This window comes from Dreissena polymorpha, chromosome 13 (assembly GCF_020536995.1).
Source record: "Dreissena polymorpha isolate Duluth1 chromosome 13, UMN_Dpol_1.0, whole genome shotgun sequence".
NCBI lineage: Eukaryota > Metazoa > Mollusca > Bivalvia > Myida > Dreissenidae > Dreissena > Dreissena polymorpha.
In genome coordinates, this window is record NC_068367.1 from 3,944,417 (window position 1) to 4,223,084 (window position 278,668).

General features: G+C 32.8%; 1 protein-coding gene and 1 long non-coding RNA gene across 5 annotated transcripts; one reads left to right on the forward strand and one right to left on the reverse strand.

Moving 5' to 3' along the window:
- The first annotated feature begins 7,929 nt into the window (after nt 1-7,929).
- On the forward strand, nt 7,930-13,618 carry LOC127855767 (uncharacterized). 4 transcript variants are annotated; one of them, XR_008037724.1, is made up of 5 exons: nt 7,930-8,714; nt 8,891-8,956; nt 9,262-12,034; nt 12,155-12,214; nt 12,379-13,618. It is a non-coding gene; the product is annotated as an uncharacterized LOC127855767 (long non-coding RNA). The 4 variants fall into 4 exon arrangements; XR_008037725.1 differs by having other exon boundaries at nt 8,905-8,956; XR_008037723.1 differs by lacking the exons at nt 7,930-8,714; nt 8,891-8,956 and having other exon boundaries at nt 8,966-11,708; nt 11,933-12,034.
- Nucleotides 13,619-37,822: 24,204 nt separating this feature from the next.
- Nucleotides 37,823-238,488, reverse strand: LOC127855766 (PDF receptor-like). The gene is made up of 13 exons (XM_052391568.1): nt 238,121-238,488; nt 117,825-117,927; nt 53,433-53,543; nt 52,444-52,607; nt 49,446-49,549; nt 48,848-49,013; nt 46,899-47,055; nt 45,090-45,150; nt 44,405-44,474; nt 42,398-42,489; nt 41,734-41,911; nt 40,476-40,610; nt 37,823-39,563 (listed from the first exon to the last, which is right to left on the reverse strand). Exons 1-13 carry the CDS (start codon nt 238,148-238,150, stop codon nt 39,465-39,467), a joined length of 1,470 nt encoding a protein of 489 aa, XP_052247528.1. The 5' UTR covers nt 238,151-238,488; the 3' UTR covers nt 37,823-39,464.
- Between the last annotated feature and the right edge of the window lie 40,180 nt (nt 238,489-278,668).

The window sequence follows — 278,668 nt, forward strand, 5'->3', positions numbered from 1 at the left end:
CATTCGCACCCAGCCAGTAACGTCAGCTCGACACATAGCGCAGTCTCCATCGAACATCATCAGGCAGCAGTTTTCACAAAAAGTGTGCCCACACCTTGTCAAGGTACTGTTTTTTTCCTCATCGTAGCATATGGTACACGTTTTCAATGCTCGAATAGCCTCTTCTTTTTCTTCTTGAAGTTTTGTTCTAAGCGAATCCAAAGCCTGCTCTTTTTCAAATAGGAGCTGCGCTATTATCCTATCGGTTTCGAGTTCATGTTGCTCTTTTAGCGCGCGTTCGCGTTTAGACCACTCATCCTCGAAGAAACGCTCTTGATCATCAACCAAATGTTCGCTCGCTTCTCGCTGATAAGATGAAGCCTTTTGAATACACGATACCATTTTCTTGCAGACATCGCGACCTTCTTTAGACATAGCGAAGTCGCTGCTGTTAACGAACGCTGTAACCTGACTTCCAAGTCTGTTCAGTTGATAGCCGAACGACTTTAGATCAATTGACGCCGATTGTTCTGGTCGAGTGTATGGCTTTGTAGCATGTCGCTTTCCCTTGCCAGTCGTTTCGCTACTACCACTAGCAGCGTCTGTGTCCTCGAACTTTGGCAGTCGGTTTGCGTATTTCGGCATGATTTCGAGTCAATGTTCTCTCTTGGAGTCTCAAATCAAGAATGATGACCATACCTGTCCGGGTCGCCTTAAATACCCGACGGGCTGGTGCGTTTTTACTATATAGACAAAGCATAGTGCTTACATACAAAAGTCTTTGAGTACAATGAATAGCAAATTTCTAACGCGCGGTCGATGTAGGCATTCATACTTAAGAAAAGCGCTGGACAAAGTTGCATGTTTGAAAGATTTTGATCAAACGTACGTTAGCGAATTAGGTCAGTACCTCAGAAAGACATTTCCCACATTACGCGACGACTGTAAATTGTACATAAAGCACGAATTAACAATTCAGAACAGGCGACCCGATTTCGTTATTCATATACCAAATGTTACCCTAATACTACTCGAATACAAAACATCGAATGTTACAACAAAAGTACGCAGAGAATATCTAACTCAAGTACTCGATACGTATCACAAGTTTCGACAAAGCTTATGCGTTAGTGAAAATTCAAGCCTTATACGCTTAATGAGTATTTTGCTCATTCGCAATTCTTCATCTCGACAAAACAAAATTGTGTGTGTGAAAAATGAGTCAATACCTAACAGCTGTTATTTGATATGAACTTTTATGAATATTTTTGCGAAATGTACTTTGATCAAATTTCAACGCAACAGTGCAGTGGAGTATTTTTCAAATCACAATATCTCGCTAGTACAACTTTTTGCTGTAATAATTTCACAACGCTAAAATTTCCAATCCAATACTTCATCAAATATCTACCAGCATCGCACGAGAAATTACACCCAGTACAGCGAGGTCATAAAGTGCAGATAATATCGAACGTCATTTCAAATTAAAGTACACGGATAGATGAGTATTTGCGAGAAAGTTTAACTGTACATTTCTCAACAACCTATGCAGATATTGGGATCAAATTTTGACTATGATATTCAACTAAGAAAGCTCCACAATGATTGTTCCATACGTTGTATTCTTTTGTTAATGCTTCTTGGACAAAAGTGCAAGTTTATGGTCGAAAATACCGTTTGTATGAAGAAAACTTTTTTGCCTTTTCGTTTTGCTAAACGAAATATGTACAGTTGAATAAGGAATTGTTTTCTGAAGAATTTGGTGTATACCACTTTGCATGTATGTGAATCATTTCGATTAAATACGTAGGAAGTTAAACGAAACATTGATATTTTTCTTGACATCGGCATCGAGTCAAAATTCATGACGTGCAGTAGATCTACGTAATTTCGCTTCATGTAAACAACCTTGGTGCAATATCGTACAACGAGGTTTAAGTGCATTTTCTTTGAAACCACTCAAAATATCAATATGAAATTTTCAGTACAGTACACAGATGGCTATATGCTACAATTACGTACTGATTAGTTTGCCCTGAAATATATGCTTCTATGTAAAATATCTGTCCGAAATCTTTTGTATGAAGAAAACTTTTTTGCTTTTTCGTTTTGCTTAACGAAATATGTACAGTTAAATTGGGAATTGTTTTCTGAAGAATTTGGTGTATAACACTTTGTATGTATGTGAAACATTTCGATTTAGCACGTAGAAAGTTAAACGCAACATTGATCGTTTTGTTTAAATCGGCATCGCGCAAAAATTCATTACATGTAGTACGTCATTTCGCTTCATGTAAACAACCTTGGGTAAATATCGTACACCGAGGTTTAAGTCAAATTTCTTCGGAACTGTTCAAGTCATCACTATCAAATTTAAAGTACAATGCCCAGCTTATTGTAAGCTACAACTTTTCTATTGTAATTTTTGTTCCAACATACATGCTTATGAGATAAAAATCACGTTGAAAACGTTCGCAACAAGAAAACTTTTTCATCCTATCGCTTTTTGAAACAAAACTGATATCATCTTATAGAAAATTTCATTCCGAATATTTCGCTATGACATGCGTGTATGTTTATTGTATCGCTTGATCAAGACTAGCCGAAAACCATTTTGCCTATAATCACGAATTCACTTTTTAAAGCACGAAACATGTACTGTAGATCGAACGTCATTTCTATCCATGTAAACAACCTTGGCTTGGGTGCAATATCTTACAATGAGGTTTAAGTCAATTTTCTTTGAAACCACTCATAATATCCAGATGAAATGTTCGCCACAATATTCTATCATATGATAGCTACAATTGTTGTCTCGCCTATATTGTTCTCACACGACTCATTGTGTCAGATATTCAATTTTGCAAAATTCGCTAACAAGAAAACTTTTTCGTGTTAAGAGCATTTATCTTCATTTTGGTATGATTTTGTAGGAAATTCAATTCCACGCATTTTGATGTATTACACTTAAACGTCTGTCTAAACACACAAACAATACAGTGCAATAACGATTTCGTACTAAACGCATTTCTGTCTTTAACTTTAGATTTTTACAACGTCGTCTTTTATCCATGTAAACAAACAAAACAAGATGTTAAGTTACATCGGTTTAACTCAATTTGCTCGAAAACGTCTCATGATATTAAGATGAAATTTTCACCATAATATTCTATCATATGATAGCTACATTTTTTGTTTCGCCTATATTGTTCTCACACGACTCATTGTGTCAGATATTCTACTTTGCAAAACTCGCTAACAAGAAAACTTTTTTGCGTTAAGAGCATTCATCTTTAGTTTGGTATGATTCTGTTGGAAATTCAATTCCACGCATTTTGATGTATAACACTTAACTATATATCATAACACAACAATAAAACAGTCCGATAACGATTTCGTACAAAACGCATTTCTGTCTAACTTAAGATTTTTACAACGTCATTGCATTTCTATGCATGTAAACAAGCGAGGGAAAAGTTTCAGTTACATCGGTTTAACTCAATTCTTTCGAGAACGCCTCATGATATTCAGATGAAATTTTCACCACAATATTTAACCGCATGATAGCTACAATTTTTGTTTCACCTATATTGTTTTCACACGACTTATTGTATCAGATATTCAACTTTGCAAAATTCGCTAACAAGAAAACTTTTTTGTGTAATGAGCATTTATCGTTATTTTGGTACTAGCTTGTAGGAAATTCGATTCCACGCATTTTTATATATTACACTTTACCGTATGTTTAGACACAACAAAAATACAGTGCGATAACGATTTCGTACTAAACGCATTTCTGTCTTTAACTTTAGATTTTTTACAACGTCATTCATATGCATGTAAACAAGCGAGGGAAAGGAGTTTAAAATGCATCGGTTTAACTCAATTCTTTCGAAAACGCCTCATGATATTCAGATGAAATTTTCACCACAATATTTAACCGCATGATAGCTACAATTTTTGTTTCACCTATATTGTTCTCACACGACTTATTGTATCAGATATTCAACTTTGCAAAATTCGCTAACAAGAAAACTTTTTTGTGTAATGAGCATTTATCGTTATTTTGGTACTAGCTTGTAGGAAATTCGATTCCACGCATTTTTATATATTACACTTTACCGTATGTTTAGACACAACAAAAATACAGTGCGATAACGATTTCGTACTAAACGCATTTCTGTCTTTAACTTTACATTTTGACTCAACGTCGAAAACTCTCTGCGAATAGAACAGTGATTTCGTACAAAGTTTAACTTCGCGTTTCTTCCCAACCATTTGACCGATCAACATAACATTTTCGCATTAATATGAAACGTGTTAATAGCAACAAGTTTTGTGGGGATCATTTTTTGTTAACATATTCGCATATAGAAGAAATTCTTAGCTTTTCGCATATAAATCACTTCGCTTACAAGAAAAAAAATTCCCATTTATGACAAGTACATAGCAATTGATACCATTCGATAAGGAATTCTGTTCTGCACATTTTGATGTATGACACTCCACAATAGGCCTAACTACAAGGAAACTACTTCGACAAAACGCATTCGTGCTTATAGAAATTTTGAACTTTAAAGTATTGAGTTAAACGGAACGTCGTTAGATAGCGAATAGTTGATAAAACTGTGTTTGTATCGAAGCGGTTTATTTTAACTGTCACAATAACGCGTGAACGCATTTCGATGAAATTTTCATTACCATAACCAGCAATCAGAGAGGAACAATAAGAGTTTAAATATTTTGCAAGTAGATAAGTGGATATATGTCAAAATTTCTGTTTATTGGTGAAACTTGGGTTGATATGAAGAAAAGATTTTCATTTCGCAATATGATACAGTAATATTTGCATCATGCGATGGGGAATTTATTTCTGTGCATTTTGGTGTAACATACTTGATGTTTTTGTAAAACGCTGCAGTTATACGGGCAGAAAACCATATCACAACAAACACACATTTCATGAATCGTAATTTTGACCCTTCGTTGTCAGTGCAAATCGACGACGTCATTTCAATGAAACTCATCTTTCAACTTAAAGGGGTGTTTACATATCGACGATAGAAAATTGTGTTTCTTTGACAGTGGTTTAAGTGCAATATCTATAGAACCAGTTGTCCAAATTCCATAAAATTTTCACCAGATGAACCGAAATTTCGATGCGCTCATACTGGTACTATTTGTGTATACAAAATCGAACGCGCGAGTTATGAAATTTTGATTTTAACGCAAATTTTCTCGATATTTCAAATTTTCAAGAACAATTGTACACATAACCATACTATTTGTATATCATTGTGTAGGCGCCAGTGTGCTGAACATTTTGATATATGTGGTTTGATATTTATTTTCTATATCTTCGTTGTACTAGTACAAATCACAAAACACAGTTGAAAAAATCACAGCGCGATAGTTGCTCTTTAATAAAGTTAGTGCGAAATCATATCGAGCTGCTTTCGTCAGTCGAACGTCATGAAAACATTTGAGTTCTCGGAATTGAAAATAAATATTGAATTGTTCAGGCTATGTAGAAAACTAAATGGGTATACGGGAATATTTTGTGCTGATGTTAAATGTTCAGTAATAAATATTTTGATGGATTACTCACATATTTGATATGATCTAGGATTATTTCAGAATGATAGGTTAGTAAATCTATGTTTGACTAGATTTTTTTATATACTCGCCTTTTGTCGTTTTAACATTGACTATAAAAATCTGCGTTGAGTACGCCTCATAACAAAATTTGAGACCTAAAGACCATGGATTTGCTTTAACTCGAAGGAAATACTGGATGGATTGTACGGACTCGTGCTTATCAATTTTTATGCCCATTCAAGCTGTGAGTGTGAATATTTCGGCTTGTATGGTCATGAAAAAATATCATCACAAAGTCAATATTTGTATGATTTTTGCATGGTAAGTATGATTTTTTGATTTCTCATCAAATACACATTCAATTGTAACTTAAATCATGAAGTATAAACATTTTCAATGTGCTTTTTTGGCATTCTTCGTTTGATCGTTGAAGGGTTCGGACGTGTTTTTCGAAGCTCTTGACGTCGTACTCAGTATAAATTGAACTGGGCTGGCAAAGAACGCTCAGTTGCGACTTTGAAATTGACCGTTACGGACGTGTTTTTTATGCGCTCTTTTTTTTACATTGACTTAATCTTAGTTCAATGAAAGACTTTGACAAAGACGGACGTACTTTCGTGAGCTCTGACTATTGATGAAAAGTTTTGAGTTTAACTGACTTGTACTTTGAGAGTTAAATTGACTTCGCGTTATAGAATAGCGACTTGGTACTCGGGTTATGGAATTACTGGTGGACTGCAGTGTTAGGGTATTGTCATGAGATGACGGCTTGACTTTTACTTGCGTTGTGAAATGAAATCATGCTCTCATGCGATGATAACTTTTGAACGTTTAGTACTGACTGACAACGAATTTTTGTGAGCGACTTGACTTCACTTTAAGTTTTGACATCGGACTGATCGGACGTGTTTTTTTAAGCCCTGACTGTTGTGAATAATTAAATTTATGTTGTGGTGTCAAGCGATTGACTGTCAGTTGAGGTTCAGATGTCGAGCTGTGCGGACGTGTTCATCGAGCTGCTGTCTACAAAAAACGTGAGTACAAATTTTTTTCGTTTTACTGTTTACAAGTTGCGTGATGATGTATGATGGTTGTAATGTGTTGGGTAGAAATTACTCAGTGCTGATACAGTGTCGATATGTTGTGATGAGCGATAATAGTGGATGATGGTGGAACAGAATATTCATTGAGCTATTTTGAGGAAGCGAACATATGATGGAAAAATGTTGCAAAAATATTAAATGACAATGTATTGAATCGCTTTTGTTGATATGTATGATATTGATTAAATTGTATTTGCATGCTGTAACATTTCTATTTCATTTCAGGGGGCTGTGGTGAGTATTGTAGTATAAATTTGTTTCAATAAATCATGATGAATGAAAACTGATTTCGATTCGTTTTGTACAGGTTTACTTGTATAGAAGTGTAATGCGTTGGGTAGAAATTACTCAGTACTGATATAGTGTCGATATGTTGTGATTAGCGATGATGGTGTATGATGGTGGAACAGAATATGAGCTTCTTTGGGGAAACGAACATATGATTGAAAAAAATTTGCAAACATAGTAGATAAATGATATGATATTGCTTAAATTGTATTTGCATGCTGTAACATTTCTATTTCATTTCAGGGTGCTGTGGTGAGTACTGTAGATTGTAGTGCATATGTATAGAATTCAATAAAAGATTATGACTGAAAACTGCTTTTGATTCTTATTGTACAGTTTTAGGGATTATAAGTCTATAGCAACTCTGTCGGTTGGTGTTCATGAGTGTGAGCTTAATACAGCAATGTTTGAGTAGTACAAAAATGTTTTCGCTTTTGTGGTCGCCAGCTGTCCGTGATCTGTAAAGTGAAAATACACAGAGCTATGAAGCATACAAATGTTTCGAAATTTTATCAATGATTGTATACTATGCATGTTTTGATTTAGTTCGTTTCAGATTTGACATGAGATGAAAACCTGACATGATTTGAACAGAGCTGGGAAACGAAAAGGTAAGTCTGTTTCATTCCACTATGAACACTTGTATTTTGACAAAAGAAGAGATAAAGTGAGTTACTTTATCATCATGGTTTCATTTAGTGAACAGAGGTAAACCTAGCTAGATTTTCATGTACTCTTTTTTTGGATGATAAGTATGTCAGTAACTCAAAATCATACGGCTAGTACAGTATGGAACATGAATGCTTTGTTCAGATTTTCAGATGTGTGCTGGCAGTTCAAGTCTGGCAGCTGAAGTGAACAGTCGTGATTTCTGGAGCTCCAACAAGATGCTAGAAGGTAAGTAACTATGTTTGTTTTGCATTGCATGTATTTATATGTTTCAGACTTTCAAGCAGAGATGTCATGCTGACTGGAGTTGAGCACAGGGCAGTGACAAAGTGAAAGGTAAGTACTTTTGACTGAATGTTTGTTCTATGCATGTTTTGTTTTAATTCATTTCAGGAGTGCTTATCCAGTGATGATATGACAGTTGGAGTGAACAGTGGAGCCAAGCAGTCTTGTTTTTGGAGCTACTCAACAAGCCTTGAAGGTAAGTTTAGAATTTCTCAATGTTAGTGAATTGAAGTACTGTCACTTGCTTTTGGACAGTCGAACAGAACAGACGTGGTTGCGAGAGCTCTCATATCTGTTGTGTTAAACTGTTTTTATGATATGTTATGTTTGTTTGTTTGTTTGTGATGTACTATTTTTCAGATGCTGATGGCAGTGATGGGTTTTCAAGCTGACCTGAACAGAAAAGCACTCATATGGTAAGTACAAAATAGTTGTTATATGGGATGTTTTGTGCATGCTTTTATGTTTCAGGTGTACTTGCAGTTAGAGACGAAGACGATTCAAGAAGAGGACCATAGGTCAGAAAGTGGATGGAACATACAAAGGGTAAGTTGAACCTGTGTTTTTGTTTGATTTTTACCATGCATACTTTGCTTTGCTCTGTTTCAGATTTCACATGCAGAAATTAAACAGGATTTCAACTGCTGAGACACAATTCATCAAAAGTAAGGTAAGTTTTAATTCATTGATTTGAGTTGTACAATGTGTTCTTTACTTTATTTCAGATTCGAGTCACTGGTTTACACATGGAAGAAGATTTCCACGTCTGTTACTCAACTCTACAGAAGCAAGGTAAGTCGATCAAATTTTTGTTTTCATTGACTGCTGTAATGTGATGTTATGCTATTTTTCATGTGTGCTATGCAGAGATGGAGAATTCAATTTTAAGAAAGATTAACTGCTGCAGCTTAGCTCTGCTCTGTGTTGATTTTTGTTCAAAAACGTTTAACATGTATGTGTGTTTCCAGATGTTTTGTTTCAGTTGATGTCCAGATGGCAAGCAGTACAGACGTGTTGCTTGGAGCTGCCAAACAGTAAGTACAAACGTTTTATATTTTTCAGTTGTTTACTCATAGAAGTCTGTGAAAGATGATAACAAGGGTTGAATCTATCAGCACTTGTGTCTAAAAATGCTGATGTGTGACGGTTTACTGAAAAGGGTAAATGCTAGCCAGTACTTACACTTGAGCAACCGTGGGATGTCGAACTAACTGATGATGTACTATGATGGTGAACACTTACTATGTGTATCAAAATGCTTTTGTTGATATTTACTATAGATGATTTGATATTGGTTAACATTTGTTTGCATGCTGTTAACATTTCTATTTCATTTCAGGGAGCTGTGGTAAGTATTGTAGTATTAATTTGTCTCAATAAACGATGATGAATGAAAACTGATGTCGATTCTTTTTGTACAGTTTTAGGTATTAGCACTCTATACAAAACTCTGTCGGTCGGTGTTTGTGAATGTGAGCTTAATGTTTGAGTAGAACAAAAATGTCTTTACTTTTGTGATCGCCAGTTGTCTGTGATGTAAAGTGGAAAAAACACAGCTATGAAGCATACAATTGTTTCGAAATTTTATCAATGATTGTATACTATGCATGTTTTGATTTAGTTCGTTTCAGATATGACATGACATGAAGAGTTGACAGTCGAACAGAGCTGAGCAATGCAGAAAGGTAAGTGTGTTTCATTTTAGTATGAACACTTGTATTTTGTTTTTATATGGTATGTTTTGTGCATGCTATGTTTCAGGTGTACTTGTAGTCAGCGACGAAGACGATTCAAGAAGAGGAACATTGCTGAGAAAGTGAATGGGACTTGCAAACAGGGTAAGTGTTACAATTGTTCTTTTGATTTTTGCCATGCATACTTTGCTTTGCTCTGTTTCAGATTTCACATGCAGAAATGGTCTCATAGCAGTGCCAACAGTGAATAAGGATTTCAGCTGCTGTGAAACAACTCAACAGAAAGTAGGTAAGCATTGAATGAATGCACTTGAGTTGTACAATTTGATGTGATGCTTTTCTCTGTTTCAGATTCAAGTTCCTGGTGTAGACAGAGAAATGTGTTTGAAGAAGGAATTCTACTACTGTGATTCAACTCTACAGAAGCAAGGTAAGTAGAAACACAATTTTGGTTTAATTTAACTCATGTGTTTTGCACTGCATGCTATTTTTCAGGTCTCTCATGCAGTAATGCAAAAGAAGAAGATTTCAAGAAAGAATCACTGCTGCAACTCAGGCCTATAACAAGGTAAGTGTTTACTATATTGTATACAAAATGTTTCTCTGTTTTACTCTGTTTGAAGGTTTCAATTGCAGAGATGTTGCAGAGATGTTTTGACAGCTTGTGACAGAAAAGAAATTCAGCAGCTGTGTATCGACTGTAGCCACGAGGTAAGTCGAAACAAATATACTGGTTTGTATGTTATGTTGTTATGCCCTTCTATGTTTCAGACTTACATTGCTGTGACTGTTCCACAGTGGGTCAAAAAAGAGACGAATACAGGTTTCAAGAAGAAAATTGGCTGTTGAAAACCTGCACAAAATATGAGGTAAGTAAACTATTCTTTTGTTTTGTTTTGTGCTTTGTTATGCTTAACTATTTTTCAGATTGGAGTGGTGGGTCGTTACAGAGCAGACTTTTGGACAACTGAGAAGTTAAACAACAGAAAATGATTCAAGATCAGCTAGGTAAGTCTGGATTATTATGCATTGCTAAATGTTTTTTTTATTCCAGTATGGTTGTGGTAAGTACACTAACTTTCTATAATTTCATATTGAACTGTTTTGATGACTTGTATTCTGCATTGTAAAATGTCTGTTTTTCATTTCAGTATCCTGTGGTAAGTACACTAACTTTCTATAATTTCATATTGAAATGTTTTGATGACTTGTATACTACTATGCAATGCTTAATGTTTTTTTTCATTTCAGTAGCCTGTTGGTAAGTACACTAACTTTCTATAATTTCATAGTGAACTGTTTTGATGACTTGTATTCTACTATGCAATGCTTAATGTATTTTTTCAGTAGCCTGTTGGTAAGTACAATTGCCTTCTTTAATTTTCATATTGAACTGTTTTGATGATGTGTATACTGCTATGCAATGCTTAATGTTTTTTTCATTTCAGTATAGCTGTGGTAAGTACACATACTTTCTATAATTTCATATTGAACTGTTTTGATGACTTGTATACTGCTATGCAAAATGTCTGTTTTTCATTTCAGTAGCCTGTGGTAAGTATACTAACTTTCTATAATTTCATATTGAACTGTTTCGATGATTTGTATACTGCTATGCATTGCTAAATGTTTTTTTCATTTCAGTATAGCTGTGGTAAGTACACTAACTTTCTTTAATTTTCATATTGAACTGTTTTGATGACTTGTATTCTGCTATACAAAATGTGCTTTTTTCAATTTCAGGTCAGCAATGGTAAGTAGATTGTGTTTCTTTATGTAAAATTTTGTATACATATTGTTTTTTTCATCATAGCATGTCTTTTATATTTATGCTTTGTGTAAGTAAAATGTTCATAAATCATTCTTATCTTCAAACTAAAAATGTATTGTGCTATGCAAAATGTCTGTATGTTTTCAGTTGCCAGAGGTGAGTACCATTACAGTTGAAAAGTTAGTTTTGTTTAGTTAAAGTTTTGGTTCACAGTTTTGTTTGTTATTTGGCAAAATTTACATGTATGCATTGAGTCTTGATTTCAGCTCGATTGTGGACTGAAGAAGATTGCCAGCAGAGGGATTGGATACAAAATACAAAGTAAGTACTGAGTTTCTTACTAAAAGTTTTGAGTTGTATTCATTGTGTGTTAATATGCTATGATTGCTATGAACATGACTTTTGTATTTCAGCGAAGACAACATAGGTAAGTAAAATTGTTATCTGTTTCATGTTTACTGTTACAGTTCAATATTGTGTTTATAAATTTTAAGTTGTACAAACACATTCAAAAGTTTCTAATCATGCTTTCGATTTCATTTCAGCTTTACTGCTGGACGAGTGTTCTCTACTACTAGACGTGTCAGGTTTACTACCAGGCGAGCAGTGACAACGAGGCGCCTTTGTGGAAACAACACAACAAAAAAGTGAGTATTAGTTGAAATTGTTTTACTGTATGTTATACTTAAATGCAAAATTGTGCACATAAATTGTAAGTTGTACAATTACAATGAAAGTTTCTGATCATGCTTTCTATTTCATTTCAGCTGTACTGCTAGACGAGCAGTGACAGAAAGGCGCCTGAACATGCAACACAAAACAAAAAAGTAAGTATCAGTTAAACAGTTGGTAGAGTTGTGTGTTTTTCTTTAGCAGTTTGTGTTTACTATTTTATTTGATACATGGTATATTACACATGCATGTTTTTATCATTTCAGGCTGTTTACTTTCATCGTTTACTGTTTAACACAATTTGCTTTTCTATTTTCAGTGCCAATTTGCAAACCTTGATGTGGACACCGAGTAGTCAATACATACGTGTGGCGTATAGCTACGACAAAACCGTGGGTCCATCGCACCGATAACTTGAACATTGGCCCGTGTATGGACATCAGTGCAACTTTGTGAATCCATGTAACTTTGTGAATCCATGTAACATTGCGAATGTGTGTCGATCGAAAAATGTGTACATTCTGCACTGAAACGAACTCGGTGTTGCAAGTGGCAAGTGTTGACAGTGTGTATGTTTATGTTTATGTTTTTACATGAAAAATAAAGGAGATTGTTCTCCTACCTTTTTTTTCCTTGTTTTATTGTGCTGGCCAGCAATATTGATGTATTGATGTATGTGTTTGTGTTTAAACTATGCAATACCAAAATCAAACAAAAAATAAACATTAACAGTCATTAACTGTGTTTGGGCGGCCGAGGGGTTTAAGACTCCACAAGTGTGAAGCGCACTGATAGCACTTGGGGGTAAACACCTCGGTATTTCGGTGCTAAAATGTTTTCACGGTGCTTATTTTGACGCACTGTTAGAACTACCAACCAGTAAATGATTGCTTGATTTATAAAACAAATATTCAGTCTCTACTTTGGCACAAGAGACTCTAAGTATCAAATACCAACAATTTAAGCGCAGACAATCACATGGTGGTACACCAGTCCGAATATACTCATTGCTCTAGCCAGGATTGCAAATTACTTGTGTTGACTAGCAAGGCTCCCTAGTAACGGAGCAGTGTTACTGGCGTTTTTTGGGTCGATAGTGCTTAGGTGAGGTTTTGCTCGAATCGGGAGCGGGTCACTCGCTTGGGCGAGTTAGTTTTCGCTCGTAGTTTCCAATCTGGCTAGATCACTGTAAGGTTGTTTTGACTGCTATTTGGCAAGCAGAAAGACAACAGCGGTTAATTGACTGAGTATGGGCGACCGAGGTATGTAGGTGTCAATAGACCGACTCCACAAGTTGCGAAGCGAACCGATAGCACTTGAGGGGAAACGCCTCGGTTTTCGGTTCTAACATGTGTTATCCATGCTGTCGTTATACTCTGGCAAGGCTCCTCAATCTATCGCGAGGGACACTCATTATTGCCCGCAAGCTTTAGAACCTGACGTGGGTCGATGCGTATGCGAGTCCGAGGACGCGATGGCATTTGATAAGGCTACCAACCGGTTGATAACACGCATTGTTCAAATTGTTAGGTTTAAGTCTGCTAGGGCTGGGGTGGGAAGGCGACTTCTCTTGTCTGAGCACAAGAGGAACGGTCACAAGTCCGTGAAAACGCCGAGTGACACCACTAGCTTTCAAACGTACAAAGCAAAAAACTTTCAAACTTGAATTTGAGGTAAAATGATAAAAAAAACTATATAAACAACTAACCGTTATAAGATATTTGCCATATGGACACAAACTATGCTACTCAATGTTGTGTTGAACATTAATTGCGCCTTACGAACTACTCGTGTTGAAACTAACATTGAGTGACTCGTAAACTTAAAGCAGTTACTCGCTTTTGACTGCATACACATTTTGTACAACGGCTCGTTATTGGTATAACTTGTTTTTCAATGAGGAACGTCTATTGAGGTTGTAGAATATACGAATAAAAACACACAACATAAATGACGTTAGGATATTATTTTGACTTTCGATATGAGGTGATATGATGAAAAAAAGTATATACATCGGTCTGAGAGACTTTCATGACATTCACCACATGGCCATAAACTTGCGTTATTCAATGAAATGTTAAAATTTCGCTAGCAAAATAAATAAAAACTATATACGCAATTTCATAACTTTCGATGTATGATCATGAAGTTTGAAATTGTGCAAAGCAATTTTGCGTTAAAAGTTGCATGTAGTTTTATCCCGATCTGAAACGTTTCGCTACAATACAGCCGTATTCGAAACTCAACAACTCAAATGTTTGTACAGAACAATACAAATGTTCCCATTTTGAAACGACAGTAAGTTAAACAAACATTTAGTGGTAAAGCGACATTTCTTGTACTCAAATAGGAGAAACGGTCACGAGTCAGTACACAAATCATAGCAAAACTACACTCTGTAGCTTGTATGAAACGTGTTTACAAAACCAAAGTAGTTCAAAGCAGAACGCTTTTCCTTCTTTGAGGGAGAAGAAATCTGGGTGCAAGTCCCGGCTTTGGTTATAACACGAATACTACTCGCTGCTCAATAGCAATATTCATCATCCTATCCTTAACCATAATACCACTAGGCTCTATTAAGAGTAGCTTTGGAAAGGGAGTTAATAGCAGCTGCATGAGTGCTTTCATAAAATGTAAACGGTCGACCTTTACGGTTGCAAAATTGAAATACGATTTCAATGTTTTGAAGCATAATGTCTACATCGGGACCAAATGCCCATAGGTTCGATTTCGACTTGCTACACTCACGATTGAAATGAACCGTTTGAACATTCGCTGATAATAGGCATGCAATAACAATCCAACGCTGAAATGACTCACACTCCTACGCAATTAATTTTTTCGCGGGACCAAATACCCATAGGCTCGATTTCGAGTCACACACATATGCTTAATATAGAAAGAATACTTAAGTTTGCAATAGATCTTAGTCGCGGATTAACGGACTTCATAAGTTCGCAAATCTCTTACGACATATATTAACCGACTGATTCCTTGTTGGTATTTTTAGACCATGTGTTAATGTCTGTGTGATACCAATTATCTTTTTAAAATGGCCTCCATGAACACAAATACAAACAAGTATGATCAATGAAATACTTAAAATAGAGGAGTTTATGTGTGTAAGGTATATTGGGATTTATATTCAGCCCTGCTATGAGTGTGCTTGATATTATTTTATTCATATTATATTATATTCGTATTTAAAAGAAAAACGAAAGGATCAAACACCACGCACATAGAAGATATTTAAAAAAAACAACAAAGTCGCCAATTAATAATTGATCCTTGCTTTTGTAATAAACAACAAGCGTGACGCGCAGCTAAGTTTGTCCTAATAGCATTGGCGATTGACCCGCATTATTCGGAAATGTGAATTATGCAATATGAGACCAGCCTATCTCCTGTCCAGCCTGGCAAATGTGGTCAAGAGCTGGCCAGGAGCTTCACTGTCCGCTATGAATCTAGGTTTCGTGTTTTCATAAGCGGACAAGGTAGAATCCGCGCAGGCTTGACTACAGCAATTATGGCCGCATATGAAAGAAGACATGTGCGCACGACGCGGTTAAATTCAACATGTATAGGTGAATTTAAGCTAAAACATGTAAATGCGTATTCCACATCTGATCACAGGGGAAAAATCACAGGGACTGGCAAATACGCGGACATTTCTATTTTTTTAATAAAACAAATGATGTTTTGTATAAAAACAAAACATATTCAAAATATATTTATTTTGTGGTTTTTCTATTTAGTGGAGAATCAATGTAGTACGATATTTGTTTATTGGAAAGCGTAGTGGTACGAAAACGTACAATGTATTTAGTTTATTAATAGACATATAATAACGATCGCTATACACAACTTCACTAAATAGCCGTACATAAGTGAATTTCAGCCGGAATAGCTCAGTTGGGAGAGCGTTAGAATGAAGTTGTTTACGCAACAGTCATCTAAAGGCCCCCGGTTCAATCCCGGGTTCCGGCACGAACGGAACAGTTCGGCGGGTGACAATATGTTTAGTCAGGTTAATAAATATAATCAAGCTTTATTTTATGTAGACATTTTAAAATCCATTTGACTACAACTGGACATTTTTATTAAAATTAATGAATGCAACGTGGTGACAACGTTCATTAAAATTTCTTACATCACTTAAATATCTTATAAAAAATACACGTTTTTTTTATATTAACAAATAAATGCGAACAACACATCTATTATCAATGTATTTTTATGGTTGTCTATCATAGACCTGTCACTACCATAAATAGAGCGAGAAGCGCGACACGTATTATTGGTTTTAGCAATGAGTTGCGATAAAGGAAGCAGCCGCATATCAAGGAGGAGCTGTGTCCCAGCAACCCGTTTCCATAGAGTCAAGCACTCCTCGGAGTTTTTTTTAAGAAACAAAAAAAGAGCGCAAAGCGCGACACGTTTTACTATCCAGGTGGTATGGACCCTTTAGCATTATCCGACCATTACGTCCATAGCTATCTTCCTTAGAATTTGAGAAATTCTGAAATCCTTATTCGAAGTCCAAAATGTTTATCCGATTGTTCCCAAACTTTCACAGGCTTTTTTTATCAATGAGGACCCAACCCAAACTCTATATGACCAATATCGGACCATAAGTCCAGAATTATGTCTCTTTGAATTTAAAAATAAAAGTGAAAAACTGCTTGGTTAGGTGATTATGTCAACATTTTTCATCAGATTCTTTCCAAACTTACAGTGTCTTATATCAATGAGAATTTTTACCTCATTTTAAATGAGAAACATCGGGACAATAAGTCCTGATTTTTTTCTATTAAATTTGACAAAATAAACAATGTCCACTTGTTTAAAAGATTTCACAACTTTCGTCTGAATCTTTCCAAACTTGTTAAGTGTTTTTATATCAGTATTACTCGAACCCTATTGAAAATGATGAATATCGGAGCAATACATCTATTATGATCTTTTACTGAATTGCAAAGTATTGTGAAATGCAGCTTCTTTATAAAATTAACAGTTTTCATTCAATTTGATTTTCAAACTTTTACAGTGTTTTCATATCAATGAGTGCTCAACCCCTATCGTAAATGAGCAACGTAAGAATAAGTTCAGAATCATCTCCCCTTGAAGTTGAGAAAAATATGAAATTACGCTTACAAGATGTAGCAGATTTTTAAAACCTACACAGTTATGTTCCATTAATGAAAAACTGCACACGGAAACCAGTTAAAAAAGGAAATCAATGCAAATAAAATGAACTAAGAAATATTTTGGAGTTACAACACAAAATCATAGATACTGGTTATTTTGGGGGTTATAACACAACATCATAAATAATGGTTATTTGGGGGTTATAACACAAAATCATAGATAATGGTTATACATGTACCAGTATATTATTCTATTTTGTTTTAAAATAGTCGGCAAATATATTAATATTTACAGTAGAAAAAAATCGTTCCACGTAACTTGATTGAGTGCCTTTAACACTGAAATTCCCGACGCCCTTTGATGCTTTGCATCAATACTTATCTTGTACTTAATGTTGTGTTGTATGTTTTTGAATGTTATCTTAATGCAAGAGGCTATTTAGCAACGTAGATGATAAGGAGTTTCATTATTCATACATCGTTACTATAATGTGGTCGTATAATAAGGATCTGTTACGAAAGCAACTGTTATACAGGCACAAGTACAACATGAAGTACAAATGCGCGTTGCCTTTCTAAAAAAAGACGTTACCCGTATGCCTCATCTTTAACCAGCTGCATTAAGGGATTTTCATTGTGTGCTTCTGTCGTGGAATATGAACCTATATAATATATATTTATATTATATAATATAAAATTAAAATGCAAAATATGACATTATTTAAACTCGAACGTTTATTTATCGCCTAAAGAAAATAAGATATTTTCGAAATATATGTGTCACAAGGAACATCAACTAATACTCTTTTTTAGTGTACAAATGTTCGAATGTAAATAAAATATAATAAAAATCCATGATATTAAAAAATATTGTTCATCACGCGTAAATATATGTCACAACTTTGTATTTAATATTTATTAAAACGAGTAGAGTTGCCCAACTGACACAGCGGCTATCAATCACACGCATCCCCCAAGTCGGTTTTCTCGATATTTTATTTTGTCTCCTTAAGTCATCTGTTATAATATAGCCATAAATCAGTCCTATAAGACATGTTAATGATCTTCGTTAATCCGTTACGTGTGACCATGCGTACGAGGCCATCTGTGCACTCGACCATTTGTTAGATTATCAGCTGATTTTATGCGAAACAACTCAACTCAATTTAAAGGGGCCTTTTCAGAGATGTTGGCATGTATTGAAGTTTGGCATTACATGCTTTAAAAGCTCCAGTAAAAATACTTGAATACAATTGAAGAAATAAATAAAAAATAACCCTTAACTGGGCTCGAACAACTGAACCAGTAAAATTCAATAGCTTAGACCACTCAGCCATCCGCGCACAAACAATGAGTGATGTATTTTCTACTTTTCATAAGCAACCCTCGGAGTGTCAAAAAATGCACACGACAACAACAGAACTCTCAAAATGATTCATTCGTTTCGCGTTGCAACGTTTTTTAAAATGTCAAAAGATGCATATGATGGATATTTAGAGCATGGTAAATGTTAAGTATTACTGTTTCCTCACAAATATCATAACTGCAACGAAAATTTTCGAATCTGAAACAATTACTTGCAATTTTGTCAATTTACCAAAACTTAAAAAGGCACCTTTAAAAAATACGACATACGAGAAATATAGTTAAGAATTCCACTTAATTCTCAAATCAGTTTCAGACCCATTTGTCATATATGCAAATGACTGAGTGCAGGCTTTTATGTTTGTATGCTTGTATTTAATTGTACAGTTTATAAAAAAAACAACATTGTATTGAACATTATAATTATGTCAATCAATAATTGTGCATAATATCTCACAATAACAAACTGCATGTTTTCCTTGTGCCGTGTGTAGCATGTGTAAGTACATCTGAATTATAAAAGTACAAACAGTGCATACTTTTACGGCTCTCATAACGTGCAACATATGGCTGTGGTAATACACATCGCATGTGAAAAACTGACTTAACACTAGTTATACGAGGATATAATTAAGTTCCTGAACAGAATTCAGAAGGATTATACATTTAAATAGGGAAAAAGAATCTGTCATTTGAATGCGCGTGACAATGCATGGCACATGGTAACAAAGCACATAAGACAACGCAACGGTGCATTTATGCAATGCGTGTTTCTATATTTTTTATTGAAAACCTTGTGATATAATATTCGAAAAATATCGCAAATGGGGTAACCTTTGCTGTACAAATAGCAAAATACAGTAACTACACCAACTTTCGAACAAAAATAATATCATATATCATGTTTTATTCGAATTATGTTTAAACACTATGTTAACGGTTTCTATATATATATGAGTAGGAGGAGACAATTATTGGTACCTAAGATTCATTTGTATGAATGTAATCTTAACAAACTGAAACATTTAAGAGACAATGTTGACATTCATGGAATATTGAAAATAGCAACCACCTGTACCACATGTCTATTTTCTTTATTTAATATTATTACCATCAGTTGCAAAACTGTATAAACAACGATCAATCACATGCATTTCCGCGTTGAAAGTAATACTATTCTGCAAGGTCTCCAAAAATCTCGAGTTTCAATAATGATTAATGTAATAAATCATAACTACAGGACAACAGTAAAGTCTTCCTTCTGCAACCATCGTACATAATTACATTCCAAAGGAAAATTTAGTGGAAAGGCCAATTTGATCGATGTATAACTAACAAAAAAACATCATCAGCAATACCATCGTTTTTGTCCATTTGCAGAAAGTGAAAGTAAACGTTATACTCTTTTATTATATAATATACTGTATGCCCATGACCCACATGATTGCTAATAAAACATTCGATACTATTTATTTTAAGTCGGGTAAATTACCAAGTTGCATAACCTTGAGTCGCAATACATTGATCGCCCATTTCCTGACAGTGTGACAGTGTCAGGGGAATGTTGTCCTCTGTTTGCTATCTGTGTAAGACTGCTATAATTAACCGATTTGACACATAATTAGAATAATACGCTTCTTACAGCTAAGCGGGTTATTTGCTTATAGAACGTCGGTAGTTTCGATGAGTGCCATAAGTTCTTCTTAAATTGATGTTTGATTGTGTGTCTGGTTCTTTCGCGAACATATTTGGTAAGAATCCTTGCAGTCCTATTTACTTCCAATCAAGATGTTAAGAATTGATCCATAAATGACACGTGATAGAAATGTGCGATTCTGTCAAAGCTCTGCTGATTTTCTCCGATCGCCATGTTCATTAACAATAATTCAGCTATCATTATAGGATAGCGATCAACTGAAAATAATATTTATTGTCCAGCTTTAGAAACCAGATTTGGACAAACAGTACAAGCGTACTGTAGAAGTTTTCCGTTGTGCGCCAGCTTAATAATAATGTCGACCGATGCAAGCACGCCTTTAAAGTACGGTTCTGTTCAGAGCAATTTATACCTTATATTCTTATTTTCTCGCAATTCGTAATCACATAAAAAATGCATGCGCACGCAATTTAAACAGAAATTGTATGACGATAAATTGTGATAAACAAACTTCAGTATTATGCCAAGCGATGTGTTAGCGGGATGCACTCTACAAATGTTTAAAGCGATTGCTAAAACATAACAAAAATAGTATACTTTAATGAATATGATATTACTGAAGTAAAAAGACGCACTTGTATTGTACATAATACCCATATTGCGTAATTATTTTGAAAGACGCTGTAAGAAAGTTTAATTCATCACATATGTGTATTGTCACTTTTTAAATCGCCATTTATCGGGAATCAAAATGTCCAGACATAAAAGTGTTACATCGAATATTTGTTGACCTTTTTCAGAAACATATTATTTTTTTAGGTTTTCATTTGTCATCAATAGTTTTAAGTGCATAACCGACAAACCACTTCATTGAAAAACAAACAATCATCCCTTTCTCATTAAAAATCTTTTCGAGAATGTAGTTTGGACAAACCAAGCGCAAAGCATTGTCTAATTGCGTGACAAAGATGACGACTGCAGATTTGTTCACAGACATTTAATGCCTCATTTATAAGGATTATAAGGAACCCATTAATTTGCAATAGATCTTAGGCGTGGATAACGGACTTCATTAGTGAACAAATCTCAAAATGCTCTTACGAAAGATATTAACCGACTGATGTCTTGTTCACATGTTAAGACCATGTATTACTTTTTGTGTTATATCCACTCTGTTTTTAAATGTATGTCGTGAAACAAAATACAGAAAAAGAAACATTTTTTATTTTGTTAACTATATATCTATAAGTAAATTTATTACTGAACATAAAGGCATTTTAGTTTGGAAGGTGCAGTTTGAGTTTTATATTGATTCCTTATATGCATGTGTTAGGATGTTAATGAACTGAACGATGCACAATACAATAAATCGCAAACATAAATAAAATGTCGCCTGTAAGATGCAAAAATGTGTCTTATATGCGGCCAGCATAGCTCAAGACCCGACTGGGCAATCTGGTCAGGAGCTTCGCTGTCCGATATGAAGTCAAGCAATGTTTCGTCTTCTCATAACCGGACAGGAAGAGTCCGCGTTGGGTTGTCAAGGGCTATTGAGGCCGAATATGGCATAAGGCCACTTTGCGCAAGACGCTGACAATGTATAGGTGAAATAGTGTAGGCTGAGCTATTGAAAACAGTTTATAGAAAATGCGTTATCACTTTTAACCATTGTTTCCCCTTCACTGCTTTGCAAAGATCGTTCCGAGGCGGTGACATCAGCTATAATCATGTATATATTATTATGTTGTGCTATATATATTGGATTGTATTTTTAATGCATGTGTCCATTTGCCAAAAAGTGACAAAAGGAATGTCTTGATTCCTATATGACATTTATACTAAGTTCTTGTTTTTTGAACGATCATTTGCAAGATTACGATTCTGGGAATGTCAGATTTCTAAAGCATTAATTAATGAGATATTACCAGAACAACTGTTTCCTTTCATGAATAAGAAAACTTTTCTCATTGGGTATTTAACAAAGGCAGCTAGAGCCCTAAATAATGTTATTTTGTTTATTAAACTATACTATACCTATACAAGTGTAAAATGAGTAAATAAATTCCAAACATTACAGGAGCCAAAAAATACATTTAGTATGAATATGATAATTAAAGAAAAAAAATAGCAATTTCAAAAAATAATTCAGAATTCTTTGACAGTGAATGGGAATTGTTTACTACCATTGTAGAGCAAACTTAGTATTTAAATTTTATGTTTGCTATTGTTTTCTTGTTTACCACTTTGTACAAACCCTATTGTTTTAATTCAAAGAACCAAGTGATAATCTTATAGGTAGGACCAATGTGTCATGAATCACAATTACATGTGCCTATTTTTGTTTGTCTATTCCTTTTATCTTCTGAATATGCAAATTCTATTTGCTTGTTACATTCAATGCATATTTATATACATTCTGAGAAATGTTTTTTATTATTATTATAGGTACCTATTATTGCTTTCTATGCATTTTTTAAATCTGTAAATGCATATCCTATCTGCCTATTACATACTGGAAAATGTCTTTTTTTCACATCTGTTATTATAAAAACCTTTTTTAGTATTTTTCTAACACAAAATTACCTGAAACTGTCTTTTATTTACAGCCTCTCCTCAGTATGCTCTAAGTTTGTAAACTTAAAATGTCAGAGCATAATATTGAGAGGAAATTGATATGTTTTGTAAAATTTGATATGTAATCGCCAACAAAGAAATACTGCCTGTGATCTTGTTATCAACATAGTTTTATTTACACTCTTAAGAGCATAATATTTTGAGGAAATGCAAATGTTTTGTAAAATATTTTAATTTGTATATTATAATGAAGTATTTTTTTCTTGTAAGGTAAACATTCACTAGAGATTTTATCCACTCAGTGACTGTATTATGATAATAGCTTTGTATGTCACTATCTTTATTTATATAGATATCTTACGACTTTAGATGTATTGTATATATGTTTCTGTATATACGTGGTACCAGACATGAAATAAAATGTGTTGGAAAAAAAAAGATTACGATCTGGAAACGAAACAACTGAAATAAAAGCAACATACACAAGGAAAAAACATAATTAAGCGTTCGGCGTCATTGGCATCCGCATAAAGCATGGGCATGCGTATATGTGTTGAGGCCTGTATTAACTAACTGTTAACTACTGTTTTTACGAATGTAAATCAATAGAATCATAGCAGGTACCATAAACGGTTTGTTATTCTTATGTGAATGCGCCGGAAATGCAATTGTGTTGGTAACACGGTCACTATCATACTTTCCATGACCTCCGAGGCTTCAAAAGACTGACCACGTATAAAAGACAACAATATAATCCGTCGAAAGTCCATGTGGATACTTTCTCAACACATTTGTATACTAGAAACAAACCTGTTGTTGTTCTCAGTGAGCCGATATTCTTAGGCAAATCGCTTCTATATGTCGTTAGAATGTTAGATAACTTGAACTTCTCCTGAATATATTAACCGTCAATTTGAATGGCAATTACTCTAAGCATTATACCACAAGCGTTGTCTCAAAAAGCTGTTAGATTGGAATGATATCTGATGCCGTTGTTGATATATGTGTGTGCCTACCGTATAATAATTCGAACATCGAACAAAAACATGTTGTATGACAAGAAGTGTAATTTCCTTACCCGGTGACCTAACGACGTCAATCATTCCTAATACAGCTAGAGGTTTAAATCCAATATTTCACGGAAATTGATGTTTACTGTGGTAAGCTTCTCGTGGGTACATGCAGATAAATTATGTATTCTCAGTGCGTTTCTGCTTGAAGTCTCTAGCATATGTTAAGGAGGGTTTTTACTTTGATTAAAGTAAATGGGCGTATATACACGACTGGGTAACACTCAAATTAAAGGCACTATTACACCAGTCCAAGTCAATCAACGAAATTTGTAATCGTCTTCCACATACGAGAGTACGGAACCAAATATGAAATTTAAGTGAAATACAATGCTATAGTTGCATATTATATCAAAAGTCAAGCGCTTAAATCGGAATGTTTGTATATCGTATTGCATATTTCCTTCTGATTGGCTACGTATACATTACTAATAATAAACATTAAAACGTACTAAACACTTTCCTTCGTTGATATTATTTGGACGATGTTTTCAGAAAGTCAGTTGGGATGTTACAACATAAACATTCTTACGTATTTGACTATTTTAGAAAAGTTTGGACCGAAGGGCTTTTCGCATTTCAGTGTCAGTTCGTATACATGTTCAAAAGAATACACAGCACATTGCACCAGTATATAGCACCGTTCCATGTACCGCAATGCAAATAGTTTAGACTTAGAGCTTAAACTTCACCGTCATTCACGGTAAGGAAAAGCATTTTGTTACTACACTAAAACGTTAGCTTTATATATAATTATATATAATTATATATAACTATATATAACTATATATTACTATATATAACTATATACAACTATAACTATATATATCTATAACTATAACTGTATATATATATATATATATATAACTCTACTTACCGTTATGCTTAGAAAGGTCTGCGCTTTAAGAAACTATAAAAATCCCGAATTCGATAATCGTGTCATTAAGCCCGGTTTTCTCACGACGCTCCTCATATATATATATATATATATATATATATATATATATATATATATATATATATATATATATATATATAACAAAGTCGCTTTTAGCCGTTTATATAAAATAAAACGCTTTTATTAAATTTGCCGTAGCAAAAGCGTTTTATTTTATATATATATATATATATATATATATATATATATACATATATGTTTTATCATATTTTATATTTTACCAAATTAAACTTAACAAGAGTAGTGTGATCCGGCTGTGTATTCGTTTTTTTATTGCATTTACAATGCTGTGAAAATAAATCTTAGCTGTTTTTGACACACAATGTATTGTCCTTGTAAACTTAATTTATATGTTAAAAAAAATAATTTGCTGCGCCCTTTGTATGTTTCATACAGATAACTTGAATACAAAACAAAGATGTATGCAAATATAATATTTCTGTTACGCACAATTGCTTTTGATAGCTTAAAACAGTAGATTGCATATTCTACTTTGTGCTGCTTAAAGCATGTTGTTTCAGTACACATTAATTATATTACTGATACACGTGCATAATTTTACAGCTCTAGTAACGTATAGAACACGGCTTTGTTACGATCAATCGATTGTGGAATACCGAAGTTACAGTGACAAGGATATTATTAAATTCCTGAACACTTTCTTAGACGATTTAAATATTCCATTTAAGAGCAAAAAAAATCAGTATTTTTATGCGCGTTACATCGCATGACATATTATATGTCAGCACAGAAGATCGTGCAACGATGTATTTATGGTGGCGATGTGCGCCCTTGCATATTGCTTTAATTCATTGTGATATAATAGCGTTACCATTTCATAGAGCGCATAATATTTGCTAGACAATTTGTTTGCTATAAACATTATTATACGTAATGCAACAGCTAATAAATAGCCTTAAGAATGTTTTCGTTATGCTTCTTTTTATTACGATACTTAGACTTAGCACCTGATATATAAACAAAACTTATCTTCTGCTGACACAACTGCAGTTAAAACTTTTTTTTAAATAGTTTCATTATTGAATTACATGTTACACATAAGCTATGATAGGGTAAGCGTTGAGCAGTGCAATGTGTTTGTTAAACAACAAGTTATCATACAATATTGATCACATTTATGTTTGTATTAAATTAAGTCCACACAAATGGCAAACACACATAGCTGTTTTAAGAGCAAAACCGGAGAAACGCAACATTAAAAATGTACGGCATCTTCATCCAAACGCTTTGAGCGAAAAAATGTAAACATGTCAGGGTCAATGTATTGTGTTGGTTCGTAGTAGAAGAATTGAAAATTGCCAAAACGATATAATGCTATAGCAACATTACGTAACAGGCGTGGCAAGATTACCCATGCATTCTATTTACCGTAACAATGAGTGCAAGCTTAAAGAAAACTGCTAATTGTCTCCATCTACTTAAAGCAATCGTACAATTCTTGAACTTGCTGTACAGTGATGAAAAAAATGAAATATGTTCTTTTTCGGTAAAAAAGATAGGCATAACATAGTACATATTGTACATTAACATTAAAATTCATGACCGCACTATATTTGTATTTAAAGACATTATAACATCATTTAATAATAAACGAAAGTAATTGTATTGTGAGTTATTCTACTTCACTTCCTAATTTTTTTTATTCGCGACATCAAACGGTTCAAGTAAAATACACGAATATCAAATGGTATTTAGTCTCTAAATGTTCGGACAGTATGGTGAGCGTATTTGTGGGTATCTACATTTTGGACCAATATTTGTTATCATTTCCAAGTATCAAAAGACCTTTTAAGCCACCAAGTCGGTGGCTTCAAAGAAATAATAACCGACACTATTTTATTTAAGCACATTCATTAGCTAGTTTTCATTTTACCTGTCCACAATGGAGTAATCCTTGTTTTTCATGGATAGGCAACGTTGCATCTACATTAGTTAACGGTCTGAATCGGAGGCCATTATATATTCTATTAAACATTTTTTGTAATAAGATTAATTGTTAAAACCATATATTTTTACGAAAACTAATTGTGTTTGTTTCATGTGCATGTTGCTAATTTAAAACTATGCCGTTGATTTTTGCCTTTGTAATGTTTTATATATTGCCACCTCCGCTGGATCCGTTCGAAACAGATAAAAAGTATGATAAACTATAATCAAATTATGAATACATTAATATGATGTAGTCAATGCATTTATACAGCACGTAATTGCTAGAAAAGTATTTACGGGCATGCGACTTTGTAATTATTAAAGACAGCTTTGCGTCGGGAAAAAGATCAAGAGTTCCAATGTTCTGCCTATGTTTTGTCCCAGTGTTCTGCCTATGTTTTCTCCCAGTGTTATGCCTGTGTTTTATGAAGTAAAATGAATCTCGTTCTCGGAAAAATGCGCCTAACGTGTTGTCCAAAATAAGCATGTGAATCAGAAGCAACACGTTCTTCCAAAACAAGATTATTTATAGACAATACTTCCATTTAAAGTGAAAATCAATGAAAACCAAAAGAGTCGTCTCGTAAAAGCCTGTGTGGACTGCATAAGTTAATCTTGAACGAGACTTTATGCACATTTAGTACGCCCAGTGTTGACAGAACGAGGCTTGCCAGTCAAGTATGCAAGTATATCATTGACGTTGTACGACCGTTAGATCTTAACTAAGACGGTTCATTACACGGTTTTGACTTACAATGGTTTGTGATGAAACAATTAACATCATCGCATACTCAATCACATGTATGATTTGAATTAATAAAACATTTTATATGTGTTTTCTTTTTTAAGAACGCCCATTAAGAATAGTTGGATACATACAATAACTAGTTGTTGTGTTTGTCATATTGATCAGATTTTAGGGTTTTATATAGTATAGATACTTATTTTTCGAGCAGTATCTGGAAATTGTGTCATCAAAAAAACAAGTATTTTACATTTGAACCAGACTTCGCGTAGTCAATGATATAAGCATTGGGAAAAGGAAAATGCATAATATCTTTTTAGGTTAAATTTAATATTCCCTTTCGATGTTATGATTAAATTAAGAAGAATGAGGAAAAAGCATCCTTACTGAAAATATATGTTGTTGTCAAATTTATAAGTCTTACATTGCCATGATTTGAGAGTAACGGAGATTATAAATGATTATAACGTGAGTACAATAACAATCAAACAACAATTATCCAATTTAATTTATTTGAAATTATTAGAATAATATGGTCACGCTAAGTTATACTCAATACTTTTTAGCTTTCCGGAGTTATCGAAGGGAATACGATCCAAACAAGCAACATCAACAGCCTTATAGAAAATTAATACTGGAGAAGACGTACTTAGAAAATCTATTTTAAATTTAATTCCTCAGAGAGTATTATATGAAAGTCAAGGTTCATAGTGGGTGGATCTAAATTAAGGTTAAACCCGAAATAGTATTACAGCAACATGCAAGCTTTCTCATTTTGCAATATATGCTACTTGTAAACGATTGTTTTTTTGTGCTTTGCTTTCTTACCATATATCCATATAGAAACATGCATATGTGTATTGTACAGTTTTGGTATTTTGTATTTCATTACTGGTATACTTCCATCAGGATATAAAACAAATGTTCAATTGGATTATATAAAAGATTATTGTAATATGATATTTGTTGGTAGCAAATGTATTTATTTGTACTTATTTGAATCATTTGCTGTTAAACTTTCCAAATGAAATAGCTTGTATTAACGCTCAAAAATCAATAAACATAACAAAAGTGTCTGTGCGTGTTGGATAAATGAAAAATGAATCGTAAAAACATAATTGAAATGTGTTCGATTTGATCCACTTAATTTAATGCGAACTACATTAATGTTGGTACTTGGCATTGATTTGTATAATCACATCTTAATAAACTGATATCTTAAAGAAGGAATGCTTAAATTCATGGACGATTATGAAAATATCAACCACGTGCACCAGATGTTGTTTTTTCTTTATTCAAGTGTTTTAACGCTCAGTTGCCGAATTGTCTCGACAACTTTCGATTAAGCGGGTTTCCGTTCTGAGGTATACCATAATATACTTGGTTAAAACGTTTCAATTAACCATAATGATTAATGTTATAAACCATGACTACACGATGATTGTTTAACCTCTGTGTGCACACATAATACATTTAAGAAAAAGACAACTAAGTTAGAAGCCAATGACATCCATGTATATTTTACTAAAATATAAAAACACAATTCACTTTATTTTGCACATGACAAGAAAAGAAATTTAAATAAAAGTTATACGTTTTTGTTGTATAATGAACTGCAATTACATGACCTTCATGTTCAAACGCAATTCTATAAAATGTTTTGTTAGCAGGGCAAAAGTTTGAGAAAACTTAGCTAAAATTATATTGAACATACACTTTCTGAGAGACGTGTTTTGGCATTTGTATTTTATTTGTGTAAAGATCGCTGGTATAAAACAGCGCTTGGAAGCAAACGTTGGAAAGGCAATTACGGACCAAGGTCAAAACTTTCCCCAGAGAAGCGAACCGAAGGCTTATAGAAAGTCGGTAATTTCAATGCCCGCAACATATCATTTGAACTTTATTTGAAGCATATTTCTCTGGCTGGTACGTAAACTGTACGACAGCATTGACTTCACGAATGTGACCTTTCGCAAACATGCTAAATAGAATCCTATTCGTCCTATTCAATTAATAAATCAGGATAAATACGATCTATTTTTAAAGAGTAAATCAATAAACAACCCGCGCAAGATATTCGCCTGTCTGCAGAAGATTTGCTGTTACTTTCCGACCTCAGAGCCATGTCCACTAGACCTAATATAGCCATCATCATTATGTGATGATGAGTGAAAATGGATATTTACTGTCCAGTGTTAGAAACCGAAAAGTATTAATGAAGGTTCCTGTTGTATAACGACTAAATGTCTATTCAATAACTCAATTTTTAAGAGGACAATTGAGTTTTGCTGTATACCTTAGCAAATCATTGGCACTTTAATATTGAAGTGGATTGGCTATAAAACACTTTATATATATCACGTAATCTGCAAAGAACTTAAGAGAAGTGCAAAAACAAAATCTGAAGCTTTGAAAAAACAAACTGTACCCCATTCTCATTAAAAAGCTTGCAGCGAATATAGTTTGAACGTTACGAGATCAATTCATCTCAATGCACGACGCGGCTCAGAAGATACTACATATATATTGGTGAGTTGTAGGTTAAAACTTTCTAATGCTGATTATACGTACGTCATCGTTTTAAACTCGTGAATGTTCCGATTGTTCAATATTCACCGTTCTCAGGCTTTGACCCCGGTGAAAAGTACGTTTTTGTGTTAACTGGTGGGTTGTCTGTACTGCATTATATGGTAAATGAGTGTAATAATTTGTGTATCATAATTACAATGTGTCCATGTTTTCAAAACGATCCGTAGAAAGTAACATTCATCTATGTGTTGAAACTAGATACAAATGCGCTTTGCATGTTACAACCAATTCATGTTTGAATTAGATCGAACGTATATAAAATGCTCGTACGACTCGGAGTGTACCTTAAAACTTATACAGCTGACTGTAAAAACAAGAATAAGTTACGTTATAATAGCCACATATTCACCATCGAAAACCAGTCGTATTATTATAATTAGCATTAACATCATCATTTTTTGATTATGTTAAAATATTAGTTATTTTATATACAAAAATTGATATTACATATACTCATACATTACTTATCACCTAAAGAAAAAACCGTCTTTCCTGAATTTAAATGTAACAAAGAACGCACATTAACACTTTTCATTGTAAATGGTTGATTAGAACCAGACTATAATAAAAGTCCCTGATATTCTATGAAAACTGTCTATCACAAGTTAAACATGTCAACCATTTCGAGCATGTCTTTTGAATTGATGATTATTAAAACGAGCTAAGAAACTCAAAAGCCACAGCGTATATCAATCACGTGGATTCCGAAAGTAATCACGTGCGTTTCGGTGCTCACGATCTTTTGATTGGTCTCTAAAGTCACTGTGTCATAAATCAGTGTTACATAACATGTTAAATCCATTTTATCTGAAAATATGTCAGTGTATTATTTTATAAATAAAAAACGAATGTTTACATACAAATGTGTTGATGTTTGTATCGAAAAAAACAACTGTTGATACGAACTTAACATTAAGGATCAGAAGCAAGAGAAACGGTTCATAATATTGTTTTAAACTCGCCGAAACAAAAATGCAACTGTGTTGGTAACATGGCTACAAAATCATACTTTCCATGGCCATAGTGTCTTTTAAACAAATACAACGTATACATGACAGCCACAGAGTCCGTCGAAAGCCCATGTTTAGGTATTTTTATAAAAGGACAAAATATTCTTTGTTTGATCTCAGGTAGCCGAAGACCTATGGAGAATTGCACGTGTATGTCTTTGCAATACAAGATTCTGTGCCCATATATTTTGAAACTCAATCCCGTAAATGTGCATGTAAATTACTCTTAGAATAATACTTCAAGCGTTGCCTAACACAGCTGTTTAGAGATTAAATCAGATTGATGTCGTTTTATTAAAGATGAAGAATTGCAAATTTATTATTACAGCAACATACATATAATAATTCAAACATCGTACGAATCCTTGTTGTATGGTAAAGAGGGTGATTTTCTTACCCACCGTCTCACTACTATTGTTAGTCATAATACAGCCTGAAATTATATTCATGCGCTACCCGGGCATTAATATTGCCTGTCTAGCTTCGGTAAGCTGGTCGATTGGTTTCTAGCCCAGACGCATTATGTATTCTTAGTGATTGTTTGCTTTGTGTCTATACAAAAACAAACAAAACCATCTTTAACCTTTTACCTTGCTTTATTCGAATGAGCTTTCATATAAACTGTCTTATATTCGATGTTAAGGAACATCAACAAAAGCTAAAAGATAAAATTGGCCACTAATTTTCGTTTGCCGTACACAATTATACGGAACATTACCGAGTGTTAAAAACTCATCCCGAGTTTTGTTGGACTTAATTTAAAAAGATAGCCCGCTTAAATCGCAACCATCGCTCATCGCATATTTCCAGTTAAAGCCAGTTGCCAATTGTGGCACCGCTCTAAACTCTATAATATAATACTATACCATGATATGCGTATAGCAATACCCAGAACAGTTCACCATTATATTGTACCGTACTATGTACCGAAATGCAAACAATTAAAACTGCGCTTGAACTGCACTTCAATTCAATGCATTGTAAAGCCTTGCGTTGTTCTGTAGTGCACTGTTCACTATGTTGGACTTCACTGCAGCGACGGCATTTGTTTCTTGGATTAATTTAATGTTAAACTAATTCCATATGGAGGCGAGATCAACACGGCCATACACATTATACGATTTAATTGCCCGCGGAGTATCAGACTATACATGTTAAATGGTGTTCTTAAAGGCGACAAAAATACATAAAATTTACAATTTGATAGTGTGTACAAGGCCTTGTTTAATTAAACAATCGCAAAGATAAGTTCTTGTTTCTACAATATATTAGATTCAACCACACTAACAATGGATTTGTGGTATTGTTATATTTTCGTCCATTTATTGAATATACAAAATGGAGGTAGCAATTAAGCTATTCTCTCCTCTTTTCGTTAATGCATCACTCCTTTATTAACTGCCCCGCTCTTTTGTTAATTTCACTCCTCTTTTATTAGTTTTACATTCCTCTTGTTTTCGTTTCCTCGACTACGTACGTTGTTCCAACAACAAAGCTAACTCGACCCCACGGGTTGCTAAGTCGTTCCCTCGAGTAAGTTTATCGTGGGAACGAGATAAAAAAAAGAGAAGCGAAATTAAAAAATACAAGATTGAATGTCACCTTTATGCCATCTTTAAATGCAAACTTACATTAGCTTAGAATATCAAACTGCATATTCTACTTTTTTGTTAATACTCATAAATTATATAATGGTGACAATACACAATTTAACGTCTTTAGTAACATGATCAAAACGGCATCTTTAAGATCCATCAAAATTTGAAATACCGACTTGACAGTTTTAAGGATATTATTGCTTTCCTGTAACATTTCAAGTACGAATTTATATTCAATTTGATAGCGGTAATAATCAGATATTAAATGTGCGTGCCTATGCATGACTTATGGAACCAAACCAAACATAATCATGGAACGATGTATTTATGAAATCAATGCGCATGCTTTCATATTTCTGTATTGAAAAAAAATACGAGATTAAGCACAAAAAGCTGGAATAGCGCATAAGCTTTGCTGTGCAAATGGCATATTATAAATATTATAGTAAATGATAATTTACTAAACAAAAGGCGAAGGTCCAACACATTTTTTCTTTTTCATCCATGCTGGTCGTAGGTTCTTTTTAAAACTTCTTAATTGAAACGTATAAATATATCATGAAGGAATACACTTGTTGAACTTGTTTTAAACTAAGGATTTTATTAGGTACGAAGCCTGGTAAACTCGAATGTCAATGATTAGTAAAGCGAATTAGCATGGTTTCTGTACTCGCTTACTTTTCTTTCGTTATTAAAATAACGAAGGGCTAATGTGACTGACGTTAAAGATTTCAAGCCTTGGATATGCGTTCTAACAAGTATTTCGTCTGCTCTCATCATTTAGTGAACCGCTGCTCATATGCGTTATGAAACACCGCGTGCTTTTTTCGGCATAGCTGTTTAACGTCACTTTTGACCTTACCTGACCTTTGTAAGTGTCCAATAAAATTCAAATAAAATTTCCCGCGGCTAGACACGAATGAAAACACTTCATTTACTCCATTGGCTGATTTGAGCATACCACCATAACACGTGTTCAGTATGTCAACTCTAGAAAACATGTCATCATTATGGGAGCACTTGACAAATGTTATAAGTATGTGAATTCTAGAAGTTGTGTCAACATAATGTTAAATCTAAAAGACATGTTAACTCTGGAATGCATACCATTATTACATGAACTCTGAAAAACGTATGAGTATGAGTATGCGAAATTTGGCAGGCATGTTTTCAGCATTTATACTCTTCAAGGCTTATTATCAGAATTTATTACTTATATGTCCGTATGCATCCGAGCTGTAATTCAGAAAGGTATCCGTATCAGTATAAAATTAAGAAAGAAGGGTACATCAATACTGGAATTCAGAAAGAAGTTTCAATCCGAATGGTGTCTCAAACAGGCGTGTGAAGCAGTACACCTGTGACATTTCTCGGTGGCATTTTCCTGTGTTTTTGTACTCGGGAAGTTGTGATTGTATTATATGCTTTTTTATTGTATATAGTACATAATAGGTTAAAGAAAATTTGATTTAAGTTAAAAACTCGCGTGTTGCACGTAGTTTCTTCATAACGATTTAATTATGTAACTTGAAAATAGCACTATATAGAAAATTGATTAATCACGCATGAATAAAACTCTTTGACAATATGATAATCAGCGTCCCAGTCAGAGACCATATTTTAATTAAGATTTGACTGTCAGTGACTCGTGTTAACGACCAGATATTTATATCTTTAAACACTGGAATATAAAATAAAATTGATACACATATCTGACACACCAAGCGTTCATTCTTGCAATTAAAGTAAGCTTCATTTTTCGTATACATCGCAACGTGACATAGAAACACTGTAATCTGAATTAAAATGGACTATTAATAACCCTTGTGATAGTACACAATTAGTTAATATTAACATATTTAATGGTTCATAAATATTTAACATAATTTATACAATTTGAAAGACATCAAAATCGCTCATAGATAAATATACAACTACTAGAAACAAAGCAACATATTTGAAAATAAACTTTGACACAGCAACAACATTAAGTAAGAGTATTAAAGGGATCTTTTCACGCTTTGGTAAATTGACAAAATTGAAAAAAGTTGTTTCAGATTCGCACATTTTCGTTTTAGTTATGATATTTGTGAGGAAACAGTAATACTGAACATTTACCATGGTCTAATATAGCCATTATATGCATCTTTTGACGATTTTAAAACCTAAAAATTATAAAGCGTTGCAACGCGAAACGATTGAATAATTTGGAGAGTTCTGTTTTTGTCGTTAAATTTTGTGAAACTACGAAGATTGCTTATATAAGGTATAAAATACGCCATGCATGTGTACTCGGCGGAATAGCTCAGTAGGCTAAAGCGTTTTTACTTCAGGACTCTGGCAGGACTCCAGGGGTCACTGGTTCGAAACCTGCTCCGGGCACTGTTCTTTTCCTATTTTTAATTTTATTCTTGATTTTTTACTGGAGCTTTTACGATCCAATGTTTACATTTATCAATATAAAGCATTTAATGAATAAGTTAAAAAATGCCAAAATCTGTGAAAAGGCCCCTTTAAATACAAGTGCGACATTAGTGACATAATGATACAGTATAGATCTAATTCAGAAACTATGCAACGAATGAAAAAAAGGAGAATGGATGAATGTGTCATGGAACAGCATTTAAAATGCAAAAAAGATGTTTCCCAAACATCCCCCCCCCCAATTCGCACAAGCCAAATCGTCAACATGTGCACTTATAAACAGTAAAACTGTATGGTCATGTGACCTTGGACTTGAGCTCTAAATCAACAATCGGTACGGGCCTTCATTCCCCTAAAGACTAACAACCATGCGTATAAAGGACCTTAGAATACATAATTTTGTTTTACTGTAACAATCACTTTTGATTTTTAATTCTTACTGATGAACCTCTAAATCAATACGGTTTATCATTTTCTCGGTTTCATTTCCGTAATGAGCACACACATGTGGATGACAGTATTTAACATACTTCTCTGGAATTCTCGAGAAAAATGACGTGAGTTTATTTCTTACAAGGTCCCTAACAATTGATCCTCCACATCTTGACTCTAGTTGATGAGCATATTATGTTTCTCTGTGTCACCCGCATTGCTAATTGGATGTCAAATAGTTTAATAGACCTCTTTAAGATACGAATGTAATGTTCCAATTTCCCATGACCTTTTACTTTGAACTGCACACCTCAACATAAATACACTTCTACCTTTTCAAGATTTTAATCGTACTCCCGGAGCTTTTTTTAGATATCATGCAGGGACGTAACATCTATACGGGCAGACCAATATTCCGACGCGGAGTCAGAGATGCAAAACAAAAAAAGGGGACTTACACATAAAATAATTAATTATAAAAAAATGACAGAAAATATGCTAATGTAACAAAAACCGTGTAATTATTTACTCGAATAAAATTGATTTTTTACAGGTTTTTACATTGTTGGTATAGGATCATTTAATGCCTCATTTTTTTCACGGAAACATGTAAACTCAATAACTCCTTCATAATAACAATAATATAGTTTAAAAAAGAAATAACTCCTATTGTCCTTTGGATGAAAATGCCATAGCCGTAAATACTCGCCCATGCGGACTGTTATAAGTAGAATTGTGTTTTATACTTAATTTAAGTGAGTCTCACGCTGTTACCAAATTAACCAAAAACGAAAAATGCACCTACATTCAAAATTATTCCATCGTTTCGCGTTATAACGCTTCACAAATTTGTCAATTTCAAATGATCATTTTGGATACACGGTTCTGAGTGTTCATTATGACTATACGCCACTGTTGCTATGAGAGTTTGATACGTATCTAAACGTCAGATGCACGTCAATTGTCGTTACATTAAATGTTTGCAATATTAACCAATTCATGCCTAGCGTCTAGAAAAAAAGCCTTGGCAAACAGCGTAGAAAAGATGAGACGCCGCATGATGCGGCGTCTTATCAGGGTCTGCGCTGTTTGCTTACAGGAATTTTTGTAAGAAATATTCTCAATATAGAAATAAATATACTAGACATCCCTAATTTTGGAAATAAATTGATCCAATTTAAAAGGATAGGAGAGTCCACAAGGCATAAATGGGTTAAATTCAATAAAACAGTTTGCAGTAAATTGTATTACACTGTGTAAGGGTGTCTTGCAAATAAATTAAAAATGACCAGGAGTATTATTTCAATCGCATTCTTTCACTGATTCATACAAAAGACCGGAATGTTATTTTTCGGTGTTTATAAAAAAGAGATGAACAATAGCCACAAATTCCTTAACGAACGCGGTCATTTGAACGTGGATCAATAATAAATAAAAAAAATACCGACAATATTAAAGGGGCCCTTTTCTCGTTTTGGCAAATTTACAAAATAAAAAAAAAGGTTTCAGATTTGCAAATTTTCGTTGTAGTTATGATATTTGTGAGGAAACAGTAATGCTGGACATTTACCATGCTCTAAAATATCAATTATATGTATGCACCTTTTGACGATTTAAAAACCCGAAAATTATAAAGCGTTGCAACGCGAAACTATTGAATAATTTGGAGAATTCTGTTGTTGTCGTTTCATTTTGTGATACTACGAGCATTACTTATATAAAGTATAAAATACATCACTTATTGTGCGGATGGCCGAGCGGTGGTAGCATTAGATTTTTAATCCAGGAGTCAGTGGTTCGAGCTCAGTTTAGGGTTACTTTTTTTTCTTTAATTCTATTCTTGTTTTTTTACTGATGCTGTTTAGATACAATGTTGTGAAATCTGTGGAAAGGCCCCTTTAATATCACTTATTTGCTCCCGGTATGTTTCGTCGATAACAAAGAAGTTCATAAGTAGATGGTATATAAGAAGCGCTAGATAAAATGTATTAGCTTTTAAGACATTTTTAAGTTCAGCGGTACCTTAATGGTATTTGTTTTCAACGCCTGCAGTTGTCGGTCTGCCGTGTAATCGAGTTATAAAGCGTAACGACCGTATAGGCTATTTTTTTTATCTCTGAACAAACTCATTAAAGGGGCCTTTTCACAGATTTTGGCATTTTTTAACTTATTCATTAAATGCTTTATATTGATAAATGTAAACATTGGATCGTAAAAGCTCCAGTAAAAAATCAAGAATAAAATTAAAATAAGGAAAAGAACATTGCCCGGAGCAGGTTTTGAACCAGTGACCCCTGGAGTCCTGCCAGAGTCCTGAAGTAAAAACGCTTTAGCCTACTGAGCTATTCCGCCGAATACACATACTTGGCGTATTTTATACCTTATATAAGCAATCTTCGTAGTTTCACAAAATTTAACGACAAAAACAGAACTCTCCAAATTATTCAATCGTTTCGCGTTGCAACGCTTTATAATTTTTAGGTTTTAAAATCGTCAAAAGATGCATATAATGGCTATATTAGACCATGGTGAATGTTCAGTTTTACTGTTTCCTCACAAATATCATAACTATAACGAAAATTTGCGAATCTGAAACAACTTTTTTCAATTTTGTCAATTTACCAAAGCGTGAAAAGATCCCTTTAACCCATTTAGGCCTAGTGGACTCTCCTATCCTTCTAAATTGGATTAATTTATTTCTAAAAGTCGGTATGTCTAGTATATTTATTGCTATATTTAGAATATTTCAATGCCCTTTTTCTAGACGCTAGGCATCATGCGGCGTCTCATCTGGGTCTACGCTGTTTGCCAAGGCTTTTTTTTCTAGACGCAAGGCAATAATGGGTTAAAGTAAGCGCTTAATCTAGTGTCTATATTATTGATAATTACAGCGAAGTTGTACGAAACAACTCATAATCGTAAATTGAAAGATTACAATCACCATGCTCATATTTAAAAAACCTTTGCTCTCACTCAAGACAAAGTACTGAATCTAATCCGAAACCGCACGACCAAAGACACTAAACTTACACTTACAGTTTAACGTTGAACTCACGTGGTGTGTATTAAACTGTTGTAACTGTTTGAGAAGCGTAATTATATAAACAATAATGATTACTTAAATTCAGGTTTTCTGTCATGTCTTTAATATCTTGCATCTGTTCAAAAGTTTCAGAAACTATTTTCAGACAGAATCATTTTGTGTTGAGCTTAAAACAATCGGAACTTTAGGCTTTTTTAAGTTTTTTTTTTTCGGACTATACAAAGGTATATACTACCTGTGAATATTATCTTCTAGTTCATACTTATATTTTGACGGTATAAATCTTTGAGATTGCTTCAATAAATGAAAATTTGTACAGACGGAACAATCCCATTAAATCGAACTTCCCGCGGGGGTTTACATGTTTTCATTTCTTATATGAAAACAAGCTATTATATAAATAGTCACATTTCGTTTTCCCATCACATAATATCATAACAACAGACTGTCACACACAGTCTGCAGACTAAACAGTTTTCACACTTATATTGTGGGCATCTTTCAAGTGTTCAAAATGTCATTAATACTTGGTCCACGATTCTGTTGCGATGAACTGTTCTGCTGCACCCCAACGCAACGCATCGGGAACGTCATTGCCACGAACCCAATTTATAAATTTTATGTACAACGGCGATCCAATGGCTCGGGTCGCATATTATGCTTGGATTTCTTCACTTAGTACATAGTCCATTGCGGTGTCCGCAAATTCCTGTACACTGTACATCGGTTTGACCGCGACTGTTTTCATATGCAGTAGAGCATCCGATTGGTGGCGCTATAATACAGGCGCGCGTTTCTGTATACTCTGGACAAAGTCAGAGGTCGTAATTAGCTTTTGATGATTTAGACACCTGACTCCTGTCTGGATAAGATATCTCGCAAGAGCGGAACGGCGTTTCCGTTGACCCCGTTGACACTGGCTATCTGAGGCCCGCGGTTATTCTGTAATCAATTAGAGTGGTGTAAAATATATTTTTGATGTATTTAAGTTTCGTCATACACAATGCCATTTATTAAGTTTGCTTAATCGTGTTATTTTTTAATGATTATAAGTATTTAACTACTTAAATACCTTCACCATTCAACAACCAATCACGTATTCAATTTATATATGAAATCCTTTTTTAATAAACACTGAAAAAGTGGGAAAAGAAAGACAAAAACCTGACAATAGAAGATAGCAATGTTACGATAGAAACCACTAAATGTTAGCGTTTTTGTAGATTCCTTCGTTGGATGGCACCTTAGTTTTTATGTATAAATTATTTGAAACTTGTTTAAGTCGTTTCTTCCAGGCATCTAATTGGAAAACCAATTAATTAAAAGGCTCTTTATTTGAATAATTTCTTATAAAAAATACAGTTGATATCATACATTATTATCACACAACAGACATATATGAAATTGATGGTCGAGAATTTAATGCGCAAGAAAATGACAAGCGTCTTTTGTTACTATGGATATCAAGCTTTGCTACACCCCGAGGTACCTCACACAATAAGTCATACAGCTACAAGCGAAACACAACACCATAACAAATTTCACGGGACGATCCTTAGTAAGTAAACAAAGGTGAACAAAGTGTCAATAAAATACGAAATCATTTGCAATTTTAATCTTCAGTTTTCACACATTATAATATTGAATCAGAAGTGGGTGTAATACTTAAACAAATATTAATATGGCTAAAATTACAATAGATTAGCCCAGCGCAGTAGTTGCGCTTTAAGAAAGCTGTAATGCCAAACCATGCGCATATATATTACCTGTTGTATATAGGCATGCACAAAACAGAGGCACATACAATGTGAGACACGAAAGAAACATAAGACATTGAAAGCAACAAACATGTACCTGGTGCGCGGAGTGAGGTACCTCAGTAAAGGAAGTGAATACAGAAAATGATCGGCTCAGACGTCTAAAGCTAGAGTTATGCACCATGCGGCGTTGACGAAAGCGGTCCCAACGCTTTTTCAGCGTATTTTGAACCTATTTGACATACAGAAGAAAATACAGTTATCGATAAAAACACCATGCACGGCAACACGTACAGTGAAGAAAATGGTACACTGGAATAATGTAGTCAAACGCCATGTTCATGCTTTTTTTTCAAAGAAGAATAATTTTGAACGAATGAAAACATAATACTGCACTCGTTATAAGTTCGACCACAAAACTATTACGCCTTGATTATGTGTATCGAATTACACCGTGTTCGATATATATTTGGCTACATCATTCCAAATGTTATTTGTGAATTCATGTATGTCGTTCATAGCTTTGACGGATGTTTTATTATGCTTGAATCAATCATAGGTAACAGCTTGAGAAAAGGTGCGTCAAAACTTCGCTCTATTCGAAGTAACATGTTTGCTCTTGCAATAGTTTGCTGAACGAAATTAATCAATTCACAACGCTTGCAACACTGACACAACTATAATTATATTGTCTTACAATCTGGGCTAACAATCCTGTACTAAGTCTCGGTGGTGGATATATTCTAACGGATGTTCGGGAATTGTCTATATTACTCGGCATTGTTGCCATGCAAAAATGCCTTCGCAACGTTTCTTGGACCTACACAATGTAAAACTTTGCGTTATAATTTTCCACAGTGTAGTTTTTACATTACGTTTTAAGCTAAGTTTAATTACATCGAACATAAAAATTTACATAATTTATTAACTCGGCTGTATACAAATTGTGTATATAGTATTTGCCTTATCAGCTATTTTATATAAACCCATGTCCGGACATCAAAGAGTAAAACAGATTAAGTAAGTTGGTCTCATTTGCAAATGTCATTACATATCACAGCAGATACCAGGAGGTCTAAAATACGTTATGTCCATGTTGGAAAAAATACAATATGATTATCATAACACCATACTGACTCAAGTGTATATCATAACCATATTATCTGGCTCTAATTAGTTGTAAACTATTGTCATTATCCTTACAATAATTGCGCATATTACAGTCTGTATTGATATACAGAAAACACGCATACTAGTATTATAATGAAATACATTGCAATGTTTTCAGATAACAGCCGCAATCAATGAAAAACAAGTATATCAAACTCAAATCTGACAACATACACGGTACGTACCTCGCCATTTAGAAAGCAATAGAGGAGTGAGATAATGAATCCCTGGTAGCAGACGAGAAAATGTGACGTGTACGCCCAGATGGCGAACTTCACGGGGTCTTGGGCGGGTGGGATCATCACCAGAAAATTGGTTATACCCAGGAGGGGGAGCAGGAACAAGGCGGCTTTGATAGCTTTCCTGAAAATAGCAGTATCGTGGTTATACATTAGGGGTATTAATATGTTTCCTGTAAAAAGGTGCAGATTTCTTGTACTCGGATAGTGCGGTCATTCAAGGGTTACTTGGTTTATTCTTGTCCAACGCATACTAGTGACTGATGGTCGTATCATTACGTAACGGGTTATGAACCAGAAATGATGAAAGGATGAAGAATACATAAGCATTAACGTATTCACATGCCATTATTAAATACACCAATTTAAGGGGGACCATTCAAGTTAAACGCTATAATTATTAAGCATACTAGACCACGTTTACAAGTTATGAATTGGAATCATGAAGCTCTCGGGAAGACTGAGATTGCGGTGCTCATATGGTGTAATCGACTTTAATTTAACAATGTTGCATTGAATGCGTCTGAATTATTTATGTCCCAAATGTCTTTGTCGTGCGTACTTGTACTGCGTCCATTTGTCATAACGTAATACCCCAATGCACTCTTACCTGACTTTGATAAATTGAGCTTCGTTTGTATGGCTGTCTTGAAGTTTCAAGACAAGAACGCGGATGATGTTTAGCAAGAAGCCGAGGTTAACCTGAAAGATAAAGTCGCAGTATGGACGGCTCTGGATTTAAAGGAACGTGTTTCCAGAAGGCAAGACATCTTAAAAAATATTTGCAAATAAGCAAAATAGCATTCCTTACTAACAAGAATTAAACGTGTCATTTCGTTGATCAGCATTAATCGTTATTGGTAAACAATTTAGGGTTTGTTATGCTTTTAACGATGTTTAAAAACTATTGTAATACCAACAAATACTCTTCTTAAATCCGTTTTCCTGGCTTTGTATTTATTCCAAAATATTTCTCGTAATTATACATATTGTTAATATGAATATATATTTGATGCATAACAATATGAACCGAATGTGTACCGTTTCTTTAAATCGTTGCACGGATACATGCCAATTGTATCGCATGATAACAATTCTTACCCAAAGCACGATTAACAGAATCGAATGATAGTAACGACTTATTTTATTCTCCTTTACGTTTCCAATTATGCAAAAACTGTATCCGAAAGATCCGAAAATGTGTTTAATTCGTCCATGCTTATCAATTAAACTATTTTTGGTTTGTTTCCAAAAATTGTATTGTCTAAATATTCTCTTCGGTATCGTTGTTGCAAAATCAAGAGAGTACATATACACTGTTTTGTATCGTCAAAAAAAACACAACATCATTTGAGATACGGCATACCACGACCGTTAATCAAGGGCGCCACCTCTCTTTTGAGATGCATTAATACATTAGCAAATGCTACTTTCGAGGTGGCTATAAGGACCGGATGTTTTAAAATTTGCTGGATTACAGGATGAGTAGCTTTTATATGTTTTTTTTTTTAAATATTAATCCAATTAGACAATATGGCACAACTTAGAAAGGTGTTCATGTTTCCAAATGGGTTGTGATTGCATGTGTCTGTGCATTTATGGATGAAAAAACCTTCGCTGAATTGCACTATATTGTCCTTTTTTAAAATAAGGCGAAATATGATGACAAAGAACACACACCGTTTAAAGTAACATTGTCTCAGGCACCCGTGATAAACAGCCATGATAAATTGCGTACAAAGTTGAATGAACAAAAATTACGGAGGGGTAGTTTCGTAGTCAATTTAAGTAAAAACAACATACTTTTAGGATAATATGCATCATGAAAGAAAACATCAGACAGAGATGAGCCCGACGGATACAATCGGCAATTGCGGTTACATCGACAGCGGGCAGATTATAAACATCGGGCCCAGCAGTGCCTTTTAATTTTCTTAGTATTGTTCAGTGTTTAAAAGTTTAATGAAAAATATAATTAAAACATAAATCCAACGTTAATGTACAGGTCCGTATTATAAGTTCGCAAGACAGCCTGGTTTTGAAGCATATTGTTCATTCATCTATGTCTGTTGTTTGCGGGAAGACTTTATAATAAACTCATTTGTTGGTGTTCCATCACAATAATTAATATTAACTACAATGTAAAAAAGTAAATAAAATATCGGCATGTATGTTTCCAGCAGGGTACCATTTCGCTCGATTGGTTCTGCAGATTTCGATACGCAAATCGTGCATTACCGGAAATACGCACGCTCACCACAACGTGTTTTACCCATACTCAACACCGGTAAAACGCATACTCACCGCTGGTTATACGCAAACTAACCACCGCTAGAACACGTACTCACACACAGTCATACCCATACTCACCGCTGGCTATACGCAATCTAACCACCGCTAGAACACTTACTCACAAACAGGCATACGCATACTCACGATCTGTAATACGCATATTCAACCCCGCTGATTCAAACAATCGGACGCGACAATACGGATACTCAGTAGCTTTAATACAAATACTAACTCCATTTTATTCGCATTCTAAACATTGATTATACTCAGTACTAGTAATACATATTCTTACGACCTGTAGTACGCCTTGTTTACGCATACTCACCGCCATTATTAATATTCTGGGCACTTCAATTATCCAGATCGTAGTTCGGTCATAATAGCCGTACCAGCATCTGAATAAAAGGCAAAAATGAACACTTTTGTCTTGTGACACAAACCACCAATTTTTATTGACGATTATACACAGTGATAAAATGAATTTGCTAGGAAGTATACCCATCACATACACGTTTATGTATTTAAAAGCCATTTCAAATTAATTAAAAAGTGGGTATCATCTGATAGAAGTTGCATTTAGTTTTCATTATAAATCTTAATTAATTAATTTATACGCTTTCTTTACAAACATAAAGTGATTATCTCCATTAGAGCATAAGTAAACCCAAGTTAATAATAATGATTACAGATTTGCAGGCGCTCGTACAATACATCCGCATCGTAATCTCATCTCTTAGAAAAAGCAATTTTGCCATACTTTGCTATGTAAAAGGGTGCATCAATGGCTTTTGCGATTTAATATTTAAACAAATACTGAATATAATTATTTTTGATAACTTCGCATGAATGTTTCTACAATTACGATGAAACAAGAAAAAAAATATTTACATGAAATGCCGTTAACATTATCTTTTAATTAAGCAATATTTACTTAAATGATAGCATCGAAAACGAAAGTGTTAACACATTTACTTTGATAAATTGCCTTTATTGTAAAATGAAGTCCTTACTTATTTTTGTTTGTAAGTGCCTGCGTAACGCACCATGCGACAGTTAACGGAATCGGGACACCTGGAATACACGTAAAACAAATACATTTACTTTAGCGTTTCGTTTACCTGTACATAATTTTTTTTCAGCTGATAGTGCAAGAGAAAGTTCACTCTGGATACATTTGTACATAAAGAGTACTAATTGCGTATTGTATACAGACACGTTTATTTATCGAGGCTTAGAAAACCTGAACCGAGCAAATAAACTGATTTGTATTGGACACGTTCCACCTGTTCTATTTATCACTTCATTTTATTAAAACGTACGGTATTTAGTTAGACGACAGACACAACAAAATGGCAGAACATACCGTGAAAAACCCATGCGAAATGAGGTCATTCTGAACAGTTCCAGGTGTTAAACATGTGACAGCTGTATCCCGGCAACGCGGTAATAATGCTATTGGGGTTTATTTGCAAATTGCACGGCTGATGATATGATCAACTTATCAATCATATTAGCATTAGGAACGAAACTACGTATTTTCTTGTAGTATATAAATAGGCATAAAACAATATAAGACTGATGCAGTGACTACAGCCGCCATCCACGAATTTTTAAAGTAGTGAACTGATCAACACAAAACAATCGGCCATATCAAGTTAAGTTCAATGTCATTTGCTCTCTTATTTCTGTTACGATTCGACAACTTTGCAAATGAAGAATAAAACCCGTTATTTGAGTCTTGAGTCGTGTAAACATAATACTGGCTGGATACGTACAAATAAGTGTGAAAATATAAAAGGCCGCCTCCCCGTTAAAACAGTGCAAACATAATTATTATAAATACTTTGCTTCATGTTATTTGTAATCGAAAGTGACTTAATATTTGTAGTTCAAAGCAAATAATTACTTATTGTATGTAGTTCAGTGTATAGTTGTTTAAGTTGTGGATCTCGAACCGTAACACGCTTATTCTAGCGAATATTGACTTTTAAAAAGTTGTTATTTATAATATACAGCAGTTGTAAACTGTTATTATTGTTGTGCATTATAAATTAGGTATGATACAAGTTTGTAAATTCATTTTAAACGTTACATATAGTTAAACAATAACAGAATCAAAAGGTCGTAGTGAGCTCATAACTTACAAGCCACCGGAGGTTCAGATCATCAACCAAAAGTTTCTCAACGTTAGTTTTAAATTTGACAGAAAAAGAAATAATTAATCATTTGTATAGAGAAGCAACTTGCTTTTAATTCAGCGGACAAGTCGTTGTAATACATTTAACATATACGCGGCCCGAATATAGACCCTAGATTTTATACTTGTGAACGATTAACTGGTACCTCATAATTCAATAATCTGATGTATATCGGATACATTGAACTACCACCTCAAGGTGGAATGTCGACGACGATGTTTCTATTAACTTTAACAATAATGTTTCACCGCATCGAAATTTGTTTTAAAGCCAATTATGATCCTACCCACTATGTGGGCATTGTCGATTTATAACTTAATGTGGTCTATGCATTTGAGCCTGTATATATTATATTAGATGTTCATCCCTAGCATATCAATGCCAATAAAGATGAATGGTGAATTCAACTTCGTTTCCACAAGTTCATGTTTTTATATATCAAACCTTTAAGTCACACACTGCTTTTTTTCTATGCAATTTTAGCGAACTGTGTAATCATGCATATAAACGAATCGATGGTCTAACTTTGCACTCTTAAAGCTTTTAAATGAACGTTTCGTTATGGACCATAAACAACTCAACTATTATTGTAACCATATCGTAACAATATTTCACACTCACCCCATCCCATACAGTAAAACACGACGTAATTGGGTTTCTTCGAGAACACGGAGACTGCTATCTGGTTGTGAAGGTACATGCCCTCTATGAGCATCCACATGAACTGTACCGTCTTGGTGTACTCCAACAACGCATACTGAATTTCACATAGCACTGGCTGTGAACGAAACAAAATAGATGTGCAAAATTAATATGACTGAACCAACGTGCAGACTTGCGTGTATGACAATTAAAGAAGCAGGTCTTTGACATAACATTTGGTGGGATGTACAAATATGAACGATGTGTTTGACATTAAAATGGCTGGACATACAAATTTATGCATTATTTGTGTGAAATTACAATGGCTAGAAAGGTAAAGCTGTGCACTATTTGCTTGACAAAGCATTTGCTGGACACGTAAAGATATTAACTGTTTGTTTGATATTACACTGGCTGGAACCGTAAAGGTTTGAGCTTTTTGTTTTACATTTCAATGGCTGAAAACGTTAATATCGAGGTGTACTTTATATAGCACTGGCCTGAAACATCAAGAATGTTCGTGTTAGTCATACGTCTAGCTGGAAAAGCAAAAATATTCACGTTTGACATTACACTTACTGGACACACACATCTTTAATATGTGTTTTAAAAACAATTCTTGTATAATGATATACTGGTACAACGCAATATTTTGCTCTCATAAATACGTACTTAAAAGAACCGTATACGACGATTTAAGTGTTTTACAATTGTTTTTAATAAACAGGAACATGGCTACTGGTAACATTTTCGTAATACACAAAAGAAGGTACTGAGAGCACTAACGTCGCTTACTGTCACTTATAATGTTAAATGTATCGATTGGAAATATCTCAATAGATGGTTGCTCACTATATGGTTATTGTAGAATATTCCTCACACAAGAACAGCTATTTTTCTCGCAAAGCGTGTATCTTACATTTACAGTTAAGATTTATTGATTCAACTGTTTAAGTATCAAAAAGCTATGAATGTTCAGTTTCTTTCTTCGATAAAACAAATCTGTAATTGTACTTATATAAGGGATGAATTGTTGTTTGACTTAATAATTTATATCTCAGAAATTTATTGTGTCCCCGATTGTGGTTATGTCTCAAATGTGTTCAATGCGTCTTAAATGTGGATAATAAACGGACAATTAATCAAATCAATGTCAATAAACAATAATATTTCCATTATTTTCGCACAAGAGTGTTTTTGCTTTTTACGTTTATGTGTTGTATATTAAACTTTTTGCAATATACATACATGCGTTGCCATTAGCCATTCAATTTCATGCATGCATATACTGTAACGAAGTATTTAATGTATCGTTTAGAAGAGTTATTGAGTCTTTGTCGAACATGAATATACATTCACATAAATATATAAGTGCCAAGGTTCTAACGTCATAGTAGACTTGGCACAACTAGAGCCGCATTGAGAACCCCCCTCCATTTCTCCCAAACTTTGGTCCGGACGAAGTTTTTAAGTAATAGTTGATGGCTTTAATTGAGTCAACGGGAGATTCTCCCCACCTCTTTCTTAAAAACTTGGATCCAGATGTTGCACTTACGTAATCATAGACGGCAAAACTTAAACGGCTAGTAAATCCCATCCTTTATCTTCCAAACCTGGGTCCGGACTATGTATTGACAGTATCATAGTTGGAAAAAGTCGAGCCGATAGTTAAACCCATATTCCTCCTTTCTGGTCATTAAGGATGTACTGCCGGTATCGTTATATGAGGGTCCTCTATCGGATTGATCGGTGTCTCTTATGATACTGTCGTTACATCGCCCGGATAAAGAATGGGGAAATACGAGGTCACAGAGCGGCTGAATTGGCCCCAAATATGATACCGCCCAAGTAACCAGGGTGGAGAGAAAGGGGTTCGCCTAGCAGCTGTGGTAGCACTATTACACCATGGGTTCTGGAAATCTACTTACAGTATCATAGATGGCGCCGCTAGATCCGCTAGGCGACCCTGCTATCTCTCCACCCTGGGCCCGGGCGATGTAATTGTCCACGTAGGCTAACAGACGTATGAACACTTGCACGATGATCGAGACAAACAGGTTGCGATGGATACGTGTGCGATGACAACGTAAACTTCTGTAAACAGTAGATATGAATATTTACAAAGGTCCACTTCACAATCGCCAGTGCAATTTGTGTAAGGGCATAAAAATAAGAAAGGGCCTTCTGTTAAAAGTGCCCAACACCAACTTCATGGTATTTTTATCGCGGTCATATGAGCGTTATCACTTGGCCTAAGTACAACGCAATATCTGTTTTATTACAGAGTTGACTTCAAATGCAAAAAAAGGTCAACAAGTCTTTACGTGGTAGAGGATGATAATTTTGCATGTTCTTTGGAATAAAAGACCGTAAATACACAAGTGTTTAACGTACTTGACATTTGATGTAAGCCGCATCATTCTATTTAGCTTCATTTCAAATGCTAATATGTAGCATTCTAAAAGTTGTATTGATGTCGCATTCTTAAACAGTAATTAATGGGTGGAAAAAATAACGTTCACTCACCTAAAATAAAAAAAAATGAAGAGTGCCAAAAGGCATGAGACTAAAGACACCCACAGACCGACAACTTCCATCGTCCGCACGGCGCTAATTGTATCTTTCATCATCTGTAAGTACAACACAAGTAGAGGATACAGGTTCTAAGGTGAGTATAGCTCGCTAACGTTAACCTGAAAATGACCTTATGCATACATGAGCCTCGTTACCTGTGCTAAATGCAAGCGCATAAAGTGCTATCAAATGTAAGCCTGTGCAGTCCGCATAGACTTATCACGACACGTTCAATTTTATCACATGCTATACCCTGTTTCCCATGTAATACAACCATTACATATTTTTTTTATATTGCACATGTGTAATACAACATTTTTAAGCGTTTTCATTGGCTTAGTTTTTGTTTATTTACCAATCGCATTTTGTTATTTTGCTGAAATGACGATGCAACGTCAAATGACGTCACGAAATGTAAACAACATTCGGGATTTATTATTATGTTTGCGTAAATATTTATTTAATTTGCTCATTTATAAGCATGTGATTAAATAGATCTGACACTCGTCATATCATACCATATTTTATTAAACTCGTCCAGGAAATTCGTAAGTAAGCTCGCCAAAGGCTCGCTTACTAACAAAATTCCTGAACTCGTTTAATAAAATATGGTATGATATGACAACTCGTGCCAGATCCTATATTAAGTAGAATTTTCCGTTCAGGAGAAGTGTCTTCTAAACACGAACCCAGTCAGTATAGGGTAACGCACATGAATTTCGCCCAGCGTTCCAAGAACGTTGCTCTTATAATAAATACATACATTTTCGTACTGAAATCGGATTGAATAGATCAAGGAATATCCAATAAACTTCCTGTTATGCATATTTTGGTACCAATCAACAAACAAACTCGAGAACAAATATAGGGTGCAATTCAAACGTGTAATTTATGTTTAAAGAGTTCACTAGTATCGGGTTAGATTTGGCAAGCACCACAAAACTTATAAAGAAAAATCGTACATTATGCCTGAATTTAAGGTCATACAACGTTATAATGCTGCTAGATCGTGAAAAAGAATGTATGGCAGCGTATTGTCACTAAAGACTTCCCAATTACGGGTCACTTGGATGACGCAACTTGTAGCGAAATGGTCAAATGTTGTAACTTTTCGTATATTTCGTTTAATACCATGTTCAAAAGTTTGTATTTCGAAAAAGGCAACGTGTGAAGAAGGTCACTGTTCCAGAGTGAGTAATTGTTTGTGTATTAAGGGTAGTACACATTTCCAAAGCTTGCATTCCGTGCAAACACGCATAAACAAGGTTACATCTGAAAGGCCAACACAAGTAAAGGAACTGTTTTTAGTGAGTATGCTCAACGCGAAAAACAATGCTTCTTAGTGAGAACATCATTAATGACGCAGGAACATAACGATAGTCAATGTTTGACACTGCAAACACCGTGTTAAGGTAATGTCCGAAGTGTTGAACGTCACATATATCGCGTTTTTATTTGTTAAATGTTTAGATCGTGCAAGAAAACGATTGTCAGCATAAATCATATGCAAATACAACACAAGTAGGGAAATCAATGAGTGAGCTTTTTCTTTGTGCAGGGCAATGTTCCCAAGTGTGAACCTTGCACGTTACGCGTATGTACTGGATAATAACATGAGCCTTGTTCTGAAAAAACTGGGCTTAATGCATGTGCGTAAAATGTCGTCCCAGATTAGCCTGTGCAGTCCGCACAGGCTAATCAGGGACAACACTTCCCGCCTAAACTTGATTTTCGGTAAGGAGGGGCTTCATTGAAACGTAAAATACCATAAAAGCGGAAAGTGTCGTCCTTGATTAGCCTGTGCGAACTGCACAGGCTAATCTGGGACGACACTTTACGCACATGCATTGAGCCCAGTTTTCTCAGAACGCGGCTCATAACATGTACTTAAGTTTAAACCTGTTAATGCATGAGACTATGCACAAGAAAATGTATACGAATGACCGTATGTCGAGATCATATCCCTTATACTGAACATAGTACAAGACGCGTCGAAATCTCGGTGAATGCAAGTTTTTTGTGTTAAAGTTAACATGTCGAGATAGTATGTGTCAATGTGTGTACATCGTACAAGACAATGCTACATAGCAATTAAGTTAATGCAAGAGCAGTTATGTAAACATCACATGGCGGCGTTCTTGAATAAAGGTGTACACATTAAGAAACAATCTTGTAGCGCGTTCACGTCATGACAGTCGCAATATTTCGTTTTAACGAAAATGAACACTTTTACACCGGACACCTTATATGGTTATGAAATTAAAGTGTGTTTTTAAAAAGGCTTTAGTTTTTATAACAGAGAATGAGATAGATGTACTTTATCACATGGTTATGCGGGTTTTCGTATGATAAAATAGTGGCGATAAATAAAGTTTATTGTCTACCACTTATATCGGAATGTATAATGTTGATATTCAAAATGTGACAACGAATGCAATACATCAAATGTTTACCTCCTTAAAAAATAACCCATTATTGTGTAAATGTTTGGTCTGTTTTCAACGAGACTAAAGTTAATTTGATAATTATTCTACAATACCAAAGGTATCTAGAATAATCTGAATCCCAGAAACGAACAGTTTCTTAAGCTGTACTTGTATGGGCAGTACTACATGCTTGTGCGTGTCAGACAAAAACGGAAGTGCATTAATGGGGATATTTGTCACCGATTGCGAAGCTCTGCGTAGACCGGTACGATTATTCATTCAGTCTCTATTTGCGGTGATCATAATTACAGAAGTTTATATGCGAACTGGTAATAATTGCATTCGTACAATATTTTTACCTTTTATTTTATTGTGTACAATAGGCTTTCGAAACACGTTTACATACATGTTTTAAAGACGAATCGAATGGGGCTAAAGCGCTTGTTAAAATGTCAAGAAAACAGTTGATACAGTGACTTCTGTAAACGAACTCAGTAAATATTATGTCAATAGAAAAAGAGTACCTGGGCCTGAGCGGGGGTTTTGTTGAGGAAAAACTTGTTATATATGTCCATAGACTCTGGAGTATAACATGTCGTGTAGTTGCTGAACCCAATAGGCATGCTTGTGTCTCCCGGAAATCGCCCCTCCCATCTGCCGTTCGAACCACATGTCCTGTATCCGAACTCTAAAATCAAAAGCAATATTTAACCTGGTATTTCATCAATGACGACGGCTTTAACTAACGTCCGTAACGACATAATAACGCGTATTTAAAAACCACAAATCATAGTCATCGATATAGGCTTTGACATTCGTGTTTTTTTTTAAATACATTTTGAAATGGTTTATGTAAGAAGTTGGTGTTTCTATGTCATTTCTTCCGAAAAAACGGTTAGCTCTATTGTAAAAGCGCAGGATTACAAATCCAAACATTGTAGAGTTAGCTGTCTATCCCGACCTTCCCTGTGTGTGGTCATATTAGGACCGACACACTACTCACATTTTGGATTCAGGTAATTTAGTTGTTAGTTAAATTGATATTAGTATGCGAACTAGGTGTGCGGAGGTTAACTGACCGTTGTGTTATGACAGACCAAATGTAAAATGAATACAAATGGGCCATGCTCTGTGAAAAAGGGTTTTAATGCATGTCCGTTAAGTGTCGTCCCAGATTGGCCCTTTGCAGTCCGCACAGGCTATTCAGGGACGACACTTTCCGCCTCATCTGGATATTTGCTAAGAAGAGAAACTTTATTTAAACAAAAAATACCATACAATCGGAAAGTGTTGTTCCTAATCAGCCTGTGCGGACTGCACAGGCGAATTTGGGACAATACTTTACGCACATGAATTAAACCCCTTTTTCACAAAGCCCGGCTCACATGTATATATCCCGTTTAGCTAGTTACCATTCATGCATTGACAAATATACTAGAAACGCTACTTCACATCACCAAAGATGTTGAGAGGAAAAACAGAAACGCATGTAACTTTTGCTTTAAAAACTTACTCTCCGGATCGAGCCCTGGCAATGGTGGGCACGGAAGGCGTATAGTAACGCCTGCCTTTGCCGCAGGCCAACAGAGAATCGTATCCCAGGTCGCATTGCAATAAACCTCCTCTGCAATGAAACCGATTGTCATATAGATTCAAACAGGGGGAAAACGCATACGCCATCAACACGTTACACATAACTCAATACAAGTCTAAAGTGTTTAAGATAAACTCGACGAGTATAATTAAAGTACTAAACATTCGAAAAAAGCCAACTTATATTAAATCATTATTTGCTATGAATTATAGCCAAGAATGAATAATATTTTTATGTCATGTAATAAAATTAATATTTTATTTCTTGTCTAAAACACTTATATATTTTGTGTTCACGTTTTACTGACACGTTTATTTAAATCAAAATAAATATATATCCAAATAATGTCAACCAGGTCTAGACGTTTTGTGACTTTACGCTAAATTTGTTTATATAAGGCAATATGCAATGCCTACACATTAGTAGGCATCCTGGATTTAATTTAATTGCAGTCTCTGATGCAAACGGATATTATGAAAACTGCATTTGGCACGCATTAGGCAAATTACTGAACAATATTTAGAAACGTCGGTTACAGTCAGAGCTATTAGACATTTGTGAATTGTAAAACAGATTCACAAATACTCAATATAGCACATTTTATCCAAAATGCAAAGCAGAAAGTTTGTGGTACCATGTATGTCAGAGACAATCCAGTGATTTGAATCAAGCGATTGTTTGTTTGACGGATACGTATTTCCTTGGTTGACTGCATATAAATAGCTTATTATAAAGATGATATTATCACAAGTAAAACGGCAAGTTTTTGAAGATATATCGTATAATATAAAACATTCGGTTTGAACAAAATGAAACAAAATGCACATTCGGAATCAAGAATCACATGTAAAATATATTTGTAGTTCGCTGCGCAGTACTTGCAAAGATTATTTGCAAAGAGACTAGACGGAAAAGAGTCCGGCGCATGCGTAGTGAACACTTTCATATTCATAAGTTAATGACACCGTTAAAGGAGGAGAAACATATCGGTTTTGAAAGAAAGTAAAAAGGTACCCCTATTAAAAGGGCCAACCCATTTTTGCTTATGAGACACTTTTTTCGTGTATACCATGTACCTCCCAACTCCTATCACTATGCCAGGCGCCAGACGGATATAAGTCGGTAACCATTCATGTTTAACGCTCGCGGCTCACGAGCCGGCCATATCGGAACAAGTCCCATGACAAACATCCATCCCTCGACAAACGCTCCCAATGGGACTCGAACCTTCGACCTCCCGATCGCGAGGCGGACGCCTTATCTACTAGGCCACGGCGATCGGAATAAGTATTTAACCTTTATCGATCAATGAAATGCTATAATGAAGTGGCAAATTCTTATTGAGATATTCAAAACTGTATTATGCGTGAGTTATCACGTGCACTCACATTTAAGGTGTCTACTGATAAATATTTGCGGATATCAGCGTCAGATCTTTATAAAAAAATGATTCAAATAACAGTATAACAATACGAAAGCATTAAAATGTCATTGACTTCATGTTCGTTCGTTAACCTGCCAGTGGTATTACTATATTTCTAAATATCTCATTATTTACATGCATACATGTCCAGATGCTCTTTCCCGTAGTCTTTAAATAGCATTGCCAGCGTAAAATCGAAGCTACTTTTCTTCAAATGTTCTTTTTTTCGACACGATAATTATACATTTTACATTGTATTTTACATTGTATGTGAGCTATTGTATAATGCGTAATTTAATTAAATAAGCGGATAGAAAATCACGATTAGACATAATTAATTAAAATTGTCCCATTCATAGTCACGAAAACATACAAACTTTGCCTTTTTCAGAGCGTTTTAATACGAATATTTCGTCTAAACGGTAATATGTTATCATTTCTGTTTCAAAGTTGCATTTGAATGAATGACGCAAATCGTACACAGACTTTCCATGCATGCGATTTAGTTATTATTCAAGACTAATATATGATGGGAAAGGATGATACACTATCATTAGGTATTATAACAAGCGATGTGATAGATGGATGCCCCCCACTAAATGTTTAAAACAGTTGTTCTTAAGTATATGGGAACGAACTAAAACAACAACAAAAACAGCACTTATTATATAATAATGAAATATGATACAACACACAAAATAAAGACGTTATCGCTGCATGGTACAAAATTCCCATAGTTTGTAATACTTCTGAAAGACGCAGCGCTTTTGCCGAATACATCGCATATGTATTGTGCCCTTTTTTTTAATCGCCAGATATGGGTAATTGGAAAGTTCAGACAAAAAAGTGTTATTTCTTTTATTGGTTAAATTTATTCAAAAATCTAGAGTTTTCTTTTCGTAAGCATCTGTCATCATTAACCGTTTTAAGTGCACAACCGGCAAAAAACTTCATCGAAAAAAACAACAGTATCCCGTTCTCATAAAAAAGCTTTTAGAGAATAAAGTTTGAATTTGGAAAGGTCAAAGCAATGTCTTATTTCGTGGCGAAGAATGATAAACGACGGTAAATTGTTCGTGTAATACTCACTTTGAATTACAAAATATATGAAAACTTTTCACTTACATCTTATAATATTAAATCGTATTGTATTTGGCGGTTTTCATTAATAATGTGAATATTTCACACTTACGAGAACGAAAACTGTGTGTTGAAAAAAAACATTAAAGTAACCATTGATGGAAAATAATGAATTTCTAAAGAAGAAAACCGGTCGTTTCTATCGTTTTCTTACACACATACAAATACCTAGTTAACCAACATTCCCATAACAGACATACTAATTTTATGCCTTAGTTAGAAGAAACCCATTAGTTTGCAATAATAGATCGTAGACGCGGATAAATTGGCTTTAAATATGCGCAAACCTTAACATACGTTAAAGAAATATCAACCAACGGATGTCTTGTGGATATATAAAGACTAGTTATTAAAACCTCCACGTAGAGATTTGACTGTAACCAGTATCGCTGGATCAAATCCCTGCCTTCATAACCAACCACGTCGTGATAGCCTAGCCACGCGTTACAATAATTTTACCGTTGTTACTTGTACTTTTTTATATAAAGGTATTTATTTTAATATTCTAAACCTTAACTTATACGCTATTGTTTAAATATAATAGAAAATGATACTACTTTTCATAATATAATACTTAAACCAAAAAATAAAATCTTACCAAATCTTGAAGGATGTTTAATGATGTAAGGTATAGTGAGGATTTTAATTGATCTCGTACATTCATGTGTTTTTGTACTATTTTATTCCTATTTAGTTATATTCGTACTCCAAAAATAAAGGAAATTAACAATTAAAATGCACAATGCAGAATCGCGAATTAAAACAATTCGCCTGCACAAGCTTGTGTTTAACGTTAAAAGCTAGCATGACATATAATTGACATTTGACCCACGTCATGCGAAAATTTGTCTTATTAAATATGCGGCCATCCTAGATCCAGACCAGCCTTGACAATCTGGTTAGGAGTTTCGCTCTCCGAAAGTCACGAAATGTTTCCTATTCTCATTAGTGGACTAGCATCCGCACAGGCTTGACTAGAGCTATGCTGGCAACATTATACATAAAAATATTTGCGCACGACGCATTTCAGTTAAAATGTATAAGTGAGTGTAGGCTGAAACATTAAAATGCGTATTGTAATTAGACATCACTTTCAACAGGTGTTAGCCCCAAATGCCTTATTCAGCATTCATATACATTAATTGAGAGCACCTATTATCATAAGTTAATGATCACGCTAAGACAATACTGTCTTTCCGGAATATATGTGTATCACGGAACATCCATGAATACTCTTTCTGTTTTCCTACATGTTCGAATAAAAGCAAAATAAAATAAAAATCAATGACATTCTGAGAAAACTGAGCGTCACATGTCCTATTTGTCAAGTGTTTCGAAAATGTCTCAGTATTTAATCATTATTAAACTGAACTAGTTGGCCCCAATGACACAGCTTCGATCAATCAAGTTGATTTCCATATTAAGCAAACCCATTCCCATTTCCCAAGTGTTCCTTATATTTTGATGTGTTGTATAACATTATCTGATAAAGGATTGTCATACATCAGTTCCAAATGGAATATATAAAAAACACGTGTTCATTCGTCACGTGTATAAATGTGCACGGGTCAATCTGAACAATCGATCATTGTCAAGATTACGAGCTGCTAATGAAACAAATTTTCAATAGGCAAAATACAATAGGAAGAAACATAGCAAAGCGGTGAGCGTAATTCTCAATCCGATTAATTCAAGGGCTTATTTATGCTTGTATTAACTTAATTATGTTTCTACGCGCTTAAATTTAAGGATGCATAGCAGATACATTGAACGGGTCATAATGCTTGCGCGAATGCGTGTAATTATAGAAATGCAACTTTGTTGTTTGCACGGTTACGTAAACTACCTTCCATGACCTAAGTGTCTGCAAAATAAAGACCACGTATAAAAGGCAGCAACATAATTAAATGGCCCCATGGAGACATTCCAAGCACATTTATAAAAGGAACAAACCTTTTTTGTTCTCAGTATGCCGATATTCTTTGGCGAATCGCTTCTATATGTCGTTAAAATGTAAGATAATTTAAACTGTTCCTGAATGTAATTCCCGTAAATTTGAATGCAAATCACTCTTAGAATAATACCACAAGCATTTTCTCAAAAAGAGGTTTAGATTGAAATGATATCTGATTGATGCCGGTGTACAAAAAAGGTGTAGAATTATATAGATATTATTACGAGGACATGCATGCTTTTACCTACCATATTATAAAGAAGCATCGACCCAATCCATGTGGTATAACATTTAGGGCCATGTTCTTACCCATCGTCTCACAACTTAAAAATATTTCAATTTCAATATTTGTATAGTTCTGTTATTGAATTTAATGTAACATATGCACGCACATGTTTTATATGGTAAGTGTTAACCACTGTACTGTGTTGATTCTTTGAAAAACAACTAAATATCATGAAATATGGAACAAAAAGCTGTTATCTGCATTTTTGGTTTCATTTCTGTAAACTTAGAGAATACAAATGTGCTTAACATATATCATTGATTTAATAACCAAACAAGAAAAAAATAATTTAAGCGTAATAAAAGTCTGAACTTGTCATGGTCCATGTTATGACTTAGTTCGTAAAGAGTGATAATTGTCAAAATGTCTGTACATAATGCCAACATTACGTAACTGGGATGGCAACAGAACGTTGCATTATATCTGATCGAGACAATTTTTGAAACATTAGAATATGTTACCAATCAAAAACTGGTCTCTTGCGACAAATTATTATGGCCTAACTAATTGCGCATTATACAAAAAACATACATATACATGACAGAATGCTTTTTTTCGTATCTGCATACGTAACAACAACTCTTTACAATAAGTCACATTCACAAGTATCATGGGTAAATCAAGTTACATATTTTTACAGTACTTGTTAAGGATTAATAAAATGGCGTAAATAAATAGTTTTATAATTTCAAATACAAAACACACAAACGACAAAGAAAACTTCAGTGCACGATAAGTTACTAATTTGGCAAGAAATATGCGAACTTTCGGCAGCAATAGATCTGACGAAAGAACTACAGTAGGTAGGCCTATCAGAGAGCAATTCTCATAATACGATGACTTGTATACAAAAAAATGAAAATCGCAAACCGTAACTCCTCTAAGATTTCAGTTTCGTGGTTTTCGGACACATTAATAGTTCGATAAAATCATTATCTTTCGCGACTTTCATTTTTTTAGGAAACCCATATGTCTCCCTTTTTTCTTATCGTAAATGACTCTTAATCTTCGGTCAGTTGAATTTTGTCTTAATTTTTCACTTGTGTATTCATCCGTCGACACGCCAAACACGTATTTTTTCAACAGGATGACAGCCATAAAACTGGCAGAAGAATGCAAAAAGTATGTGGACATTTGCGTTATTTGGGTAAATAGGCATGCATACTGATTCTAGACAATGCCATAATGCTATAGTTTAAAGATGATGCACATGAAATAATCGCAGCAAGTAAAACAATACACTCCCAATTAAACAAGTAAATAATAAGAATCAGTAAAGATTATCGATTTCTTTTGAAAATTATTTTTTTGGTAGTACATACAAACCAATTCACTTAACAAATCAGTGAGCAAAGGTAATAATATATCCTATTCAAAACGTGTTCGTGGAAAATGTGCTGCCATATTTGAAGATGTAAAAGACAACGATTCAATAACATCCAATTATTATCTACGCCATTTAAATTTACATATGTTAAGTTCAAGGATATAAAGTCCTTACTACAGCATGTTAAATGTTGATATCAGGCAGGTAAAGTAAAAAAAGAATATCTGCAATCCAATTCGTATAATCTTTGTTTTTACATGTTCCGACTAAATTTTTTCGGACACGAACTTGTTTAAGCGTCCACAAACGTTTAGTTATTACGGTGGTGTTATTCTGGGTTATTAGGTTAAAGGCACAAACCACCGACTTTTTCTGAAGAAATGAATATCGACAAAATTATAATTAATTATTGCTTTCATTGTTTCGATTGTACGTTTCCACAATTGAGTCTTTGTTTTTCATCAGTAACTATCGGATCTATCATCATACGTTTTTTATGGGCAACCATTAAATATTCCGTTAAATGATTGTTTAAGAAGATCATTTTTACTGAAATCGTTTTACGAAAACTAATTTGTGTTCGTATAAGGTACAGTAGCGCATGTAAACATCCGCCATTGCTTTCTGGTTCTATCTAAAATTGTACGTAAATATATTATTACCTTCGCATGATCTGTTAGAAAATGATTACAAGTAACAATAACTATTAGCCAATGTTGTTTTATTAATAGGATGTATTTATTCATGACGCCCATTCTAAAAACGCATAGCTTTGCATGCAATTGTGTAATTACGCTTTGCATGCAATTGTGCAATTACGTACGCAACCTTGCGCAGAGGAGCTCAAAGATCAAAACAGTAGTTCACCGTGTTCTGCCTATCTGTTGTAAGGTAAAACGAGCCGTGTTCTAAGAAAAATTGGATATGCGTAAATTGTCGTCGTATGCTAGCATGCGCAAACAGCTGAGACTTAACATTGACAATTCTGTCCTCCTAACTGTTTTTTTTGCTTAGACAAGACCCCTTTTAAGACAAATTTTAATGAAAGCGCAAAGTGTCGTCCCTGATTAGCCTGTGCTAATTTTGGACGATACTTTTCACACAAGAATAATGCCCCATATTCGAAGAACGAGGCTATACCAGACATTTATTTTTCCTCGACGATTAATTACACGTAAATTGTATGCAATGGGCAACAAAAGTAAATTACTTCACATCACTCGCAAACAATATCCCACTTTGTGAATTACTTACTAAAACGTTATTTCTGTTTTCTTTTATCAGTTAGCATTATTTGACACATAGGCCTATACTAGAAAGTTTATTTTGTTTCTATTGTCATCAGGGTTAATGGTTATCACGGATCTTTTACAGTGCAACTATCTGCAAAACGTTTAGCTCTTAAAGAACGTGTTTTACATTTGCATTAGACATCGTTTGGTGAATACAGTTAGAATTTGAACAAAGTAAATGCATAACGTTTGTTCAAGTTATTGACATTATTTCCGATCGACTTTATGATCTAATTCATTGAGCAAAATAAGAGAAATAAACATCTTCCTTACTTAATATGCAATGTTTTGTTTCATGCGTTTGTTGTTACACTAACATATACATTCCAACAGGAAATTACTACTCAAGAAGAAGTGTTTAGACAAAATATATTTTATAATTAAATTCCCCAGAGTTTCAAATGAAAGCCAAGGATCATAGTATGCGGATCTCATTAATGGGCAAACCCATAATAGTATCACATCTGAATATCGGATGTCTCACGATGCCATCTTTGTTACATGTGAACGGCTTGCTTTTTAATACCAAAGATCTATATAGAAACATAAGTCTGTGTATTGTAAAGGCGTTGCATGTAATACTTCGTCCTGAATATTATGCAATTGTTTATTCGAACGACATTAAAGATATTTTGAGTAAGCTTTTTGCTGGTAACATAAATAATTATTTGTTGCATTTTGTTTTGAAATATTAAAACGAATGAGTATACAATATGAACAAATGCTGAGATACATAATCAAAATACTAAAGTTGTTGTATATTGAAATTGTAAGATGTCAAACATATTAGTTTTACAGTTAACATTATTTTGTTTGACAGAATGTTGTGAAAAATGAATCTTACATAAAGTTGAAACTCATATAACATTACATATAAAAAAAACACATAATTAAGATGTCTACTTGCTTTTGTATATCTGATTACGCTCAGTTGCCCATATGGCTCAATCACACGGATAAAATTTTAAAATAATTTGCTACGGCTCGTAAAATATCGAGTAACTTTAATGAAAAATGCTTCAAATCACGACTTTAAAAACTCTAAAATCCTTCATTTGCATGGAGGGTACTACCGTTTACGAGTATTCTTAGGTACAGTTTTGTACGAAAAAAATAATCGATGTTTAGTTGAATAAACCATAAATATAACATTTTTAAACGGAATGTAATAGCTATACTTTTTAATTGTATAATTTTTTGAGCGATCCATTTATTCAAACACGTTTCGATAATATTTATTTTATGCCGCAGTAAATACCATATAGTATGAGGTATACATAGCTATTGGATATATATTTACTGACAGTATGAGAGCAACATTGTTCGCTGTGTGCTATTTGTGTAAGAGTGTTTTAGAAAAATTATTAGCTATAATACTTTTTACGGATTGCCTATTACAGTGACGTAACAAGATCAAACCTTCACTAACCTAAACGTTTCTGTTGTGCTTTTCCCCCAAACGCTTGTTCATTTTCTTTAGACCTAAAATAGCTATCAGCATAATATGGTGATCAGCGGAAATTGATATTTACTGGCCAGTGTTAGAAACCTGTTTTGGTCGAACATTGCAGACGTATTGTTGACAGATCATGTGTTGAATGCCAGCTGAATGTCTAGCAAATAAATCTCTTCTTTATAGTACACTGGTGTGTTGTTGTATGTCAAATCTTATCGGCGGTACAGGGTTGTTTTTCAAAACACATTGTTATCAATACAATAGTTGGCAACCAATTGAAAAAAAGTGCAAAAAAAGAAATGTCCACGCTGATGTGATGGCGTTTTGAGATAGAGAAACAGTTTGATACCGTAATAGTAGATAACATATGGGCCGTGCTCTGTAAATAGGGGGTTATATGCATGTGCGTAGAGTGTCGTACCAGATTAGCCGGTACAGTCCACACAGGCTAAACAGTATAACCGTTATTAAGGAATACAAGAAGGAATATACAGTCAGCGATAACACGCGTGCATCAAAACAATACTTAGATAACAGACAATGGAATAATCCTCGATGTAAAATTAATAGCAAAATATGATATACTTAATTTGCAAATATGGTATGAACACACGCAATCATACTTATAATGATGAATTGAGTGACGATATGACAATAAAACTGCCCGAATATTCCATTTCTCAGTTTGTATGAACATTTCTTTTTTAAATCGGACTATCTATCGTATTTGTACATGTACATTATTGGACAATACGTAATTAAATGAAAAACCGAAAATAAATCACGATTTAATAGTTATTTATCGAATTTGCCGACTTTACAGTCACATTATTATAAGCGAATCAAGAATTGTCAAAGCAATTTACTACGAAAATATTTCTTTCTCGAAATGTTTTATCAGGTATCCAAATTTTATGACACCATTTCAAAAAAGGATAATCAGACATGCCTTTTGGTTATAATTCAGGAGTAGTTTGTATTTAAGAATCGGATGATAAGCTTTTATTAAATGGTGCAACGTTTTGATAGAAGGATGCACTCCATCAAAATTTAATAGAGTTTGTTTGCAATAACAAAAACATTATATACAATGTATATATAAAATATGATGTCACAAACGAAATGCAGACGTACTTGCTGCATTGTACATAATTCCAATATTGCGACATCGTTCTGAAAGACGCGCAACTAATGCCTTAAACGTCACACAATGCATTTATCGTTTGGAAATAGTTCACTTCAAAAGAAGTAACAGCTGGTATTATCAATCGCTTTATAATCACGTAAATAAGTACACATATAAATGACCTACATCTAAACACACACATACGCTTAATATAGAAAGATTACTAACGATTGCAATAGATCTTTGTCGCGGATAAACGGACATCATTATGGCGCAATCTCTTACGAAATATATTAATCGACTGATTCCTTGTTGATATTTATTGACCATGTGATAATGTCTGTGTGATATCAAATAAGTCTTAAAATGGCCTTGATGAACACAGATACAAACAACTATGATAAATTGAATACTGGAAATAGAGGAGTTAATGTGTTTAAGGTTTGTTAGAATTTTTTTATTCAGCCCTGATATAAATGTGTTTGATATTATTTTATTCTTAGTATGTTATATTTGTATTTAAAAGAATAACGAAAGGATCAAACACCACGCGCAAAACAAGATATTTAAAAAAACAAAGTCGCCAATAAAATGATCCTTGCTTTTGTAATAAACAAAAACCGTGACGCACAGCTAAGTTTGTCCTAATAGCGTTGACGATTGACCCTCGTTATGCGGAAATGTGAAATATGCCATATGCGACCAGCCTAGCTCCTGACCAGCCTGGCAAATGTGGTCAACAGCTGGTCAGGAGCTTCATTGTCCGCTTTGAATCTATGTTTTTTTTTTTCATAAGCGGACAGGGTAGAATCCGCCGCATATAAAATAAGACATATGTGCGCACGACGCGGTTAAATTAAACATGTATAGGTGAATGTTAGCTGAAACATGTAACTGCATATTGTACAAGAGGCATAAATTTCGACCGGTGTATGTCCAAAATGCCCTAGTTTCACTGATGCAATGGCTTCGGCTTGAATCATTTTTGTTATACTTAATGTTGTGTTGTATGTATTTGACTGTTATCTTAATGCAAGAGGTTATTGTGCCACGTAAACGAAAAGGAGTTTCATTATTCATATATCGTATTTATAATGAATTTGTATTATAAGGACCTGTTACAAAAGCAACTGTTATACAGGCACAGGTAGTACATGAAGTACAAATGCGCGTTTCCTTTCAAAAAAGGACGTTACCCTTTTGCCTCATCTTTTACCAGCTGTATTAAGGGGTTTTGATTGTGTGCTTCTGTCATGGAATATGAACATATATATAATAATATATCTTCAAATTATTTAATTTAAACTTTAATGCGAAATGTTATATTATTTAAACTCGTACGTTGATTAATTACCTAAAGAAAATAAGATTTTCAAAAAATATATGTGTCACACGGAACATCAAGTAATACTCTTTTTTTATTGTAAAAAATGTTCGAATGTAAATAAACTATAATAAAAATCCATGATATTAAAATATATGTCACAACTTTGTATTTAATATTTATTAAAACGATGAGTGCTGCGCAATTGACTCAGCAGCTATCAATCACACGCATTCCCAAGTCGGTTTTCTCGATATTTTAATTTGTCTCCTTAAGTCCTCTGTTATAATATAGCCATAAATCAGTCCTACAAGACATATTAATGATCTACGTTAATCCGCCACGTGTGAACATGCGTACGAGGCCAGCTGAGCACTCGACTATTTGTTAGATTATCTGAGCTGAATGCGAAACAACTCAACTCAATTTAAAGGTACCTTTTCACAGATGTTGGCATGTAATAAAGTTTGGCATTAAATGCTTAAAAAGCTCCAGTAAAAATACAAGAATACAATTAAAAAAATAAATAAAAAATAACCCTCAACTGGGCTCGAACAACTGAAACATGGAGTTAAATGCAATTGCTTAGACCACTCGGCCATCCGTGCTCATACAATGAGTGATGTATTTTCTACTTTCTATGCACACGACAACAACAGAACTCTCCAAATGATTCAATCGTTTCGCGTTGCAACGTTTTTTAAATTGTCAAAAGATGCATATGATGGATATTTTAGAGCGTGGTAAATGTTTAGTATTACTTTTTCCTCACAAATATCATAACTGCAACGAAAATTTTCGAATCTGAAACAATTATTTGCAATTTTGTCAATTTACCAAAACTTAAAAAGGCACCTTTAAAAAATACGACAGACGAGAAATATAGTAAAGAGTTCCACTTAATTCTAAATTCATGTTCATACCCATTTTTGTCATTAATGCAAATGACTGAGTGCAGGCTTATATGTTTGTATGCTTGTATTTAATTGTACAGTTTATAAAAAAAAACACATTGTATTGAACATTATGATTATGTTAATCAATAATTGTGCGTTTTATCTCACAATAACAAACTGCATGTTTTTCCTTGTGGCGTGTGTAGCATGTGTTAGTACACCTGAATTATAATAGTACAAACAGTACATACTTTAACGGCTCTTGTAACGTGCAAAATATGGCTGTGGTAATACCCATCGCATTTGAAAAACTGACTCAACATTCACGAGGATATAATTAATTTCCTGAACCGATTTCAGAATAATTTTATATTTAAATCGAGAAAAAGAATCTGTAATTTGAATGCGCGTGACGATGCATGACACATGGTAACAAAGCACGTAAGACAACGCAACGATGCATTTATGCAACGCGTGTTTCTAAATGTTTTATTTAATACATTGTGATATGATATCCGAAAAATATCGCACATGGGTTATCTTTGCTGTACAAATAGCAAAATACAGTTACTACGCGAACTTTCAAACAAAAATAATATTATATATCATATTTTATTCGAATTGATTTTAACAATATGTTAACGGTTTCTACATATATGAGTAGGAAGAAACCATTATTGGTACCTAAGATTCATTTGTATGAATGTAATCTTAACAAACTGAACATTAAAGAGACAATGTTGACATTCATGGAATATTAAAAATAGCAACCACCTGTGTCAGATGTCTATTTTCTTTTTTCTAGTATTATTACCATCAGTTGCAAAAATGTATAAACAACAATCAATAACATGCATTTTCGCTTCGAAAGAAATACTATGCTGCAAGGTCTCCAAAAATCTCGAGTTACAATAATGATAAATGTAATAAATCATAACTACAGCACAACAATAAAGTATTCCTTCTGCATCCATCGTACATAATTATATTCCAAAGGAAAATTTAGTGGAAAGGCAAATTTGATCGATGTATAACTAACAAAAACATCATCAGCAATACCATCGTTTTTGTCCATTTGCAGATAGTGAAAGTAAACGTTATACTCCTTTATTATATAATATATTGTATCTCCATGACCCACATGATTGCTAATAAAACATTCGATACTATTTAGTTTAAGTCGGGTAAATTACCAAGTTGAATAACCTTGAGACGCAATACATTGAACACCCATTTCCTGACAGTGTGACAGTGTCAGTGAAATGTTGCCCTCTGTTTGCTTTCTGTGTAAGACTGCTCTAATTAACCGATTTAAAACATAATTAGAATAATAAGCTTCTTAATGCTAAGCGGGTCATTTGCTAATAAAACTACGGTATTTTCGATGCTTGCCATATAGAGAATACTAGGTTAGCGTTGAATACAGAGAAGTTTATGTTGCGAGGCTTAGAACGCCGGAAGCGCGAGCCTTGGCGAGCGCTTTCGGTGTTCGAGTCGAGCAACATAAACTTCTCTGTATTCAACGCTAATCCTAGTATTCTATTTATCCCATTTGATTTTTTCAACGTGACATTTAACATAAATAGATCTAATAACCTTAACAATAATTTTAATTCTGTCATAAAAGCGCTTAAAATCTAACAAATGTAACCATGCGTAGTGATATACATGTATTTGTTCTGGTACGCAAAATAGTCTTTAAAAAATTCACACACAAACTGTAAAACAAGTAAAAAATATCACCATATGCCTACATTCAATTTTACGCAGAATGCGAATTTTAACACATTACGACCGCGAAAAGATTTTACTTTACTATAATTCATTTTATTTTCGAAAGAAAATGATCAAATCCAATATGGCGGCGATTGCTCCTGACAAAATGCTGTCGATGTCAACATACATGTACACCATCGACGACCTAGTTCTGGCTACCATAACTTTTAATGTCGCTTTTTATGATTGACTGGCGCGACTTTGTACAGGTCTTTCAATACTAAATAAACTGTACGCTGAAGTTTCTTTAGCTATCGAAGACCTTGACAATTTTGACGAGTAAACAGACAATTGCAGCGACTTACACTTAATTTGACAAAATATACAGGGCAATACGTTTTCCGACTTCGGACGACGAATTTAGGGGCGCGCAGAACGTGTTTTTTATATAATGTTATGGGTATGCCGTGTGTGATTCGATGCATCAATGGCGCCCATGTAAAAATCATTTCCCCGAGAACAGGGAACGACAAAAGTACAAACAAAAATCAAAACACGTAAGAACTAGTATCTTACCTTTAATTATCCTTTAAAATCCATCTAATAATCCATTTAACTCAATAATTGACGATTTTGCATCTAGGGTCTTTAATAATTATTTTAGCATAGTTAAATAAAGACCCTTATGCCATTCTATCACTTTATTCAAATGAGTTTATGAACGCGATAAACTTTCTTCTTCGTCACACGCTACGTCATGTACTCTACATTACTGCTGTTCAAATGAACCGGAGCAGTTCATCTAATAATAGCCGTTGGTAAACTCGGTTGCATTTGCAGATTTCTGCATACAAACATAATTATGTTTAAACTTGCACAATGTTTTATTTATCTGTGGTAAATGCCCTTATTGTACGAGAAAAAAAATTAATATATAAATACACAAAGAATGGAAAACATTCCAGTACACAACAGATAAATAAGTAGAAAATACCCGTGTACAAAATGGGACGTTCCCAATTCCAGTGTGGTGCTATTTTTACCATCTTATACTTTACACAGCTCTATGCCTAACGTGAATTAAATAGGAAAGCAAACATAGCAGATTATTCATGAACTGTGCGATATGTGTATGGCTTGTTGTACATTCTTAATATTTAAGTTAAATGTCAAAGGTATATGCTTTGGTTATAAACAATGCACATTACACGAAATAAGGAAAATGTGATCAATTGACAATTCAGATATGTCGACATACAGTACATGTAGAAAAAATGTGAAATAAGTCGCGTTTATAATAAATCGTCAAAAAAATTGGGAAAATGACGCAATAAGTATGTCATTTTATGACGCCATCAATCAGCTGATTCATTATACGGATGGCGAAAAATTATGTCATATGACTAGTTTTAAAGGTTGAAGGTCGTATAATTTTGAAGCTTAAGTTTTGTCGACTTTGTTATAAATAAAAAAATAACAAAACAAAAATCGTGTAATTTCATATTTTATTTCAACATTTGTTTTGGTGAATATGTCAGATATATGTTTTTCTGCAAAATATGCACATTTTCTACTAATGGGTGACCTTAAAATTCGATCAATGAACCAAACAATATCGACCTAATTTTAGCGCATATCGCATGACGTCATTTAAAAAGTAGTCCGTGCACGCGACAGGTATATTCCACAGTGTTGAATACAAGCAAGTATATCCCACAACGTGTTATACCGTCAATGTCGCGGTGAAAATGGGATAAAAGTTTTTCTTAAATTGATGTTTGATTGTGTGTTTGGTTCATTCGCAAACATTTTGGGAAGAATCCTTGCAGTCATATTTACTTCCAATCAAGATGTTAAGAATTGATCAATAAATAACACTGTGATAGAAATTTGCGTGTTTGTCAAAGGTGTGCTGATCGCCATTAGCCATAATTCAGCTATCATCATAGGATAATGATCAACGGAAAATAACATTTATTGTCTAGCTTTAGAAACCATATTCGGACAAACAGTACAAGCGTACTTTTGAAGTTTTCCGTTGTGCTTCAGCTTAATAATAATGTCAACCGATGCAATAACGCCTTTAAAGTACGGTTCCGTTCAGAGCAATTTAGTCCTAATATTATTATCATCTCGCAATTCCTAATCACATAAAAATTGCATGCGCGCGCAATTTAAACAAAAATTGTATGACGATAAATGGTGATAAACATATTTCAGTATTTCAGCCAAGCGATGTGTTAGCGGGATGCACTCTATAAATGCTTAAAGCGGTTGCTAAAACATAACAAATATAGTATACCTTAATGAATATGATATTACTGAAGTAAAAAGACGCACTTGTATTGTACATAATGCACATATTGCGTAGTTATTTTGAAAAACGCTGTAAACAAATTTAATTCATCACATATGTATTGTGTCACTTTATAAATCGCCATTTATCGGGAATCAAAATGTCCAGACAGAAAAGTATTACATCGAATATTTGTTGACCTTATTCAGAAAAATATTAATAGTTTAGGTTTTCATTTGTCATCAATAGTTTTAAGTGCATAACCGACACACCACTTCACTGAAAAACAAACAATCATCCCTTTCTCATTCAAAAGCTTTTAGAGAATATAGTTTGGACAAACCAAGCGCAAAGCATTGTCTAATTGCGTGACAAAGATGACGCCTGCAGAACGGCGGTATGGTGCTATCGTATTACTGACTTTGCTGAATTTTCAGGGAAAGAAAAGTAAGAAAACTATTCACTTACACCTAAAGCTTAAAAGTTGCCCTATAATAGTATGCTTTTTCTTCTTGTATGACATATAGACAGTTATAACAAAGAAAAGAGGTGTGTATAAACGAACAATTATGAAATCCACCATTTTCCTTTTAACAAGTTAAAATAGTTGTACTATGATTTTGTAACCGCGTGTAAGTAAGCACACATTCACATGACCTACGTTACAATCACAAATCACAGAGAACTATGCCTAATTTCACAGACATTTAATGCCTCATTTATAAGGAACCCATGAATTTGCAATAGATCTTAGGCGTGGATAACGGACTTCATTAGTGAGCAAATCTCAAAATGCTCTTACGAAAGATATTAACCGACTGATGTCTTGTTCACGTGTTAAGACCATGTATTACTTTTTGTGTTATATCCACTCTTTTTTTAAAATGTTTGTCGTGAATATAATTACAGAAAAAGAAACATTTGTTATTTTGTAAACTATATATCTGTATTTAAATTTAATACTAAACATAAAGGAATTTAAATTTGGAAGGTGCAGTTTGAATTTTATATTGATTACTTATATGCATGCGTTAGGATATTAATGAACTGAACGATGCATAATATAAGACATCGCAAACATTAACACAATGTAGCCTGTAAGATGCGAACATGTGTCTGATATCATATGCGGCCAGACTAGCTCCAGACCCGACTGGGAAATCTGGTAAGGATCTTTGCTGTCCAATATGAGGTCAAGCAATGTTTCGTCTTCTCATAACCGGACAGAAAGAGTTCGCGCAGGGTTGTCAAGGGCTATTGTGGCCACCTGTGGCATACGGCCACTTGGCGTAAGACGCTGACAATGTTTAGGTGATATAGGCTACGCTGAACTATTGAAAACAGTATAGAATATGAGTTATCTCTTTTAACCATTGTATGCCCCCACTGCTTTGAAAAGACCGTTCCGAGGCGGTGACATCAGCTAAAATCATGTATATATTATAATGTTGTGCTATATAAATTGTTTTGTATGGTTAATGCATGCGTTCATTAGGCAAAAACTGACAAAAGGAGTTTCTTGATTCCTACATGGTATTTATACTGCGTTCTTGTTTTTTAACAACTTTAAGCAACTATTTCGCAAGTATAGGTTGAACATGAAAACAATGCATTTTACAAGCAACTTATTTATTAATTTAAACAAAACTTTAAAAAATGCTCGTTTTGCGACTGTACCTGAATACTAATATACTTTGAGGTACAAATATAAAACGCGATAACCACATATGCACCATCTACAACCAGTTGTTATTAGTGTTAACATTTTAATTGTTTGTGTGAACTTTTATTCACTTAAATTAATTGACAGTATCTTTGCTCATACGTTAGTGATCACGTATTCCTGAATATATGTGTAGAACTGAACATCAATGAATACTCTTATTATATTTTCCAAAGGGCCGTATGAAAGCAAACTAAAATATAAATCCATACTATTCCAACAAGCTGTACATCAGATGACCAATTTGTCAACAGTTTCAAACATTTCTCTGTGTTTGATTATAATCAAAGCGAACAGAGTGACCCAAATGACACAGCTGCGATCAATCAAGTTGATTCGCATTTTAATCAAAACCATTTCTATTTCACATGTGTTCCTAATATTTTGATTTGTATTCTTACATTCGCTGATAAAGAATTGCCATACATCAGTTCTAAAGAATCTATGCAAATAATCTGTGTGCATTCTTGACGTGTATAAATGTGCATGGGACAATCTAAGCACACGGTAATTTGCAAGATTACGATCATCTGTAAACGAAACAACTAAAATAAAAGAAAAATACAACAGGAAGAAACATAACAAAGCGTTCAGCGTCATTCACAATCCGCTTGAAGCATGGGCTAATTAAAATAATTGTTAAAGGTTCATTTACTGAAATTATTAAAGTGTATTGTGTACTAAAAGAAAATGACTTTTTGCATGCGTATATGTGTTGAAGCCTGCATTAACTAACTGTTAACTACAGTTTCTACGAATTTCAATCAATTGAATCAATAGCAGGTAACATAAACATAAACGGTTTGCTATTCTTATTTGAATGCGCCGGAAATGTTGGTCACACGGTCACGTATCATACTTTCCATTACCTACGAGTCTTCAAAATAAAGAACATGTATAGAAGGCAACAACATAATTCGTCGAAAGCCGCTGTGGATACTTTCTCAACACATTTATATAATAGAAGCAAACCTGTTTTTGTTCCCAGTAAGCCGATACTTGTAGGCAAATCGCTTCTAAATGTCGTTAGAATGTTAGATAAATTGAACTTCTCCTGAATATATTTGCCTTAAATTTGAATGCCAATTACTCTAAGAATAATACCACAAGCATTGTCTCAAATAGCTGTTTAGATTGAAATGATATCTTATGCCTTTGTTGATATATGTGTGTGCCTACCTATATAATAATTCGAACATATAACAAAACATGTTGTATGACAAGAAGTGTAATTTTCTTACCCGGTGACCTAACGACTTTTATCATTACTAATACAGCTAGAGGTTTAAATCCAATATTTCACGGAAATTGATGTTTACTGTGGTAAGCTTCTCGTGGGTACATGCAGATAAATTATGTATTCTCAGTGCGTGTCTGCTTGAAGTCTCTAGCATGTGTTAAGGAGGGTTTTTACTTTGATTTAAATAAATCGGCGTATATACACGACTGAATAACACTCAAATTAAAGGCACTATTACACCAGTCCAAGTCAATCAATGCAATCTGTTATCGTCTTCCACATAGGAGAGTACGGAACGAAATATGAAATTTAAGTGAAATACAATGCTATAGTTGCATATAATATCAAAAGTCAAGCGCTGAAATCGGATTGTTTGTATATCGTATTGTATATTTCCTTCTGAGTGGCTACGGATACATTACTTATAATAAACATAAAAACGTACTAAACACTTTCCTTCGTTAATACTATTTGGACGATGTTTTCAGAAAGTCAGTTGGGATGCTAATACATAAACATTCTTACGTATTTGACTGTTTAAGAAAAGTTTGGAAAGAAGGGCTTTTCGCATTTCAGTGTCAGTTCGTGTACATGTACAAAAGAATACACAGCACATTGCACCAGTATATAGCGTCGTTCCATGTACCGCAATGCAAATAGTTTAGACTGAGCTTAAATTGCACTGTCATTCACGGCATTGAAAAGCATTTTGTTGCTACACTAAAACTTTAGCTTTATATATAATTATATAAAACTATAACTATATAATTATTACGATATTTAACAATGCATATATATAACTATATATAACTATATAAAACTAAAACTATATATATATAAAACTATGTATAACTATATATATTACTATATATATATAATTATATAGAAACTGTAAAAATCCCAAATTCGAAAATTGTGTCATTAAGCCCGGTTTTCTCACGACGACGCTCCTCATATATATATATATATATATATATATTGCATATACAATCCTGTGAAAAAATCTTAGCTGTTTTTGACACACAATGAATTGTCCTTGTAAAACTTACTTTACATGTTATAAAAATAATTAGCTGCGCCCTTTGTATGTTTCATACAGATAACTTGAATACAAAACAAAGATGTATGCAAATATAATATTTCTGTTACGTACAGTTGCTTTTGATAGCTTAAAACAGTAGATTGCCTATTCTACTTTGTGCTGCTTAAAGCATGTTGTTTCAGTACACATTAATTATATTACTGATAAACGTGCATAAGTTAACAGCTCTAGTAACGTATAGAACACGGCTTTGTTACGATCAATCGATTGTGGAATACCGACGTTACAGTCGCAAGGATATTATTAAATTCCTGAACACTTTCTAAGACGATTTAAATATTCAATTTGAGAGTAAAAATAATCAGTATTTTTATGCGCGTTAGATCGCATGACATATTATATGTCAGCACAGAAGATCGTGCATCGATGTATTTATGGAGGCGATGTGCGCCCTTGTATACTGCTTTAATACATTGTGATATAATAGCGTTACCATCTCATAGTGCGCATATTTGCTAGACAATTTGTTTGCTCCAAACATTATTATACGTAATACAACAGCTAATAAATAGCCTTAAGAATGTCTTCGTTATGCTTCTTTTTAATACGATACTTAGACTTAGCACCTGATAAATAAACAAAACTTATCTTCTGCTGACACAACTGCAGGTAAAACTTTTTTTTAATAGTTTCATTATTGAATTGCACGTTACACATTAGCTATAATAGTGTAAGCGTTGAGCAGTGCAATGTGTTTGTTAAACAACAAGTTATCATACAATATTGATCCCATTTATGTTTGTATTAAATTAAGTCTACACAAATAGCAAACAAAACTAGCAGTTTTTAAGAGCAAAGCCGCAGAAACACAACATTAAAAATGAACGGTATCTTCTTCCAAACGCTTTGGGCGAAAAAAAGTAAACATGTCAAGGTCTATGTATTGTGTTGGTTCTTAGTAGAAGAATTGACAATTTCCAAAACGATATAATGCTATCGCAACATTACGTAAAAGGCGTGACAAGATAACCCACGCATTCTATTTACCGTAACAATCATGACAAACTTAAAGAGAACATGCTTCCTGTCTTCATCTACTTTAAGCAATCGTACAATTCTTGAACTTGCTGTACAGTGATGAAAAAAATGAAATATGTTCTTTTTCGGTAAAATAGATAGGCCTAACATAGTACATATTGTACATTAACATTTAAATTCATGACCGCACTATATTTGTATTTAAAGACATTATAACATCATTTAATAATAAATAAAAGTAAATGTATTGTAATTTATTCTTATCACTTCTTAATTTTTTTTCGCGACATCAAACGGTTCAAGTAAAATACAGGAATATCAAATGGCATTTAGTCTCTAAATGTTCGGACAGTATGGTGAGCGTATTTGTGGGTATCTACATTTTGGACCAATATTTGTTATCATTTACAAGTATCAAAAGAACTTTTAAGCCACCAAGTCGGTGGCTTCAAAGAAATAATAATCGACACCATTTTATTTAAGCACATTTATTAGCTAGTTTTCATTTTACCTGTCCACAATGGAGTAATCCTTGTTTTTCATGGATAGGCAACGTTGGATCTACATTAGTTAACGGTCTGAATGGGAGGCCATTATATATTCTATTAAACATTTTTTGTAATAAGATTAATTGTTAAAACCATATATTTTTACCAAAACTAATTGTGTTTGTTTCATGTACATGTTGCTAATTCAAAACTATGCCGTTGATTTCTGCCTTTGTAATGTTTTATATATTTCCACCTCCACTGGATCCGTTCGAAACAGATAAAAAGTATGAAAAACTATAATCAAATTATGAATACATTAATATGATGTAGTCAATGCATTTATACAGCACGTAATTGCTAGAAAAGTATTGACGGGCATGCGATTTTGTAATTATTAAAGACAGCTTTGCGTCGGAAAAAAGATCAAGAGTTCCAATGTTCTGCCTATGTTTTGCCCCAGTGTTCTGCCTGTGTTTTATGAAGTAAAATGAGTCTCGTTCTAGGAAAAATGCGCCTAAAGTGTTGTCCAAAATAAGCATGTGAATCACAAGCAACACGTTCTTCCTAAACTAGATTATTTATAGACAATACTTCAATTTAAAGTAAAAATCAATGAAAGCCAAAAGATTCATCCCGTAAAAGCCTGTGGGCACTGCATAAGTTAATCTTGAACTAGACTTTATGCACATTAAGTACGCCCAGTGTTGACAAAACGAGGCTAGACAGTCAAGTATACAAGTATATCATTGACGTTGTACGACCGTTAGATCTTAACTAAGACGGTTCATTACACGTTTTTGACTTACAATGGCCGTTCGTGATGAAACAATTAACATCATCGCATAGTCTATCACATGTATGATTTACATTAAATAAAACATTTTATATGTGTTATGTTTTTTAAGAACGCCCATTCATAATAGTTGTATACATACAATAACAAGTTGTTGTGTTTTTCATATTGATCAGATTTTAGGGTTTTATATAGTAAAGATACTTATTTTGAGAGCAGTATCTGGCAATTGTGTCATCAAAAAAACAAGTATTTAACATCTGCATCAGACTTCGCGTAGTCAATGATATAAGAATTGGGGAAAGGAAAATGCATAATATCTGTTTAGGATAAATTTAATATTCCCTTACGATGTTATGATTAAATTAAGAGGCTGAGGAAAAAGTATCCTTACTGAAAATACATGTTTTTGTCAAATTTATAAGTCTTACATTGCCATGATTTGAGAGTAACGGAGATTATAAATGAAAATAACGTGAGTACAATAACAATCAAACAACAATTATCCCATTTAATTCATTCGAAATTATTAGAATAAATATTGTCACGGTAAGTTATACTCAATACTTTTTAGCTTTCTTGAGTTTTCGAAGGGAAAACGAACCAAACAAGCAACATCAACAGCTTTATAGAAAATTAATACTGGATAAGACGTGCTTAGAAAATCTATTTTAAATTTAATTCCTCAGAGAGTATTATATGAAAGTCAAGGTTCATAGTGGGTGGATCTCATTAAAGGTTAAACCTAAAATAGTATCACAGCAACATGCATGCTTTCTCAGTTTGCAATATATGCTACTTGTGAACGATTGTCTTTTTTGTGCTTTGCTTTCTTACAATAGATCCATATTGAAACATGCATAATTTTTGTATTTTGTATTTTATTACTGTTATACTACCATCAAGATATAAAACAAACATTCAATTGAATTTTATAAAAGGTTATTGTAATATGATATTTGTTATTAGCAAATGTATTTATTTGTACTTATTTGTATAATTTTATGTCAATCTATTCAAATGCGATAGTTTATATTTACGCTCAAAAATCAATATACATAAAAACGTGTCTGTGCGTGTTGGATAAATGAATCGTAAAACATAACTAAAATGTATTCGCTTTGATCCACTAAATATAATGCGAACTACATTAATATTGGTACTTGGCATTGATTTGTATGAATCACATCCTAATAAACTGATATCTTGAAGAAGGAATGCTTAAATTCATTGACGATTATGAAAATATCAACCACGTTCACCAGATGTTTTTTTTGCTTCATTCAAGGGTTCTAACGCTCAGTTGCCGAATTGTCTCAATCAATTTCGATTAAGCGGGTTTCCGTTCTGAGTTATACAATAATTTACTTTGTTAAAACGTTTCTTGGAACCATAATCATGATTAATGTTATAAACCATGACTTCATGATGGCTGTTTATCCTCTGTGTGCATACATAACACATTTAAGCCAAAGACAACTAAGTAAGAAGCCAATGCCATCCAGGTTTATTTTACTAAAATATAAATACACAATTCGCTTTTTTTGCACATGACAAGAAAATAAATTAAAATAAAAGTTATACGTTTTTTTTTGTATCAGGAACTGCAATTACATGACCTTAATATCCAAACACGATTCTATAAAATGTATTGTTAGCAGGGCAAAATTATTAGAAACATTAGCTAAGATTATATTGAACATACACTTTCTGACAGTAAAAGACGTGTTTTGTCATTTGTATTTTATTTGTGTATTGATCGCTGGTATAAAACAGCGATTGAAAACATAGGTAGGAATGACTGGCCTATCACAGCTACGGACCAAAGTCAAAACTTTTCCCGGAGAATCGAGCCGAAGCCTTATAGAACGTCGGTAATTTCGATGCCTGCCACATATTATTTGAACTTTATTGATTGCATCTTTGTCTGGCTGGTACGTGAAATGTACGACAGCCTTGACATCACGAATGTGTCCTTTCGCAAACATTTCGGAAAAAATCCTAGTCGTCCTATTTAATTAATAAATCAGGATGAATACGATCTTTAATTAAGTATTAAATCAATAAACAACAAGCGTAAGATATTCGCCTGTCTGCAGAAGCTTTGCTGTTACTTTCCGACCACAGAGCCATGTTTATTAGACCTAATATAGCTATAATCATTATGTGATGACAATTAATATTTACTGTCCATTGTTAGAAACCGAAAAGTGCAGACGTATTAATGAAGGTTTCTGTTTTAAACCGACTATTGTCTAATCAATAAATCACTTTTTTCAAGGAAAATTGAGATTTGCTGTATGACTTAGCAAATCATTGGCACTTTATTTTTTAAATGGATTGGATATAAAAACTTTTTACATTGTTTACATATCCTACAAAAAACTGAAGAGAAGTGCAAAGACAAACTTTTAAGTTTTTGAAAAACAAATTGTACCCAATTCTCATTATAAAGCTTTCAGCGAATATAGTTTGAACTTTACTAGGCCAATGCATCTCAGTGCTCGATAAAGATTGTACAAATAATAATAAATGACGTTAGGCACATATTCACCATCTAAAACCAGTCGTATTAAGCATTAAGATCTTCATTATTTGATTATATTAAAAATATTAATTATGTTTATATACAGAAATCGATATTACCTATACTCATACATTACTGATAACCTGAAGACCAAACCTTCTTTTCTGAATATATGTTTAGCAAAGAACTAAAATAAAAATCCCTGATATTCTATGAGAACTGTCGATCACAAGTCAAACATGTCAACTATTTCGAATATGTTTTTTGAATTGATGATTATTAAATCGCGCTTAGAAGCTCAACAGCCACAGCGGCTATCAATCACGTGGGTTCATAAAGTAATCACGTGCGTTTCGGTGCTCAACAATTGTTTGATTGGTCTCTTAATTCTCTGCGATTCTGTCAGGGTATTATTTTATAAATTAAAACGAATGTTTAAATATAAATGTGTTGATGTTTGTATAAAAAAAACCACAACTGTTGATACGAACTCAAAATTATGGATCAAAAGCAGGAGAAACGGTTTATGATATTGTTTTAAATTTGCCGAAACGAAAATGCAACTATGTTGGTAACATGGTTACAAAATTATACTTTCCATGGCCAAAGTGTCTTTAAAACAAATACAACGTATAAATGACAGCCACAGAGTCCGTCGAATGCACATGTGGAGGTATTTTTAAAAGTACGAAAAAAAATTACTCAGGTAGCCGCTGACCTATGGAGAATTGCATTTGTATGACTTTACAATACCAGATTCTGTGCACATATATTTTGAAAATCAATCCCGTTAATTTGCATGTAAATTACTCTTATTATAAGCGTTGCCAAACACAGCTGTTTAGAGATGAAATCAGATTAATGCCGTTTTATTAAACAAGATGTAGAAATTGCAAAGTACGTATTATAGCGACAAACAAATAATAATTCAAACATCGTACGAATCCTTGTTGTATGACAAGAAAGGTGATTTTCTTACCCACCGTCTCACTACTTTCGTAAGTCATTATAAGCCTGAAATACAATGCATGCGCTGCCCGGGCATTTCTATTTTCTGTCTAGCTGCGGTAAGCTGGTCGATTGGCATTAAGTTTCAAGTTTAAAGTTTATTTGAACATAACATCCAGAAGGCCAAAAGCCCAAGTTGACAAATTTAGCGTACAGTGCTTAAATAGTAAAAAATAATGATTATACAAAGTAATACTACGTACAATTGCAACAGTACATATCGTCTACTGAATGTAATAACTAGGGTAACTGACATTTTGTGAATTGTTCAGGAATGCATATTTTCAGACATTTTCGAAAATACAGTAAAAGCACTAACGTTATTTTTTGCGCGCAAAATATTTCAGTTTTGAAATTATGGCTTCTTTTTTAATTTGTTATTGTTTTAAAAAAGACATGTCAATTTGGAGTTTTGTTTCGTTTTTCAAGTGTTATTATAATACTAATCAGAAAATTTGAATACGGAAAAATGTTTATTATTTTAATAAAACATTTTTTGCTTCTCCTGAAAATTTAAAAAAAAGTGTCAGTTACGCTACTTTTTACATTCAGAAAATGACATGTGTTTGTTCTGTCAATTTCGAAAATTTGATAAAAACATTATTTTTTCACCAAAAAGGTTGACTTAATATTTTAACAGTTGATGTATGTCACATTCATAAAAACAAAAATGGAAAAAAGTAAAAATGTATAAAATGTCAGTTACATGACTTATTACATTCAGTAGGCGATATATTAATGCCTTTTTACATAAACTATGTCTTAATATGAAATAATATTTTCTACTTAACCAAATACCACAATTCATTCTTTGTACCTGTTTGATAGTTGTAGTACAATACGTGTACATGTACGCTGTAATTCAACTCATTACAAGAAGTAAACTTCATTGCAAACATATCGTCGTATAGGGCATTTATGAATACTGTTAGATAACCTTCATTTAAAAGATAAAAATGCAAATTGATCAAATACATTCAGAAACAGTTTTTACAGTAAATTTTAAAGCTCCGTTTAACACGTACATATATCAACATGGTACATATTTATTTATAGTCCTTAATATAAATGATTTATTATGTAACAGCATAATTTGTTCAGCAACGTTTTATTTTCAGTTGTTAGTAATACAATCAATTTGATTACGTTCGGTCGATTTCTGTAATAAAATGGTTTATACTGGGATCTTAATTCTGAATACATTCTACACTCTTAAACAAAGTAAAATTCATCTTCTAATGTGTTACACATATGACATATTCTTTCGCCTATTGGAACGGGAGGTTTGGCCCATCTCCCACTTTCTACATGCAATATTTGTGAAGAGCATCTCAGTTTAGAAAAACAAATTAATTGTGCACAAATCTAGATAAGCCTGGAATTAACAAATGGCATGTTTAAAATATACATTGGCTCTGCTTGCGTTGCCCAGTCTCTCACTCAAGGCTTGAATAACATTATCATTTAATTAAGTCCAGATACATTATGTATTCTCATTGATTGTTTGCTTTGTTTACAAAAAACAAATTAATCCATTGTTTACCTTTTTACCTTGCTTTATTCGAATAAGCGTTCATATAAACAGTCTTGTATTCAATGTAAAGGAACATCAACAAAAGCTCAAAGATGAAATTAGCCACTAATTTTCGTCTTCCGGACTCAATAGTACGGAACACTTCTGAGTTTGTTAAACTCATCCGGAGTGTTGGACTTTATATAAAAAGATAGCGTGTTAAATCGCAACCATCGAACATCGCATTGCATATTTCCAGTTAAAGCCAGTGGCCAATTTTGGCATCGCTCTATACTCTTTAATATAAAACTATACTATGATATGCGTATAGCAACACCCAGTACACCATTATATTATACCGTACCGGAATGCAAACAATTTAAACTGCGCAAATAATAAAATAAATTATGGTTAAATACACAATTTGACGTTTCTATGAACCTGATCAAAACGGCATCTGTAAGATCCATCGCATGTGGAATACCGACTTGACAGTCACAATGATATTATTGCTTTCCTGACACATTTCAAGTACGATTTTAATATTCAATTTGATAGCGGGAATAAGCAGATATTAAAATGTGCGTGCGTGTGCATGACTAATGGAACCAAACCAAAGATAATCATGGAACGATGTATTTATGGAAGCTATGTGCATGCTTTCATATTTCTGTATTGAAAACATTACGAGATAAAAGCGAAAAAAAGCTTGAAGAGCTCATTCGCTTTGCTGTGCATATTGCATATTAAAAATATTATTTGAAGTGATAATTTAATAAACAAAAGAAGAAGATCTAACAAATTTATAATTTGTATCCATATTTAATTTACTGCGATAATAAGAGTGTGCACATGAGCTAGAAATAGTTCTCTTCTGCTGATGCAAGTGCAGTTTCATTTAGATTTTAGTGTGTTTATTAATATAATTAAAACGTGAAAGCTGCACGCTAACGTTCTTTTGTGGTACAGTTGACCAGTGTAAGGCGTGTCTTAATTGTTAAACAACAAGTTGTCATACACTATTCAACACAATTTTGAATTCTTCATTTTTTGTTTTAAACTATCTTTAAATTCATAGCACATCATTACGTTTGTACTATCCATAGTTTTAAGAGAACAAACGGTACAAACACTTCATTGAACGTGTTCGTAATTCTCATTAAACGCTTTAAGCAAACACAAGCTTGCACTTTGCAATGTTTATGTATTGTGTTAGTTCATAATAGAAGAACTATATTTCAAAATGACTGTAGGTCATCGGAACAGTACGTGGCCAGTATTGAAATATTGCCTTCATTTCTTTGAACCGTGACAATAATGGAAAATGTCAAAACATAAGAAAATGTGGAATGTCTTTATCTGCTGACAACACTCGTACCATTCTTTAACTTCTTGCGGCAAACAATATTACATCTACATACACGACCGAATACATTGCCGAACATATAAGTTTGATTAAAGTACTTATATAAGTAACAGTCACTTACAGTAAGAGTAAATCAAATCGCATATGTTGAAACTAATATTTAATGAATACACATCGGCTTTAATAAAACATGTGTATGTTTTAACGTGTTTACTAAATTCAGATACAAATGATGCAAATGACAGAAAAAGAATAGCGCAAACATGTTTACGACTAATTACTAATTTAGAAAGATATACACAAAGCCTTAGAGAGCCATAGATCTTACGCGACGACTTCAATAGAAAGACCTATTACAGCGCAATTATCAGAATACGACCACCTCTATTAAAAAAGGAAATTCGCATACTGTAATTAAGGTAGGTTTTCGGACACTCTCAGTTTTTGGACACCCTAATTTTGTTTACAGCATAAGAGAAATAAAAACAGGAATATCCAATGGCATCTCAATATGTATAATGTCATAGTGTCTCTACATTTTTCGACACTATTTTGTGCGTTTTCTTTTGTATCTACATTTCAGAAAACGAAACAATTTATTATATTAATAATAATTACATAATACTTAACTATAGTAATAATATTTATTTATAATTACTATACTATTATATATTTATAGTAATATTTGTACTGCTTTTCTGGCTTTTTACGTTCAACGCAGAAGCCACCGTCTTCTTTAAAGAAATGATTATCGACACGATCATAATTACTGATGTTCACACGCTAGTGTTTGAATTGTACGTCTCCGCTGTAGAGGCCTCCTTGAGTTTCATCTATACCAACTCTCGGATCAATGAGTACACGGGAGGGTAAATGGGAGGCTATAATATAAAATTACTTATTGTTCAATGAGATAAATCGTTAAAATCGCTTTACGAACACTCACTACAAACGTAAGTTTTTTCGTATCAAGTGCACAAAGTGAATATAAAGTATTCCATTGATTAATGATCGTGTTATATTTAATGTGTTCACCTAAACTGTTTAAAAAAATCTAAATTAAAAATGATTATTATTAAATAATGAAATGATTTATTGAAAATACTAACACATCACGTTCAAGTAATTATATAATTACAAAATACAACATTGCGTGGGGAAAAACGATCAAGATGGTATGTCGCAGTGTTTGATTATCAAGAGGGTATGTCGCAGTGTTTGATGATCAAGAGGGTATGTCGCAGTGTTTGATGATCAAGAGGATATGTCGCAGTGTTTGATGCGGACAAGAGGGTATGTCGCAGTGTTTGATGCGGACAAGAGGTTATGTCGCAGTGTTTGATGCGGACAAGAGGGTATTTTGCAGTGTTTGATGCGGACAAAAGAGCCTCGTTCTGTGAAAACTGGGCTTATTACACGAGCCTTGAGTGTTGTCGCAGATTAGTCTGTATGATAAAACTGATTGACAAGTATAAGAAAACAACACCTTTACTTAATATACATATTGTTTCAAATTTATTAGTCTGAAATTGATATGATTTGTACGTAACGCCTAATATTAATAAAAATAAAGTTGTTTTAACCATATCCTAACAACAATTATATATTTTAATATATTCAAAATGATCAGAACACTATGCTCACGGTACGTTATACATACGTCATACAGGTCATGTCTGATTTGAACAATATCAATACGAAGCGCAACAAACCTCAACAGTTTAACAGAGAATTACAACTGGAGAAGACGCAATATTCAAAAGAACGAGTTTACAGTATGCACACATATCAGAATACTTAAGAAACATAATTGTTGTATCTATTTGTAAGGAATTTAACATATATCTTTCACAACTTTTTCTATTTAAAAGGGTCTGAAACAATGATTTAAAGCGAATCTTTAAATCATCTTTTCAAAGTATATCTTGTCGATCTATATCAATTGAGCAAAAAACAATATTGGTTCTTTAAAAAGATGTGTATGCATAATATCTACACAAACTGACAACATGAAAGCACAATGAAAATCCATAGAATATTTAAACATGAAAACAATGAAAATGTCGTTTTTCTTTCTTCAATTGTAATTACGTTTAGTTGACAACTATCGGTCACACGGATTTGCTTGGTCAGTTGTCACATTTTCTTGACAACTATCGGTCACACGGATTTGCGTGTTCAGTTGTCACATTGTCTTGACAACTATCGGTCACACGGATTTGCGTGTTCAGTTGTCAAATTGTCTTGACAACTATCGGTTACACGGCTTTGGGTTTTGAATTTTACATTAATTTGCCGGCTCATCAATTATCTAAAGTAATTATAATAAATAGTGTAATTAACCATTAATACATGACAACGGTCATTCTTTCTGTTTACCCAGAATACATTTTAGAAAACGAAAGATTAGTTAGAAACAAGCATATGAATATGTTCCTTATTCATAATAAGCATTACAATCGTGTGTGCACATGTGACGACAGGACAAGTAAAAGTAATGCTTATTTGTTGTATAATGTACTGCACGTCCATGACCTTAATGTTCTAATATGATTCGATACAATTTATCTGAGGCCGGGGTTAAATCTAAGAAGCATTAGCTTTAAATAGCTTTTGAACAAATACTTCTTGACAGTAAAATGGTAAAAATACCCTCTGTATGTTATTTGTGCACAGATCGCTGGTATAAAGCAGCGATTGGAAGCATAATTAGAGTTTTAATACCTGATTCGTCCAGTAATGGAACAAGGTTAAACCTTCCCTGAAAAAACGGCTTATAGTACATCGGTACTTTCGATGCTTTCCACAAATTATATGGTTTTTAACTGAACTTTTAAAGTGCGCCTATAATTGATGTTTAAATTCATCTGGCTTGTACAAGAAACGTAAAACAGTATTATTTACTTCATGAATCCGTCCTTTCTCAAACATTTATGACCGAATCCTTAAACTGTCTTTTTTATAAATTATCATGATAATCACGATCTAGAAGTCTAGATCTTAATATGTTATCGATTAACAACACACGAAAGTTAAACGCGTTTCTTATAAAGCTGGGCTGCTTCTTTAGGACCTGTACGCCATCTTCATTAGACCTTATACAGCTATCAGCATAATATTGTGATCAGCGCCAGCGGAAGTTTATATTTACTGTCCAGCATAATAAACCTGTTTCGGGAGAAGAGTGCAAACGTATTGATGAAGGCTCCTGTTGTATGCCATCTCAATTTGTAGCAAATCAATCACTTCTTGAAAGTATAACGCTGTTGTGTTGTTTGTCTAAGCAAATCGTTTTTATTAAATTGGATTGTTTGAAACAACAACATCACTTTTTTTAAAATACCACAAACGGAAACCATTAGAAATAAAGTACAAGAAATACGATTTCACAACAATTCGATGGCGTTTTGAGTTTAATCGTACTGTTTTAAATAGTACAGAGACAAATTTTGATCTTTCAATAGCTCACCTTAATATTCACAATAACAAAAAACACTTAAGTATAACAGATATAATGATCTTTATGAACAAGTAGCAATTCATATCAAAGTGTCTGGTTAAAGATTTTTTTCGTTCGATTCTGCAGTTATGCAGTGAGGAACCGCTTCTTTATTCGATATGACCATTTCTCGTTTGGATTTTTTAATGTTTTTGTTTTAAGGACTTGACAAAACGACATTTTTTCAGCAACTACTAAAACATTCAAATCCTTTCTAGCTTCCGAGTCTTATATAATTTTATAACAATTTATCAATAAATTCAAGAGTGAAAAAGTTATCAAGAAATTAAAGAGTGTAAATGTTTGTCTCGGAATTGAAGATTTTAAAACGTAACAAGAAATTCAAGAGTGTTAAAGTCATCAAAGAATTTAAAAGTGTGAAATTATCAAAGTATTCAAGAGTGTACAAGTTATTAAGGACTTCAAGAGTTTAAGAGTGAAAACGATATTTAGGAGAGTTAAAGTTTTCGAGGAATTCTACGCGTTTATACAGTTGCCAAGAAATTACCAGTGCGCTTGAGAACCGCTTTAAAATTAAAATCAATGAGTTATATACTTTTAAATGTAAACCTGTACTTGACCTATCTATCCTTCGAAAAAAAGGTAGAAAAAAAAGGAAACATTGATGACCAATTTCTAATATAAAGTTTTCTAATTGTACTGTCTATATTCACGTTGATTACTTACATGCATGTGTATATAGCATAGTTTATACTATAATGCATAAGCTGTATATTGATTTATATTTCACTTAATTTTAGTGTAGTCGGGTCACTGAGATAACTGCCTTTACTTAACGGCGCCTGTCAGGACATACTTTCCACATACATTACATCATTTCTTAATTAAAGATCTCTTTCTTATATTTACTGTAGTGAATGTTTTGAAGACAAGTTATGTAATGGAACTTTCCAACATTACGGCTTCGTCTTGGTACTGCATGGCTGTAAACGGCATATTTGACTATATATCTTAAGCTTTTTCTAACCAAACAGTTTGTGTTGACATTTTATATTTATTTTTGTTGTGTCATTTCCCCGTGACTCGGAAAATTATAGTTCTAGTAGCAGTTGACCTTCAAACAATTAACTTGAATACAATTAAAGCGCATTCCCATTCTTTCTCTTTTGTTGCAGTTTGATTTTAATTGTATTGCCGCAATGTTACATTTAATTGACGCTTACATGCTTTCTGGGCCTTTGGTGAGGTTTGGGTAACCTTTAACAGGTTCTTAACTCCCAATATGTTTAGACCAGTTCCTCTGCGGTCATCCTTGATTCTTTTATTTTCCGGATGTTCCTTTGTTTTTATGAATTTCGTATTTTTATATGTGTCACATTAAGAGTGTATAACTCTGGGCCAAGTGTGAGATTATCGCCGAACAAATGAGTTAAAAAAACAAATGTTATACTTTGCATTGACTAGTAGTTGTATCTAGTTTAATTCATTGGTGTTTGTTTCGTCCGGGGTTTTCTATGCCGAAATATATGACTAAAGGCCACTTGCCACAAATGAAGGACATTTGAATTATGATCGAAATGATTTTTAACTGATGCGACGAAAGTTTCACTATGTTTATATATAAAGCATTGAGCTTCTATTTAAAAAAGCTGTTAGTTGCTGATGTTATATTAATATTGCACCCTTTCTTTCATTTTGCTAATGGATTTTGTAAACATTTTTGCTTTGCACATACGGCCTTTTCAATGGATTTGTGTAAATTCATTAAAATGCTTACAATAATTATTTTATCGGATGTGCAATGTTACTTCATTGAAATAAAAAAGCTTAACAGTCATGATCGACATGTTAAAAAAGACATCGAGCGCTTAAAATCCGAATAATTTGCATTAGTCGTTATATCAAGCTTTGCATATGTATATTTCTATTATATTATTATAGTTGATTAAAATAGAATGGTGAACTTGAATTTATCTTTGTTATAAAACATACACGTTTTGACATTTTCTTTCTCAAATATACCTTGAATCGATAGGAATTATGTATATAAACATGCTTTGAAGGCGTATTTATTGTATTATTTATATATGGTTATCAACAAATATGGCATTACATTTACCACGAGTAACTCATCATGTGGCATTCTTTGCACGAAACTAGTATAAATTACTTTATAATTGTAAATTGCAATTAACGGTTAAGACTGACACTAATGTTTTAGTTAGAGCATTGTATTTTAGTATACATTTATACACAGTTTGGCATCATCAATTTCAAGTTACATGGTCATCACAATGCTAAAGATTTTATTTATATATAATTATAGACAAAATCTTGTCCCTTCGGTATAGTCAAATGTTTCGTTCTAAGTAGCATAAATACTCATTGTACATGAAGATCAAATGACAACATGCAAGTGTGCTATTTATATTATGTATGGTATTCAGTGGGTTCTTATAAATACAAACGATCACTTGATATGATAATAATTATATTATTGTTTATACAATCTGCTCAGACGAAAGAAAACGAAAATACTTAAAACGACAAGTACACTATGTGTGAGACTGGAAATAAACGCGTTACATAAATACCACACATAACAATTTTATTTATCAAGGTTTTCTAACGATATCTAAAAAAATATGATATACAAAGGACTCCAATTCTGTGCGAACACTATCATATCCGGACGAATATTGCCGTTGGCATAACCATTTTATATACTTCGCGGAAACATACAAAGACAACAATAACTGGCGATCTGAAATTGCGTTTTGACACTTTTCAGTTGGCGTAAGCGTACCAACGCGACGCAGTATTAAGATATTTTTTCTTGTAATACACAAAATGTTGGAGGACTTTATAGTGTACTAGAAATGATTCACAGTGCATTTGACACAATTGGTAATAATTTCCGAATATTGGATTTTGGTAAGATTGAACGCATTTGGAACAGTTTTGGATATGTGAGCTTAAGCAGACATTCGAAAGGCAAACTTTAATTACATAATAGTTTGTTTCGGACATATTTAGACATAATGATCTCTATGTATGCGCTGTACTCTGTCAAATACACGATAACTGAGAACAAACTATGTTTAAAGTACATTTGTCAAGAGTTTTTCTGTAATAAACTCATGCCCACAACTCCGATATATTAATGCTAATGTTTTGAGATTCGCCCAGTGCAAAAGAAAAATCTTGTCATTGTCGAAGAACTTAATTTAAATTGTACGCGATTTTTATATTATAGACACTAAGCAGACCGACATACATGCACTATGTACATATTTTAAACGGCTCCTCTTTATCTGGATAAAACCGGCGAGAAATTGAATGTGCTGATTGCTATATCATGTCATCCGGAATGGCAAAAACAGTCGAACAAAGACGCATCCGGATATGCAAAAGGCAGTAATATACGGGTTCATAGAAAGACCATCCTTGCAAATCCCCTTACATGAATTTGCTGCATGGTGCATTTAAGAAGTCAGTGATGTTTGCACTTGTGTTAAAGCCGATTTTCACAGAGTCTGTCAGAATCCAGTAAAAGCTTATCAAAAATCCCCATGTGTCAAACAAACCTGATGTGAAATTCAGATTATATATATATCTGTATGTCTTGTCAGGCAAAAATCTATGTTGATTTGATTGTTATGATGGCTCTTTTCCATGTAGCTGTCTATTCTTTCCTCTGACCGGAATTTATTGCGATATTTTAAGCAGCGAAATATAAAATATTGGGAAAATATTCTAAACAGAAAGAGTGCAAACGTACTATATAGTTAACGTACTTAATATATGCAAAATACTACTTTTCAGGAAAAAATAAAAGGATACGGATATCTATGAATCTTATTATAGGATCGAACATAATTCCGTCATTTTCCTCATTGTTTTTCATAATCAGAGTGTAACGTGAGTTTTTATAAAGATATAATTATTCCGTTTGGCCCAGTGTGACATATATTACAATAACGATGTTGATAGATAACCTCATGTCGAGCGTAAAGCTAGAGTTATGAGCACACGATTGTCTGTCAATAGTATTAAAGCCACATACCTTATTTTGCATATTAAATTGAAGTATAAATAAGAAACATATTTCATACATATCAATTAGAATATATCTGGTAGTAATAAGGTAGAAATCCGTCTTTTTGCGCTTTAAAACTTTAAAATAATCGAGTTTGTCGAATTGGACGTATACGTCTAGAAATCCTTTTTTCGGTATTAAAAGCGGTACCGTTTGAAAAATAATAAATTACTTGCTAACTAGGCTATATATTTAATTTTATCTATGCCAATTGAATATATCTGAGTGGTAACAAGGTAGAAATTCGTCTTTTTTGCGGAATAATCGCGTTTGTCGAAATGGACGTATACGTCCTAGAAATAATGTGTTCGGTATTAAAAGCTGGTATCGTTTGAAACATAATAAATTACTTGCTAACTAGGCTATAGATTTAATTTTATCCTTTGCCAATTAGAATATATCTGGTGGTAACAAGGTAGAAATCCGTCTTTTTTGCGCTTTAAAACTTAAAAATAATCGCGTTTGTCGCAATGGACGTATACGTATAGAAATCCTTCTTTCGGTTTTAAAATGTTAAAAAATAATAAATAACTTGCTTACTAGGTTAAAGCTTAAATTTTATATATACCAATAAGAATAAATCTGGTGGTTACAAGGTAGAAATCCTTCTTTTTTGCGCTTTAAAACTTAAAAATAATCCTACTTTCGGTTTTAAATTTAAAAAAAAAATCACTTGCTAACTAGGCTATTTATTTAATGACATTTTTTTGCAAACTTTCAAATTCGCATCTATATGTAGTTGATTAACATGTATTTCATTTCAAGGTGTGTGGCTTTAAGTATGACAAGTATTGTATGCATTGAAATAGAATACATGTTGCAGTTCATGTTTTGCATGGCGTGAATAAGACATGATACGTATTGTATTTAGTATATATTATGAGTCCGATATGTCACTTTTCCTATCTTTGCCCCGTGCTTCATTATTCGTTTTCATTGTTCATTGATTATTATATGTGAAAAAAATGTCGAATTTTCAAGGAACAGGTCCAATTAAAATAGTAAAATACAATAATACGAAACACGAGTAAATGAAAGATAAAGATCAACAGTCAGTTATTGGAATAAGTATTTGTGTGAGTATGAGTCTTCAACAATGTAATAGATATGCATGATAAGTTTTATTTTACTTTCTAATTAAATAGTTTATATGCATATGAAATATTATGTTAGTAAATGTGTTCAGTATTATTAATGATGCTGCTGCTGCTACAATTACTACATCATCTACTACAACATCATCAATCACTACAGCTATCAATACGTTTAAAGAATGATATTATATTATGGTGACGTAAATCCTTTTTTTAAATTAATTTTTTTTACCAGACTGTCTTGTATTTCAAGTGTGATGTGTATGGATTTCAAAAATTAAAGTTTTAATTTTGAGTCGGTTTAATGTTTACTACTGTTGTTAAAAGTAGGCAAACAAAAGAGACCACGACAATGTTTCGTTACATCCCTGTCATTATTGAATGCTTTAGCAGCAGGGTATATGTTCTGTTTTGCTCTATAGTAACAATAACTTCATTCTCGAAGAAATACATTATAATTCATGGTACAATTTGCTACATGTTTAAATCTGATCGTATTGGTAATTGCCCATGCCTAAAGTAAAATAAAACAGAAGCATTTTATGTTGCGGCAAATTCTGTATTGCTAAGTAATGAGTATCCCGCATTTCATTGGAATATACGTTCCATGTCCGATAAATAATGATATATTCTAAGACATTTTCTTAAAAAATATTATCATCTATATTACGGACACCCATATAGATGAAATTTATCTTTTTCAACAATACTTATCAATGGGTTTTCCAAAGCTTTCAGATGATGAACACACTATTGTTTGATGACGATTATTGTTAAAATGAGTCCGTTAACGGATTTAGAAAATCTGATTTGCATATGTGTAATTGCGAATTTACTGCAGAAGTTTATAGAGAACTTACCAAAAATATAATATCTTATATGCGAACATACAAACGATTTGATTCTACTGTGGCATTCTGGCATGATTGTTTCAAAAGAGATAATGCCCCATAGATTGCATTATGTGACATAAATGTAAATCTACTTTATAGTTCTTCTACATCTAACTGTAAGTTAAGTGATATTTGATCTATACAAAAATGAATAGATTGCTCCAACAAAACGTATTTGTAAGCATCCAACAGTTTACTCGCCCCGATACTATGAAGTGGTTTATGCAAATGTAGATATCCGGTCTTGTCTCTGATTTGTCTGAGAGCGCAATTTTGAACGCGCACGGCTAGTATACAACATGTGATTAAGCGAGCGGTTTGCATTTATCAACGTTCTGATTTTATATTATTAAACTTTCTTATATGAAATTAGGAACGGGTCAGTAGATCAAGCATATGAAGCGTTTAAATTTGAATAGTCTGAACTTTCAAAAAGAAAACTCCAAACTTAATTGAAACTGATTTGACCTTAGAATTCTCGAATGACCCCATTGCAAAGACATAAAACATACACATGATCATGCATGAATAAGTAATATTTTATTTTATTTTTTTATTCAATTATAAACACGATACAAATAATCAAAAAGCCTGGCTTAAGTTTTTTTTAAACTGTTAGTATAAAATAAATTGGCTTCAAAATTATGTTTGGTAATGCAACGATATTGCCCCTTTGTTTGGGAATTTTGTAAATTTATTCATTCATAGCAAAAGCAAATATTGTAAACACTTAATTTTACTTCTTTGTCATGTGTAAACGGTGATAACAACGCTGTGTTTGCATATTATTATTTGGCTTAAGATGCTCTTAAATGTGTGTATATTTGCATCTGAATGGTGAAAAGCAATAAGTAGAATATATATCTCATAAGTCGGTAGAGTGTTCGATACAGTCTTATAAACTTTATGTTAACGTTCTTACTTTTACACCCGTCTTCGTCTGATTTTCTGCCAAGTAAATACTGGTCAGAAACTTTCAGAAATGATGTTATTCGCCATGTTATGGTACAAGTATTTTCTAAGCAAAAAGCAGATACAAACGACTGGATTAATTATTGTCAATCGTTATTACTCTCATGAGTCGGTAAAGTAATCGAAATAGTCTTATTAACTATAATTTAATCAACTATCTTTCCATCAATCTCAGTCCGTTTGCATTTCTAGGCATAGCACTGTTTAGTAATTTTCAGAAATGTACGACTGTGTTTGTAGAAAGTATAAGACTAAAAACGTAGTAGTCTTGCGCTGTGAAATTTTTCCGAAAAATTGACACAATTTTATTTTGATTTAAATATTGTATTTCTTACAGGTCTCTGCAAGTATTGACTAAAATTTCATTTGCCGGGGTTGGCCAATTAAATTAAGTGTCACTTTAGGCTAAGTCTTTATTTTTCCTTCATATGTATACATTATATGTCTTAAAATCACACAAGTATAATTGGGCTGTTAACGATGGCATCATTGTACAGTTTAATCCAACATCGTTGACGAAGCGCTTGTATCAACTATGACGCTGAAAATATTAAGAAGCGATCAAATTGTGTTCAAAAATGTATGTATTGATAACCTAGAAACAACTTACCAAGGAGAAACCGTAATTTTATTCTCCCAATTTTAGAATACGCTTGCGATCTTTCGGATGGCAGCACTGAATACAATAGCGAATAGCTAGAAATTTCACTTGAAAAAGCTCGACTTGTGGGTCACCGCTACTTTAAAGTTCAGATAATTGGTATACAAAAGCAAGAATAGAACATTTTGCATATGAGAGAACTCCAAACAACCGGATAACTTTATAAAAAAAGCAAACTCATCTCATTCACTAATATTCATCTCACTTTTTCCCTCAGATGGTAGGTGGTTAATCGAATTTAAACATACAAAAGCAAGACCACAACGCTTTCCTCTATTGAGATTTAGTTCACTGAAAATTCTGCGTTTCTTAACTGCGCTTCGTCATATATGTCATATAGCCTATACGCCGAAGGAAAACGATACCATCGCCGTATATAAGCTGTTATTTCTTATTGTATCCACAAATGGTCAAAACACGATCAAATGAGAGTAAATAAGGTAATTTGTTTCGAACACGCCTTACAAATCATCGTAGTAAGGTAATATACGAGTGTTTCATATCTTAACTAGTTAACGTCCTTTCCTTTGCTTGCGGAGCTCCATGCGAAAGGCATTCCCCCTTTGAATGCCCCAAAATTAAAACCAATTTTTTAATGTCAACAAATTAAATCATAATTCGAATAAAAACACTTGTTATTCATAAAATTCAGATACGTCCTACAGATTTAATGAGAGAGATTTCAAAACAGTGCATGCATTCATAATAGGCTCATAACAGTTTTTAAGTATGCAATTGTATGCCATATGCTCATGACATGGAAATACTTACATGTACACTGATTGCATATTTATTGCAACTTAATATGTTTAAAATAGGTACTATAACTATAACTACACCTTTAACTACTTTTACCACCATTGCAACGACTACTTCTATACATCCACAAATGTTACTACAACTGCAACTACTACAATTTGTCCTGCTTACACAACTTATATAGTCTATAAATAAAAGTATTATACAATCTGCAACAACTACAGACTACTACTACTGATACTACTACTACGACTAGAACTTCTGCGACTTCTTTGGGTTTGCTGCTTCTTCGAATCAATTGCTTTACAAGACTTGATGAAATATTAATTTCATCATTTTGTAATATAAATTATTGATCTTATTCATTCATGTTATCTCTTTCAGTTTTCTCTGACGACGGCCCTGAGAAGGTTGTGAAGATAACACCTTGTGCAAAGAGGCACTTCGTACTCAGGTTCATTTCTGTTTGATTCTCTGTTTGCCATCTCGTCTCCAAGAGATTATAAGTCAATTAAATGTGGTTGTCTTTTGTAGACAAGTTGTTCATGCGCTAAAAAGTGGTATAAGTAATGTATTCACCATAAAGAACTCGCAATAAACACATTATGTTTCATTCAAATGTGTATGCATAAGATATTTAAATATTAATTACTTTCAGATAAGCTTAAATAAGTATGAGAACCTCATAATATAAAATAGGTGATAATTCACATGTATGCGTATACACAAAATAACCGATCTTTCTTTTTGCCGTCGAACTTTGAAACTTTAAATGCATGAGGTCTGTGATGAGTCAAAGGTAATCTAACAGCAATACACGCAGTCACATTTATTATATGTTACTATCATGAAAAAACAAACGGTACGTAAAAAACGTGTTTTCCACGATTTTTTGTGGATTATATATCGGAAAAAATATTCACGAGGCTAGAAAGCAACCCATGTCACGCAAACGTTATTTACTATTATGAAATTATGAATATTATGCTGGACAACAGACCCCGTGTTCACAAAATATTTTTGCAATCGAAAATCGAATTTGCTTGTCATTGAAAATGAATTTCCATTGTAGTTGATAGGCAAAAAATGACAATCGATGTCAGTTTAAATCGATTTTCGATTGCAAAATCGTTTTGTGAACACGGGGCCAGTTTATTCCAACTTAAAAAGTTGTTGGAGCACATTTTGCTGTTAAGCATGGCGATGACAAACCCAAGATAAACATAATGATGTGTTTTACAACAAATGTGGCGCTAGTATTTTTTTGTATGTCGAACTTATTGCGAACAAAATCAACAGCAAATAAACACTTCTCTGTTAAATGTTTAGGCGAATATTTCAATGCATGAAAATCAGGAAATGTTGGTATTGGAATTGTAAATAAAGTCATTCATATCCATGTTGTTTGGTCAATTTAAAATGCTCCACTCGTGCTATAACATTTTTGTTACTGACAACGCTCCAAGCTGCGATTAGGTTACGAGACAATCAGGGCATCCAATTTATTACTTATATGTTCGAATCCACTTGACATGCGTAAAAGTAAAGTACTGTCGTGATAGAAGGTTTCGACGTGCGTAAAAGTAAAGTACTGTCGTGATAGAAGATTTCAAAGTATTTAACAGAAAATGAATTTTAAGTCAAAGCTCTGGTTATACAAATTAATATTATTGAATTCCATTAATTAAATCTACCACAAACTTCACGAATAGCTATTTCGAGGGTCATGTATAAAGAAATTACATAGTACATTCTCGACACTTTTTAACTCTTAATGACAGCAAAATTTGATCATCAAATAGAACTAAGGATCGGTCTACCAAAAAACAACAAGTGTATTCCCTATTGCAATTTAATCGAATTTTATGTTTGAGATCATTTTGCTGATTGTAATTTTATTAGCTAGTCAGTTTGTTGTAATTAATTGGATTTACATAACAAAAACTTCTTGAGTCTAAATCCCACAAATAAATCATATTAACAAAGAAGCACTTTACCTTACCAGAAGCACTCAGAACAAAATGAAGAAAAATAACTTCCCGACTCTGAGAATAAATACAAATTTGATTTCAATTGCATGATAAAATAATAATGGAATTCGCAATATGTTTATACATCAGTTAATACAAATAGTTTCCCGTGTATATTAAATCGTTGATAATTAAGCGATAAAGCGATTGCGATAAACAAAATCGAAAAAGTCCTAAATAACATTATAATTATGAACTAGACTTTTAAAGTTCACGATAACAGCATATATTTCTATTTCATACAGACATATTTACACTAAATGGCAGGAACATGATCCACTTCTAAATGGTGTTAACGTATCTGATAGTCTTAAAAAGTGACACCGTTTATAAAGAATAACTATTCAATCTCCACGCAGAGTTGTCGTTCCTTGCTCTCACATACAACTCTGCGAAAGGCTCAGACCTCCATTTTGTCTATAAATAGATAAAACCGAACAAACGCATTCAACGTATATTTGATTGGATATTTAAGATCGCATGCATTAAATTAAGAAATATGACTTTTAAATGTACGATAAATCGTGCAAAAACTTGCGAGTTTTAATGCAACTCTTTGGAACTAATTTATTGCCCATTTACGCAGATGGAATCATTCCTACGCACTTCACAAATATAAACAATTGAACATATTTTTTGAGTGACGTTAGGAATTGCTTCGACGTGTGTATGTATGTTGGTTTCTTAACATAAAAAACCATATCAATTTTATAATAATGAATTAAGACTGATATAAGATATCATGGTATGAGATGGTTTTCTTTAATGTAGTGAATGCAATGTAACCGTCGTGCAAGAGATTGTTTAGTATTCTGTAACCTCAATGATGAACGCTTGGAAGGATCATGACATAAATGAGACGCTTTCATAACAATAGTCCGTTCTGAGCCCAACATAGAGGTGAATGTAATGTAACCGTCGTGCAAGAGATTGAATAACTATCTATATGGTATTTCTTATTCAAATTCAAACTCGTTTAAAGAGTTGATATAGTAAAGAAACACATCAAGGCTTAATAAAGATAGGTCAAACTAATTTACTTAATATATATTTATCAGTTGTTTTAACTTTTATACTTCATTTAGCTTTATTATTTAATCATTACATATCATTCAAAACACAATTTACTGCAATCAGCATACACTAGCGTTATATCTTAATAAACTCACAACCTGCGCAGAATTAGTAACAAACTGCATAAAAAATTCACTAAAATACCGATGGGCGAATGTTCAAACTTATTTGTAAAACAAGCTTGCATCACTATGACAGTATTATACTATTCTGACACTATAAAAATGCGGTTTCAGAATAGCTGTTATGCGAGACATTAAATTGTGTCATCATTATCGGATTTAAACCTGCTAACGTTTTTAAATAAGAACTTCAGGATATCGAATTTGAAATCGGGGTACCAGACCGGATGTACAGCAAGGCTTGATGTCATCCGATATCGGCATAATGCCGGTATTCCAAGTGCTTTTTCGAGATACGTAAAATGTATTGCGCTGAATAACCTGCGTAACTATATTTACAAATGACCATTGCTACAATATATATTATTGTCACAGAGACAAAAGATTTTACAATTTCTAATTTAGCATATTCATTTCTTTTAATTCATCTGTATATTGTCAATAAACGCATATGAATGATTAAATATAAAAACAAACATAGTTGTCACAAGCTATATTAAATCGTAAGTAAAGGCAGACGCGTCTTGATATTGACGTTCACCTTTTCCGCACATCCTTTCAAACGGCTTATGCCAAATGCCATCAAACGCGAATGTGTCCTCTTGACACTTACTTAATCATTCGATATTTATAATTTATGCATGCGTGAATTCACAGTGTCCTTTCATTCTAAGTTGAGATTAGAATATATTTATAACATAGAAATCTGCATGTAATGTTAAATGATGAAGTAGCCTTTGTTTATGAAGTTTCCTTCTTTTTTTTGCAATTAGGTATTTGAAATATTAACAAATAACGGAGGTTTGAAAGAATTTCCCTACTGGTACTGTTTCTGGAATCTCAATTTCTCCGTATGAAGCAGTATGTACTGTTCAAACGAATCAATTTACATTTCATACCGTTTAGGCATTGAGCAGTGTAAAAAGTAATAAAAACCACATTAAACTGTATTGAGTTCCTACCACATTAAACTTGTATTGAGTTCCTTCCTATTTTCGTTAAGTTTTCCTACGAAATGGGCTAGGATTTGTGGTTCGCCGGTATTAGTTGTGCCAGAAGTAATGGCTGTGTTATATGTTAGAAACAAGAGGAAATTAACTGTGAGTGTTGTTGTTTTAAACAATCGTTAAGATTTGTCGTATAGTTTTATACAGAAGAGGTCCCATTTTGATAACTGAGCAACCCTAGAAGAAAATACAATATTATTCTGCATATATTTATCGATGCATATGATTATTTCATAGCGCTGATTGAAAAAGAAAAAGATATAACTATTGATGTGAAATTTCACGCAATATGTTAATAATGCACTACACATTTTAAACAATATGCTAGCTATCCGACTTAAGGGGACAAAATCAACAGCCTTTTCAAAACGTGCTTAATAAGTACCATTAGGGCTGAAAAAGCGACGGAATGTCTTCTGATTTTAAGGTAATTGCTGGTTTTTGCTTAATGGAACTGTAAGTAAATGTAACGACATTAAAGCCGTATTTTCTTCAGATACGTACAATGCGAACACACAGAAAGGCAGCAATAAATGTGTATGCTTTTCTTACTACAGTTTCTAACGCAACTGTAGGTGTTGTATCTACATATGAACCCGAATATGTTTTATAAATAGTATGGACAAATGTTTACATAATCCATGTAATAGTGCCTAATCTGAAAAAAGTCATACCTAAATCGCAGATCTTTAAAAAATTATGACTCTGCATGCTGGTCAATACATATAAAATATGTATAATTTAATAATAAAAAAGTTCTTTTGTAATAGAAAAAAGAACAAAGCAAAAGCATTTCAGTGTGTTCACACTATACGCATTTAAATAACACAAAACGCAAAAATGCATGGTAACACTTACTATTCTTACTACAGTTTCTAACGCAATTGTAGGTGTTGTATCTACATATGAACCCGAATATGTCTTATAAATATTATGGAAAAATATTTACATAATCATGTAATGGTGCCTAAAAATGTAAAAAAGTGATACCTTAATCGCAGATCCTAACAAATTATGACTCTGCATGCTGGTCCAATACATCTCAAAATATGTATTATTAAATAATAATTAAAGTACTATTGTTATAGAAAAAAAGAACAAAGTAAAAGCATTTCAGTGTGTTCACACTATACGCATTTCAAATGACACAAAACTCAAAAATGCATTGAAACAAACATATTGTTTATACCTTCAGGTAGAATCGATAAATTAAAAGACATGCGTTTACTGCGCAAGGGTATATGACACCTCACATAACAATATCAAAGCGTCTGTGCGTACCTCTATCGCTGGGAAGATGACCAACAACAAAGTTTGTCTTATTGTTTGTGTAATCCAAATATCCAAAAACAGCATCCGTGTATTTTTTACCTTTACAATCGACTTCTTTGTCAACGGTTTTCGGCATTGTATAACCTGAACTGCTTGCCCATGTACGTAATTAAGCTTAATAATTTCTAAGTTCGAAAATGTCTTGCAACGCAACACTTGCGTATGATAACACACAACAGAAATAATATGATAAGCGTGTCACAATTGGCTATTAAGTCCAAAACTATTACTGCAATCCTCTCGTGGCAGAGACAAGCAGCGGAAATAGAATGATCAAAACCGTTCCCTCTCTACGTGGCTAATGGAAATCAGCCTAGTGACGTAGAGTGGATAAAACAGCAAGTCAGAAAACATTGCAAGTGATAAAACACCGCATATGGAATATAGGATCCGTCAGCTAGGTCATACATAATATAATTATTTCGACCGTGAGCAAAGTGCGACCACAAATATTACGAAATAACGGTATGTCAAATTTGATAAAGTTTCATTCGGCATATTAATTGTAAAAACATTACCAATCATATTATGTCTATGTCATACAAAACATGTCTTCATCATTTTTTATGATTAAATGTTCCACATGAAAATGCCAAAAGTAAAAGTAAAGTGTTAACGATATGCTAAACAATGTTTATTTACAAAAAATAACACAAACAGAAACAGGTATTTCGCATTGTTTCTCAATACTAGTCCCGTTGTATCCACGAGCTTTATACATATACTTTTTGTGGCAATAGTACAAAACTTACGTTAAATTTGTTCTGAAGTAGGTCGGACATGCACTCAATGTGCGCCGATATCGCATTCTCTATTAACTGTTGTGCTTAATACGGATAAACGATCGATTTTACACGTACCATTGTTAATGGAAACACTAGAGAATAATGTCAAAATTATAAACAAATTTGTTGTATTATAGTGTATACATATGTACTACAGACAGTATCATCATGAAAAAAAAGATAACTAACTTCTAAATATGCAATGCTTTAAAACTTTGATAATTTTCACCCGATATGATTGAAAACAAATGCTATTTCGCAATATTTTTGCGTACCATTGTTCAATGCCTGTGTTAAAATTCGAATTCACGGAATCGTAAGCCTTGTAATACATAGGTTACAGCACGACTATGATGTAATAGGCCTGTACTGGCACATCTTCGGAGGCATTGGTCCACTGGCTTTGGGAAAAGTACTGCCAAAGGTGTTTAAATACGGATCCATGGTTTACCATAGTCGTTTAATGACATTTTAACCACTACATTCTTGAGCGTTACTGTTTCTTTAAATCAGTAAAGTATGTTAAGAACACGATTGTTTTAGTATTGTTTTATCGACTCATATTTAGATAAGAAACAATGACAATAAATATCACGTTGTTAGTTATGGTCAAGCACATGTATATTTTATTTAACAAGTGTGTATGTAACTGTTCTATGGTACTTGAATTATAGGTGTTTAAAAAAAATTGCTTAAGCGCAAGGTCCATTGAAGATCTTATTATAGATTAAACAACGTTATGAAAAGATATCAAACGTGGTGTTGGTGTGACTAGAAAGCGTACAATTAAAAACTTAAATGTTCTCAGCGTGTTTGTTCTCAATCACATAGCATATTTACTGCAAAGGCCAATACAGATGTCCAATGGGCAAAGCGCACTCCACATAGGATTCTCTAAGAAGTAGATATTACAATAGTTTTAATCGAAAATCAATTTCGAATCCATATCGTTTTGAATACTATTCCTTTAAACATACTTATTAAGTCAAGTCTCTGTCAACTATTAATTGTAAGCGGATTTTTTACATATAATAATAATGATACACATAATGAACATAACGGTTTGTTAATTAAAGAAAATACGCAATATTTATTAGACAACAACACACTTTCACTTACAGTTTACCAACACATATGTAATATTATGCATGCATAGCTTATACGAATAGTTTAGCCTTTAAATGATTAGTTGGTGTCCGCCTAGTGACCGGGAAGTCAATAGTTTTGTCACCACTTGTCTTTAGATCTCACCCATAGACACCAAGTACTGGTGACGGACTCGAGAGCGTTTCAAATAAGCCTTAGACTTCCTATGCATTTGAGCTAAAATAAATAGGTTAAAAATAAATTAAATTGATTAGTTGAACCATATGTTACCTAATTAAATAATACATCTATTAATCGCCCATCTATAATAATCATAATTAAAGTGAAAACTGTGGGTTTGTTGATTTAAAGATCACCCATGAACCTTTTTTCTTTTGCATACGAGAAATCATATGCTGATCAGGTCTGAACTTAAGGACATTTTGCAGCCAAATCCTAGGCTGAACAGGTCTAAAGTTAAGTAAATGTGAAGAAAAGCGCCAAAAACAACATTATTCTTACCGCGAATACAATTTTCGTAAGAATATAATTTACGTAATCATATCTTATGATGAAAAAGATGCACCGCTATAGAATCAATACAAAATTTCTGGATCAATAAATGGCATAGCTATTTGTCTGTGTACACGAATTTCTTGTGTGGAAAAAGTCTATACGATACACCATGGTAAACACATTATATCATATATTATATTTAATTGATCAAGAATTTTATTAATAATGTTCGTGTGAAACGGCCTTTTTTGATTCGCCTACATGACCTCAGATATAATGATCACTCGGTGATCCGATTCACTCGGGTCGTGTTTCAAATGTCAAAACATGATTTTAAAGCGCACAACACCAATGAAACAATAACCTAATTTTTACTTATTTCAATTTTTAAAGAAAACTATAAATACTGTGCTTTAATTTAAGCTCAAATGTAAATGTCAATTCGCACACCCATACAAGCTGTTTGTCACTATGCAACGTTGAAAGACCAATGTTAACAACAACGTTTAGGGCAACCCTTAATTTAATTACAGTCTGAACATCTGTTGCCATACATAGACTTACATGAATCGTCCATATGTCGGTGTTAACGCTTCATTACACAATGTATATGGCACTCTTTACTTAAAATATAACACGCTCGCCGATCATAATAGAAAATGTGTCCACTATTCCTTTATTAACCTCTGAAAGTCCACTATTCCTTTATTAACCTGTAACGGTTTATTGAGTTATTTAAAGAAAGATTATACGATTTTTTTACATGTGTTAAAGGGGCCGTCCAACGTTTTGGTAAATTGACACAATTACAAAAAGTTGTTTCAGATTCGCAAATTTTCGTTTTCGTTATGATATTTTTGAGGAAATAGTAATACTGACCATTTACCATGCTCTTAAATATCCATTTTATGCATCTTTTAAAGATTTAAAAACCTGCAAATACGACGCGAAACGATTGAATAAATTGGAAAGTTCTGTTGTTGTCGTTGTATTTTGGGAAACTACGAGGATTTTTTTATATAGGTTAAAAATACATCCGGTCTAGGAATGAGCATGGACGGTCGAGTGGTCTAGGCGGGTGACTTTTTACACCAGGACTCCAGGGGTCAGTGGTTCGAGCCCTGTTGAGGGTAACTTTTTTCCTTTTTTTAAATTGTATTCCTGGTTTTTTTTAGTGGAGATTTTTAGGTCAAATGTTTAAATTTATCATTATAAAGCATTTAATGACATGCTTCAATACATGCCAAAATCTGTTGGACGGCACCTTAAAATATGTTACAATAACACAAAGGAGGCAAGAAAAATTATACATTGAAGAAGAATTTCATATAATGCAGCAAAGACAAATTAGCGACCCGAGCCGATTGTGACGAAGCTATTTCGTACATATTTTCCCACAATAACCGAAGCATTTGTCTTTTTATTAGGATCAGAGTTAGTGTTCGTGTGTCGTATGAATATATATCGTTGCAGGAGTTAAAAATGAACCGTTAAACTAAATTTAGATTCACATCGTACATGCATGATAAACATGCTGGCGAATTCGTACTGAACATAAATTTTCGATTTCAGAATTCAAAATCTGGCTTATTTCTCAGTTTTCAACACATGTTCTTCTGACGTGATTCAGATAATATCGTTTTTAACTGTACACAAAGTTAAGACAAAACACATATACATGTACATATATATACATTATATGTCAAATAATTTTCTCATGCTCTTATGAATGAAATATTTTAGCAATCACTGATGTCAAGTTTAGAGCATGACCCGTACGAAGAATAGTATGTACAATCCACACGTTTTCCAATATTCATTCTCCTCAAAAAAGAGTTCGGAAAAATATTTTTCTAAGCAGTTGACATCCATTGACTTGCTAAAATGGCTCACTTTTTGAAGAGTGCACGTACTGGTCGAAAATTGTTAGATTTAAATATCGTTATACTTTATTATTTAATCAACTTCAATTGATGCGTATTCATACACGGAACTATATTCTAGTGTGAATCGACGTAAATTGTGTTATTTCATTCCTGACGTTACAGTACAGTTGATAGCCATTGTATAGTTTTCGCGGTGACGCACCGATCTCAGGCCAACCGCAGAGTCTGCAATTTGTTCTTGGAATGTCAATTCGTACATTTACCCTTCTTACACATTGCGGCGTAGTTTAGAGCAAATAGGTTATTTCGTGAGCGTCTAGGATATACTTTTTTTCCATTAATTATTGATTTAATTCACTGATTGTGCTTGAATCTTAACGGCGGATCTGAACAGCAGAATTAATGAATAAATAACTTTTAGTTAAAATGTGCTTGAATATAAACCTTATTTGCCTTTTCTCTAGAAGAATTTTGTCACCATGTTTTTATCATGTACATTTTTGTTATTCTATTGAAAGAACGAAACGACATTTGTCTTTGTATTTTAATATAAATGTCATGTCTCTTGTAATATCCCCTTATAAAAAAACTGCAGCATTGACATTCATTTTTCTTCACCATAGTAACAAATACTGTTGTATGCAGCCGCTCTACTCAACGCTGATCTTGTAAAAATCCATTCCTGGGCCGATAAGTGGTTGGTTAATTTTAATCCATCTAAAACCGAATCATTAGTAATATAAAAAAAATCAACCGCCCGATCCAACCCCCTCTTTTCCTTAACGACTGCACAATTAGTGAGGTTTCGTCTCATAAACATCTAGGCTTGAACTTTTCTAACTCAGGCTCCTGGCATGACCACATTGAAGCCATTAAGAATAAAGCATGGCAGTGAATAAATCTAATGAGATCTTTTAAGTTTACCCTCGAGAGAAAGTACCTTCTAACTATATATACGACATTCATATGACCAATTCTTGAATACGCTGATGTAGTCTGGGATAATATTACTGCACAGGATGAAATTGAGCTTGAAAAGATTCAACAGGAAGCAGCAAGAATAATAAGTGGGGGAACACGTCTAACATCTCTGCAGAATTTGTACAATGAAACGGCTCTTGAACCCTTAAAACATAGGAGAACTAAACATAAGCTGACTCTTTTCTACAAGATGTATAGTTCTCTATCACCTCCATATTTGTCTGCACGTATCCCCTCTAGTGTGGTTGAAACAACGGCATATCGACTTCGTAATTCCGACAATATACGCAGCATTCAATGTAAATCACAGCTTTTTTCACGATCGTTCTTACCATCAACAATTAACCTATGGAACGCCCTACCTGAATCTGTTAGATCTTCTCCGTCTCTTTCTACCTTCAAAGCAAATCTAAACAAAGACAAACAAAAAATCCCCATGCATTACTACGATGGCGAGCGGACGCTGAATGTCCTTCACGCACGTCTGCGAATGCATTGCAGCAACTTAAATGAACATTTGTACTCGAAAAAACATCTCGGAAAATCCATAAATGTCAATGTGGGAAGATCGAAGACACTTGTCACTTTTTCTACACTTGCCCAATTTATAATGAAAAAAGAGCAATCCTATTTGACAATATTTCCAGTTTTCAACCCATAACCTTACAACTACTTCTCTTTGGTGTCAAAGACGGATCACACGAAGACAATTCACGTATCTTCAAACATGTTCAGTTTTTCATCCGAGATAGTCATAGATTTTAACATAGCCCCATTTCAAGAACAGACCTGTTCCTGCTAACGATGCGCAGCCCCGCAACTGTTTCTTTTATTAGCGTAACTTTCTCAAGTCGCGATAACTCTGTCACTTTTAACTCATCCTTTATTACCCATTAATAATTCTGATGTATACAAACGCAATATCATTCTCTCACTATCCACATCATCTTACGTTTTTGTATTAATTCACCTATCCCTTTTTCAGTTCGATACTTTATATTTATTTATACTTACATTATTCGCTATTCATTGTTTCGACATTCTGTACATTGTAGCTATATGTTTAATTGTTTACACCTTATCAGCAGCTCCATCAAGGGACAGAAGAGAGACTTAGCATAAGCTTCGAGCTTTTTTCTCAATTCTGTCAATTTACACTTCGCAGTACTTTTGTTAAGCATATTTTGTAGAACGTTGTTAGTAAGTTTGTATTGTATTATATTGCTTACATGATATATATGAATAGCCAAATAAATATTGTTTAAACCAAATATTGTTTAAACCAAATACTGTTGTAACAGCCGATATGCTTTTAAGTTAAGCTCAAATCGATCCATGATATACTGAAGTCAAGATGACCTTCGTGTGTAAAAATTAAAAGCATTCTTTTTTATCTTTGGGTGCTCCTTAAAACAGTATAAATTCGTTTAAGTTAGTTTATAATACTTGAATGTGTTATAAACATTTACAAATATGTCTACGCGTTTCTCCAGTAAAAAATACATAAAAATACAATGCAACTCCGGGATGAGAATGAATACCATTTTTTAATTAATTTGTCCATTTTATAGAGATCTGCGAAAACTGTTGTCACCTAAATATTATTTACACTGGCCATCTATAACTCTATATATGTATACATGTTTCGTAGTCAGATGTGTATAGCTTGTTTGAACATAATGCACGCGTTCATTTTTGAATCTGTTTAAAAAACATCGTTTTTTTTAGAGACGCTAAACTGTTCTTAAAGCAGATTTCTTGAGATGTCTAATGATTCAAATAAAACATATGTAACTACATTTAAAGTTTTTAAGATTAGTTTACACACACAAATGATCTGTTCTGTACATTACATAATATAATAATATACTTTAAGCAAATAAAGTAAATCTTATGTAAGAGCTACTTCCCTTTGCTAAAATGACGAGGTTCATTCTAATAACAGCATACAACCGAATAACGTCGTTCCGTGTGGTAAGAATCGGTATAATCAATACATTTAGTACATTCAACGTCGAACGTGTTATATAATTAGAACACATTAAAAGCAAAAACATTTATTGATTTATAATTAGCATGAGACTTCATATTATTTTCATTTTTTAATGCTGGTACGGTCTTTCTGATATGTAATACAAGATGGCCTTTCGACATATTATTGTTATTCAAAGAGAACACTCTCGCAACAGCGAAAATGGCCTCTTTCTTTTGCCATTACGATTACAGCACTAGAGTATATACAGGGCCACACCATATCCGGATTTTCTCTAGAAATGTAATTGACGTGTAACCACTTTTCCATGAACCATTTACAGATTCTCAAAAAAATAACATATACGTATTTGTAAAAGTATAGACTTATTCATTTGAAATCTCATTAGCAAGGAAAATGTGACATATGGAAAAGTAATATCGTATGCTTTTTCTTCATTCCAGTGTAAGAGAAGAACAACATATTTTGAAGGGTTGATTCAGACACACATAAATAATATGAGTCGCGTTCTGAGAAAACTGGGCTAAATGCATGTGCGTAAAATGTCGTCCCAGATCAGCCTGTGCAGTCCACACAGGCTAATCAGGGACGACACTTTCCGCTTGTATGGTATTTTTAGTTACAAGGAAGTCTCTTCTGACTGAAAATCAAGTTTAGGCGGAAAGTGTCGTCCATGATGAGCCTAACGGGCATTAATCTCGTTTTCTATGATCTGATATGAAATGTGATATTGTCAGCGCCTCGTATTCATTGACCATTCGATAGGCTTGTTTGTTTTCTTATAATATTTCAGGACCAGACTTTAGCTACGAGGCAAAGTCTGCTATATATATTCATTGTATGTCTAGATATATTCATTCAATGTTTTATGTATATTATTGCGGTGCACTATGTTTTATTGACAATATATTAATTACCTTTTATGATGACTTTATGATATTTGTTTCATTTCCATTCAAACGTTTTAGCTTTGGACTATTATGAACACTAGTAAGAAAAAGCAATAACATAGACTAAATATAAAATGCGAACTGCATGATAAAAATTAAAAATGCAGTATAATAGTTTTTGTCGTGAACATCGTTTACCTAAATATTGCGTAAACGATTGCACACACATGTAATTCATTGTTGTGTCGGCGCATGCATGATTTTGTTGTCGTCGTTCTGTATAAAAGGAAATTTAGATACATAATTTGATATTCTAATGTGTCAAGAATCAGCACTAACAAAAACTGGCAGGATCATGAATCCATTAAAGCAGAGACATCAGTGCGCGCTAGCAAGAGAAGGTCTAAGCCATATAGTCTTCTTTTTTTAACTTATACAAATGACAGCAAGAATCAAGTGACCAACTATGTATAATTCGTGTAAACCTATGCGTTCAATTAAGTGGTTCTTTTTACCAATTGGCAATTTGTATGATGTGTAAGAACGTTGACATCTAATACCATCATTCTAAAGTCAATGACAATAGAAAATTAATAATCAAATGGTAGTGACTCCCTCACAAAACATCGGGCTTGGAATACATGTCAACATGCACACGTTTCTAAATTTTAATGATATGTCACATTATGATAGGAAACTAGGTGAAATATTCGGGTTTTCTTTATGTAAGAAATGTTGACAAGTATATCAATGGCGAGTATGCATGGCAGTCAAAAGATTAAATATTTAGATCTGGTGTATGTTTAACAACAAAAAGGGAACGATGCTGTTGACACAAGGCTTAGGCTGTATTTGCATTATTTATTTGTATCACAATGCTGATTAGCGTGTACATACTTGAATAGTGACTTCTCCAGTCCTAGGTTGACCAGCAACAAGCACGCATAGAACACTGCCAATGGGATTCTTAGTAATCTAGCCAACCAGCTTATTTAGAACACTGACCAAAGGGATTCAGAACTGAGTTTCACGGGACAAACGTTGAGGGAAATAAGGCAGTTAGCGTTTAGACTTGGAGGCGTACGGATCGAGAAAGATGCGATCATGTAGCTATCAGATTGTATTTGTATAACTGAAAATGTTAAGTATGTTAGACATTAAATTGGACTAGAAACTGATATATGTGTTGTTGAATATTTTATCCTACATTATGCAGAGAAACCAACATTAATAGAGGGGGGCAGACTTGTCCCATGCGCGACACGAGAAAATGGTAGTAAATGCAAATCTCGTCATCTTGGCAATACGCGCATGACGAGATATCGAATGATAGGCTACACACCAGTAATTTAAGAGTAATGAACATTGCTAGAAACTATGTGTCGACAATGAACTATGAACGATTACGTGACAGATATAATGCTAATTATACACTGTTTTTGAATAAAATATATTCGTTCTTAATATTTTGTTCGAAATAATTTCTCTTTATATCTGAAAGGCGTGCACATCAAACGCTATGATAATACGACATTTGTTTGGATGTCTGCATAATAAAGTGCCATTTAAGTTTCATTACATTGTAAGTGCATTCAAACTCAACATCCCCTTTTTCATAAACAATAATGGAAATTACGATATTAAAATGTTAAAAATTAAAATTGAAATCAAAAGTGATAATACTAAACGTACCTTAACTATCTTAAAATATAATTCGATACACTTAGTCATAGGGGGTAATCACGTGATGGACAAGATAGCGACGTCCATGTCGAGGCAGGTATTCTTAGCTGTTTTATACCCTTTATTACTTGTATTTACTTTTTAAATGCCACTCAGTTTCCAGCCATATCATAAAGAAAGTTACAATATATTGAATCACTATTCGTTCTATATCAAGACTTTACTCGCTGCGAAATCTCTTAGCGTGATGACCTTTCTACAGCTCCACTAAGCATTTGCGGGAAGTAAAGTCGAAAGTTAATACGAAATAATCAACTATCTATCTGATATGGCTGGAAAGTGAGCGTCATTAATAATTAAACAAAAGTGATGCAGGGTATAAATGGCTAAAATTAACTGTCATGGAATCGGCATCTTAACTATCACGTGATTACCTCCTCTCTTAGTAATTAAGCTGAATAAACTATTCAATTGACCTCGTACATTAGCGATTGCAAAAAAAATCGTGTTGAATGTCTTTTTAATTTAAATGGATATAGTCGCCAATTTCGTAATACCAGTCCGACCTGGCAATACGCAAATTCCATCAAACATGGAAGATGCAAATTAAGTTTCATTCAATTAAAGTCATATGTGTTTCATTATAAAACCAAATTGCAAAATAGACAGACATGCAGTAAGAGTAATAAGTGATATATTTAAACAAGATATTCGACGTATATACTGACTTTAGAAAAAGGTTAGAAAAATACTTTTTTATATTTTAATTTAAAAAAAAAACAACATTTTATTTGCAGTTATATTTTTACGTGTTAGGCGCATATCCAACGCATGCAATGTATGTGTTTAAGTGCACGTATATCCAAACCATACAATGGTGTTCGATGATAAAAATTAGAGTGCGGAAGATCCCATCATGTATGTCCTCACATGGTGTATTATGTGTGTTTTCTTAACCATCGAAAAATATTGTTTATTAATATTTTAAGAACACACGGTTCTTTTCGATACATTTCAATCACACTTTTTGAGCCGTATCATCTGAAAATGTATCATTTGACGTCTCGGCTAGAATACCTTCAGCCAAGTCTGCGCAATGGTGCAGTCTGGTCAGGAGCTGCACTGTCCGCTATAAAATCACGCAAGATTTTACTGTCGCAATATGTATCTCCTGACCAGACTGCGAGATGTGCAGGCTTAGCTATAGCTACCTTGATGCATATGGCATCTTTGCCTCTGGTAAATGGAACATCTAAGCAAACTACTTTAAATCAAATTTCAAAAAGAAAAGTGTGTTCTATGAAACTTGCAAAGTTCGGACCTATTTCTAGACAGGCTTTACGAGTACTGCAAACATTTGCGATTAGCTAATTACACGATTTCCGTTTTATCTGATTATTTCACGACAATATACTATTTCGGTAGTGTTTGTTTGCTTGTCTTGAAAGCAACACGGTGTTATCAACGTTTGTCGATAGTCCAATATGTCTTTCCCCGGACGATTTAGTGACCGAGTACTTACGAAATCTTTGAGATGGATTTGAACGCATAAGTGTTACTGGGCCAACATGTGTTCTATGTGTCATATATACATGTACATTCAGAAAATAGTCTGGAATCCCTTACACTGAAAAATGCTACACCCCTAATGAAGTACAAAGACGCAGTGATGTAGCCAAAGTTCTCGGGTATTTCTTTCGAATCATCCAAATACATATTATGATGTATTTATTCGGGTCTGCTGGCGTTATGTTAAGGTCATTTAAGGTGCAAAGCTGGGTTTAACAGCTATGCCAAAAAAAGCGGTGGAAAATTCGCCTCATTCCCTGACCAAATAAATGTCGTCGGAAGAAAATCAAGACAGACACGCGGCTCTATGAACCCCTTGCACTGGTTGCGCTAACAACAAAGATTGTGACCATAATCATAAGATATGAGCCACGCTCTGGGTTCTATGGGTTAAATGTATGTGCGTTGAGTATTGTCCTAGATCACCTTGGGTAGTCCCCAAATTTTCATTTTATAGATTGTTAAGTATAAACGATTTCCTACCGAAAGGAAAATGAATTAAATAAAGTATCGTCTCAGATTAGCGTATGCAGTCCGTACATGCATTGGCGTGTGCAGTTCGTAGATGCATAAGCGTGTGCAGTGCGTAAATGCATTAGCGTGTGCAGTCCGTACATGCATTAGCGTGTGCAGTCCGTACATGCATTAGCGTGTGCAGTCCGTACATGCATTAGCGTGTGCAGTCCGTACATGCATTAGCGTGTGCAGTCCGTACATGCATTAACGTGCGCAGTCCGTACATGCATTAGCGTGTGCAGTCCGTACATGCATTAGCGTGAGCAGTCCGTACATGCATTAGCGTGTGCAGTCCGTACATGCATTAGCGTGTGCAGTCCGTACATGCATTAGCGTGTGCAGTCCGTACATGCATTAGCGTGTGCAGTCCGTACATGCATTAGCGTGTGCAGTCCGTACATGCATTAGCGTGTGCAGTCCGTACATGCATTAGCGTGTGCAGTCCGTACATGCATTAGCGTGTGCAGTCCGTACATGCATTAGCGTGTGCAGTCCGTACATGCATTAGCGTGTGCCGTCCGTACATGCATTAGCGTGTGCAGTCCGTACATGCATTAGCGTTTGCATTTCGTACATGCATTAGCGTGTGCAGTCCGTACATGCATTAGCGTGTGCAGTCCGTACATGCATTAGCGTGTGCAGTCCGTACATGCATTAGCGTGTGCAGTCCGTACATGCATTAGCGTGTGCAGTCCGTACATGCATTAGCGTGTGCAGTCCGTACATGCATTAGCGTGTGCAGTCCGTACATGCATTAGCGTGTGCAGTCCGTACATGCATTAGCGTGTGCAGTCCGTACATGCATTAGCGTGTGCAGTAAGTACATGCATTAGCGTGTGCAGTCCGTACATGCATTAGCGTGTGAAGTCCGTACAATGCATTAGCGTGTGCAGTCCGTACATGCATTAGCGTGAGCAGTCCGTACATGCATTAGCGTGTGCAGTCCGTACATGCATTAGCGTGTGCAGTCCGTACATGCATTAGCGTGTGCAGTCCGTACATGCATTAGCGTGTGCAGTCCGTACATGCATTAGCGTGTGCAGTCCGTACATGCATTAGCGTATGCAGTCCGTACATGCATTGGCGTGTGCAGTCCGTACATGCATTAGCGTGTGCAGTCCGTACATGCATTAGCGTGTGCAGTCCGTACATGCATTAGCGTGTGCAGTCCGTACATGCATTAGCGTGTGCAGTCCGTACATGCATTAGCGTGTGCAGTCCGTACATGCATTAGCGTGTGCAGTCCGTACATGCATTAGCGTGTGCAGTCCGTACATGCATTAGCGTGAGCAGTCCGTACATGCATTAGCGTGTGCAGTCCGTACATGCATTAGCGTGTGCAGTCCGTACATGCATTAGCGTGTGCAGTCCGTACATGCATTAGCGTGTGCAGTCCGTACATGCATTAGCGTGTGCAGTCCGTACATGCATTAGCGTGTGCAGTCCGTACATGCATTAGCGTGTGCAGTCCGTACATGCATTAGCGTGTGCAGTCCGTACATGCATTAGCGTGTGCAGTCCGTACATGCATTAGCGTATGCAGTACGTACATGCATTAAATCCTCTTTTCCCTAATCGCGGCTCATATATGTGTATGTGTCGTTTGGTATTATACTGCTCTATTTTTAAGGTATCGTTCTATAAATAGCTTAAGTGAAGGTCTTTTATAAATACCTTCGAACATGCTTTTGTCGAAAGAATAAGACCGATTCCTTGTATTGCAACATACATTATTTATTGAAATTATTCCAACAGAAATAGGTTTCATTGACTCTAATACTTTCGGAAATATAAAACTATCCAAACGGAAAATGTGTCTAAATTAAAAAAAAAGAGGAACATACATTGTGTCTAAGACCAGAGGATTTCCGAAATGCGATACTGAAATAGAAAATTCAATTACATTTCGAAGTTAAATTTGCAAGTATCTAGCTTAGTTGAACCAAAAATATGCGTAATTTGAACACACACAAAGATGCTTAACGAAGAACGAAAATACGCAACTAATACCCAGCAATTAATTCAGTAATAAAAGCAACACAATATTAATATTGAAGGGAATGTTTACATGTAAATGATAACACATGATTTCATTTGTTTTTGTGTTCTAATTCATAATCATCTTAATAATAGCATCCGTTGTTACTCAGTGATTATTAAACGTACATACGCACTTTCAAATTGAATCGTCTAAATTATGTATTCTGAATGCAATGCGTCCACACAGTCAAATATATACAAATTTAATATCACCATTTCTAAGAACGGAAGGCGTAACTGTGAATCCATGACACAAATGTTGACATGTGCTTGCTTACACTCACACGTGACATATGTCTTGACATACATGTGTATTCCTTCTTTATAAACGAAAAAGGAGGATATTCAGCAAGAGAAGGATTTTTTATGCTTAACCAGTTTCTAAAGTTGGTATGAATATCACTTGAAAAGCATCTTCATAGCAACGTAAATGTTTGTCAAAACCCATATTTATAAGCGAATATAATAATGAAAACAGAAAGAAGCAACTTTTACTGTTCATCATAGCATTACACAGGCAAACACTAAATTTAACTGCAACACCATTGTAAACCAAATTTCCACCATATGGATAGTGTATTAGGAAATGTGTCTCAAATAATAATTTAATATCTTCAAGCAAGAACGTATGCGATTAAATTTCTTTCTTGGTGGATTTCAGAACAAGATTTCGGGGTAAAGTTTTAACATATATGCGACTCTTTGGTTTACGAGCAGGACACACTATGGGAACAAGCTAAGTGGTTGGCAAAGCGGTTTTGCGGGCGAGATATTCATTGTTTTTGCTCTCTACGTCGTACCTTTTTTTCAAATCTTCACCAAATTTTCTTAAAACGTTTATTGACATAAAAATATAGGCCAAGCTCGACCGTTTATCGCTGGTACCCCAACATTTCACCTTAGTCTCAGACCTCACCTATGTCGAAAAAATACCTTACTTAATTACTCTAGTTAATGGCTTAATATGTTAATTAAGTTGCATCACGGTATCAGTATTATTTTTATAATAATAATAATAATAATAATAATAATAATAATAATAATAATAACATTTATTATTATTATTATTATCATTATTAGTAATAATAATAATATTATTATTATTTAATGTATTTTTAGTTCATGTTGTTTTGTCAATCGCATCCATCAAGGCCAATATTTTTCGTTCAGTTATCAGGTTTCTATAATGGAATGCATTTTTTATGATTTCCTTAATCAAAGTCATGCTATTTAAGAGCGCGGATTCATTATTCGATTTAAAAGCTCATAAAATAAAAAAAAACACTTTTTTAAAACTGTTTCATGGATCTCCATCTCAAACCATATGCTCCAGATTTGATAATGAGATAATCGATAATGCCACGCTAACTCCAATAAGCGTAGACAATATTGCTTCTGTGTTTATTTACAAAAAATGGCTTGGTTAATATGGTACAAAGCATAACTACAAACTTTATTTAATCTGAATAAATATTGCATTAGTATACTTGTTTATTTCAATTATTGAAGAAAACAATCGCTATTTGTTTATATTATGCTTCAATAGTTTACGCTAGTAACGATTGTTTTAAACGGACCTGTTCACGGTTTGATAAATTGCCACTATTTTAAATATATTTCAGATTTGCACATTTCCGTGATAGTTTTGTTCTGTGCAAGGAAACAGTAACGCTTAACATTTTCCATGCGCTAAAATATATATTACATTACATACATCTTTTAACGATTTAAAAGCTTCACAATTATAAAGCGTTACAAACTTGAAACGATTGAATTATAAGGAAAGTTATGTTGTTATCGTTATATTATGTGACATTAGGAGGATTGCTTATATAACGTATTTATTACATAGTATACATGTTAGCTCGAACGGTTGAGTGGATTAAAGCGCTTATGATATATTCTTTTAGTCACTGGTTCTAGACAAGGTGTTGATCACATTTGTTTCTTTATTTCTTTTTTATTTTTCTTGTTTTAATCTGGAGCTCTTCAGATCCGATGTTTAAATTTATAATTTTATAGAATGTACTGTCAAACTTCAAGGCATGCAAACTATGTGAATCCTTTCGTTTAGTTATGGCATCGTTGAATGTAACTACCTTATTGTCAACTTGATAACAGACCTACATGATGAACTTTATAGTATAGATCAATTACCATTTTCCCACTGCCGGCAACACCAAGATTTTGTTCTCTCATCATCAAGCGGACACGAAGACTAATGTAAGTCGACCGTCCCATCTAGATGAGAAAGCATCGATCGATAATACATTAATAATTTCACTGCCAGTCGCAAATATCCCCAGAAATCTAGACTTAATTGCGATGTCTACACTTTGCTAAAATAGGAAGAAGAAGGTACCCTCTCACTTCGCCTGTTCTCCTGTCAACTCATTTGACAAGCAGACATGCCCGCAACTTACATAATTATGTGACCTAAACGGTGGCAACGAACATGGAATTTGCATGCATTTTTCGTTCTACAATCTTTTGTAGGAAAAAGGAGCATGTAATAGTAAACAGTATACTATATTTAAGCGAAAAAAATAGTCTTACACGTTTTCCATTACAATTATTTATATAAAACATGTCATGTCTTTTTTTCTAGTTCGCTTGTATTGTTCTTGTTGTGTAAAAAGGTGTGTGGTCGTTATTGCGTTACATACTTTTACATGTTTTAGGTTTGCGACCTTTATACTGACTAATTAATAATTGAAATGGTCCGTATATATATGTTATATTTTTTAACATTACTGTTTAGTACACACTATGCAAATAAAGTATCGACGCCAGTGAATAATCTGTTTCCATTTCACTTTCTTACTTAAGCGAGGTATGTTGTATTTAGTTTAAACCTCATTTTTATTGTATTATATATTACATCTGTTAAATTAGGTCAACGTATCGCGTCTATGGCTTTGAGGGGATAACGAGTTCGTTTTCAACATAAATGTAGAATATGTTTATGAAATATTGCTCAATATTAAATTCAATAAGAAATACTTGTTTATAAATATACCTGTCGGTTAGTTATGTCAAGCATTTTTATATAATGTTTAACATATATTTAAATAGTTTGCACATGCTTTTTATACTTCTATAAGTTCATAGACTTATTTTCATGAGCCTCGTTCTGTGCAAAGGTATCTTTATGCATGTGTAGTACGCAAAGGCTAATCAAGGTCGACATAATTGCGCCTAAACTAGATTTTCGTTAAGAACAGACTTCCTCTCAACGCAAAAAAAACCATAAAAAGTGTCCTCCCCGACTTACCTGTGCGGATTGCACTTGCTCTGGACGATACTTCAAGCACATCCATTTTAACCAAAATGCATGGGTCATATTCATCGAATTCAAATATTTTGCACAGTACCTTAACTGATTCATTGATTTTATAACACTCTAAATTCGCCATCTATTGCACTGCCCATGTTTAATCATAATTATTTTGTATGTATATAAAGATGGAAAATCATTACATTTTAAGAGATAACGATGTATACACATTTGGATTATCGTGGTTATCATAAACATTTATTACAGGTAAAGTGCTGTCAGTTAATGTTTACAGTTACACTTTCGTGTTCATAAAGCTTCTTTAAAAAACAGACACAAAAACAAATATACCATAAAGAACATTTTGTTTTTACACCGCATGTTACAGTATTTTCTACAAATATCATTAAACAATAAACCGGTAGAAAATATCGTGTGCGTGTTTTTCCGACTTGTAAAAAATACCCCAAAAGGATATGAAATTTAATTAAAATATGCAGTCTAACAATTTAGAATAAAGAATTGTTAAAACCATTATTCACAGTCAAACAATTTTGTATAAATGGTAAAGGTTTATCATGTTAGCCAATTACAAACACACTACATTACCTTCGATATAGGCTGCGCTGCCAAGACTTTTGATGCATTCTGCCTGGTTCTTTATACTCCAAGGCGTCTTCATAATTTCATTGAATATCGATCCATTGGTGATCTGAAGAAGAAACGATAGAGTAGTTGTTAATTATTATATATGTTTGCAATTTAATGCTTGTGACTTCACCCCTAAACGGCTTAGACCTTCATTATACAAATGCAAATTACGTACAGAATAATGTTTACTATAACGCTAAAGTACTGGCATAGAAAAAAAGATATAAACAAAGTATACCACACCTTTCAATATTACAAATAACCAGCAGGTCTTACACAGAACAGAACATCGTGCTTTTAACATCCAAGTCCGACGCGTGATGTGCACTAATAGATTTTTTTTTTCCTTTTTAATTTCACAGATCTAAGACCTCATTTGCTCCTGAAAACAATCCGCAAACTATTGGACTTTTAATTTTCCAATTTCCTTCAGATTGTTTCTCATGAGGGAGCGCAAAAGGAACACATATTTTGTCTCGCTAACACTCTCTTATTGGACTTATCAACATTGCGACGCCGGGGTGTAAAACATCTGAAGGCTCGTATAAGGCGATATACAATTATAGGCTAGCAACTAGTGCGCGCTGAATAGAGGCAACGTGAAACGTTATCTAATTTTAGACCAATAATGAATAAAAAATGTATCAAACAGGACGCATGTCGACTATGTTGGATTGACGGGGAACGAACAGGATTAGTTTTAGCACAACAGCTGGCTGCGGTACGCTTAGAATGTGTAAACACGCCCAAATTATTATATGTTTATTCAAATAAATGCTACGGTTATATAATTATGTGAATAATTTTGCACGTGCATATGTTTTATTGCCATAACCATGACATAAAACTAATTCCACATTATAAAATGTTTACTCATCGAGAATCAAAGTGTTTAAATTTTAAAAACATTTACGTGGCTCTTAATAATATATGTTGTGTTCATACGATGAAGAGTGTCATATCTTGATAAGTTTAAATACTACACCATTAGACTATTAGAACCTTAACTTTAGTAATATGCTCGTTATATAAGCCCCAGATATCGCCAATATTTCATGTTATTACTTGCAGTTTAAGGAACATTATAAAACTGCTTCTTAAAATTAATACTTTTTTTATAAAAATACATTATTTCTTTTTCCAACCCTGACATTTACACTTAATGTTAAAATTTTGAAATGTTTCTCTGGGAGCTTAATGAATGTTCGTACGATAATTATTTCGTGCTTCCATATCAAGATTAAATTCTAGCAAAGTTGATTATCAGACACACCAAATTAGTTTATTGTTGATGGAAACCGAGTTGCCATACATATGTAATTAAAGACATCGAACAAAATATGATTTCAGTAGACATTTCACAATATTACTTACGCATTCCTATCACTTGTTTGCATCATTACCTTCTTTAATTCAATAGTAAATATTTCAACACAAGCATTTCTATTTTAAGAAAAAAAAAGTTATACTGGTGCACTATGTCGTTTTCCTGAAATAGTCTCTGATATAAAAATGTTTTTAACATATCTGAATACCAACATATTGCGTTAAGGAACGACAACACAAATAACATAAATTACAATATAAATCTTAATGCAATGTCTGAATTAATAAACATCATTTCGGCAAAATTAATTTGTAATGAAATCCTTTTTAACTTTCTAATTAGAAGTATTTGATATTGTCTTTATAAGACCGATACATTGTGATTCCCGATCAATAACTAAGGATTGGAAGTCTTTGACACGCGCAAAGGTTACGGTTTTGTTAAAACTTTTAAAGGAATGTAGATTATGCATTATAAAACTCATTTCCTCTTAGTCAATTCGCTCGAGCTTTGTATTCAACTTACTCCTAACAATTAAATGACAAACATAAAACAAAAATAGATCGCAACTAATTGCAAATTGATAAAAATGATTAGATTATATTAATATCGTACGACACACTTTTACTACAAGCTGAGTCACTATACCTTAAAGTTACTAAGTCAAATTAAAATGGTCCACGGAGGCATTTTTTTGTATGAAAGTCAGTTTTCAATATTTACCCACAAAAGTGATTCAATTGATCAAATATAATAAAAATGCATGAAGGCAAATATGATCTTGTTTATTATACAATCATTTATTAGTTTCAGTCCAGTGTCTTAGCGTATCTAAACCATACACTATCGTTGAGAATGATGCAGTAGATTAATATTGCTACAACATAGGTGCTTGACGATATCTCTACCTGCAATCGCTATAATGACTTCATATCTAAATGTCTTGGATTTGGGCAGCAGCTATTTCGTATTGATTATTCATATGAAAAAACCTGTTGCCATCTTCGGGAACGTTATTTCGCTCGATCTGTCGACGGATGTACTTTTGTAGTACGATCTGTTTATATTTATATATACTTGTATAGCCATTCTTCATTTATATTACAGCTTCCTCTTTTGTCCTGATTGCTTTTACGGCTGTTCAAACAAGATGAATTAAGCTGACTTTTGTAATTGCATTAAAATGCATAACCATTTCTTTGCTTAAACATTACACGATTCCATTAAAATGTTATTGGAAATACACGAAATGAAAACCATATTAAACACTTTTAACAATTACATCGTAAAACGACCTTATACAAAGCGTTCTACGACAGATTGTCTTAAACAACGACTAAAATTTTAGTGTTTTTAGAAGTGATGAACTGGTAATTACGCCGAGTTTAGAAATGACACTGTTTAATTCCCAACAAGTCGTCCTTATAAATTGATTCGGTGAAAACATAATATACAACGATAACACATTAAATGATAAAAAAAAAATATTCTTCTGATATGTACAACAAATGTACAACGATGCCTACACAGTATTTTATATTTTTATTTATCAATGTCAATTTTCTATAGCATCTGAACCAACAAAGGCCGACCGTTCAAAGAAGTAAGATCATTACATTTAAAAACGATCAACAATCAGGTTTCTTACAAACAAGTCTAGACTGTTAATGACCTATGCGATTGGATTCCGTAATCACAATCTATACATTTCTTGTGATATTTCCGTGATGTTTTCGAAAATGGTAATTACTGATGAGATAATTGACATAAATGTGGTAAGACATGTCAAGATTATTAGATTACCAGTATTTTGCTGAAAAGGATGAAGACATTTGCTTTGCAAATTTGTTTAACACAGACTCTTCGAAGTATTGCACACTTACAACGGCATATAAAGAAATCAAACAATAATGATATCACTTTATAACATTCATTCCATGGATATATATGTAGCTTATTTATGAATATATGTCATATACACTTTAATTACATTAAATTCTAAATAATTATAAATAACATTCGTTTAATATGTTGCTATTTTTACTATTTTAACACTATATTTATATGATGTTTCCATGGTTATTTTTGGTTACATTATATAATAGTTTATCAAATGCTAAACCCTGTTTCCCTTGATATATAACCATTACGAATTTTTTTATCTTACAAATGTGTAATATACTATTAAAGCGTTTTTATTGGCTTATTTTCGTTCGATTGACCAATCGAATTTTGTTATTTTGCTAAAATGGCGTTACAACGTCAAATGGCGTCACGAAATGTATACAACATTCGGGATTCATTATTATGTTTGCGTAACTATTTATTTATTTTGCTCATTTAAAAGCATGTGATAAAAAGATCTTACACTCGTGAACATATCATACCATATTTTATTAAAATCTTCTAAGAAATTCGTTAGTAAGCCAAAGGCCAAAGGCTCGCTTACTAACACAATTCCTGAATTCGTTTAATAAAATATGGTTTGATATGACATCTCGTGTCAGATCCTATATATATGAAAAATAAACGTAAATAATTCATTTAAATAGTAACATTATTTGTATAAAACAGCTTCAATTGTGTTTTCTGGATTAAATCAACCATAGTATCATGATACATGTATTGTAATTGTTCTACAAGATGTATTTCATTCCGTTCAGTTACAAGGAACAATTTACAATCAAGGGTATTCAGAATTACCAGCCAATTTAGGGTTTTGTACAGCTAACACTTTATGCGCTCCATTCCTATATTTAAACGTGATTTGTTTGACCACTTGCCTTAAAAATGACTGTGTATTGGATGTTTTTTTAACCTCACTTCTCAGCAGCGGATTTCAATAAATTAACTATTTTTAATGATGTCAATTATGATGTTTTTTGTTATGTTTTAAGTTGGTGTTAACAGATCTGTACGCTATTCCCTACGTTCATACCGTTTTTGCTACAATAACCATTAATTCCAACATCTGCCAAGATAATAGGAAATCGCTTCGTATGTTGCCAGGGATTAAACCGTTATGTCGAATAAAATAAACTGAATACGTTGCACATTATTGGGAATGGGTATAACCTTTAAAGTTAAACTCCTTAATGCGTTTATTGGCTCTGGTTTTACAAAAACAATTAATATCCGTGCAGATTAACCAGTTATCACGAGAGACTGACCTTGTTACGATACATATAAAGTCAATCTTCATGCACTATTATTGAACGTTATATGAAGTAACATGTGGGTGTCATATTTCCTAGAAGTTTCCAATTTTTAAATGTAATCAGTGTGTCAAATATTCAAACTATAGCTCAATACATGTATAACCTTGTACGTACTTTTATGCGTGAATGTCTGTTTTCTTAAACTAGAGCTTTGTCACAGACGTGACAAATACCCCCACATGCCGCACTGACACAGAATATTTTGCATGTTGTCTTAAAAAAAAACCAGCGAACACCATGCTCAATTTTTAAAATGCATTAAGTGACCCCGTGACCTAGTTTTTGACCCGGCATGGCCCATGTTTGAACTTGACCTACACATCATCTAGATACAACTTCTGACCAAGTGTGGTGAAGATCGGATGTAAACTACTTGATTAGAGAACAGACACCATGTGCAATGTTTAAAACGCACTAAGTGACCCCGTGACCTAGTTTTTGACCTGCCATGACCAATGTTCGAACTTGGCCTAGACATCATCTAGATGCAACTTCTGACCAAGTTTGGTGAAGATCGGATGAAAACTACTTGAATTAGAGAGCGGACAACATGCTCAATGTTTAAAGTGATCCCCGTGACCTAGTTTTTAACCCGGCATGACCCATATTCGAACTTGACCGTGACATCATCTAGATACAACATCTGACCAAGTTTGGTGAAGATCCGATGAAAACTACTTGAATTAGAGAGCGGACACTTAATACGGACCGACCGACCGACCGACCGACCGTCAGACAGACAAGCTCACTCCTATATACCCCCCTAAACTTCTTTTGTGGGGGTATTATAAAGGCCTTTTGAACATTGGAGTAATGTCTGAAGCTCCGATTGTCATATATTGACAGCTTTCACGTCTCGTGACAAAACATCGAATAATATAAAATATACTTGTGCGTAAAAGAGCATTTGTATCAATATCACTGAAACGATGCAAGTTCAAAACATTCATTTTTGTCTTTAAGACTACATATTATGTAATACTGTTGAGCTTTTTGACACTTTACCTTGTTATATAAAAAGTGTAACTCTCCTACTTGTGAAGCTAAATATCTTCAGTGTTTATAATTTCTACATACAAGGGAACTTTACAAATTCAATTAAATTTACAGCCGAACTTACACCCTTGTAAAATTGAATTGGATTTAAGACTAAAATATTGATTAAATAAAGCATGCTTGATACCGAACTAATTAACACATGTACACAGGATAATGATTATAATTTCACGTATAGGTCCTGATATTTCATTTGTTTAATTACCTTTTAATTTTTGAATATAAAGACCTTCGGTATAAGATTGAGCAATTTGCTTTGATCACACAAGCTAAATATAAGATTCATCCGCTTGCTCTGTTGACCACTCGCCTGACGCATTATGTAAAGGCAATTTTTATCTCTGTACACATGACACGCGTGTAAATATATTAATCACGGTATATTATAATTATCACGGTATATTATAATTATCACGGTATATTACATCAAGTACACTTGGATCAAAGCCTACAAAGCTCATTTTTTCACTGTTTGCACTAGAAGATAATATAGACCTTGACGAAAAGTGACAATTGTTATGTTTTTTTGCAGTTCGCCTTATGCGTAGGATGTCTGATAGGATACAGTATAATTAAACAAATGTCTCATGCACATGTGTTTTTCTAAATCATTTTCCGAGCACATCCATCATCAGATTTTCCAAAACGTCTCCGGCAATTGCTATCATCGTTCCCGTGATATTAATGGCAATCTGTTAAATATTATATCAATTTAAAGCACCGCTCTCACTCTTGATTACGTTCTTGATTGCACAACATGTCGACTTGTTATGTTGTAAAGGAACGGTTATTGAAATGAACACGTATAGTCATGTTATAAAACTTTCAATCGTATATTGTGTTGGGCCTGCTTATTTATATTTTTGTATCGAAAGTGCATGGCTTCTATTGGACACACCTAGTTATGTTAATGTTGAAAACAAAACATGATGTCTAGAGTTTATATAAGAAGAAGCTACAACACGTCAAAACGCTCAGTTGAACGTGAAAACGTGAACACAATAAACTTAATGGACAAAGTAAAATAATGAAGCACATTATTTAAAGTGATGTGAATGAAAGTAAATGCATCTTTGGCTATTTTCATTAATGTGTCTACCTTCGAGCGGTTAAGAACCAATGACTTACAATGGCTGAAATTAGGTTTTTTAATTTTCTTTAAAACAAAAATAAAGATCCAATAATCAACTATTCATGAAAAAGTTTTCAAAATGCCAATCAACCGTTTTCAAATAGAAACCCAATTGAAATCTCCATGTCAAACATCACACACTCCACATGTTTGTTTAGTTTTACATTAAGTTTACTGCTTTTTGGCACTTTTTTGCTTTTAGCAAATTATTTGGTTAGACGCGTTGTAATGGAATTCCCTTTTTTATTGTTTATGTATTAATACATGTAGTAATGTATTAGTTTAGTTTAAACCTATTTATTTTAGCTCGATTGCATAGAAAGTAATTCCTACTTATTTGAAATGCTCTCGAGTCCGTTTCCTGGGCCTAGAACCAGTACTTGGTGTCTATATGGGAGATCGAAAGAACGCTACCACAGCGGGGATCGAACCCGTGACCTTCCGGTCGCTAGGCGGACACCATATCCATTACACCACGGCGAGTAATGTATTGATGTGTGATACTATTAGCGTAACATTTGGATACATGACGAAAGTGTATTCTGTTCTAATAAATGAATGTGAGTTTCGATATTTTTTCATGTAGTTCAAATTCTTGACATTTCGATCTACATCCTGATTTAATGACACAATGCTGCTGTCTCTGTCTTGTTTTAAGGCTTTATGTTGTTGTTGTTTTTAATTGACCGTTTGTTTAAATATGATGAAATCGTCTTGCTTTTGTTCGCTCAATTTTCCGTTGATTATTTCGGATATGATTTTAAGATTTATCACGTATGATATGTGTGCTATCCGTAGTTATGTGTAAAGCTAATGTTTATATGAACACTAGCAACTTGATGGTTAACAGAAGACGTTTATTTTAACATTTGTAAATGGCAATCGCTTCGTGTGTTGCAAGGGATTAAAGCGTAATGTCACATAAAATAAACCCAATGTTTCACATTATTGTTTATTGGTATAACATATTTTGTTCCAACGATTTTACTCTGGTTTGAAAGCGTTCACCATTATTTTGAACATATTTGCATTTGCAAATTGCGACAGAAAAATGTTATGATATAAATGCTTTGAGCCAATCATATCTCTTAGCAGAGGTTGATCGCGAAACTCTGTGGCATTATTTTGGTGTCACAGTTGGTGAATCGTGGGATCGATCTGTAAAAAAACGTAGTCAAAGTCTTAAATCAAATAAAAGCGCAATGAATTAATGTCAGGGTGTCATTACATTATTTATAGAAATAATTAAACAGGACGATACAAACAATATTAAAATCATAAAGATTTGAATACACGCTATGGCATGTTAATGTGCTGTTGATAAAACTAAAATGCAATCAAAAAGAGAAATACAATATAATTGGAATTCAATTTAATTAAATAGTCGTTAAATAAGTAAATGCCACACAATAGCAACTGTCTGAGAAATAATGTAGTTACAAATGTGAAGCAAATACAAATGTCTTGGCTTCAGTCTTTTAGAAATTAGCATCGTATATTACAATCTCCAGATCATCGTTGTTTCTCAAAAAGAAACTGTTATGCCGAGTGTAAAACAACCCGACTGCATGGTAAGGACGAATATACATAAATTGTTTATATTTACAGTATACATAAAATATCAAAGTTAACTTTATACATACATTCTTAGGTTTACAGTATGGGGGTTGAAATCACCAATACATGTTTGAACCTTACACATGGTTTGATATTTGAACAGAGTTATATAATCTCATCGTTTGAAGACAAGCAAATCAGAACAGATAGTGCAACATCTTGAAATATTGACCAATTACCAACTCTTTTCAGCCTCATTATGCCAAGTTAAATATGACATTTAACAGAAGAAACGGTTGGACAAATAATGTCTGAAACCCAATTAGTGATCAAGGAAGACACACAGCGACATTAACACTTAACGTTGATCTCCTGAGATTTTCAGAAATTTAATGAATTGTTATGTGACTATTAGAAAGAAATATATTACCATGTTTCATTTCCTGCTCAAGTACAAAGTGCGTGTGACATTGGGCAGACATACCTCGTATGATTATTAGCGACAGCACAGCTCAATTGGACCGCGAAACGCGTACGGCTTTGCAAGACCATATTTGTTTGGTATAAACAAAACTAGAAAAGTTCCATATCAAAAGCGATATCTTATTTCGTAAATTGCTGTATCACACGATAATTTAGAACAAGTTCAAATTTAAAAAATCGGACGAAATCTAAAAATAAGAAATGTCTTGAGCACATTTCTTACCGATGTACCCATTCATTTGAAAAACTTACATGTCAAACGACTATACTATTTCTATATATCTTGGCCTTGTTGCAAAATTGACCTAATAAATCATGGTCGAATGAACAAGTTAATCTCCGGTAGTACCTTTCGTAACTGAGATCTACCGTGAGTACGTATTTCTTCGCGCCGATTAATATGTTCTGATATTTGACCTTTGAAATTTATTGAGATGCATCATGCATTTTATCGTTATATTACACATCATCCTGTTGTGTGTCTTCTTTAAAATCAATTACTGAACCAGCTTTCCGTAGTTTTTTCATTTATTTGATAACGCAATTTAAGACGAATCAAGTGTGACGTAATTTCTCTGACGAAACATACTAGTTAAAGCAAGACTCTCTGGATTTTAGGGAGACACTTGACGTGGAGGGCTTTAAACAGTAAAACAATACTATTTTTAAGCATCGAACGAATGCAAAATGTGTTTCTGATTGTGTGTTTGTTATGGATACTTGTTAACTCTGATAAGAATAAAATAGCTCGCTCCGACAGGAAAATGATTTCTTAAATCGCGTTTTGGGTCAGAATTGTCAGAATTCGATACAAATGCTGTCAAAAAAATGTGTGATTTAAAATACATTTTCATAAAGTGCGGGAAGAACAGAAAATGGTTTTCGATTAAGGTATGGAAAAACAGAAAATGCAAGTGCATATCGTTGTTACTTCATTGTTATATGCATTGGATAACAGTTGTCGTTGAGCTAAGTACAATTGAGTTTTTGTTAAGCATTTTGTTTCAATTTTTAACAACAAACATATCACATTATCCAATGCCGGTTTATTTTTTTATTTCTTGTCATATTTTCAATAGGAAAGTAATAACAGGAACAGTTAAATGTGGAACTATTTTTTACGTGACACACTCGGTAGTTATTCGGTTTACAGGAATGTTGTATACATGAAGGAAGCCCGACCAGCATATTTATTTTGATATGTCAATTAAATATTGTCTTTGATAAAAATGTGTCAAAGACATAATATAAAATGAAGCAGGATAAATCGAAAACATGGTTGGTGCCATAAATAGGGAAAGTGTATTCATCTCGGCACTAATTGTCTATATCTTAAGATTACGTGTGTTCTACACATCTGCCGATCTGGACTAGTTTTTAATTATTTAAGGCCACGTCCTTTGGCTTGTCATATTTTAATATTATCAAAACATGCATGTGATAAGCACACACTAATATAAAGCACAGCAATGAACATGTTTATAATACAATTGTAAAACAAATCGATCTTTGATATTGAACTATAATATATTATAACAAACTTGATGTTCTAAATTGGGGATTTTTTTGTACATATTTTACAATGATACGATAGTCCGTTAGTGTATACGTTTTTTGCTATCCACATTACTGCATTTATGTAACTCTGGAAATTCAACAAATAAATTGATTATAATGCATTTATATATATTTATGTAAAAAAAATTATTAATGGGTATATTGCTTGTATGTAACAACGCGACATTAAGTTAGAGTTGTTAAAAACGTGGAATGACTCGTTCAAACTTTGGCAATTAAATTCGAAATGCCGAAAAAAGCAAATATAAATCTCATGAGAGCGAGGGTATGCAAAACAAGAAATACTACAAAACATAATCGGCAGATAAAAATAGCTCATCAGTCAGTGTTTTATTTCAGACAAATTACCAAATGTCCGTATAATTTATAGAATACATCCTTAGACCTTAGAATGTACGTTCCACGCTATTTTCATGAAATGTTTGTTTTCACAAATGACAAAACACCATTCTTCATTGTTTATTGAAGAATGTTTAAAGCGTAAACATTGATGTAGACCATATGTCGCCGTTTACCTGCGCATGTGTCCATATTTAGACGCTTAAAATTGGCTTTGATCAGAGTAAATCCACGCAATCTTACGCCAATTTATATAAGTCGCTTTGACTTTTATATTCTCGTCTCATTAGAAACTTGCGTAACTTTGAGTAACCTTTCGCTTTATACCACATTGTTATATTTGCAGACAAGGCGTGTGATTTAATTAAACAAGCATGTGATATTCGATCGAATTCAGTTCACACAAGGAATTTGAAATACATTTGTACATTCATTATCACTGTGTTTTCACTGCTACCCCAAAATAGAGAGAGCTTAATGGCTTATACACAGTGTGATGTCCTGTAAAACAAGCTTTATGTTAACGATATCTGATTGAATATAGTCAGTGTATCCGCCATGTTGAGTATTGATATATAATGGGCGCATATATCTTAATACACGTTGTTGTAATCATAAATATGATTCAGTGAATTAAATAAAAAAATATTTTGGTTTTCTACCTAAACTATACAACTTTTCTTTTTGCGAATTAATTTGACTTACTATAACTTTTTAAAACTTGTTGAACTGTTAATGAGATCAGTGAAAGATATCGCTTTACAAAAATCATTTACGAATATTATATCGGTAATTAAAACTACAAAACATGTGTCATGCAAAGGTTATATCTAAATTCCGAACGAGGAAGACGTCATCGGCAAAAGCTTCCGGTATCAAAATAGCAGAATAATATACAGTATATCAACTGTAATTGCAGCAGTTTTTGACGGTTGATTTTACATATGTCTACCTATTATGAATTTCGAAACGCATTGAAAATCGGAATTATTGCTTCGATGTTTTTTCTTATAGAATAATGGATTAATGCTCTAATATTTATGCTCTAATATGTATAAAAAATAATCGTGTAATCCAATTTTTAACGAGGACGCCGTTTTATGTTGGTGTTATATCAACTATGACTAGGCACACTTTTTTATCTTATCTTAATTACATTCTCAAACAACTAACACAACAATGATCATTATGGTTTTCAAAAGCATCCGGGAGCCATATTCCCATTATTTTGTCTACAATACAGAACAAATGGTAAAGAACCTTTCGGCTTTAAAACGCAATCCAAAAAGTAAAAACATGTAAAAGGTATAAGCCATATTTTCATAACAACAACACCACTTTTGAGTAGAAACATTAACCACGCATACTAGCATTAAAAAATACAAACATACGTTATTAATTCTTTTTTTTCGAAATGGTTTTAAGCCTGTAAATTCCTAAATGAAATATTGTTTAATAATTCAAACGTGCACTCTTAAGAAGACCATGTGTTGCCGTAGACCCGATTAAGACGTGTTATAAGCGGATAAGATAATCACTTCCATACAGGCAGATCAGTCTGACATTAAACTGCTTTTTCGCGCTAGGCACTCCTTTAGATACGAGCAAGCGAACACTTTTAACACATCTTCTCTTAAACTACATTTTGTGCTGCAATAGATAAATTAAGATAATGAATTAAAATCAGTTGAAAAAACACACACACAAACAACCAATGAAAATCTGTAGCGCACATAAGAAGGCATTTTCCCAGCCGCATAAAGCTTGTAAATAGTCAAGGTGCTTATACTTTATTAGCTTAGTGATTTAGATTTATGTCTTCTTTGAGTGTATGCCGAAAATGCGTTAACATGTTAAAGATATATGTTATATGCTCCAAATATTAAGATCGGAAATTCCGATCTTAATATTTTGAGCATATAACATATATCTTTAAAATGTAAACGAAATATACTTTTCAAATTTTACATTTAAATTTTCAATAATAATGTCATTTAGCTATAATTTATATTTTTCTCCGAAAGAACCCAATCTCTGGTCTAAGACAGATAAAGATTAATTTTGTCCTCCAACTTCTTACAAACATGTTATATTATATAAACAAAATGTCACTGTGTCTTTAATGTACCATATGTATATACAGATATCTAACATGCCGTAATGCCTCGCCATTTACCAGTTATATATTTCTTTGTATTGTGTTATATGTGGAATGATGGGCAAATTGCCTTTTTTCCTGAATAAAGTATATATCTATCTATGTTATTTGCACATTATTTGATTCCACACTGGAAACAGAACTGCGATAAGACCTTGAGCGTTGCACTAAATACATATGTAAATTGCAATAAAACACCAAAATTTGTTTACACCGATATATACACGCTTTAAAATGCCGCCTATATTTATGTAAATGCCATTATGTACAAGATTGCGTGTTGTTCTTAATTTAAATGAGGAATTGAGCGCTGTCCTATTAAATACAACGATATAATGCGCATATTGTTGTAGATTGCCGTAATGCGTTTTTTACGTGGCATCATGATGGGCAAACCATTGAGCTGTTCACATTATCATTGAAAGCATATCAAAACCCCATATATTTTGCTTTTATTCAAATAAGAAAGTACATTCTCAATTAATTATAAACAACAACAACACAACAACAACATTTATTCAGCAATAAAGCTTCATAGTGCTTTGGTAAGCAGATACGAGCACGTTGACTTGAAAAAACTTGACTGGGTTACAGCGAAGAAACAACATGGCTAATGGTAGATGATCTGTTAAAATGCTTGGCAAACTGCCGTACATACATACCTATTGCTTTCCTGATGATCAAAAAGTACATTGACATTAATCCTCACATTTAATGTTTGTTGTGTAATTAATCTTATAAAAATGGAATTTCCAACCTTCAATAAAAACCTTCTAGAGACCAGAAAGATAAAATTACGTTAGTTCATCACTAAGAAAAACATCACGATGAACTAGAAACATAAAGAAGAATAGCAATTGTTTGGGTATCACTATTAAAGGTTCAGTACTACTTTTTATTTCGAATTTAATAAGATAAAGAGATTAATATTGAAAAAAACTTCAGTGTGTTTTGCGTAGATTGTGCTTGTTAATCAACCGTTTCTGCACGCGCTTGTCTGGTTTACAAACCAGTCTGTGCTAATTGGGCGAAATCGAATATGCAGGTTTTTCACAGCTAAGAAACCCATCATACTACAATGACTGGGTTCAGTGTTCTGGAGGCAAGTAACGCAATTAATGAGGTAGGATTTTCCCGAAATCTCAAGTCATGCGTTGTATTGTTTATTGTTGTATTCACAATTACAGGCTATTGTTATAGGAATATTCCATATCATATAACCCAAAGGTGAATACTAACACCGCGTGCATACATATATGTAACATCGTCTTCACATATATTAATTAATAATATGCTGTTTATTTTTCATATTATTAATAAGTTAATTTATAATATTTTAAAACTTGTTTATTTTTCATATTATTAATAAGTTAATTTATAATATTTTAAAACTCACATGCTGGGTTCATTATACCAATTACATATTATACCAGAAACATACGTTTTTCGCGCAATCGTTTTCAATAGCAATAATTGTTATTTGTTAAGATACGTGCGCATTCATTTTAAAAATCAAGACATTTCGAGTAGACTATAAATGTTTGATATTTTATAGCATATTACGTCGATTTATGGTGGCTGGTTTCGAATAGAAGCATCGTGGAACTATTTTCAAACGTTAATATGTTACATTGTAATCGGGTTTTTTACATTTATACTATGTCAGTGGTTAAATATATGCACAGCAAAAGCCTCTAAGCGACTGGATATTTTCTCCTCCAAACACGCCATTAAACTATAGTAATTTATCAGTTTCTTGTGTTTAATATTCATTAGCCGACACTGAACGGTACAATACAAACAATGAAATGAGCTGAAAACATACGCTCTGCCTTTTTGAAATGAATTTGAAACTTATATGATAAGGCTTCTTTTCTATGTCATTGATGCAAGAGCCTTAGGGGGTAGTTTTGTTTATCAACACAATATTTTTAATTGTTTAATTCTAAACAACAGTAGACATCAATATTATTTGTTTTATACACGATATTGTATAGCAATCAATATACGGCAGTCAGATAATTTAAACGCATATATGATAACTCTGTTGTTTTCTAATTGTGATTGTTGTTTGTGTTTCTTCAAACATTAACTAAAATGTTACTGTTAAGTTTAAATAATATAAATAAGACATAACTTCGTTCATAAAAACTGCATAACACTTTTTGCCGTCAAAGAGACGATGCGACCGAGAGAAAGACAACATAACCTCTTTATGCAAATAACAGTATGATCAATGAAATAGTTTTCAATTCGCATGTTTCTTATTTTCTGACAAAAGAACATCAAGTAAGATTTCATACATAGGGTTTGCATAGTTTTAAATGTGATTTGTGTGTGTTCCCGGTAACAAAGGCGCGATTATATTCACCTCATTTGATAAAGCAATATATCAACATCTTTTTTCGAAGGTGTTTTTTTTTAATTATGCCACCCCCATGTGCCTAAAGGGTAGTCCCAGATTAATCTGTGCAGTGACCTCAGTCTAATGAAGGAAGGGGAAGACACTTTCCTCATGTATGGTGTTTTTGTTTAATGAGAGTCTCTTCAGTTAAGGCTGAACGTGTCGTTGCTGATAAGCCTGTGCATACTGAATGTGCTGTAATGTCTGATTCAGGACAGCATTTTATTCACATGCATTAAACCATGTTTTCCGAAAGCAAGGCTAAACTGCAATACATTTACAAAATGAAAAACTCTGACCAATTAAAACCAATGAGACAGTCTTTAAGAGAGACGTATACAATTGAAGATACATGGTCATTATCCTGTTTCAAATTGGGGTTGATGTAATGTTTTTAATGATACATTCTTATGATGTATACATTCCAATAGTGATATTGTGCTACGTGTTTTAAAGGCAGAGCTGTTGAATGTGAACGAAAAACAATGTTATAAATGCGATGCCTTAAAACATACTTGTACATCAGGCCATAATTAGTGTACAGCAGTGAATTTATTCAGATTTCGACACATACCCTATAATAATGACGGTTCTAACTCGTTGAAAATACTTCACCGGCAAACTACGCAATTAACAATGAAACATTAGAAAATACTTACATCAAAAGTTATAAATGTATAAGACTGTCATTGCAAACCTGACACTGGTGTATAGCTGATGGCGTTACGGAAGTATTATTTTATGAAATTAAAAAGACCGGAAAACTATTGTATAAGCAAATTACAATCATCTGCGCGTGTTGTATAGGAATGATGACGTTGTTAAAGTAAGCACAGTTTCCTTGTACTACTGAATAACTATCACTGTAATGTTTGGTTCACATTAAAAGGTGCGTTAATTAGAAATTAATATTTTAACCCACATCAAAAGCTCATTTGAATGCAAATAATTCTATTAAACAATGATTTTATTTTAACAAATAGCTAAACTGTTTTAAAGATTGTATAGATTTTTTGAAAATTATTATCAAATGTAATGGGAGATAGTTGAATATGTTAACCATAAATAGTTGTGATTTATTGTTTGTTATACAACATACATATAAATAGTTCAACCGGAGTGAATATATGTGAGTTATTGTTATAAAAACGGATCTTTAGAACAAATGATTATGACGTTATGTTTATTTAAATTATTGTTAAACCATTAACTTCGCATGCATACCCTATATAGCTTGCCTAAGTCTTAGAAAGGAATATTATACGTCCTGTATGCTCATTATTATAATTTTGTTATCTATTTATACAGTTTTAAGCCTTATGGCTATCTATTTTTTTTATTTCGAATAGGTAGCCAAGACAAGGCGCTAGCAAATATGTATAGTTTCAGTTATGTCAATATGAAAGTATTTTCTTATATTCATTAGGTTTAAGTTACATAACTAGCATTTAATAGTAACTTTTTATACAGTCTTTAATAGAGCCTTTGTAACAATAGATATGTATAATACATACAAAAACGATATATCATGCTTTAACTACTCTAATGTGTAATTATAAAGAATAATAGTTATTCCTTCTACGTTATATAATCTGATTACACAAATTATTATTTACTAATAACGAGGTGGTTACTATTCACTTTACACGCACACATAATTTTACAAGCCCGCTTTTGCCAGCTTTTATGTTGATATGTTATCCACCCAATAACTTTTGTGTTGCATGGCATGTATAATTATCATTATTATAACTATCACAATTATTACAGGTTTGCTTTAGCGGCTATATTTGTCATTTAATCAATAACGTTGCAATGCCAATGTCCATTTTATACATTGCATGATTACTATTATAATAATTATTGCACGTTTGCTTTAGCGATTTTAGATGTGATTTAACCATCAATGTTGAAGTGCATGTTATGTAAAATTACATTATATACCCTGCATAATTATAATAGAAAATATTTGTTATTATTATTATTATTATTATAATTATGATTATTATTAGTAGAAGTAGTAGTATTATTCGTATTATTAGTATTATCATAACTAGTGGTAGTATTTATGTTTCAACTGTCATAAATTGATATCCTTATATAGTGCATATTTGTAAACACTGTATGCATAATCATTGTCCACTTGGACTGTTATTGGCCTTCTGGATCTGATATGAAATAAACAAACATATATTTAGTTCTTATAGCTTATACTAAGTCAAGAAAATTTATAACATGCTAATATTAAAGTGGTATCAAGCCTAACGTACTGTTGCGTCTAATTTTCAATCGTAAAATGCTTATTACATACAATTTGACTAAACTAATTTAAAAATGCATTGTTCGCTGTAGTTTGAACAAGAAAATCGTATGTGAAGGTATTATAACAACGAAACGAATATAATATTAAAATTGTGTAAATATAATATTATAATTTAAAATTTGCCTACATGGATTATTTTGATATTGGACTAAAATCAACGCCTAAGATATTTTTACAGTAGTAAATTGGAGAACTTGTACGAAAGAGCTGAAATTAAAAGTAACGAGTATTGACCACGTTTATGAGTGTTTCATTCCCAAATGTATCTGTTTAATTTTCTTTGCAAAGCTCAAACTATCGCATATTTCGTGGAGTATAATAACCTATACCGGCATTGTGAGTGTGATAAGTATAAGCCATAGTCTAATACATATGAATGATAATTATCAATATATGAGCACTTTACTATTCTAAACTAAGATATAATTATATAAGTAGAATTATTTTTTTTCATCTTTATTGTAATTATCTTACTGTACGTAATCTAGATGTGTCACTGTGGCATTATACATGTACTTAAATCATCTATAAAATCACACACCACGGCAAATTTGGATTATTTAACAGAGGAATCATTCAGCAAATATAATTTAGTTTAAACATATTTTATTTCCAAAATAATTACAAAACTACAAAATATACATACAGCTATTTTCAAAAAGGGTAGGACCTAAAGTTCTAACAGCATTATAAGTGGTCTTTCCCTGTTTTATTATTAACATTACATGTTCGTGACGATAGCGTGATTTTGTAAAGCTCTATGTTACATGGTCAAAAGTACATTTGTCATGAGAAAACCAAAAAAAGTGCACAAGTAAAAAAAAAGAAACAAAATCATTATTTGTAAAGAATTGGAAATAAAACTCTTTTACATACAGTACAACCTTAAGATAGTGAAGTCCTGTCCAGGAATATAAAAAAACTATGTGCTAAAACAACATTATGAAAAACGCTTTGTCGTCTTAATAAATATCTGAACATTTTTAAATATGAAGCAGTTCGTGTCATTATCTAACATGTTATTACCAAACAGCATTGTATTGCAGTTTATTTGTTCAATTGCATGAAGCTTTCAAAAATAGTTGTACGTTGTAAAGAAAGCGTGGACAATTTAAAAAGAAATGATACACCGATTCAACTTCTCCACATACACATAAAGGTTAAGGTTCTAGGTGATTGGTGTACACGTGCAGTTTCAAGTCGCTACAGTTGTTCCTTAGTCGAGCATGTAAAATAGACGATTTTCTATCACCAACATGAAAATATAATGGAGTTCCGACACTTGGGAGAATTAATTGTTTCAGTTTAATGTTGAATCTTGATAGAGAATCTAACAATTTATTTCGCGAGGTAAGTTGTTCCATTGGTCGATAGCCGACGGGTTGAATGAACGTGAGTACAGTTATGTTCTTCTAGTAACGATTACATAATCATTTGCGTTCCTCAGGTTTCTAGCAGATTGTTGAAAAACAGTTACTGGTAGTAAATTGTGTAAGTAGTCTGGGCATACGCCATTGTGTATTTTGTACATATGTATAAGTTTGAGATACTTCCTACGCTCGGCTAAACTATGCCAGTTGATTTCTGAATACAAGTTAGACAAAGAAACATATTTTGTGAGACCCGTGACTATTCTTGCCTCTTGATTTTGTATTTTATTTAACATTTCTTTTTCATAAAGCGCACAGCCATCCCAAACGACACATGCATACTCAAGTAGTGGTCGCAGGTGGGAAATATAAATTTGATTTAATGATTTTCTAGAGACCATGTATTTAACCATTCGCAAAATTCCAAGTATTATATAATGCATCAACTTTATCAATGTAGCTCCTCTTTCAGAAAACTGCTGTTCGCATGGTTTATTTAATATAAGAATATATAAAGGAATAATTAAAAAATACAACAATATTATCATGCATTATTGTTCATCGAACAATGCAATGCAAACAGGAAGTAATAGGTTACAAATAAATATGCCGAACGTCCACATTAAACCAAGAAGAAATTGCCATACATTCAAAACGTGTTAATTGTTTGAAGGATCGGATTAATTACAGTATGTATCATATAACTGATGATAAAAGGTTTGAGGATGCAACTGACGTACATGATACAGCGTGTTTGAATAATGGAACCACACGTTTATATCACTGGTATTTTTTAATCGAGCATTGTGTGCCATAATCGTAACTTTGTTTAAATGACAAGCTACTAAGACGTTATGGTAGTTTATCAAATGTAAGTACTATTACTTAATTTATTGCATTCATCCTTAATTTACTCAAATAAGTAAATATGTATTATAGTTTTATTTTAAACAATTATCATGTATTTCTGTATTTACTTTACGCTATACAATAATAATTGTGCAGTCTTAGTTATCCAAATCGTTTGAAGGATCCAACAAATTATTATTTGTTTAATGCTGAAAATTGTATTTTTTTTTATTTGATTAACTAAGTTCGTTTTAAAAATGAAGGAAACATGAATTGATTGGCCAATACGAAAGAGTGAAATGACAATTTCGGACTAATTTACACGTATTATAAACAGTTTTTAAATGAACACCCAATAAGTGATGTGTTCAATAACTACAAACGTAATCAGCAATTGTTAAGTAACTGTAATAGATTAAGAAGGGCAGAGCAAGCGCAAGGTTTAATGTATTAAGTTTAACATTATATTCTAACCTATTTAAAATATTACTTTATTTTGTTTTGGTTTTAACACATACTTGTCAAATTTCTAAATAAGGTGTGTTGTAACATAATGCAGATTGTTTCAAAATGTTCAAAACAATTAATCAAACGTAAGAAATGGTGTGCGTTTATATCGTGTGTTACATTATTCGTTCTTTACTTAACGGTTTTATCCAGCTTTTTGAATATATCAAAATTTAAATATAATGTATTTTTCAGTACCTAGTAATGACACAGTGAAAGTCAAGATACCTTCACAAGAAAAAAAATATTGAAACATCTTTAAATGAAGGCATGATACCAATTATATGACATGCCGTTAAATGATAACAAAGCCAACAGAGCGCACAGCAGACTTACAGCCCATGGATGAACATGTTTAACAGTTAAAACGTTTACTCTGTCGAGTTCAACTCAAGCACATATTGTTTTTGTTTAAATACAAGATAATTAGTATTCCTCTAAACAAAAAAAAAGTGTTATTACCGGAACAATCTAATGCAAACATGAGAATAGCGATGCTCTTACTGGCATTGTTTCATTACCTTAATATATTAAAGCGGAAAATGGCAATTCGAATTTCCTCGGGAATGCAAAATCGAGGATCATTGTTTAAACCAGTGGTCAAATGCAATACCGTTTCATTGATTCTTTAAAAAAAAAACAGCTTGTTAGTGTTGGAATGTGGTCCAACGATCTGTTGATTGATAACAACAACAATATAACATCAAAGTTGTTTAATTTAATTTATAAATCGCGTTGCATGTATTTATTGCGTTTTTTCAAATGCCACTACTGTATGTGTTATACTTAGTTTCCATTGATGATCACGTGGGCTCACAAAACATATAGTCTAAGTATTATGTAATTAGGTCACATGAATCAGCGTTTTAAGAAAACTGAATACAAACATCCTGAACATATTCTCCTTTCCTATAACTTCGTGCTACCCTATAAGATCGTGTACTTTTTTATGACGTAAACTACCAAGCAACATTCGAACGCACGCGCCCAAAAACTGTTCAACTTTGTAACGAAATAATTTTCGCAGCCAAAGAAACGAAAATCATGAGAAAAAACAGGTACTAACACAATAAATATGATATGAACTTGGAATAATTACATATATTGTCCGATTTTTAACCTCGTTTCCATAGAAATCGCCTAAAAATGTTGAAAATCTGCAAAATTCTTTCACCACACGGACACCGCTGTTTGTTATGATCGAAACATGTTGTAAGGGTTGTTTCCCTTGGAGGCCCGTCTCCAATTTATAGTGTTTACTGTTTTGAATACTTTGCATTACAATACGATTAAAAGTCAATTAACGCCGTTTGAAAATAATTCACACATATCCTGTTCTCTCTTTTGAAACACCAGCCTTATCCAAAGTCGAGCAAGCATTACGCGAAGTACTGCACTTACACCCCAGAGCTTCTAGATAAGGCATTATATAGTGTCAAAACTGAAAAACTATCTGTGAGAAAGGCAGCCTTGATGTTTGGAGTCCCAATTCAGACTCTGCGAGATAGAGTGAAAGGGCGTGTTGACCCCACGAACCTAAAAAACGAGATAACATTGCTATCGTTGGAAGAGGAGCAATCTCTTGTTGAACATGTAGAGGTAATGGCACAGCTAGGCTATGGCATAACCAACAATAAACTTAAGGAACTTGGTGCAGAATTAGCCCAGACATAAGGAATAAAGTCTAACGCAAAACCGCTAAGCAACTGCTGGTTGACTGGGTTCCTAAAGCGATGGAAAGATCGTGTAAGCTCGGTAAAACCGAGTGCGCTGGAAACCAACAGAGCGAAATCGGCATCACCTGCTGTGGTCGAACGATACTTCGAAAATCTGAAAAAGGTTATTGAAGAAAACGGGTTGTCTGATAAGCCCCAATGCGTATACAATCTTGACGAAACCGGCATTCAGCCAGAGCACCGCCCTCCAAACATAATTGCCCACATACACGAAAAACCACAGTCTGTGACATCCCCCCGCTCCACAACCACAACTGTGATAGGTTTTGCAAAAGCGGCCGGAAATCATCTGCCCCCGTACTACATTTATAAAGGAAAGCGGATGAACGATGACCTTTACAAAGGCAGCTCGCCAGGAACCAAGATTGTAATGTCAGAATCGGGATGGTCAAATTCAGCCATATTCAGCGATTACATCCAACACCACTTCCTCCCAAATGTCCGGTCCATCGCTTACGCAAAGCAGAAGATACTGCTTATATACGATGGCCACGCAAGCCACACATCCAAGCAGATGATTGAATGGGCGGTAGCGAATAACATCATTCTATTTGTTTTACCGGCACATACGTCTCATCTCCTTCAGCCGCTTGATGTGGAGATATTCGGACCATTCAAGGGCTATTATTATAGGGAATGTGCCTCTTTCATGAGAGAAAACATGGGGAAGTCGGTAACCAAATATGACATGACAGATTGGCGTGTAAAGCATACCTTCGTGCCATGTGCCCCTCAAATATAACTGGCGCCTTTAAAAAAGCAGGAATATATCCTCTAGATGGAAACGCGGTGGAGCGGGGCAAATTGTTTCCATGTGAATCATTCACAGACAACAAACCCGTTCAGAAGGTCAAGGCAATGAAGAAGGGAAAAGATGCTGTTGAAGCATATTTAAAAATGAAAATGGAAACTGCGGAGATCCCTCCCAGCAAAGCATGCGGTTAAGCATGTACGTGCTCCAAAGTTGAAAATCCAAAGAATGCAAAGCCACGCCTTTCCAAACCACGACCTGGGGGAAAAAACATAACAGATCCCTCATGTATTGACACATTATACCAGTACGAAGAGGATAAGAAAAATATGCTTACCAAAGGAAAGGAAAACACGATCGAGAAAAAGAGGAAATCCACACCTATCGTCATAATGGATCCACTCAATCCCAAACCATCGACCAGTGGAATGGGTAACGTATCCGGATCGGATGATGAGAGCATTGACGATGACGAAGAAGTGTGCTGTGTCTGTGGAAAGTTTTACCCCCCCCCCCCCCAAATGATGACACCGGGCAATACGTTAAGATCGTGACCTGGGCCTATTGCGACAAATGTTTTCACTGCGTGCATTTGGCATTTTGTCACAAAAAAACTGTCATTAGAAGGGATGACAGCTTTTTATGCCCCCACTGTGATTAAACTGAGTTATATTTAAGTTATTTAATTCTTGTTACTTGATTTCGAGTTTATTAGTTAAACATCAGAATACTAGATAGCGTTTTCTTCTTAGATATTATTTTATCTGTTGCTATGGATTTTATTTAAATCGTATGTTTTTCTAGCGATGCATACTCGAGTTAGTTTAACAAACAAACGCCCAATGGTCCGTCAAGAAGCTTTAGTTTTTATTATGTGCGTCTGTTTTACTTGGATATTCAATTTGAATCAGTTGCACATAATCAAAGTTAAGTGCATTCACGGACCACTGGCCGTTGTTTCGCTATTTTCCGTTAATCGATACACTTTATCTAGACCTCTGATAATATTTAACACAGTTGATATTTGTTTTTTATCTTTACCGATGTTTTTCAAACCCTTCTGTTTAATACAGTTTAATCACGAAAGTCAGCTAAAACATCAAATATTTATTAGAAATAAACACATATTCACAAAAACAGACATCATTTATTATAAACACATGCAAGTTCCTTGCTATGACGTCATCAAACTCAGTGCACGATCTTATTGGGTAATTCTCTGTCACGCAGACTACGATGTACACACATGTTTAAAGGTACGTAACTCCGTTATTTCATCTGAAAAGCAAACTGTTTCACTCGTTATTGGTTAAACAAAGGATAAATCTAAAAGCATATATCACATTAAGGTATTGTTTACTGATTTGTCATAAAAATAAATGCGTTTGAAGTTTAAGGTGCACGAACTTATAGGTTTAGAGGCTACATCATCAACATCGGCTCCTTTGATCAATTTATTAAAAAAACAATCATTAAAAAAACAACACATTTAATGTAGTCAAATTAATTATTATCCTATCCATGTTAAATACATTTTCCGAAAATACCAGTCTCGGTGTCTGCAATAGTGCGACACTTTGTTTTCCATTAAAGAGCAGTATTGCCCGAACATATTGCAGTTGCGCATAGGTTTTACTGTGAATTGATTTAATAACCAGTTGTTGAAGATAAAATTGAAGATCGTGATGAAATGTTCGCCCAAAGAAGATCCAACCGGCTTAGGAATTATATAATTAAACATTCTGATTAAAAAGACACTAACATGTGGCTACATTTAAGAAATAAAAAAACTATCATAAATTTATTATCGAATGTAATTGTTAACCTGTTTTTCAAATAAACCTTCTTTCAGTGTTTTTATAAATAACAGTGAAAGCCATCAACAGTTTTTCTTCTACAACTTTTAAATGATGCGTAAAATTCGGTTCCTCCTATCTGCTTATTTTGTTTGATCGTTTATGTTGTAATGCTTACTATGCACAGATATAAAAAAATACAATTGCGTTAACGATAAGCTATTGAAGTATTATATGAGATTAAACTGCACCGTATAATAAAGTTTACAAAGCAATAACAACACGTTTGTATTATGACATAGCTCTGAAGTACAATCATAAAATAAAATAAATTACGATAAACTGTTATCCCGATACGAGTTTGTGTGGGCGTTATTGCTTATACATCAGCTACAACTCGATGTGCACTTAACCAATAAATAGTTCGGCTCATGCTATATTACTTAAACGAAGCCTAGTTAGCAGTTCTGTTTTAGTCTAAAAACAATCAAAATGAGCATAAACGTAGGGTATCTCAGAACAATATACAAACACAATTACAAAGATTGTGTTATGAACGTACCTGACATAACATAATTTCCAACTTTAACATGTGCTTGATACTAATTGAGGATTATGAAATTAGCAGAACTTTATATAAAGTAGACAGTTCTTGAGTTCAACGTGTAAGCATTCATTATTCACGTGCATAAATCCCTGTATATATATTATACGAGTCTAATTATTATTTTAATTATCTCCATAAAATTACTAGTTATTATCATTTACTTTCAAATTGCAATTTAACCCGAAACATTAGCTTGCTTCTTTACTATGAAATGCATATAATATACATAAAATGACAATTAATCTCAATTAGTCAAAACATACGGACATTCGTATCTGAAATAATAAAAGAAATGCATTTTAAAGTTTGACATTATGAATTACATTGCCTGGAATAAATGTTCTCTGTGAAATAGATTATTTGGCAAACTATATGTCAACCATGCCATTGTGATTTCATCCAATTTGAACGTAATATTACAAATAATCATAAACGCCATTTCCCATTTTACAAACGAGATTAGAATGTCCAATAAAGTCATACTTCATCACTTATAAATGTGTGTGGTCCAAATTTGTAATTTAATAATTGCCTGATGCACTTTCTCTGTCAGTTTCTTCTGTTTTATTTAATGGATGGACGAGGATGATTTTGTTAGCTTTGTACATCATCATATTTTTTTTTTCGAGTATTTATTTAACATCAATCCGTAACAAAAATCTAAATTATTATTATTGTGAACGATATTTTATAGCAATCCATCTGACAAAGTCACGTAAGTCCCAAATATATAACTGCGCCTTTCTAATTTTGATTGTGTTGTGTTTGTTATGTGCATAGTATTACCTTAATGAAAAGTGTGTTTTGAAAAAAGTAAAAGTATGTTTATTGTTATTATTTATTAAAACACACTTATGTCAGTGCAATATCTAAACATCTTGAACATTTACACTTATAGGTCTTGCAGTATTTTATGTTGAAATGTTTTGCAAAGTAAGGGAGCGCATCGCAACTTAAACCTCATAACATTTCATGCGGACAAATGCGGATGGAGCGACCGACAGAAAAACAATGTGACTCCGATATTCCACCACCGTAACAAATATACAGCTTAACGTATATATTTATTTTTGTTATCTTGATAAAACTGACTGTTTTGAATATGCTCATTTTAAACAGCAATTACGTAATAGTTTTAATTACAAAATAAATGTAACCGTTTAACCCGAGCGTATATTTTTGATGTGTAGTAATAACAAAAATTTGATAAATATTTCATTCATATAATGCAATCACGTGCCGTCGTATAAACTTTTTTATATATATTATGTGATAAAATTGACAAAACACCATTTTTCATTGTTTATTGAAGAACGTTTCAAGCGTAAACATTATGTAGACCATATGTCGCCATTGACCTGCGAATGTTTCCATATTTAGACGCTTACAAATTGGCTTTGATCAGAGTAAATCCACGCAATCTTACGCCAATTTATATTAGTCGCTTTGATCTTTATATTTTCGTCCCAATAGAAACTGGCGTTGTTTTGAGAATCACCTTTCGCTTTACGTCACAGACATTTGTTATATTTGCAGACAAGGCGTGCGAGTTAATGTAACAAGCATGTGATATTCAATCGCATTCAGTTCACACAAGGAATTTTGAATACATGAATAATCACTGTGTTTTCACTGCAACCCCAATATAGTAAGAGCTAAATGGCTTATAGATAATCCTGTGATGTCCTGTACAAACTCGCTTTATGTTTACGATATCTGATTGAGTCTAGTCAGTGTATCCGCCATTTTGAGTATTGATATGTAATGGGCGCATATATCTTAATAATAATAATTGTAATAATCATAAAATATGTTTTATACAACGAAATCCAATTAGTAAAATCATTTAAAAGGTATATTCCATATTTTCATAACAGCAAAACTACTTTTGAGTAGAAACTTTAACCACGCATACAAGCAATTAAAAAAAACACTACATTAACGTTTCTTATTCTTTTTTTTCGAAATGGCTTCAAGCCTGTAAATTCCTAAATGAAATATTGTTTATTAACTCAAACGTGCACTCTTAAGAAGAGTGTGTTGCCGTAGACCCGATTAAGACGTGTTATAGGCGGATAAGATTATCATTTCAATATGAGCATATCAGTCTGAAATTATACTGCTTTTTCGCGCTAGGCACTCCTTCAGATACGTGCAGGCGAACAATTTAAACACATCTTCTCTTAAAATACATTTTATACTACAATAAATAAATTAAAATAATGAATTAAAATCAGTTGAAAAAAAACACACAAACACAACTAATGCAAATCTGTAGCGCACATAAGAAGGCATTTTCCCAGCCGCATAAAGCTTGTAAATAGTCAGTGTTTATTTTTGCAAAAAGAACTATCTACAGCAGTGCAAGGTAATTACGACAGCATAAGGCCAACATAGTGACATCATTTCGAAACGTATCAATAATTTGTACTGTTATTTTTCACTGTTTGAAACGGTGGATTATAATTTTTAAATAATCAATATTCCCTATACATCAATGGAAACCATTACATAAATGAAAATACTATAAAATCCATTTTTAATAGTGTAGCATATCAGTTAAATATGTATCAAAATTGTATTCTTACAAGTGTTCACAGCAATGCGACGTCATCAAGCGTACTTGATGCGACCATGGGTAAGTTAAATCTGCAATTATACTTTAATTATAAGGTTAGTGATTGAGATTTATGTTTTCTGTTGAGATTTATGTTTTCTCTTGAGTGTATTCCGATCTTTATATTTGGAGCATATAACATATCTCTTTAAAATGTAAACGAAATATACTTTTCAAATTTTACATTTAAATTTTTCAATACATAATTTCATGTCATTAAGTAGCTAAAGAAACTTCAGCGTACAGTTTATATAGTATTGACAGACCTGTACGCTGAAGACAACCCCGTATCGAAAGTCAACCAGAGTCGTAACATATTTATGTCACGCAATAAATCAAAGAAAGCTCATTTTCTTGAATATATTTCTACATATATTGATGAATGAACATAAATTACTGCATCGGGGAATATTTTAAGGTCCAAATGTTTCAAATGCATCTTACAATGATGAAAATAACTCTCATCAGTCTGAAATTCACAATGTTGACGCCATTGTCGCTTTGTCACGTGACGAGTTTTCATTTGGATACTTTCGGATCGACCTTGACATTCTTTGCTGAAATTGTAAAGATTGCTTTCGTTTTCAAAAATCTATTATTTGTGATTAACAACTTACGTCTGGTGAGATTTCAGTGTGAATCAGGTAGTTTTAAATAATATTTACTTTGCGTTTGTATTTACACTACAATATGTTTACAAAACAAGCAAGAATATACTAAAATACCGGGAAATGTCATTCTAATTTGAAAACACTTGAACACATGGAATGTTACTAAAAATAGAAATAACGTCATATGACCGTGAAATCTCGGTAGATTCGCATTTCAAGAAAGTCTGTCACATCGCTGTTTTTTCTCGATATGTTAGAGCAGAATAGATAAATTTTAAATGTTTAAGATATTATTTTGTGAAATAATATATCAGTTAAATGCGAAAAATGTCAATCTTTCCGATCAAGTGGTTGATTTGGACCAATAACTGCATTTAAAAGCTGTTTTGGACCGGTCTTTGTTAACTGTCAACCTCGGGCTGTTAACTTTTCGGGAATATCTGGTTGACTTTCCTTATGGGGTTGGTCCATAACTATACAGTCGCGCCAGTCAAAAATCATAAAAAGCGACATTTAAAGTTATGGTAGCCAGAACTAGTCATTAAGCTATTATTTATGTTTTTCTCCGAAAGAACCCAATCTCTAGTTTAAGACAGATAAAGGTTAGTTTTTTCCTCCCACTGCTTACAAACGTGTTTTATTATCAAAACAAAATGTTGCTGTATCTTAAATGTACCATATTTATGTAACGATACCTAACACGACGTAACATGCCTCACCATTAACCAGTTATATATTTCTTTGTATTGTTTTATATGTGGAATGATGGGCATATTGCTTTTTTTCCTAATTAAAGTAATTCACAATATTTGATTTCACACTGGAAACAGAGCTGCGATAAAAGCATGTGAGATGCAATTAATAAATAAGTCAATTGCAATCGAAAATCAAAATTCGTTTACACCGATATATAAACGCTTTAAAATGCCTGCTTTATTTATTCAAATGCCATACTGTACAGTTTTGCGTATTTTTATTGTTTTAAACGCGGAATAGAAAGCTTTCCTATTAAATACAACGATATAATGCGCATATTGTTGTAGATTGCCGTAATGTGTTTTCCATGTGGCATCATAATGGGCAAACCATTCAGTAGCTAACATTATTACTGAGAGCATATCAGAACCCCATATAATTTACCTTTATTCAAATAAGATCGTACATTCTCAATCAATTCTAAACACAGTTCTTTGGTAAGAAAATACTAGCACGTTTATTTGAATCAGTCTGACTGTGTTACAGCGAAGGAACAACATGGCTAGTGGTAGGTGATCTGTTATAATAATTGGCAAACTTTCGTACAGACATTGTACACAGCTTATTTCTTTCCTGGTGATCAAAACGTTTATTGACATTTAGCAACACATTTAATGTTGGTTGTGTAATTAATCTTATATGAATGGAATTTCCAACCTTCAGCTTTCAATGATATTTCGAGATGATCAGAAAGATAATATTACGTTAGCTCATGACTAAGAAAAAAAACACAAGGAACTATAAAGATGAAGAAGAGTAGCAACTAGAGCTTTGTCACAGACGTGACGAATACCCACACACGCCGCATTGACACAGAATAGTTTGCATGTTGTCTTTACAAAAAACAGCGGACACCATGCTCAATGTGTAAACGACACTAAGTGACCCCATGACCTAGTTTTTGACCCGGCATGAATTATATTCAAACTTGACCTAGACATCATCTAGATACAACTTCTGACCGAGTTTGGTGAAGATCGGATGAAAACTTCTTTCATTAGAGAGCGGACACCATGCTTAATGTTTAAACGCATTTAAAGAACCCGAGACCTAGTTTATGATCTGCCATGACCCATGTTCGAACTTGGCCTAGACATCATCTAGAAACAACTTCTGACCAAGTTTGGTGAAGCTCTGATGCAAACTATTTGAATTAGAGAGTGGACACCATGCTCAATGTTTAAAACGCACTAATTGACCCCGTGACCTAGTTTATGATCCGGCATGACCCATATTCGAACTTGACCTAGACATCATCTAGATACAACATCCGATCAAGTTTGGTGAAGATGGGATGAAAACTACTTGAATTAGAGAGCGAACACCATGCTCAATTTTTAAAACGCACTAAGTGACCCCGTGACCTGGTTTACGACCCGGCATGACCCATATTCTAACTTTACCTAGACATCATCTAGATACAACTTCTGACAAAGTTTGGTGAAGATCGGGTGAAAACAACTTGAATTAGAGAACGGACACTTAATACGGACCGACCGACCGACCGACCAACCGACAGACAGACCGACAGACAGACAGGCTCACTCCTATATACCCCCTAAACTTCGTTTGTGGGGGTATAATTATTTGGGTATCTCTATTATAGGTTCAGTATTACTTTTTTTATTTCCAAAGAGATAAAGGGAATTACATTGAGTAAAAAGTTCTTCACTTAAGTGTGTTTTGCGTAGATTTTGCTTTTTAAAAGTGCTTCCACGGTTAATCGACCATTTCTGCACGCGCTTATCTGGTTTACAAACCCGTCTGTGCTAATTGGGCGAAATCGAATATGCAGGTTTTTCCCATCTAAGAAAACCATCATACTTCAATGACTGGGTTCAGTGTTCTGAATAAAACTAACGGAATGAATGACTTAGGAATTTCCCGAAATATCACGTCATGCGTTGTATATATTTATTATTGTTTGCGCAATTACAGAATATTTTATGCGAATATTCCATATAATCTAATCGAAAGGTGAATACTAACACCGCGTGCATACATATTTGTAGTATCTTCTGCACAAAGTAGCAATTTATAATATGCTGTTTATTTTTTATATTAAAAATAAGTTCGGAGGTATATTTTAAACTTCACATGCTGGATTCATTATACCAATTACATACTATACCAGAAACATACGTTTTTCGCGAAATCGTTTTGAATAACATTAATTGTTACATGTAAACATATGTGTACATTCCTTTTTAAAAAGTTAAGACATTTCGAGTTGACAAGAATGTTTGACATTTTATAGCATATTACGTCGATTTATGGCTGCAGGTTTCAAAAAGAAGCATCGTAGAACTATTTTTAAACTTTTATATTGAAAATTGCAACCGGGTTTTCACATGTATACTGTCAGTGGTTTAATGCACAACAAAATCCTCTAAGCCATTGGATATTTTCTGTCCTCTAAACACGCCATTAAACTTCTGTTATTAATCAGTTTCTCGTATTTAATATTCATTAGCCGACACTAACAAAACAAAACAAACAACGAAATGAACTGAAAAAATACGCTCTTCTTTTTTGCAATGAATTTGAAATGCATATAATACACATAAATACATTTTAATATAATCTCAATTGGCCCACCATTTCAAAAAAGCTTTAGGCTTTATATGCAATCGAGCTATAAGTAATTGGTTTAAATTAATCACAAACATAATGATATTTAAATCTGAAATAAATATCAGTATTATAATGTTTGACACTCTACTTTGCATAATATGTTACATAATTCCTCCGCGTAATGAGGTTATTGACAATATATAGATGGTTACCATGTCATTCTGAATCCATCAATTTTCACAAAATGTTACGCAGAAAAAAACATACATGGCATTTCCGATTTTACAAACAAGAGAAGAAAGTGCATATCAGTCATTTTATATAATCACTTAAAGAAGTGCGTGGACCATATACGTAATATAATCAATGTCTGATTTTCATTTGCGAGTATTTTCAATACATGACAAGGCTTCTTTTCTGTGTAATTGATGCAAGGAGGAGGGTAGTTTTATTATCATGTAGTTTATAATTGTTTATGTCTAAACAACAGTCGAAAAAATCAATATTTTTTGGTTCATACAGGATATTTTATAGCAATCAATATTACACAGTCAGAGAAATTAAACGCATAAATGATACCTCTGTTCTTTTCTAATTTTGAGTGTTGTTTTGTTTCTTCAAACATTAACTAAAATGTTACTGTTAAGTTTAAATAATATGAATAAGACATAACTTCGTTCATAAAAACTGCATAACATTTTATGTCGACAAAGAGACGGTGAGACCGACAAAAAGACCAAATAACCTCTTGTTTCCATTCACAGTATGATCAATGAAACAGTTTTAAATCCGCATGTTTCCTTTTTTTTCTATCCAAAGAACATTTTGTAAGATTTCATACATAGGGTTTGCATAGTTTTAAATGTGATTTGTGAGTGTTCCCGATAACAAAGGCGCGATTATATTCACCTCATTTGATAAAGCAATATATCAACATCTTTTTTTCGAAGGTGCTTGTTTTTAATTATGCCACCCTTATGGGCCTAAAGTGTAGTCCCAGATTAGCCTGTGCAGTGCCCTCGGTCTAATGAGAGAAGGGGAGACACTTTCCCCATGTATGGTGTTTTTGTTTAATGAAAGTCTCTTCAGTTGAGGCAGAACGTGTCGTTGCTGATAAGCCTGTGCAGACTAAATTTGCTGCATTGGCTGATGTGGGACAACACTTTATTCACATGCATTAAACCCTGTTTTCCAAAAGCAAGGCTAAATGTAATAAATTTACAAAGTGAAAAAGTCCGACCAATTAAAACCAATGCCAGTCTTTAAGAGAGACGTATACAATTGCAGATACAGGGTCATGATCCTGTTTCAAACTGGGGTTGACGTAATGTTTTTTAATGATACATTCTTATGATGTATACATTCCAATAGTGATACTGTGCTACGTGTTTTAAAGGTAGAGCTGTTGAATATGAACCTCAACTAAAATATATATCGTTGGCTTTGCTGATAGCCAATAACATATTGATGCAATAGCACAATATTATGCTTTTTATCATCTGCTCACTGCTATAGTATAGGGAATTCTAAAATGTATATGTTCTCGCATTCTAAGTCACTAACAGAAAAAAGGTTATACATGCGGTGCCTTAAAGAATAACTGTACATCAGGCCATAATTAGAGTACAGCAGTGAATTTATTCAGATTTCGACACATACCACCTTATAATAATGACGGTTCTAACTTGTAGAAACTACTTCACGAACAAACTACGCAATTAACAATGAAACATTAGAAAATACTTACATTAAAAGTTATAAATGTATATGACCGTCATTGCAAACATGGCACTGGTTTATAGCGGATGGCGTTACGAAATAATATTTTATTTATCTAATTAAAAAGACCGGAAAACTCTTGTATAAACAAATTACAATCATCTGCGCGTGTTGTATAGGCATGCTGACGTTGTTAAATTAAGCGCAGTGTCCTTCACTACTGAATAAATATTACTGTAATGTTTGATTCAGATCAGAAGGTGCGTTGATTATAAATTAACATTTTCCCCAATATCAAAAAGCTCAATAGAATGTAAATAATTTTATTAAACAATGATTTCATTTTAACGAATAAATAGGCCGTTTTAAAGATTGTATATAGATTTGTTTTAAATTATAATCAAATGTAATGGAAGACAGTAGAATATGTTAACCATAAATGGCTGTTATTAATTGTTTTAAATACAACATACATATACATAGTTAAACCCGAGTGAATATATTTAAGGTATGTTATAAAAACGGATATTTAGAACAAATGATTATGACGTTCTGTTTATTCACATAATCGTTAAACCCTTTACTTCGCATGTATACCCTATTTATTTAGTTCTTATAGCTCATATAAGGTCAAAACAATAACTAACATGATAATATTACAGTGTTATCAATTCTAACGTACTGGTGCGACTTATTTTCAATCGTAAAATGCTTATAACATAACATTTGACTAAACTCAGCTAAACAATGCATTTTCCGTTGTAGTTTGAACAAGAAAATTGTATGTGAAGGTATAATAACAACGAAACGAATATAATATTAAAAGTGTGTAAAGATAATATTTTGTTTATACCTAAGGATTAAAATTTGACTTTTATGCATTGAAATAACAGCAGTGAAAATAAACAAATTGTTATTTTCACAGGTGAAAAAAACAGATTTTCGGAACTACTTTTTCTATTTTTAGATTATCATATCAAGATTTTTATGATCTCGAGTTAATACAAATCGGTATTCCACCGAATCCAACAAATTTTCTTTTTATTTTATGATTTTGTTTCACTGTTTATTTACATTGTAAAAGTTTTGTGGAGAATTTCGATGGAATAAAAAATCGAAAAATTACGTCATTTTGTGTAATGAAATGTATTGAGACACGCCACGGGAGAAAGGGTAACTTTTCAGCGACAGGGAAACAGCTGTTAATTATTTTCTTGAAAAAGGGGCATAAAAGAAACATAAAATTTGTTCATGTCAGTGTAAGATCGTTTGTTATCACTCGTGATCATAGAAAAACTGTATGTTCACTCGTGGCTGCGCGTTCACTCGTGGCTGCGCCACTCGTGAAAGTATATTTTCTATGATCACTCGTGAAATAACAAACGATCTTACACTGACATGAACACATATCCTCCATATAATTTAAAATTAACCTTCATGGATTACTTTGATATTGGACTAAAGTCAACGTATATGATATTTTCACATTAGTAAATTTGAGAACTTATACTAAAGAGCGGAAATTAAAAGTTGCGAGTATTGATCACGTTTATGAGTGTTTCATTCCCAAATGTATATCTTGAATATTCTTTGCAAAGCTAAAACTATCGCATATTTCGTCGAGTATAATTATAACGGAGTTTGTTAGTGTGATAAGTATAAGCCATAGTTTAGTATATATGAATGATAATTATGAATATATGAGTACTTAACTATTCAAAACTAAGATTTAATGATATAAGTAGAATTATTTATTCATCTTTATTGTAATAATCTGACTGTACGTAAGGGAATAATTAACCTAATGTGTTTATGTGGCATTATACTTAAATCATCTATAAAATCACACACTTCGGCAAATCTGGATTATTTAACAGAGGAATCATTTAGCACATGTAATGCATCAACCTTACCAATGTAGCTCCCGTTGGTTTCAGAAAACTGCTGCTGCTATTTAAAATAAGGAATATATAAAGGAATAATTAAAAAATACATGACAATTATCATGCATTGTTATTCATCGAACAATGCAATGTCAACTTTAACAGGTAGTAATAGGTTGCAAATAAATATGCCGAACGTCCACATTAAACCATGAAGAAATTGCTATGCATTCAAAACGTTTTAACTGATGTAAGGATCGGATTTATTATAGTATTTAATAAATGTAATATAACTGATGATACAAGATTTAAAGAAGCAAATGACATACTTGATAAAGCGTTTTTGAATAATCGAATCACACGTTTATATCACTGGTATGTTTAAAAGTGCATTTTGTACCATAATCGGAACTGTGTTCAATGACGAGCTACTAAGACTTTACGGTAGTTTATCAAATGTAAGTATTATTACTTTATTTATTGCATTTATCCTTAATTTACAAAAATAAGTAAATATGAATTGAAGTATCTATTTTATATAAATATCACGCATTTCTGTAAGTACTTTATGCTATACAATGCTAATTTTGCAGACTTAATTAGCCAAATCATTTGAAGGATCCAACAAATTAGTATGTGTTTAATGCTGACAATTTTTATTTGATTTGATTAACTTAGTTCGTATTGACAAATGAAGGAAACATGAATAGATTGGCTTATTAGAAACATTGAAATGATAAGTTCGGACTAATGTACATGTATAATAAACAGTGTTTCAAATGAACACCCAATCCGCGATGTGTTCAAAAACTACGAACGCAATCAGAAATTGTTAAGTAAACTCGATTTGATTAAGAAGGGCAGAGCAAGCACAAGGTTAAATGTATTAAGTATAACATTATATGCTAACCTTTTTAAAATATTACCTTATTTTGTATTGGTTTTAATATACTTGTCAAATTTCTAAATAAGGTGTGTGGTGTAATGCAGATTGTTTCAACAGGTTTAAAACAAATTTTCAAACGTGTGAAATTTCGTGCGTTTAAATCGTTTGCTACATTATTTATGCTTTATTTATCGGTTAAATCCAGCTTTTTGAATATATCAAAATTTAAATATAATGTATTTTAAGTACTAAGTAATGAAACAGTGAAAGGCATGAGAGAAAATATTGAAACATCTTTTAATGAAGGCAAGATACCAATTACAAGACATGCCATTAAATGAGAACAAAGCCAACAGAGCGCACAGAAGACTAACAGCCCATGGATGAACATGTTTAACAGTTAAAACGTTTACTCTGTCGAGTTCATCTCAAGCACATATTGTTTTTGTTAAAATACAAGACAATTAGTATTCCTCTAAACAAAAAAGTGTTATTACTGGAACAATCTATTAAAATGCAAACATGAGAATACCGATGCTCTTACTGACATTGTAATATTACCTTAATATCTTAAAGCTGAAAATGGCAATTCAAATTTCCTCAGGAATGCAAAATCGATGATCATTGTTTAAACCAGTGGTCATTTGCAATACCGTTTCATTTATTCTTCAAAAAAAACAACTTGATAGTGTTAAAATGTGGAACAAACGATCTGTTGATTGATAACAACAATATAACATCATAGTCGTTTCATCTATAGGGGCCGTCCAACATATTTTGGCATGTAGTGAATCATGTCATTAAATGCTTTATATTGATAAATTTAAACATTTGACCTAAAAATCTCCAGTAAAAAATACAACAAGAATACAATTTAAAAAAGGAAAAAAAGTAACCCTCAACAGGGCTCGAACCACTGACCCTTGGAGTCCTGGAGTAAAAAGTCTCCCGCCTAGACCACTCGACCAACAATGATCATGCTTAGAGCAGATGTATTTTTTACCTATATATGCAATCCTCGTAGATTCCCATAATATAACTACAACAACGGAACTTTTCAAATTATTCAAACGTTAAGCGTCGCACGACGCTTTAACATTTTCAGGTTTCCAAATCGTCAAAAGATGCATATAATGGATATTTAACAGCATTGTAAATGGTCAGTATTACTTTTGCCTCAAAAATATCATAACAAAAAGGAAAATTTGCGAATCTGAAACAACCTTTTTTAAATTTTGTCAATTTACCAATCTGTTGGACGGCCCCTGTAATTCATAAAACGCGTTGCATGTATTTATTGCGTTTTTTCCAAATGCCACTACTATATGTGTTTTACTTAGTTTCCATTGATGATTACGTGGGCATACAACACATATATTCTAAGTATTATGTATTTAGTTCACATGAATCAGCTTTTTAAGAAAACTGGATACAAACATGCTGAACATACATCATCAGCATTGGCTCCATCGATCAATTAATTAAAAAACAATCAATAAAGAATAACATATTGAATGTATTCAAATTCATTATTAACCAATCCGTTTTTAAATAAATTTGCCGAAAATACCAGTCTCGGTGTTTTCAATAGTGCGACACGTTGTTTTCCATTAAAGAGCAGTATAGCCCGAACATATTGCAGTTGCGCATTGAATTCAATACTGTGAATTGTTGAAACTACAATCTCATAATGTTTTAATAGCCAGTTTTTAAAGATTAAATCGAAGATCGTGATGAAATGTTCGCCCAAAGAAGATCCAACCGGCTCAGGAATTATATAATTAAACATTCTGATAAAAAAGACACTAACATATGGCTGCATTTCAGAAATATAAAAAAACATATCATACATTTATTATCGAATGTAATTATTAACCTGTTTTTCAAATAAACCTTTTTTCAGTGTTTTTATATATAACAGTGAAAGCCATCAACTGTTTTTCTTCTAAAACTTTTAAATGATGCGTAAAATTCGGTTCCTCCTATCTGCTTATTTTGTTTGATCGTTTATGTTGTAATGCTTACTATTCACAGATCAAAATACAATTGCGTTAACGATAAGCTATTGAAGCATTGGATGAGATTAAACAGTACTGTATAATAAGTTTTGCAAAGCAATAACAACACGTTTGTATTATGACAAAGCTCTGAAGCACACTCATAAAATAAAATAAATTACGATAAACTATTATCCCGATACGAGTTTGTATGGGCGTAATGGCTTATACATAAGCTACAACTCGTTGTGTACTTAACCAATAAATAGCTCGGCTCATGCTATATTACTTAAACGAAGCCTAGTTAGCAGTTCTGTTTTAGTCTAAAAACAATCATAAGAGCATAAACGTAGGGTATCTCAGAACAATATACAATCATAATTACAAAGATTGTGTTATGAACGTACCTGACGTAACATAATTTCCAACTTTAACAAGTGCGTGATATTAATTGAGGATTATGTAATTAGCAGAACTTCCAATAAAGTAGACAGTTCTTTAGTTCAACGTGTTAGCATTCATTACACACGTGCATAAATCCACTGTATATATATTATACGAGTCTAATTATTATTTCATTCTTAAAAAAAATACATATATACACATGAGGTAAGTCGCTGTATATATATATGTACAGCAACTTACCTCAGTCAGACTTAACATTTCACAACATCGACCCAATCAAAGGGTTAAGCTGTTGCATAACGTATTTTACTGAGTATAACGCGCATACATATAAGAATATTTTTTGAAACACTGATCGACATTTCGTTATGCAAGTTGAGTACACGCAATCAAGTGACGCTACAATAAAATAAAAAATCGGCAAATATTTGTTAGGCGAATATTCGGTTTTCATGATTTGTGCATTACTAGAACTCGGTCACATACGTTTTAAACAAGTGGCACTGTACTTTGATAAAAACTATAAACAGCAAAAAACTGTCTACGATAAGCTATCATATGTCTTGTAAACGCTAACTATCTTCATAAAATTACTAGTTTCTATCATTTACTTTCAAAGTGCAATATAAACCGAAAAATTAGCTTGCTCCTTTACTATGAAATGCTTATAAGATACGTATAATGACATTTGATCTTAATTAGTAAAAACATACGGACATTCGTCTCTGAAATAAATATCTGCGTTTTAAAGTTTGACATACTGAATTACATAATCTGGAATAAATGTTCTGTGAAATAGATTATTTGGCAAACTATATGTCAACCATGTCATTGTGATTTCATCCAATTTGAACGTAATATTACAAATAATCATTAACGCCATTTCCTATTTTAAAAACGAGATTAGAATGTCCAATTAAGTCATACTTCATCACTTATAAATGTGTTTGGTCCAAATTTGTAATTTAATAATTGCCCGATGCACTTTATCTTTTCCAGTTTCTTCTGTTTTATTTAATGGATGGGCGAGGATGATTGTGTTAGCTTTGTACATCATCATATTTTCTTGTTTTATACGAGTATTTATTCAACATTAATCCGTAACAAAAATCTAAATTATTATTATTGTGAACGATATTTTATAGCAATCCATCTGACAAAGTCACATAAGTCCCAAATATATGACTGTTCCTTTCTAATATTGAGTGTGTTGTGTTTGTTATTTGCATAGTATTAGATTAATGAAAAGTATGTTTTGAAAAACGTAATTGTATGTTTATTGTTATCATGTATTAAAACACACTTATGTCAGTGCAATATCTTAACATCTTGAACATTTATAATTATAGGTGTTGCAGTATTTTAAGTTGAAATGTCTTGCAAAGTAAGGGAGCGCATCGCAACTTTAACCGCATAACATTTTATGCTGACAAATGCGGATGGAGAGACCGACAGAATTACAATGTGACTCCGATATACCACCACCATAACAAAATACAGCTAATCGTATGTATTTATGTAATTTTGAAAACACGGACTGTTTTGAATATGATCATTTTGAACACCAATTACGTAATAGTTTTATTACAAAATAAATTTAACTGTTTAACCCGAGCGTATATTTTGTATGTGTAGTAATAACAAAAATATGATAAATGTTGTTTTTTTTCAAATAATGAAATCATGTACCGTGGTATAAACTTATTTCTATGTATATTATGTGATGGGAGTACAAATAAAGTCAAGAAAATCTCTTACATGTTACTGGTAAAGTGTAATCAATTCATACATCCGTTAAGAAGTTTAATTTGAGGGGATATTCCTTTTCTTAAAACATGTTTTTACTTGTCGCACTGTTGTGTCCATATTCGTTTTTCAGTGTAATACTCTCTTTCTTTTATGGCGGAATTTAGACATATAGTCAAGATCAGCAGCTACAGTACAAGTTTTAACTCTGTAATATAAGTTTTAACTCTGTAATATTTGTATAATGTTTGTATGTCAGGTTTTATATGTTTATTGTATATATACCCTACTTATTACCACTCCTCTTAGATGTACTACTATAACATTATAATAGCATATATATAATATTGTCTGTGATGATACATGCATTATTTACTGTGTTTGTCTCAACAGTATCTTAACAGTGACCTTAACATGCTTTATGTGTATGAATTTATATGTACTTGTTAGTCGGTTAAAAAGCCCATTAGAGCTTATATTACTTGTTTGTTTATGCGACTTTGTAAATACTATGTACTTGACTTGACATTCGCAAACAGCAGATTAAACCAGTTCATGAAAACATTCTGACTGAACAGACACTGAAATATTTAAATCAAAGAATATCATACCATTATCTTACTTAATTTTTATCTAAAGTTTTAAATGAATCGTTAAAATGTGTCATTCTTCTCTGCTAATTTCGTTTGATCTTTATCGCTAAAACGCTCACTGGTCACAGTAAAAGGATTTACATTCGCTTTAACGGCAAGCTATTTAAGTATTGAATGAGAATAATATACACTGAGTATTATTGCGTATACAAAGCAATGTTTTTACACCTTCGTTTATTATTCATCATAGCTCTGAACCACACATATACAATAAATCAAATTACGACAAAATATTCCAATTAAGGTTTCAAAAAGCGTGTTTCTAAAAAACAACTCTTTGAAATGTTCTTTTTAATTAATATATTAGAATAGTGTCATAACTTTCAGTAATGTTCATGCCTGTCATGCCGAGCATGTCAATTGCTATTTAAATATTTGGCAACTGTTAGAGATTCAATTGGTATTATGAATCATGTTATATTAACATGTGACTTTATTTATCGCTAAAAATTACTTGTTTTGTCTTTGCAGTTTTTTCTATAGGTGTTTACCATTGAAATGCTGTGCATATGAGCGATCTGACACAATATCAAAAGACAAAGCTGCGCTTTATGCGGTTGGGATGTCGCAATTACCGATTCGCGGTTATTGCTTCGTGTATATAAAATATCAAACTATCAAACAAACTTTACAATATAAATGCTTTTTAGGTCCTGTGCAAAAGCAAACATTTTGAGAAAAAAAGATTTTTTACAATGGCAATATGTCAAAAGAAATTTAAATTTACGTAAAAATATGTTTAGTTCTGAATACCTCATGTAATTGACTAGAATTATTTATTATTATGATACAGGTATTTTGTATTGAAATTGTTTATAAATAAGCTTTAGCACACGATGGTACTGAAACAGAACATTAGACAGCGCATGCTTTATCGATCCAACGTAGCATTGTAAGCATTGCTGTGCTTGTAAAGGAATACTCTAGACGGTTATACACGTGGAGTTGCTAGGAACAAAATGAAAACACAAATACAAAGATTGTAGAATCGAAGTGCCTATATATAACTGCCAACTTGAACATGTGCTTGATTATTGGGAGAAATGTAATAACTTTTTAGGCAGAAATTTATGTCAAGTTGACAGTTCATGAGTAAAAAAGATAATTGAAATCAAAGTGGTAAAATATGTTATACTTCTGGATGTTAAATCTCTGGTTAGCATTACCTAATTTAAGTATTAATTCCAGTGTTGTCATTAAAAAGGAACTAACATATTTTAAGTTTGGCATACACACATACATATATATATATATATATATATATATATATATATATATATATATATATATATTAGCAATATGTGAATGCATAAAACGAGTTTCGAGGAAATTGTTTATACGAATTTATAATAAAATAATTTTCAATGGGCATATAGTTCTAACGTACTATTGGCATGCAAATTTCGACAGACTACGAGTTTGATTAATACAAAGAATATACAGCATACATTCTTCACGTCTGTCTATTGTTATCCTTACCCTTAAGTTTTACGAAACCGATTTGAACACAAGTATGTGCAACATATCCGTACTACTGAAATTGACATATTGAATTATATAGCTGTAACACAGTTTCCATTCTAGGAGAGTTGTTTCCAGAACCAATTAGTCGTGAAAATTAGTCCGTCCGTCCTGGCCACTCTCTCCTCCTACACTATTAGCACTAGAACATTGAAACTTAAACACATGGTAGCTATAAACATATGTGCGACAGTGAACTATTTGGAATTTTGATTTGACCTCTGGGTCAAAAGTTATGGGGGATGGGATAAGGCCGAGTCAGAGATTTTCACTCATTTTAGGTTATTTACATTAACTTCTTCATTTCTACACCGATTCAGTTGCATTTAATACTGAACTACTCTTATGACAATAAGGTCAATCTCAACTATGCATGGCCCCATTACCAACCTGGGGCGCCCCGCCCACATAGACCACGTCCACCCAAAATTTTGTTTTAACATAACTTCTAACATTTATTCACCAATTGAATTCAAATTAATACTTAACATCTCTTATGACAAAACGGTCTATCTCGACCATTTATGTCCACATTACCCACCCCGGGGCCCAACCAACATAGGCCTTGCCTACCCAAAATTGCCTTTTAGTATAACATCTATGCGGCGTGGGGATGCGCGCCGGCCTCTACCGCGCCGTTTCTAGTTTATAATATACATTTAAAAGACGTTTATTATATCATGCTTTTCTATCTATCGATGAACTTTATTGTGTGTTCAGATTGCTTATTAAATTCCTTCATGATGCAAACAAATGAGTTTGGTATAAATTAAACTGAAGTGCACATGAAACACGCCATTCTACAGCAACATTTAAACAAGGAAGAACATTAAAAAATGCATGTTCAATAACAATTTTTCATATAAAATTTCAAAAGTTGCAAGGCTGGTCTAATTTTAAGGAAATATACCGTTACAAAATCTGTCTTGTGCTCCCCTTACCTTAAAGTATAATCAAATTGAACACAAATGTATGCAACAGTACTCTCAGCTATCGTAAATGTGATGTATTGTATTAGATCACATCGAAATGAATTACCTTCTAATATGTTTTTTTCAAGTACAAATATGGCGTGATAGAAGCATGTTATAAAAGTATCTGTATTTTCATGCTTGACAAATTGAATTTCATAATCTGTATATTTTCTTTGCGAATTAAAATTATTGTAAACTATAGCTGTCTGCCATATCATTGTGAATTCATCTAAGTTGAGCGTGATATTACACATAACAATACATGTCATTTCTTATTTTACAAACGAGAGGAGAATTTCAAAGAAAGTCATATTATATAATATTTTAGAGAGGTGTGTAGTTTATGTGTAATTCTAGAAATGTCGGATGTACTTTCCCTTTGCCAGTATTTCTCACATACATACAAGAAATAAATTCAGATTTATGTCAGTTTACATCTAAACTTCTAAACATCTACACTATGTGTTTTAGTCATAATTTTAGTTGAAATTGCTTGCGAAATAAGAAAGAACTTCATCATTAAAACCGCATAACCAATAATGTGGGCAAGCCGACGGAACGACTAACAGAACGACTGAGCGGTTCCTATAGGCAAACGCCATAAAATTGACCATTGATGATTTGTATTTGTTGTCATATTGAAAATAAAAGAATTGTTTAACCAATGAAATAAGACATACGGATATTAAATTTTACAATCCTCCATAGATCACTGTCTTATGTGCGATAGCTTATTATTTAATGTTACAAAGGCGCAACTTTATTCACCTTTATATATTAAATATTCAAATACCGTATCAACGTTTTCTCGTTTATACATTTTTATTATGGATATATGAAAAGCATGCGATAATGTACAATATAAAATACCGTTACAAAGGCAATATTGAGTGTAAAACAGTATATTTATCCGCATTGCACACAAAAAATCATAATCATTACAGTTCCAGCTGATATTTTGCCTGTGCAATAATAATAGACAAACGACCCATTAAACAACGTAAAATGAAAAAATACTCCAATTAAAATTGATATATTAACACCTGCCTGCCATTTTGAACATTACACTGGTATATAGAAACGCTGATGGCGTTACAGAATCGTATTCCAATTAAACTCTAAACCATATAGGAAAAATATTGAATCAAAAGATTCTATGCATCTGCACTAGTAACAACACATTATTTACAGGCATGTTGTCGACGCTTAAGTTAGCATAAGTCCATGCACCAGGAAGTTAATACTGTAGTATTGTTTGATTCTGATCAGACTGTGCGCCTTTATTGATTTAAAATATTAACAAACGCAAAACTATTATCATAAATACACTTATTCTAAAGATTGATGGGATTTCGTCAATCAACATTTTAATCGCTCTTAAGATATAATCTACAGTTTACGATAACTGAAATAAAAAATATTTGGTTTCACTATAAATATCAGTTGATAATTGGTTTCCATTACTACCCGATTGAATATCGGTGATGTGTCGTCATAAAAAAACTAAAATCATATATCTTTGCCTATACCCAGTCCTTTGTATTTTGTATTAAGAGTTTAAATTAAAACATTTCTTGCATGATTATATTTTTAGCTTTTATGAACGGTTTTCAATCGTATTGTGCGAATTACCTTTTGCTTAACTCGTTGCATTTTGTGTAGAAATTTGGACACAAAAGTTGTGTATTAAAATAAACAAAGAAGCGAATATAATGTAAGAATTTTGTATATAATTAGTTCAATATTTCATTCGTGGATTCTCTTATATCAGACTTCAATGTACGTCTTAAATATTAGTACATGAGCAAATGTGAGAACGTGTACTGAACAGCTGAAATTAAAGGTTTCGTGTATTGACCGCGTTAACGAGTGTTTTTTTCCCCAATGTACCCCAATACCATACAATTCGTTAACAAGCTAATTATATTGCAAATGACATGCAGCGCCATTAAATATATTTACATGTGTGGTTGTGATGAAGGAGACAAGAGTTTACTATAGTGTATGGATGATTACCAATATGATATAACTTAAGCTATCAACAATTAAGATATAAATATATTAGTAGTATTAGTAATATTTCTCCTCTGCAGTTGTCTGTCTGCACGTACATGTATGGGAATACGTATCCTCACATGTTCCATTTATGCCTAGCGTCTAGAAAAAAGGCCTTGGCAAACAGCTAAGACCCAGATGAGACGCCCCATCATGCGGCGTCTCATCAGGGTCTGCGCTGTTTGCTTAAAAGAATTTTTGTAAGAAATATTCTAAATATAGAAATAAATATACTAGACATCCCTAATTTTGGAAATAAATTGATCCAATATAGAAGGATGGGAGAGTCCACTAGGCATAAATGGGTACAGCATTATACTTCAATTATCAAATAGATAACAACAACACGGCGAAGTAAGAGTATTTAACAGACCAACATAACAACTGTAGCAGCTTCTGGTTGGTAATTACGTTTCGGTGAACGCATGCTCGAATGGTTCATTTACTATACATGAATACTAAATACAACATGACACAAATGCCATTTATTATAAGTCCCCTACCGGTGAAACCGGAGAGGGACTTATGGTCTGCGCTCTGTGTGTCTGTCTGTCACACTTTTCTGGATCCTGCGAAAACTTTTAAAGTTCTTCATATTTTTTAATGAAACTTGAAACATGGACAGATTGCAATATGGAGATTATGCACGTCATTTCATTTTGTTCCTACGTCGAAAATTCAGGTTGCTATGGCAACAAACAGACTAGAAATAATGCTGAAAATGGTGGAGTTTTGCCGGTAGGTAAATAGTCTGCAATAGTCTTGTTTTTATCGAACAATGTACTGTTAAGATAAGCAGGTGGTATTTGGTTACAAACACATTGTCGACAGTGGCGTATATACATGTACAAGACGTTTTAGTATATTTAAGGATCGGAAGAATACTATGTGTTAATAATTGTCATATAAATGAGTTTTACAAGCATGTTTGTACATACAAAACTCGATTTAATAATAAAATCACACGTTGATATTTCTGTTTTCATATAATCGGGCACTGTCTACTATAAACGGAACTTTGACAGGCTACTTAGCCGCAGTTGTTTATAACTTTCAAAGCTACACAAATCATGTGTTTCTGAACATTTCATTTGTATTTCTTATTCTGTATAAGTGTCATATTTCTTAAAATATTGAAATTGCGTTCGATAAGATAATGCAGTATAGGATTCGTGCTTTAATTATTGGTTCAATTTATTACAGCTATTTTATTATGCCAATAGCTCAGTTTTGTAACTTATAAATCATTAAGTACTAAACATAGACATAATTAAAGTAAATACATATTAGCAGGAGAGACATAATGGAAACATATGTTATTAAAGGCAAGATACTATTTATATTACATGACATTAAATGAAAAACACAAAACAGTAAATTTCACAAAGGACTTAAACCAATGGATCAAACTATTTTGAGAAATTTTACTCCGTCAAAGTCATCTTTAACAACGTTTGTGTTTGTTTCTATATATGACACGTAGTAGCCCCTAAACCCTAACTTAACGCCCAGTATTTTACTTCTCAGTTTAATCAAAATACTTTAGTTGGACAACGGTTATTCAAGGGGAACACACGATCCGTTGATTTATATAAAACTATAGTTGTTTTGTATTCATATTTATTTTTGTTTTATAAGTGCTAGTGCAATTGTTAGCTGCGTTAGTATTACAATGCATGGTAAATCCAAACGCTACTACGTGAATAAGATTAACTATACAACACCTTATCAAGATGTAGGTTTTCTATAAAATATTGTTTACTGTGTTTTTGCATTTCAAAAATTTCCTTATTTTAATATTCATCGCCGATAAACAGTTTTATATAAGATTGAAATTACATTTCCTTTGAACATATTACTCCCAGTATTCAAATTGAAAGCATGCAGTAGCTAGGCACGACTTTGTTAACGTTTAAGCTTCATATTATTTCGTAATCTAAACATGTTTGAAGAACTACGTTTCTATTTGATGATCGCGTGGGCACTTAATTAATTTATTTTAAGTTTTTTGTAGCTGGGAAAGAAGAATAAGCGTTTTAAGTTAACTGCATACATTCTCCATTACTTGAAATACAAATCATTTGATGGTAAATTTGTGTAAACGATATATTTGTTGAATATTAAAATTAACAATAATCTTTACTTTTACAAGGATCAATTCAATTCAATCAAAACAATTGCGTAGGAACAATTTAACTAAAACGATAATGAGCTCGCTATTTTCGAACTAATTGTTCCAATAAGATGTCTGATTAATCAACTGATGAAAGGCTTACGTGTTTTCATAGCCAAGAAAATCTATATTATTTACAAACGGTCATGAAATTAAACATTTATCATTTGCAACGATACTATTTTATTAAGACTGGTGTTTTGAAGAATATCATGACAGGTATATTTTCTTTACCGAATACAATAGTACAAATTCGAGTATAGCACAATTCTCGAATCGCCGACTCTTCGCATCGTTCGCCGTAATACACTGACGATTTAAGCATTTCGATTCGAAGCACTGCCCTATTATACAACGTTTATTAAACCATCTTTGTGAATAGGCGATCTATATGTGCATGTTAATCATATTCAAAAATTAATACATATACTTACGTGAGGAAAATCATACAACACATTATTTGGAAAAACACTGCTAAATATTGAGATTCAACTGCGCAATAGGAACAATAATTTCAACTAAGAATAAACCGGATTCCGTTCATATAATACATACACTAAATACAAATACAGACATTATGTTCGTGTAATTTCTGAACATACATCATCCAGATTGATTCAACTGATCATTTAATTAAGGACAATCATATGATCATTTAATTAAGGACAATCATAAACATCAACACATTTATTGCATGCAAATTAATAATAGACTAACCCATATGACATTATCGTTTTGCATACATTTAACTGTGAAACGACAGTACCGTCTGTATAATTCAAACATATTTATTATTAGTAAGTATTGAAATATACAATCATACAAAGTGAGACATAATGGAAGCATATGTTATTAAACGCAAGTTACTATTTATATAACATGACATTAAATGAAAAACACAAAACAGTAAATTTCACAAAGGACTTAAACCAATGGATCAAACTATTTTGAGAAATTTTACTCCGTCAAAGTCATCTTTAACAACGTTTGTGTTTGTTTCTATATATGACACGTAGTAGCCCCTAAACCCTAACTTAACGCCCAGTATTTTACATCTCAGTTAAATCGAAATACTTTAGTTTTACATCGGTTATTCAAGGGGAACAAACGATCCGTTGATTTATTTAAAACTATAGTTGTTTTGTATTCATATTTATTTTTGTTTTATAAGTGCTAGTGCAATTGTTAGCTGCGTTAGTATTACAATGCATGGTTAATCCAAACGCTACTACGTGAATAAGATTAACTATACAACACCTTATCAAAATCTAGGTTTTCTATAAAATATTGTTTACTGTGTTTTTGCATTTCAAAAATTTCCTTAAATTCATATTAATCGCCAATAAACAGTTTCATATACGATTGAAATTACATTTCCTTTGAACATATTACTCCCAGTATTCAACTTAAAAGCATGCAGTAGCTAGGCACGACTTTGTTAACGTTTAAGCTTCATATTATTTCGTAATCTAAACATGTTTGAAAAACTACGTTTCTATTTGATGATCGCGTGGGCACTTATTTAAGTTTTTTGTAGCTGGGAAAGAAGAATAAGCGTTTCAATTTTACTGCATACATTCTCCATTACTTGAAATACAAATCATTTGAAGGTAAAGTTGTGTAAACGATATATTTGTAGAATATTACAATTAAAAATAATCTTTACTTTTACAAGGATAATTCAATTCAATCAAAACAATTGCGTAGGAACAATTTAACTAAAACGATGAGCTCGCTATTTTCGCTCTAATTGTCCCCATGAGATGTATGTTTTCATAGCCAAGAAAACTATATTATTTTCAAAGGGTCTTGAAATTAAACATTTATAATTTGCAACGAACCTATGTTATTAGACTGGTGTTTTGAAGTATATCATGACAGGTATATTTTCTTTACCGAATACAATAGAACAAATTCAAGTATAGCCCAATCCTCGAATCGCCGACTCTTCGCATCGTTCGCCGTAATACTCGTTTCGAAGCACTACCCTATAATACCATGTTTATTAAACCATCTTTGTGGATAAGCGATCAGCAATTGCATGTTAATCATATTCAATAATTAATAAATATACTTACGGGAGGAAAATCATCCAACACGCAATTCGAAAAAACACTGCTAAATATTGCGATTCAACAGCGCAATCGGAACAATAACTTCAACTAAGAATAAACCGGATTCCGTTCATATCATACATACATTAAATACAAATAAAGACATTATGTTCGTGAAATTCCTGAACATACATCATCGAGATTGGTTCAACTGATCATTTAATTAAGGACAAGCATAAACATCAACACATGTATTAGCTTGCAAATTAATAATAGTCTAACCCATATGATATCATAGTTTTGCATATATTTAACTGTAAAACGACAGTGCCGTTTATAAAATACAAACATATTTATTATTAGTAAGTTTTGAAAAATACAATCAAACAAAGTGATGTAGATGAAATGAAACCATGTAATTTGTATTTATTTAGTTCAGGGTATGCAGTCGTAAACAGCAGATGGAAGCAATGTCTGAATCATAGTGTCTGATTTATAAGACAAGCGTTAAAAGACTTAGCCTTACAAAATATGCACATCAAAGACTACCATTTCATCATTATCGAACTTTTTTTAAATCCATAAGTGTAACCTGTTTTTCATCTTAACCTGTAATAAGTTTTATTTAAATGGACAGTGAAAGCCATTAACATGTATTCACCTCAAACTGATGCGTTAAGCTCTTATTCCCATAGATGCTCATTGCGTTTGATCGTAAATACCATAATGCCTAATTTTCCAATAAATAACACACTATAATAAAATTCATTTGAACAACTGCCTCCCAAAGTTTTTAAATATTTCTGAGTAAATTTAAGAGGAGCAAAGTTTACATTACTTTCAAAATGTATGTTTTAAAATATTTGAACAATGATTTTTACCATATTTATGTACCTATTTTAACTGAAATATTTCTGTTACATCGGTATTACTAAGTTTGACGCATAACATCAGATAACTGTCACAATGTTACTGTCAAACGATAGTGTTTAAGAAACAAAAGGAAAATAAATTTGCAAATACATAGAGGATATTTGTTGGATTTGGTGGAATATCGATTTGAATTTTATCATGATAACTGAAAATGATATTTTTACGAGTGGCGCATCAAAATTAATCAAAACAGCAAACAAACAGAGGAAACTAATTATGTTTATGTTTTTAAAGTTTATGTGAGTCAATGGTTATGTTGATGTTCCGCTTGAAAGATTTTTAATCAACAATCTATTAATGGCATTATGTGTTTAAGCTTCTACAAATAGTGTCCGGATTTACTGAATAAGAATTTGTCTAATTCATAAGTTACAAATACTTTATAATATAACTTCAAAAAAAACGTATATGTTGGTCTATTGCGTATCTTTTGACGAAATTAATTTGTGCTCATTGATTGTTTCTTATCATTTTTGCACAATATAACAATCAAATATCTGCCATAATTTAACGAATGCTTAAAAATAACTATTGTTGAAATTAAATTAAAATGCGAATAAGCACATAACCATGGCAATTATTAAACGCAAAAATACGAAAATTGAAGAACATCTTTGCAAAATAATTTACCTTTACCGCATTTATCAATGTGTGTATGTTTCTAACATAACATTGGAATCAAAATAACGAAAGTTTAATGGTTGATCTAATATATAAAAGATAAGATATACCTTATAATCATCTGTCTAGTTTCCATCCTACCTTAAAGTATTACCAAGCCTGTTTTAACACAAATGTCTACAATTTATGCTAACGATTAATTTTGACATATATCAGTAAATAACAGCAACATAGTTTCCTTACTAAGGTAGTTTGTTTCCAGAACTAAAATGTCTTAGAAAATTAAACAGTTAAAGATAGTTTTACTGTACCTTATTACATCAACGCGTGCACTGTCAATACAAATTATTTCACATAAACACAATCGTATTCCGATTTCTTTAAATCGTTTCATAGTCAATCGCGGCATGGTTTATATTGTCATCAACAATTAGATTGACAATATGTTGCATTGTCAAGACTAGCGCTTACGTGAGCAGTGTTCATTTGAAGACAATGCGTTATATTTCCCTAGTGAATCCAATGTAATTTACAAAAATAAAATATTAATAAGCCTCATATAGCGTATGTTCTCAAGCCAGACGTATCATTGAACATTAACCTTATAAAAGAGGTAATCTGTTGCTGAACGTATTTTACTGAGAACGATGTTCAGACCTAAACTAGACATTCCAAACTTTGTATATAACTGATGGACTTTCTAAGCAGCGCGTTGTGCACACGCAATCAAATGAAGGTATATTTTGATAATATAGCGCAAACCGTTTTACAGCGAACATACATTCTAAATGAAAGGTACAATATACATGTGTATTGAACAAGTTCAGATCGATGATTTAGTGTTTTATTTATCTTCATTAATCTCTTGCACATGTTTATCCTAAGTATATTGGATATATGCGAACATGTTCAATAAATGAGTTACACATGCACTGATCTCTTAAGTTGTGCTTATTATAATAGCATATATATATATATATATATATATATATATATATATATATATATATATATATAAATATATATATATATATATATATATATATATATATATATATATATATATATATATACAAATTTGATTGCATTACCTCCCCTACCCCCCTACATAGTAAGTTAAGGTGACTAGAACTCAAGAAACATAATAAAGTGCAAAGCTCTTTACATCTGCAAGTCTTATATTTATGGCAATAGGCAAATCCTTTACTTGCAGGACACATCAATAATTAAATAATAAATGATTTAAATGACTTCCCTTAACTTTCCGGGCAATTGTTTGAAAGCTTAAACCAGCCGAAAGATTGACGAGCCTAGAAGATTGCAGTGTGTTTTCAGTCATTATAACGCATTAATACTCATTAAAAACAAGTTATACATATTTGGGCATAGGTTCAGAAATAATGCTAAGACGGAAATGGAATTTCACTGGTATAGTCTGATGTACAATTCATGTATGTTCAAGCCAAAAGCCTGTCCTGATCACAGTTGCAGGCTTGTTTTACAAAGCCTGCTATATTCAATTATTAAATTAAAGAAAATGCAATCCGTGGTCAAAAGCCATACAGAAAATAAAGTCTTTACTGAAGCAAAGTGCATCTCATGTTTCATTGCAACGCGGTTATTTACAATTATTTCTTACATACGATTACATACGATTTGAACGAGTCCTAAATTGTGTATATGCACCAATTACTACAACAGTTTAACTACTACATTTATCTGCAACACTCGCTAGTGTTATGCAGCTATTTATAGTGTATGGGATAATAATGATAAGATATTTACCAATGGGGTAAAATATTGGTCCGATGCTATGCATCATCTATCCGTGTCAGATGCATTTTCATTCAATCCACATTTAAAAAAAAAACAACGGGTACTTATTTTCATCAGTCAAAGATATTTATCGATTTCTACAAATATGGCCGTTACCAAAAATTCCAAAGTGAGCAAAAACTATAAAAACGACTTATCTTAAACAATAAACAATATAAGCTGATTCATTGCTCTTTACCTTTGACTTACAGTTCAAATAATGCATTAATTAATCAAAAATATAAAGACATTCAGTAATGCGCCATTCGGCGTGTATGTTAATATGAATATAAGTGTATAATTGATATATTGTTACTAGACGTATGCAATATTCTCCCATCTTTGAAGTTTTTACTGAATGCTAAGACTTGGTAAAATATTAAGCACATACAAGCGCATAACATGGTCTCGAACGCAATGGTTAGCCTTTGTATCTCCGGCATTCATTACTGAAAGGTTATGCCCCATCGAATTGCTTTGATCACGTACATACTCTTTATGGTCAAAGAAATTAAATAATAAAACATAATGTATACTGTCTGTATATTTATTTTCAGTTATTAAATAGCATCGAATATATATGCTTCTCTGACGGCACTCTGTCTCGCCATTTCTGAAACAACACATTATTACGGCATTCTTAGATGGATGAGATGTCTGTGAAATTGTCTCTTTGTGTACTTTTATTATGGCTTAATACCCAATTGCTGTACATAAAAGGTCGCAGAAGGTGGGAAAATCTTGCGTCATTTTTGTTTCGATTTGTTTAAAATGCACAGTCCAGAAGTGTTGGTAATTCGTCCTTGCTCAAATAAAAGCCTAGCGGACGGTAACAATTTATACATATTCTGAAAATCATGTTAGTGTGTCAAAGTTTTTTATGAAGAAAACATGTTCTTATGTATTAACATCAAAAGACATCAACTGTTATAAAACGTTCGAATATCAATATAATCTTTGACACGCAATTCCGAACAACAAAGAAGCATTACTCTAATAAACATTTGAGCTTTGATGGGAGCCACACTTACGTGCAGCGGTTAAAAATTATATTGTTTGTTTGTCTCTATTTGAAGAAGTACATACTTTATCGTATTTTTGTTTGCAATTTTGGTTAAAATTATTTAGTCTTAGTACATACAATATTACAAAGTATGTGATATATATGCCGCTTCATTTTCTGATTAAAATAGTGTTTTCTTAACTAAATTGTATTAAAACTTTTGTCCCAATTGTGTTTGCTCCAATTGTAGCAGTCATGTATGCCGAGAACCACTATGGTCGGAAACGCAAGAATCGGTGGCAAAGAAAATCGGTCAGAAGTCACGTGTTACCGATCACAAAAACCTTATGTTTTTTAATTATCTGTCCACATTTAAAACAAATGAACAGGTTTCGATTAACTTTTGTGCGATGCTTGGCTACATTTAATGTTGGACAACGAACTGCATGTAAACCACTTTATGTTATATTTGTTTCTGGTTTCTGTTCTTTATTGGATTTGATTTATTTTGAAAAAAAAACACGTGATCATTGGATATGTTTATTGCGTAGACCTTTACATACGATGGATATTTTCCGATTACAAAAACCTTTGAAACCAAATGGATGGTTAGGATGCAAATTGCTTTTGTTCAGTTGCCTCTTCTGTCCCCGTGCATTCAAGTTCAATGTCACACCCTAGCGTCTGATTATCAAAATTAATCTTCGTGTTCTCTCCCAAATCTCCTTGTCCGCGTTAAGAGTGGTCAAATTAATTTGCTTATATATTCAATACTTAATCAGGTAAGACTGGAACAAGAAGCAGAGGTTGTATGTCATCATTCGAAGTAGATCATTGGTGAATACATACAAGTGAAAGTTGTTTACCTCTTTTAAGAATACTGCTGCTGTAGGATGATTTAAGGAAAATTCCCGCGATGAGAAAAAAAAACCAGTGTCGAATGCCAGCAGTTATAGACCCTGCACTGAAATAATTGTATTGGCATTTAAATGGTTGGCAAGTGAATCATTTAATCCGTTGTGATTATTTGTCGTAAATTAAACTTTAATTTAACGTAGTTTGATTGCAGTAAAATGCTTCCTGTTTAAACCACTCGACCAATGCAAAGGAAGACTCGTGATACATGTCTCAAATTGCGTATAATTTCTTATCTGTCACTGTGACCATTCCGTTACGTTAATATCTATTCAAAGTTGCATGTTTGCACGAAAATCGTTCGCAAATATATTGAAACAATAAAACTTCAGTAATTATAATAACATCAATAAGTGTAAACCTCCATTCGTCTTATATTTAAGACAAGTGCCTTAATACAGGCTAATACATGCAAAACAAACGTTCAACATAACATATGAGTTTTCAACAGGTCACTTACCTCACAATTAACCCATTATACATCACAAAACCCACGTGTAATCATCATTAGACCTTAACATCGAAATCAAATTAAAAAGCAATAACAGTGAATTATAATATGATTTTATTGTATTTCATTACTTAATAATAAAGATACCTAAGAGGTTCATTATTGTAACATATTGACTCACGATGAAATGACATAAATACGCAAATCTTCTAAATCCACACACATGATTGATTGAAAACCCAGCCGTCGCAAACTGGAAATACATATTCATATACTAGTCTGGAATATCACACAACCAGTACGGCCCACGCATCGTGCGGAAATTTTATCTTAGACCGCGCTATTTGATCTAAATTGCAACATATCATCTGTTCATGGTAAGTCAAGCGACCCGTGGATTGATAATACAATCTTGATTGAAGTGTTTTTACAGCGCGTGTTGTATTCAGTCATTGGGTCTATATAAAGCTGAATGAAACATTACGAATTACGAAATAAGAGTATATCATGAAATCAAATTCTTGTTTAGCACGTGTGATTATTGTTTGTAATTATATATATATAATTTTTTTACACAGTTTATATAAATTCATAAATATTTGACAAAATCGTATATACCCGCTTTAATGATGTTCCGGTTAATTTAAACTGAAGAATACAATGGCGATATAAATTAAGACTGCATTCATTTTTTTGTAAGAACACGTTTATTTAAGGTAAGTTGTGACATAATAAACCTTTCTTTTTGATAAAATGTTATTTTCCGGATAAAATGCGCCAATATACCCATAACAATTAAAAACATTTACGTCGAAATTAAATGAATATGTTTGAAAATCTGGAAAAAGGAAATGAAATAGTCGAAATTTTTAGGCCCAAATCAATTATAATTGAATGTTTTTAATGTTTTAATGCTTGGACTTATATATTAACCTTTCATATATGTATGTACAAATTTTGATTGGTGTAAATGCTCGAATACGTAATATATTTGTATTTGTTTGGGACAAGATTATACAATGGATAATGACCTAACTAGTGTATGGATAATTCCAAACTAACATTAGGAAGTCGATGGATAATAACCAAACTGCAAGATGTTTTTATGTAAAAGTATGTGCCCAAGCTCCGGCTCTAAAACTATGTGCCACTAGTTTAAAGGAGCGAATCGACGGTATTTCTCTATATAATGAAGTACCAAATATTAAAAATTACAAAAAGTCCAAATTTTATTAACATACAATCGGAAAAAATAATAGGTAATTGATGAAACAAGAAAAAAAAATAGTTAAAAGTCCACAAATAGTATTCCAGGCAAGGTTTCATTAGGATTCAAAGTCATACACCAACATAAAAAACTCGCAATCTGTCTATGCCAAAATACCGTTAAAAGTCGTTTATCGTGCAATGCTCTCGTAAATATCTAACTACTACTTACATTTTCCCGCGCCGGCGAAAAAGGTCACGGGGAAAACGTTTTTTATTTTTATTATTAAAATACATGTACATAATTTACAGAAGATTTTTAACATCTATGTCTGTGTATCGTGTGAGATTTTTGGTTATAAATAGTTGTTTTCAAAAAATAATATCCAACCTGTCTTTGGAAAACATATTCAATAAGTCGCAGTTTGTGAATTATCCATTTTGAGTTTGGTTATTATCCACAAAAATGTTCATATGAGTTTGGATTTATCCATCAACTTTTATACCCGTCCTGCAAACACATGATTTCAACACAGAAAACAAAAGGTGTTGAAAGTAAACTTTTAAAGGACATTCATGATATAATTTGGCATATCTCTTTTACAGTTTCGTTCGCTCTTTTGTCAATTAACGTGTAAATAATTCAACACATAGGTCGCATTTCATGAAAATTAGCATTTTCCGAAGACAAATTTATCGTTTTTTACTAGAAAACTATAAAATCATTGCAAACCTCAAAACGCATGTGTGTCAAACATTTATTTTCACACGTGTAGAACAATTACGTCCTAATAGTTAGTAAATTAGCAGAAATGATAAAATAACCACCTTCCTTTCGGTTTCATTTTCATTTTCGGCCGACCTTTTTTTCTTCAGTTTAAATTATCCAACTCATTTTGGATTATCGACGTTCAGAGCGTGTTCCACAAGGCACAACGCTAGTTTGACTGGTGTGGCTGGTATCATGCCTGACTGATTTTCAAACATGAAACCAAGATATTAGGTTCAAGTAATTACTGAACATCAATGAGCACTCTTGTGTTCAATGAATCGATACACATATTCAAATATATGGGATAATAATTGCCGAAATCGATAGTCAGGGAAAAACATTAGCTTATTGGTGACGATTAATAAAATGTTAAGCTACAAATCAACTTGTTTTCCGCGGCGCATGATCAGTTCGTGATTATAGGTTAATCAGATCAAAATATTTTAACAAACAAGTATAATTGTGTGAAAAGTATATCTTATCAAGTATATGGTCCATCATATACACTCATATGAGGTTATATCAGAGTGGAGCATACGTGTACAATTATTAAATCAATTTTACAACAAAATAATCGAATATCGGATGAGTATATGTTTTATTCGGGCATAGGTACAAAATAATAGCAACATAAGCAATAGTCCCGACAATTTATCAAATGTCTGAAACATAAATATATTATGATAAAAACACAAGCCCCATTATGGACGCGAAAGTCCCATCATAGCACGTGACTCAATAGCATTGCTGAATATATATATATATATATATATATATATATATATATATATATATATATATATATATATATATATATATATATATATATATATATAAACATGTGCTTAACGTATATTATACACGAAACAGATAAAAATTTCTTCAAAAACATTTTTTTCGAGATCAAGGAACTTTGTTTTTAAAAGATAGCAATGGCTGTCGCAGGTTTACACCTTATATTTACTGTTTGAAGATAACACAATTAAGTTGTCTTCTAACTGAACTCTTATCGAATTTCTTTTCTACAATATATTTAATTATTTAACATACTAGCAAGATAAGAGCAAGCATTGTGTATAACTAACACAACTTACTTTTTCGGAATTAACTAATCTTGTAAGTCGATAGTGTTTATGTGACACCTTATGCACGGAATACATAGACCAGCATAGACACATTAGTACACATGCGCAGAGTTATTTAAAATGAAAATTAATACGAGATGCGAATAATCATAATGTATCCTGCTTTAAACATGTGTGCACATGTGATTACATATTTATAGATGTCTACAGGTAAAAGATAACACACAGAGAATTTTCAACACCTTACAATAAAAGTCGTTTAATTTATGACAAACGATAAAGCAGTTTCTTGATAGATGCAACTCTTCGTGGGTGCATTTTACGGTACACTGGGAAGTCTGAGATTCGAAGCTTGTATTGATTCATTCTTGTTAGAATGTTAACCATCTTATATTTCAGTTAGTGCACAACATTTTTTTATTAACTTGCTTTTCTGTCGCGTATATGAATTATCGGACATTCATATGTCAATAGCACACACAGTTTGAACTCGGTGTGTTTTTTGCAGGTCATGATCAAATTAGACTCTATAGTGTGCTGCATGTTTTGATGTCAATTGTGCGATGTAAGGAAACTACCACAAATATTCGAAAGTGTGTTAATATAATGGAATACTCAAGTGTTGCTATACATTGTTCGATTACGCACTGGTCATGTGCTTAAAGGTAGCTCAACGTTTGTTGCATCGTTTATCAGTTGCGTAAATGTAACCATATAAACACAGATAGACGCTGAGAAATCCATTTTGCAGTCTGAAACCTGGTACGACAAGAAACCATTTGCGTAAAGCAATAAACAGAAAAAAAAACTAACAAACAAAACTACATGTGAATCAAACTCGACGTCCCACTTTGGACTGCAATTCATAAGAGGTGTGATTTAGTTTCGGCTACATTTTATTCGCTGATGTTTAATAAAAAATGACCCCTATGCAGTCCACGCTGGTGTATTTTAACGAGTCCACTTAAATTCCACACATGCATTATTGTGAAAGATAATCGTGAAGCAAATATTTTGTATTTTAAATAAAATGCACATCGTCCTGCCTGTTTTATTTAAAAATGTAACTTCTAACGGATGTTGAACGAATGTTCTTACCCAAAGTTTCATTTGCTTTTTCCAGATTATACATAAGTATCACCCGATAGCATCAGCTGATGGCAAAATCACTACGATTGAGGGTATTTGATGACTTTGGCAGTTTATCCATTGAATGATTACAGAGACAATATATTTTTTATTTAACGTAAAAACAACGCGCAACATCGCCACTTGAGTACAGCGCTTATAATTCATGAATTAGTTTTGCACATGTTAATATTACTTATCCCAATCGATGTCATGATCATATTTCTCAATTGATACCATACTGTCTCTATATCAAAAGCACTAGCAGATACAGTGTTCTATGAGATCACTTTCTTAGACGCACCGCATTGACGACCGAGTACTCTTTGAAGAAAGGTCGCTATATCTCCCGGCGGATTCAATGATCGTTTCCGGGAATACAATATTAATTGTTCTCGTGCTGAGATGGATCTCACGCTAGATTGATTCTGAGAACTAAAGCAAAGACATTAGGTGCAAGTAATTTCATCAATTGCCTACCGCGGTCTGGTCCAGAAAGACAATTAATTAATTACGATTATCTTGCTAAAAATAGCTGAACTCGAACGTAATTCATTTCACAGATGACTTTTTGATATAGGCGCAAGTTGCTTTGAGATTATATATATATATATATGTTGTTTGGTGACTAATTACGTAAATGTATTCGGATCGCGAGCGTCAGACGTATTTTCGTATACGACACAGTGATTTAAATAGAGAAATCACAAGTATTTTGTTAGATTTGTTTACACAATGTAACGAAAGAAGTAAGATATTACTAAAAAATATCATAAACAAAAGCACACAACAGTTGTTCATTGTTTGATTGTTTTTTTTTTACAATTTGCCTGCCACTCAGATATAAACACGTATTTTTTTTTAGTTTAAACATATTTATTTCAAACAGTGCACATTTGTTTACATAGAATTAAAACAATGTTTATAATATGTACATGTTCGAATGGGATAAGAACGAAAGAGACGGTCTTAAAGAGTTCTTCTCCCTATACAATAATAGGTTCATGTTGTCAAGCGAACATAATTGGATGTAAACAATTTAATCCAACAATAATAGCATAATGGTAAAAGAAAGAGAAACTCCGTGATAGAGTTTCATGTGTCAAAACACAGACAATGGATTGGGGAGAAAGAGTAGCAGAGGTTTGAAAAGAAAATTAAAGGTTTTTAAAGGCTTGTTGAGTGAAAGGGGAGAAAAGATGATTAAGAGTCGTTCTGTAGCAAATTACGAATCAAATCGTTAACTCTTGGTAATAAATTTATGAACTGCATCAGCTATTTAAGTATTGATTACGTAGTCAAGAGTGGTGTCACCATATAAAATAGTTTCAATGCAGGGGAAAGAATACATGGATATTGAGTTTATACGTTCATCGCGAATATGTTCATACCGAGTGCATTCAAGAAAATAATGTGACGTCGTTTCGTGAAGTCCGCATATGCATAACGGAGAGGAGATAATATTGCGTCTTAAGAGATGGTCATTTAAGGCGCTACATTTTGTTCTTAGGCGCGTGTGTAACATTGGAGGGCGCCTTTCGCCGTAGGAAAATAATGGATTTGGAATCGGTCGATCTGTGTTTATACGCCTTTTGAAGGAATATATCGACTCAGCGTTTTTTACGTCATCTGAGAGATTATTCCATTCAGATACAGTTGATGGTAAGAACGAATTCGAATACAGTGATGTTCGTGCTTGAATTGTTTGGAGATTAGACGCATTTCTTAATGAGTAATTGCTACGCGATCCAACTGTTGCGGGTAAGAGAGATTGTAAGTAGTTTGGTACATTGCTAGAGTGCATTTTATACATTAAGATTATTTTATGTTTGCGTCTTCGTTGACTAATAGTTTCCCATCCTAGCTCATTATACAGATCCTCTAGTGAGACTAATCGCGTGCATCCCGATGCTATTCGCGCTGCTTCGGTTTGGATTTTGTCAAGTTCATCTCTTTTATATTGCGTACAATTATCAAATACGGCGTCTGAGTACTCCAGGATTGGTCTAATGAACGAAACATATATTTTCTCGAGAGACTTTCTGTCAAGCATTATTTTTAATTTACGCATTATATTAATTCGTGTCCATGCCTTTTCCTTTATGAAAGATATATGCGCATGTCAAGTACAGTCATTTGATATAAAGACACCTAAATGTTTTATGTGCATCAACAGTGGGTATATTAACGTTCTGCATAGTCAATGGGGGATGGGACGGTTTATTTATTTTGCGAGATATAAGCATTGATTCAGATTTTGATGGGTTTAAACATACCAACCATTTGTCGGCCCAGCTAGATATTGTATCAATGTCTGACTGCAGTACGGCAGCTGTTTCGTTTGGCGAATTTACTACCATGAATAGGCTGGTATCATCAGCGAACAAATGAATGTGTGCTTGTATGTCAGCGATAATGTCATTAATATACACTAGAAACATAAGAGGCCCTAGAATAGAGCCTTGAGGGACACCGGCGAGAATTTTGATAGGGGTTGAATGCGCTCCCGGTAATATTACTTTTTGTTTACGATCAGAAAGATAATTAGACAGAAAGGATAATAGATTTCCTCGAATTCCTGCTTGTTGTAGTTTAAGTAATATACCTTTATGCCATACTTTATCGAAAGCGTTACTAATATCAAAAAATACAACTCTGACCTCAAGGCCATTGTCTAATGCTCTACAAAAAGTGTTATAAATATACATTAGCTGATTGTCACCTGGCAAAATTCCAGATTGAGTTGGTGCAAAGAATGAGTTTTAACGAAGAAAGTTGAATATGTGTTTATGTAATATCCTCTCAAAGACCTTCTCCATAGTGTTAAGAAGTGATATGGGTCGATAATTAGACGTTAAGGATGGGTCGCCTTTTTTTTAAATCGGACACACATTTTCGATTTTCCAACAAGGAGGCATTTTTTAAGAAATAGGACAAAAGTTAACCAAATCACACAAGGGGTAACTTTATTGATTCATTGCCTCTTTGAGGATACGATTATCTATTTCATCGGGACCGGAAGCTTTTCCTTTCTTAAGACATTTAATTGAGTCAATGATCTCCTCCTGTGTAACATGGAAAGACTGAAGACTGTTAACGTTTGTCTGTTGCATAGTTGGAAGTTCGTGGTTGCATTCATTAATGGAACACTGGCTAGCAAAGTACTGGTTTAGCATATCAGCTTTGCTAATGTCATCCACTACAAAGATATTTGTTTGGTCATCGTAAAGAGGTGGAATTGTGTTATTTGATTTCGAAGGGATAAATGTTCGAAGAGTTTTCCACCAGTCTTTAGCGCAAAGGTCGGATGACTTAAGTTTTTGTGAAATATTGTTAAACTATTCTAATTTCAAATAACGCAAAAGTAAAACAACCTCATTCCTTACATGACGGAAATTAGACCAGTGTATATCACTAACGGATTGTTTTGCTTTATGGTATAAGCGTTTCCGTTTTCGAATTTGTTTCTTTATGTTATTATTTATCCATGGAAAATGCACGAGCACGGATACAAACATTTTTGTTTGTAATACATGCGCTAGAAATGTGTAATACTGTTTGAGTTATATTTTCTGCGTAGCTATCTACATTATCGCATTTTAAAAGACCCCAATTAATATCCGTCATTAATTTTCATAGTTTTGAAAATCTCCAATATCGTTACGCCAGATATGTCGATAAAACGTTTTACATCTGGGTTTTGTAAATTTTAATGTAATAAAAACAGGGCAGTGGTACCGAACGGTTTGATCTAAAAAGGGTTCGCCTGTTCCACAAATAAGTACACTATTCTGATTGCTTACAAAAATTAAGTCACTTATAGACGATGTGTGTTCAGTAAAATGTGTTGGTTCGTCAATTAGTTGCGTTAAGTCATGTTGTTGACACAAATCATTTATTTTTTTGTGCCGACGAGGATGAAAGAACGTTAATGTTAAAATCACCTGTAATAATAATATAATTTATTTGTGTATCTCTGGCTAGCCCTATAGAATCTTCAATGGAAAGCAAATGACCTATCCGCACTAGGCGGTCTATAAAAAACGCCAAAAAGAATGGATTTATGTTTTGAGGGAAAAACTTCAATCCATATACATTCTACATTATTTACTTCAAGATCGTGTCTGCGTTTGAAAACAATACTCTCAATAACATAAATGGCTACGCCACCATGAGAATCTGATTGGCGATACTTACGTATTGGTCGGTGAAAGCCGTCAAAGAGGAGATCAGTAAATGGGATAGAGCTATTAAGCCATGTTTCAGTAAATCCAATTACATCAAAGTTGCGTAAACCTGTGTAAAGAAGATCTACTTTATGCATTAGACTTTGTATATTGTAATGAACACAACTTATGTGATTTGCAGATGAGGAATAAGGAGTTGTAAAGGAACTGCTTGCATCTGTATCAACAGATTGATCAGAAAAAGAAGGTCCTGGGTTTGGATGAATATCACCTGAGCTTATTAAGACTATAGAGAGCCAACAACAAAGAACGACACACAAGAAACAATTTAGAAGCGTTTTGAGAAAAAAGAATGTCAGTATGTATGTTTTTTCCTATCAGGACACGTTTACATGGGTGTTCAATAATCAGAGTTAAGTTTGTACACATACGTACATTAATTTGTAGTGAAAAAAGACTTGTTACATTAAGCCATAATTGGCATGCGTAAAAGAAGTGTATAAATAGTGAGAAAATAGCTGGTGATCTATATGCAGCCATGACAGCGTTTACTGGTCTCTCTTTAATGTTCGACATAATAATATGCTCCAATAAATACGATATATATTTCTTTTACAGACGCTATTGCTTCGTCTTTGATTACGTAGCAATTAGTATAAGTTGTAAACAAGTTTTGCTTGTGTAATGATATAATATTGAAACATAAAAAGGCATTTTGTATTCAACATTTCTGAATTAATGAGCTATTGCAAGTGAAGATTTTAAAGATTTTAAAGCTAATTATCATGTTTATACGTATGTTTATGTAGTTTATATATACTAAAAAGAATATCAATAAATACAACGCGTATGGTTTATAACCGGTGTATAAGTAAAATATATTTAAGCACTTATAAAGATACTGATTTGTTCCATGGAACAATAATTTTTATAAATGCGTTTTATTTTTTTTCGCAATGCACAATGAGTACATGATTTATATAACTAAACATGATGTAGAGAAACATATTCAAACGGTGACATGATTTGAATAAATGCGTCCAGTAATGCATATATATTCCATATGGTGCTATAATGGATCAGTTGAAATTTGGTAACCCAAAACGGACAAAGCTTATACAAATATTTATAGTGGTAAATAACAATATTGCAATCGCAAAACGAGGCGATATATGAACGTTAACTGGTACATTATCATAATCTTGCACACTGTTATACTAAGATTTTATTAAGTTGAACGTTAGTTTACTTAACACCCATACGTTTCACGCATTCGCTAATTAACACAATTGATCAATTTAAAAAAAGTTAATACAAACATATTTTATGCTAGTTAATATATCTGTTACATACAAGTTACTATATGGGGCGATACATGACATTTAAGTAAAAAGATGGGCCTGAACTATGCATGAAATCAATGTAATACAATTCAGTTAAAAAATATATTTTATAAAATTAAATTAATTAAAATATTTTGAATTGAATTGAAATTGGAAAAGCAAACATCGAATTGTTATATCTGTAAGATTGAAATATGTGTTAGATTGTATAAAAGTATCGAGTATATGTGTTCTTATTAATTATACAATTGGTTCGAACAATATTCTAAAGGTTTTGCATACATATTCATTTTTTTAATAATATAAAACTATTTTTCGAATTGATAATTACACTACGGCTTTGCATTTGAATGGAATCTATAGTTAATAAAGATTAAACAACACTAACATTCTTGAGTTTGGGTTGTTCGTATTATGGAAAAAGATAAATGTTTGAAACTAATACTTTCTTGACTTATGTGGTTTATACAGAAATTGCGCGGAAAGAAAACAATTACGAAATACCCAAAAGAAACTTGCCGGACGGGAATTACACATCCCAGCCTCGATTCAAGTTTCTAACGCATATGTTAGTTTTGATCGATGAAAAAAGTCATCCCCAATTTATTTCGTTCCTATTTATTATTGTCATTACTGAAGCATCTGTTAATGGTAGAATAATGATATTCTGCAAATACGATCATACAAAATATAATTCATGAATTAAGTATTTTAACATCGATTATTACTGCACATTGGCTGTGGAAATTAATAATGTAGGGAATGTATCTGAATGCAGATTATCATTTTAAAATAATTACGCACAATTTTGCAATATTGGGACAACCATAAGACGTTAAATAACCTTACAAAAATGAAGATTATTTATTTAGAAAGAGATAAACGCATGCAGAAAATGATGATTTATAGGAAACATAATGTATAAGTTATGAAAATAGTTATTTATTCCAAATTTAGTGAAACCACGTGCACTATTTTCCATGTAGAGCAAAAGGAGCACAATTAACTTGTTCAAGTATTTATATTAGTGAGGCTGAACCGAACTGTTTTAACGAATCAAGACATGATTATATCGAGTTTCCGAGTGATGTTCAACCTTTAGACAATCAGTCAGACAGGAATATGATGTTCTAAAACATTACTGATGCCAAAACTATCGCAACACATTGCGTATTGTGTCGAAAGTCTATAGTTGCTCCATAAAACCAATATAATTTGCACGATGGAAAGTATCGAGCAGTTATCTACCTTAAGTTGGTTATGTACCACTGATAAGAATTACTGTGATGGGCTGTGTCATTTTATGTGTTTTTTTTTTAAATAACTCATAAAATATAATGCAGATCAAGAAAATAGATGCTTGGTGATGTATGTATTTTCAAAGTCTGACTAGTGCATTATATGTAGCGAAGACCTTGGCATGTTTCAACTCTCAAATTAATGTGACACTTTAGAGAACGATTTGAAACTTTTGTTTATAAATCCGCTAATGTACGACCTTAAGATCATTCACCGTAACAGAAGTAACGATTAGCAGAACGTGTATTTGTGTGAATGTGTAAGGCTTACACAACACAAGCAACACTATCTTTGTAAATTTGTAATTCGGATATAATACTAAAAAGAACATGCAGTTTTACCCACGCATTTTCTTTTGTACACATATAAATGCACATCTTGTCCAGTAATTAATTGCTAGTTATTTACTCGTCGAATAGTAGCTAAGCTAATTAATTAGGGTAATCTAATTTCTCCAAACAAAAAATAAGATTATGTCAATATAGGTGGCAATATCTTTGGACATACCTGTTCCCGACAATATCGTTCAATAACTGTCTTGTAATAATAATATTTGGAATCATGTGTTCTCAATGCTTTTACTGTCGGCTAAATTAGTTTAATAAATGCATTGTGGTACTGCGTTTTTATTCCAGTCTAAAGTAAATCTGTAATAATGTTTTTGAACTTTTGGAAACTATTTGCAACTAAAACATAATAATGAACACACTGAGAAGTTATAGAGATATGACAGTTACAAATTGGTTGTGCTATATTGATGTATCATGAAATGATGGTGTGTGTTTTACCACATGCGGTTTGTTTATTATGCAAGACAAAATTACAACAGCAGTTATGTTTGCTGCGTAGATCTATTATATATTAATTGGCGCAAATGCAACATAAACTGCCTGCACGTATATTTCTCCAGCAAGTATGTTTAACAATATTCAGATATCAACAAAACGTAATTTCCGAGATGATCAGCCAACAGCCTACACTTTGCTTTCTAGGCGTTACATTTGTGTTAAGTTTATACATGACATACATTGTCTCTTATTGCATCGTTCTGTTAAATATCGCTGATTTCTGGATTAAACCAGTCATTTTGGTTTTGAGAAATTCTAATAAGACATCATACCCATTCTATGCGGCGATGTTAAAGACTTACATCACAGACCTCCAATCTCTTCGGTTAGCTACTAACCTGATTGTTTCACATTTGCGTGTTTTGTCATTCATATAAAATACTAATTTTGCTTAACATGTATGTAGGGCTTATGGCATATAAAATAAACCCGCAATTAATGTGACCTAAGAAAAAATCAGATCATACTATTAATACAGACATAATATATAATGCGTTGTATATGTTAATGTAAAGTAATACATAATTTAATGGTTTTGCAAAAAGATTACCTAAAGATAATCCACTTTAGAAGCTTATCCATATGCAGTGTATAACATTGACTTTTCGCAAACACCGTGTTTTGACGAATAATATCCGCCTTCAAACATACACAAATGTAATTATTTTAGCATTTATAAGTGATTTCGTGCCGGTCGCTCGCGTTCTAGCTTTTGATGAAGCTATTTTTATAGCTACCGAATATTAATTGAAATACCAGATCAGATCAGCAACATTCATTCATACGGGACAGAAAAAGAACCTTTCATTCACACGGGACAGAAGAAGAACTTTATTTTTATGCAGATTTAAGTATATTGGATCATATAATTTCAGATATGGCACACACGATTTAATTTTGACATGTGTTTTTGATATGGATAGTGCATTACAATTGGTTTATCTTATTATAAAGATTAAACTGTTTACTTCAATATATTAAAACGTGGCTACATATTAACAGAGTAGTTAATTTGAGAATTCACCTACTTATATTTACTCTTGTTCAGAAACACAAGCCTTTGATGACAAAGGTGAAGAAAAAAGTCCTGGACATTGCGTTCGGATATTTTTCATATAAATGTACAATTTTCAATAATTACTGCATTAATTTTCCTTAATCGGTCTTAAGATGAAAACACCTTTCTCAACACGTTACAAGGTATTGCTTTCACATGTATTAACATAACAAATACTTAATAAAAATGTCTAAACAATGTCTTTGACCACGTGTAGTGGAACATTAACCCTGATGGTGTTTATTCGTAAATGAATGCTGTAAATATGGACTTTGCATGTTTGGTATTAGAGAAAAATCTTGATTGTATGCAATAATATCCTCACTTAATAAATTTAACAAATACCGTGTATTTTATTAACACATGGATAAGTAATGTTCCTTCATGCTTTCCACTCACTTTAAAAAAAAAATGATATGCGCATCACGTTTATTTTGTTAAAGTGATATTATGGGCATCTTACAGTTTATAGGTGTCTATCGCAACCGTTGTTTATTTTAGGTGTTTCCACTGCATATACACTTATATTTGTTAATGCAGCATCAACATACTAAAACAATATCCCGGAAATAGAAAAATAATGCATTTGAATATCAACCGTGCTTTCGTTTTGACAACTGACGACAGAAATGATTCGATTTACGACGTGAATCTAAATCTAGTTTTAGTGCAGATTCGTTCATACGACACAAAGTTACTATTTTGTTTTACGGATCATTTCGGCTTAGAGGACTTGGTAAGTCATGTACAATATCGAATATATTAAATATATATTTTTTATAAACAACTAGTGGCAAGATGAGTTGCAGATAATTGGTCAGTAACCACATTTTAACTAACTCTTTTGACCTGTTAATTCTTTTCAGCTCAATTCAACAGTGAAAATGCCCATAATATCCTAATATCAAAGCATGGTTGTTCTTGATAGAGGTAAATACCATATTCCAATAAAAACATTTATAAAACAGTGGTCTTATATGACACTAAAAGCCTTTGAAGGCAAATAAAACGCTTACATTACCTTTTTTCCCGATTAAGATTTTTGTAATAAGAGCAATTAACGAGCTGCTGAATTTATTTATTAGAAAAGATTAAACAATGCGTTAACGTGAAGGGTGTTTAATTTATAAAAAAATACTGTAATATCCTATCATTTATGGCATCAATGTTAATTAAATAATGTTCCAAAGTATTTCTGCTTTAAAAGCCTTTAATACTCATTGATGAATTGCTCAATTTCCTGATTTCTCAGTAAATGCACATTATATTGATTGGCAATTTAAATCTGTTGTGAATACATTTGCTCCCTATAACAACATAGTACACTTGAAATGAGTTATTTTAATAATGCGTGTATCAGGACACATGATCAGTCTATGAATGCCTTCACCATTGGGCGCTCAACCGAAGGCTGAATGCTAAGTTTACGTCAACTTCAGTTCATTACTACCTATCAGCGTCTGTAAATTTATGAGGACGTTTAAATCGGTCCAATTAAAGCAAGTTTATACGATGTCGTAGCTTATGTTTTCGAAACATATTCAACATTATGGAATAAACAAGTTGAATGAAATTATTAAGAAGTAGTTCCTGAAAATCAACAAATCCCCGTTATTGTGTGCAGATTGTTTAATACGTACAAACACACAGATGCAATTATGTTTCTGTAACAACTTCTTTTCAATGTTTCAGAAATGGCGATATACATTTCATTAAAGTAAACAATATGCTACAGATTTATGTTAACGATTATAACGATTGTTAATTTATTAGATAATATATTAACCGTTCTTTTTCGTACTTTGGTTTAAGATTTTGACATTAAAATCGTATATACTAGCTCTAAATTGATAACATCTATTATTGCTATGAACTTAAAATTGCAATTCTGTGAGACAACAAAACAATTTAGAAAATAGTCGGATGTCAAACTTGAACATGAAACATAATAACGAGCGAATTATTTCGTATGTGTAAGAATGTCGCGTTGTCGTTGAAAATCTATGTTTATACCTATTGTTATCGTTTTTGTGATGTTATGTTGTTGTTTTTTTGTAAAATTTTGAAATTCCATCATAAACTTATTATACAATATTTATTCAACTGTGCCAATAAATTCCAAAAATTGTGCATTTTTGTCTGCGGAAAGTTGGTTTTTATTATATATAATACTTGACAAAATCCTTATTAACGTTTATTCCAAAAAAAGGACAGAAATCTTTTATTTTAATTTTGTTTTCTCAGTTTTCTGAGGACTACCTACAGAAAAGTAAAATTTAGGAAATTTGTGAACATTAATTGTTTACCCTTTGTTGACAGATCAAAGTTTGTGTCTGAAATAATAATATTTGTAAAGGTGTATCGTTCGAATATGACGAGATTTCTTAACATATTTGTACTGTTCTGAGTCAACTGAAGCTTACAAAGTATCGAAAATAATAAATTTTTACACAATCAGAAATATAAATCACAATAGTTTTAAGAAAAGCGTGCCTTATGCTTTTTTCACATAATATGTGTATGTTCTTAACGCAGACACTTTTCAAAATTCTCATTTACTGGAAAAATATTTCTCATTTGTTGGCTTTGTAAAACATTCCGACTTCCTCTAAATGGTTTACGCCCCAAATGTTTTGCATGGACAATTTAATTGAGGCAATTGATGCGTTTAAAACGGCAAACCGGAAAAAAATGTGCAAAATCGAAATGTCGCAAACTTTTTTTCTTGTAGATTTACCTTTTTGGGATAAAGAATGCTAAACATTTTTAATAAATAAGTGATTATTTTGGCTTTTCAAAATGTGTTTGTTTCTTCTATGAAATTTATAAGCAAAGTTGGTCTTTTGGTTGGTCATTGGTTTTTTGCATTTTCCCATGGAATTTTAATTTTTGCCATAAGAGATTTTCCGATTGGAATTTTTTTTCCATAATTTGAGTATGGGAAAAATCCCATATAAAATTTGGCATTTTTAAAAACATGATTTCTTCGCATATTTAAGTATTTAAACATAATGTGAGGATTATATATTCATACTATGCGGACAAAATCTTATATTATTTAGTAATACAAAAATCCTATTATTCAAATTGGAAATAAATGCCATGGGATTTTTTTAATTATTTTGAAAGATGAATTCGTGTTTCTTCTTTACAATGATCAACAATCTACTCAAGTTTGATGTGTTTAGTCGTGTTTAATAACAAATCCCATGGGAATTTTTTCCAATTGGATTTTTCCCATGGGATTTTTTTTCAAACGTGTTTTTTGTCCATGCGATTTGTTTCGAAATGAGAAAACAATAATACAAATAATAATAATAATAATAAAAATAACAATAATTATAAAATTATTTTTTATAATTATAATTATCATTATAATTATTATAAGTATTATTATTATTACTATTATTATTATTATTATTATTAATTAGTGAGTTGTACAAATCGACCCGTTTTGTAAAGCTTACTTTAAATTTAAATAGAAGACTAACGGATGTTAAAAGCCACTTATCAAAATGTGTATGGAATTTATTAAAATATATTAAGCATATTGCAGTAATTATGTGAAAAGTATTAGTCATTCTAAAAAAGCAATATGATTAATAAATAAATCAAACTCACTGACAGATACATGTATATACTGATTTAAACAACATGTTTTATGCTTATAAATTATAACTTTGTTCTATTTCGAGTTAATTACTCATTTAGCCAGGCTTTTTATGAATAGTATCGATATAGTATTAAATAACGCTTTACATTAAATAGAACATATTTTAATTGTATACATATAACCCATTATTTGCCTTTATTTGTTATGTGTCCGAAAACTTAACATCGTAGCATATTTTAACTTAAAAATACGTTGAACTTATTGTACTCAGTTCATAATTAGCTATGCATTCGAATGGTTAATAACTCAAAAATGTCATTAACCTTCGTGAAATCTGTGTGGTTTTTAATTTCCCCAGACTGTGTATCTTTAATAACCAAGTCATGCCTGATTGGTTTTACGCAGTTATTGCATAAATAGATATTAAGAAAATGTGTTACATCATTATGAAACTGGCAGGACGGGGATTTTACATCACAGCATCATGTCTCTTATTTTGATTCATTCTGAATAACTTCAATTAGCGCCAATGTTTTGATCGATGGCTACACTGTATGAACATAAATCATACTTCATTTGCTTTTATTTGTAACCATATAATTAAGGATACCAATAAGTGATCCGCTTTACGCTTAGAGCAGTAAATCATTTGTTAATTTACAATATTATGACTACTACAAGTACTTATTAGATACAACTGCGCGTTTGAATTCAGGTTATTACATGAAAAAACGATTGTAACGAATGTCTAACGCATGTAGACATGATACTAGGGCTGCTTATCGGCGGCCCTTATGTACTAATCGATCGAGCTTGAGGTATTGCATCTGTATGACCAATCATGTTCAAACTTATTTTATATTGCTTTGTTCATAACATACATCTTTTTAACGTTTGCCGCAAACCAAAAACGTTATTTAATTGTGTATTCCAAAGACCAGTTTTCTAGTTGATATAAGTTGTGTGACACAGGCTTTTCTTAAAGTCATGCACAACTCTAAGTTTAGAGAATAAATGTACTGCATTTGTGTTTTTAAGTTATACAAAATATGTTAAATACAAAACAAGAACAAAACAATCATACGTCATTGTATCCTACAGTGTGTGCAATTGTGTCACATATATATACTTATTCAAGAAATTATAAGAGTGGTTTACAAATTAACTTTGAAAATATAAGTTAACACTTTCATCGAGATGTAAAATAAATTGCAGTTAATGTATCTTAAAAATCTTACTATAAATAAACTGCACTTATATAATGCAGTCTAAAGCTAGAAGGCATAAGACAGCGAAAGTTTTGTTAAATTTGTACACACATATGTTGCTCTTCAACAATTGACCTACTAATACTTTAAGTTAGACTGCCTTTCTCTAATCCGTAAAAAATAAAACGTGTCTTGTAATTAATTATTTGTAAAGGCAATACTAATTTTATCTCAAATGCGATACATGTGCTACTTAACTTATGTCGAAATTAAAACAAAATGGTGAACATCTCAATATGTAATGTGCACCAATATCTTCACGATTGGTGTTCTAAAAACGCGACCGTTATTTATTAATTAAGGTTTCATTAGTATTGTTACATATCTGCATCTATAGGTGTTGTGAAATACAAATTTGTTATAAAGTAGTTGTACTAATAGTTGCGGTTGGTGATAATGTGGCGAAATAAAAACATGTCAATTACATTTGAAGTTACATAGAATCCGATTATAATTTAGATATGCGCAAGTACTAGTGGGCTATAAAGCCTAATACGATATCAATGAGTCAATGGCAATTGAAAGAATTTACTTAAATTTTTGCAAAAAAAAACCTACTTGGCGTGAAAATTCAAACACATAATAATTTTGTATATGGGGACATTGGAAGAACATCCCTGATAACTAAAATAGCCATTAATGAAATACGGTATTGGTTACAAATTATTCAGTAAGAAGATCATAAGTATGTAAAAGGTATTTATAACCACATGTGTGAGAATTTAATAAATAAACCAAATAACCATTCTTGGGCAAAATCTGTGTGTAATATGTTGGAGACCTTAGGCTTTCAATATGCATGGCTAAACCAAGGTGTAGGTGATGAAAAGTGTTTTTATCGTTGGTAAAGTCTAGATTAAATGATACTTTTATCCAAAATTTGATGTCAAAACTTAATGATTCTTTAAAAGCAAAAAGTTACCGGCAGTTTTGCAAATTTGAATTGCAACCATACTTAAAAAATGTTAGTATAAAAAAGTTTAGATCTGATCTTTGTAGATTAAGGGTTTAATCCCATAGACTAGAAATTGATTAAGGCAGATGGCATAAACCTGAAGCCATAACCTTTTCAAGATAGAAAATGCCAACATTGCAAAGTTCTTGAGAATGAATATCAATTTTTTTACTAGAATTTCCGTTATATGATGATATTAGGAAATTGTATATGAATAAATATTACTGGAAAAGACCAACCATTATAAAATTTATTGAATTAATGCAATCGGATAATACAAGTACCAACAGAAACTTAGCTATGTATGTACAAAAAGCATTTAGTCAAAGAAACCTGTATAAATATTATTATGATTAATTCTATACATAATAAATTACTCAAACTTGACTTCTCGCTCTCTTGTAGATTCGCCTGTGTTGTTTGTGATGTTATCATTAAAGCATTAACTGTTAAATACATTCTTAATGTTGTCATAACTAAATGCCTTGTCCTAAACGTTGCATGTATGGATACTTTATTTAACAACTTATGAAAGTCAATACTGCTCACATGTCATGCCTTTATATATGTTACTATGTTTTGATCAAGTATACTAGTGGACTGTTTGTCTATTGTATATATTGAAACAACCAATATACAATCAAGGAGGTTGCTTGTGATTGAAACCTTTCAGTAGCAACTGGTATAATAGGTTGTTTAAAACTATTACCATTTGTGAAGCTGTTAAATTTGTATTAAAATGAAACACACAAACTAAACTAGCATATTGTGCATAATCAGTATCAGTGCCTCGAACAATCATTATATTGTTTAAGCGCATACTTGTTGAAATTATTTAGTGTTTAACGAGCGCGACACATAAAATAGGACGTGCCAACTAGCGAAAGTGCACGGCTTTTTGTTTTACTGCCGCAATTTAATATAATTAAGAGAATAAACCATGTATAGTAGTTAATTACATATATACTTTATCTTTGCATTAACTACGTTTAAGACAATTTAAGGAATTGTGTATTAATGTTAATGCAAGAATGGCGGTTTCAATCAAATTAATCTTTTATCTAAGTGTGTATAGTTGCAAGCATTACAACATACTTGTAAATGCAAACAAAAATGCATCCCCAAGACTGTAAAATCACAAAATGTAACAAACCGTAATTGCGCCATACCAATACCAAATAAAAAATTGGTCTTTACATTAAAACATGATACATTGCTTAATTTCCTGATTTCCGGACATTCTTTTTAATGTAATAAGTATATCTATTAACAAATACTTTATCATACGATGCATATATTAAATATTATCTAATGTTGCATAGTAAATATTATTACATATCGAGTTGTTAATAAATGTTCATATCTGATTTGTTGCATTAAATTAAACAACTCATCCATCATGGAATTATATTGGTAGCGTTTAACTGTTTGGCTGAATGTTGATATAAATGCGTTTCAAAGTGTTGCATATCTTCTCAATTTATTATGCCATTATGACATTTACTGCATATTCATATATACGAACATTTTTTCATTGGGACCAAAATCTACAAATGCTATGTACTTGACAACAATGCATTCTTATTATTTATCTGGAAACATGTATAGCTCGCAACTAATCTTTCATTTTTAAAGCGTATACTTACATCAACGTTTATTTTCCGACAAGACACACATATGCTATACAGAAATCACATCGCTACCACTAATGCACGTTAATGTATATGGTAGAAACATTTCATTAAAATCCCACTATGTTTCCATATTTGCATCGATTCATTTACAAAAAGATTCTTATTGTTATTTAATAATATCTTTGAAGTTTTCTTCGATGGAAAAACTTGGTTTCACATCAAACCGACGAAATTAAGTCCTTTTTCCTATACATCGAAACTTTAGAGATGTTCTGTGTTAACATCCAGTTCAGAATAAAATGTTCGATATATATTTACTGATGATTTTTTCATATTCGAAAATTACATATGAAAATAAATAATCCTCAAGAGTATTTGTAAAAAACACCATCTAAACATTTCGTTAAAATAAATTTAACAGAACAGTTTGTTACAATATATAAGCTGTCTGAGCTGTATTGTAGTTTTGCTCATACATGCTATTTGTCATGTGTTTTCATGCGAATATCGTGTCATATGGTGGTTTTACTAGGTAGGAAACCAATAAGCCACTAGTTCAAACGTATTATCATATATTGTATATCCATTTATATTGGTGAAATCCGTTTTCGCTAGATAACATCCGCATTTTAAAACCTGTGTTATGATATAGCCATCAATATATTATTTTATATGCCGCCTGCATGGTGGTTAAGGAAGATCTTTTTTCCTTTCCGTTTTTCTCAAGTGTTTAAACTGTGTAAAGAAAAACAATACAGTTATATTAACAGACAGACAGACATACAGTTTATTTCTGCTTGTACAATGTACATCGTCAACAGCGCATAATGAAAAAAGTACAATGTCAATTGTGATAGGAACAAAGTTGTACACATATGTACACATTATTTATTTATCTAACAAAGTGGCGTGAGCACAAATTCAATATAACAACAACAAAAACTGAAAAAATAGAATTACCATTGAAAGCATTCTTGCATTAATAATAGCTGTTCGTTCTTTAAGTGATTCTTTTACAAAAAGGCATACTTGCATAAATTCTATTATATTATTCGATTGCAGTAAACTAAAATATTTATACATAGATGGCCTTTTTATGTCCCCCACCACTATAGGTGGGACATATTGTTTTTGCCCTGTCTGTTGGTATGTTGCTTTGTTTGTTTGTGTGTTTGTTTGCTTGCGTCAAACTTTAACATTTGCCATAACTTTTGCAATATTGAAGATAGCAACTTCATATTTGGCATACATGTGTATCTCATGGAGCTGCACATTTTGAGTGGTGTAAGGTCAAGGTCAAGGTCATCCTTCAAGGTCAAATGTCAAATATACGGGTCAAAATCGCTTATTAAATGTACACTTTTGCAATATTGAAGATAGCCCTTTAATATTCGGCAGCATGTGTATCTCTTGGAGCTGCACATTTTGAGTGGTGAAAGGTCAAGGTCATCCTTCAAGGTCAAATATATAGGGACATAGTGTTTCACAAACACATCTTGTTTAATAACATGTCTTTATGTAAAAAAACAACAACTAATGTTTATTAACGCCGGGCAAATGCAAATAAAATGAAATATTCATCTTCAATATCGGTCGAATCGCATCAAATGCAGTATCGCTTATTTGTAGAAATTTGTCTTGCAGAACGACTGGTTTGAATATTAAGTGGATAGGCTGAGACTCTTAATCTAGTACAATAGTATTTCAAACTTCTTGGTAGACTGTCTTAGTAGGACTCATATTCAAAATTGATTATAAAATTTCAATAAACATCTAACATTTTAATTTAATTTAACGTTATATACTAGTCCTGTGTAAAGTTATCATATACTCCGCGTTTAAACTCCTTTACACATGTGTTGATCTCAATTATAACAGTATTTATATAAACAAATGCATAAATAAAACCATAGTCATCAAACAATAATTTAACATTAAATGTTATTTTATGACAGCGTTTATGATAATCTGAGACGGTCAAGTTATATATTGTTTTAATTATGATATTTTCAGACGTACATATCTGAAACAATATTTAATGACACGGACATATCTATGTATATTCATGGGATATCTACCCAGCTCACCATAAACACATGCATTACATGCGTTAAGTTTAACCTTTAATAATCGTTTAACAAATGTCAAATGAATTCTTTCAAATTTCTTAGATTTATTTTAACTCCTGACTTCCGAAGCATAGTTTAAAATGAACCCAACAAATGTGTCAAATCATTGACAAAGTATTTTTGGCTTTAAATAATAGTCATGACATTAAGATAATAAAATATTCATTGCTTTTAATGCTTTACCCGTTAGGTGTTCCTGGTTCAATATGAAACTTTCAGTATAATTAAAAACAACTCCAAGATAGTAAAAATTATTCAGAACTTGAATGACATATCCATTTTAGGTCCACTTTTTATTCGGCAATAATCCGCCTCTTTTCCGAAATATTTTGTTTCTGTATTAACTTTTAAACACCATAAATTACAATAATAATGTACATTATTTAAATGATTTTGAATTTCATCTGGCGATTTACCATCAATAGCCATATCATCAGCAATTAACAGTCAAATCAAGACAATGTCGTCAATATGCAATCCGGATTGTAAATCATTTTGTAAAAACAACTCGAGATCTTCAAAAACAAAGAAAATAATAAGAGGGACATAACTTTCCCCTGCCGGAGCCCAAACTGCGTATGAGAAATAGGCAGAATATAAAAACAATCACTTAACACAATATTTAACTTGTTGATACATGTCACAAACAATCCTAAGTATTTTATCCCAAACGCCACATTTATACATTTTAACGATAACGCATTTCTATATATAGTATCAAAACATTTCATCATGTCCACAAATATAATTTATAATCCCTTTTTTTCAAATTAATAGATTTGAACAAGAGAATGAAGAATAAATATTGCATCGGTCGTAGACCGCTCTTTCCGAAATCCGAGTTTGGCGTCCGAAATAGAATTATTTTCATAACAAATATTTTCAATGCGATTGTTTGAAACGGTTGCAAAGAGCGTATATTAACAGCTAACTAAAGTAATCCCTCTATAATTATTGATACCTTCTTTTGAACCTTTCTTGTGCAGAGGAACAATTATTCCCTCGGCCCATTTTTCAGGATAATATACTGAGTTCAATGCGCAATTAAATAAGTCACATATTTCCAAGGCTAATATATCAGCTCGTTCAAAAGATTATCACTTCCGCAAGATTTGTTCCAATCCAATAGCTTAACGGCATTAATTATCTCTACAACTTTAATTGGGTAATCGAGCTCTGGATAAACACTGTTAGGATTATCAAAATCATAATAACTATTATAATATTCAGCATCATTACTCTTGGCAACCAAAATGTCTGTGCTTAAATTTTCAAAATAATGTTTAAACTCATGGAGAGTAATTTTGGAAAAAGTTTTTGAAGATTTAGATTTAAAATGTATCAAAAAGTATCTTGGTCTACTTTTGCGTACATTTGCTAAATCGGCATACGTTCAGTATAATCGGCGTGATTTTTCTTTATAACAATATTTGCATAATTAGTTTTTGCATCACACAAAATAGCCCTGTTTGCATTACTTTTGTCGAAATCGTTGGCAAATAATGGATCTGCAACATCGAGGATAGTGTCTGAAAACTTGTCAATCAAAACGTTAATTAAGTCCCTGTGAGGGCAATTGATATTATGCACAATATCATTAAAAAATGGCAAGATTCTAATAATCCTGGATCAAAATTGCTCACGCAGAGAGTCATTCCATTTATATGTAAAGTCACACACCTTATTTGGCAACGTAAATTTAAGTATAAATAAGAAACAGGTTTGTATATGCCAATTAGATATATCTGGTGGTAACAAGGTATAAATCCGTCTTTTTTGCGCTTTAAAACTTAAAAATAATCGCGTTTGTCGAAATGGACGTATACGTCTAGAAATCCTATCTTCGGTTTTAAAAGCGGTACCGTTTGAAAAATAATAAATTACTTGCTAACTAGGCTATGGATTTAATTTTATCTATGCAAATTAGAATAAATCTGGTGGTGAAAAGGTAGAAATCGGTCTATTTTGCGCTTAAAAACTTAAAAATATTCGCGTTTGTCAAAATGAATGGACGTTTACGTCTAGAAATCCTACTTTCGGTTTTAAAAGCGGTATCGTTTGAAAAAATAATGTATTACTTGCTTACTAGGCTATAGATTTAAAGACAATTTTGCACACTTTCAAATTGCATCTATATGTATTGATTAACATGTATTTCATCTCAAAATCAGAGGCAAGGTGTGTGGCTTTAATACCTGATGGAATTTCTTTGCTATGAAATCTGTTATTGCATAACAACGAAAAGCATAGCAGCGCATGGTCACTCCATTTATAAAACATTTATATATACAATTATTGTATCTGTGAAAAGTTACGTTCTTTTGTTAAATGATTATCGATCACTGAACAGCCGTTTTGTTGACAAAAAATGATTACTGATCACACAATTACCAATGCGACAATTTACAATGCAAATATGAGCCTTTACAAATATCGAGCAATTTTACCCCGTGGCTGTTGAGTGATTTATCTAATGAGGCCCTGTCAGGGATTCAATCTGAAGTATAATTGTTGCGATCAATACAACTATTCAATATATCACAAACAATATAATCTTTTTTTTCACCAAATATACTGTTAAAATCTAGACATATACACACAAAACCAAGATTATCACATAAACATAAAACATGTTCTAAACTATAAAACAAATCAATATTAACAATATTGTATATCGGCGAATCATCACCCCAAATATATCATACACATAAAAATATATCTTCTGCAGTATTAAAAAAGGAATGATATATTTCAACCATATTATAGGTTCTTCATGTTTGTTATTATATGTATTCAATTCTTTAAATAATCTTGGAAAGTAAAACAATTCCACCGCTACAACGTTTGGCACTTTTATGTTTGAATTTACGATAAAGATTGTGAGATATATATCCGTTAAACTGAATATTACTTTTCGAGTCACTCCAAGATTTATACAGAAAACATTTGTCATAATTTATAAGAATATGTCATAATTTTTAAGAATATTTACAAATATTGACACATAAACAACTTACAAACATCTAAGACAATTACACATATTTATATAAAATTAATGAAAATAAGATATACAAAATAACAATGTATTGCTAAAAAAAGAAAGAATAAATGTATGTTTAAAAATCGTATTTTGTGATTGAGGATAAGCAAAATTAGATTAGAAGTGAGTCACTTATTAAAATTGTATTAACTAAAATGTGTCTGCAAAACGATTGTAAATTTAAATGTACCTTATTTTATATAAGACCGTATTACTTTCATTTGAAAAGAAAACATGCTATTGAACTTGTGTGGTATAACTATATATATGGTATTCTCTATTGGAGTCTTACACTAATTTATGTAAAAATAATCATACGTTCAAAACCAGAGCTATTTCTAAAAATAAGATGTTTTCTCCATACGTTTTTCTTTCCAGTTATTATTTGATTGTAAGTTTGACGTGTATAAATAAGTGTTGATATTAAAATGGTTTTATACAGGTTTTGGCAATAAGTAAAAGTGATCGTATCAGTTAACTGATGCATATATTCACTATGTTCGTAACATGAACTCAAAAGCAAATGCAACATCGAATAGCAACATTTTGTAAATAATTTAATATAATATTACTGAATGTTTCTAATATGTTTACTGTCTTAAATGCAAAGATGTCAAAGAGAATAGAACTGATTCTTAATAAGTTAAGGGTAAACCATTCTGTTCGATCGCTACGATATGTCATTAAGATATCGTATTTGTTCTGTAACACCTGTTAACAATACTCCAGGCAGATGCAGGATGAAAAAGTACCATCACAAATTTAAAGCTATCACATCAAATTAAAATCAAATGACCCTGATTATATGCCACTAACACTAAGTGCTTTACAACATTGCAATTTAAATGTCCCTCTGTGAGAATGAATCAGTTATTTTTAACAGTGAGTGGTTAATGGGTATATCAACAGGGTTGCTTATATAGACTGTTATATATAATGGGTGATTCATTAAATCACAAGGGATGCATGTCAAAAAAATAGCAGCATTTTGATTGATTTCTGTTAACGAACGCATACATTTGGTCGTGCTATATTGTAGCTCTATCGTAAATGAGATACTGTTGAGAATAGTTTTCGACTTTTAGCAAAACCTTGAAAACGACAAAAAATCAAATTTATTATGGCTATTAAAACGTCATATAAATACTTAATCAAACAGTGTATTTCACGTGAAAAACAAGATGACGACGTCCGTGACGAGACAGGTATTTTTCACCGTTTCATACCGTATATTACTTGTTTTACTTGTTTAAATACCTCTCACTTTCCAACCATATCAGCAAGAAAGTGATCAGCGTTTATTTCTTATTAATATTTGCTCTTTATCTTGACTTTACTCGCTGATAATGTTCTAAGCGGGAGCTGTGATAGTGTGACCCACTAAGCAAGTTTGCAGCGAGTAAAGTCGAAATATGGAACTGTAAACTTAAAAAAAATATTATAAACTATGTATAGTAAGGAGGTCAAATCAGTAATAGGTCACACGTTCACTTTACATAAGTAATTTATATTATGTTTAAACCAAATAGTAGATGTAAATGCTCTGTCTATTTTATTTATATTACCATGCATACTTTTTTTAAACTTAAGACATAATTCTATGTATCTCACTTGAATACGTCAGATGTTAATTGCATATCATTGCCAAAATAGTTGCTTCCTTTTGGGGGTATTACAGATATGAAGAGAGAGCTAGACGATTGACAGATTTCAATTTTGTATTGCAAAGTAGTGAATATAGACGAAACAATTACCTAAGAACAAATTTTGAACAATGTAAAACATAACTTTATTTGAGATGAAAGCTTCCAGTATATTATTTGTTCACCATGAACATGTACTTATTTATAGATGTTTAAATCGGAATTGGTTTATTTATTCGCATAATCAGCATTACATGCTTTTGGCAAAATAAATCATATGATAAATACATATACACAGTGAGATGAAGATTGGCTAAATCATAGCATACAAATAATCTCGAAAGATAATATTAAAAAAAAACAAAAAAAACAACAACAACACACACACACACAAACACACAAAAGAAATAGGAAAATGTAGCACAAAAAAACACAATGTTTATTATGTGAAGGATTTTAGACAACTAGGAAGCAACAGACGAATCAATGATTTCTTTTCGTTTTAACAATTCAAAATATATAAATTTCGATACTTTACGGATACTTTTTACAGACTTTGTTGACATAATTGTTTCGAAATATTTCAATGTGTTAAATGACAGCCTTATGTTGTAATTTGACGTTAACTCTCTATAAATTGGACAAATACATAGAAAATTAAATTCAGGTTCAATCGTATCAGATGTACACACTTTACACTTACGATCGTTAACGTTAATATTGTTAAATCTTCCTCTTTCTATTTCTAAATGATGCGAACACAATCGGAATCTACTCAACGCAATTCTATGCTTTTCATTATCTATACAATTCAAGTAGGTTTCAAAACAAAATTCTTTTTTAAATACGATATAGTAATTTAGCTTACTTTGAGACTGTATACATTCAAACCAAGTTTGAATGTAAACATCACGGACTCTTTGTTTTAGCATACAAATATAATCAATTTCGTGATACTGGTGCAACCATACATTACTATAACCAAGATCATCAAGTGTAGTCTTAACAGCATTTGGCCAACACATTTTTCTATCAATATTCATGCATGCATCGTCAGAGGTTAATGTATTAAAAACTCTATTTATCAAAGTATTCTGTGATCTCATGATTTTACACCAATAGTAAAGAGCTCTTTATTTACAAATGACGGACAATGGGAAGCGACCAAGTCTACCTAGTACAGCAGCATTAGATGTTTGTTGACGAACCCCTAGTATTTGTTTACAGAATTTTAAATGCAGTTTATCAACCTCAGGCATATCGTAAATTCCCCAGACTTCGCAGCCATACGTGATTATTGGTGCTACCATTGAGTCAAACAGTAACAACTTAGTTTTAATATCTAATTTGATTCTACTGAATATTGAAATAAGGTGATTATATGCTTTGAGAGCCTGCTCATTCAGTGATTCAACTGCACGTTTAAGTGAGCCGTTATAGAAAAATTTAACACCTTAGTACGTAAAATCATTTACTATTTCAATGTTATCGCCGTTGAGTTCCCATGTGTGGATATTTCTATATTTATACTTTTGAAAAATGCATACCTTAGTTTTCCCTACATTTACCTTGAGACCCCATTTCTAAGAATATTCATTTATACAATTTAATTGGTGTTGTAGACTATGGGGATCAGTTGAGAAAATTGCAATGTCATCGGCAAACATTAACATAAAAATAGATAACATATCAACATCATTTGTACATAGGTTTGTAGAACTCAAATGCTCACCAATATCATTAATAAACATAATAAACAAAAGAGGTGACAAAGGCTCACATTGCTTGACTCCTAATGATACATCAAAGAATTCTGAGTATGACATTAAGCTTGGACACTTTATACACGATTTCACATTTGCATATATGGATTTCAACATATTAAGCATTTTACAGCTGATACCTGAGTTCACAAGTTTAATCCATAGGACATCATGAATGACAGTATCAAATGCCTTTTCATAGTCTACAAAGGCACAATATAGTTTTAAATTATTTGCTAAAACCTTCTGAATAATACTATGTAGAATAAAAATACAGTCAGACGTACTTCGATTATTTCTAAAACCAAATTGACATTCATTTAGAATTGATTCGTTCTCGCACCAATTATTTAGACGGTTGCGCAGCGTTAAAGAAAATATTTTAGCCAGAATATTTACTAAAGTTATCCCTCTATAATTTGCCGGATTAGATTTATCACCCTTTTTGAACAATGGGACAATTGAGCCTTTAGTCCAGGACTCAGGGTATACACAGTTATCAAATAAGTAATTGAATATTTTAGCTAGATATGGGGCGATAAATTCTTTACAATCAATCAAAAAGTCCGCAACGTTACCGTCCAAATCAGCGCTTTTATTTCGGGACATCGAAGATATCGTTTTAATAATTTCAATCGGTCGTAAATGCATCATCGAGCGAGTCAATATTTATGCCGTCAGCTGAATCGGAATAATTGCAATTACTAAAACAATTTTCGTTTGGCGTTGCAGACATTTGTTTAAAGTGATTTAAAAAATCATTTACATTTATATTGGCTTGATTTTTATTACCGCCTTTGAATTTCTTTATATATTTCCAAAATTTTCGTGAATCGGATCTACTCATATCTTTAAGACGATGTTGCTCTTTGTTATTGTAATTATATTAGCTTTTCTCTTACAAACACAGTATGACCGCCTAGCTTCTAAAAAATTTAAACGCGTTGTGTCATTTGGCTGGTAATAAAATAATTGTTTCGATCTATAAAATATATCTTTAGCTTGTTTACAATCAGCGTTAAACCAATGCGGCCTATCCGAATTAATCACGTATTTATCTTTATTCATACTACAGCGTCGTTTACCGTGGACACTAAATGATATCCGATAAATTATAGACGACAGGTTATTAATACACGAATCCAAATCGAGAGAACCGTTAATCAACGACTGTGTAAGTAGGTCCAAATTGTGAGATTCATTTTGTAATAGATTTAATAAGGTATCTTGACTACTACTCGCTGTGTTCCAATTGATACGAGCATATGTATTGTTTAAAGATGCATCGTTATTAAATAACTTTAATGAAAATTCAATTGCACAGTGATCCGAAAATTCACTTAGTTCATGAATCTTCATGTTAACAAATTTGGCATAAAATTCATAGTTAGAAATAACATAGTCAACAACACTCGCTCCTACAGTATTTCTGCTTAAATTATAACAAGTGAATAATCCTGGCTCAAGGCGCCCGTTAAGAATACAGACACTGCATTCTTTGCATAGAGTTAGCAACCTATTACCAAACCGGTTTGTAATAACATCATGTGATTTGCGAATTGGTAGATCGTTATAATCAAAATCATCGGCGGGCATATTGACATAACGGTTCAAATTAGTATTTTCTGATAAGTCACTCTTTTCGCCCACGCGCGAGTTTAAATCGCCCATGAGGACAACATCGCCAAGCGTTTTATAATAGGATAAGCGTTCAGAAATGAAATTTAAAAAGTCAAATTCAAATAAAGGCGAATTGTAATACTTATAAACTAAAGAGTCTTCTGGTGGGATGTAGCAGTGTAACAAATATATATCATTATCACAGCCAAATTTGTTTTTAAGCAGTTTTATACATAAAAAACCACATGTATTATGTTCTATCACCTCGACGTTAGCTGAATAAATATTTTTATAGTAAACAACAAGACCACCACTATTACGTTTAGCTTTTTTGTTAAATTTGGGCCTAGCACATTCGAAATGATCAAAACCTTCCAATGTTATATGTCCACTAGAAGAATGCCATGTTTCACATAGTAGAACAAAGTCAAAGTCATTTATATAGCAGTTAAAGTCAGGGTCACACAATTTTGAGCATAAACCTTGAACATTCCAAACAAGAAATTTAAGCGGCTTCCGTTGCTGATCCTAGCTCGGGACTTGTGGTCGGCGCGGCGCACTGTTATTGGTTTGCCTGCTTGCATTTTGATGCTGGGTATCGGAGCGTCGTGGCGGCAGTTCTGGTGCAGGGCCTGTGGGGAGTTTATCTACTGTAAATGTTGCGTTATCAATGTGGAGTTTTTCGTGCACCAAAGATGCTCGTTTACCATCTGATCGAGCCTTTACAAGGTATGGAATTAGAATTTTGCGTCGCTCCTGGATCGCCCGTGGAAACTGGTCACTGACGCGTTTATTTGAGGCACGAGGATTGTCCAACATTTGCTGTTTAATTTTCATTTTGTCTTGAAAGAAGTTGAATTTTGCTACAATGGGTCGGCAAGTACCACGATCATAATTGCCGATACGATGCGCTCTGTCGATTTTGATCTCACTGCGGTCATTATGCATTGAAAGCTCATTTTCACAAAAACTTAAGAGTTTATCGACACAATTTTCAGTTTTTCGGCTTTCAAATGATGCTTCTTCTTCAAAATTAAAGAACAATAAATTGTCCCGCATTGATCGTGATTTGAGATCTAAAAGATCGTTAGAGAGTGACACGTTATTTGATTTCAAGTCTAGTATTTCTGTTTTAAGAGTGGCCATCTGGGCAAGTTCGGTTGAAAGCTTTCCCTGGAATTCAGACAGTTTTACTTTTAAATCATGAATTCCTGACTATCAAACTGCCGACTTGTTTCAATATCATTAAATTTGGTTTCGAGTTTAGAGAAGTTCGTTTCCATAATGCACATTCTGGCTTCAACACGAGTTACGTTTTTGGAAATTTTGCCGACATCACTTTCAATTTGGTCAAGCTTCACGGAATAAAATCGGAATAATATCTTGAACTTGTATTGCATGGAATGTGATGAACTGTGAATGTAGCTTCATAATCCACATCTACCCTTTCTCATATGTGCATTTAATGCAACATATTCAATTTAGTAAAGCACTACTAGTACTTTGCTTTTGGTTGCTTATGTTTTATATTCATGTGTTTGACAACATCAGTTAAAAAAATGACCCAACAGATCGCATTTGATTTGCGATTTTTGATTTTATTTATATATACAAATGACACTTTCATGGGTATGAAATGTATGTGCCTCACATGATTTATCAAAACTTCAGTTCATACCATTCAGAAAATCATATAAGAGTTAATAAAGGTAATATCTTATAACGCATTGACTAATTGCAAGGTTCGGGAATACTTCACTGCATATTATTCATTGCAATTAATGTCATAGAAGTGCAATTATTGTATAACTGACTACATTCAATCTAGGATATAAATATATATGACCACAGTGTGACGTATTTTCATTTCCTTCAACCTCTTAAATCTTTTTCTTTTTCTATGATACTTTTTAACGTGGACATTTGCACCAATGACGTGACGAATTATAATGTGTATCTCACATTTATTTTATCACCAAAGCCAACTGAAACATTAATTATTAAAAAACATTAAATGAAATATGACTATTTTTGGATAAAGTCCTAAATATGGGAAAGCAGTATGTGACGATGGGTTGTTTTAAATATCAAAGTAGAGTGTTTATTGCATGTGTTAAGAGAGGTGAATAATGTTAACCGACTTTCGGTGGTAATAATTATTGTTTCTATACTTTCTTTTTTAACATATTTAACATATTTAGATATTGCTTTGAATGTTTAGTTATGTTCCCTGGGAATCCAGATTAACATCAGACATATAGGCACACTGTAAAGTATTCCCATTTTATAACAGGCGATTTACGAAAATTATATAGCACGGTTATATCCAGTTGTGAAGTAAATTGTAAATATGTCCGTACGGAATTCAACATCAGTGCAAAGTGATATATAAAGAAACTACTTCAGACAACATATTAGAATAGGCAACTACCTGTTTAAAAATGCAACTTAGAAGCTTAATTTGATAAATATGTCTGTAAAATTAGCAACGCAAATGCTGATATATTGAAACGCTTTTTTATGACAAAGTATTTTACGATCTGTCAAACATAGGCACATTTTCTCCAAACAAAAAACATGTGGCTTTTCATGTCAAAATCTAATATTTCATAAAAATGTGTATCGTATTATTTAAATTAACGTAAACTTGAAGCCCCATAAGGAAACAGTTATTACAACGCTTGAAGAGCTAAATCACAAACGTCAACGTGTAAGTAAATGTATCTTTACACTATCGCACTGCTTATTTAATAGCATTTAAATGTTACATAAATTTCACTAAATAAAATGTATTTTACTCTTACGCACTAGAGCAACTCAATTACCACTGTACAAGTCAATGATGTAAATAATAGTATGTCATTATATGTATTTTTTTCAAACTGCTTTATTTTTAAACCACCTGCACTAATGACAATTAATGTTATGTCACACACACTACCTTGATTAATTCAATGTTACGTTTACCTCTATAACTCATGTGCAAGTCGTTACCAAGACATATTAAGTCCTATAAAACAGATTACAATTTTTTGGTGACGATTAAGTAAGTCGTGGAAACGGCTTATTATACGTTTGAACGACATTTCTTAATCAAGGGAACGAGTCTGTAAGATATTCGAACGAATGAGTCGTGGGAACGATTTTAACTCTTTGGAAAGACATAGCTAACTCTTGCAAACGATTTATTATGAAATAAACCAATTAAAAACATACTGTTTTAAGAATCTTTTAAAATGGATTTCACAACCAAGGCTGACATACTTTCGGACGATATAAATAGGACAGTTTCGCGCTTTTGAATGTTTTTCAAACTAAATATAGGTTGATTATATCGTAACTATGGATTAGTAATTTCTTCCCAAAGACCGTTACTTCGTTGAAAGAGTTACTTGTTCGTGGGTTCGACATAAATAAAAACATGCTAAGGTAAAACCTTAGCAACTGTTTATTACACATATTAAATACAAATATGACATGATAATTAAATAGATAAGCATCACTAATTTCAAATGAGGCACCATTCACGTGCAGGACCATATTTCTATAATTGCACTCAGCTATACATTATAATTCGACAGAGCATATCATTAACCTCCAACGTTATTTAAGGCTTTAAATTTAAGGATGCGCGTTTGATTCATGCAACATATTACTTTTGGTGGTTTTGAATTTATTATCTGATATCACGTTGTCATCTCAGACGCGCGTGTGAGTATAACGTCCGTGATTGTTGAAATTTAAAATGGTACACGTTATGATAAGTGACTTGTCAACCGATTGTCATACTCCTTATTTTTAAAAACGATAACGTCATTTGAAAATCAATTAGAATAAACGCCTGAATGTAATTAGTATGCATCAAAACAAAATATTTATGACTTTATGATTTATGATACGCTTAATCGGTAAAACCTCGTTTAAAATAATATGTATTGATTCACATTCTATAAATTAGATTGATCTCGCGAACAATTGATGAATTATTTCAACTTCTTGACCACGGTTTTAAATTTTATTTAAAGAATGCATCAAAGTGATAAACAATTATATAACTCTGTTAATGTTGTATTACGCTATTAAGTGTTTGTTATTGTGCTTGAAAAGTCTGGCAATTGTGCGCAAATAAGGCAAAACGACACAGAGACACCCTGCCAGTCAGGTCTGGTGAGGAATGCTGTGAGTAACAAGTACACGGGGAAGGTATTTTAAGTTCATGAATCATGTTATTACGTACAAACATAGAATTCTATATTTTAAAACTCAAGTACCGCGTGACTACATGCTACACTCAATAGCACAATTAATAAACATACATAAAATTCCTCACAATTTGAAAATATAAAATTCACTTCAAAATAGTTTTTGATTTACAAAAAAATGTAATTGTCAATTTAGATAGTATGTACCCAATAATTCAAGATGGCGCGTATTAAAGGTATATATTGACGGTGTATTTTAATATGCATAATATTTTACAGATCATGCATTTGTGCAACATTCACACATATATATATATATTGGTACATTCATGGTATTTCAATTATATTTTTAACACAGGAATTTATCCAGAGTCATGGACAAAAGGCGCCATTGTTCCCAATATATAAAAAGGGGGAAAAGGATAATCCCTATAACTATAGAGGCATCACTTTGGTAAACATAATGTCAAAAATATTTTCATTAATCCTCCGTTATCGCATTAATAAGTTGTGTGAACGCGAAAACAAATTTAATGATGCTCAATTTGGATTTAGAGATAACCGTAGTACGGTTGACTGCATTTTCACACTTCATTCTATTATCCAAAACGTCTTAGCAAATAATATGAAGCTTTATTGCGCATTTATAGATTATGAAAAAGCATTCGACACGGTCATCCATGACGCATTGTGGGTAAAATTAGTTCAGTCGGGTGTAAGCTGCAAAATGCTAAATATGATTAAGTAAATATATCAAAATGTTAAATCCTGTGTTAAAGATACTGATAACAATTCCTTTTCGCAATTTTTTGATATATCATTAGGGTTCAAACAAGGGGAGCCTCTTTCTCCTCTCTTATTTATTCTTTTTATAAATGATATTACTGATAGTTTAGATTTTGAGAAACTCACGTGTCAGGATATGGACAGACTATCTTCTCATATGTTATTATTTGCTGATGAAATAGCGTTATTTACAACAGATCCTTATAGCTTACAAGCCCAGTTGGATTGTATATATACTTACTCTCGAAAATGGGGTCTAAAAATAAATGTTTAAAGACTAAATTATGTATATTTAAAAAGAAGAAAACTAAAAATAATTATCTGTGGTCATTGAATAATGAAATAATTGAAATTGTTGACAATTTTACTTACCTTGGTATCAAATTCAATTATAATGGTTCACTCAATGACGCTGTCAAAACCCTGAATGAGCAAGCCTTAAAGGCATATAATCACCTTTTGTCTATATTTAGTAGAGTAAAACTTGATGTAAAAAAAAACTGTTACTTTTTGACAGTCTAGTTGTACCCATAATTACATACGGTTGTAAAGTTTGGGGGATCTATCAAAACAATGAAGTTGATAAAATACATCTCAAATTTTGTAAATACATCTTAGGTGTACGTCAACAGACATCAAATGCAGCCGTCTTAGGCGAACTAGGACGTTTTCCGTTATCTATTATATGTAAAGAGAGGTCCCTTAAATTCTGGTGCAAAATAATTAATTCACCAAACTCACTTATACGATCTATGTTCGGTAAGAATATCACAGATAACACGTTTATTAGCACTAATGTAAAACTACGCTGGACAAAAGCTAACAAAGACCTTATTGACAATTTAGGCTTTAGTTATTTATTGCATAAACATGTTAACATAACATTATCCAAAACTTAAACAACGTCTTCGAGATCAATACGTCCAGTCATGGTATGATATGATAAATTCGCAAAGTAAATTAGTTTACTATGTTAAATTTAAAAAGGATTTTACATTTGAAAAATTCATAGATTGTGTTGATAATGATTGTCATAGAAAAGCTCTAACAAGATTTAGACTAAGCGCTCATTGTTTAGAAATTGAAACTGGTAGATACAATAACATTCCTAGAGAAAACAGGACCTGCAAATTATGTAACAGCAACATGGTTGAAACAGAATATCACTTTTTCTGTATATGTATGCTTTATCAAGATTTAAGAATTAAGGATAATGTTAACCAGTCGTTTTATACTGTCAACAAGTTCACATCTATGATGTCCAGTATTAACTCTAGAAAATTAAGAAATATTTCCAAATTCATTTACAATGCTATGTTAAAAAGAAATGATTACCTTGCTAGCTAGCTACTCTGTTGCTTCTTGTTAACGTTGAAAATCAATTATGTATTCACGTATTCATTTAATTATCCATTTATGTGAAATGCTTTTTGTTGAGTATTTTATTTGTGTGGTCATCTTTATGTATATTTGTATATTCTGTGGCCAAAGGCATGTATTTGCTGATTTTGCCAATAAACTGAAACTGAAACTGGTATAGTTAAGAAGAATTATAAACAGTATAAACGACTTCAATACCCATGAACATCACTTGCATTGAAAAAAAAGGTAAAACATACCCATGATAGAACAATGCATGAGTAATAATACATATGTCGAATAACCTACAAAAGCAGAACCTTAATGTAAAGCATTAAATTACTTCTTCGTATAAATTATTTGTTTCTTTTGTATATAAACTACCGTATTTTTAAATCGATATTGCCATTCAAATAAATGTATATACGTATTGATAATCACAAACTATTTGCAAACATCAGATATGTATATCATTTATGTACCGGACATTTATCGCGTTTCGGGTCATGGTCTCGTTTTATATTTGTGAAAGTATAAAAATCTAAAATCTTCTTATTAACAAGAGAGTACAGAAATAAAAAAAATAATAATGTATTGCGTCTTCAGCTTATGGTTGCACAAAGATGAATTAATATGCATATAAATAGAGAATATAATGTGAGTTTTGGATAAAGATCAAGTTTATCATGCGAGGCTTAGAACCATGGGAGCGCAAAGCTTGCCGAGCTTTACCATGGTTTGAACCGAGCATGTTAAACTTGATCATTATCCAAAACTCACATACTATTATATATATCCTATTATTTACTCCCTTTTTCCATTAATAAATATCAAATATCGCATTTTTGGCGATTTTGTTTTTCCGAAGTTGACAAAAATAGATTATCAAATTTTTAGAAAACCCAAATCTGATCTACAAATAGCGACAGTATGAAGCTCAAGTTGACACAATCGTTATTATACTATCGATTTTCATCTAATAAAAGGATAAAACATACCATGGATGAACGTGAGGCTTAAAAAAATGCTCCACAAACGTATGAATGTATTCCCACCTTACAGCAATAATAAAACAAGAGCACCACATAACGGATGCCACGCTCGGTTGCGAAAGCTTGTCAGATTTTTTTTTTAAAGGTCACAGTGACCTTGACCTTTGACCTAGTGACCCTAAATGGGTGTGGCGTGTAGAACTCATCAAGGTGCGTGTACATATAAAGTTTCAAAGTTGTAGGTGGAAGCACTGTGATGTTAGAGGCAAAGTTTAAGTTTTATATTTGAGGTAACAGTGACCTTGACCTTTGACCTAGTGACCCAAAAATGGGTGTGGCGTGTATAACTCATCAAGGTGCATGTACATATGAAGTTTGAAAGTTGTAGGTGGAAGCACTATGATGTTAGAGGAAAAGTGTAAGTTATATATTAAAGGTCACAGTGACCTTGACCTTTGACCTAGTGACCCAAAAATGGGAGTGGCGTGTAGAACTCATCAAGGTGCATGGGCATATGAAGTTTCAAATTTGTAGGTGAAAGCAATGTGATGTTAGAGGCAAATTTAAAGTTTTATATTAGAGGTCACAGTGACCTTGACCTTTTTACCTAGTGACCCAAAAATGGGTGTGGCATGTAGAACTCATCAAGGTGCATGTACATATGAAGTTTCAAAGTTGTAGGTGGAAGCACTATGTCGTTAGAGGCAAAGTTAAAGTTTAATATTAGAGGTCACAGTGACCTTGACCTTTGACCTAGTGACCCAAAAATGGGTGTGGCGTGTAGAACTCATCAAGGTGCATGTACATATAACGTTTCAAAGTTGTAGGTGGAAGCACTTTAATTTTAGAGCGAATGTAAAGGTTTTATCATGACGCCCGGACGGCGGACGTAACACGGTGGACGACGAAGAGGCTATGACAATACCTCGCAGTTTTCTCCGAAAACGCCGAGCTAATAATGTATACGTGATATATATTCTATACAATAAAATTATAGTTACCTCAGAAGACTCCAAATCAGTATGCATTATTTTGCCCTGCTAATATTCGTCTATTTTGTTCATATCATGATTTATTTCCGGAATTAATAGTTGCATTATTTTGCCCAGCTTATGTCCGTCTATTTAGTTCATATCCTGATTTATTTCCGGAATTAATAGCTCGCGTGTTCCTAGAATTTCACGGCTCTGAACATATAATTCAAGCGTGGATACGTTCGACAATTCTGTAAATTCACGTTTAACTACGCTCTAATTCTCATCAATAAGGTGATTGTTCACCGTAGTGCAACTTTGAGTAAAATGGTTCGTTATAAAATGACATGAACCGCATCACGGATCTGTGAAATGTAATTTAACAAGAGAGCTATTCTATAGCAAATGGAACATATTTCTATAATTTCACTCAGCTATACATAATAATTCGACAGAACATTAAACCCCCGACCTTATTAAAGGCTTTAAATTTAAAAATGCGCGTTTGATTCATGTAACTTATTTAATTTGATGGCTTCAATTTATAATCTGATATCATACTGTTACCCAAGAGCGAATATTTTACTAAGAACGTTTTCATCTTAGGCGCGCATGTTGGTATAACGTCCAAAGCCATTGTTGCAATTGTCTTGTAAACCGATTGTCACACTCCTTGTGTTTAAAAACGCAAACGTCAAACATTCAATGAGAATAAACTCCTTGGGACCGTTTCATCACTATTTACGATTTGTATACGATGGTAAATTACGTATCGAGATTTATGTAGTCGTTTACGACTTTACATAAATTCCGTTTAATCAACGAAATCGTAAAGGCACCATACATAAAATACGACTTCATAAATATACGTATTTTGAAACCGATAAACATAGTGACACAGTCTGAAAAAATACCCTTACCCATCGTTTATTTATGAATGAAAATTGTGTAAGCTGAATTTACGATTTACGATTTGAAACATCGTAATTTATGTAAATCGTAATTTACAACTAGTCGTAAATCGTTGATGAAACGGCCTCCTGATTGTAATCATAATGCATCAAAACGAATTACATCAATGTTGAGAAAATAGAAATGCGCAAGTAACTATATGGACGTTTTCAAACGGGTCGCTCACATAAATGACACTTTATGATTTATGATACGTTTAATCGGTAACACCTCGTATCAACTCACGAAACATAATGCTTACTGTATAGAATAAATTAAATTCATCCCGCGAACAATTAATGAATTATTTCAACCTCTTAACCACGATGTCAGATTGTATTTAAAAACAATGCATGACAGTGAGCATCACCTCTTAATATCCTTTGATATTCGATTTGAAATTCAATGGTAATACATGTTACGATTAACTAGAGGATGTCTTGTATTTTTAAGGGTTATGTATGGGAATGTATGGTATGTTTTCTATTTTTATTCCAATAATTTTATTCTCGTTCTGGAGAAAGATGGTCTTACTGCATGTGGGTACATCCTTCATTGGAAACAATCTGGGATCATACTTTCAAATGCACTCTTTTTTTTCGTTTAGACCAGCCCTCCTTCAAACAAAATATTTTATATAAGCGGAAAGTGCCGTCCATGCTAAGAATATGATAATTGCACAGGCTAATCTGGGATAACACTTAGCGCACATGCATTAAGCCAAGTTTTCCCAGAACGAGGCTCGTATGTTGTTTAAACCAATAAAACTTCACGAATTTTGAAATTTAATATCAGCTCTCGCCTAAATTAAAAAAGGTAGTCCTGCTGCACGTAATTAATACTTTAAAGTGTATATGCTTTATAGGTATATTGAAAAGTAATACGACATGTTGAAATCGTTGTGGGTTAGACAGATACACGACAACCGCGTGAATACTATCCGTTTTCAGAGCATTTCAAAGGAAATGTGTGTTTTGCTATTAATACTTATTTGAGTGAAACAAATCGCTTGACAACAGCATTTGCAATTTCTATGAGCGATTTGAAAGTCAAACATTGAATCAGGAAATAAACACTGGATGTTTAAATATAAATAAACCTGTTATGATATAACTCTTTTAATGTTGTCTTACGCTATTAAGTGTTTGTTTTTTCATCATCATCATCAACACACCCTTGACAAGTCTGGCAACTGTGGGCAAATAAGGCAAGACGACACAGAGACACACTGCCAGTCAGGTCTGGTAAGGGCTGCTGTGAGTAGCAAGTCCACGGGAATGTTATATAAAGTTCATGAATCATGTAATTACGAACAAACATATAATGCTATATTCGCAAACGCAAGTACCGCAAAAACATACCACAATCAATAAATAAACATATATAAAATTCCTCACAATTAGAAAAGATTTAACTCATTTCAAAACAGTTTTTTGATGTTCGTAAATTGTTTTTGTCAATTTATATAGTATGTACAAAATATTTCAACATGGCACGTATTAAAGGTTGATATTGACGGTGTATTTTAATATTCATAATATTTCACAGACCATGCATTTGTGCAACATTCACGTATATATAGTGGTACATTCATTGTAACGTTAAGAATAATTATAAAGCGTATAAATGACTTCAAAACGCAGTCGTTCATGCACATGGCATGCATTGAAAAAATGTGAACAAATACCCATGATAGAAATATGCATAAGTAATAATAATACATATTTCGAATAGTCTACAAAAGCAGAACCTTAATGTAAATCATTAAATTACTTCTTCATAGAAATTATTTGTTTCTTTTATATATATATATACCGTATTTTCCATCGATATGGCCATTTAAATAATATTAGTCAAAAGTATATACGTATTGATCATTACAAACTATTTGCAACCATTGGATATAAAGAGAATATAATGTGAGTTTTGGATAAACATCAAGCTTATCAAGCGAGGCTTATAAAATATCGCATTTTTTGACGATTTTGTGTTTCCGTAGTTGACAAAAACAGATTTTCCAATCTTTGGAAAAAATCAAATCTGATCTAAAAATAGCGATAGTATAAAGCTCAAGTTTATACGATTGTTGTTATGCTATCGATTGTAATCTTGAAATAGGATAAATAAAGAATATTATGTGCGTGTTGGATAAAGATCAAGTTTATCATGCGAGGATGAGAACCATGGAAGCGCGAGGATTGCCGAGCATTACCATGGTTCGAGCCGATCATGACAAACTTGATCATTATCCAAAACTTACGTAATATTATATTTAACCTACTATTTTCTCATTTTTTCCATAAATAAATAGCAAATATCCTATTTTTGACGATTTTGTTTGTCCGAAGTTGAGAAAAACAGAATATCCATTTTTTTGGAAAAACCCAAATCTGATCTAAACATAGCGATAGTATAAAGCTCAAGTTTATACGATCGTTGTTATACTATCGATTTTAATCTATTAATAGAATAAAACATACTTTGGATGAACGTAAGGCCTAAGAAAATGCTCCACAAACGTATGAACTTATTCCCACTTTACAGCAATAATAAAATAATATATATGTGATATATGTTCTATACATTAAATTATAGTTACCTCAGAAAACTCCAAATCAGTATGTATTATTTTGTCCTGCTAATATCCGTCTATTTTGTTCATATCCTGATTTATTTCCGGAATTAATAGTTCACGGTTCCCTAGAATTTCACGTATCTAACATTTAGTTTAAGCAAGGATACGTTCGACAATACTGTAAATACATGTTTTACTACGCTCTCATGCTCATCAATGAGGTGAATGTTCATCGTCGTGTAAATTTGAGTTAAATGGTGCGTTATAAACTAACATGAACCGCAACGCAGATCTTTTAACTGTAATGTAACAAGAGAGCTATTCTATAGCACAATACACACAATTTTAATGTACAAACATGTCTGTTATTTCAGATTTTTATGAAAATTGCATTTTAAGACAGATATTCGATTACTCACGGATTTGAACTTGAATCACGAGATAAAATTATAAAAGTATTAGTAAAATTAATATCTACTGCATTTAGATGCAAAGAAGCATTATAAAAGTATTATTTGAAAAGTAAGTTGATCAGATTGCATATGAAATAAATGACCATTGGAGTAAGAGCAGAAACAGAAGTAATTCTAGACTTTCATATTCGCAACTTGCAAACACGTCTTTTTCTGCAATACGCTTTGAGAATATGAACAGTAAAAAGAAGTTATTCTAGAATATCGTTTTCGTACCTTGAATACAAGACTGTTTTTTGCTTATCTTTTGATCAGAATTAGTTTGAGAATACACGTGAATGTGCATTAAGCGAAGTCACTCATTCATTTATTATCTGGTGCACTAAGCAATTAAATGTTAATTTAATAAAAAAAAACATTATCTTTGTATAATATCGAATTAACTTGTCGATTTGCCCCTTTAATATAGAAATATGCTCGACGTTTCAATATACATGTAGATTGTCTGGTCTCATTCAGTAATTGTAAAAATTTAAGCATTCTCATATTTTTCAGAATGCATACACAAACTGTTTTTATATTGAGGCATGTGCATTTATGATTGCTTCATTGTTGTTGTATTTTGACGATGAACTGTATATCCTTAAGTCGCAAATAAACTATATGTTCTGTTATGTAATGTATATTTCACATACGATATTAAGTTTAAAAATGCAAACCTATTCACTGCTTATTGTTGTGTATAACTGTAACCCCTTAAAGAGGTCCTATAAATGCCTTCTCCAGTAACGAAAGCATATCGTTACGCAAATGGTATTGCTTTACACTATATTTTCAGAAAGTATCTATCCCAACGCGAGCATTAGAAAAAAATGAATTATTGGCGTCGCCCTGGAGGGCGGCGACTAGTATGTAATGCATTTTTTTCTCTTATGGGAGGAGAAGTTATTTTACGGATCAATGTATATATTTTTGTTTTAAGAATATCTTGCATAATGGTGATTTTTTTTGCAAATTAGTGTACTGCAAAATATAGTGTAAAGCAATACCATTTGCGTAGCCATATGCTTTCGTTACAGGAGAAGGCATTTATAGGACCTCTTTAAGGGGTTTATACACAACAAGTACTGCATTTGTGCCTATTACATTTATTACAACATTTATTGCCAATAATACAAAGTTAATTGTTTTAATTAATAACTGATCCACAACTGATCACAGGGGAAAGATCACAGGGACTGGGCAAATACGCGAAACTTTCTGGTTTTGTATAAAAACAAATGATGTTTTGTATAAAAACAAAACATAATCATAATATATTTATTTTGTGGTATTTCTAATTTGCTTATTAAAAGGAGAATCAATTTAGTACGATATTTGACGACCTATCGCACAAGCAAGTTTATTGGAAGGCGTAGTGGTACGAAAACGTACAATGAATTAGTTTATTAATAGACATATAATAACGACCGCTATACACAACTTCAACAAATAGCAGTCAATAAGTGAATGTCAGCCAGAGTAGCTCAGTTGGGAGAGAGTTAGACTGAAGTTGTTTACGCAACAGTCATCCCGGTTCAATCCCGGGTTCCGGCACAAACGGAACAGTTCGGCGGCTGACAATTTTTTCAGTCAGGTTAATAATTATAATAAAGCTTTATTTTATGTAGACATTTAAAAATCCATTTTACTACAATTGGACATTTTTATTAAAATTAATGGATGCAACGTGGTGACAACGTTAATTAAAATTTGTTACATCACTTAAATATCTTATAAAAATACACGTGTTTTTATATAAACACACAAATGCAAACAACACATCTATTATCCATGTATTTTTATGGTTGTCTATCATAGGCCTATCCCTAGCACATATAGAGCGCGAAGCGCGACACGTATTATTGATTGTAACAATGAGTTGCGATAAAGGAAGCAGCCGCTTATCAAGGAGGAGCTGTGTCCCAGCAACCCGTTTCCCTAGAGTCAAGCACTCCTCGGAGTTCTTTTTTAAGAACAACATATAGAGCGCGAAGCGCGACACGTATTACTATCCAGGTGATATGGGCTTTTTAGCATTATCCGACCATTACGTCCAACGTTATCTTCCTTAGAATTCGAGAAATTTTGAAATCCTTGTTCGAAGGCCAAAATTTTCATCCGATTGTTCCCAAACTTTCACAAGGTTTTTTTTTATCAATGAGGACCCAACCCAAACTCTATATGAGCAATATCGGACCATAAGTCCAGAATTATGTCTCTTTGAATTTAAAAATAAAAGTAAAAAACTGCTTGGTTAGGTGATTATGTCAACAATTTTCATCAGATTATTTCCAAACTTACAGTGTCTTCATATCAATAAGCATTTTTACCTCATTTAAAATCTAACACGACCGCTGTTCTTTGTTGTGTGTTTGAAAATGCCCCGTAGTTGTAAACGATACAAAGTAAACTGGGTATTAGGCCAATGTTTGAATATCGCACTGTATTGATGGCATAACAATTATATACATGTTTACTACTCGTAGCGAATGGAAAAGGTCTACATAAAATGAATTTAAAACTTAATATATATGGAAAACGTAGATTTACTAATGCAACTTAAACCCGATCGATGATTTTTTTCAAAATGCTTATCTCACATCTCTCACTCAGAACTCCTAAGCACAGACTTTCAGGTTTCAGATTGCATGCATTACAGGAATTCGGGCGTATTGTTGAATGATTATAAATTCTATCCAAATTATAAACAAAGACACATAATGTATTGCATTTTAGTTTAGGTGCGCTTATAACCAAATATTTGCAGTCCAGATTTATACCGTAAATAATAAATATTGAATTTTATATCATTCCAAAGGTAAATGTTTTTGGAGTAGTACAGCAATAATTGGTTTGCACTTTTCTGTCAGCGTTGCTAAAATACAAGTGTCTGTTCCATCAATACAGGTGCTCATATTAAATGGTTTAATTTATTCATTCTGACTATTTAAATTGAACAGTGTATGCTTTAATATATTCATTTGTAAACGTAATGAAGAACACGATCTTTCATAAGACCGCGTTAACATTATAAAGGCTTTAATCTTAGCAGATCACGTTTTAAGTGTGTGTGTTCATATTTTGGATTTATTTATTTAATGATGTTTATATTATGCTAAAAATAATAAGGCCTGAGAAGATACTTCATTTGTGTTCATTATATTGCGGTGCGTTACTTATTATTGATCCATTTTACGTTAGGGATAGTGTATAATTTATTTAATTAACAATATTATCGCTAATGCGAGTACTTATTATATACGACTGCGAATTTGAAATAATTTGATTATATGAAACTCGCAAAATTAAATAAATGATGATATATACGTATCATGGTTTTCACCTCATTGCTCATAATAAAATGTCAAGGATACTAGAATTACATTATGATTCTTATCTGTGTGATGAATCACGCATAAATACCACACATGCATTGCGTTTCGGGTCATTACGATAGTGTCGTTTTATATTTTTTACAAGTGTGAGTATTGATCAGAAAATCAAACACTTCTTAATAACGACGGCGTACAGACGTAATTAAGATAAGAATTAATTGCGTCTTCAGCTGACTGGTGCAAACAGAATGATGTGTATTTGCATGCATGTAAAAACCTACCATTGTTGAAAAAAAAAGTTTATGAAACTACTCTACAAACGTATTAACTTAATCTAACCTTTAAGTTACAGCGAGTGTGTTATGTTTGATATATTTATTTGTTATTTTATATCAAGCTCAATATTAGTCAGGCCTGAGAAGAAGCTGCATTTGTTTTCATGATATTTCGGTGCGTAACGTTAATTCATATAACATTGGATTTTCACACAGCGGGAAGATATATCGACCGTTTGTTTTTTTGCCTGATATTATTGCAGAATAAGCTACAGTTGATGTACCTTGTTAATGTACGTTTGCGCGTACCGTGTTAATATATATTAAATGTAAACTTGGTACTTGAAACTATTCTGAATCAATTAATAGTCGGTTGATTTTCCATTAAAACCTGTAAGATTCGCCAACAGAGTTGGCAGATAATATGTGTAAGATGCAATAAAACTTTAGGTGATGTCATGGCTGGAAGTAGTTTGATTTTATCCAAACAAAACACGTGGTTATGACGTAAAATTATTATGTTTATGTATTTACCTTTTAAATGATTAGTTAAAAATTATTCACTTGCACTTATCATTTAAATTGTAACTCGATTTGCGAATGTATGTTGCTAAAAAACTGAAAGATCTGACATTTGTTATTAACATATCAACCCTGGTAAATGAATTGTAGTGATTGCTCGCAAAGAACAATTATCGCAAGAGAACAGCAAAGTCTAGATAAACATGCATATAGGTATACATTGATATAACAACTAAGATGCATTGGTTAAAAATCGGCTTTTAAAATTAAAATAGTACCTAATCGAGGTGTTTTAAATATGTGTTTAAGTTAATGCTGTAAGAGCTTAAATGGAGTCATACTTACATTCCCTTTTTATCATTGCAACATATAAAGTTTTAAGATAGATGTCCGTTTATATACCGGCCAATGGAGTTATTTGTACCGACATTTGTAACAAGATTGTTACCGCCACATTATTTCAATTTTTAATTTAATAACTTTTATAGACAGGCTTTAATCATTAGTATCGAAATTGATATCGTATTAAGTGTCGTTTTTACTTGAACATGTTAACTTATTTAGTTTTAGTTATATACCCCCTTCACAAGCTATGCGTCGAATAACTTCCCAATTTAAATATACAAATATTGTTAATCAATTAATTAGTTTATCATCGGCTATGCATTTGAATGGTAAGTAATTCGAAATTATCAAACGTGATTCACCTTCGTAAAGTATGGGTTGTTTTAATTTTACAGCCTATGTATCTATTATTATCATGTCGTGTCTGATATTATTTACTTAGTCATTGCATAAACAGATTAAAAAGGACACAAACGGTGGTTTGCAAATACAATGTGCTAATTGCAATTTTTGGGAGATGTAAACAAATTTGCAGTTCAAGTATCTAACACTTTTTGACATTGGTATTCAACAAATTGTGTTCATCAATAAAAAAGGCAGTCAGGGTTGAAACTATTAAAATTATTTGTTTTTAGTAATTCACCAACATCAGACGACATCAAGAAATAACGCGGAAGTTTATTGTTGACACATAACTCCCAATTTAGTGTACGTCCTGTATACTAATAACTTATAAAGTCAAAAGTTATGTGTTTCGTTGCAACTTAGTATATAATTGTTGGAATATTGGCACACATAGTATCAGTGTGTTGTTAAACGGAATATCAATTGCGTAGCACACTTATCGGGTGTTAGTATGGTATTAAATTGCAATTATATTAAGTTGCCTTAAGTAAGAAGAAATAAGACAGTAATTTGTGATATTTGTTCGCTCATTTGTTTGTTAGTGAATAGCTGATTACTTTCTGCTTCAAGTTTCTTTTCCTTTCATAAATCTGCTATACATTAAACGTTTATATGTATGTATGATTTAACAATTCAATGATATTGCGATACATATGACACTTTACTTTTGTGCAAATTGAAACAATAATCTCGGTGACAACATGGAAAACATCTTAACACGTACTGTACAAAAACATGTCAATATGTCCATGGAGTGTGTTTTATAAACGCAAATGTTATTTATTATTTAGGTTTCATTAGTAGTATCTACATATCTGCAATTTTAGGTGTTGTAAAATATTGATTTGTATTAAAAGATGAAGTAATGATAGTTGCGTTTGTTGATATTGGGGCGGAATACAACCATGTCAAATTGCATTTGAAGTTGACTCGAGTCCGATTCTCATTAAGATATGCGCAAGTGCTTGCTTGATATACAGCTTAGGCGATGTTATCTAGACCTTTCCTTTTGATGGAAACGCTTCAATGAGAACGGCAATCATCTGTTTTTTTAAACAATTATATTATTTGAAACTGCTATATATTCATTAAAATGAAACTTATTCAACAAACTAATAAATGCTGCACTATAAATACCATAGAATCGAACAAGCTAAATATTGCTTAAGCGCATCATAATTGAACTCATTGTGTCTATAATGAGCGCGAGACACAAAATGTCAAAACACGATAGTACTTTCCAAGATTGTATATAACTTAAACGATTCAAAATAAATAATTTAATTTCATTAAGTATATAAGTTCTTTTTGCATTAAATCGTTTCGGTTAAGTTTAGGCATTATGTACTAATACGACTGCATGCGTGCCGTTTCAATCATTAAATCTTTTATATAAGTATGTATGTTTGCATGCCTTCAAAATGCTAGTAGTTGTTAACAATTATGTATTTCCCGAGTCAATGAGTTTGATTATTCCAATATGTTTGATATCAAAATTAGTCCATTTATAATTGTCAAGCACAAAGTGTTACACATCGCATTTTCGCACAATCGATACCAAATAAAACCGCAGTCATCACATTGGAGTCCATAATAAGCGAAGAAGTGAAGTTTGAACCGGTATTTTCAATGAAGTTTATTGCATTTAAACATAGATTGCAAATAAATCATATTTTATACGAGACAAGATAAGTATTGATGCAAAGCATCAAATGGCGTCGGGAATTTCAGTATACAAGGCACTCAATGAAGTTACATGGAACGATTTTTTTCTACTGTAAATATTAATATATTGGCAGATTATTTTAAACAAAATAGAAAAAGATACTGGTATAACCTTTATCTATGATGTTGTGTTATTACCCCCAAATAACCATTATCTATGATGTTGTGTTATTACCCCCAAATAACCATTATCTATGATTTCGTCTTGTAACCCCCAAATAGTTTATTTTATTAACATTGGTTTCATTTTTTGTACTGGCATCCGTGTGCAGTTTTCATTAATGGAACAGAACTGTGTAGGTTTTAAAAAATCTACTTCGTCTTGTAAGCGTAATGTCATATTTTTCTCAACTTCAAGGGGAGATGATTCTGAACTTATTCTTACGTTGCTCGTTTACGATAGGGGTTGAGTACTCATTGAAATGAACAGTAAAAACACTGTAAAAGTTTTAATGTGTTTACGAACCCCCCACCCTCTCACACATATATTTCATGGGCATAATAAAAACAAATATGGTAACAATAAAACAGCATATTTATTTAAACTAAAATGTCTACATCAAAACAAAAAGTTAACATAGAACACAAATAAAATTATTTGATTCTACTGGGACTCGAACCTTGGGCCTCTCACATGTGAAGCGAGCGTGTAACCACTATACTACGGAACCGCTTGAAAAATCACCCTCTAACTAAGAAATAAATTAGCTATTAATAGTCGATTTAAATGTTAACACTGAAGTTTAAACGCTGGATAATGAGCGGGGTTAAAGGTCCATACCAAAGGGTCCATACCACTGGCAAGATACGGGTCAGGCCTGCGGCCTTCTATATGTGGTTCTTAAAAACACCTGTAGGAGGACTTGATAGTAATGAGACTGGGGTGCTGTGATGGTGCTCCTCATTGATAAGCGGCTGCTTCCTTTATCAAGACTTATTATTACAATTAATTATACGTGTCGCGCTTCGCGCTCTATAGCGCCTTTATTAGTAACTAGGTGGATGCTAGGATAGTGGAACAAAGAAGTTTTGTTTTTATACAAAACCAGAAAGTTTCACCGATTCGCGTATTTGCCCAGTCCCTGTGATCTTTTATTATTGCCCAGTCCTTGTGATCAGTTATTAATTAAAAGAATTAGCTTTGCATTTTTGGCAATAAATGTTGTAGTAAATGTAATAGGCACAAATGCAGTATTTATTTACACTAATTATCACACAAAATCACCACTATGCAAGATATTCTGACAACAAAAATATATACATTGATCCGTAAAATAACTTCTCCTCCCATAAGCGAAAAAATACGTATTACATACTAGTCGCCGCACTTCAGTGCGACGCCAATAACTGTCAATCAAACAGTATAAAGGTCAACTATAATGTGAGTTAATTATGACATGTATTTGTGTGGTAATTGGTAAATAAATGTATTAAGTCCATATGCAGCAATTTTTGCTTATGGTGTCATAAGACATAATCATATTATAATAAACGCATCTAGATAAAGTTTATAGTACAGTTACTTGTGATATCAACATATGAGTCGCGTTCTGAGAAAACTGGGTTTAATGCATGTGCGTAAAGCGTCGTCCCAGCTTAGCCTCTGCAGTCAGCACAGGCTTATCAGGGACGACACTTTCCGCATTAACTGGATTTTCGTGTAGAAGAGACATTCTTTTAACAAAAAAAAACATAAAAGCGGAAAGTGTCGTCCCTGATTAACCTGTGCGGACTGCACAAGCTAATCTGGGACGACACTTGACGCACATGCATTAAACCCAGTTTTCTCAGAACGCGTCTCAATTATATATTTTTAAACGTCATAATTTGGAATCATTATTGGCTGAAAAACACTACTTAAAAGGTTCTTAGACAAAAGGCCTTTATTGTGCACAACACTATGATAACGCACAATCAATGTAAAAAGCGAATGTGCATAGCTTTCTTAAACATTCAGCTATGCTACTAATATGTTATACGTGTTTCTATTGACACTTATTTTATTGCACAATTCATTTAGGAAATTGTTATTTATTATTTATGTAAAAACTGTCCATGAAAATAAGCATAAATACATCTGTTTACACTACATCTGCATCTTTATATATCAATCAGGCTTTAAAACTATATTTCATAAACACTCTTGACAACATCATTACATATAGAGTTGCTAGATTCTGATCTTATCTGTAAAGTTGCTGTATGTGTACAGAAATCACACATCGCGGTGTTCTATCAGTTGTAAATGGCTTAATGTAGTTTTAAACGCGTTTCAAAGAATTGCATATTGTATCAATAAAAATTTCATTCATAACATAAAAGATCATACACTGGTATTTTATTTACAGACATTGAATGCACATGCATGTAACGCCATAAAAAAAATCGACATTATTTCGTTCTTATCTAAATCTGCAAATACTATGTAATACTCAACAACACAAATGTTAGTATATGGAAAGATTAAAAACTTTGATAAGACAAATCATTTTGAATGTGTATACTTACATCATAGTATATTTTCCGACAAAACACACAAATCACCTCGAAACCGCTAATTCACTCCAATATATACGGTATATACATTTCATTATAAATACATTATATGTCCCCGATTGCATCGTTTCATTTAAAAAGTAGCTTGCTGTTATTTAATCATTTCTTTGATGTTGTATTCAAATGAATACTTTGGTATCATATCAAATCGAAAAGTCTTTTTATGACTAAAATTATAAAAAGTTCGATTTTTGTTTATTGTTGGTTTTATTTATATTCGCAGATAACATATGAAAATAAGTAATCCAGGAGAATATTTTTAAAAAAACTCCATCAAAACACTTCGTTCAATCAAAATAACGGTTCGTATAATTGTTTCAGCCATTTAGTTGTATTATAGGATTGGTCAAACATGCTATTTATTATGTGTTTTCATGCGAACGATATCGTGTCGTATGGTGTTATACTGGGTAGGCAGAAAATAAGCCAATAGTTATAACATATAAGCATACAGTGTATATCCGTTCATATTGGTAAAATCCGTTTTCGTAAGATAGCATTCGCGTTTAAAAAGCTATGTAATGATTTAACCATCAATATATACGTCATGACGTCGGGACATGGCGGTAAATAACAAAAAAACTATTTTCCTCTCTTTCTCTGTCCTTAAGCGTTTAACTTGCATTACGATAAAACAATTATATAAACATATTTAACAAACACACGCAAAGAAGATAATAAGCCATATTTTACATCAATTACAATACGATAAATTAATTAAATAATATATTGCTTTTACAGAAATGATATGTGCATGTTTAATAATCATATGTTTATGATTGTTGATAAGCAAATTAGAAGTGAGTCACTTATGACAATTGAATTCACTAAAAATGATCTGAGTAATATTTCAACACAAATCGTTAATGTAAATGTTAAAATACACTTAATCTATGTCACTTTTGTTCCATCTGGCTTGTACATTATTGTATATTACACCGTAATACTTTCATTTGAAACAAACTGGATATTGAACCAATGAAATAACTATGTATACGTTTTATCTGATGGAGGTTAAGAACAATTTATGTTAAAATAATGCTATGTTCAAAACCAAATATTTAATTTTTAAATAAGATATTTTCTTCCAAATGTTCTTATTGAACTTAGGCGAATAACCTCCAAGGCCACATACTATTTCATGAAACGTTAATACGTTGCAACACAGTTGACATGCTGCGTCGACCACTACATAATTACTGCGTAATTGAATATTCCATATAACACAATCGCCGCTAACAGGTAGACATAACAATATAGAAAGATCTCAGCGCCTATGTACAAAATGTCATGTCAGAGATATTGAAGACGAGTACCATTTCATTATGGTATGCCCAGCCTTCAATTCACTGCAAAAAGAGTGTATCAAAGCATACTACTATAAAAAAAAAACAATTATGTTTAAAAAATTTGAATTAATGGGTACTTCAAACAAAAAGCAAATGAAAAACCTGAGCAAGTATATATGTAGAGCCCTAACACGTGATCCAACATAACTCATCATGTCTGTCTGTCTGTTAGTCTGTCTGTCTGTCTGTTTAACATCGATTTCATTAGAATAAATTAAGCACATGGAGTGATTTCTATATTTGCAGTGTTTTATCCGTGCATGTTTTGCAGTTTATTAGACCTAGCCAGTACACTTAGCGAGATACTCCAATCGATTAAAAATTCTTGCAGTACGAAAACTAATCTATTTTTAACTTAACAGTATTTTAACAAAATAGTGTTTGACAGTAAGTGCCAGGTTTATATTTGCGCGCTCAAGTTATTTCACTGCAAACAATTGTTGAATGCATGGTGTCTTGCACCTTTTAAACACATATATATACATAAAAATGCGAAACATAGTACCACACGGCGATGGCTTTAGCAGCCTCATTTAAAATTTAAGATCGTAAAATGACCTCCAAAGCAAAAACAAATCGACGGAGACCAATGTTTAAATATGTTCATGTGATGTTGATAAATGTATTACTTGAGGAGTAAAATGTCTTGTCTGGTTTAATCATTTGTGAATATGAGAACGTACTCTGAGATTGTTTTACGTGGTTGATGTTCATCATTTTAAGGTGTGTTTAAATGCAAAAATAATTAAGAGAATACAACTGATGCTTAATAAGTTACTTTCAATATAACAAAATAAGTATTCTAGATCGCCTATGTCAATATATTTTTTTGAATATACCGTATGTTTTTTGTTACATATCTGTACAGTACCCCAGGAAGATAAATGCTGAAGTATTTCTATCACAATTGTCAAGCTTTCACGTTGATTTAAATATATAACTTGATTGAATGCCATTAACACTAAGTGCTTTACAACAGTGCAATTTTAATGTTCCTCTGCGAGAATGAAACAGTTATATTCAACATTAAGTGGTTAATGGACATGTCAACATGACTGCTTAAATCGACTGTTGTATATTACGGGTGGTTTATGAAATGACAAACGATGCATGTCAAGAAAGAAACAGCATTGTGATTAATGTCTTTAGAAAGGGATGGAGAATCCATTATCGCTTGCATATGTTCGCTCTATGTTGAAGCTCTAACGTAAACAGGATATTTTGATAATTGTTTTTTTACCTTTAGCAAAACCTTTAAAACGACAAAATGTCCAGATCTGGCTACAAAATCTACATTTAATTATTTCTAATTACTAATTACATGTAGCCTAAAAGATTTTTAAAAGCCATTTGCTACTAATGGGCAAAACAGACTATGGACAAATACATGTTAGTAAAGTTGGTTTTCTTGTTTTTTCAATCGTCATACATGTCATGGACCTATTTTATATGAACAGACTTCGGCATAATTGTAATAAAATGTAAAGCATAATAGTTTTTGCCGTTGTTTAAATTATGTATGTGTATGCCATTTGAAAAGTGTGTTGTTGTTTTTTTTAAATTGTCTAAAAGCTTATAACTTGACAGTGTACCTAAGATAGCATATAAAGAATGATCAATTATATATATCTATATATCTTAATATATTTTAAAATATATTAAAACTAACTGTTTAAAAGTGACATTATACTAAGTTAAAGTGATATCACTATACGTGCAACAAACTTGATTTCAAGATGTATGTATGTATGTATGTATGTATGTATGTATGTATGTATGTATGTATGTATGTATGTATGTATGTATGTATGTATGTATGTATGTATGTATGTATGTATGTATGTATGTATGTATGTATGTATGTATGTATGTATGTATGTATGTATGTATGTATGTATGTATGTATGTATGTATGTATGTATGTATGTATGTATGTATGTATGTATGTATGTATGTATGTATGTATGTATGTATGTATGAATGTATGTATGTATGTATGTATGTATGTATGTATGTATGTGTGTATATATGTATGTATGTATGTATGTATGTATGTATGTATGTACGTACGTACGTACGTAGTTATGTATGTATGTTTGTATGTATGTATGTATTTAAGTATTTATGTATTTATGTATGTATGAACATCTATCCATCCGTCTTTCTGTCTGTCTGTCTGTCTGCATTCTATATATTTGAACGTAAGTATGTTGATATACGATGGCGTTATTGAATAGCACGAAGAAATTAATTTTAATGAACTTGTACATCGGTGAGATTGTTTTCAAACGACATCGCATATGATGTTTTAATATTATATTATTTATTGCGCTTTAACTTAATAATTAGGCTTTTTGTAATTAAGTAAACACAACTATATAAAAATAAAGCGCATTTTATTCAAGTAAAAACAGCCATAGTTTTTATTAAGCGCTTTAACGTAAATAATAAATATGCATATTTTATTCATGTAAAAATTAAAGTTATATACTTAGCCCTTTTTCTTATGTAATAAGTAAGTGCATTCTAATTATGCTAAAAAAACATTTTTCTATATAGCGATTTAAATTTAAAAAAGTAAAAAATACCATTCTTCATAAACCTCGCAAACGACGGTTATACATGTAAACACGAAATCGGATTCCATTTTAACAGGTCATGCAATCACTGGTTTGCAAAATGCTTTGATACATTAAAACGTAGTGGTTTTACTCCTTATTTATTCGAAAGAAAAATATATTATTTTTCTAAAAAGTGTGGAAAAAATTTAAAAAAATTTAAGCTACTTAATTGTCATCAATTTCCAAAACAAAACAGTTAACGAAGGTGTTCGCTATATTTATTGCAATATATTTCGTTACGAATGTACACGTATACAGTTATCACATCATGATTATGACCATTCCACAAAATATCGGACCTGTAAATCTTCTATAATTGATCTATTATAAGTATTTATAGTACGGAGTTAAAATCAATAATATAACAAACGTAACTTTAATATCTCTAACATGTAAAAACCAAAGAGTAGATGTACATCCCTGTCTGTTCTATTTCTATTTCCGTACATGCTTGATTGAAACTTCAGATCTAGTTCTATTTATCTCACTTGAATACGTCAGATGCTTATTATGTTGCACACATAGGTGATTTCGTGTGGGAGAAATGACGCAAGGAAAAGACTGGTAGACAATTGAAGTGTATTTGTCAGTAGAAAATAAAGCTGGAAAATGTGAAACATAACTGCATTTGAGATGTATGCTTTTATTTTCTATGTATTCACCGTTTACGTCTTAATGGTTGAAAAATTTGTATAATAAAAATAATTAGTATTGCATGCAATATGATGCGTTGTTTACATAACTGCATAATCTATATATCCCTTATTTCACCTGTACATTAAATACTATATCATAAATTTTGTAAAGAACTGCTCATTCTTTGGTTTTTGTTGCTTATGATTTATGTGTTTCAGAATGTTAATTAAAAGAGAAAAAAAAGGATTCTAACACATTCAAAGTGCCAAATATTCAATAGTTTTTTTCGATTTTATTATATAACCATTAAATTAGAGACTTCAATCGTATGAAGATCAATATTAATAAAGAAAGACGTATTTTGTAGATTTTTATAATTAAAACATTATATAAGCATTCATTTTAATAAATGATGGGTGACATGTGAAATGAAGAAAATATAAGCACACATGTGTTGTAATTTCGCCTCAGAGAACCATTCAAAATATCGATCTCTAGCCATAGAGTCAGTTTAACAATATTTTTTTCCAAAATAACGGCTGCAATAATTTATCAATTGTTAGTATAAACAATTCCTATGATGTATCGTTCATCGTAAAATTAAAAAACAATTACTTTTCTTCTTGGTACTTCCTGCTTCGCTTGCAAGGAAACCCATGTTTGCACAAATGATAGCACCATAACCATTTTGCAGTAAAGAATTTCAGATGGTGTATTAGCTTTTGAAAAATATTGTTTCAATATACAACTATCATAAAATGATAGTAACACGGTGTTCATTGCAGGATTAAGTCACAGTAATATTAAACGTATTATGGTTTTCAAATGTAAATTAACCACATTTAAAGAATGATAAATTACCAATTTAGCTTTAATCTAGACCCGGATATGCTCTGTGAATGTATTTACCAGCTGCTTTATTTATTAAATCTGTATGCCTCTCGAACTATATATTACCACAGTATGACATATTTTCATTTCCTTCAACCACTTCAATGGTTCTCTTTTTCTCTTGTTAATACTTGCTAACATTTTTATTTGCACAAAGCACTTGATGAATTCTTTTTTTGTATTTCACATTATCAATCTCAGCCAACTGGAACATTCATGATGAAAACAAGATCAAATTGAACATTATTGAAATATAGATATATATTCTCGGGAAATCATTAACTGACGATGACTTGCTTTTAAAGGGACTGTCAACCACGAACGACGAAAAAAGAAAAGTTGTAATATACCGTATTTTTTACAATTATTAGTTTATATTGATTAAAAGATCACGACTGATATATTACGTTACTTGAAAAAAGTTCATCTTTTCAGTATATTCGGTAATAAAATTTCGCGATGTGAAATCGAAAGTACATCGCGAAAATAGGTGAAATAACGATATACACACTATAAATAACGCAAGTAGATTGATCATTTTATATAGAAAATATATACAATTCACTACGTATGCAAAATTTGCATTCCTGGGTTTTCCACGTGACAATGATGATCAATCTACTGGCTTTATTTATAGTTAACTGGTAGTTACCTGGTAGACATACCCAGTAAAAGTTCTTACCGAATATACTGAAAATATGAAAACTTAACTTTTTTCAAGTAATGTAATATACCAGTCGTGATATTTTAATCAATTTAAACTAATAATTGTTAAAAAATACGGTATTTTACAACATATCTTTTCTAAGTCGTCGTGGTTGACAGTCCCTTTAATATCAAAGTAGACCTGCTTTTACATGTGTTATGAGTTATAAAAATTACACCGACTTTCAGTGGATTTATTTCCAATCTTTCTGTAGCCCATATGAGTCGCGTTCTGAGAAAACTGGGCATAGTGCATGTGCGTGAAGTGTCGTCCCAGATAAGCCTGTGCAGTCCGCACATGCTTATCAGGGCCGACACTTTGCGCTTTTATGATATTTTTCGTTTAAATGAAGTCTCTTGTTAGCAAAAAATCCAATTTATTCAGAAAGAGTCGCCCTTGATTAGCCTGTGCGGACTGCACAGACTTATCTGGGACGATACTTTACGCACATGCATTATGCCCAGTTTTCTCGGAACACTACTCATATTTATACAATATTTCTATTATTTGTAATGTTCTGTTCCCTGGGAATCTAGAATTACATCAGACTTGTGTGTACACTTGCAATTATGTCTATTTTATAACCGCCGAAGCGTGACATTTAAATAACAGGCTTTAAGTTGTGAGGTTTTATGTTAAAATGTATGTATAAAAATGAAAATCACTGCAACGTGATATGTATATAAAATACTTCAGAAAATATATTTGAACCATACTTCTTTATGCGTAACTACTTGTTTAAAAATAAAATTCCAAAGCTTAATTGAATAAATATTTCAGCAAAATAGGCAACGCAAATGCTGATATATTGAATGGCTTTTATTTCTGTCATAGTATTCAACGATACGTTAAACATCAGAAACACTTTCTACAAACAAACAACATTTCGCTTTTAATGTCAAAATCTGATTCTTAATATAACTATTTATCGTATATTTTCAATGAACAATAGTAGAAGACCCCCATTCGAACAGTAATTGCAAAGCATGAAGAGGCACATCACAAAAAACAACGTGTAAGTACATGTAAATTAACATCATTGCACTGCTTGACAATTCATATAAATGAAACTGAAAACAATTTACTTTACTAAAACGCACCAGAGCAAGAAAAACAAACACTGTATAAGTCAATTGTAAATGTTCAAATAAACTGCACTTATGACCATCAATGTTATGTAACGAACATTACCTTGATTAATTAAATGTTACGTTGTTATTAGTCATATGCAGGCCGTTAGCAAGACTTATTAAGTCCTATGAAGCAGATAACAAATTTGTTGACGATTAAGTAAGTTTTGGAAACGGTTTATTATACGTTTGAACGACATTGCTTAATCATGCGAACAAGTCTGTAAGATATTGGAACGAATACGTGAGTCAAGCGAACGACATTCGCTCGTTGAAACGACTAGCTTCTTGGACACGAGTTATTTATTCAATGAATGATAAAAAAAATTCTTTCAAAAGAAATTCAAAACTAACTGCAAGTGTTGGTACACGTATAAAATGCTTGAAAGTGTATCCGCTATTAAGGTATATAGAAAAGTAATAAGACATTTTTAAATCGTTTTGTCTAGAAGGATAAAAGAGAACCGCGCGAATGCTCTCCGTTTTCAAAGCATTTGGAAGGATATATGTGTTTTGTTATTAACACTTCTTTGATTGATAAGCATCGCTTTACAGCAGCATTTGCAATATCTATGAGCGATTTGAAATTGAAAAATTGAATCAGAGAATTAACACTGTTAAAATAAAAATGAACATGCTGACGGTATTAATAAACGATTACATACACCATTTAATTTGGCATTCAGCTATTAAGTGTTTGTTATTTTATCATCATCAACATTCCCTTACCAAGTCTGACAATCGTGGGGAAATAAGAGACGACGACCCAGAGACCCCCTTCCAGTAAGGTATGTTGAGGGCTCCTCGACCTAGAGACCCCCTTCCAGTAAGGTATGTTGAGGGCTCCTCGACCCAGAGACCCCCTTCCAGTAAGGTATGTTGAGGGCTCCTCGACCCAGAGACCCCCTTCCAGTAAGGTATGTTGAGGGCTCCTCGACCCAGAGACCCCCTTCCAGTAAGGTATGTTGAGGGCTCCTCGACCCAGAGACCCCCTTCCAGTAAGGTATGTTGAGGGATCCTCGACCCAGAGACCCCCTTCCAGTAAGGTATGTTGAGGGCTCCTCGACCCAGAGACCCCCTTCCAGTAAGGTATGTTGAGGGCTCCTCGACCCAGAGACCCCCTTCCAGTAAGGTATGTTGAGGGCTCCTCGACCCAGAGACCCCCTTCCAGTAAGGTATGTTGAGGGCTCCTCGACCCAGAGACCCCCTTCCAGTAAGGTATGTTGAGGGCTCCTCGACCCAGAGACCCCCTTCCAGTAAGGTATGTTGAGGGCTCCTCGACCCAGAGACCCCCTTCCAGTAAGGTATGTTGAGGGCTCCTCGACCCAGAGACCCCCTTCCAGTAAGGTATGTTGAGGGCTCCTCGACCCAGAGACCCCCTTCCAGTAAGGTATGTTGAGGGCTCCTCGACCCAGAGACCCCCTTCCAGTAAGGTATGTTGAGGGCTCCTGGGATTAGCCCTTCCATTGGGATTTTATTTACAGTTCATTATATATATAAATATATATATATATATATATATAAACGACTTCAATAAGCAGTTGTTCATGCAAATCGTATTCATTCAAATAAAAATTATACTTCCTGCGAAGGTTCGACATACCCATAATAGAACTATGTATTATTAATAATACATGTTTAGGATTGTCTATAAAAACTTACCCTTGGTTGAAATCATCAAATGATTTATTCTAGTAAAATATAAGTTTTCATTTATATATAAAATACCGTATTTTCAATCGATAGGGCAATTGAAATACTATGAGTTATATGTAGATACGTTTTGATCATCAAAAACTATTTGCAAATCAGCAGATCTATTTCCGAATAAAAATATAAACACGTATTTACAAAAAAAAAATGATGATACGTATCACCGTTTTCACCTGATTGCTCATAATAAAATGTCAAGGATACTAGAATTACATTTAATGGTTCTTATCTGTGTGATGAATCAACCATAGATACCACACATGTATCGCGTTTCGGGTCATTTTGATAATGTCGTTTTATATTTATAACAGTATCAGTATTAACATGATCAGAAAATCTAACTCTTCTTAATAACGAGGAAGTACAGACATAAATAAGAGAAGAATTTATTGTGTCTTTAGCAGATTGTTGCAAAAAGATGTCTATTTTTATGCATGTAAAAACCTACCATTGTTGAGCAGTAGGCCTAAGAAACTTACAGGAATTACATAATGTACTTTATCATAAATAAGTTCATTACATTCAAACAATGGTTACCTGAGAAGACTCAAAATCAGTATGCATTGTTTTGCCCTGCTAATATCCGTCTATTTTTTCACATTATGATTTATATCCGTAATTAATCGTTCGCGCGTCACTAGAATTTCACGGCGCTGAACATATTTAAGGAGACGTAGGAGTTACTTAAATATTGACAACTTTTTAATTTGAGCCCGGATTTTGATGATTATATAAATACACGTTTTACTACTCTCTCATCCTCATAAATAAGATTGATGATCATCGTAGTGTAAACTTGATTGAAATGATTCGTTATAAAAAGAAATGAACCGGAACGCGGATGGATTTTAAAACCTCATTAATCTGCATCTTGCAAATATAATTATGTCATTGTGCAACAAAAATTCCATAATTCGCATATTGCTGTATAATGTGATTGAAACACCTTCTGCAGTGAAATATACTTAACACACCAAAACAAGTGAGCTATTCTATAGCCCAATACATGTATAGGCAATTTTAAACGCACAGACGTGTCTCTACTTTTATTTCAAATTTAAATGAAAACTGCATTTTAAGACAGATACTCGATTTCTTAGATTGATCTGTAATATTTATTTATTTATTTTTTAATTAATTAATTTATTTATTTATTTATATGCCAAATGACGATGTAGCCGCATTTCCGCGCGTCGCTTCCTATACTATATTTCGCGAATACATTTGTGAGTTTTGTATAACATAGAAAATACTTATACCTTGAAGTTAATTAACTGTTGCTATACTGTTCACTGCACATATTCATTTTAATGTATAAGTGATAAAAAATCATTTGTATAAAGCAACCTTTTAATACATATTTCTACAAATATAATATTGTTTTGTAAACTATTGACTAAGTTTATACCCCTTTACGCAAGTGTATGCTTCTTTTAAGTAAGTGGACGTTTCGCTTCATTGTTGATTATTTTACATACGATTAAAAGTACAACCGTGCAAAGCGATTCGCTGCTTCTCGTTGTATCTAACTGATACCTCTTTACAAGGTCCTGTAATTGCATTCTCCTATAATGACAGCATATCGTTTAGCTAATTGTATTGCCTGTCATTATCTTTAAAGCAAGTCATTATCACAAAGCGATCATTTGAAGAAACCGTACGTATGATTTCAGTAGACTTGATAGGTTGGTGCCTTCCATCTCACACCTGACGGTATTAATTAAGAGGCAGCCGGTAACCGTTTCCACTTAGTTCAGCCGTGACGTTTAAATACTACTATGCAGAGGTTTTTGCTCGGCAAATATGTTGTGCATACCATTGTGGGTGTGTTTGCTTAATTATATCCGTATCATGGATTAAAGGGGCCTTTTCACACATTTCGGCATGTATCGAAGTTTGTCATTAAATGCTTTATCTTGATAAATTTCAAGTTTTGACCTAAAACTTTCCAGATAAAAAAAAACAAAAATACAATTTAAAAAAAAAAACTCAAATGGGCTCGAACCACTGACCCCTGAAGTCCTGGAATAAAAAGTCTCCCACTTAGACCACTCGACCATCCGTTCTCTAGCTATGATGGGATGTATTTTTTACGTATATAAGCAATCCTCGTAGTTTCACAAAATATAACGAGAACTTTCCAAATTATTCAATCGTTTCGCGTTGCAACGCTTTATAATTTTCAGGTTTTCAAATCGGCAAAAGATGCATGCAATGGATATTTCAGAGCATAGTTAATGTTCAGTATTACTATTTCCTCACAAATATCATAACTAAAACGAAAATTTGAGAAACTGAAACAACTTTTTTTAATTTTGTCAATTTACCAAAACGCTTTAATTACCCTTTAATTGTCTACGTATATTTCTATGTATAGATCCTGTATGTGTGTGTTTGTGTTTGCATTTGCCTACATATTTGAACGTAAGTTAATCGCTTTTTGATTTTTGATTACAGATTTCGACTATTAATTACTTCAGGAAGAACCTATCAGCCTGTCGTCAAGTCTGCACACTTGTTCGTTCTTAATTGCATTTAAGCATACATCTTCGCCGCAATATTATTAAGTAAAAATATGAAACAAAATACTATTATGGATATCTCCAAATACAACCAAACTCATTGAAATTGGTTTACCCACTTAAATGATAGTCAACTTATAATTTTCACCTAAAACATAATAACAATAGTATCATTATCCATATCCAATTGCACAACTATGACATGGCCAAAGCACATAAACGAAATACATAATACTCGCATGCGTTTGAATTAATACATATTAAAATCTTGGAAGCAATCATGATGGCAAATGATACACAACCCACCATTCATAATAATACAGAATGACATAATTTAGAGGACTAAAATCGAAAACTTCGGAAATGTATTCACAAATGAATCAGTACCTAAGATTTTGACGGTATTATAACATGAAATCAAACAGAAATTAAAACTACGCCATTAAAATTGAATGACATTAAGATTAACGGCTACAATAACGACATTCCTTTTTATCCGAAATAATGTGTCCTTAATAACAAGTTCGTTTTCAAGTACGGAATCTAGCTTGTTTTGTTTTCCCGTATCATAAAGTAAGCGAAAAAAGATTATAATACACTATATAAAACATATTGTTATATTAAATCCAATCTATTTTGAAATTGGCATATACAAAACCGTTGCGGAAAGTACTATTAACCAATCAGTTAAACATCACAATATCTGCATATTTGCTTATTACTGGGGATATGGTTAAAATATCATCGGTAAATACAAATTGTCGCAACACCCTTTAATAAGACAGAAACCTAGTACAATGTTCTTTTACAATTACGTTGATTGTTTATCTTATCAGCAATAACAATGTGTACCGATTTCAGATTCATGTAGTCACATACGTGCGATAGATAAATATATCTAAAAACCCGGCCACATTGCAGATACCAACGGTACTAGACAGGTCATGGCGGAAATCCAGATTGCTACGTGCTCCTATAAAGTTTTAATAAGTGACAAATCGTTTCAACGTCGAAAGTATCAGACAAGCAAAACGAAATGAACATTGTTGAATATATAATCTATGACTACAACGTTTTATTACTTACATATTCCACCGTTAGAGAAACGTTATCCATGGTTTGTTATAGAGTTAACTGATGACTAATCGCGAGAAAGTTGTTTAAATAACAAACAATTGATCTCATTGTTCGTCAAACAAAAACGTAAATCTAACATTAAATGTTTCGGCCTTCCATGCAATACCATATTAACACTACAAGACGTTTATCTAAGACACATGCGTTTATTTTTATTTAAATAAGGACCTAAAATATCTCACAAACGCATTTGCACTGACATCCCGATTATCCATCACTTTTTTTCTACTGCATTCACAATCACATTATCCTAGTAATTGGTTTACATTCCTGTAACGTCGCTACAGTTGTTAATGAGCTAACCAAAGCCTTTATCTAGGTTAGACATGTAACGCACTTGAAAATGAATGCTGAAGTTGATCGGAAATGGATATGTTATGTTGACATTCAAATACAATTCTTTCTTTTTTCGTCTTAGTTCTGGAAGATTTATTTCGCCTTAGATGTGTGTTAATACGTATATGCAGTGAAAGCAGGGCGTACCAGTATATTATTGAGCAACGTTTAATGTTTTTGGCACTGTTTACTTACAAGAGCGATTTACTGTATAACAAAAGTTGCTTGAGTAATCATTGTTATGAGTGTATATTATAATCAAAATAATATCTTCATTTACAGAAACAAGTAATTAAGTGTTAAATCTACTACACAAACACTGTCAAAGTATTGTTTATGGTGTAATTCATTGGTTGGGAAGTAGTTAACAACTTATTGTGTTATCAACGCGTTATGTTATCAAAGTATTAGATATGTTGATAGTTAAATGTTAAATGAGAAAGTACTAATTGTATGTTTTGTCGTTGTTTTTTTGTTCGTTAAGTGATTAAAATAACTTTTTTATAATAGCTAACAAAAGTGTTGTTTATGAAGTTATATTCATGTTGGCGTGTTGGTTGCGTCTATACGGTTTGCGTCTCGTGTTTGGTGTTGTGCATTACTATTTGGCTACTGGCGCCTATGGCAAATCGTAAACAATCACTTGTCTCTACAGCTGGTACACACATATGCAATTTAAAACTAAGTCGTATACATGTTATTTAATGAAAATGCTGTAGCACACAAGCTTAGAAACGATGCAATTGTATTAAAACGTCAAATCTTTATTACGCATGTGTAACATACAAAATTAAGTATAACTACTCTTACTCATAGCAATACAGGTTTTAAACATACTTTTTATAGTCAGCATTTGTACACAACAACGTTAAAATCACAGCCACGCATTCAAGTATCGCGTATCTGTCTAAATGAAGATTTAACGAATAAATCCAGATCGTGTGTTATAAATATGTAACCTTATTTGTCGGATCACTTGCTGTGAAACATAATTGCCGTACACGGATACTCTTTCTTTGATGCGAGATGTAAAAGCTCTACCGTCGTATAATAATCTACTTTACAGGCTAACGCATAAATATGGCCTTGAATGCGGTTGTAAAGCAATGTTTCATTTGGCCTTGAATGCGTACGTGCACCAATGTTACTTTTGGCCTTGAATACGTATGTAAACCAATGTTACAGTTGGCCTTGAATGTTTACGTAAACCAATGTTACATTTGGCCTTGAATGCGTTCGTAAACCAATGTTACATTTGGCCTTGAATGCGCACGTAAACCAATGTTACATTTGGTCTTGAGTGCGTACGTAAACCAATGTTACATTTGGCCTTGAATGCGTATGTAAACCAATGTTATATTTGGCCTTGAATGCGGACGTAAAGCAATGTTACATTGATAGTGTTCTAAATAAAGCAGATACAAAAGCACAATAAATCGTAGCGGTTCGTTATTTGCTGGGGATTTAATTGCCGAATAAACATTTGGGAGATGTTCTGTTTCTATTTATAGTCAAGAAACGTACGCGTTAACAGTTTCAGTTTATTAGCAATCGGCAAAATATTTGCCTTTGGCCATTTACAAATATAAAAACTTATGGCAAAGACAATCATATACATATATACAAATACAATTTCTATATAAACTAATTCCATATACATATAACAAAGAACACAACAGAGTTTTACATAACGATCAGAGAATAGTTAGGTTTTCAAGAGCTTCTTGTCTTATACATAGAGATTCTTTAATATATTTTGCAAGATTATACATACATTTTTTACTATTTGTTGACATTAATAAAATGAATTTTTGAACAGTAGGCCATGAACAATTTCCAATATATTTTGATCTTATACATCTATACTTTGAGCAACATAAAATGAAATGATATTCTGATTCTACAGCATTTTGATTACATAATTTGCACAATCTATTATCTCTTTCTATGTTATAATATCTTCCTACTTCTATCTCTAGACTATGGGAACATAATCGTATACTTGTCAATAATTTTCGTAACTTGTCATTAGTTATAACATCTAAGTATTTTTCAAAACAAAATTCGGTTTTATATTTGCAATAACTATCAAGTTTTGACATTGCATTAATACTATCATGCCATTCCTGAACAAATAACGTGCAATTGTGTTTCTAGCGATGGTGTCTATTAAGTACAGTTCATCGCAATACATGTAACACACTATGTTTGTATTGTCAGAGCAATTTATTTCTGTGAGAATATATAAAGAAACATAATTATATTGTGTTTCCGACTTTTTATCAAACTAATAGGAAACATTAAACATAATAGAAAGTCCTATTCACATCCTATGGTTTTTATTTAAATTAATTTAAGATAAAATATGCCTCTTATTTTCTATAGACCAAGAAGAAAATCAAGTGTTGGTTATAATGCATATTCATTGGCTAATGTTTTGAACATAGTTATGAAGAATTGCGTCAAAATTAAAATGTAATATGCACTTTTTAAACGATATACATATGTACCTTTAAATTTTATCAACGAAAATGAAGTCGTTTGTGCAATTATTTTATGAAGGCCTTTAATGTCATATTGTTTGTAAAATGACATAATTGATAATCAAATTAACGAAAGTTGTAGAATGATGTCCAAATATAGAAAAATGGTTCCAATGCATCAGTTTGAAAATACATTCTTAGAAAAAAGAATTCTCTTAGAATCTAAGCGTTTTTTCTGTCGGAATGTTATCGAATAACCCACGGTCAGGAGTATAGACGCGTCTTGTCAAATCGCTCGTACCCTGTCCTTCTGTATGAATTACACGTAGCTATTCTCATTTACTTGGGTTATTGGCAACACACTACGATAGACAAATATTAAAGAAATATTATTTCGTGATTTAAGACACGCCTTGTTGTTTCCAATCACGCGATACAAAGGCTTGTGTAATCTTAGGGATAATGTTTGATTTGTAAGGTGCAAATTAGGGGACCAATTGTATAATGAATGTCCTTTGCTTCATAACATCGTATTTCGTGTTGATATTCCCCTATTAGCTATCAACAACAACAACATAATACTAATAATAGCAAACGCATACGCCAATTAAACAAAATTAACTGTACCAAACGTCCTCGCATGTCATCTCTTTTATCGTCAGTTTCTACGTATCAATGCATAATGAGAGTTTTGTTAACAACTTTTTTTGTATTTTTGTGCAATTGCGTTAAATGCACTTACAAACACATGCTTACTACTTGTAATAGTTTTAATTATTATAATAACACACAAAAAACGAATATAAATATTGGCTTCCACCTGGGTTTCGAAAACGGTTACCATTTTACCATTACGAATGTATTTTAACGGTATGTACGTGATAAACATTTGTTTTAATATCGACGATAAAATTCATTATTTGTCGATCTTAGTTGACGAATATGAATAAAGCAGCCGATATTTTGAATATTGCATTTAGGCTCGAGTGTTATTTTTGTTTGAATATGAATAATACATTTTGTGAATCTCTGACACTTTGTTTGAACTTTAAAAAGGTCCTTTAACCCATTTATGCCTAGCGTCTAAAAAAAAAGGTATTGGCAAAAAGCGTAGAACCCGATGAGACGCCGCATGATGCGGCGTCTCATCAGGGTCTGTGCTGTTTGCTTAAAGGAATTTCTGTAAGAAATTTTCTCAAAATAGAAATAAATATACTAGACATCCCTAATTTTGGAAATATATTGACAAAATTTGGAAGGATGGGAGAGTCCACTAGGCATAAATGGATTAACACGTATGTTCGCAAGTGTCGCACAATTGGTACACTCATGTGACCTGACTTGATATCAAGCTGTCGCACAATTGGTACACTCATGTGACCTGACTTGATATCAAGCTGTCGCACAATTGGTACACTCATGTGACCTGACTTGATATCAAGCTGGCGCACAATTGGTACACTCATGTGACCTGACTTGATATCAAGCTGTCGCACAATTGGTACACTCATGTGACCTGACTTGATATCAAGCTGTCGCACAATTGGTACACTCATGTGACCTGACTTGATATCAAGCTGTCGCACAATTGGTACACTCATGTGACCTGACTTGATATCAAGCTGTCGCACAATTGGTACACTCATGTGACCTGACTTGATATCAAGCTGGCGCACAATTGGTACACTCATGTGACCTGACTTGATATCAAGCTGTCGCACAATTGGTACACTCATGTGACCTGACTTGATATCAAGCTGTCGCACAATTGGTACACTCATGTGACCTGACTTGATATCAAGCTGTCGCACAATTGGTACACTCATGTGACCTGACTTGATATCAAGCTGTCGCACAATTGGTACACTCATGTGACCTGACTTGATATCAAGCTGTCGCACAATTGGTACACTCATGTGACCTGACTTGATATCAAGCTGGCGCACAATTGGTACACTCATGTGACCTGACTTGATATCAAGCTGTCGCACAATTGGTACACTCATGTGACCTGACTTGATATCAAGCTGGCGCACAATTGGTACACTCATGTGACCTGACTTGATATCAAGCTGGCGCACAATTGGTACACTCATGTTACCTGACTTGATATCAAGCTGGCGCATACTGAATTGTGGTCGTAATTTTGAAACCGTCCAAACAGATAACACACAGATAGTGCGTTTACTCCGCTGCCCGTTTTTACGATGTTTACTGACACCGTTTAATGTGCAGATATTATGCACACAAATAATTAAACGTGGTTCATCGTATCGTAAATAATTAGCACCATGGTGAACCGCTACACTCGATCATGGTGTTTTTGTTTGCAATTAAAAAATTTGTGAATAAATTGTTATTGCCTGTTCTCCGAAGTGACCTTAATTCAATTTTAGGGGAGAACAATTGTAAAAGGTCAGTGGACGTTTTGTTGTTAATGACCAACGAGACGGTTAAGCTAACAAGTGGTCATAATAAAAATATGTGTCAGTATTTTCCCTGTAGCTTACGAGGAATTCCGTATTGTGAAATGCAAATATTCGCAGTGATTTTAGCAAACTTAAGATAAAACAGGCCCCGAAAGTTATCGCCTAAGACAAAAAGTGTACTGTTAACTATCATCGGATAAGAACATTGTAAGCAATTTATTTTAAGACAATTTAACTGGCCTCTTCTTGTACACGCCGACTGTAGAAACACATTTGTAGCATACGCCCTGATTTGCTCCGCGAAATTTCTCGTGTAGAAACATCGTGTGTATTCATATCGATGGTTTTTATTTTATTACATACGGTATACTATCTGTGCTGTTTTGTTTTGTTAACTTAGTAGTTCCTCCTTAAAATTATAAAATAAATCGTGGTTTAAATGTCTTTATAAAGTGTTTAATACAGCGGAATTGCAAATCAGTGTATACTTAAGCATGGTTCATTATTGTCTGGTACAAAGGTAAAAGTATGCTCCATCAATCGTCAACATACATTATGTAGCAAAAAGAAGTTCATTGATGTATTGCACTTAATATAAACGCTAGTCGAAAACGAAATGTTAAGATAACTCATATAAATGGAACATATTAAAATCGTACATACTACTGGAACATATTTACGAAAAATTAAGCACTTCTCTAATTTTCAGCTCGTTATTACTCGTAATGAACGCCATTTTCTTTAACGAGAGTAATCCTCCGTATAATAAGATATACACGCGCGATTCACAATCTCCTGCTTCGTATATCGATGCTGAACACCTGTACGAGTATAACACACATATATTTCTTTGCAAATACCTGCCGATGTTGATTAATAAAGAATGAACTTCAAATAATATATGGGAAAACTTTCAAGGTTTTTTCTTTCGTTGTTTTTGTTTCTTACTCTAAGTTTAGTGTTGAAATGATGTCACATTCTTACACCTTTATTTAAACGAAGCTATGATTTCATGAGATCGTGTAAATACGTTGAAATTATGTAACGACGAATTTGGAAACCTATTAATTCAATAATATACAAGTAGCTAATTAAAGGCTGTTCTGTATTCCATGAAAGACTGTGGAACTTCAACCCGTACAAACACATACACGTGAATAAATGTAATGGTTATTGCTTTCTGGTATTGGATTGCTTTATCTGCTATTAGCGGATTCATGAGATGTTCGAGCTGTTTACCATTTTATATGATATTAACTCTTTTTATTATTATAAATATAGTTTAACTAACAAAACACCAAGCTTTTGATTGTGTTTTCTTCCGCACATGCCCATATGGTTGAATGGCGATTTGCTATCCTTAAGTATAATACCGCTTTCATACAACCGTATAATAATAAATAATATTGTAATTTATGTCATGAGTCGGTGTCATTTATGGCGATTTAAGAATCCAACTGCTTGTAACAGCTTTAAAACCGGAAATTTCATTGACCTTTAAAAAAAGTTGTACACAATAGCACCATATAATAATAAAACGTATATTTTCGTCAGATGTTAACGTTAATATCATTTAAGAAGTGAAAGTAATAAAACTTCTCGACGATATAATAGTTTGCCATTTCGACTGGCGTATGGCACTCTGCCTTAATAATCATGATATTTTCAATAAAGTTTAATTCAATTTTCATCTAGTACATTGTTTTTCTGGCAAATGTTCTGTTTAAATATAATACAATTTGTTACATGCTCAAGTATCATCACTGCCTTTACTGAATACACAGCTCACACGTCAAATACAATTGTTTAGTTGCCCAATGCAGAATAAATTACCAGCATAGTTAGAATTTTGCGTTGCAGTTTAATGCCAAAAATACGCGAGAAGATTATTATCATGACGAATTCCGTCCCATGCTAAATACAGGGGTGGGGGAAGCAGTGAGTAGTCGGAAGGCAGCGAAATATCCGGGAGTGTTACATATGTCCCATATGAAATGAGAAAGCGCGGAGGAGACGACACTAGTGCAGTAATAACGGAACTATGCCAGAATATCTTGCAGGAGAAGACGTTGCTCGAGAAGTGGACCCAGTCTGGTCATTACCCTACCGAATAAGGGCTACCTCAAAATAACCGCACCAGCAGCCGCACGGTAGCCTGAAATCCTGTGTGTGAATAGTGTGAACCATCAACCACTAAATGACATAGTTGGTAGCCTGACATTCTGTGTGTAAAAAGTGTGAACCTTCAACCACTAAACAACATAGTTGGTTGTCTGACATTCTGTTTGTAAATAGTGGGAAACAACAATCACAAAACGATATAGTTGGTAGCCTGACATTCTGTGTGTGAATAGTGTGAACCATCCACAACTAAACGACATAGTTGGTAGCCTGACATTCTGTGTGTGAATAGTGTGAACCATATACCACTGAACGACATAGTTGGTAGCCTGACATTCTGTGTGTTAATAGTGTGAATCATCCACAACTAAACGACATAGTTGGTAGCCTGACATTCTGCGTGTGAATAGTGTGAACCATCAAACACTAAACGACAAAGTTGGTAGCCTGACATTCTGTGTGTAAAGAGTGTGAACCATCAACCACTAAACGACATAGTTGGTTGCCTGACATTCTGTGTGTGAATAGTGTGAACCATCCACAACTAAACGACATAGTTGGTAGCCTGACATTATGTGTGTGAATAGTGTGAACCATCCACAACTAAACGACATATTTGGTAGCCTGACATTCTGTGTGTGAATAGTGTGAACCATCTACCACTGAACGACATTGTTAGTAGCCTGCCATCCTGTGTGTGAATAGTGTGAACCATCTACCACTAAACGACATAGTAAGTAGCCTGCCATACTGTGTGTGAATAGTGTGAACTATAAACCACTAACCGACATAGTCGGTAGCCTGACATTCTGTGTGTGAAAAGTGTGAACCATCTTCCACCAAACGACATAGTAGCATGCCATCCGGTGTGTGAATAGTGTGAACCACCAACTACTAAACGACATAGTTGATAGCCTGACACCCTATATGTGAATAGTTAAAGGCACACTTCAGCCTGTATGATGCAGTAACTAATCAAAGAAGAATAGGTAGGAGTATAAAATGAAGAATACAATTGGCTAATATACATACAGTTTCTGTACTTTCAACAGTATAATGCAAAGTAAGCTAATGCAACGCATATCGAGGCTAAATCGATTTGTAAGGACCAAAACCTCATGCGTTTTACAAATTTAAATACTCAAACAGCACATAACGAAAGTGGAATCACACAAACAAATCTCATAAATGATCAATATGATTAACCACATCATTAACCTAAACTTACAATGTAAAAGGCACATCTATATGATAGTATTTTCAGGTACTGAAATAATTAATATACCAAATATTCGTGTGCCTGTTACCTCTTAATCTCTAAATCACGCTCATTGTTACTTTCCCCTACCGTAAAATACAGTCAAATATATCTGCATATAGGTGAATCTAAATTCATCATTGCGATCTAATGCTATAAGTTGGTTTTATAATATTAGCATAATAATGCATTCGATTGCTTAAATAAATATATTTATAGCCATAGATCAGGTTTACTTCAATCGTATTACATACACGTTCCTTTTGTTGGTATCGCTGCAATATAGCACTTTTAAAGAGCGATTCCCTTTGACCTACTAGGCATGTGGTTATTGACGCCTGCATATGTCATCAGATTGCCATTATCGCAACATACTAATCAGATTATGCGATATATTAACAATATGAACAAGAGCTTTTACTTAGACGCATTAATTGTTTATTATTTTGTTTATTTAGGCAAGCTTAGTAGGTTTCGCATCAGCAAGCATCATTAAAAAAAAATCATCCCGTTGAATAAATCCAGTTTTATTTTAGCAGTATACAAGAGAGTTAAATCACATGCAATGTTACAATGTTAACTCATTATGTTGTAATATCGCGTTATGTGTTTCGGATTGTTGTCTTTTATTTTTGTCATATGAAATGTCCCACAGAAACGATGAATGTAATAGGATACCTTATTAATGTTGATTTACGATGTGTGTGTTTGGTTTGCTTGGCTAAACAAAATAGGGAAACACCTACGAGCCATGCTTTCCACTTGCTTATATAATATTATCATACAAAAAAGTATGATCCATCTGTGCTTTAAAACTCTGAATATAAACACAATACAGCATGCTAAAATTCTTTAATTAGGCTCTACGATTTTTATATAATTTTAATTAACGATGTAACATTTTCATTCTTTTCCGAATCATCACGAATTCTTAATACTGATTTCCAGAATTAATAAATTGACAAATAAATAGAGGATAAAACCAACGCATTTTGTTTTGGGTAAATTCATCTCAATGAATCCCAAAGCTGTTCCTCATGCAACAAGAAATTTCACACGAGACAGAAATATTCCGTTTAAATATTATCAGCGCAGTCCTGTCATCAAATGAGATCTCGATTTTCAGTAGATAACAGAATATTATAGAGATGGGTTGGGATTGTTTATCTTGAGTACGAATAATGCACCTTGACCGACTGTGCATGTGCTTGATTTTGGAGATAGAAAACACTATTATGTATGTAGAAACCTTACTGATTCAGTTTTATCCTTTCAAAATTACATGCTGTGTAAAGTGTTTGAATTCAAGTGCCATTAGTTGATTGCATTTATCAGCGTGGTTTGTAACTTCGAATTAGATGTGGGGGGATTTACACCCTTTTGACCTCAGAATAACATATTGAAGTTTTGAAAATCTAAGTTTACGTTTTCGCATATTTTTTTAAAAAGAAAACATAAGCTGGTTTAAATAGACATGTCACTGTCGTATCTGAAATAACCCTCTCATGCCACTTTGTCAGATGCCATTGGCAATTCCGTTTTGATAACTGGTTTCCCAACCAAAACCCTACACATTCAGTTTAATCCTCTTATGGTTTTGTATAGTCAAAAAAATACTATTGACACTATTTAAGAATGAAAACACACAATGAAATAACGGTGAAATTATGAAAAAGCTATAGAGGTTTTTATGCACGGTTTTCCATGTATTGACATCTAGCTTCTTATAAATTTAGAAATTAATACCACTTGCAATTTTTCTTAAATACTTAAAACTTAAATACAGCAATATATAATGGGAAATACTCTTTAAAATGGAAGCAAGAGTTATTACTTCTAATGCATTGCACATCTTCTCGATAATCTCTCCAAACTATAACGTTTCAACGTGATACCTCTTTTATTTTTCAAGATATACTCCTTATGCACTTGAATTCAATGACTTATGTATACCGATAGATTATTCAATAATATCTCTTTTAATTTTCAAGATATGCTCCAAAACAAAAGTACACAATTAACAAAGGCAACCACATGATAGGTATCGGAGCATGAAGTATGATTATGCAAGTTTAGGGCACTTAATGATTAAATAAATCATTGGTTTATCCAATTTGATTCGCAAATAAACACAATTGTATTAAAATGTTGAAACTGGTCTACTTGAAATAATTGCTCATTGTATAAAACACATATACTGATACAATTTACTACATGAAATACATAAATATTTGTGTTAAATGGTCAATGTGTGTTTAGCCAATATTATACGTAGGCGGTTATTAAACTAGGTAACATGCTTTTGGAACGGACGTCTTATATTCATTTTCAACGTGTTGATAAACTATTACATGTGCAATGCTATTGGGAAAATATATTTGTACAAGTTAAGTTGATGCATGCTATAACACAATTCATTTAAAATAAAATTCGTATATATAACAACAAATTTCACTTGTCACCAAAAACAGAACGTGATGAAATCAATCGTTTTAACGTGCGTATTTGGCCCGTTATCACGAAAAACACTTAGTGATAAATACGTTGCCGGGATTAATCCAAACACCATATGGTTCAGTTATTCTTTTGATTCGACAAATACAGCAGGGAGAGAGAGCTGCGCTCTAAAATGAACTTCATCAACGAATAGCCGTCGTGATCGCAGATCATTTAATAAAATCCGGAATAAGTTTTTAAAGGGGCCTTTCCACAGATTTTGGCATGTATTGAAGCTTGTCATTAAATGCTTTATATTGATAAATGTAAACATTGGACTTAAAAATCTCCAGTAAAAAAAAACTTGAATACAATTAAAAAAGGAAAAAAGTAACCCTTAACTGGACTCGAACCACTGACCTCTGGAGACCTGGAGTAAAAATTCTCCCGCTTAGACCACTCGATCATCCGTGCTCATACTACGAACGGATGTATTTTTTAATGACAAAAGCAATCCTCGTAGTTTCCCAAAATATAATGACAACAACAGAATTTTCCAAATTATTCAATCGTTTCACGTTGCAACGCCTTTTAATTTTCAGGTTTTCAAATCGTCAAAAGACACGTATAAAGAATATTTTATAGCATGGTCAATTATCAGTATTACTATTTCCTCACAAATATCATAACTAAAACGAAAATTTGCGAATCTGAAACAACTTTTTTTAATTTTGTCAATTTAACAAAACGTGAAAAGGCCCCTTTAATAAAAGCATGCTTAAATGATATTAACAATGAACAAATATGAGTAATTAGCTACATTTGAAGTTGCTGATAACGCAATTCTCTTTTTTATAATATATCGACCACCTCACACACGGATGTCGTTTACATTCGGAATTTATATCAATTTTTATATTGACATGTCGGCTATTAATTATATCCGTATTGATATATACCCGATTCGATGAAAACCATTAAACAAGAGTAATGTCACTTTTTAATAAACACATGAACATACACTCATTACGAATGCATTCCTGGTTGGTAAGTATCATGCATGTTAACAAATTACTCGGATGACAGATTGGCGCATGTATCTTATCGAGGACCCACACTATCAGCTGCATGCCGATAAAATCTTTATCCATTCTCGTATATTGATCCACTAAGTTTCCTGTAGGTTGCAAAGGGTGACATGTCGCCTCTTTAAATCAGTGTAAAAACGTTTCGCAACAATGTGTTATACTATTTTAATTAGGCTTTAAAAGCAGCGTAAACGTTCGATTTTGTTTATGCCCCATTTGTGTCATGTTTGTGTTGCAAAAGCGGTTTTAGCTCGTGTTCAATTACATGGCTGCTAACGATCGAACTCTCTACAATAGTCTTATGGCACACACACGCTTATTAATATAATATCGAAACAAATCTTGTTTCTCAGAATGTCTTAAGAAAACAATAACATACACATGAAATTCAATTATGTAAGCATACTTTCATTTGCAGGTGCAGCAAACGGAAAACACATCCGCACGTTTCCAGCATTTACAGAGCGTCATCGATGAACGAGTTTAAACGAACGTTGCTGCAAATGTTCTTAAACAACAATGTGCGAAAATTGTGTTGATACCTTGTAATTTTTTTAATATTAGAAAAAAATACGTTGCACTTCAACTGTTTTGAGTGTACTTATGTTGTCAGATAAATCCGTATCTATTCACTAACCGCGCCTAGAAATGGGATTAGAAGTTTCAGTCCAAGAGATTAAGTTTCAATTACAAAAAACCCGTTGGTCTTTGTAAGAAATGCATAATGAGTGTGTATTAAAATGATCCTTAGTTATTAACGGTACGAAATAATAAAGGCATCAGGCCATTGTCTGGTTATTGCAATTTTGTGTGGCATATATACTGATAAGTTATTCGCAGCGAAAGCCAAAGGCCAACACTAATTGAATTTCAATTTTAAATGTTGAACTAATTAAGAGGAGAACAAATAGGACAACATACGGCGCCATTGATATACTTAGATACTTTACCATGATCTGTCTTCGATGATTTATAACAAGAAGCTTATCTCATATCTTTCACTACAAACTCCGAGGCACAGACTTTCAGGTTTCAGGTTGCATGAATTACAGGAATTCCGGCGTATGGTTTAGTGATTATAAATTTATCCAAATTAAAACAACACACAGAGTTTATTTCATTTCGGTTTTAGTACGCTAATATTAAAATCTTTACAGACCAGAAAATAACCGTTTGCAACAGATATTGAATTTTATATCATTTTAATCTAAAATCAACTCAGCAAATGTGCTAATTTGTTATATATGGGTATTTTGTATCTATAACAAATGACGCTTGGTTTTGCTTATACAATTTCCAAATGTGCATACATGGACGTGTCTATGTGTGTAACAACCCTTATGAGTGTATGGTCTAAAATGATACGCAAAAGTGTAACATATGACTATCACAGTTAAAATAATATTAAATACAAAGCAATCATGCCAAGCAATCAATAAGAAATAGAAAGAAACAATCAATACCAGTAAAGATGTATGATGGTGTTTGACCGCACTTTGGTGTTCACCTAACATCGGCCTTTAAAACAAAAGAGCGTGCGTTGAAGTAGTACGTTTATGTAGTGAAACGGAGCTCACTTTGTTTTTGCCTAGTCCATCATCATTTCGTCAGTTGAGTAAGCATTATCATAATCGCTGTCATAATCATAATCGTTGTTGTTATACTTCAATCACATCATCATCATCATCATATTGAAAATCCCTATCAGATGGACATAATTGCGGATATAATAGAATACTTATGTTTGTTATTTATGATGATAAAAGAAAATGATGATGAGGTGCCCTTGTTTTTGTTGCTGTTGTAAATGATGCTTGTGATGTTCTCTGGCTATGGTGATCAAGGTAAGGATAAAATGGAATATGATTTAAAGGATTTAAACAACTTTTCTGGCCACATACAAAAAAAATAGAACACAATGCAAGGTTTTCAGTATCAACGTCTGGTGACAGGAAAGAGCGTCCTTACTATAACATTATTTTGAGTAGAAAACTATTTTGGGTTGACGCCAAAGTATGGTGCAACAGGGCACAATACAGTTACAGTTAGTGTTTGCTGTTTTTGTTGTTTTTACAATAATACAAACTCTAATAAACATTAAAAGCTCCATTGTTGGTGCAGCTTTGATTCAATGATTTGCTGTTCCATCAATGCGAGTGCTCATTTTCATAGTTTTTTTTTTAAATAATCCGTATTGACTTAAGTGAATTGTGTACATTTAGTTCAATCATTTGTAACAGTAAAGAAGCACACGAAATTACAATATTTCAATGAGTTACTAAATATGGCTTTTGAAGATCTGAAGAAAGTCGTAAAACTCAACACATAACATTTTTAAGTTGTGAGTTAAATGTTGTATTATTAAGTTGTGGTCTTAATATTGACTATGCTAGAAATTAATCAGGCCTGATAAGATGCTTCATTTGTTTGCATTATTTTTCGGCGCATGACGTTCGTTGTGAAAAACCTGTGATTTTTACACAGAGAGAAAATGTATCGACTCAACTGTTCATTATAAGCCGAATATTATTGCAGAATAACCTACAGGAGATTTACCTTGTATATGTCAGTTTGCCCTTGCCGTGTTAGAATATATTGCATTTACAGTTTGTGCCTTTAAAACGAGAGTATTTCTTATTTCTATATATAGATCTTTAAAGAGATGTGGCCGATATGAAGCCTTTGGCGCTGCTAATCCTTAAACTACTTAAACTAAAAATAAGGATGTACAAACGACATAGTTGGTAGCCTGACATTCTGTGTGTGAATAGTGTGAACCGTCTACCACTGAACGACATAGTTGGTAGCCTGACATTCTGTGTGTTAATAGTGTGAATCATCAACCACTAAACGACATAGTTGGTATCCTGACATTCTGCGTGTGAATAGTGTGAACCATCAAACACTAAACTACATAGTTGGTAGCCTGACATTTTGTGTGTAAAGAGTGTGAACCATCAACCACTAAACGACATAGTTGGTTGCCTGACATTCTGTGAGTGAATAGTGTGAACCATCCACAACTAAACGACATAGTTGGTAGCCTGACATTATGTGCGTGAATAGTGTGAACCATCCACAACAAAACGACATAGTTGGTAGCCTGACATTCTATGTGTGAATAGTGTGAACCATCTACCACTGAACGACATAGTTAGAAGCCTGCCATCCTGTGTGTGAATAGTGTGAACCATCTACCACTAAACGACATAGTAAGTAGCCTGCCATCCTGTGTGTGAATAGTGTACACTATAAACCACTAACCGACATACTTGGTAGCCTGACATTCTGTGTGTGAATAGTGTGAACCATCTTCCACCAAACGACATAGTAGCCTGCCATCCGGTGTGTGAATAGTGTGAACCACCAACTACTAAACGACATAGTTGATAGCCTGACACCCTATATGTGAATAGTTAAAGGCACACTTCAGCGTGTATGATGCAGTAACTAATCAAAGAAGAATAGGTAGGAGTATAAAATGAAGAATACAATCGGCTAATATACATACAGTTTCTGTACTTTCAACAGTATAATGCAAAGTAAGCTTATGCAACGCATATCAAGGCTAAATCGATTTGTAAGGACCAAAACCTCATGCGTTTTACAAATTTAAATACTCAAACAGCACATAACGAAAGTGGAATCACCCAAACAAATCTCATAAATGATCAATATGATTAACCACATCATAAACCTATACTTACACTGTAAAAGGCACATCTATATGTTAGTATTTTCAGGTACTGAAATAATTAATATACCAAATTTCCTGTGCCTGTTACATCTTTATCTCTAAATCACGCTCATTGTTACTTACCCCTACCGTTAAATAGTCAAATATATCTGCATATAGGTGAATCTAAATTCATCATTGCGATCTAATGCTATAAGTTGGTTTTATAATATTAGCATAATAATGCATTCGATTGATTGAATACATATATTTATAGCCATTGATCAGGATTACTTTAAATGAACTTCAATCGTATTACATACACGTTCCTTTTGTTGGTATCGCTGCAATATAGCACTTTTAAAGAGCGATTCCCTTTGACCTACTAGGCATGTGGTTATTGACGCCTGCATATGTCATCAGATTGCCATTATCGCAACATACTAATCCGATTATGCGATATATTAACAATATGAACAAGAGCTTTACTTAGACGCATTAATTGTTTATTTTTGTTTATTTAGGCAAGCTAAGTGGGTTTCGCATCAGCAAGCATTATTAAAACAACTTTATCCCGTTGAATAAATACAGTTTTATTTTAGCAGTATACAAGAGAGTTAAATCACATGCAATGTTACCAAGTTAACTTATTATGTTGTAATATCGCGTTATGTGTTTCGGATGTTGTGTTTTATTTTTGTCATATGAAATGTCCCACAGAAACGATGAATGTAATGAGATACCTTATTAATGTTGATTTACGATGTGTGTGTTTGGTTTGCTTGGCTAAACAAAATAGGGAAACACCTACGAGCCATGCTTTCCACTTGCTTATATAATATTATCATACATAAAAACAAGTAAGATCCATCTGTGCTTTATTACTCTGAATATAAACACAATACAGCATGCTAAAATTCTTTAATTTGGCTCTACGATTTTTATATTATTTTAATTAACGATGTAACATTTTCATTCTTTTCCGAATCATCACGAATTCTTAATACAGATTTCCAGAATTAACAAATTGACAAATAAATAGATGATAAAACCAACACATTTTGTTTTTGGTAAATTCATTTCAATGAATCCGAAAGCTGTTCCTCATGCAACAAGAAATTTCACACGAGACAGAAATATTCCGTTTAAATATTATCAGCGCAGTCCTGTCATCAAATGAGATCTCGATTTTCAGTAGATAACATATAGACGTTGGGTTGGGGTTGTATATCTTGAGTACGAATAATGCACCTTGACCGACTGTGCATGTGCTTGATTTTGGAGATAGAAAACCACTATTATGTATGTAGAAACCTTACTGATTCAGTTTTATCCTTTCAAAATTACATGCTATGTAAAGTGTTTGAATTCAAGTGCCATTAGTTGATTACATTTATCAGCGTGGTTTGTAACTTCGAATTAGATGTGGGGGGATCTACACCCTTTTGACCTCAGAATAACATTTTGAAGTTTTGAAAATCTAAGTTCACGTTTTCTCAATTTTTTTTAAATGAAAACATAAGCTGGTTTAAATAGACCTGTCACTGTCGTATCTGAAATAACCCTCTCATGCCACTTTGTCAGATGCCATTGGCAATGCCGTTTTGATAACTGGTTTCCCAACCAAAACCCTACACATTCAGTTTAATCCTCTTATGGTTTTGTATTTTCAAGACATACTATTGACAATATTTAAGAATGAAAATGATACAATGAAATAACGGTGAAATTATGAAAAAAGCTATTGAGGTTGTTATGCACGGTTTTCCATGTATTGACATCCAGCTTCTTATAAATTTAGAAATTAATACCACTTGCATTTGTTCATAAATACTTAAAACTTAAATACAGCAATATATAATGGAAAAATACTCTTTAAAATGGAATCAAGAGTTATTACTTCTAATGCGTTGCACATCTTCTCGATAATCTCTCCAAACTATAACGTTTCAACGTGATACCTCTTTTATTTTTCAAGATATACTCCTTATGCACTTGAATTCAATGACTTTTGTATACCGATAAATTATTCAATAATATCTCTTTTAATTTTCAAGATATGCTCTAAAACAAAAGTACACAATTAACAAAGGCAACCACATGATAGGTATCGGAGCAAGAAGTATGATTATGCAAGTTTAGGGCACTTAATGATTAAATAAATCATTGGTTAATCCAATTTGATTCGCAAATTAACACAATTGTATTTAAATGTTGTAACTGGTATACTTGAAATAATTGCTCATTGTATAAAACACATATACTGATACAATTTACTACATGAAATACATAAATATTTGTGTTAAATGGTCAATGTGTGTTTAGCCAATATTATACGTAGGCGGTTATTAAACTAGGTAACATGCTTTTTGAACGGACGTCTTATATTCATGTTCAACGTGTTTATAAACTATTACATGTGCAATGCTATTGAGAAATATATTTGTACAAGTTAAGGTGATGCATGCTATAACACAATTTATTTAAAATAAGAATTCGTATATATAACAACAAATTTAACTTGTCACCAAAAACAGAACGTGATGAAATCAATCGTTTTAACGTGCGTATTTGGCCCGTTATCACGAAAAACACTTAGTGATAACGTTTCCCGGATTAATCCAAACACCATATGGTTCAGTTATTCTTTTGATTCGACAAATACAGCAGGGAGAGAGAGCTGTGCTCTAAAATGAACTTAATCGACGAATAGCCGTCGTGATCGCAGATCTTTTAATAAAATCCGGAATAAGTTCTTAAAGGGGCCTTTCCACAGATTTTGGCATGTATTGAAGCTTGTCATTAAATGCTTTATATTGATAAATGTAAACATTGGACTCAAAAATCTCCAGTAAAAAAAAACATGAATACAATTAAAAAAGGAAAAAAAGTAACCCTTAACTGGACTCGAACCACTGACCTCTGGAGTCCTGGAGTAAAAAGTCTCCCGCTTAGACCACTCGATCATCCGTGCTCATACTACGAACGGATGTATTTTTTAATGACAAAAGCAATCCTCGTAGTTTCCCAAAATATAAAGACAACAATACAATTTTCCAAATTATTCAATCGTTTCACGTTGCAACGCTTTATAATTTTCAGGTTTTCAAATCGTCAAAAGATACATATAAAGAATATTTTATAGCATGGTAAATTATCAGTATTACTATTTCCTCACAAATATCATAACTAAAACGAAAATTTGCGAATCTGAAACAACTTTTTTTTAATTTTGTCAATTTAACAAAACGTGAAAAGGCTCCTTTAATAAAAGCATGCTTAAATGATATTAACAATGAACAAATATGAGTAATTAGCTACATTTGAAGTTGCTGATAACGCAATTCTCTTTTTTATAATATATCGACCATCTCACACACGATGTCGTTTACATTCGGAATTTATATCAATTTTTATATTGAAATGTCGGCTATTTATTATATCCGTATTGATGTATACAAGATTCGATGAAAACCATTAAACAAGAGTAATGTCACTTTTTAATAAACACATGAACATACACTCATTACGAATGCATTCCTGATTGGTAAGTATCATGTATGTTAACAAATTACTCGGATGACAGATTGGCACACGTATCTTATCAAGGACCCACACTATCAGCTGCATGCCGATAAAAAGTTTCTCGATTCTCGTATATTGATCCACTAAGGTTCCTGTAGGTTGCAAAGGGTGACATGTCGCCTCTTTAAATCAATGTGAAAACGTTTCGCAACAATGTGTTATACTATTTGAAATAGGGCTTTAAAAACAGCGAAAACGTTCGATTTTGTTTATGCCCCATTTGTGTCATGTTTGTGTTGCACATGCGGTTTTAGCTTGCGTTCAATTATATGTCTGCTTACGATCGAACTGTCTACAATAGTCTAATTTCACACACACGCTTATTAATATAATATCGAAACAAATCTTGTTGCTCAGAATGTCTTAAGAAAACAATAACATACACATGAAATTCAATTTTGTAAGCATACTTTAATTTGCAGGTGCAGCACAAGGAAAACACATCCGCACGTTTTCCAGCATTTACAGAGCGTCATCGATGAACGATTTTAATTGAACGTTGTTGCAAATTTTCTTTAACAACAATGTGCGAAAATTGTGTTGATACCTTGTCAGTTTTTTTAAATATTAGAAAAAATACGTTGCACTTCAACTGTTTTGAGTGTACTTATGTTGTCAGATAAATCCGAATCTATTCACTAACCGCGCCTAGGAATGGGATTAGAAGTTTCAGTCCAAGAGATTAAGTTTCAATTACAAAAAACCCGTTGGTCTTTGTAAGAAATGCATAATGAGTGTATATTAAAATGATCCTTAGTTATTAACGGTACGAAATAATAAAGGCATCAGGCCATTGTCTGGTTATTGCAATTTTGTGTGGCATATATACTGATAAGTTATTTGCAGCGAAAGCCAAAGGCCAGCACTAATTGAATTTCAAATTTAAATGTTGAACTAATTAAGAGGAGAACAAATAGGACAACATACGGCGCCATTGATATACTTAGGTACTTTACCATGATCTGTCTTCGATGTTTTATAAAAAGAAGCTTATCTCATATCTTTTACTCCAAACTCCGAGGCACAGACTTTCAGGTTTCAGGTTGCATGAATTACAGGAATTCGGGCGTATGGTTAAGTGATTATAATTTGTATCCGAATTAAAACAACACACATAATTTATTGCATTTCGGTTTCAGTACGCATATATTATTATCTTTACAGACCAGAAAAATACCGTTTGCAACAGATATTGAATTCTATATCATTATAATCTAAAATCAACTCAGTAAATGTGCTATATCATTATAATCTAAATTCAACTCAGTAAATGTGCTGGTTTGTTATATACGGGTATATTATATCTATAACAAATGACGCTTGGTTTTGCTTAAACAGTTTCCACATTTGCATACATGGACGTATTCATGTGTGTAACAACCCTTATGAGTGTATTGTCTGAAATAATACATAAAAGCGTAACATATGATTATCACGGTTAAAATATTATTTAAATACAAAGCAATCATTCAAAGCAATCAATGAGAAATAGAAAGAAACTATCAATACCCTTTAAGATTTTTGATGGTGTTTGAACCGCACTTTAGTGTTCACCTAGCATCGGCCTTCAAAACCAAAGAGAGTGCGTTGAAGTAGTACGTTTATGTAGTGAAACGGAGCTCACTTTGTTTTTTGACGAGTACATCCTCATTTCGTCAGTTGAAAAAGCATTATCATAATCGTAGTCATCATCATAATCGCCGTTGTTATAGTTCAACCTCATCATCATCATTTTCAAAATCCCTATCAGATGGACATGGTAGAATAATTGTGTTTGTTATTGACGATGATAAAAGAAAATGATGATGAGGTGTCCTTGTTTATGTTGCTGTTGTTAATGATGCTTGTGATGTTCTGTGGCTATGGTGATCAAGATAAGAATGAAATGGAATATGATTAAAAAGATTTAAACCACTTTTATGTTATGGTCACATACAAAAAGATAGAACACAATGCAAGGTGTTCAGTATCAAAGTCTGGTGGACAGCAAAGAGCGTCCTTACACTATATGGAGTAGAAAACTATTATGGGTTGACACCTAAGATACAGTAAGTGTGTGCAGTTGTGGTCGTTTTTACAATAATAAAAACTCTCATAAACATTAAAAGCTACATTTGTTGATGCAGCTTTGATTCAATGATTTGCTGTTCTATCAATGCTTGTGCTCATTTTCATTGTTTTCTTTAATCCTTCTTATTGACTTAAGTGAATTATGTAGATTTAATTAAATCATTTGTAACAGTAATGGACTACACGAAATTGCAAAATATCCAGATGTTACTTAATATGGCTTGTGAAGATCTAAAGAAAGGCGTGCAACTCAACACATAACATTTTTAAGTTGTGAGTGGAATGTTGTATTTAATGTATTATGTTGTGGTCTTTATATTGATTATGCTAGAAATTAATCAGGCCTTATAGGATGCTTCATTTGTTTCCATTATGTTTCGGCGCATGACGTTCATTGTCAAAAACCTGTGATTTTTACACAGATAGAAAATGTATCGACTCAACTGTTCATTATTAGCCGAATATTATTGCAGAATAAGCTACAGAAGATTTACCTTGTATATGTCAGTTCGCGCTTGCCGTTTTACAATATATTGCATTTACATTGTTTGCCTTTTATACGAGAGTATTTCTTATATATTTATATAAGATCCGTTAAGAGAGGTCGGCTGATGTGATGCCTGTGGCGCTGCTAAAACTAAAACTACTTAAACTAAAATTAAGGATGTAATTGCTTAAAGAAGTTTGATTTTAACTTATCAAGTTTTGAGCTCTAATCTCTTGGTGACTACCTGTGTTGTGCGAAAATGCTACGTGGCTATGACGTAGTAAAGTGTTTGTTTTCGGTTTATAATCCGTTCAAAATTAATTAATTGCACATAATTTCTACATTGTAAGCCGATTTGAAAATATATGTTGTTGAAGAAATGAAATCTTTTACATAATTGATTCATCAGTACTTCTTTTTTAAATAAATCGTAGTGATTTCTCGCTACGGCCAACTTTCTCGTCACAATAGTTGTTCGCAAGCGAGACACATAAAAATCTATATATATATCTAATAGACATATAGGAATATACTGATATATCAAAGTTATATATAAATGTTTACTATACGTTTTATATTAAATATTACCTTAATCGATATAGAAAAATTAAGTGTTTAGACAGTTAACGTTAAATGAGCTTAAATGGAGTCACATTGCATCCCGTTTGTGACATCGCAACATGTCAAGTTTAAAGAACGATTTCCCTTTACATACCGGCCAATGTGGTTATTTTTGCCGACATGTGTCACCAGATTTCAATTACTGCAGCATACGAATCAGATTCCGGTATGTCTGGACGAGAAAATACGGGACATTTAAGAAAGACGAATACGGTGTTAAGCAAACAAATTTACAGCAACATAGAGGTAATGAAATTTGCTTCAACCAAATGCATTCACAAAAGATAGCAGTTATATCATAGTATAAAATAAAGCTTAAGTACGTGTCGTATATTGATAACGTTTAGTTGGATGACCATGAATGGTGGTTTAAATTAAATACCAGATACATGTTGAGCTCATATATAATTTTAGACACGAAGTTCAGATGTTCAGAATTATTACTTCTAAACAATTAAAACATAAAGTATTATGTGTATAAGCAATAGAGAAAGGGAATGCAACATTTCGATACATGCCATAATGCTACATTTGTGTGAAATGTGTTAGCTTTCAATATATTAAATTACACGTTCACTTTATATATAATAGAGCATGCCCATTACCTCTCCAAATATGGTTTTTGGCAATTATCAATGCGGCCAGGGGTTTAATATGATGTAAATAGCAATACGATGCCTTTCTACTTAATGCATTATTTGTGCATTTAAGTGGATCAGAAGCTGTTCCTAGTAGAACGTGTAATTTCGCACAAGACATAACTTGTCAATTGCAATATGTATAACGTAACCTAGACATTTAATGCGGACGTGATTAGAATAGATGACATATAGATGAAGGTTAATATCTTTACAAATGAATCGGTAATCTGGACAGCACGTGTATGAATTTCGCACATCCTATCTAAGTATTTATTTGGAACATTGTGGAAATCAGTAAAAACTTAAATTGTAAATCAGTAGAAACTTGAATGGATACCCTCAAATATTTAGAAAGACAACTTATCAATTGTACATTATGAGAATCAAAATTGCATTCAATATATAAAGAACGTTTATCGCATGCGAAATGATTATTTAACTGTTATTTACGTGCCACATTTCGACTTCATTAATAAATAGTTGTTCGTCGATCAAAGCACAATAATGCAAGACATTTCTCAGCATATACAGATAAGAAACGTCTTATATACACCCGTTGCTTATAAATCCTTCAAGGAAGCGCAAGCATGCAATTACACTCATGCATTTTTTTCACATTTTTGTAGAAGATAATTATTGCAAATGTTAAAAATAATATCAATATGGTATATTTATTATATTTAACAGACGAACACACCACCAAAAACTAATAATAAGTGCATGTTTATATGCGACTTTTGCGATAGATAAAATTAATATTGCTTACGTAATCCACCGGGTGTGTAACGTTTTCCATGTTTACGTGTATGTCCACTGATATCTGATTTCGTTACAAGAACCGTTGTTGTGTTCTTTCAAAGTATCTTACCGCTTAATTACCGCTTAATTAGGTAATGCGCATATCCGCAAATACATTGCAATTATAAAACACAAAGCCAAGTCAGTACTCCACGTTTAAAAGGATATTTGAATCAACTTTTTATGCAATTCATATAGACTTTAACAAGATAGATCTATATTATACCACAAGCCGTAAATATCCGTCGATAATATTCGCAGCTATCATGCATGTCACTGTTTAACATTCTTCTATCGCCACTACGGTCGGTGATGAGTTAACTGACGGCTATAATTTCGCTTAGACATGTGATACTCTTGTAATTGGATGCTGACGTTGATCTAAATTGATTCCATTTTTATTACTTTTAGGAATGCAATTCTGATGCTGACATTTCAAATAAAATATTTATTTGTGGTATTTTAGTTCGTCACTTCATTCAGAAATAATATTATAAATAGTGTCCGCTTAAAGTAAAATGTGTACAAAATGTGATATCACATTATCATAATAGTCTGTGTCATTTTTTGTAAAATATATACAATTTGTTGTTAGTATATATATATATATATATATATATATATATATATATATATATATATATATATATATATATATATATATATATATATATATATATATATATATATATATAAAGCCTTTGGACATTGCTTTTTCTTGGCTTTATCTTACGATAAACATGTAAGCCACATAAATACTCAAAATTTCAAGCTTTGATAACATAGACTTAACGAGTTAAAAATGCTCTTTTTTATTTGTTTGTGTCCCAATATACTCCATGTTAATTTCCCGCGACGATATCCGAACTTTCACGTGCAAATGCGAGATTGGCCTCTGTCAGCGTCGGAAGCAGGTCGTAGTTCTCATGAGCTGCCCGAAGCCAATCTCGCGTTTTTATTATGTTTATCGCTTAAATATTCAATCTAACTTGAATGCACATGAACGGTGTTTTAAAGCAATTTTCTGAAAACTAAAGAAAAACTCTTTAACTGTTCGTCTACTAAAAGATAATATAATAACCGTTATACATGTCATACATTTGTCTTTGGACAGATTTTAAATATTATTGGTTCTTTTCAATTCTACCCTCAAACGTAGTAACGTGCCACCATTCAGTTACTGTTACATTGTATTATTTTTCTATATCAGTAATAATACAATAAATGTGGAACGCTGAGAAACTGCAAAATGTGTAAATTCATAGTATATTAGCATTGAACAACGATCAGAGTTATAAATTTTAGTTACCTAGGTTCTTGTACTCATATAAAGTTTTATAATGTATTAGATTACGTGTGAGATTTATTTTCTACCTGAAATGAATATTCATATGTATTCATAAACCACTATAGACATATATGTTCTAAACAATTATTTGATTAAAAAATACTTTTTAACGCTATGCCATTTAATTTATTTGATCACTCTTTACAATATAATGACTTTTCCAAAAGGCGATATTAATTCACTATGATAATCATGGTACATAATGGGAAATCAATGTTTGCGCCACGAGTACAATATTCTTTACATGATATCGTTGCTTTAGTTAAAAGTCCATGTTCTATGTATTAAAGTCTGTCCTACTTATCTAACCTTATCTGGGATGTCTTAAACACTGTTCATGTCATAAAACAAATTGCGTACGTATAAAATATACAATAAGGTGTACTTATATTATGTATTTATTATGGTACTCACATGTTGTAAAGTCCGAATGGGCTCGTTCACCGACATGATTTTTACTTTGTTAAAAACAAATTTAATCCAAGTCTGGTTATTTTCAATTATACGTGATGTATTTCAAAGAAGATGCGACTTGTGCCATATGTGCGTAAGGTTCTATATAAACAGAATGATCACATGTTAAACGATTTAAACGTTCATATTATCAAATTAATAACACATTATTTAGTAGTGCATGATATTAAATCACAAATCGTTGATTTAACAAAAACAATTTAATAAGAAATTCCCGCATATAAAGTATGCAAGTCCGTGATATTTTAACTCGCTTTACTTTAACTATACATTTCACGCCGTATATCTCGACCTGACGTAAGCTGCTAAAATCGAAGATATATTTAGCAGAAAATTGGCTTAAACAATGAAAATTCCACTTCCTTAGATACCAAATGCATTGATTAATGGCGATGTAATCTCCGTTTTATTCATTTACTATGAAACGCAGTATGAAGATTAAACTTTAAAAACTTACGCACAGTTCTCGGTGGGTATATTTAGAACAGCCATTTAAGATAGATTAGTTCACATGTAGTTGTTTACAACATCGTGTCTTTTATAAATTATTGGCAGATCATTTATATTGGTAGCGATCTTCATTAATACAACAATATTATAATGTTTTCCCATATAAATTGTTTCCAAAAAAGATTTCACACTTACTTATTGCAATCATATAACTGAGAAACATTGGGCTTACAATAAAAGATATTTAAAAATATACAGTTTAAAGTATAAAAAATTACTGGTTATTTTTTAAAAAGGCATTGAAGCAGGGAGAGAAATCTCGCATTCTGAATAAGTCTCCATGTATTACATACAGCGTTCATATCTGTAAATGTCTATATGTACTCAACACATGTTCTAAAAGAAACAAAATTACATTAATCCGTATGTTTTGAGCATCACGATGTATTTCTCACAGCAACTCATAAACAGTAATACTTCGTCTCAGAATGTTCAATATAACACAGGTTTGCTGGGATATGTTGTTCCATTAGTCGTTATAGAACATAAAACATAAATGTTTAAGTCCAACAACAAGGCAACAATAATAGTTTAGTTACCGCGTGACCAAAATACCAAAATACTTATTTGAATCCTCCATGTTCACCAACTGAAAATTAAAACTTGTGTTCATGTACTTACCTTCGACATGTATCCAACAAAGTGACCATAAATTGAACATTTACTCACATTCGACTAATATGTGGGGCTTGTTCAACCATCTAAAGTAGTAAACCTAGTAAACTGTACATGCTGAGTTTCCGTTTTCGAATTATTAAAACTTTTATAACACGATTTACTTTCTCAGACCTTATTCACACTATACGTTTTTAAAAACTTATTGAATAGAAAACAACTTATAAGTGCATGCATCAATTAACTGAGCACAATCGCAACACACGCGATATTTTGCTTACAAAATGCGGTCTGATGACAACAATATAAATGCAACAATTCAATGAAAGTTCAAACAAAAATCACATACATGTGCTGTTTCATAAAGAGCCATTGCTCTTAAACGTTCTATTGAAACATTATTCAGTAATAGAATAAATGACACATTATCTGGAAATTGATGATTGAACAACCATTCGTTATGTTTGTAAGATTAAGATATTTTTATGCATAGAAAAAACGAACTGCCAGTTATTATAGATGGTGACTGAACGGGAGACAACTCAAATACGCGAATATAATGTTGTTTGATTGGCATGAGTTACGTGAATTTCTAGAAACGAAGCGGTACCGTGAACGACTATACGCTTTTAATTCATTTAAGTACTGGCGCTAAAAAATATAGCAAACTTTCTTTTTCTCTGTAAAAAGTACATTTTACTAAATTGTGCAGCGTCACAAACGCTTAATAATGTCTTTTAAAAATGTGTGACCACTTGAACATTTACTTACAAATATGTTTACTAAGGAACCAAACCTGAACAATAGACACCTATCTAATTGATCAATATCAATATACAGTTTTACAAAATCAGATTTCTTTATTTTATGGAATATTAGACTGATGTAAATAGTCCGGAACATGTAGACAAAAATTGAAAATTAACTTCAATGACTTAACAATGATCAGTGTGTATTTGTAAATGCATTAATGTATCCTACTCAAGTACTTTTTCCACATATAACAATACACTGAACAATATAATTGTATCATGTATTGGTAATTTATAAAATTCAAAACATTATATGATTGACATATTTAAATTTAAAATTAATGTCAGTATATTTGCTTTGACAGTTTGCTACCATTTCACAATAGTCAACATGTTTAGCAATATATACACTTGACGTGCTTCCGTGGAATTTCTACCTATATTTTTCTGTAGAGCTTAATTAAGCAATCTAAGCAATCAAGCTCTCCTTTGGCATCAATGAGAGAATCTATGCATTCATGTATTTATTTTATCATACGGTGCATTTCATATAAAAGAAGTTATTAACCTTGGAGACAAACGTAATAAAACACATACCGCTTTCGTTGGGAATGTCACCATGGTAAGGGTGTTGCATACGTCGCTATATGTGTCAAGATTTGTCTCATATGGGTTCTCACTGCACTTCACATCTGAAATAAAAAGTGCAATGTCATACATACACACGATAATATGTATATTAAGAACACTTAAAGAGTAAAGATAATAATTTAAACAGTTTGTTTTAATACAAATGCCCAAACAATCGATAAATGTCTGATAATGGGAAATGCAATGAGTTGTAGTTATTTTAAACGACACATGAAAAATGTGTTTACATTTCCGGTATCATTGAATACTGAGACAGATAACGTATGATAAGTGCATTTGTATTAAAATCACTAATAGATTATAACTCAAATAAGCAGATTGGTACTTCAATTAATAGTAGATTCTGAAAGCATTATAGCTGCAAGTGGTAATGTCATCATGCTGTTAGACTAGTATATATGTTCTTCATATGCGATGTATGTCATTATATTTAGCAAGCAAAAACCCTACGATAGTGTTTATATTGTGTCGAGAAAAATAACTGTTTGGTATTAATACTTGCGTCATATGTGGAAGTGTTCAGTTCTGTAAACAGTTCGTTTCGATTATTTAATCAATTGTTATGAAACAAAATACATAAACCTGTCATCATATTAACGATACTGTACACATGCAAGTAAGCCAATACTCAAATATATGTTTTAATCTTGAATTGTAAACATCGAGTTTCATGGGAAAAGATAAGAAGAAATTAGCTGTGGATTTATTTCCTGATATCCAATTGATTCCTGAAAGAATCCGAAATAACTGATAAATTGCGGCTGTGCGACACCAAAGTCCTCGAAGAGCTATTAACATCTTATAGAACGTCTAATTTTTGTTTCAGCCTCAGTTTAATGCGGGAGCTCTCAATGATGATAGAAATACGGTTACTCTAGAGGATTACAGTGCGGAATTAATCCTGCTAACGCAATAAAGTAGCCATATAAATCATTTCCCTAAAGGAATCCAAAGGTTACCTGGCTGCCGTATTGTACGACGAAAGTGACAACCGCAACTCGTGATTACCACACACACTCGTTACGATACAATTTATCACGACTGAGGTCAATCCGAATTAATGGTGAATAACTCTAAGCCACATTCCCTTCAGTACTTGGTAATTTTCATAAATTCCACACACACAGTACATTTTAATAATAAATATATATTTTGTTTAAATAACATCTTTTTAAAGTTTTCTTTTTAAAGTTGTGTGTCAACTACAATGTAAGAAATATAATATTGAATGCTTTTGACCTCATTATTATACTGCTTCAGGATAAACTTCTCGGCATATATCGCTTAAACATGCGCAGTTAAACAATTGGAAGACATTCTAGTTGTAACACATTTTATTCCAACAGAGGACCTATGTTAAATGACGTCTCCCTTGAAGGCCCATTATCAATATTTTGATGCTTTCTGGAGTTTCAATGTTTGTTATTTATTTATTAGCGTTAGCCTTGGTCAGTTTTATATGTGTATAAAAACGTGCCCGCAACATAATTTTATATAGGTTATACTTCTAATAATGATCTGTATTGGAACTTGCAACGGGTGAAGACTGTGAACTTCCTACATAATTGGTGATAGTTCCGTTTATGGATACTTTTCACATCAGTTTCAGTTTTAGTAAATTTGTGATAGTTCCGTTTATGGATACTTTTCACATCAGTTTCAGTTTTAGTTTAATAGCAATCGGCAAAATATTTGCTTTTGGTCATTTACACATACAAAACAAACTTAGGGCAAAGACAATCATATGCATATATACAAATACAATTTCTATTGAACTAATTTCATAGACATATTACAAAGAACACAGCAGAATATTACATTATGATCAGAGAACATTTAGGTTTTCAAGAGCATTTTGTCTTAAACAGAGAGATTCTTTAATATATTTGGCAAGATTACACATACATTTTTTACTTTTTGTTGACATAAATAAAATGATTTTTTCAACAATAGGCCATGAACAAATTCCAATATATTTTGATCTTATAAATCTATACCTTGAGAAACATAAAATGAAATGATATTCTGATTCTACAGCATTTTGATTACATAATTTGCACAATCTATTATCTCTTTCTTTGTTATAATATATTCATAATTATATCTCTAAACTATGGGAACATAATCGTATACTTGTCAATACTTTTCGTAACTTGTCATTAGTAATAATATCATATGTTTCTAATCAACTCAATGTGCCCATATATTATAACGTTATGTGCAAAGTAGATGGTGTTAAATCACGTTTGGTTGTAAGTCTAAGCATACTGTATCGGATATGTATGTATTTATTTATTTTGCCCTTGCAGTCAAGGATAACCCATGAAAGTGCAAGCTCTAATTTCCAATGGGGTCCTTGGGTTTTTGCTGCAGCAAGCAGGAGAGACAGTATTGGGATACAAGGAACCCGGGTGCGATACTCTAGATCTTAGCGAAAAGATCCCTTGGTTCTTTTACGTGCTCAGTGTATAGCACAGATACACGCGAGAATTACACGGGTTGCATACCAGTACATCTCTTGTTGGGGGGCAACACTCGAAGCATTTCTGCAATGTCCAGTGCCCCTGCCGGAAATTGAACAGGGGACCTCTGGAATGGTAGACCAGAGTGTTACCACTCGGTCACCGCACCACCCTAACAAATCCAATACTGTGTAAACACGATGGCAAAAAAAATAATTACAGCTGATTAAGTGTCTATGATAACGTTTGTTGATAGTGAACATAAATAAAGAATATATATATATATAATTTATATATATAATTTATATTTCTTTGTTTCATTTTGTCAGCTTCATATACCAATTCAATTGCTTCATACCGCAATATGAATCAAGATACATGTATACATTTATTTACAGAGTGCGTAAGGGACAAAGATGGTTCATTTAACTTAGGGTAACATAATTCTGAAATTATGCAAGTTTGACAGTATGACAGTATATAATGCTTTATCAGTTACGACTTGCCTGCGACGTCTCAAGCTATAAACGCTGTTAATACGTAATGGGCTAATGTCCGCTGGGATTGCTTTCTATTTCGTAAACAGTATTAGGCTACGTGAAAAGAATTGTAAGTTACCAATTAAGTTACAGCTCATTGATATGGGAAGTGCTCAATGTCAGATATATGGATTTACGTCTATTTGACATATAGTAGATTTGACAGTACACAAATGTTGCTAAAATTAAGTTGTCGATCGTGACATTTAATAGTGGATATGATACAAATATTAGTACTCGCCTTCGAATGGCAAAACGTTAAAAGCATTATAGCATTGTAATTGTAAAGTTTTTTTCTATTTTATCTGGGGGGTGGGTTTCAATTCAAATAATTATGATTTGTGTTTACAATAACCGTTTTCTACCTCGTAAATTATTGTGAAATTAATATATAATCAATTGCTTCCACCATATGTAATATATAAAATCATTTTAAACGCATGTACATTCGCATATCTATATTTATTATTTATTACAAATTAAAGATTGTCACTAGGTTATTGCTTTAAAAAACAATTACAAATATTGTATCGTTCCTAAAAGCCAAACTTATCATTGTTGTAGAAAGTATATCACATGATAGTGTTGAGTTTTATCCATCTGCAAAATGAATTAGCAAACAAATCGAACAGCTTCTGGCAGTTTCCATTCGCAGCAATTAGAAACACTCACAACATGTTGTTTTTTGTTGTTGTTTTTTTCTGATCTTATCAAAGAGACCAGCGAACAACCCAAAATTAAGCTCGCAATTAGTATAATATCATGTATTTTTTGTTCTTTGGATTTATTACAATGGCCACTCCACAAATCATTTTATAATGTAATGAAACAACACTATTGTGAGTGCAATGGTATTATTTCTCATTATGAGAACACCAAAATTCGTAAGCAGACCACGCCGTTGACTTTGTAGGTATAGTGTCAGGAGGATCAATCAGGAGGTCAGGAGTTCAACTCAAACTCCCCGAGCGTTCTCAAGATTTTACCCACAGGCACCTAGCAATTTCTAAGTTCAGGTAACGGCCTCGACAATCGATCAATACGCTTTAGTGTTTCGATGCAAACAAGCTTATTATTGAATCTAAACATAAATAAATGTTGTTCTCAACTTATTTGCAAGTAATTGTATTGACCGGTTGAACAGTTCTATTATATATAAATCAAAACAATCATGCCCAGCAACAACTGGAAAATGTATGTATGCAAGCACGTGCACATAATCTCAAACGCCCTAGCCGTTTATACAGGTCACTGAATTTTAATAAAAAAAGAGTTATTTAAAATCTTGCATAGACTCAGTTGTGTACTATCTATTAATATCCCATTCATAAGACAAATATCATGGCAACACATATAACGTAATAAAATCAGTATACTTTACCTTGTAGTATCCTGAAAGCATAAAGACAATTCTTAGTATAAGAAATGAAACATTTGAAAGCACTCTGATCATAGTTCGTGTCCTGCGATTTGTTGAAGACGTTAATAATAGGGAATTGCGAGATATATATGGCAAGATAAGACACCGTGATATGAAAACTGACTGATGGCGGTCTGTCAACAATTAAAAACTGAAACGATATATCATTCTAAAGTGAATGCGCATTGTAACGACACACGGGGACGCATATGATGGCAATGGGTAACAAAGAGTGACTATGCATGTTAATCCATCTTCTGCGTTTTAAATAACAACACAACAATATTATTCAAATTATTCATTCTTTCAAAGTATGGAATAAAACACCAAAACACTTCATCATTACTTTCTTATAAACGATTAATGAACCCAAAGTCAAAATGTAATTTTCAAACTCTCGGTATTTTTCGATTTTTCTCGTCATGGTATCTAAATGTTTATGGTTGACGTCCTGAATTACAAAAGCTGTTCGAATGTTACCGCTTCTCCAAAGCTATTAGACCAAACTTAGTTTGTTAAATAGTATTGCTGAATTGTGTTTCCAAATCGGAATATAAAGTTTTTCATTATTCTACTATCATCTTATTTCAATTAAATTCCTAGTTTCTCTTTAATGGAGTAGTTGATGTTTTCTTATGTTAACACGATCGTAGTACGGGATTAACATCCGCACTTTAAAAAAGTAATCAAATCTGATAGTTTGGCCAATAATCACCGTGATAGTGTTGAATTATAGTATGGTTTTCGTAATTTTTAAGTGTATTTTAGTGATACGACATGTATAATAAAATTGTATTATTATTTTAATAAACATATATACCAAACTACAGAAAATACCTCTAATCAGCTGTATTATCACGTCATCAATTAATGGTAATTTACTAATATCGAGTAAATTCACACTTACACAAAACAATTAAAAGCATTCAATACATACACATATTAATGAAATTTTGGTATTGTAATAAGTGATAAATGGTATCTGTTATACTGGTAGGTTTAGACCGGCTGCTATATGACTCAATTCCAAGTATCACTAATGTATGTCAATATGATTTAATCCGGATAGTGGTAAAGTCAATGTCTTTATACTATATTATGCATGAGATTGAACATTGCTATTCACGCGAATAATTTATTCTACATATGTGCCAAGGATCTTTTGCAATTTATGGGACTTCGTTTGTGAAAATAAATTGTTTAGTGTAGATATCCTACTTAAGTAAGATGTCAATATGTTTACGGCGGTGTGCGAAAATGGAATGCATTTCATAACACACTTTTGTTGGATATGTTACCCCACCCCCCCTTTCACGTGAAGACGTTATTAACGTGTAACTATTCACACTAAAATGTGCAACCACCTCTAACAATAAGTGTATACTCAATTTAGCATGCAAGTTATTATTTTAACAAACCTGAATTGGATAGACTTCAATTTTAAACCGATATTGTTTTCAAACAAAACATAATCCGATGATCAACAGTAGTTAAATGAAAGTTTGTAGTGTTAATATCAATATAAAACCGTAATTCAAAGATTTACATACAAAGGTTGATACGAGAATATGTTAGTTAAAAAACATTGCAATAGCGATACCTTTTTATATAAATAAATTATTCGGTAAAAAGCAAACTGTTTTTTTAATGTTTTTTCAATTACATAGGTATGCCATAGGCGCCTACAAATATCATTAAAACTTCTACAATGTTAGAAAATCATTAAGTTCTTAAATAGCCATACTTCTGGTGCTGCTTTTTATGTGAAATGTTAGCCTTTGCATATCAGTTACCATATCATTACAAACTCGCATTTTCCTGGGTTTTTGGTTTAACAGTCACGTGCACATGCCAGAAACCGACAGCTGCCCTAGTTGAATTAAAGATATGGGGTCGCGGGTCGTAAAAAAGATTTGATGACCCATCAATAAAAGTTATATGACGGATCCGGGGATCGAGCCCGCAGACCTCGGATTTGTAGTACAGCGCTCTCCGACTGAACTAGTCGGCTGTTGGAAACGTCTTAATGTTGAAGTCGTCAATGACATATGGTTCAGAGTTAATAGTTCAAATTATGCATGAGTGTGTATACATACAACTTAATATCTTTTGTTATAGGTGTTTAAGGTCCCAGTGCCTATACACACAATCGTTCACTAAAGCTGAATTCACGAGCGTCTAAAGTCAAGATCTACTTCATATTTTACGTTGCATTACATTTTGATGCTTGTATATCTGTGTGCGTCTATAATGAACCAATTGTATTTGATCCTCGTTCAAAACTATGTTTTTGGAGATTAAGTCGGTAAATTGATCTATGTTTAAATTATTTCGACTGGTCTGAGATGTTTCCGGCTATAAACGCTGTTGATACGTAATGGGCTAGTGTCCGCTGGGATAGCTTGCCATTTCGTTAAAAGTATTAGGATACGTGAAAAGACTTTTAGTTGCAAATTAAGTTATTACATAAATGCCCATCAACTCTGAAATAGCTCAATGTCAAATGTATAGATTAACGTGTATGAGAGCACAAAAGTTTACGATTTGACATTATTTTACACTAGCCTTGTTTAGATGGAATCATAATTGTGTCGATTGCGACATTGTCGAATCTGTAACATATATACATGCTATTGATTACGGATTGTCAAACTTTAAAAGTTTAGAGTTGCATAAGTGTTTTAAACCACAAATAAAAAGTTCTGTAATTTTGGTGATCGAATGGTAAATAATATCTGTTATGCTATTGGGTGTTACCCGCGGCTAATGGTCTCCTTACCTCAGAAATATTATGTTGTATATAGCAGTATGATTTGGAAAGTGATTTGGGATAAAGTCAATGTTTTATATTATAGAATAAGCATGCAATTATTCATGCGAATTAATTATACAAAAGTACAAATGGTCTTTGTTCAAACACCACTCTTCGGTATACGTATACATGTGTGTAACTCACAACATGTATTCAAAATTGTTTCATAAGAAGATGACTATTTCTCTAAACTTATTCATTTTACTTCGCGTTGAAAATTGTTTTCCAAATCGGCTGGATATTGTTTCGGCTCATAAATCAGACCAGACATTGTTTGCTTGAAACTCATAAAAAAGCTAGAAAACTGTGGTGTAGGCAAAATGTTAAGAGATTACTTATTATTCATTGTGTTGGGAAAGAACAATAATCATAATCAATCAGTTTACCGAAGGTTTTTTCATTCAGAGAGGATATTCACTCGTGTTCAAAAGTCAAATTTATTAGTAAGTGTAATGAGTTTATAGCTCACATTCGGATATGCGGATAATCCTCCTAGTATCACAAAATATAACGACAAAAAACAAAACCCTAATAAAACGCTTTATCATTTTTAAGTTTTTAAATCGTTAAAAGATGCATATAATGGATATTTTAGAGCATGGTAAATGTTCAGTATTACTGTTTCCACACAAATATCGTAACTACAACGCAAATATGCGAATCTGAAACATTTTATCTTGGTCAATTTACCAAAACGTGAAAAGGCCCATTTAATATCTTGATAATAGAATAATATAAGCACTAATATTTAACTGAAACTTATAAAAAATAATACCATGAAGACAATTCAGATATTAAAATTGTGTTTTGAAAGTTGTTTACGATTTAAAAAGGACACAGACATGTTTAAGGAAGCATTTGCGAAGCCATATTTGTTCCTCAAGTTCATGCTGGTGGTTAGGAATGAAACCATAGTTCCCTTAAATAGAAATTTAAATAATTGTTCACATTCACTTTAATGGCATAGTTATGTACTCTCTCAAATAATCGTTAATATACTCAGCAGACGTCTTATCGTTTGGTCATTGTTAAACATCAAGACAAGCCCATCCAATGGGGTAACTTGTTGGTAATACAGGGGGTCGGCAAAAACGTGTTACGGATATACAATAATTGTAACACGGGATTCAACTCAAACACTTCAAGTTTTGTTCATAAGGTGGCTTCCTATGTGTGTCGAGCTACAACTTCTGCGTACCAAAATTGTGGAGTCGCGTTAATATATTGCAATTAAATTGAACTCCGATTGATGCCTGTCAGAATATTTATAAGAATAGACTTTTGTTACTTCTTATATAGGATTTCGATTTAAGGGAGGTGATTATGTAAAAAAGCTGGTTGTATTTTCTGGTTAGCGTGCTAACTTTAGATTATATTTTTAACGTATATGCATGCTAACGTTCGCTGGTATTATTGTTTGTTAACGAGCTAACGTTAATATATATTTAAGCGTAGCAATGCTACGTTTGCAGGTTACATTGCCATAATGCATTTGTTCCTTTTAATTCGAGCAAACTGGAAAAAAATCATGTACAAATTAATAATAAGAAAGCGATGGCTCGCCATTGTTTTGTTATTGCTCGTAATGTCAATTAGCGCAAACTGATAACAACACGGCAAACGTATTAATAAGCAATCAACATTTACAAAACATGCAATTAAACACCGGATTAGTTTACTAGCAAACACAGATTATGCAATGACGTAGAAGACTGGCTTAATTCAAACTATTCAGGAAAAGTAAGTGGAAGGCATTGTTTTGTACATTCAAAAATAGTACTGAATTCGACTTTTAGCTGCAATCATAAACCAAAGTAAATATATAAATAGGCAAGGAAGATTCAGACTTACTTCACACAAACTATACATTGGACAGTGACGTTATTAAAATATAACTAGTTTCAAAAGTTGTTTCACGATGCCATCTTGTTTCGCTTAACATATGATCGCGAGTCAAGATCGGATTTATTCGGTTTGTGTTAAGCTGCAAAACTTTGAGCGCAGTTGCATGTGCTTTCTATGAGATTCGCGCGCTATCATAACAGACAACGGGAAACTTCAAAATCAAAGGGAAATCCCAATGGTTTCATACCCGTAGCCAGGGCGGGGTGCGTTGGATGCGTTCGCATCCAATGTTTTTGGACGAGTATAAAAATTGTACTATAAGTTGCCCCCAACTTTATTGGACGCAAAAACGGTTATTTTTTCCAGGAACCCAATGAGTCTTCGTATTTAAGCGTTAAAATAATGGTGTATTCAATATGCAACTGACAGGTCACCATATAATTAATTTCTCGATTAAGTCATTTCCAAGATAGCGCGTGATTTTAATTTTCAATTATTAACCGTAAAATTGTTGAAATCAACAGAAAGTGTGACAGTAAAATTTGAGAAGATCTAAGAAGCCGGTCCCCGCAAAATGGAATTGGAATCTTTGTTACAAATATATATTTGTTTTCTGTATAATGCTAAATTATTAACCTGGCACTCTAATCCGTATGAGATCGATACTTGATACTAAATGATTGTTTTGTAACGTTTGTCATCGTTATTTATGTCTGTTTAAGCTATTACTGTAAAAGATATCATAACAAAAAGTTCAAGCCTACTTAAGTTGGGTTGAAATCCCAGTCCAATAACCTTTTTCGACAATTATCTAAATGGCTGGAAAAACAATTTGATTAACTTGAATATATAAATAATCTTGTAAAAAAATACATTTTTGATGATTGCTAACGGATAGTTATGTCAGCTTCCGAAAATAACTATTGCCGAAGACTAATGAGTCACTGGTTAATAACGTTGAATTATACCACGATTTATAACAATAACACATTGTATACAGCATTTTCGACAGACTGTGTTGTCTTTTTGCTATATCCCCGTACAACCATTTTCGGATCCCCTGAAGCGTTTTCCAGCAAAAAATATCAGTTATGCTCAAGTCATGATAATTTTTATGTTGAATGACAAGAAAACAAATCATTGTTAAAAAGCAATGTAGTTTTATTTGTAGTTTACCAACACTTAATGGCATCTGTTTTGCTCCACATACATAACTTTCAACAATGTTTTAATTATGTCAAATTTAAAACTAGGAATGTCCTACTCTTAAACAGCTGTTATAATGAATTTAAAACGTTATAATATATTATCAGATCGACGTTAACGTTTAATTTTCATCAACTGTGACGGATCTTGAGCATATAATGGGCAAATAAGTACATCTTTTTTCTTCAACGTACTGGTATACATTGTTAAGGACTTTGAGACCATAGGGCCAGTAATTTGTGGTTATAGGGAATTAATGAAGCCTTAAGTGTTATATGCTTTTGAAATTCGTTTAGGAAAAAGATAACTCATTTGTTAAAAAAAGTATAAAAAAATAAAGCAACCAGTTATACTATTTTGATTTCTTCTTAGTATTGATGCACATTGGAGAAGACCCAGTTTTTGTTAATCAGTTGTTGTTGTACAATACACTATTAGCGCGTTTAGAGCAATGCTAGGCCTCTGGTACTATCCATAGTAGCAGACAATCAATTGCTTTGAAAAAAAGAGTCAAATATTTCAATTTTATTTGCTCGATTAATGAATGGTAGAATGTTGGAATGGTAAAACACTCAAATTTTATCAAGATTCCAAGATCCCAATAAATAAATATATTTTATACCGTTCTTATTGTTTTTTTACATTCTATAAATTTGTTGTTACATATGTAAACAAAGTGTGTGCGCGCATACTAGTGTCGGGTTAAACACTGTATAAAATGATGTTTTTCCGTGACTGATCGAAAAAAGTTGGTTATTGAAAAACGTGGTGGGGAATACATGTATGTAATATCATATTTTGTCGATCAGTCACAGAGTATGGTCAAATAAAGTAAAATTCCATATAAACATGCTCTTAAGTTCAGTTTATAAATACAGTTAAAAAGCGACCAGAATACAGGAATTTACGTTTCATTTTCAAAATTGTCTTAGGGGAGGGCCTCCAAAGCCCCCGATTTATGGAGGAACATCCCCTCCAGCACATACCTTCTTCGCTACTTCGATGCTCAATAGCAATCGTCGATTGCAAAAATTCGCACCCCCTTTTCAAAACCCTGGCTACGGGCCTGGCTTTCTTTAACGCAGTTCCATTTAGTAGTATTTTCGTAAACACACTTTCAGTTTTGCATTCTTTTTATTCCCCCGGATCGAAAGATCGGAGGTATATTGTTTTTGGCCTGTCTGTCATTGTATGTGTGTGTCCCAAAACTTTAACCAAAACTTTAACATTCTTCATAACTTTTGCAATATTCAAGATAGCAATTTGATATTTGGCATGCATGTGTATCTCATGGAGCTGCACATTTTGAGTGGTGAAAGGTCAAGGTCAAGGTCAAGGTCATCCTTCAAGGTCAAAGGTCAAAAAAACAAATTCAAAACTTTTAACCAAAACTTTAACCTTCTTCATAACTTTTGCAATATTCAAGAAAGCAACTTGATATTTGGCATGCATGTGTATCTCATGGAGCTGCAAATTTTGAGTGGTGAAAGGTCAAGGTTAAGGTCATTCTTCAAGGTCAAATGTCAAATTTATGGCTTCAAAGCGGCGCAATAGGGGGCGTTGTGTTTCTGACAAACACATCTCTTGTTTGCTTTTGTTTTCTTGAATCGCTTAGATCTTGACGTCCTCGCTTGAGCTCCGCTTATTAATAACGTAACTTATTAATAACGTAATGATTACGAGAACTATGTCATGCTTCCGACGCTGCCCGAAGCCCATCTCGCTTTCGCTCGTAAATGTTCGGATATCGTTGCGGGAAATTCAAATGAAATATATTGTCCACTACACATTAAAATCGAGCATTTTGAATATCGTTAAATCAATGTTAACAGAC

Coding starts and splice junctions, on each gene's coding strand:
- LOC127855766 (XM_052391568.1), bottom strand. CDS start 238,150: ATGGATAACGTTTCTCTAACGGTGGAATAT. Junction 49,550..52,443: donor AAACCCCCGCTCAGGCCCAG/GTACTCTTTTTC, acceptor TTGTACTTACAG/ATGATGAAAGATACAATTAG. Junction 47,056..48,847: donor GCGGCGCCATCTATGATACT/GTAAGTAGATTT, acceptor TTTCGTTCACAG/CCAGTGCTATGTGAAATTCA.